Source organism: Mus caroli, unplaced genomic scaffold (assembly GCF_978045245.1).
Source record: "Mus caroli unplaced genomic scaffold, Mus_caroli_1 scaffold_7, whole genome shotgun sequence".
Taxonomy (NCBI): Eukaryota; Metazoa; Chordata; class Mammalia; order Rodentia; family Muridae; genus Mus; species Mus caroli.
In genome coordinates, this window is record NW_028227262.1 from 65,330,649 (window position 1) to 65,565,000 (window position 234,352).

Here is a 234,352-nt window from a genome sequence, read left to right on the forward strand (position 1 = left end):
TGGAGTTGAGTTGGAAATAGGTTGGTTAATCAGTATAAGCATATGAAATTATGTTAATTAGTAAATGAACATAAATATCCCCCATGTCCTCTTATTGGTCGATAGGTTTTAAGAATCAAGTAATATAAAACTCTAGCTTTGAACCTGCACTGTAGCTTTGAACCTGCACTGTAGCTGAGATGACCTTGACCCACTGACCCTCCTGCCTCGCTGCCTGAGTGCTGGGTTTAAGGGTATCAGCTAACAGACAAGGTTTATGAGCGTGCTTGGGATTTGAAACCAAGGCTTTGTGCAAGCTAGGCAAGTATTCTACCTACTGAGCTACACCTTCAATCCCCATTACATTTTACACGGCTGATATCGGAGAAGCAGTTCTGGAAAGGCAAGTTTCTATAACATTCTATAAGAGAGAGTAGTAAAGCTCTAAACTTTTATAGCAAGATGGCCCAATTCCTAAGGGCACCTGCTGCTGCCAAGCCTGATGACATGAATTTCATCCCTAGGAACCGCATGCAAGCCATGATATGAATGCACATCCATACACTCGCATGCATGCATACACACACAAATATAAAAGTACTTCTTATAAGGACTAAGTTGAATGTGACCTGCTTTTGCTTTGGTGTCTACTGGTGAAATGACAGAAACTTTGTAGAAGTGAGCATCAATCTAAAGTCAAATCTCCACCAGTAAGCAGAATCTGTTATGAACATACACTTCACAACCACAGCAAGATTAAAAAGGGATAAACATACTTCAATATTTTCTGAAAACATCAAGAAGAATTTAAAAACAACAACAACAAAAAATCTTCTGCAACGAGAGTCTTATAAGGGAAAATTGTTTGTGACACATAATTGCCATTATTGGTCATTAGAATGAAATAACCCCTTATCGCTTTCATGCTTTAGCAGTTCCTTTTACACTTTCAAGTCCTGGCACATTAAGAAAGTAGCCTTTAAGAGATAATTAAAAGGAAGATTTTCCTACCAGGTGCTAAGAATAAAGACCAACACTGCCGCAGACAATGTCTAGGTTGATGAAGTTTAAAGCTTCCTTGGTTGCAAATACTGGCCTATTATTCTCCTACTATTTAGAATCTCTTCTTGTTACCACTTAACTGCAACAGCTTTGACAAGCGCAAGCCAACATTTTCCCCTTCACTTCCCTAGTTGGCCGCATGTATTTTGTAATGTTGCCTGGGCTGTGGTTAACTTTCAACAGAGTATGCAATTAGTTTGAAGGGCAGAGGTGGGGAAAGTGGTATAATCTTCACTTTAAAAGCATTTAAAAATTATTATTTTATGTGTATGGGTAGTTTATCTATATGTATGTATGTGTACCATGAGCATGCCTGATGCCATGGAGATCAGAAAAGGATGTTAGATTTCCTGGAACTGGAGTTAGATGGTTGTGGGCCACCATGTAGGTGGCTTAAAATCAAACCTGGGCCCTTAGAAAAGCAGCCAGTACTCTTAACCTCTAAGCCATTGCTCAAGCCCCAGATCTTCACTTTTTGTTGGCTGCATAGCATAACCTTCTGTGCTATGGTGGGATGTACCTAAAGTGATATTTTCTGAGTTGTTACTTCTTTCTACTCATCCTTTTCCTATTAATACTTATACAGAAATGCTGAGGTATCAGAAACGAAACCAACTTCAAGTTAGCAGCTATGTCTGAAGTACTGACTGATCAGGAAGGATGGGATCTAGCACCTACTTAGAAAACATTCAGTTAATTTGTTTTTGAAACCTTTATAACTTTTTATACATTAAATTATTCAGATGTTTTAAAATCCTATTTGGAAATTCATAGAAAGTAGAAACTGTTCTGTATATCTAAACTAATACTTCCATGATCTGGCAGGTCCTTTCTACAAACAGAAAAAAAAGTTTTTCTAACACATATAAAAGTTTAAGCAGTACTTTACTCAATCCTCCCTTGGACAAACATGATGTCATCTCATTGTGCAGAAAAACTGAACATATAAGAATCAGACCTATATACATGGATGGTTGAGACAAAGTAACATATCGTATTATTACTTCCAGAAACACATGAACTGCTAAATACTCTGAATCCCAGGGTTGTAGAGAAGAGCCTTGTCTGTAACCAGAGGCAAGCAAGCCTTTACAAATCAACACAAACACAACAGTGTTGAAATATACAGTAGGAACATTTATTTAAACACTTCTAAAAGGTATTATCCATGCCTGATGATTTGATATAAAAATCAAACCCATCATATTTTCCCATCAGTTTCTCTACATCAAGGGCAATCAGAAATTTGTACAACATGAATATGTTTCTGAAACAAAAAAATTACAAATTAAATGATAACAAAAATACACAAATCAACTGGACCCTAAATGAATTTCTAATGAATTCTTTCCTCCTTTCCTCCATCACCTAGAGCTTCTTTCTTCAGTCTCATTCTGCTCCTTTTCCTTTCTTTGCTTGGCCATGAACTTCTGTTAAAAGCAATTTTCAATATGAAACATTTGTTAGATGTTGTTTGCTATGTGTGCAATCCTAAGTGTATTTCATTATATTTATTTTAAAATTTAAATTTAAAGCAGTGTCTTAATTACATTCATTTCTTGCCCTATTCATCCTTCTGATATTCAATGGTATGCCACGCATTATGCTTGGGGGATTTAGTAGTAGATAGAAAAATAATGCATTTTACCAAGTGTTTACACTATAAGGAAGGAACCAAAGAGAAGCAAACCTGAAACCTGTGTAGGCGGTAGTAATTACTCTACAACTATAACAAGAAGGAAGGAGTAGTGTAGGGTGTAACTCAGTGTTCCAAGTCCTTGCTGAGCATGTGCCTATTCCTGGGTTCAATCCCTAGCACAACAAAATTAAATATTAACAGAGAAACTATGTAAAGTTGATCTTTCTGTGGATGTAGGATCAAGTTTACTTTCTTTTCTTTAATTTTGGTTTTGTGAGACAGGTTATTCTATGTAGTCCTGGCTGTTCTGAATTCACTATATAGATCAGGCTGTCTTTGAACTCAAGGTGATCTGCCTGCCTTTGCCTGCCAAGTGCTGAAACCGGAGTCCTCGGCCATGACAGTTGGCTTTTGGAGCTTGCTTTTCTAAGTAAAGGCCCTTCTTAGTATGTATGAGTAGAGACCAAAAGACAGGAAAAAGTAACCTCACAATAAGTTTGAGAGGGGTACAGGATTAGTAATTAAGGGAATGGCACAATGGCATCTGAAGTGCAAGAAAGGAAAAGAGTAACAAGACAAGAGTTAAAGCCACAGATGAGGCAGGCTGTGCAGTCTCATAGAGCCACAGTCAGTGTGGATATTATTCCAAGGGCCATATGAAGCAGTTGCAAGATTTTAAATTATTCTTGCTTTTTAAAGACAAGGTTCCTTGACTAGCCTTGAACTCTATCATTCTCAAACTCGAAAATCACCTGCCTCTGCCACCAGAGTATAGGACTAAAGGTGTTTGATACCACATCTGGCCCCAGTTGAAAGATTTCAAATGGAAAAAAAAGTAAGATATAATAGGTTAAAAGCTTAAGAATAGTAATTTAATATAGTAATGTGTGAGGGGTTAAACCTAGAATTAAACAAAGCTAGATGAAACTTTAGGCTCAAGGCCTGTTACGAACTATCTTGGTTTTAAAAGTTCAATACACAGACTATATTAAACAATCTTAGATAATTAGGAGCAGAACTACTGCTTCAACCATGGCTAAGACTAAAACTTTCTTAGAGCAGAACTTTCTCAAAACATATACAATAAAAAAGAAAATAACATTTTTCTTCTGACTAGAAGTTCAGAAATGTTAGTATGTTAATATGTACAAGCATTCGCAACAGAACATCAGGACAAGCAGAATCTTATATTGTAAAGGATGTCCACAAGACACTATTGGCTTACACAGTCTGTTCTAGACAATGATATTGCTCCAGGAAAAAGATTAGGGCTAGAGACCACAGCAACATACAGCAACACAGGAAAGCAGGGATTTTTCAATTTAGGAGCAATGAACTGGAATAAATACCCAAGTTCTCACAAAAAAAGATATACGTTGGGCAGACTCATTTTAAATCAAAAGATGGTGACAACACTTGAAGATTTGTATGTGTTACCTCTGTATTTTGTTTATGACGTGTGCTCTTGCAGTGATTTGCCATTGCTTTTTCACCTGAGTAGAAGAGGGAGCAAATTGGACAGAAAAATCCAGCCTTCGGAACAAGAAAGTCCAAATCTAAAAGACAGAAAGAAAGACAAAGAGAAAACTCCATCAACAGTGTGTCAATCACTTTATCCAAATCTGGGGAGCACATTTAGCACACAGTATACCCCCCCCCCCCACCAACACACACACAGAACACACACTGCTATATACTGAAGACAGCGATGAAGTCACAAAACACAAGATCTAGTTTGAGGATCTTGAACCTAGGGCACTCTACTACTTAGCTCTATCCCCTAGCAATTTAAAACATGTATCTTTAACAATACGTAATATATATATATATATTCAGAGTCTCCAGAGAAGCCAGAATGCTAACGGCTTTGAATATAGGTCGAAGACTGAGAGAGTAGAAAACAAACATCTCAGAAACACCCTGGTAAGTTACAAGATGGAGAAGCAGCACAATGCTGGGCCGCTAAACAAGTAAAAGCGCTTCAACTCAGCATAGTAGTTGGCTGCAAGCAAAGTTTCCTATTAATAACTGGAGTTTTTGCTTGGGGAAGTATAACTCAGTTTTCACCATAGCAGCAATTATAGTATAACAAGAAAACAAGAAGCATATCCCAGCCTTCAAGAATGAAATAAAAACATCCATGCCAAGATTAAAAAAAAAAAAGTCCGAGATAAGTTGTATTCAGGAACACCAAGCAAGGTTAACCTGCTCACTCCTGACTTCATGGGTATAAGAAAAACATGCCATTTTTTTTACTTAACCTCCAGGGACATCAGATGTCATTGATTTGCCTACAGAAGAGTCTTCAGTCTTCCTGCGTTTTTCATCAGGTTCTGAATCCTTCAGTTCAGCGTCATCAACTAAAGTCATTAAAAGTTCAAGGAAAAACATGAAGTTATTTAAAATAGATATATTTGTCAAATTAACATTGGATATTCTCCATATTCCAAAACTATTCTTAAAACTCACTAAACAATGCCTTAGTTAATGATTCCTTGATCCAAGAAGCAAATGAGTAAATATAGATATATTCAATGGATGTAGGAGATATACGGCTAAAGCCTATGTAAAATTTTATTGGAACAGCTCTAGAAAGGAGAAGGGTGACAGATAATTATTATTTTTAGTAGAAAATAGCGAGTTTCATAATATCTTTGTGATCTGCACATCGCTGTATATCAATTGTATCTGCCCTTCTTTCTCCCAACAACAGTCCTGTTCTCATGATCTACTTAAATCTAGATTCTGCATGAAATAAACACAATCCTTTCGTCAATTCCCATCCCTGTCTCTTGTTCTCCCTCACAGTCCTCCTTTTAAGAGTCAAGTTCTGTAGACCTGACAGAGTCGATGTTAATTTATAAGGAGGCAATGCATGAGATTAATGGAAATAGGCACGAGCAAAGAGTAATTCTTTCTAGAGTCAAATCTTAAGTCTATTGAGGGTGTATACAGCCTTTTCCTTGGCTCGATGGTCAAACAACTTATTCTCTCTGCCTCTGATCTCTTCTTTTCTTTACTCAAGTAATAAACTTTAACTTATTACTGTATTTGCTCCTAGCATTCCAAAGGCACACACGTGTTAATAATGGATGATTATACACGACAGTATCTTATATAAAAGCTATATAATAACTAAGAGTAAACTAAAATAAATCATTTAAATTTAAAACTGAGTTGCAAATGACTTTCTGACATTATTAGGTCTTTTGAGGAAATTAATGGAAAAACAATTATTAAATGAACCATAAATAAATTATCTCTCCTATATTATTCAGTTGAGAAGAAGCAATTCTAAGCAACCTGGTGTCAAAGTTGACCTAACATACCAGATATCTTTGATTAAAAAAAAAAAAAAAAAATCAAAAAAACCTAAAACTAAGGAATTCATATTAGGAGCTACTAGTGAGATACAACTATTAACTACAGCTTACTGTAAAAAGTTGTTATAGAAAAGAAGGAATACCAGTTTGGGACATAATAAGTAGTAACAAACAATGCCAAGACCTCAAGACTAAAGTAAGAGGAAATATTTTTAAAATACCTGGATGAGTGATTCTCAGCCTTCCTAATGCTGTGATCCTTTAATACAGTTCTTCATGCTGTAGTGACCCCAACCATAAAATTACTTTTGTTGCTACTTCATAACTATAATCTTGCTCCTGTTATGAATCGTAATCTAAGTAGTTTTTGAAGACAGAGGCTTGCCACAGGGGTAGTGGGGCTGAAAACCACTATTCAACATGCTGTATTTTGTTGCTAGGGGAATTCCAAAGCCAACATTGATTTTTGTCCCCTAATGACATAGAAAGTTTGCTGTAGTTTATGTGTAAGGAGTCAATAAAGGTAAAACTCAAGGTGGCCATCAGAGAAGATTCATTTTCTTAGGTAAATAGACAAGAAAGCAGTGAGGAGTTAGCTAGGTAATGGAGAAGGAAATATTGTCACCACTGGTTAGCAAATAAAATAAAAAGAGTTTTAATAGATTTTGGAGGAGGAAAGGAGGGATCAGATTCAAAGAACCTTCCCTCAGTACTGCAGAGAAGATGGTGAAGGGATATCGTCACACAGGAAGATGCTTTCCTTTGCCTTTCCTATCAGTGCACCCTCAGAAATCAGGAATGACCTTAGTATTTTACTGTCAACAACAGGAAGGATATTGGATACAATGAAATATTAGATACAATAAAAAGTTATATATCGGTGACAATGTTTATGTTCCTTATTTGCATCAACTTAAATATTATTAAGCATTCTGTTGTTTACAGGTTGGATGCCTATAAACAGACAGTTAATAAATTATTGATCCCTGATGATAGAACATGGTCACAAGAACATCTTGTGAGTAATTTCCACAAATATTTTTTGTTCTATTGTCACTGTTCCAAAACCTCTCTAAATTATGAAGAAAGAAGTTTACAAGGCTTTTCTAAGCCTGGCTGCTGCCTTTCTAGTTGCTTGCCTGGTTATGTGTGAAAGCTCTATCATGATCTCATGTTGTGTGTTTTTTCCCCACCCGAATAGCCCCTTTACCTCCTTCACTCATTTGGAAGGCCTCTTCGCCTTTTGCTGGTTCTGCCACTTTTTGTGAGGGTGATGCTTTCCCAATTCTAACTCTCTTCAATGGCGTTTTAGCTTTAAAAAGAAAGCCTAATTTATTGCCTCATTAACAGTATTTAAATTGCTTTAAATTTAACATATTAAACTATCTAGAAATTCTAGTATTTGTTGCAAAAAACTACCTAAATTTGGGGAGATTGCCTTTGTGATTCTGAGACAGGGACTTTCTTTAGTTAGGTTCTTTTATTGTTTTGTTTTTGTGAGACAGGGTTTCTCTGTATAGCCCTGGCTGTCCTGGAATTCACTTTGTAGACCAGGCTGGCCTTAAACTCAGAAGTCCGCCTGCCTCTGCCTCCCACGTGCTGGGATTAAAGGCATGGGCCACCACCGCCCGGCTGACAGGGACTTTCTTATGTAGCTGAAGCTGAGTGCTAGATTACAGGCATGTGCCAGCACACACAGCAGAGAAACTTAACACTAAGTAAAAATCTATGTTAAAAGGCAGTTTAGTTAGAGTAACATGTTTCCATTTGTGTTTTGAAAAATTGTCCCTTCCTATTCTTTTCACAGGATGGCTTTATACTTTTCCCTGAATTGTTGCCAATCCAAAAAGATGTTCCTGATATTCCATTCTTAGTTTAGTTAAATTTTTCAAGGTATTCTTTTTCTTTTCTCTTCCTTCCTTCCTTCCTTCCTTCCTTCCTTCCTTCCTTTCTTTTTCTTCCTTCCTTCCTTCTCCTTCTTCTTTCCTTTCTTTTTTCTTAAAACAGGGTTTTTCTGTATAACAAACAGAAACAAACAGGCTGTCCAGAAACTGACTCTATAGACCAAGCTGGCCTTGAACTCAGAGGACTGCCTGAGTGGCCCTCAGAGTGCTGAGCTTACAGGCCCACACTACCACTACCTGGCTTACTTTTTTTCTTTTTTTAACTTTTACAAAGTAGACATTTATTAACACATTAAATAGTTTCATTTATAACATCTAAGGAAACAAAATAAACTACTATTTGAATTCCTTCTCATCAAGGTGACTTATTTTGTAACATATTATGTCGACTGAGTTCAAAGTTTTCTAAATGGAAATTAATTTGGTCTCTCTCATGTCCTATAAGCAAGCAAGCTGCTCCATTATGCCATACCATCAAAATATTATGCTATGCCAAGTGTGGTAGCTCTCACCTGTAATCCTGGCACTTGGGAAGGGAGAATATCCTGAGTTCAAGTCTATATTCTGAGTTCTAGACCAACATGAGCTACAGAGTCAGACCTCATCTCAAAAGACCAAAATCTTCCAGGTATGGGTTATTCACACATTTAATTCCAGTACCCAGAAAGCAGAAGCAGAGATAGGCTGATTTTTGTGAGTTCAAAGCTGCCTGGTCTACATTCCAGGTCTAAAAGGTTCACACAGTGAGACCTTATCTTAAAAAACAAACAAACAAACAAACAAACTAAAAATAAAAAATAATTTGTCCTCCTGCTTGTCCTAAACCTAAGTTTAAGCTAAAAGTGAGAGGCACTGTAATGTGAACACTATTCTCCTCTTTAAAAGCCTGTTCCCCCATCCATAACACACTGTGTTCACTGAAGCTCTACACTGGCTGGTTCACTTTGTCTCCCGGATCTGACATCCTTTCTTGAGGTTTAACAACTTGGGACAACCTGTGCTCTGTAAACTAAATGTGTGCAACCTACACCTTGTTTCTGTGGAAAACTGAAAGTTCTGTGGAGTGGTTGTAACTGCCACCTTACAGAATATCAACAGAATGACATTATTCCTACTGTGGCACTGTGTTCATAGTTTTAAATGTAATTTCATGAAACGGAAAAAAACGAATACTTTCAAGTATCTACCTGCTAAATGTCTTTCAGGCATGGTTTTCAGATCTTTTTGTGAAACAGTTTCACTTCCTGGACCTACTTGGGAGAAAGAATCAAGCTTTGTATTCTTTGGGTCCACAGCTCTCCTCTTTCTATTTCCTTTTTTATCTGTATGGTGCTCAATTTTGCCTCGTGCTAACTCAACTTTTGAATCATTGTCTCCATCTTCTTCATCTCCAACTTCATCCACAGTAACAAAATTCAGCTCTTCTTTAAGGTTGTTAAAATCAGCCAGAGAGTCTTCGTCCTCTTCAGTTACTTCATCCAAAGTCATTAAGTGAAAATCACTGCTGTCATCCTGTATTTCATCTACAGTAACTAAAGTGGAAGGGTCTTCAGGCATCTGGGAAGAAATGAACCCAATAGAATCCCTTTTATCTCTTTTAGCATTCAAAGTAGCAAAAGTTATGTCTGCTGACTCTTCTACTTCTCCAATTTCATCCACAGTTACCAAGCGTTCCTGCTGCAGATCTTGTTCTTCAGCCATGGACAGGACAGTAACATCTTTAGGTGCACTGTGGGAAATGCAATCATCTTGGTCAATCAGTTCATCTAAGGTAAGAAGGGAGTTGGAATTTTTTACCATTTCTTCCATATTGAGCTCTTCTTCATCAATGACTTCATCCACAGTGACTAGAGCTTGTGCAGTTGCATCTTCTTCCTCCCCTATTTCATCTAATGTTACAAAGGACAATTCTCCCTCAACACTGTGAGGGACAGAATTTTTCCCCTTTTTCTTTTTTAAATTAAGTTCAGGGGAAGGAGAAATTTTGAGGGCTTCCTTTCTTTTTCCTTTTAATGGATTCTGCTTGGCTTGAGAAGGATTTACTTCTTCTATGACTTCATCCACAGTAACAAATTCATCCAAATTAAATGTAAATAATGGTTCCTGTTGGAGAGTTAAGAATCAGTACTGTGAACTATGACCACTGGCTAAGTCATAGTAGACTAATATGCAGATCATCTGTGAGAATTTCCACTCTACAGACACTTCCTAATACTAAAATAAAATTAATGTTGTATTTTAAAAGATTCCAAAGTGATAAGGCTAGGAAGATGGCTAAGTGGGTAAAAGTGCCTGGCACCAAGTGCAACACCTGAGTTTACTATCTAGGACTAATTGTATAAGGAGAAAAGTGACTCACACAAATTGTCCTCTAACCTCCATGTATGTAAGAGTATTATATACATTCAAGATATGCATACACAGCACACAATTTTAAAATAATTTACACTTTAAAACTACATTTTAAACACTTGTCTAATCAATTGTCATACAAAGAATCTGCTCTTCCATATGTCAATTATCTAGCAAATTTTCACTTACTAGACTCCTAAAAGTACCGCAAAAATAAAAAGTAAATAGTTAACTATACCAATTAATTTATATGTATTTTTAACTTATACAATACTAAGGAAGTTTGAAGCTTATATTGATAAAACTCTAAGATGAGTAAGACTTCATAGCTAATATAATTGTATTTGAAAACATTATTTTAAAATTGATATTGTAGTAAAGACATTTCTAGCAGGTTCCGACATTTTGTATGCTATCAATGAACCACAGCTAGCACACAGAGTATATAAAACTGGTTAGTCTACCACAGCAACAGCACCAGAGAATTAGTGGCAAGATAGAACATGAAGCATTTCACTTCAATTCTATGTTCTACACCACCCACTCTCTTAACTCCCATGCTAACTATGAAAAAGTGAGGGCACGTGTATTAAGACAGATGGGTGCTGCTGTGGAAGAATGAATATAGAGAATGTGAATATTCTCATTTTACCTCTTTCGATTTGGAACTTCTATCTGTAGTACTTTTAGAATTCTTAGTGTTCTGCAAAGCCAATGCCTAAAATATTAAGAAATACAGAAAAAAAGAATTTATACCTAGGTTATTTATGTTCTTTAAAAAAAAGAAAAAAACTTAATTAGCAAATATCAAAATATGGTCAAACGTGTTAAGCAAATAAACAAAACTAAGTCAATAATCATTTAATGGTATATGCAGTCTCTAAAAGCTATAGCTAAATTCAGTTTCTAAGATCTTTTTTCCTCTTTGCCTACAATGTCTAAGTTTAGGCAATTAGTGAACTAATAAAGGAAATTTCAATTTCAGAGGAACAAGAATGCCAAATGATCATCCTAGGAGCCACTGCAGACACATCCTTCAAATCACAGTCATTGTTCTGACCAAAGTTTAATTCAGCTACATTTGTGACCATGTAATACTTTCCAAGTGTGTGAGTAAATGGCAACTTTGAGCTCAGTACTCCAACTGTCTACTGGCTTATATCAATGGAATTGTTTCAGACAGGGAAATGGGAGCTTGGGGCTAGAGTGAAGAGATGAAAACATGAACCAAAACTACACTTCCTACTTTACAGCTACAGTGCTATGCACATCAAAGGTACACCGAGCCATTCTTCTACTCTCCTCACCTTATTGTTGCTGTCATCCCGTTTCATGATGGGAGGTTTAGTCTCTGTTTCCTGAGACTGTTTTGTTATGTCCTTGTAATCCACTTTAGAATCCTTGCACTGAAGGGCTGAGATCCTTCCACTGCACCCTCTGTTAACACCAATCTGAGTGGGTTTGGATTTACTGTTGCTTTCTGCCAAGCCTGATCTGGTATTTTTAAGCAGACCAAATTCCTTAGCCGAAACTTTCTTTTCAGCCTTTATTTGCTCTCTAAGCACAGGTTTTGGAAAGGTGTTGTGACTTTCAGTTTTTGAAGGTGTACTTTTTGCTTTAGGAGAAGAGACCACAGTAGCCTTGATGCTTGATTTACTACTATATACATTTGATACAGTCAGTACACTAGTTTTACCAGTTTCATCAAGCTTACTGGTCTGATCCACTCCTTTAGTTGGGTCTGCCTTGATTACAGAACTTTCAATTGGCTTTTCTCTTATTGCTGCTATAATCTTCTCCAATTTTTCTTCAAATATGATAGCTTCATTTTTCTCAGCCTTCTCTGTTTTTACTTGTAAATCCATTCTGGTCTCCTTAACATTAAATTCATCTTCCTCCTTTTCATCCAAGATAACTTTTTCAGCAATATCCTTTTTGCTCACAACCTTCTCATCTTCAATGTAACTTCCTGGTGCTTGGGTCACAATACAAGCAGATGGCAGTACTTCTGAAACAGTTTCATGTTTATCCACTTCAGCTCTGGCATCTACCATAGGCTGTGCAATTCCAGAAAATATATCTTCTGTTTCAGATGGAGAATCTTCTAGAATTCCCTGGATGTTCTTTTCTTCTATGAAGACACTGTCAGATACTGATAATTCGGTTTCAGGGTTTGTAACTTGTGCCTCTTCCTTTTCAAAGTCACTGGTGTACATCTGCTGGTTTAAAGCAGACTCATCTATATTTTCACTGAATAACTCAATATTGGCTGGAGTGGATGCTACAAGAGGAATTTCTATGCTGACCTCTGCTCCTTGAGCTTCAAGTTCTAGTGTTTGAATTGCAAAGTCAGACTCACACAATGCTTGTTTGGGTTCTTCCTTACCAAGTTCTTCCTGAGGCACTGAAGGTTCTGTTCCAATATTGGAAGTAGTTTCTTCTTCAACCTCATTAGGTTTAACAGAGGAACTATCAGCTGCTGTTTGTACCTCACTTTCATCAACAGGACTGTTTTTCAAGTCAGGGCTAAAAGTACTTAAAAACAAACAAAAAGAACACAAAACAAACAAAAATCAAACTATGATGAGAATTCAATCATTGTAAATAACCCTGTTGATGGCAACTGTACAGGTTTCCTAATGCACAAATCATAAGCACTGGAATCCAGTCAGTCAGCATTAAAGTGGCTAAGATGTTCTGATGGAAATACACAAGGGGAACAATATAAGAGAGCTTCTTTTTAATTCAAAGGAAACAATAGAAAAACTAGGATTGTTAGTATGTTCCTTTTTCTTGTGTAAGTTAACAATTTTTCATTCCAAGTTTGTACCTGAAAAGGCTGAACATCTCAAATTACTATTAGACTCTATTAAGACATCTCAAATTACTATTAGGCTCTTTACTCTTACAGAGTGTGTACGGTTTTACAATAAAGCTGTGATCCATGCATGTGAACTTAAAATGGCTACAGAACTTCCATAAAATCAACATGAAACTGGCAGGGAGGGAAATGCCACTTAACCATTTTACCTCCCTTTTGAATAAAAAAGACCTACTTTAAATTTTCTAAAAAATGTGTGTATGAATGATAACATTTTAAAGAAACCTTTCTTTAGAATCACCTAGGTAGCTTTTGGAGATTTAAAATTATAAGTAAAACTGTTAGAACTACCAAAACATGAACATATACTCTTACTAAAAACAAACCACTCATTTAGTTATAATATATTTCAATTATCTAGATGAGCTAAAGAAAATACATGGCCAACTGTATGTAAGAGGGGACCATGTCTAATACAGTCATAAAGTGTATTCATGTAATTTTGTTAGAAGTGGTTGAGTTGGAGAAAGACACCAGAAAGGGCACATGTTATATTATTATACTCAGTATTAACTCTTTGTTTCCAAGGAGAAGATAAACTGTTGTTTCTGACATGCTTTTCAGAGGATAGCCACATGTCTATCTGTGTCCTATATTTCAGAGATTTCAAAAAGGTGCTATTTGCCACAACCAAGATCTAATCATTTCAGCAAATAAATTGGTTCTCCCAGAAGAATAGCTGTAAGTTTATAAATAAACATACTGTTCCCTGTGAAGCATGAGAGGTTTAAGATGAACAAGTAGGGATCGTAGATCATTATAACAATATATAGTAATTTCTATATAAGCTATTTAGCATATTCAAATGCTCCCATCTTAAATTTTTGATATCACTAACACTGGAGAAACCAATGGCTGATATTAGTTCAAAACTCCTGGAACTAGAATAGAGTCTGTGGCCAAGCACAAATATTACAAGAAACAACTGTGACATTCACAGTTACAAGATTCATATCTATAATAAAGAATAAACTCAAATTCCTGCCTCATTAGTGAGCTATATATTGATCCTAACAATTTATAAATTGAACTATATAGAAAACTATATAGAAACATTCAAGTCTGAACAAACATGAGGATTTTTACAAAATATCATCTGAAAAATGTAACATGGCTTTCTCAATTACCACATTTAAAGTATATAAAAAGTTAGTATCATCTATACATCTATACACAGTTCCACATTTGAAACACAGGTCTGTTTGTAAAGATGGTTCAATTACATATTTTGCTTCTATGACAGTCATTTTAAAGTTATGTATGTGGTATGCATGTATATGTATGTATGTATGTGCAGGAAGCCATGGAGGCCAGAGGAAGGCACTGCCTTTGGAGCTGGAACTGCACGAAGTTGTGAGCCTCCATGTGGGTATGAGAAATTGAACTTGGGTTCTCCAAAAGAACAAGTACTCAACTGTGGAGCCATCTCTCCAGCACTTAAAGACTGTGGAAGTCTTTAAGAATTATAGTGTTTTCTTCACAGACATTATTTTAACAAAAGTAAGTATCTATTCATTAAGCTATAATGAAGGAAAGTTTCAACGTTGATGATCAATTTAGTTTGGAATGCCAGTGAGATGTCAAATAAAGGACATTATTAAGACCAGAGTTAAAAGGACAGTTTTGTTTGCTTGTTTTTGCTTTTAAGGAATGAAAGGAAAACAGTCACATTCACAAAATAAAAGAAAATTTCCAGAAAGGCAATTAGTTAATACCCAGTGATTCAATTAGTACACAGTGATCCTACTCCCCCACCCACCAATTCAGAATTTCCCAAGAAGGAATACTATAAAAGCTAGACATGGGGATAAAGGACCACACTGCAATGCACGCATCCCAAGACATTTTAGGATAAGATTTAACAGAAAAAATTAATTTGAGAGCTTCACCGGGTATTTCCCAGCATTCTTATTTAAAGTCATAATCAAAGGACACATAAATAGGATATGTATGGGGAGGATTAATGAAGGAGAATGTAAGTTATTACTAAACTATAAATGCAAAATTTCCCCTAAGCAATCTGTGATTAGAATTTACATTAATGAGAAACAAAAGAATTATACTTTAAGGTAATCTGGCAACCACATTTACTTTTAAAAAAACTCAACATTTAAAGCAAATTACACCAGCACTTTTTTTTGGGAGGGAGGGTATAAGTTTACTCCAAAAGCAATGTTAAATACTCTGGCCATATCCCACATTTTTTTTAAATGATTTATTTATTTTATATATATGAATACACTGTCACTGTCTTCAGACACACCAGAGGAGGGTATTGTATCGCTTTACAGATGGTTGTGAGCCACCAAGTAGTTTCTGAAAATTGAACTCAGGACCCCTAGAAGAGCAGTCACTGCTCTTAATTTCTGAGCCATCTCCAGCCCTCCCACATTTTTTATACACATATTTTCTCTCTGTAATACATGACAGAAAAAAATTACATTGGAAGAATTTTCTTTAAATCAAATTAAGATTAGAAACTATTTCTAAACATATCAATATTTTGAGTTTTTAAAGGGAAACAAAACCAATAAAAACAGACAACTCACTGTTTCTGATAAAAACAAGTTTTTGCAGATTAAAAAAATTACAAAACAGAATACACAAAAATGAATTTTGGGGAAAATCTATTTCTTGTTACCAACAGAGCAAACTGTAAGCCTGTCCGTATGACCTTGTATGGCATTGTAATTTATTGAGCTTTCTGTGGACTTCAAGTATGTGGTGTCACACACTGCAACCTAGAAGTGGGGCTCATGAGTTACCAATGTAGTTTCAGATGCTCATGGTCATTTCAACAACCCAAAATAGTCTCATTTTATAAAAAACTAGTTAATGAGAAGAAATTTTATAAGACATTGTTTGCAAAGTATCAAATAATTACTTTTCTATTTAAACATTTTCAAATTATTATTTTACACTTGTAAGATTTTAAAATATAGACTAATAAACAGTAAACACCATGGCTAAAATAAATACTTGAGTTGGTAGTTTGAAGAGACTCTGAAAAGCAAGTTTCATTAGTGGATACAAAGTAGTATTTTTTTGGACAAATATTTCCATTCCATACTTTAAAACAGTCTAAAATTGTACCGACTTAAAAAATATACACTGAACATTGTATTTTTATTTTAAGCTAATGAAATTTTAAAATTGAAAATGTAAAACTGTATTTAGCTATTTTGGAACAGAAAAATCTAGTAAAGTTACTTATCATGGATTGAACTGCTGAGGATAGTTTACAAAGCATAAAGAAGGAACATTTTTATATATGATTCCAATGGCTTATACATGCAGTTTCTCTTAGTCAATGAACACCTGAATGAGTTTAAATATAGGCAATCAACCAAAACAAGCTCTAAGGCCAAAGAGAACCCAAAGTAAAAGGACAACAAGCTTACACATAAACAAAAGGAACAAGTAAGGTAGGAACTTTCTGGACATAGTTACTATAAGATACAGAAATACTTAACACAAAAAACTGAAGGAAACAACTTAAAGCAACACACCTTTCTTTTCCTAGTTCCAGATCATTCTTCGTTTGAACCTACAATATAATTCACATTTTATTAGAGGTTATTCTAGTGGCTCTTTAGTATTTAGTAAAATATAGGTAACAAAAGTAAAAAGAAGTAGGCTATACCTTTTTTTAAAAAGTTAATTTCTATATCTACATAATTTATATTCCAGAAATTATTTTCTTATTAAAACCTGCTGCTAAGTTATATAGAATAAATCCAACTACCAATTTATGAGATAGACACATATGACAAGCTTTTGTAAAATCTAAAAGCCTGAAAATAACATCTTTTACTTAGAATGAAACCAATAAATACAACAAATTCCTTGTAGATTTGATTTTAAAGATTTGTATTTATAAGGAAAACTTTTTATAAAGCATCCCACTAAATTGGGCATAGTACAGGCCCATAATCCTAGAGCTTGGAAGGTGTGAACTCAGGAACTTAACACCAGCCTGGGCAACTTAAAGCAAATCTTCAAAACAATATAAAGACTTCTTCCCTGATTAAACATGGCAAATCTTCAAAACAATATAAAGACTTCTTCCCTGATTAACCATGGGGAGTGGGGCTGAGAAGACGCCTAAATTAAAAAAGTGCTTGTCACGCAGGTACAAGGATGTGAACTCACACTCCTAACACAAATCTGAGAAAAATGGGGAGCAGTAATATACTTACAATCTCAGTGCTGGGGAGTGTGTGTGTGTGTGTGTGAGTGTGTGAGTGTGTGTGTGTGTAGGGGATTGAGACAGTAAGACTCCTGGGTCTTGTTGTCTAACTTGTCAGTCTAACTCTAACACTGAGACAACTTATGTCAAAAAAAAAAAAAAAAACAGAAGAAGAAGATAGAAAAGCAATTGAGAAAGAAACTGAATATCTAACTTAGCTTCTACACAGATGTATACACATAAACACACACACCAATAAATGCTACAGCAGTAATCCTTTTAAATATTATCTGAGACCCCAAAAAGCAATGTTATGGAAGACCAAAAATCAAGGGCTCAAATGCGCTGTTTAAGAAGTTAAAAAAGATTGCAGGGACAGTAGGAAGGTATGAATCAATCTAGACAAAGTTAAGAGAAGAAATAATGTGAATGTGATCAAAACACATTTATGAAATTCTAAAGGATTAACAACATTTTTAAAAACAATAGCTTTTAGGTTTAAAAAAATCACTTCAATGATTTTTACAGTAGGACTATTGATACCTCTTAGAAACATTTTATATTCAAGCAAGTAGAGGTAAGAGAACAATGTGAGACTACTTGAATGGGAATGCAATCCAGGGACTGAGCTCAGGGTGGACTGAAATCAATTGGTCAAGCTCATTACTGGGCAAGCTTGCTGGTCCAGAAATTCTTCCATCACCAGAAATATACTAAGGCCTTTGCCATTGCCTGGCTGCATAAAAATATCTTCACTCTATATTTATACAGCTTTCTTCCTATTTCTCTCAACTTTTCCAAACTTGAAGTTTGGTTATAACTTATCATTTTAATATACATAATTCTCCATCTGTGTCTGTCTCTTTATGTGAGGAAATGTGTAGCTTGAGGCAGGATTTTGTGTAGTTCAGGCTAAATTGAACTAATACTATTCTCTTGTAAGTGTTGGAATTATAAGAATGAGTCACCATATCTAACTTTTTAATTCATTTTAATTTTCATTTGTCTTCACAGTACTTTTTATCATCTGATATTTTGTTACTTGATATATTTATTATACACATATATACATTATCTTTTTTCAGTTAATTCAAGAATTTAGAAAGATTAGCAAAAAGCATAGATACTAAATATAAGGTTCTAATATTTAGCCCTGCTACTGAAACACAATGGCACTATTAAAACACAAACACACACACACATACAAATCTGATTTTGATTTCTCTTTTGGTTTTTCATGCCACAGTTTCTCTGTGTAGCCCTGGCTGTCCTGGAACTTGCTCTATAATAAAGAATGTCTCTGCCTTCCAAGTGCTAGGATTAAAGGTGTGTGTCACCACACTCAGCGTAGATTTCTTTTATTTTTTTTTAAAGACGTATTTATTTATTATATGTAAGTACACTGTAGCTGTTTTCAGACACACCAGACATCATATTTCATTACAGATGGTTGTGAGCCACCACGTGGTTGAGGGGATTTTGAACTCAGGACCTTTTGAAGAGCAATCAGTGTTCTTAACTGCTGAGCCATCTCTCCAGCCCTAGATTTCTTTTAAAGATGTATTTATATTACTTTTCTACTTATATTCTACTATACAGCTATGTAAATTAAGAAGATGTAAAATTCGCTTTCTTATACACTTTCTAAAAACATAATAAACACAAATAATTTGTTTTCCTTTCAGAAAGCAATAATGGATCAAATACAGCACCTGCTTCTACATATAATCATAGTAGCTCCATCAAGTCTCTCTCTGGTTTTATTTTATTTTATTTTTTCTGAAACAAGGTTTCTCTATGTAGCCCTGGCTATCCTAGAACTCATTCTGTAGACCAGGCTGGCTTCTAATTCAGAGATCCACCTGCCTCTGCCTTCCAAGTGCTAGGTTTAAAGGCATGCACCACAGTGGCGCCACCACGTCCAACCAGTTTATACAAAGTCTCTTTTTAAGTCTGTATCCCAATGTAGTTAGAAATTTCAAAATTACTAATTTATATCATTCACTGTTCCTATAATGATAATCATTTTTTATAATAATCAATATAAAGAACTATCTGAACTCAGAAGAAGTCTGACTACTACCTGAGCCTGTTCTTGGAATTACACTCATGATGTATCTTCTCAATTTTCAGAAAATTTCTGTTATGCCTTCTGAGTTTCTTACATTTTTTTTGTAGATTTATTTTATGTACATGAGTGTTCTGCCTGAATGTATGAGTCTGTACCATGCGTGTTTCTAGTGGTCATGGAGGTCAAATGTGGCACTGCCCCCCCTGGAACTTGATTAGAGATGGCTGTGAGCCACATGGATGCCAGGTACCAAACCTGGGCCTTCTGCAGGAACAGCCGATACTCTTGACTGCTGAACCATTTTTCCCAGCCCAGCTTTTTGAACTTCTAAAATAACAAAAGCAGATTTTTTAAAAAAAAGAAATGAACCACTCACCTCTGAGTCAGCCTTTCGAGATAAAGTGCAGGTCAACACGTGCTCACCTATGTTCTGTGGATTTTGTTTCAAAAAATTGTACATTGACAGAGCAGATTCAGGACTTTCTAATTGAAGGATCACCTTTAGAAAAAATATTTTTTTAAAGTATGAATTTAAAAATTACAAGTAGAATTAGGATGTCATCTAACAAATTCCACTTTTTAATGTACACCCAGAAGAACTGAAAGCAGGGACCCAAAACATTTATTTACTCACTTACATTTCAAGAAATATCAGGCACAACAGTTAAAAGAGATCTATCTACCAACTGATAAATGGATTTTTAAAACATAGACTAAGCACACAATAGAATGCTGTTTAGCCTTAAAAAAGAAGTTCTGATATATGCTACATCAATGAGCCTGGAACATATTCCAAGTCAAGTAAACAATTACAAAATTGTAAATACAATTAAAATTCTTTATGGCATCAAATGTCATCCTTATTTATAGAAACAGACATAGGGTGCCAAATTGAATGGTCTGGGTGGATGGGAGGCATGTTAAACAGTTATTGTTTAAGTACAAGAAGTCTCAGTTTGAGAAAATGGAAAAGTTATACAATTATATGGTGGCAATACCTGCACAATGCAAGTATGTTCAATGCAGCTGGACTGACACCTAAGGCTAAAATGGTAAATACATAATTTAAAATACATTAAAATTATTAGGCAAAATCCCCTTTCTTTAAAACAGAGGACTAATGTGTGCTAGAGAGATGGCTTGGGAATTACTGCTTTCCCAGAAGACCTGAGCTCAGATCCTAGTACCCACATTGAGTGGCTCACAAGTTTTGGTAACCCCAGCTCCTGGGAATCTGATACCCTTTTTTTTTTTAAAAGATTTATTTATTTATTATATGTAAGTACACTGTAGCTGTCTTCAGACACTCCAGAAGAGGGCGCCAGATCTCATTGTGGATGGTTGTGAGCCACCATGTGGTTGCTGGGATTTGAACTCTGGACCTTCGGAAGAGCAGTCAGATGCTCTTAACCACTGAGCCATCTCACCAGCCCCTGATACCCTTTTCTATCCTCCTCTGGTACACACAGAGAGACACAGACAGACATACAGCAATGCACACAAATCGACAAAAATTAAAACACACATACACACACCTGCAACAAAACAAACAAACAAAACACAACTCCAAAACCCATACAAACAACCAAAACCCCATTGAGGGCTAATGCGCAAAGTTTTAAAAGTTCAGACTGCTTATGTGGCACCTGTGGCCTGCCTTCCCATGCAATGCCACACCTTGTCTAGAGTAGCAGACAGGCTCTACTTATCAGTTCAAAACATACCAAAGAAAATCAGTAGCTGCGTGTTACTTAGTAGGTTTATAAGGCACTTATGATCACCACTATACCATCACATCACTTGCAATCACTTACCAAATTACAAAGGAGTTTTAATACAAAACATTGCCTTTTAAAATAAATCAGTATAAAAAAAAATAAATCAGTATTTTACAGTTAGAAAGAGGATTTTGAAAACTAAAACTATGTAATGTGCCCTTAATTTAATGAGGGTAAAAAATCTTTGCAATATTTATATAACTAATGTATGTAATGTGTAACCCCCCTAGTAAGACATGCTCCGTTATTCTGTGAATTTTACTTCTCCTTAAAAACTAAAGATAGATTATCTATTTTGTTTTTTTGGTATTACAGTCCAGAAGAAATTGTTCTGTTATACTTCTGCTTCATGGCTGAAGCATCTTTATGGATGCTTCTACTCAAATGCCAAGTTAGAAGCTATAGATTGCAAGCATACAGGGTTTAAATACCTTGTTTTTGTTACTCATGAACATATAGCGATCCACTTTTCCAAATTGATGCCCAACACAAAGCACACATTGAAGTCCATCTTCAGGTAAATTGTCAAGATGTACAAATCGGTTGTAAATTTTATCAATATTTGCCTGTATTTTGTTGGAGTTTTTTTGAGACAATGTTAAAAAAAAAAAGGATAAGAATTAAACCATAAATCACTGATTAGCATTCATTTAACACTAGAGTCTAGGTGATGTTTCTTCAAAGATTATGAAAATGACTATATGGAATAAAGCAAGTGGTCTTCCCGTCCCCAGTGTGGGGTTAAACCTAGAGCATCATTGTCCTAAAAAGGCATCTATCATTGAGTCAACATATAGAGAGAATCTCTTATAAATCTCAACTGTTAATTAAAAAAAGACAATGGCCAATGAACTGAGGTAGAAAATAGGAGGTGGGACACTGGTAGGAAAAGGAAGGATTCTAGGAAATAGTAAGAGATTAAAGAGAGGCAGAGAAAGACAGAGACTGAGGTGACTGGCATAAACCACAAGGTAAACAGAAGGAGGAGGAGGAGGCTGAAACTGGAGAGAGGTAGCTAATCAAGTGCTAGACATAGAACAGAATAATTTAAATAGGTTAATAAGAGGTAGTCAGGGCATGAGCCAAAGCTTATGGCCTAGGCATTTAGTAATAATGGGACCTGTATTTCCTCTATGCTCATAAAAAAAATCCTCAAACATCACCTATATAGTTACTAATTAATAATGAATTTCAGTGTATAAATATGTTCATATCAAGGACTATGATACCCTTTCCGTTTTTTCCAAGAAGAACCATCTGATATCTCAGTCAACTTTAATTCTTAAAAAGAAAAATAAAACAAATCTTTCAAATAAACCAGTAAATAAAAGCATTTAAATGTGAAACTCACCTCTGGGTCATTTTCTTGAATCAAAGTTGTAAAGAGAGCTTCCTATAAAGTCAAACATTCAAAGGAAAAGGTAAAAGCTCTATCTCATTCACAAGCTAATACTTAATCATGATGTTATACAAAGAGCTACACAGAGATGCATCATCCAGTCTTTCATAAAATCAGGTAGCAAAAGTCCCACTCCTTTAAAATATGGTTCTTAAACTTTTTCTCTTTGATACTACTGACATGTATAACAAACCTACTACTGCTAACAAGTTAGGATGACTATCAGGAAAAGGTCCTAAATTTGCATTGCTCCCAGCTTCTATGAGATTCTATCTCCTTTTAGAACATACAAACACTGAAATGTTTTTGGGTAAGTCAAAGGTGAATTTGAACAGATTAGAATTTCATGTTACCATCATGGCTTTGTGGTCAAAGTGCCCAAAGGAAGCAAAACTTACAGTAGCATAAAGAGCAATTCTAGAACTTTTGCAGCTTTAAGTGATTAAACTGCAAGGAACAAGGGACAAGCTGCATATGCTTACAATAGACAAAAACTACTAATTGACCAAATTTGACAAATGAGGAGGAAGAATTAAAGACAATCACCAGCACTCTGTTTTGACTGTTGGTCAGAGTAGCAGTCAAGAATGATTTCTTTTATTTTTATTTTCTAAATAGGATTCTGTCTTAAAAGTGGGCTCAGTGGTCAGTAAAGAGAGGAGACTTTTGTAGCTCAAAAGCACTGTGACCACTCCTCAAATAAACTAGATAATAAAAATAATAAATTTGATCTTAGAAATTTAGTAAAATCTAGGGAAAATGATGGTTTAAGTTTTCTATTATTTACCTCATCTTTTAAGTCCACATGCTCAGGAGCCATACTTATGGAGAGCTGATTTCCATCCATGGATATTGGGAAGCAGGTGTAAAATTTTACCATAGAATCTGCAGATTTTTTGTTTATTTCTATATATGCCTTTAAATATAAAAATGAAAAATTAATTCTTCCTTAGGGTCAAATGATTATAATCTTATAAAGAAAGCAACTGAAGTCATAGGAATAGCAAAGTCCATGGGCTATGACTAACTTAACAGTAAGCAGGAAATAAGTGAATTGAGATACAATATTAAAAAGAGAAGCAAAACACATTATAAAACTGATACTGAAAAAAAAGGTTTGGTTTATTTATCTAGCTTTGTTTTGTTTTTTGAGACAGAGTTTCTCTGTGTAACAGCCAAACAGAGGTCCACCCCTGCCTCATGAGTGCTGGAATTAAAGATATGTGCCACCATGCTCACCCTGTTTGTTTATTTTTGATACAGGGTCTTATTCTGGACCTTGGGCACTGGAATTACAACCAGGAACTAATTCCAATGTAAAAAAAGGTCTTATTTTTTGAATTCACAATAGTACACAGCATAAGCAGACATTTTTAATTTTTTTTTTTAATTTTAAGACATTTAAATAATTCCTTAGCTTTAAATTACTGTCATTAGTGGTGTAATGGTATTTCCAGTTACTCTACTAACAATTTGCCCTTTATCCAATGAGTCCACATTGTATTACCTGCCCATTAGTGACTTAATGACCATTTGTTATCAATCTATCAAATGCAGCAACCTGTGTTCAAGGAACCTTTATTTTATATCACGGCCACAAAGTATAATAATAGTGATGCTAACAATTATAAGTACTAAGGAGAAGCCCTTAAAGATAATTCCTGTGAGAAAGCAAAACTAATCAGTATAACAGACTAAGAAAAAATAAATGCATGGTGCCTGTATGAAAGCCTAACCACCAGAGTTCAACTGTCCTCTGGCTTACATGCACACACTATGGTACATGCATGGTCACATATTACACACAAATAAATGTAACTCAAAAACACAAAGAAAAATAATCATATGTTGAGTTTGGTAAGAAATTATGGTAAGAACAAATCCCAAATCCTTGAGATTATAAAATTGAGGAAAGGAATGTGTGCTAGCTTTGCATTAATACCTTAAATCCCTTGAACTCATAATGAACTTGATAATGATTCATTATCAAGAAAGAGATGTTAAATCTTTGTATGCATGAAATATGAAAAATACGGAATACCTAGGGCTCAGTATCTCTTGACTTCAAACACCCACAGGGGTCTTGAAATACAATTCTCATAGATAAGGGGAGACTGCTGGTAGCAAAGCCTGGTATTTTCCCATATAATTTTATTTTTTTATTTTATTTTCAAGACAGGCGGGCAGTCAGAAATCCACCTGCCTCTGCCTCCCAAGTGCTGGGATTTCTGAGTTCAAGGCCAGCCTGGTCTACAGAGTGAGTTCCAGGACACTCAGGGCCATACAGAGAAACCCTGGTTTTTTTTTTTTTGGGGGGGGGGGAGGAGCTGGGCGGTGGTGGAGCACGCCCATATAATTTTATAAAATCCTCAAGTATTTAATAATTCTACTCAATACTAAATAAATCTGGGCAGATAATCTTGGTTTGTTGGCTTAGATTTTTGGAAATATTAAATCTGTAATTATTACATGTTTTGGTATTGCAATGGAAACTTACCAATTTGAATTTTTTTTTTAAAAGATGTATTTATTTATTATATGTAAGTACACTGTAGCTGTCTTCAGACACACCAGAAGAGGATGTCAGGTCTTATTATGGCTGGTTGTGAGCCACTATGTGGTTGCTGGGATTTGAACTCAGGACCTTTGGAAGAGCAGTCAGTCCTCTTAACTCCCGAGTCATCTCTCCAGCCCGAATTGTTTTTAAAAGCTTAAAATTTCCCATTTCACTTTATTATCATATGAAAAAACTTTAATGTTAAAGAATGAACTGCTTTCTATTTTTATCTTCCTTTAAACATTACAAATAACCTGTATTAAAAAATAAGCTTTATGGGGCTGGAGAGATGGCTCAGTGGTTAAGAGTACAGTCTGCTCTTACAGAAGATCCAGCTTTGATTCCCAACATCCACAAAAGGGCTCACAGCCTCTTTTAACTCCTGTTCCAGAGAATCTGATGCATTCTGCTGACCTCCAAAAGGACCAGGCACACATGTGACAAACAGCCATACATAAAAGCAAAACATTCATACAATTACAATAAAGACATAAAACTATATAAAAAAAGCTATACTCTATCTAGTGCTTCACCACTTTTAAAGTGTGTACAATTCAGTAGTCTACTTAGAGAGCTGTGTAACCATTACACTTATTATTCTCCATTGTTCTGTAAGCACACTAGCTGATGGTCCTGATCCATATATCCCACTACTCTTAAAAACTGAGTGACTGCCAACTTGGCTGGGTCCTAAGACTTCCACCGCCCAAAGAGTAATACTTTTAGTTTTACATTCTTTACAGAAATCTCCCCTCCTGTAAGGTAATTACAGCACTTCACATAGTTGTTTATTAACAAGAAATTTTGCTGAGCTGTTTTTAAAACAATAGTTTTATTTTATCTATGTGTATGTATGTGCACTTGTATGAGTTTATGTGTATCATATTAATACAGGAAACCATGTGGTTTAGAGAGGATATTGGATCTTTTAGAAGTAGACAGGTAGTTCTGGGTTGCCAAGTGAGAGTTAAGAACTGACTGAATCTAGGTCCTTCTTTTGTAAGAACAGCCAAGTAATCTTAAAAACTGAACTGACTCTCCACACCTTTATTAATATTTATTAATCTTTCCGTTGTCCTACCACTGATATTTAATAGGCATTAGAGTTTCTAGACTCATATTAATGCCCTTGGAGATCAGAAGAGGGCATGGGATCGATCCACTAGGACTGTAGTTATAGGCTGTTGTGAGCTGTCTTATAGATGCTAGGTATCAAAAGTGGGTCCTCTGGAAGAGCAGCTTAATTGCTAAGTCATCACCCCAGCTTCCCAAATAAATAAATTGTAAAAATAAAAAGCAAAACGAGCAAACCAAAACCAATTATACTTAATTAAGACAATACTGAAATAGTGTATTTTTCATTTTAAAAATCCTTTATTTAGGCTAGGGATACAGCTCAGCAGTAAAGCATGTACCTGGCCCTAAGTTCAATTACCAACACCCCACATCCAAACCTGAGAGAGATAGGAGAGAAGAGTGGAGGGAGAGGGGGAGATTGAGATTGATTGATTATAAAGCCAGGCTGGGATAAAGGGATCATGAGTTAAAGCCAGCCCAAGTAAAACTGTTTCAAAAAGACAAAACAAAATAACATATAAAAAAGGTTTTTTAAAAAAATCAGTAGCTTAAAAAAAACAGATTAGAGATGGTCCCTAAAACCTTTAGTATTTTTTAAAATGTTAATGTTATCAAAATGTGCTTATTATAGGAAGTTATCATAAATTCTTACCTTTTTATGAGATGATAAAACCAAAATGTCCTTCAAAGCACCAAATGGTTTTGCTAAGTTGTAAATTTCTTCTGTAGAATATCCTTTGTTAGGCAAATTAGAAATAAATACTACACTCATTTCCTCCGATTCCTACAAAACAAATTAAGAAAGTGATTGATATTCACTTTGCATTTACTATAGAGGAAATGCCAAATAAATCAGGAAACTGATGGGATCTAAAATGAAATGCCTTTTGTGGTGGTTTGAATGAGAGAGGCCCCCATAAGGTTTATACATTTAAATGTTTGATCTCCAGTTAGAAATGTCTGAGAAGGATTAGGAGGTGTGACCCTGTTGGAGGGTTAACTGCAGGTCCAGTCTCTCTCTCTCTGCTTCCTGGCTGTGGTGGTGGTGGTGGAGGGAGAGGGAGGGTGCATGCCTGCCAACTACTATTCTTCCCAACCTTGATGAAAATAGACTAACCCTCTGAAATTGTAAGCAAGCCCTCAGTTAAATACTTTCTTTGTTAAGTTGACTTGGTCACAGTGTCTCAGTCACAGGAATAGAATTTACAAATTTACAATTTTCAACTACATAGGATAACTACAGTCATACCATCTCTCATCAAGTTCAGGCCATCAACCTCCTTTAGGCTTACTGTTTTCAAACATAAGGTCATATCCTCCTTAGGCTGTATTTTTAAGCTCACTTATTCCCTTTAAGATCCTTATACCGGGGCTGGTGAGATGGCTCAGTGGGTAAGAGCACCCGACTGCTCTTCCAGAGGTCCAGAGTTCAAATCCCAGCAACCACATGGTGGCTCACAACCATCCGTAACAGGATGCCCTCTTCTGGAGTGTCTGAGGACAGCTACAGTGTACTTACATATAATAAATAAATAAATCTTTAAAAAAAAAAAAAAAAGATCCTTATACCAACAAGTAAGTACTTTTCTGCTTTACTTTATTCCAGATCTACATATTCTCTAAGTTGGTTTTCTCATTACGCTAGCTTTCCCTTTTGTGGATACTGGGAAAATTTCAGAGCCTCTCTGGTAAACTTGGCATATTTTGCCTGTAGAAAAGAAAGAAAAAAAAAAAAGAAGAAGAAGAAGAAAACCTGCAAAGAGTGAGAACTTTAAAAACCAAATGATTAACAACTGGCCTCTCCTGCTTATTTAGACGTGGTTCCTTCTAAAGAGTTTTATAGAAGCGCTGTACACTGACCCCATTACACTGGTGCTTCAAAATATGTTTCTTTTTTTTTTTTTTTTTTTGGTTTTTCGAGACAGGGCTTCTCTGTGTAGCCCTGGCTGTCCTAGAACTCACTTTGTAGACCAGGCTGGCCTCGAACTCAGAAATCCGCCTGCCTCTGCCTCCCGAGTACTGGGATTAAAGGTGTGCGCCACCACGCCCGGCTTCAAAATATGTTTCTTAAAGTAAGACACACTATTCAGTGATTTCTTACTCAGTGGATTATTAAAAGAAATGAATTTGGGTACTGCATATGATCAACCTCAAATTCTAACCAATAAAATCTAGAGGAATGAGATTTTAATATACTCTTAGAACATAAGAAAATAAAAGTGAAATTTATGTCCTTCAAAGTTACTTGTTTCTCTAAAAAAAAAAATCCAATGCAAACAATAAGCCTTGGTATTCAAAATATTCACATATCTTACATTTTAAGGCTAGGAAAAAAATGAAATTTCATAAAGGATTATTAGAAAGCATCTCAGTTAGAAGTGCTTGCAAAGCATGGACATACTCTTTTTGGGTGCTATCCCAATCAATGAGCACACTGGGGTGGTAACAGACTCCAGTAATACACAAACTAAACAAAGCTGAAGCAGGAAATGAAAGTTCAAGGTCAGCCCTTGCAATATAGCACGTTCAAATTCAGTCTGGGATACAAAGAAGTCCGTCTCAAACAAAAATCACCTAATGAAACAAAACAAAACAAATTCACAATGTCTCTAGGTTCTAGTTTCTTCAGTTCCAGAAAGTTGTTACCTATTCTAAACCAATTTTGCCTTAACATGCTCTCATTGGAGAGTAATCTTCATAAACTAACACTAATTCAAGGCTTTTAAACCAACACCATATCTAAAGAGTTGAAAATGACTAAGGATTTTTGCCACGCCAAAAAGTGAAAAAAGTTGCTCAAAGAATTCTATGTAAATAAAATACAAAAACTGACCTTGCTCACTGGTTCCTTTTCTGTGGCCTCCAAAGTACCTTAATTCCAAAAAACAATGAAAACACAATTTTTAAAAATTCATGCAATCTTCAAGGTTCTTCTTTATTCCATAATAAATTAAGCAAGTTATCTGGACATATTTATGACTGACAAATGGCCAAGAAACAGTAGGATGGAAGTATAAAAGCAACACCAAATTTGCCCTCTTTTATTGAAAAATTTTTCTTTTCTCATACACTGGATCCTGATTAGTTTCTCTTCCCTCTACCCCTTCCACTTGCTCCCCACATCCAGATTCACTCCCTTTCCGTCTCTCATTAGAAAACAACAAGCTTCTAAGAGATAACAACAAAACGTTAACAAAATAAAATACAGTAAGATAAAATAAAAATATTACATCCAAATTTGGACAAGGCAAGTAAGAGAACAAAAAGAGTACAAGAAAAGGCACAAGAAATAGTCCTAATTCACACACAAGTCTATAAAGGCCCAGCAGTGGTGGCGCACGCCTTTAATCCCGGCACTTGGGAGGCAGAGGCAGGCAGATTTCTGAGTTTGAGGCCAGCCTGGTCTACAGAGTGAGTTCCAGGACAGCCAGGGCTAAACAGAGAAAACCTGTCAGAAAGAAGAGAAGAGAAGAGAAGAGAAGAGAAGAGAAGAGAAGAGAAGAGAAGAGAAGAGAAGAGAAGAGAAGAGAAGAGAAGAGAAGAGAGAAGAGCGAAGAGAAAAGAAAGAAATCCTATAAAAACAAGAAACTGAAAATCACCGTGTATGCTCAGAGGACAATGATGCACATTCATGCAGGCCATGGCTTTCTGCTTCCATCTGAGTTCATATGAGCTTTTACTCAGTTGAGTTTAAAGGGCCCTGTTTTCCTGTGACACCAGCTTTTAAATACATTGTAGTGACAACTTTGGAATTTTGGTTTCTTTAAACACAAGTGCGCGCGTACACACACACACACACACTGTAAGAATGTTTTCACATACACATACACACACTGTAAGAATGTTTTTGGGTGCTATCCCTCTCCTCTCCTGTCCTCCTCCTCCTCTCTCCCCCCAACTTCTGATTTTGCCAGCTGTAGATATTTTCTGCTACTGTATGATGCTTAGAATTCTGGGGACTTTTTAGAGGGTATATAAATGCTAGGGTGCCAAGAGGCAGGGTGGATTGTTGGTTGGTTGTTGTTTGAGGTTTTTTAAACTGTCATGCTCAAAAAAGAAATGGAGAAACTGAATATCCTGACAGCAAAGATGAGAAGATCAAACTTGCCTAAAGAAACTTGACACCCTTAAGTTACCAGGTAGTCTAAGGACAACTTCAACACCTTTTCAACCTGACTTTACTCAGGGATCTTTCCTTTTCTTTCTATATTCTTTTCTCTCTTATCTAGTATTAGGGGTTGAAAGGGTGAAAAAGGGGTGGAGAAGGATAGAAGAAAGAAGAACCCACAAAGTAGCACTAGCTGCAATACAGTTTGGATATTCCTCATGGAGAGTAAACCTTCATAATGATACAGTGACAAGAGTTTAAACTGAATCCTAATGTATTTAATTTGATTTAGAATTTTACCCCAGTACTAGAAAAATCAACATGTATACAAATATACATGCGTATCTCTTTTCGTAAAAGTACTTTTTTAAAATTTTAAATATAAAGTACAAAATAAAATTTGTACTAGCCTACCTGAAGGACTTTCTTCAGCACTCTTTCCTGTGGCTTTGTCTTCTGAACTAGCCTTGATCTCAGAGTTTGCTGCACAAAACAGAATACTTTAATTTTCAAGAAAACACTAATACAATTAAACTAATAAATCTGAACTGGAATCTAAGCTAGTAATTTAATCACTTCAGGTTCTCTCATGCTAATAAAACCTCTTTGAAAAATAAAATAATCCCTTTGGGGCTGTGTGGTTCTATGTGTACAAACATGCATGCACATGTGTGTCATATATATGAAAGTCAAAGATCAACACCCAATGTCTACCTCCATTGCTCTCAAGTCTTAGTTTTTTGAGATAGGATCTCACTGACCCTAGAAAGGGATATTCAGCGAAGCTGGCTGGCTAATGACCTCCAGGAATGGCCTGTATTATCAGTCCTGACCCCACCCCAGCACTGGGATTACAGGTGTGTGCTATGCCTGGCTTTTATGTGGGTTGCTGGGAGCCAAATACAAGTTTTCATGCTTGCATACTCAATAACATTTTAATAACTGAGCCATCTCCCAGGCCTTTCTTTAGGACTTTTAAAGAAAATTTTCAAAATATATTTTTAATATAAACCAAGAGAATCCAAAAAAAAAAAAAAAAAAAAACAAAACAAAAAAAAACAAAAAAAAAAACCTCTGAGTGATAGCACATGGTTACCTGGTACAGTCACGGGTTTATTGGAGTCTTTGTTTTTGATATTCCCAGACTTTTTAGCTTCTAGAGACTTCTTTCCAGATTTTGCTTTTAAAAGTAGAATTACACCATTACTCTAAGATTAAGAGCCTACTCATTTTGCATATTTCATATTAATATATCAGAAATAAATAGCTCAACCTTATCTGAATAGCAATTTATTACATATTTATGTTTAAATTTTTATAAGTAGTATTAAAAGCAAATTTAAGTTGAAACATTTTTCCCCCCTTGGTCTTAAACTAGTCCCAAGTTTAATTCTCATGTGAAATATAGAATTAAAAGTATATATTTTGAAATGTCAGCAAAGTTCTTGATTCTAAACTATCAGAAAAGATACTATTAATAGGACCATGCTAAGGTCAATGTACAACATTTATGTTAAAAAGTGTTTTCTCTGTCTGGGAAAGTAATCTGTTTTAAAGTAACAAGCATCAAATGAACTGTGTAAGTCTGTGGAAGGTAGTGGAAATAACAGTTACAACAAGAGCAAAAGAGGGAAGCATTTAAAGGGGACAATGACAGAGAAACCTATCAACATATTACTGTCAGACCATATAGTTATATACTTGCATATATAGTGTATAACCATAATATATATTGGTACAGAAGACATAGAACACAGTACCAACAAATAAAAATCCTATATTGTAAATTTTAAATACTGAAGACTCCTACTAAATTTTTCAATGTTATTAGATACTAGAAATTAATGAATGAATTTTAAACTTGCTTTCAATAATGTATTCTTTAAATTCATAAAATTTAATAAGCCTCTCTCCCTCAGTTGTCTTACCTGTTTTGATAGAAGCTTTACCTTTCGCAGCTACCGTAACCACAGATTTTACAGAACCCGCTGATTTCCCTAAATCACAAAAGCTATAGTCAAAACTGTTTTTACTTGATACAAAACTAGTATCAATCTCCAAAGAACCTCATTAAAAAATATATATATATATAAGAATAACAATATTTTATTCAAAATATAAAATGGTGCCATATTTTGGGACATCTAGCTATGATAATTCCTTTAGGAAAGGGGTATTGGTTACTAGAAAGTAGGATTTAAGTTAAATATCTCTCTGAATATATGAACCAACTAAAAGCTAAAATACAATGGCACAAAGCAATCTCCTATATTCCCTGGTTCCAAAAGCAATTATGCAAAGGCTCTCAATGATTGATTCTCTAGATCACAGTTCATGAAATGCATTTAAAAACACATGAAGGCCACATAAATATTGTTCATATAACTAATTTTTTACTGTGCCCAATTTACAAATTAAAACTATCATAGCCAGGTGTGGCACACCCCTTTAATCCCAATACTCAACAGGCCAGAGACATGCTGATCTCTTGAGTTGGAGGCCACGCTGGTCTACTTAGGAGTTCCAAGCTGCCGGGCGTGGTGGCGCACGCCTTTAATCCCAGCACTCGGGAGGCAGAGGCAGGCGGATTTCTGAGTTCGAGGCCAGCCTGGTCTACAAAGTGAGTTCCAGGACAGCCAGTGCTACACAGAGAAACCCTGTCTCGGAAAAAAAAAAAAAAAAAAAAAAAAAAAAAAAAACCAGAGTTCCAAGCTATTCTGGGATACACAGTAAAACCCTGTCTCCCTGTCTCAAATTCTTAATTACAAGTGTATATGCATATATATATATGGCATATATACACATATACACACACACACATATATATACACACACATATATGTATGCATATATATGCAAATATAAAATATGTACCTATTCACATATTCATATGTAAATATACATATATGAACATATGTATATAAAAATATAATAGTTAACACTGAAGCATATACATATTTGGACTTTTTCAATATCAGACATTTATTGTATGTTTTGGAATGTAGAATGTATCCCTGTCCATAATTGATAAATTATGCACCAACCCATAAGAGTTTGGCACTTAACTAGTCAATTATTAGCAATTTACAAGTTTGCTATCCTGAATAAACTAAACCTCAGTAGGTCAGTTAAGAGATTTCTTTATGTATACCTGTTATTATCATGGACAAGTCACTTTACCACTTAGATGAGGACACTAGAAATTGAAGGAAATAATGCCTACCTAGCATTTATCCCCAGCAGTTAATGGATGGCTAGCACTTTTAGTTCACAGCCTAGTGATCTCCATTTGTGACTCCCATAAACTTTAAATAAAATTGTTTGTTAAATAAATGAAATTTCAAAAAGTTTCCTAAAACTTTATGATCATCTCAGAAGATTATCTTAGACTACAAGAAAATGCCAAATCTGCCAGTTACAATGGCATTTCCCTTTTTAACACAAAGAACACAATTTAATATACTACTCTTTATCATGAATATCTCTAAAATAACCTGTATTTAGCAGAAATAGGAAGGAAAGGAGAACAGTGGAATACACCTGGGTAAAGTGAAGGAAATTGTAATTGTTACTTTAAAAACCCACTACAGTAAGCCAGGCATGGTGGTACACACCTGTAATTCTAGCACTTAGGAGGTTGAAGCAGGAAGATCAGGATTTAAAAATAACCTCGACTACATGGCAAGTGCAGAACCCATTTGGGATACATGGGATTCAGTTTCAAGCAAAGAACAACAAAAAGAACTATAGTTTATAAAAATTGTATATGCATTATCTGGACAACTATATAAAATAAAGATAATTCATGAATTAAAGAGGAAGGAAAAATATATGATATTCATTCCCAGAAATGCTTCTCCAGTTATTTATCTTAGAATATTAGAGCACTCTGTATTAAATCTCATTCTGACAACTAAATGACTATAATTCTCAAATATTAATACATATATTTAATACATACTTTATCTCATGAATCCATGCCTATGCAACTCTTCAGCAATTTAGTAACTAAAATCCTAATAAAACTAAACCAACAGGACATGCAGTGTATTTCAATAGTGGAGGCACCTGTCTAGAACACACAAAGTTGTGCATTCAGTCCCAGCATTGCAAGAAACAAATGGGGAATATAAAACCAACATACCTGCACATTTGTTCACCTTGACCGTAGATGACTTTATTTGTCCAGATTTGGCTAAAATAATGAAAAAAAATATATTTCTATAACACATTACAGGTAACATTCAGATTTAGGAAAGAGCTAGTTTTCAAAGAGCACTGCAGTCTCCAATCCCTTTTGTCCTGGGAGTTATTACTTTAAAAAATTCTTAGACATGGACCTGACCAAGTCAAAATGCACACTTTTAGTGTTGGGGGGGGGGCTGTTAGTTAATTTTACTTGCTCATGTAAACATAAACGATTTGAGTTAGATTCCCAAAAAATTATATAAAAATGTCAGGTAGCACAAGCTTATAATCCCGGCATGGGGACTAGGCTAACTGGTGAGCTCCAAGTGAACAAGTGACACTGTCTCGGAGAGAGACAGTGTTCCTGAGAACAAAACTAAGCTTTTCCAGAGTCCACAAACACGCACATGTGCACGTATTCACACATGCATAAAAAGGACAATGTCTCCATTTTTCTTCCTTCTTTCATTTAATAAAATTGAATAATAATATTAAACTTCCCTCAGACAGGCAGTACAAATCATTTCATGAATATTAATTGAAAGTTGAGTATTATCAAGTCATCAGCCTATTCTGGTAGCAAAGATACCATCTTTCACTCTGAGTAGAACTCTGTGGTTCACTTTTTCTTTAATTATGCAGAGGTATATAAATGTTCATGGTTAAAAGTCTCCTGTAAGCCAAGTATAGTGGCTCACACCTTTAATCTCAGCACCAGGGAAGCAGAGGCAGGAGGATCTCTGTGGCTTGAGGACAACCTGGTTTACAAAGTGAGTTGTTGAGTAGCCAAGGCTATGTAGAAAGATCCTGTCTCAAAAAAACAAAACCAGCAACAACAACAACAAAAAGCCAACAACAGTAAAATGACCAGTGTTGGGGCTGGTGAGATGGCTCAGTGGGTAAGAGCACCCGACTGCTCTTCTGAAGGTCAGGAGTTCAAATCCCAGCAACCACATGGTGGCTCACAGCCATCTGTAACGAGATCTGACTCCCTCTTCTGGAGTGTCTGAGGACAGCAACAGTGTACTTATGTATAATAAATAAATAAATTAATTAAAAAAAAAATGAACAGTGTTTGGGATACCACTGTTAAAGACTCAGTAAATATCTTCCTAATACCATTTTGCAAGAAGTTTCTAGTAAACTGACAAAATACATTCATTTGAGTGAGTTTTAAAGTTACAGTCTAGGGAGTTGGCTTAGTGGATAAAGTGTTTACCTTTACAAACATAAGAATCAGAGTTCAGATCCCGAGATTCATGCAAAGTTAAATATAGCAGCACTAATCTGTAATCCCAGCATGCCTAAGACAAACTGGTAGAAATACACAGAAGGATCCTGAGAAGCTCAAGGGTTAGCTACTTTGAAACTCTCAGTGAACAAGAAGAGATTCTGCCTCAAAATAAGTGAAAAGCAAGGACTGACATCTGAGGATGTCCACTGACCTCTACACACCAAGATTACAACTTACCAGAAGAGGTTGAAGTGACAGTTTCCATGATTTTTGAAGCATCTGTCTCTTTTCTATTTAAAAGAAAGAAAATTAGAAAACACTAAAAACTAGTTAAAAGTTCTATATATGTCTAAAACTAAAGTGTTTATGAATATTTAAATTCAAGTATAATTTGATAATTGGTATTTAAAGATATAGTCTTAAAAATTAAATCTAACATGGACATATTAATTTTTCATATGAAAATATGAATTCACCTACTTTAAAGCAGATGCAGATGATTTCTTAATATCTGAAGGTTTCTTCTTCATTTCTTTGTTCTTAGAAGAAAATACATTTATAAAAAAATTAGCTTCCTCCAACTACAAAAGTCAGTTTAGACAATATAGAAAACTACAGAGTTCAACAATGAAAACATTCAAAATCTTCCTACTCTGAAGTATAAATGCTTACCCTTTTCTCTTTACATTTCCTCTAATTTGTGATCATGTTTTAGTCACTATAACAGCTTCAGATGGGCCTCTGATTCTGTCCTCCTTTTCCATCTGCCCACATTCTTTCAACAACATAAAATGCCTGCACTCTTAAAACTTTCATCATACTTAAGGAAATATCAGTCCAGTAGTTCCACCTATACGTGTGTGGTATGCCTCAAAGATCTCTAGTAGATAAACTGTGCAAAGTATGAAACCAGAGGTATTTACCTTTCCCTACACATACATACCTATAACAGCCGATTGTTTAAATTAGGTACAAGAAGACATTAATGAAAGTAAAAGAACATAATATACTGTGATTACAGTTACATGGTATGGTCCCTCAAAACATCACACCATCCTATTCACTTAAAGAAGTATCTCATGGTTTCTTTAGCATATACTGACCACCAACATACACCCTAAGACCATACTGAGCAAAGTAATTACTTGAATAAAAGCAAAATGGGCTTTTAAAAGGGTGGTGCATGCCTTTAATTCTAGCACTCACAGGAGGCAATGGATAGGAGGCAGGAAGCAGAGGTGCCAAAGGGTGCCATGCAAGGTTCCAAAGGAGAGAAGCAACCAACAGTTCTATGGAGGTATAATGCCCATGAACCACAACAATAAACAGCCTGGCACAATAACCCCAAGGTAAGGGCATGCACATCTTGGCAGTAACTAACAGTTCTCTAACTAAACATAAGACCCTTTCAACAAGATAGAAACCATGACTAATGCCTAGTTCTGGAAAACTAACCAACTATTCTGTTAGTGAAGGCCACTTTACTTCACCAGCATAGTCCCTAACAACAGTCTAATCATCTGCCCTTCTACCTGTAGGTCAGGCTATCCTTATCAAGGCAACTTCTTTTTGCAGCAAGACCATTACAGAAAACCACAACAAATCCAATCAAAGGGGAGCCAAATCCCAATGGAGAAATCTATCAAAACACTCCTCAAACTAAGGACTAGAGAACGTATCAGAAGTGGAAGTGGAAGGAAAAACTGTAAGAGTCAGAAGAACAGGGAGCTTGCTGTAAGATTATGTTGTCTAGTACAGTCGAAGCTACACCCATAAAGTCTCACCAACATTACACTAATAGACATGCTCAAGTGGAGGCTGGGGAGGAGTGCTCACAAGGAACCCTACACAAGGAACTACAGGCAACTAAGGAATGCTCAGAGTAGAAGAAATACTCTTCTCTGAGAAGAGTATACCAATTGGTTGTCCATACCAATACCTGAAACTTATGTTTAAGTAATATTGTACTGGCTGGTTTAGTGTCAACTTGACACAAGCTGGAGTTATCACAGAGAAAATAGCTTCCTTAGAGGAAATGCCTCCAGGATATCCAGCTGTAAGGCATTTTCTCAATTAGTGATAAAGAGTGGGAGGGTCAATTGTGGGTGGTGCCATCCCTGGGCTGGTAGTCCTGGGTTCTATAAAAAAAGCAAACTGAGCAAGCCAGGGGAAGTAATCCAGTAAACAGCATCCCTCCATGCATCAGCTCCTGCCTCCAGATTCCTACCCTGTGTGAGTTCCAGTCCTGACTTCCTTTGGTGGTGAACAGCAATGTGAAAGTGTAAGCTGAATAAACCCTTTCCTCCCCAACTTGCTTCTTGGTCATGATGTTTGTGCAGGAACAGAAACGCTAACTAAGACAAACATTATACAGACTGAACAGGGTATTTTTAGAAATATATATGTATGTACATATATGCATGTGACTGCAGTGGAAAAAAAAGAGTAGCCATGAATTTGATAGAGCAAGGGGTGGTATATGGGAGGGCTTGAATGGAAGAAAGGGAAGGGAGAAATTATGTAACTATATTGTGATCTAAAAAAAATGAAAACAAGAGCTTTCAATCGTCAATAGAAAAGAGAGACCATTACTGAATAACTGAAGGACAGGCAGTATATACATCATGCATATGCTAGGCAGAAGGGTTCTTCACATCTTGGCAGGATAAAGCCAGAGAATTGTGGACTTCTTCATGCTATTCAATCTAAAACATATGGAATATCTATTTCAGAACTTTCCACTGAGTACTTTGATATGAAAGCTGACCCAGTAAGTGAAACTACAGAAATGATATTCAAAATGAAGGGCTACAGATAATGGACAATTAAGAGTGTATATTACAGGGCTGGCGAGATAACTCAGTGGCACTGACTGTCTTTCTGAAGGTTCTGAGTTCAAGTCCCAGCAATCACACAGTGGCTCACAAACACCCATAATGAGATCTGACACTCTCTTCTGGTGCGTCTGAAGTCAGCTATAGTGTACTTATGTATAACAATAAATAAACCTTTGGGCCAGAGGGAGTGGGGCGACCTGAGTGAGCAAGGTTCACCGGAACGAGCAGAGGCCCTAAAAATTCAATTCCCAACAACCACATGAAAGCTCACAACCATCTCTACAGCTACAGTGTACTCACATACATAAAATAAATAAATACATCTTTAAAAAAAAAAAAGAGTGTATAGTACATAAACCAACTACTTTAGGCCAACAGGAAGGTTTAGTAGGTAAAAGTACTTGCTGAGCAAACCTGACTAATTTGATGTCCAGATTCTAGGGAGAAAAGACAGAACCAATTGTTCGCTGACCGCCATATGTACACCACAGTATACATGTGCCTGTATCTATATGTACACCAGACGCACAAAACAATAATTAAAATTTAAATTTACAAAATAAAATTTGGGGTTCAGAGGTTAAGAGCACTGAATGCTCTTCTAGAAGATATGTTTGATGCCAACACTCACATAGCAGGCAGCTCACAACTGTTTCTAACTCCAGTTCCAGAGGATCTGATAACCTCTTCTAGTTTCCAAGTGCACCAGGTAGAGACATGGTATACATACATACATAGAGCAACCCATAAATAAATAAGTGATAAATTCTATTGAAACACACACAAAACTGTTAAAGAGCACAAAATGTAAATAAATGGAATGATAAATTTTATTTCTGAATAGATGTATGTAATGCTGTAAAATCATCAATATAAGCAAGTCAAATCTCAGTATTACTAGAGACTCTAAATGAATTATAAAATTACTTCAAGATTGAACAAAAATGGGGCTTTATGAAAGACTCATTGGCAACGAAAACTAACTCACTGCCAACCCTGAAACCTGAGTTTGAGCCTCAAGATCCACAAAATCTCACAAATTGTCTTGCATGTATATATTTATATGTACAGAAACACACAAAATAGATTTATTCACATCAATTGAAATAAAAAACAAAGAAAAAGAACTCTACCAGAAAGACAAGGAATTATGGGCATAGCAGTTTAAAACTATATAGTAATACCATTCAAGAACTCTATTTATGCAACAGGATAATCTCAGACAGATCTATGCATTGAGAGTAGTTTGTACACAGGCAGCTTTCAAACTGTCGAGAAAGGAGAGGTTAGACAGTTTTGGGTTTAGGTCCCTACCTGTTCTGGAAATACTGACCTCAACCAGATTATACACTATATAGTGTGTGTGTGTGTGTGTATGTATACATCATAACATATGTTAAATATGTATGTATGTATGTATGTATGTTTTAACAGCAAAAAAACAGACTATTTTTGACACTGGAATAAAGATGATCTAGAGATGACAAGTGAGAAAAACAAAATCCATAGAAGAAAATGTAAATGCATTCAAGCATATGGAATGAAAAATATTTTTTATATTTATTTTATTTATTGTCTGTCTTCTCTGTTTATGCCTGTTCTACAAGTGTGGCATTCAAAGGACAACCCCCCCAAGTTGACTGTTTCTCTCCTTTTCCCATATGGGTTAGGCCATCATGGTCAGTGGCAAGTGCCTTACTTCACTGAGCTATCATACTGGCTCATTTCCAGTATATGGAAGCTGAAGCAGAGGGATAGAAATTTGAGGTCTGGGCTATATAGTGATTCCCCTCAATCAACAAAAATATCAATAGAAAATGGAAAAGATATAGGCAATTCAAGAAAGGGAGTTTTTATTATAATTATTAGAGCATATTTACATGCTAGATTTTTAAACTGAAGAGATTAAGATGATGGCTACAAGTGTTCCAGGTCTCATGAATCACAGGGGTGTAAATGACTGCAGCTATTCTACAGGATATGCACCTATATCCTTCATTGAACCACTGTTCTGGTGTACACAAGAATAAGTACAAAAGTGTCACCAATAAAAGTCATAAAGAGCTAACTAAAGTCTTGCCTTTGGAAATGAAAAAAAGTAATAACTCAAGTATATTTCTATAAGGAACTGTCAAGTCAAGACAATCACTCAACACAAAAGTCACAAAAGGAGGGAAGTCTCAATTACTTTTAAAATTAAATTACTACTGATTGAGGAATATATATTAATGAATCTCTAAAAGAGGTATTCTATAGCAAATAAAAATGTAAATTATTAAAACAAAGCAAAACCAAAGTAAAACTTACTGGAAATTTTTAAATAATTCTATAGATATTATATATGGTCTTTAACAACATAGGAAATGGTACAGAAAAACTAAACTCAAATAATGGTATGTCTAAAGAAACAAAAGACTCTAGTGAACATATGGATATAAAGTTCAAAATTTATAATCATAATTATGGTTTCATAAACAAAGGTCTGTAACCGACTCTGGTATTAGACTGTCTTAGTGTGTTGTACATCACTTAGCATTACACTAGTTGTGGTTGTGGATATGTAGACAGATAAAAGGTTTTAATTTTTGGACTAAGATTTATGTATTTTTCTACATGTATCCCACACATTTAAAAAGTTAAAGTAAGACTAGGCCGGGGCCTAGCAAACACAGAAGTGGATGCTCACAGTCAGCTCTTGGATGGATCACAGGGCCCCCAATGGAGGAGCTAGAGAAAGTACCCAAGTAGCTAAAGGGATCTGCAACCCTATAGGTGGAACAACAATATGAACTAACCAGTACCCCGGAGCTCTTGTCTCTAGCTGCATATATATCAAAAGATGGCCTAGTCGGCCATCACTGGAAAGAGAGGTCCATTGGACACGCAAACTTTATATGCCCCAGTACAGGGGAACCCCAGGGCCAAAAAGGGGGAGTGGGTGGGTAGAGGATTGGGGGGTGGGTATGGGGGACTTTTGGGATAGCATTGAAAATGTAAATGAGGAAAATACCTAATAAAAAAATAAATTAAAAAAAAAAAGTTAAAGTAACAAAAAATATCTAAATTCAATTTACCTGTGGCTTTTTCTTTCCTGGAACACATACTTTCACACTTTTTCCTTTTATCACAAGAGGCATTGTTTCAATGTACTTCATGATTGAAGTAACTGCTTTTCTAAGCTCCATTTCCAAGTAAGCCTAAAATAAAATTTGTGTGTGAATGGAAAATTTGGGTTTAAAAAATCCATTTTATTTATATTCACTCTTTTTGAGACAGTCTCATCCACACTAGTCTTGAACTGTTATGTAGTCAAGACTGTCCTTCAAATTTTGACTCTCCTGTCCCTACCTCCCATGTGCCACCTCACTAGGCTTATGGTTCTGCATTTTAAATGGACTTACTGTCTCAGCTCTGTGGAACATAAAGTTATAAAGTTATCTCAAGAACTGGTGCTTTTGTCTTTTTGTTTTGCTAACCTATATTATGATCTTTAGGATGCTTCCCATACAAGTTTTTTATAAAACATAGTTTCACTGAAGTTTGGAACCAAACAAATGTTACTTATTTCTACTGAACATTTGTCCATACTGATAGGAAATGAGGAAAGGAGCTGGGGAGATGGTTCAATAGTTAAAAGCATTGGGTCCTCTTTCAGAGGATCTGGGTTCAATTCCCAGATCTCTTATGGTCGCTGCAGCACCAGGCAGGCATGTGGTCAACAGATTACATGTAGACAATACACCTATATACATAAAGATTAATTAAAGAAATGTGGAATAAATTATACACTTTTAGTTTCCATAAAACCCTGTAAGATATATTTTGGGTTGGTGAAAGTTTTATCTAGTGAAACTAGACTCGGTTTTGATCTACAAGTATTACATCTAAAATAATCACCAGGTTCTTCTCTTATCCCCTCCCTTCAATGAATCCCTTCATACTCTGAGCAAGCCTTTCTCTTATATTGTGATGTCTTTTCTTTTTTGGTTTGTGGCCTACTGTATTTAATTAAAATTGCATGTATGAGCATAGGTGGCACATAAGCCTGATATACATGTATAATTTGTATTTTTTTGAGCTTAGGACCAAACCCAGAGGCTAGCAAGCACTCTATCATGAGCTAAATCCCAACTACAAAATGTTTAACGCCTCTCCCTTTAAGGAAATACCATGTCTTCCCTTTGCCTCAACTCACAATAGTCTATTATCCTTAGTCAAGGGTTGGTCCATAAATCACAAACTTTATCATGAATATAACATACATGTAAACAATATAAATGGTACAAAAGAAATCATTTCTTTTCAAACTTTCACTTTTATTTTTAGTATTTTTAAAAACACAGTAATGTTTTCTCATTTACATATCCATACCTATTTCTATATGACAATGGCAAAATAACTGTGCCCCTATGACCAGCCTATGAAACCTTATTTATTTTCTGGCACTTTATTCTATAAATATGTCAATTCTCTGGAACCTTGTTTATTCCTGGGTGCTCTCCCTGTCCATACAAATACTATGGAATAGTTAACCATGACATTGATAGCACAAGCAGCTACGATACCAACAATATCCCCACAAAAGCAACAAGTCTGTAAGGACTTTCACAACTGACTCGATGACTCACCTCATTTCTACAAGGAACAAGGAGAACATCACTAATTTTTCCAAATGGCTGAAATGCTTTTCTAATATCTTCTTCAGTAAAGCCATCCTCTGGAAGTTCAGATACAAGAAGAATTGAGTTGGAACTCAAAGACTGATCCTTCCGTGGCTGATTTTGGAATGAAAGAAAATTAAAAAGAAAGAATATAAGCCATAAGGTACAGTAATCATAACTCCACATATAATTTCTATTACTCAATACTTTTATAGATCTCTTATAAATAGTACATCTTTGTTCTTTCTCCATTCCAGTAATTCAAGGGATGGTAATAGAACATTTAAGGTCTCATACCTGCCAGATACACACAGCTAATCCCCCCACACTTGGGAGAATGAGCAAAGAGAATTATCGAAGTTTAAGACCAACCTGTGCATTATAGCAAGATACTATCTTTAAAAAGAACTGCAGGACATGCTGCTTGCCTGCACTATGGCAAGACTGGGCCAGTGTGGTAGAGCAGATAGATATGAGCTACAGGACAGAAGCTAGAGTTCTTTCTGAGGAAGATCAAAGCTCAGAAAGGTGAATAAGTCATCATCTGTAATTCATATAGTAAACATGTTGATTGTTCCATGTTTCTTTTAAAAAACAAACAAGCAAAAAACAAACAAACAAAAACAAAAAGAAACCAGGAGGCAGAGCCAGGTAGATTTCTTGTGCGTTCCAGGACAGCCCGATCTACATAGTGAGTTCCAGGACAGTCAAGAGATATGTAACAGAGAGACCTTGTCTCAAAACAAAACAACAATAGGAAGGAATCTGGCTATACCTAGTAGCAATTTTGCCAAAAATAAACTAAAAAAGGAAAATCTTCTGTCAACAGAAGTCCTGAAACAGGCTGGCAAGATGGCTCAGCAGGTAAGAGCACTGACTGCTCCTCCAAAGATCCTGAGTTCAAATTCCAGCAACCACATGGTGGCTCACAACCATCTGTAACAAGATCTGACTCCCTCTTCTGGAGTCTCTGAAGACAGCTACAGTGTACTTCCATATAATAAATAAATAAATATTAAGAAAAAAAAAAGAAGTCCTGAAACAAAATCTTATCAAATTAATTTAAAATTTTCCCTATACTCAATATTCCTAATAATCTTCATATTGTTTTAAGGTTAACCAAAATATACTCTTTTAGAACACAGAATATAATTGTTGAAAGTCTTCAGTGTATTAGACAATTTCAAAGGCACATTATAAAATATTAGGTCTATTAGAATTATACAAATGACAGTTTAGATGCTATTTAACAATAAATCAACAAAATGTAAGAGTGTGCCAGTATAGTAATAAGTAAGTTATAATCAACATACAAGCATAGACAAAAAATTATCAATTCTTAGAATTCTAGCTGATAAAAATTAAGTCACTAATACTGGTCCACACAGCTCCTGAAGCTAACCAAAGCCTTCATCAATATATCACAGCATAAGCTTTTGTTCTGAGATAGTGTTTGTAAGAAGTCTCCTGCCTTAGCCTGCCTAACGACACTACAGGAACATGAACTGCCCTGACAACAACATTTTTGAGCACATCAAACATTAACCATCTGGCATTCCTCATCTACAATAGTAAATTATTAGGCTTTTGTTATTCATAAGAAAAACATCTGTCTCCCATCCCAGTAGTTTAACAAAAACTGATTTGAATTTACAGAAAATTTGACTCCAAAGACCCAATTTTATTTTCTATTTGTCATAGTAACAGATGCAGGTACACTTGAACTAATCCACAAAAGCATTACTGACCTTCCGCTGGGCCAAAGCACTTTTTCCAGACACCTGTTTACCTTCTGGTAAAGCGTCATCTTCCAGACTCTTAGACTTGTGAGCAGAATGCCCGCCTAAATGTGAGTCACTCTTTACAGAGCTTACAGATTTCGCTGATGGCTTTGTTCCACTGGCAAGTTTTGGCTTTTGTGCTGGTGAGAGCCCTTTATCAACTGTTTCAGTATGTTTCTGTTTAGTAACTTCTGTCCCATGCACAGAAGGTTGTCCTCCATCTTCTAATGCCTTTTTCCTATCTGATTAGAAAAAAATACATATATTCATATGTACAAATTAAAAAGAACTAAATGGCATGTAGCATGTTTATGACAACAAGGCCTAATATCTTCTGGAGTTTTTTAGGGGTTTGGAGGTTGATTTTATTCCCAAGAGTATATTCATTATTTATTTAAGAACATATTTATTCTATTAAGCACATATTTATTTGATGAGAGACTAGTTTACAAGACAATGTTCACAAAACCATACAATCTAGAAAAATTTTAAAAAACAACTTAAAAGACCATTTCAAAACACTAAGAGTAACATGAGTAAGATTACAGAGCCATTCTCAGGCTTAGTAAGCAGCTCACATACTGCATGTAAGCATGCACACAGGCACACACGAACACACAGTTCTCAGTCTACAACCTCTCATCTTCCAACTTTATATGCAGTAGTGCCTTTGTTCATCTTTCCTTTTGTCCTCAAAATCTTAGCTACAGGGGCTCTTAACAATCTCAGGATCCCAGAGCTTATTTTTTCTTATATGTATTTTATTTAACACATCAGAAGTTAAAATAGAATTTTAAAACTGATAACTCACCTAATAATATACTTCCATATTAATATTTTTATGAGAATTAACTACTGGCAAAGACTGAGATGATTAGCATCATTCCACATTTTCCTAACATGTTAACACTAAGCCTGAAAGTTAACTGCTGCTCTGTATCCAATCCACTATGTGTGCTATATGTACACTTTTGGGTCAAAATATAAGGAAAATCAACCCGAACACAAATTTGGTTTTGGAAAAGGAAAAGACCTTACACAACTCTGAAAAGACCTGTAGACCCTATTAGGAACTTAGGGTCTTGGACCATACTCAGATTAGTCAGCTTACACATTTCAGTTATTTCCATTTCCATGCAATTTCTTTAAATATACTGAATATAGTTAAAGACATATGCAAAGCACTACCTTAATATAAACAATGATTTCCTTCATTATAGGCTATGTATGTATATGTATTTTAAAAGTATATGAGCGCCTTTAATCCCAGCACTCGGGAAGCAGAGGCAGGCAGATTTCTGAGTTCGAGGCCAGCCTGGTCTACAAAGTGAGTTCCAGGACAGCCAGGGCTTTACAGAGAAACCCTGTCTTGACACACACCCCCCCAAAAAAAATATGAGCTACTTTAGAAGTCACTAAACCATTATTAAATAATTAGGAGATAATTATTCAAAACATGAAGTTGGCCTCAAATTTATTTTATGTAGCAGAGAATAACCTTGAATTCTCAATCTTCTACCTCAGCCTCCTAATTTGCTGGAATTATAGGTGTATACCATCCAGCTTATCTTCAGTCCTTGTTTTTTAAAATGGATGCTGATAAACTAAATGTTTCATATATCTAACCAAAGTTACAAGAATAACGGACTCTCAAGTGTGATTCTAATTTCATACAGCAACTTTAAAGTTTAATAAAAATACAATATCTCATTTCCAAAACTCAAACAAAATGATGGCATTAGGATTATCGGTGTACCTGATCTCACTGATTTTCTTGATGCCCTCTCTGGGCTAGCTGACCGATAGGACTTTGGACTTCTTCTAAGGAGATTTCGACGATATGGAGAACGGGACCTGGATCTGGATCTAGATCTGGATCTGGATCTATATTTAGAAATGAAACGGTGGCAAATTCTTGGACTTCGACTCCTTGGTCTATAGATATAACGGACTGGACTTCGAGAGCGACGGATTCTGTGACCTGAGCTTGATCTCCTAGAATGTCTGGGGCTGGGGGAATGAGAACGTCTTCTTGGAGTTTCATCTTCTTTCCTATTGCTCTCATTTCTACAGAGTAGAAAACAGAAACAAGACTCAGCAATTTAATGTAGATTTAAACTATATGAAATGACAGAAATAATTTTTTAAACAAACACTTATTTTTATTATTTTTGAGTGTTTATGCCATTGCCTGAGTGTGTGTCCAGGTTCCCATGGAGGTATCAGATCCTTCAGAGCTGGAATTATACATTGTTGTAAACTACCCCATGTAGATGCTAGGAACTGAACTTGTGCCCTCTATAAAAGAGCACTTAAGGACTCTTAACCACTGGGCAATGTCCCCAGACCTTTCATTGTACTTGCTTTTGTTTCAGAGCAAAGCTCTCACTATGTAGCCCAGGATAACTCTGAACTTGTAACAATCCTCAATCTCAGTCTCCTAAATGCTGGATTACAGGTGTTAGCCACCATGTCTGGCTCCATGGTAGTTTATTTAAAACAATCTACTAGGCTGGCAAAACAGCAAGGTGTACAGAGGTGCTTGCAAGTAAACCTGATAACCTGAGTTCGATCATCAGACCCCTTAAGGCTACAAGAGAAAACCAACTCTGGAAAGTTGTCCTCTGACATCCACAAGCACCATGGCACATGGGCATGTATATACATATCATACATGAACAAACAAACACACACACAGAATGAATGAATGAATGAATGAATGAATGAATGAATGAATGGAAATGCATCCACTGTTATGAGCACAGAAAAAGCAATCCAAACAGTTGAATGAACCTTCAGTTTGCTTAGAACCTTTTCCTTTCTAATTTACATTATTTTAACCTTCTTAGATTTTTTTCCTCTGTATCAGTTATTTTGCAACTATTTTAAGTTATATAAATAAATTAGGAATTATTTATAGAAACTGTTTTTGAACAAATTTTCCCTGAGAGACTATGCCATCCAAACGTATTTCACCGACTTCTGAACATATCTATATAGACCCTAAAGGAACTCAGAACTAAATAAGACAACTATGAGCATTTGAGGTGTTTATAATTAAGCTCCCACAAACACAAAATGGTAATAGGATCACAACAAAATATTAAGAATAAAAGAAAGTAAAACCCATAGTAGAAAGTGCATTTAAGGTAGAGTAACTATCAATTTTTGGATTTTCCAACTGTTTAAAAATAAACACAATAGTGTAGTGTAGTAGTGTATGTCTTTAATCCTGCATTTGCAAGGAAGAAGTAGATGGATCTGAGTTCAAGACTAGCCTGTTCTATATAGAGTTCCAGGCAAGCCAGACTCTGTCTACAACAAAACAAAACAAAATAAAACAAAACACAATAAAAACAGGAAAATTCCAAAAAATAACTTTTAAAAAATGTATTGCTTACTTTTAAATGGAAAAAAAGATGTAATAATTAATACTATTAATAATATTACCTCCTGGCCTGGCAGTGGTGGCACTCATCTTTAATCCTAGCACTTGGGAGGCAGAGGCAGGCGGATTTCTGAGTTTGAGGCCAGCCTGGTCTATAGAGTGAGTTCCAGGACCTCAGGGCTATATTGGGAGGGGGGGGGGGGGGAGAACTTACCTTCTGGATGGGAGGATCTCAGGATTCCAATCAGGGTATCTATTTGAAAAATAAACACTATTAATGACAGCTCAAAAAATAATAAGCTCCAATTAATCTTTATCTGAAACGTGTCAAGACTGCTCAAACTTAAGTTTATATATGATTTAAGACAGTGAAATATACTTCTTGAGGACAATATTTTTATAACTAATCTACTATATAATAAAGGTATATATATATATATATATATATATATATATATATATATGCTAGTAGATATAGCAGAAAAATATTCACCAAGACCTCAACTTTTTTAAAAGTCAAATAAATAATATAAACAAAATTGTTTCATGGTATAAAATATTAAGTCTAGCCGGGCGTGGTGGCGCACGCCTTTAATCCCAGCACTCGGGAGGCAGAGGCAGGCGGATTTCTGAGTTCGAGGCCAGCCTGGTCTACAAAGTGAGTGCCAGGACAGCCAGGGCTACACAGAGAAACCCTGTCTCGAAAAAACCAAAAAAAAAAAAAAAAAAAAAAATTAAGTCTAGGTAGCAGTAAACAGAAAGTAGCAAAGATAGATGATAGGCATGGCGGTGCATACCTGCTTTCCAAGCATGTGGAGGGTAGAAACAAGAGAACTGAGGGTTCAAGATCTTCATCTACCATCAGCCTTTCCCAACTTGTGGGTCTTAACCCCTTTGGGAGGTCAAGTAACCCTTTTACAGGGGTCATTTACCAGATATTTACATTACAACTCATAACAGTAGCAAAATTAGTTATAAAGTAGCAACAAAAATAATTTTATGGTTGCAGTCACCACACCATGAGTAACTATATTGAAAAGTAGCAGCATTAGGAAGGTTGAGAACCACTGATCTACATGGTAAGTCAGAGACCGACTAAACTATGTGTCATGTGAGATACAGGCTGAGAAGATAGCTTAGTCTGTAAAGAACTTGCTGCACAAGACAGGAGACCAGAATTTGAGCTCTAAACTCATGTAAAAAGTTGAGCACTACAAGCTGTGTGCTTGTAATCTCAATGTGGTGGAGGTAGAGACATGCCAATGACTTGGGCTCACTAGCCATTCAGTCTAATTATGACCAGCAGGTCACTGAGAAAAATCCTGTCTCAAGAAAGTAGGTGGAAAGCTCTAAGATCAAAGCATCCAACACTGACCTGTGGCCAATAGAAGCCTATACACACAGAAAAAGACAGGGGAGGGGGGTAGGCGGGGAGAGTGAGAGAGAATAAAGAAAAAGAATCTCACCGATTTTTATAAAACTGTAGATAGAGGAAGGCTTGGTAAGGTTAAAAAGGCATTCTCTCTCCTTTTTTAAAGACTTATTTATTATTTTATGCATATGACTACACTATAGCTGTCTTCAGACACACCAGAAGAGGGCATCAGATCCCATTACAGATGGTTGTTAGCCACCATGTGGTTGCTGGGAATCAAACTCAGGACCTCTAGAAGAGTAGTAGTCTGTGCTCTTAACCACTGAGCCAAGTCTCCAACCCAAAAGGCATTCTCTTGAAGAGGAGCACCCGTATCTAGTTTCAGGAGGAGCTGCGTTTCTGGCCTCATAGGTACTTATATTCATATGCACATATCCATGTACTGGCACATATTCATGTACATAACTTAAAAACAAAGCTCCAGAGGACATACAATTTTTATACTTTCTGTTGAAACACCCAGAACACAGTATTATATCAAACTCTTTAAGTTATATCCAGCAGAACTTGGAAAAATTTATGTAAGAAAGAGGAATTGAAAGAAAAGACAGCATTTTAGGAAGCTCTTTAAAAACTTGATCTTGGCATTGTAGAGGTAGATAGACATTATCTTTATGGGTTCAAGACCATCTAGTTTACATAAATAAGTTCCAGATCAACCAGGGTTACATAAAGAGAACCCGTCTCAAATGAAAGAAAGAATAAAGGAAAGAATGAAAGGAGAGGAGAGGAGAGGAGAGGAGAGGAGAGGAGAGGAGAGGAGAGGAGAGGAGAGGAGAGGAGAGGAGAGGAGTATATTAGTAGGCCTGGACTTTATGCTCACATGATAGAACAAAAGTAGAACCCAGAGGCAAACCCCAAATGGTCCTACTCCAGGTACCGGTTGCTGTAGCACAGAAATAACAGAGACAATAAAAAGGAGACAACCGGGCTGGTGAGATGGCTCAGTGGGTAAGAGCACCCGACTGCTCTTCCAAAGGTCCAGAGTTCAAATCCCAGCAACCACATGGTGGCTAACAACCATCTGTAACAAGATCTGACTCCCTCTTCTGGAGTGTCTGAAGACAGCTACAGTGTACTTACATATAATAAATAAATAAATCTTAAAAAAAAAAAAAAAAAAAGGAGACAACCTAGAAAGATTCCTTTAAAACAGTGATTTTCAATCTTCCTAATGCTGTGACTGTTTAATACAATTACTTATGTTGTGGTGAACCCAACCATAAAAATGTATTGTCACTTCATAACTGCAATTTTGCTACTGTTATGCATTTATGTAAATATCTGTGTTTTCCAATGTTTTCAGCCTACAGGTTAAGAACCTTAGAAGAAGCAAATTAGGAAGGACCCAGGAATCAGGTTATAACTTGCACAAAAAATAATAAGTGACGGATGATCAACAAATTATCTTTCAAAAAAGTAAATCAAGTCAAAATCTTTGGAAAAGGTAATGCATTTTCTTGTTGTTGCTGTATCTGTATGCTTCAGATGTTGTGAAAAAGCTAACCCAACAACACTCTGAATTTCCTTTTCCCTTACCTGCCTACCATTCAAAAAAAAATGAAATAAGTTGCATATCTGCTTTTCCACATCCCTAGAAAGTCAGTAATAGGTCTAAGTCTCACCCCCACCAAACAAACAAACAAACAAACAAACAAACAAACTAGTTGATGACTAACAACAAGCTAAGCATATGTATCATCTATGAAATATTTGTGACAAAAACAGTCAACCTTAACTTATTAATGAACAACACAAAAGTAGAGAATATGAGACATTCAAAAGACAATCGCCACACATTTAAAAAAAAAAAAGGGTCAACGTTGTGAAAGCGCCAGGGAAGGACACGAAGAGGGAGGGAAGTCTTTCCAGATTATGAATTTTGGCAGAATCTAGGATTGGGGGTACAGATGGGTGCTGTCAATAACAGTTACAAAAGGACTTCTACAAGCAACTGGAAGGCTCTGAATCAGGCTTGTGTATTAGAAGGTACTGTGGAGTTAGTGTTAATGTTCTTAACGTGGTGTGCTGTGGCTATGAAAAATCTTCCTTATTCTTAGAAGACAAACATAAAATTTGAATAAATGAGCTAGCTAAATGTTAACAACTAGTGAAAATGAAAAAATTTAATATAGTATTTCATACCAACTTCTCTGTGACTTGAAATTTTTTCATATTAAAATACTAAAGAGTGGTCTGGAGAGATGGCTCTGTGGTTAAGAGCACTGATTGCTCTTCCCGAGGTCATGAGTTCAAGTCCCACTAACCATTTATAATGGGATCTGATGCCCTCTTCTGGTTGTCTGAAGACAGCAACAGTGTACTCACATACATGAAATAAATAAATAAATCTTTTTTTTTAAATGTATAAAAAAAACTAAAGAAAAAAAAAGAACAAAGGGGCATGAGCTATATAAACTCATTAAATATTATATTAATGAGTATTATAATAGTGGGGAAACTGTCTCCCTGTGCCTCCATTTCCTCATTTGGATGAAATCAGCAATAAGCATGTTTATGTATCATGGGTAATGATAAGACTAAATCAAGCATATATTATAAAGCAGTCAGTATATCTAGCATATGATACAGTATATCTGTGTTTAATAATAAAATTATGGCACAATGTGACTTTTTTTTCCCTCAGCTACTCCTTGTTCTATATAACCCAGAAAAAGCTAAAAAAGACAGAGGAAGAAAACATAAGCCTTAAAGACTAAAAATACTAAGCATGTATCAATGTGAACTACATATAGTATATACATATAGTATATAGAACTCAATGCAGCTTAGGAGAACAAAGAATAAAGGTGATAATTAAAAATATTTAACTTGGTAAATATTTTGCAGTGGAGGAGAAACCATGAAAAAACATTACAGGAGAACACAACCTGAATAATATAGAGTGGGATAAAGCATTAAAAGAGGAAAGCTTGAAAAGCAGTTGAAAAATCAAGGTCCTATGTACACAAGGGAAAAGCTCTCTATACAAAACACTTTAAAGGGGATATGCATGGGGAGGAGAGATGGGAAAATTAAATGCACACACATGTTATTTGTTCTTGTAAATTAACAGCATTTCATGTAACTAGATCATGGTATTAGCATTAATAACTATTACAGCAGGTAACTCACTCCTTAGGAGGGATTGATTCTCTGTTTAGAGTGATAGAAAGGCATATTCAATTCTAGCAATAAATTACTTCTTTTTCTTTTTTGGGGGGAGGGGGGCAGGGAGGGTCTTGGGGAGGGCTGAGACGGGGTTTCTGTCCTGGAACTCCCTCTATGGGTGAGTTTGAACTCATAAAGATCCAACTGCCTGTGCCTCCTAAGTGCTGTTGATTAAAGGGTTCAAGCCTCTACTCTTAAAGTCCACATGATTCATGAAGGGGTTCTCTTACTCTCAAAGCAGGAATAGTGGGCACATGCAACAAAAGCTGTGTATCTTACTACTAAAGCCACTATAAAACAAGTCTAGACAAAGACAATGGGTCTTTAAACAAGTTACTGAGAAAAAAGAAAACAAGGGGAAAAGGGGAAGTGGGGCATATAATTCCAGAATTTAAAGGGCTGAGGCAGGAAGTTCAAGGCTACCTGGACTACAAAGAGACCCTGGTCCAAACAAACAAACAAAAAATTCAAACCAAAACACAGACCAGCTCCTGAAATTACCAGCTCTATAGTTCACTAGAGTCCAAAAACTACAGGAACTATCTACTATGCAGATAAGTTTTCTTAAGACCAGAGCAAGGCCAAGAAATGGAAGTATTCTTTACACTTATTTTTGTTTGACTTAAAATTCAGCTGTTCTTGCAACTAGAGCTACTCTCTACAACTTCCCAGTCAGAGGGACTAATTCTCTTCCTCTAAGAATAACTGTGGATGCTGGAGAGCTAACTAGTGGTTAAGGGCACTTGTTGCTCTTACAGATGCCTTGGGTTCAGGTGTCAGCATCCACATAGTGGCTCACAACCACCCACAGCTCCAGTTTCAGGGGGATTTGACATTTTTTTGACCTCTGAAGTAACCGGGAATGCTTGTGGTGGCATAAACAGATATGCAGACAAAACACTCATACACCTAAAATTAGTAAACAATCTAAATTTTTTTCAACAGAGTTTACTGTATTTTGAGTTAGGTTTATGACTTTTTACTCAAAAAGTCCTGAATAATCTCAAAATCCATGAGAATATCAGGCTGGTGACTAGAACTATTTAACGATGTTAGGGAAACAATTTAACTGTTATTCAAAGGGAAAGAGGATTATAAATTCTGGGCAGGCTCAACAGGTAAGAGCACTGATTGTTCTTCTGAAGGTTCTGAGTTAAAATCCTAGCAAGCACCTGTAATGAGATCTAACACCCTCTTCTGGTGCATCTGAAGACAGCAACAGTGTACTGATTTATAAAAATAAATCTTTGGGTTGAAGAGAGCAGGGACCGAGCAGGTTTGACCGGAGTGAGCAGAGGTCCTAAATTCAATTCCTAACAACTACATAAAGGCTTACAACCATCTGTACAGCTACAGTGTACTCATATACTTAAAATAAATAAATAAGGGGCTGGAGAGATAGCTCAGCGGTTAAGAGCACTGACTGCTCTTCTGAAGATCCTGAGTTCAAATCTCAGCAACCACCTGGTGGCTCACAACCATCCGTAATGAGATCTGACACCCTCTTCTGGTGTATCTAAAGACAGCTACAGTGTACTTAGATATAATAAATCTTTTTTTAAAAAGCTTCATTCTAAAAACAGGTCCTAAGACAGAGAAAGTCTTTATAATGGAAATTAAATACTAGCATATGGTCTGAGTTAGTTTTTAATTATGCAACCTTTGAGAAATGGCCCAAGATAATAGAAAAGAATGCTATCTGTTCTCAACCATTCTAGAAATGGCAAATGAGACAAAAAAAAAAAAAATCAATTTTAAAAAGTCTATAATTACCTACTAGAGATTAATAAGTTAGGAAGGAGTCAGTGAAAGATCACATGAAACTCTCCTTTTGGAAAACTAAATATAGTTTTCTAAGATTATTATTTTAAATAAGCAATAGCTTTAAAGTATCTAACATATTATCACGCTTGTAAAGAAGGGAAGAAACTATTCTTACTGTTGCCGTAGCTGCCGACAGCTCTCAATGTGGGTGGAGGTATTTTGATGTTGAATCCAGTCCTGTTGTAAAAAAGAAGGCTGAATTAAAACAATCTTCAAGCAGACAAATCAATTAGGCTTTTTTAAATAACAAAGAATATTTGAGAAATTTACAAATCTAATCAGAAATAGCACTTAGATATAACAGAATTTATACAAACAAAAATTAAAGTCCTCCAAACAAATACATTTAACCCCATACGATATTAATTCCATTTAAAAAAATATTTAGCATAAATATTTCTTGAATCAAGAATCAAAACATTCATTTTGAAATGCACATATATTTAGACTTGAAGAAAAGCATAAATTAAAAAAAAATAACACCTCAAATATAAAAACACTTAAAAAAAAAAAAAAAAAAAAAAACAACGAATTTTTTTTCAAGTAGTCCAGTGGCTTCCTTCTCTAAGGTCAGGCAAATGACACTAACCACCAAACACATGAGCTAAAAGGCTAGTGGCACTCCAAACAAAATACTCATTATATTGGGGGAAATGATTAGTAAAATAGTAAAACCTACCACTTATCAAATCTATTTTCAAGATTTAAAGGAAAATAACACCATTTCAAAGGCATGCTACCCCTTACATATATACAGCTTTATAATTAACAAAAAAAAATGCTTTCTTATACACTGTTTAAAAATAAGTGTCTTAAAATTACAATGTGTAACAATAATTAGCTCCTAGAAGATGTATTTGATTAAAAGAGAGGGCAGACAATACAGTTTTTACTATAATAATCTCCAAGGTGAAACAATCTGTTAATTAGTTCAAACCATCCAGTTTATTACTCAGTATTTGATTGTTTCCTCCAGTAGCTGGGAAGGAAAATAAAAAGACAAAAACCGACCCTCACTAAACAGCTCTGTGTTTTAAAACCTTCTGAGAAAAACTTCTTATTTCCACTTCAAAAATACTTTACTTCTTATCATCCCTAAAAACAAAGCCTCCACAATTAAACTACAGTTGACTTTAATTCTAAATTCTACCTTGGCAAGAACTACCTGAAAGTCAAGTTACTTTCAACAGTGTATATAAGTTTTAGCAAACTAAAGGATTTCATTAAACTTCCTAGATTAATTGTACACTGTGAAAACAAAATGTCTGCTACCCTCATCATTGCTACAAACAGAAAGCTAAAAGAAACCAGCAATCAAGAGTCCACAGCAGTGCCCAACCCATGTCTTTGATATAAATGAGGTATCGTTTTTTTTTTTTACCAAATAGACACACTGGCAGGCAGGAAATTAGGCATGATTTATTTGTACCATAAAATCTTTTATTTGAATAGTTGCCAACATTTTTAAATCCAGATTACACCCCCAAATCTGATTTTGAGCTTCGCTTGAAACACATACAAAGAAATGATAACAAATATGCTTCTTTATGATACCTGTGTAAGCTGAAGGTGGTCACTGCCCTGCTTTCTCTAATTCAATTCACACATGCACACTGACTTTCAACAGGCATCCTTCTTGATAACCCAAAGCTTAGTAAATATAACTATGTAACCCCAATTTCTAGGCTTCATGATGACAGTATCCAGATACCTGCTCAAAAGCAGCACTGCTTCTATAGGAAAAAGAATGACCTGAGAAACAAGGATGGTCCAAGAACTTGGGCTGGCTCCAAATCAAACTATGACAACACTGACTTCTACCAAAGCTTGTTTTTTACCCTCCTCTGACTAGCTTAAAAAAAAAAAAAGTTGTTTCCGATGTTGCCAGAGTTCAATCCCAATCTGGACCCACATGATGAAAGGAGACAGCCAGACTCTCACAATATTGTGACCTCCACAGACTCACTATGGACACATGTGGCCACACTGACATACATACAAAATATATAAATAAGTATATAAATAGGGGGATTTTCTTGAATCAAGTTATTTCAATCAGAAGGTTACAAGAAATCAAGGCAAACTCCTTTAAAACCTGAACTTCAGTTTGTGAGAAAATGCATTCTACATGCTATTATTGCATTTTCAAATTATATATCAGAAGCAAAGATTGTAGGATTTACTTGGTAGGAAAAAGCCTGAAATTAGAAATTCACAATTACTGGCTATATATTTCTAATGTCACAAATACATACATACACAAGGCAATAAAATATATCATGGAAACAAGAAGCAACTTGTACATCTAAATCCACATTCACATGCTAGCATTGTCCATCAATCCATGAGGAATTCTTTAGTTAGATGAGCCCCAATCTGTTATGCTGATTATAAAGACCAGGAGCAAAGCATGTGCATATATGTACAATGTATGTTAACTCACAGTATACAAGACAAGCTATGGCAAACTTATGGTAGTAAGAGACAACCTTGGAGGTCAGTCCTCACCTTCCACCTTGAGAAAGAGTCCATGTGGTTTTGTCATTGCATACACCAGGCTAGCTAGCCTGCAAGCTTCTGAAGAGTTTTCTGGTCTCTATCTACCCATCTCCCAATATGAGTACTAGGATTGCTGCAAATATTCAGACTGTTGAGTTTTGACATGGACCCTGAAGATCTGAGCTCAGGTCCTCACACTTGTGTGGGAAGTGCTTTTATTCATTGAGCCATCTCCACAATCTAAAAGAGGTGTTTTTTAATGACTAAATGATCTTTCTCTGCTCTCAAAATTTTATTCTATCTTGTTAATGCAGGATTCTCCACCTTAGACTTGATATCTAGGGAAACTTCCAGTTAACTAGCCTACCCCATCTCCCTTCTTCCTATTCATCTACACTGAAATCTCCCTGAAACATTTTCAATGTGTCACTTCACATACCAAAGAATTTAATTAGTTCTCCAATATCTTCCATGTGAAATCTAAATTGATAACAGCTTTTCAAGGTCTTTCTAGTAAGTTCTTCACTGTGTCCTACCATAAGCCTTCTCCTTCTAAGAACCTTTGCCTCTCTGAATGCTGCTGTTCCCATCTGGAATGCCACTTCCTCTTTAAATAGGCATATTTAACCCTTCTCATCATTTAAAACTGTCCTCAAACTATTCTATAAATACCTCCCTACCAGGTCATTCTGTTCCAAACAAACTTAGTACAGCTGATAACTATCACCCTCTCAGTCTTATCTAACTAGGCTATAAGAGTCTTATAACGTCTTATAAAATATAAGAGTATACTTAGTTTTTCTTTTTCATCACAAATTGCTAGCTAATCTATAGGTACTGTAATGCAGACTGACCACTACAAATCTAAAATCAATGTAGAAATAATAAATCTTTCCCCTGTGGCATGCACAAATGGCTAAATATCACCGAACTATTTGTTTCTAACTTTCAGGTATGCGGGTATTTTTTTTCCCTTGATGAGACTGTATAAACTGTTTTACAAAACAATTAAATTTTATAGTTCTTTACTTCTGTCTGCACCAGCATCTACTGAACAATCACGCACAAATCTAAATCAGTAAATATACTAAAAATAGTGTATTTTCTACAATACAAAAAAAAAAAATGCAAGTTCTTTAAGATGTATTTTCTTCAACTCATTAAGACTGATTAACAGTTCAAAATAAATGGGAGAGTTAGTGGTATGCCCAATTACAATAGCGAAGAGCATCCAATACTCTGTCCAGAGCTACCTACAGATTACAAACTCTATGAATAAATTATTCTGAGATTTTTTTCTGAGTAACAAATGACATCTATTCTCTTTGATGGAATAAGGCAACTACTACTGTACTAAAATCCAGCATAATTTTCTATGGATAGATTGCTGCTTTCTGATTGAACCCAGGGCTTGGTATGTGTTAAACATGTGCTCTACCCCTGAATACACTCCCAGCCCAGAATGATGTTTTCTTTTGCTAAAGTTAACCTGAAGACAAAAGCAACCAATTCAGGTTTTAGATCACTGACTGAAAACTGATAAATGAATACAAAGACAATAAAGTGGCAGTATTTGCAGAGAAAAAAAAATAACAAAAGAACTAAAAACCTACACATAAGTAAACCTACCTCTTCAAGCTACCCAGCCAATTCCAGGCTAAAGCTTGAAATTAAAGCTTCTTAAGGTACGTTCCCTCCTCCCTACCATTCTTACCTAAAAACTACATTAGTAAACAAAAGAATCAGTGGTTCCTATACACGTATGTTAAAAAGGGGGAATGTGGTAGTTCCTGCTCAAATTTACCAATAGTTATTATCAAACAGCATACACTACATAATACCATTCCTCGGCATCTGTGCAAATTTCTCCTTCTGTCTACGCGAACCACAAAGATACCTTAAACATATATTTTGGATGTTTCTCTCTGAATTTCCAGCATTTTACTCTATTTTCTGAGCTCATGGCTGGTTCCATAATCATAATCATCTTTATATCCTGAATCATTCTATTATGAAATTATTTTAAAAGCGCCTTCTCAAGAAACACTAAAAAAAATTACTGGTCCATACAAAAATCAGAAAACACTTAAAGCAACATTAAGATCTTTAGCACAGGTATGCACGGGGCTAGAAGATATATTGTCCTTAAAAGTATGTTACAAATGAGTTTTATATTTTTATCCTAATAAATCTTAAACATACTTTCCCATGTAGCAGTGTTATGAGTACACAATTCATTAGAAAAATTAGATGCTATATAAATGGAATAACTTAAGTTCAAAATAAAGGCAAACTATACAGTATGCCAAGTAACAGGATGTAGAAACCCAAACGCTCATCTCAGTACTTAAGGTTACTTACGATTACAAGTAGGTGCTGTGGTTGCACTTTGCTAACGCTTTGTTAACAGCAGCACACATAACAGAATTTAGAGAAAACCTGGGCACTGAGCATCATTGTACAGCAATCTTTTAAAAAACACTCACCTTCAAATGACTACATTCTACGTTACACAGAGAACACAAATGTGGAAATATTCTTGGAGATGCTGCATAATAATCATTCATCATAGAAGGGGTTGGCAGTCTCTTCATTTTCTGGGCACCAGCTTCTGTAAACTTTGGTAGCCATGAAGCTTTCACAATCCCAAAGGGAGACCGAATAGGCAAGTCAGCCTCTGATTGGTAATTCTTACTTCCTCTAGGTCCACCAAGTGCATCAGCTGAACTGATCACAGACTTCTCTTGTTGGCGTAAAACTGAATTTAATTCAAATGTAAAGGATGGCTGGTTCATAGATGGAGGATTCAGAGACTGGCTCGTTGTCTGGCTAACTGTTTGGCTAATAGACTGGCTGATGGATTTTACAGGTTCAAGGACTGACTGTCCTGAAATGTGTAAGCCTGACATCTTGGTTCCACTCTCAACTGGGAAAAAAGACTGACTGGAGGACTCACCAGGGAAGTCCATCGGACGAAACACATCTTCACCAGGAAACACAGAATTACATATCACATTTGGAGTTGAAACAGTTGCAGAAATGCTCTGCTGAGGCTGAAATTCATTCTTTACTTCATCAGTTGGAATTTCAGGATCATAAATACGTACTTCAAGTGGATCTTCTGTATAACCATATTTGCTTGCATGCCCATAATCAATCACATTACTTGAAACTGTTTCATTACTAAGTGTTTCCTTATTTCTGCTGTGAGAAGGTAAATTAGGTAATCGGCGGCTCATTTTTCGCATTCTTATATCCCTCAATATTAATGGCATATTTTCAGGAGTTAGCTGTTCATCAGGATAGCGGCTAAGTTCTTCTAGATCTTCATTTGATAATCCAAAACTTGCTAAAATACTTGAAGCACTCTCTTTTGTGTAGCGGCTCTGTACTTTAGGACTTTGCTCTGTAACCTGGGTTACAGAGCTCTGTTTCACTTCTTCCGGTGGAGTTATATGAGACTCATCATCCCACCGGCTACCATGAGGCTTCCCCTTCTTCTGTTGTGCTTCAGGAAAATCCAATTTTTCTTTGGTTAATCTTGGATCAGTTCGGTGTTGAGTTACCTGAACATTCATTCTTTGTGGTCCCATGTTCTGATAAGATCCGTGGCCAGGAAATCTGTGTGGAATTCCACGGGCTCTCCCTGCTGGGTAAAATCTTGGAAGACCCATAGAGCCAGGCCTCACAAATGGTCCTGGAGGCCTCATCCCAGGAGGATTAGGTGCTCGTGGCCTTTGAAGTGGAAAGGTCCCTCGAGGATTAAACCTGGGTCTCGACATGGCTACTTTCAAGAATGCCTGATTTAAAAAAGTATAAGGTGGTGTTGAACCATGGGAGGCAACGGCATTCAGCTGCTGAAGCGCCAACTGAGTCTTAATCTGAGCAAAGTGCAAAGGAGATGGGCCCAACAGAAGTGGGTTTGCAATGCCCAGGCTCAAGGAATTCACAAGTGGTGCGAAATTTTCCAAGAATAACACAAAGCTGAAAGTTAAAACACAAATATTAGATCATTTTAACTCAAACTGCTTCATGCAGTGGGTTCTACAGCCAGAGTAAAACATTTTGAAATCAAGCCATGATACCATTTTGCATTGCATATACTTTTAGAGTAAGGGCTTACAAAGATTTAAAATTTCCTCTAAAACTTTCTCTTCTTTTCTGAATCCAGAACACAAACCCCAAACCTCAAGCCAGAGTTCATGAACATTGCCGAGCTGTACTGGGTGCTGTCCTAGGTGCTGAGATGTAATTCACAAGTCCTTTTACATAATCTTGAAAAAGACTGAGGATTTATTTTGTGCTTTTATACTGAAAAAAAAGACGAAGGCATTAAGATTCTTAGAAATAAACACACACTCACTATGTGTGTGATCAGACATGAAAGAACTGTAACTTTAAAGTTTTATTTAGACCCATTTTTGAAAGACACATTCTTCCTTGGAATCAGCCTTCACATCTACTAGATTCCACATGGCAATTAAGCTATACTTATATTTCTGTTATTGAACAGTTGTTTCTGGTAAAGAAAAAAATGTGTCACCAGGAATCTAATTACAAAGTCTTTAACAAGGAGGTGGTGGACCATGGGACTCCTTATAATACACAATATAACATGGTAACAAAACCAGTTAGGGTTTTTGTTGTTGTTCTTTCAATTGTTGAGAATACAGACAAAATACATAGGTAACAATGATTAACTTTAGAGAAAATGTCCATGTTGTAGTTGCTGTCCTAAGCATTTTACATGAATTTAGTCGTTTAGTTCTCACAAGTCCCAGAAATATGCATAGTTTTACACTAAGAGATTAAGTAACACATAGGAATGCAATGCTGGGATTTGCATTGAAATCAAAACCAGACTTAATTACAATTGATGCTCACAACCATTTAACAGATGCAAACAACACTATCCTGCAAGTCTCAGACATTAGATTTCCTAAACATGGTTACCAACCAACTCCACACATTGCTACACTGCCAAGTCTAATCACCTTCAAAGAGAACCAGGACGTCAGCTCTTGTTCAGGACCAAGGACAGCAGCCATAGAGTCCCTCTTCGTGTATTTTAAAATATATCCATGTGTTTAATTACATACATGTAAGTCTGACTGCATGAGGAAGCTAGAGGTATCAGATCCCCCTGAACTAGTTACAGGTGTTTGTGAGTCGTCCCATATGAGTGTTGGGAAAACCTGAATTCAGCTCCAGCTAGTTTCATTAGGTTCTGGGGATACAAGTCCTGGTGCTTTAGTTATGCTTGTAAATGAAAGTAATTTTGGGTAAAACTATTTATTTGGCTAACATTCTCCCTCATCACATCCAACCATTTTGCATACTGCCAATATATTTTTTCCCAAAGCTGAGACCTAATAATCACTCTACCACTGAGCCACACCTCGCCATACACTCCATTTCTTTAATTTTTGTAAAAGGACATTTTCACTACATTATTCCTGTTCAAACACCTAAGAGAATAATATCACCCTTCTATTTCTTGGCTCTTTATGTGTAATGTCCAACCAATCTAGCCAATCTGTATCTACTTTTGTAATTTACCAGGCATTTACTCCAGCTAGGCCTTTCTCTTCCCATTAAAGCAAACAACTTGCCATGGGTACTAACTTTTTTGATTTTATACCTATTCTGTTTGGTTAACTTCCATCAAATTTTCCTTGACCACTGAAGCTGAGTGCCAACATCCTTTCATCCTTTCTTAATTATTGCTTGAGCCCTGTTTGATATCTGTAGCCTATGTTTTGTGCTAATAACATGCATGCTCTTTTCCAAGAATCAAGTGAAGCTACTTGCTCACTATAAGATTTTTCCCCCAAATATATAAAAACCTATTCAGAAGAACCTCAAATATTTGTTCACGTATTTGAAAGACTACAAAGCATCATTATTACTGTACAGAAATTAATTTTTAAATCTCTGTATGCATTAATCTATGCATGTGTGTAGATGAGTGTTTTACCTACTGAAATATCTCCCTAGCCCTCAGATTTCAAGCTAGAAGAAAATAATAAGAAATTGTGCCAGGCTATGAATTTACCAACAGCAGATACAAATTCACTATTTTATTTATTTATTTATTTATTTATTTATTTATTTATTTATTTATGGGGTTTTGGGTATTTTTTGTTTTTGTTTTTTTGTTTTTGTTTGTTTTTTGCTTTTTGTTTTTCAAGACAGGGTTTCTCTGTATAGCCCTGGCTGTCCTGGAACTCACTTTGTAGACCAGGCTGGCATTGAATTCAGAAATCCACCTGTCTCTGCCTCCCAAGTGCTGGGCATGCACTACCACCGCCCGGCAAATTCACTATTTTAAAAATACTATCTGTAACAAATTCCAGAAACTAGCTTACCTCTGTCACAGTGGACTCATTTCTAAGAACAACTTTGTTTTTATCTGCTCCTTAAAAAATAAGCTAAAAAGTACTATACTTAAGTTCTTTAAAGGCAAAAACCTATATATTTTCTAGAGTACCTAGCATTCTGGCCTTACAGTGATATGAATAATATATTTACAGAATACAGACAGCAGCTATTTTACCAACTGTCTTCGAGACCTCTCATTAAAAATTAAGGTATGCCCCTAACAAAGAAAATACACCTTCTGGGGCTCAAGAAATGGCTCAGCATTTAAGAGCATTGGCTGCTCTTCTAGAGGACCCAAGTTTAATTCTCAGAATTTGAATACATATCAGCTCATAACTGTCTACAACTTAAGTCCAGGGGATCTGATACCCTCTTCTGCTCTGCACAGATGCTGTATCCATATGCACATATACAGGAAAAACACCCTGACACAAAATAAAACTAAATCTTAAAATAAATAAAAGAAACAAAACCTAAATTTAAGAATGATACTGATAAACCTGAAAGCAATGTAACAAAAACAGGAACCAAAAGACAACATATATTGGCATTAACATCAAGAATATAGCCAAGGGCTGGTGAGATGGCTCAGTGGGTAAGAGCACCCGGCTGCTCTTCCAAAGGTCCAGAGTTCAAATCCCAGCAACCACATGGTGGCTCACAACCATCCGTAACGAGATCTGGCGCCCTCTTCTGGAGTGTCTGAAGACAGCTACAGTGTACTTACATATAATAAATAAATAAATCTTTAAAAAAAAAAAAAAAAAAAAGAATATAGCCAAATAAGATAGCCATTATAACCTTTTAAACTTTAATTCTAAAGCTCTGGTCATAAAGAGGTTTCTTCACCTATGGATAGCCAACTTATGAAATTGTTGAAAAACTAACCTAAGTTGAGCTCTGAACTTTTAATTAACTTCTTCGAATACCAATTTTTTTTTTCTCGACAAGATTACTCTATATAACAGATCTGTCTGGGAACTCATTTTGCAGACCAGACTGGCCTTGAACTCACAGAGTTCTGACTGCTTCAGCCTCCTGAGTGCTGGGATTAAGGTATGTACTACAACATGTACCACCATACCCAGCACACCCTTCTTAAGTTTTTATTCCTAGTTATGTATCTAATGCATATAAATGAAAACCAGCAAATAAAATCTCTGTTAGTAAATTCATTGCCAATAGCAGCCATACTGGTGCATGCCAATAGTCCCAACTATTTAGAAGGCTGAAATAAGAAAAATCACTTGATCCCAGTAGTTTTAAGGGCAACACAAGATTTATCTGAGTATGGTGGTTCACATCTGCTCTCCCTACACTCAAAGAACAGAGCCAGGAGGACTGGGACAAATTCAAGGCCAGGCTAGGCTACAATGAGCTCTAGGCTAATCAAGGATACACTGTATAAACTTGCAACATTAGACAAGAGTCACCATCAGAGTAAAATGAAATTTTGTTTTTTGTGTATATACAATTAGAAGAGGATTTATATCTTCTATTATTTTATTTATTTATTTACTTTAAAACAGAGGTTTTTTTTCTGTGTATTTCTGTCTGTCTTGGAATTCACTCTGTAGACCAGCCTGGCTTGGAACTCACTGAGATCCACCTGCCTCTTCCTCCTGAGTGTTGGGATTAAAGGCATACAATATCACCACCTAGCTCATCAAATATTATTTTTAAACCTATTTGTTTATGTATATGTGTGTATGGCTCTGTGCATATGACTGCAGGTGCCCAAGGAGGGCAGAAGAAAGCATCAAATCTGCTGATGCTGCAGGTAAATATGAGTTACCCAACATGGCTAACTGGAAACTAAACAGATAATCTGAAAGAACAGCAAGTGCCCTTAACCACTAAGCCAACAAAAATCTCTCCAGCCAACAAAGTACTATTCTTAAATTATTCCAGGAACAAACATTCAGGGTCTCCAACTACTCTATCCCCAGACTATTTGCTGTTTTCAACTAACATTTTAATCTCTACTTAATACTTTTCATAACAAATTATTTAATGGTAAATCATTTGAATTGTTTTATTCTGATTAACAGCAATCTTAAATTCTTTTCAATGTCCTTTAAGAACAGAAACATATTACTCTGAAACAAATATTTTGTATATCATAAAACAAAATTCTTTTAGAAACTAGTAGCAATGTCAGTGAGAAAGCTCAGTAACTAAGGCACTTGGCTGCCAAGCCTTACAATTTAAGTTTAATCCCCAGAGCCTATAGGGTAGAAGTAGAGAGCTAACTCCTGAATGTTATCTTCTGACCTCCACACAGACCCTGTGGCACACTCACCCACAAAAATAGGCACAAAATAGAAACATTTTAAAAGAGAATGGGGGGAGGGAAACCAATAGCACCGAAATGGCCATTTCCACAGAAAACCAAGAACTGCCTATTATTTTAATATCTTTCAGAAGGAAGGGGCGTTATTTTCTTTGTAAGTATCAATAAGTCTTAGTATCTAGAACAATCATCAAAAGTTAGCCAGCCAGATCATGAGGGCTCCACTGCATTGATTGTGGAAGAACTTACATATAACTCCACTCTTAGGGCAGTGAGATTGTTCAGTGGTAAAGGTGCTGGGCATGCAAATCTGATAGCCTGAGTTTGATCCTCCCAATCCACATAAAAGGAGAAATATAGAAAACTAACTCCACAAAGCTGGCCACTGACCTCTACCTACATGACTTTGCACATGTGTACCCACATACATACATATATGCATACATACACATACATATATACATGTATACTAATACATTAAATTTTTAAAACCTTACACTTCAGACTTTATAGTGTCATGGTTTTCAATGCTGTTTAATATCATTTCACTTTACATACACAAAATCCTTGAAACCAAGACACCCAGTTTACAGATTAACCCTTAGAGCACAGCTACAAAGTAACTACATCTCAACAGAACATACATCCCTGTTGGGCATTGGGCTATACACAGACAGTCTGGTCTCCAGTCAAGCTGAGGTGCGGAACCCGGGGACCCAATGATGATAATTCACCTACATGGGACGGAAGGAGTTCCCTCATGTCTCCTGGAACCCTGGCTCCTATAGAAGTTACCGCCCCCTCAGCCCAAGCTTCTGACCTTCAGGCTAGACTCCTCCCAGTTACCTAGCAACAGTAAAGATAATAGCTCACCATAAGAAGGGCTGCTTGACCCCACCTCGCTCTCTTACTCCCCTTTCTCTCCTCTCCTCTCACTCCCTCTTACTCTCTAGCCTTTCCTCTTTCTCTTTCTCTCCCCCTTCCCTCCTCTTGGCCATGGCCAGTCTCTCTCTCTCTCTCTTTCTACCTTTTCTCTTCCCCCTGCCTTTCTACAATAAAGCTCTAAAACCATAGACTGTCTCTGTTCAAAGTTTGGACAGTGGGATAGGCTGTCTCGTAATGAGCCATTTCTAATATCCTGATGAAAGGAAGGCCTTCCTGTGCTCCATCCAGTCAAGGCCCAGACTAAGGACTCTCGCCTGTGTGGGAACCTCTCTCCCATAACAAGGTGTTGCCCCGAGGGCCCAGGTCGGGGGCTGCCCCTTGTCCAACCCCCCCCCAAGTGGGGTCAGTGGCTTAGATGCCCACCTGAGGAGAGTGGAAAGTGTCTGGCAACCCTCCCATGTCCACCTGCCCAGAGCACAGGAGCTCTGGCCAGATGTCGGATCCTCCTTCACCCTCTTTCCCCTACACCCCCTTAGCTCCCACACATCCTTGCCCTCACTGTTCTTTTCATGTTGCATCCCAGATACATACAGTAAATTTATCTTATGGCTTATCAACTCACCACATTCTTTTTTAGGTCTATTCACCCTATGCTACTGTATGCTGTTCTGTTACAACACAATTGCAAAATATATGTTAACTTTGGCACTTAGGGACACAGCTAAGACAATAGTCAGTTAAAACAGTCCAATCGTTCATTTAATCACAAAAATAACATGCATCCTGTGCTTTCTTCCATCTGTTGATCTCTCCTATCATGCAGACAAATACATTCAGCCAACTCTTTACTGACATTAGTTCTATTATGCTGTGTCTCACAAAAGAGGTACAGTCACAATTATGTGTTACAAGTGCAGTTAGGTAAGTTCCACATTATATGCCAAACTACCAAAATGTGTCATGTTTATGGAAGTGGTCAAACAAACACAATCAGAAGCATTAACTAGCATCATTAAAGGTAGCACTGACTTTCCTGATACTTGAAATGGAAAGTGGATTAGTAAGTATGATTCCCAAAGCTGGCTATAGTTGTGCACTGGGGATAAAGAAAGGCATACAGATCTTTGGGGGCTCACTGGCCAATCAGCCTAGCCTACTTGTTAAGTTCCAGAACAGTAAGAGACAAGGTCTCCAAAACAAGAAGATTGGGCTAGAGAGATGACTTAATAATGTTAAGAGGGCTTGTTGCACTACACTAACATAAGGACCCCAAACTCACAGAAAAGTGAGGCATCCCAGTCAGTGCTTTAGGGAATAGAGACAGCAGCATCAATGAACTTGCTGGTCACTAGCTTGCCTCTAGGTTCAGTAAGACCCCACATTATAGTGGGAGTAAGGTGCAGAGTGATAAAATAGGCCACAAAAAGGTAGACAGTACCTGAAGAACATCCAAGGTGGTTGTCTGACCTCCATACACACATGCACATGTACACAAACATACAGACACATAAATAAATGGGTTCTGAATCCAAGCTAGAATAAAGAAATCAACCCTGGGATTACTTAGTCATAATTACAAATGAGAAAAGAGGTGAATGTTTACAAAACTCAAATGCTGTTGAGAATTCACCTTACCAAGAAAGCACAAACATGAAAACAAGACATCCACAATGCAGGAAAGTAAGACCAAAGATAAAACAACACTGAAGGTGTGGATGTCCAACTTCATATGCTTCTGAGATGCAACTCTATCCTTGTCCAACCTTGTGGTTATATGTGTCCCTCAAGTAGACTATGAGCCAAAAATTGTTTCTATCTGCCTAAAGCAGATTCCAACATCTTAAAATAAGTATTGTGCCTTAAAGTGTCAAAATCCTTAAGATACACAAGAGCATAAAGAGCCCTTAAAATATCAAAACCTTAAGATACATAGGAACATATAGAGCAGCATGGCTTTCAACCTATAGACCCTTGCATATTAGATATTAATAATTCATAACAGTGGTAAAATTATAGTTATAAAATAGCAATAAAAATAATTTTAAGGTGGGGGGAATGACCACACCATGAGGAATTGTATTAAATGGTCATAGCATTAGGAAGGCTAAGAAGCACTGATACAAAGTATCTTTATTTTAAGGAGGAAAGAACATTACTCATGGTTACAAAACACAAGAATAACAGTAGAGAGAGCAGGGCGGAGCGTGGTGGCGCAGGCCTTTAGTCCCAGCACTCTGGAGGCAGAGGCAGGCGGATTTCTGAGTTCGAGGCCAGCCTGATCTACAAAGTGAGTTTCAGGACAGCCAGGGCTATAAAGAGAAACCCTGTCTCGAAAAAAACAAAAACAAAAACAAACAAACAAACAAATAAACAGAGTAACAGTAGAAAAAAAGTTATTTATAAATGGCAGTGGTTTAAAAACATTAAGGGGACATGGGAACATTTCAAGTAGGACATCTTTTGTATGGTTTTGACCTTGGGAGGTATGTGAAATTAAACCAATGAGGATGAAAAGGAAAGAAATATCTTTATCTAAACTAAGAAGAAACTGGTATAACCATAATTTACACAATCACAATCCACTTAAGGCGAAGAGGAAAATTAATTCAAGTAAGTTACAAATCTATTATTCAATTTAAATATGCTCAGTTCTGGGAGAGGTGAAGGAAAGAGAACAAAATTGTATTGTTTCCAGTGATATGGAAGAAACAATTCCTTATCACTGGATATGGAAACAGTTTATTATTATTATTATTATTATTATTGAATTGAACAAATGTTTTTATAGTGTTGGGATCAGGGCTCTTGTTGTGGAAGACAAGACATACAAACAGAAAATAGAAGGAAGAAATAATAAATTGAACAGTAATATAGTCATCGATATAGCTGAGAAGGGAAAGCTCTTCTTGAGTGCTAAGCACCATCTGAGAACTGGAGAGGAAAGGTAGAATAGAAAAGTCATCAGTTTTAAACTATCAGTAGAGAATATCTTCAACAAGAATGCAAGTGTCGTACCCAGAATGACTGGGTGATGTGCAGGACATTTCTGTGTCTTCAAATGTCTCTCCACAACAAACTATTTAACCAACATATGATGAAACAGCGTCACCCATGAAGGGCTGATGGACACATGCAAATCAGATCTTACACCTATGGCCACTATGTTTAACTAAGAATACCAGACAAGGGCTGGAGAGATGGCTCAGCGGTTAAGAGCACTGACTGTTCTTCCAAAGGTCCTGAGTTCAAATCCCAACAACCACATGGTAGATCACAACCATCTGCAACAAGATCTGATACCCTCTTCTGGAGTGTCTGAAGACAGCTACAGTGTACTTACATGTAATAAATAAATAAATCTTTAAAAAAAAGAATACCAGACAAATAGCAAATAGTATATGAAATAAAAAATAAGGAATAGTAAGTATATGAAAACATTCCAGAGTAAGCAAGTATAGAGACATGACAACTACATACTGTACCTGGTCCTAGACCCAGCCTATATTTCAGGATGGAAAAAAAAAAAAAGTCTATAGAGAGCACTAATGGGTAAAGCAACAAACAAGAATACAGACTAAAGACTTTTATCAGTTAAATTTACTGACATTGGTAATTGTACTATTATAAAACATCTTATCCCTATATACACATGCTAAATATTTAAAGATAAAGGAGCACAATGTACAAAATTTATTGTCAAGTACTGACTGAGAAAATTCATTTTCCTGTCACTCAAAGAGTTTAAATTCACACAATATTAATGATTAAACATTTTTTGACCAACACTAGGCTATATAACAGGGTTTCTCTGTGTAGCCCTGGCTATCCTAGAACTCACTTTGTAGACTAGGCTGTCCTTGAACTCAGAAATCCGCCTGCCTCTGCCTCCCAAGTGCTGGGATTAAAGGCGTGTGCCACCACGCCTGGCTTTTAATTGTATTTGGGGTCAAAAGATTACAAACAAATAAAACAAGAGGCAGAAAACTTGCAATATAATAAAGAGCAAAGCTGCAAAACTGAATTTGGCCCTCTTTTTTCTACATCATGTACTCTAACAACTGACTGTTAGTCGGTCAATTACAAAATTCATAATAATCTAATCTTTGGGGAAATTTCCACTGATTTAAACATATCCACCCAGGCTAGGAGGAGTGCCAATTACTGACTTCATACAAAGTTGGTTTACTCCCCTAAATAAAACTTAACACTAACAACTAACTTTAGAGAGGCAGCACAGAAAACTGTCTAAAAATCTAAACCCTAATAAAAGAATTTTGACCCTATATTCAGTGTTTTGATTCTATTTCTGCTGTTTATTAACAATGTGGCCATAAGCAAGAAGAATGTGATTTGAAATGGAATTTTTGTTTTGTTTTGTTTTTTGTTTTTGTTTTTGAGACAGGGTTTCTCTGTAAAGCCCTGGCTGTCCTGGAACTCACTTTGTAGACCAGGCTTGCCTCGAACTCAAGAAATCCGCTGGCCTCTGCCTCCCAAGTGCTGAGATTAAAGGCGTGCGCTACCACGCCCGGCCTGAAATGGGAATTTTTTAAAAATACTTAAAGATGGCTCAACAAATAAGAGCCCTCGCTGCTCTTACTGAGGACTGAGGTTTGGTCCCCAGCACCCAAATGGTGGCTCAGGACCAGGGACCCAATGCTCTTTTCTGGCCCCCCACAGGCACTGTATACACACACATAGATCACAAACATACATTCAGGCATTCATATGCATAAAATTTTAAAACCCTCACAAATATTCTGTGACTATGAATTAAAATTCTAGCTCCTGGCATGCAACAGGCACTGAGCACTTAGCTAAGTAAATGAAGTGTTTCTAAGCAGATAGGTGTTCTTTTATTAAACCTTGACTAAGGAGTTAGGCAGATCTCCTGAAAGCACTGTGTTGGAAACAGCTGTATACTCTACCTTTCTCAGTAGTCCCTGAAGTGAGATCTAGCAGCGCCTGAGTAATTTTAAAACACATTTTTATTCATTTGAAGATGAGATGGTGTGGGTGTGGTTAAGCATTAGTAGAGAGATCTAAGGACAACTTGGGGAAGTGTGGTACCTCTTTCTAAAGTGGGTTCTGGAGATCAAAGTTGTCAGGTTTGACAGCAAGCAATTTTACCCACTAAGTACATGTTTAAAGTTACATCAAAATACATAGATTCAAATATTGATGAAGGCATTACTTATCATCATTTAATATTTATGAAACAAAGTATTTCTTGGCTGAATAGCAGCTGAGGAACTTATAAATGAACTTAAGGGATATGTCATTTACAATAATAAACTGTTGCAGGTACAAATCTTATTTGGATTCTGACTTCAATAAATTTAATACCTCTATGTATGGTAGAGGGGAAATTTCAATATTGTCTGAATAGCCAATTAAGAAATCTTTATTAACAATTTAAATTTTTTTTTTTTTTTTTTTTTTGGTTTTTCGAGACAGGGTTTCTCTGTATAGCCCTGGCTGATCCTGGAACTCACTCTGTAGACCAGGCTGGCCTCGAACTCAGAAATCCACCTGCCTCTGCCTCCGGAGTGCTGGGATTAAAGGCGTGCGCCACCACGCCCGGCAACAATTTAAATTTTTTAATCTGGTAGCAGACATCTGTAAACAAGCATTTGGGAGGCTGAAGCACGGGGACTTAAGAGCCAGCCTGAGCTACCTTGCAGAACCCTGTTTTAAAATACAAAAATAAAAATCAAAAGAAAAAAATTACAATTTTCACTAAGTACAGACAACTTTAAAAACTACTTGAAAGTTTAATTTCAAAAAGTATGAAAATAAAAATATAAAGACAATTCAGGACTGGTACATGAGCACAGTTTGATTTCAAAAGACTTAAGAAATCATCAAAATAATTACATCCCAAGTAATCACTAAGCTCACATATGTACCCTTGGAGCTATCACTATGTTCCCTATCCTTGTGAATCCAAAACATATTATTCTTGTTTCTCATAGAAACAATGTGGCTGAGTATAATTCTATACTTCACCTTCTCTCATGATTATTTCCACTATTCTCTTCTGACTTCCTATATATTTTCCTCCCATTTTTATTTTCAACCACAAATAATGGAACAAAGTTAGAACAATAAAAGGTTAGATATAAATGAGAGCTTATTAACTTTAGTCACGGCAAATATTTTATTTGATAACCCATTAACTATCACATTTCAATAGTCATTAGTCCTTGAAAAAACAGCCCAGACTGTATTACAAGGTATATAGGTATATTAGAAGCACTGTTTCTTAGTACATTATAGCATTTCATTAAGAAACTGAACAGGGGGGCTGGTGAGATGGCTCAGTGGGTAAGAGCACCCGACTGCTCTTCCAGAGGTCCAGAGTTCAAATCCCAGCAACCACATGGTGGCTCACAACCATCCGCAACGAGATCTGGCGCCCTCTTCTGGAGTGTCTGAGGACAGCTACAGTGTACTTACATAGAATAAATAAATAAATCTTTAAAAAAAAAAAAAAAGAAACTGAACAGACTTATTTGAAACATCATCAATGGCAAGGCACAGTGAATTAAGCATGAAAATCCACCTAGGCTCTTGCATCTATGGGTTGTGTTCATATATTCAATTGGGGATTCCAATACATACCAGTTACTCAGACACAAAAACTAACAATTATTTAATTGCCACAAAGAAGGGGTCATGCCTGAAATTCTAACACTTGGGAGTTATTGTATACTACCTCTACCTCCAAATTCCAAGGTCACCCTGATCTAACACAATGAGTTCTAGGCTAGTCTGTGCTACCTAGCAAGATTTTATAAATAGTCAACAAACTATTACACTAAATTCTGGTAAGTGCAATAAAAGTCATATATGAAATTTATAGATGCAAAATATTTTCAAGTTTGATAGTTTTCAATTCTATTAATCTAGATTCCAGTTTTTAGTTAAGAGGAAGTATCCATAGGCTACAATTTTCTATCAGAAGATGGTACCTAGTCACGTTAATTTTGAAACAAATAAAATCTGATATAAATAATTAGGAAACATCTCTATGAGCCGGGCGTGCTTACACACGCCTTTAGTCCCAGCACTTGGGAGGCAGAGGCGAGCGGATTTCTGAGTTCAAGGCCAACCTGGTCTAAAAAGTGAGTTCCAGGACAGCCAGGGCTATACAGAGAAACCCTGTCTCGAAAAAAAACCAAAAAAAGAGAAAAAGAAAAAAGAAACATCTATATGATAAGGGATAGGAGCATTCCATACTGGATCTCAGTGTACTAAATGAAAGGGCAAACAAGTAGTCCAAGTTTACAAATAAGAAAACAAAAGTTCAGAAAGACTAAAACAACTAAAGTCTCACACATAAGAGAAAAAAGGATTTGAATCCATAACTTTTGGTTCCAAAACCTATTCTCTGCCCATTAGACTCATCATTTTTATTTATTACATAAAAACCAAAGTCTCAGAGATCTTAAAACACTCTTACAACATCCAGAAAATGATGACTGTGACAACCTTTTTTAGAACTAGAATTTATGGTAAAAAGCACATTCCATAACAAATGCAGAAAACTACAATGTATTCAAAGTACAAGGTTATGTATGTGTCATGAACACATTTGAAAACCAGCTATTCAAAACAAATGAAGGAGATTTTTGTAATTTCTTTCAACTGTTTTATCTTTACCCATTGGTTCCTACACAAATGATAAGGCGGGGGAATGGCCTAGCATATTTTAGTATATTACATTTTGGATTCTACAAATATGAAAGTACACATTACAGAATATGGAAATATAAAAAGTCAAAATTTGTAAAGCAGCTTGAGCCCACTAAATCTTAAGTGTATAATCATTAATAACATTTTGAAAAAAATGTAATAAACAACTTTATTTTTCTGTGTTAACAGCTTTACATTAATTTTTCTTGTAATATTTTTCCAATCTGTCATTTTAAATTTCTAAACTTAAGTAGTAAACACAACTCCCCTGAAAAACAAGTTAACCCATCATACACAAATGAAGAGAGGGAGAATTTTATGTGAGAGTGAACAATTTCCAAACTGGTTAGGAAAGATTGACTCCACATGGTCGGGTGGATCCTGGTAAGAAGCTTTTCTTCAGAACTTTTCACATTGAGTGCTCCTTCCAGAATTCCCAAACTGCCAAAGGGTAATTTTAATATTAAATAGCTCGAGGCTACAATCACTGTCAAGCTCAAAGATTTTGTAATACTGAGACTCCCTCATAGGCAATTACTTCAAACAACAAAGGACGTCTGGCACATCCTCGGGGATGAGAGTCGGTGTACAGACCTCTCCGCTCTTCCCCAAGCTAGGAACCACACCAACACAAGCATGTATCCCCGCATCAGTGTTCACGACTCCTCTAAGAATGTGGAAGTGTCACCGCCATTTTCGACGACATCCCAGGGCCGACAATCTCGGCTTCGGTGCTCACTGGGGCGCTTGGCCCACAACAGCCCGCACACCCCGCTCCCAGCCCCCTGCAAGGACGCTCTTCCACCCCGACTAAGGGCGCACGCGGCCCGCGGGGCTCCGAAAGGCGCTCGGGCACAAGGCGGTCTTCCCGCTAGCTGTCAGGCCTGCGGAGCGGCAGACCCGCGGCGCTGGGGAAGGGGCGGCCGGACTCCCCGAGGGTGCCGCCCGCTCCTCCGCAGAGCAGCGGCATCCGGCGGCTGCGCCCACGGGCACTGCGGCGCGACGGCGCTGTCGGCGAGTGGCGAGGGGAAACAGGCCACGGCCGAGGCCCACCCGGGGTCCCTCAGCTCCGCCCGCCCCGCCGCCGCCATCTTGTACGCAGCGGCTGCGACACATACAATAGTCGACCGCGACCTGGCAGGGACCGCTCGGGGCCTGCGCTAAGGACCTCTGCCTTCCAGTCCCCGGCTCCCCGCAAGGCAGCGGCCCTACCTATGCCTACCGACTAACAGCTGGATCCCATCCGTGCCCCACACAGTTTAGCACTCGGCCTCCAGTCACCGCGACGAAGCAGCTACCGCCTCCATGGGACTACACGCATGCGCATCTTCGCCTAAAGCCCTCGTCCGCTCACTGCGCCTGCGTGCCTCAGGCTCGGCGTTCTCCAGAGACGCTGTCGAGGGACAAGGCCGCCCTCTGCCAGAAGGGGGCGATCGCCAGCTATGGCTGGTCCTACAACCTGCAGCGGTCTGGGTAACATCACTCAAGATTTTAGAACCTGCAAACCATCCCTCTTCTCTTCCATGAAGCCTTCTCTGATTACTATTCCCTCAGTATCACAACGTAACATTCACTTATTAACATAATGATTTAAATATGCTAGGTATTCTCGCTTTTACTGCTCACTCCCATTGCCCCCTTTTTAAAGAAAAGGTCTGGAACTTTGAACTCACATAGATCCCACCTGCTTCTTTCTACCTTCCAACTGTTGGAATTATAGGTGTGTGCCTCCACACCCAAGTACATTGTAGCTGTCTTCAGACACCCCAGATTAGGGATGGTTGTGAGCCACCATGTAGTTGCTGGGATTTGAACTCGTGACCTTCAGAATAGCAGTCAATACTCTCAACCACTGAGCCATCTCTCCAGCCCTTATCTCCCGCCTCTTAAATGGGAAATTACGCCGTGCAGTGTTGGTACAGGCCTTTAATCTCAGCACTTGACAGGCAAGATGCAGGCAGAAATCTGTGAAAGAAGCCAGCCTGGTCTACAGAAGATGTTCCAGGACAACCAAAGCTACACATCCCTGTCTCAAACAACACAAGATAGATAGAATAATAAAATGGGAAATTGGAATGGAATAAAAGTTAAGGGCTGAACTGATGGCTCAGCAGTTAAGAGCACTAGGTGCTCTTCCAGAGGTCCTGAGTTCAATTTCCAGCAACCACATGGTGGCTCACAACCATCTGTAATGGGATCTGATGCCCTCTTCTGGTGTGTCTGAAGACAGCTACAGTGTACTCATATACATAAAATAAATAAATAAATCTAAAAAAAAATAAAGTTTAAGTCAAAAGACTAGTATTGAAAATCTTTTTATGTCATTTCAGAATTCAAAAAATAAACAAACTACCTGAGTGGTGAACATCTATAATCCTGATTGATTTTACCCATGAAAAAGATTGGGCTAAAATTTTTTTAACTGTTTTCTTCAATTTTCTATCTTCTTAAATTGACTCAGTTATGCCAATACAAGCTAGTTCAAAAAAATTAAAGGACTGCCGGACAGTGGTGGTGCACGCCTTTAATCCCAGCGCTTGGGAGGCAGAGGCAGGTGGATTTCTGACCTCGAGGCCAGCCTGGTCTACAGAGTGGGTTCCAGGACAGCCAGGGCTATACAGAGAAACCCTGTCTCGAAAAAAAAAAAAAAAAAAAAAAAAAAAAAAAAAAAAAAAGAAAAATTAAAAAAAGAAAAATTAAAGAACCATCCTCCTCGGTGAAATTTTTAGGAGTCCAGTGGTGTGGAGCAAGCAGAGATATTCCTTCCAAGGTGAAAGGTAAGTTATTGTACCTGGATCCTCCCACCATCCAGAAAGAAGCACAACGTTTAATGGGTCTATATGGACTCTGGAATGAACTACAATCCAGAAAGCTGTAATGCTGCAGCTGTCCACTTCTTGGTGGTGCAGGTATAATGTGCAGGACTGCCAGTAAGGCAGGTCCTAGACTTCTCTCCCTCAGTCAACAGATCATAGGGAACCCCCCATAAGGCTTTAGGTACACGCTTGGCAGCAGACAGCTAGCTCAATTGGTCCAGTCTCGAGGATTGTTCCAGCCAGAGCTTCAGTTATGCTCTGCACTTTCCCATCACATAGGGACTGACAGCAAATGATAAAGCTAGCTTTCCCAAAACTCGGCCAATATCTCAGTTTTCCTAGGGCCCCCAGAAGATGCCCTCACCCCAGATAGCTAGAGGCAATTTAAGAGAATGATAGCCTCACTCCCAAGAGGTGGGGTGGGTGGTTTTATGGTCATTTCATGGGTGATGGAAGTTTGTCATCATTAAAGGGGGGTTGATCACAAGTTGTGAATGGTCTTGATCAGGAAGGAAACAAAGTATAGGAGGTTAGATTCCAGGATCTCCTCCTTTTCTCTTATCCTTTTTCTCTCCCACCTAGTGTTAGGGGACAGGGGGTGAAGAGGGGATGAAAAAAAAGGGGGGAGATATAGGAATAATAGGACAAAAGGTTAGATTATTGAATCAACTTTTGAAATAAAGAGCATCAACAAGCTAAATATTTAGATTGGCTTAGAGTTGTATATACTGGTAGAAATTTAAGGTTATATTTCATTACATATATTTCCTGTACTGTATATATGTTTTGACTCCTGTTTAAGGTATTGTACCATTGCAACTCATTTTAAAGTGTGATGTAAAGTTCTAGGCCTTAAAATCTCCTATTACAAACTGTTTAGGATGATTAAGAAATGCAAGTTAGTAGTCAATCAAACTTGTGGTCATTATGAATACTAGTTTTTTTTTATTTCAAATTAATTTTCTTTTATTAGATATTTTCTTTATTTACATTTCAAATGCTATCCCCTTTCCTAGTTTCCTCTCAAAAAATCCCCTATACCCTACCCTCTCCCCCTGCGTCCCACCCACCCACTCCCGCTTCCTAGCCCTGAATGCTAGTTTTTTTAATTACAGAAATAAGTTTTATTTAGCCCCTTGTAGATGTTTTCAAAGTTACACAGATAGTAAATAGCTAGAAACAAGCAATGTTTGCCTATTCAGATATACCTTAGATAGATGGTATTTAAACACTTCAGAGATCTGTAGAATGTGGCACTTATGGGTTTTTTTAATTAATAAAAGGCTTTTTGTGACAATGAGACAAGTCAAGTCTGCTCTTGGCAGCAACGCAATAATACTTCAAAGAAGATGATGAGCATCCAAGAACCTCTGTATGGAATTTGCTTCAAATGTGGCAAAACTAGACACTGGGCAAAAACTGCCCTTGCCTTAACAGCATATTGTCCAAAACTTGACCAAGAAAGACACACAGGAAGATGATTGCAGAACTTTGCCAAGACAAGGTAGGCCAGTCTTCATAATTCTTGATTTACAAAAGTCTGTCAGATATTCTGAGCCAACAGGCCAAAGATGGATGCTCAAATGTTACAGAAGAAGTTTGGGTGGCTGACCAGGCAGCCAGCAGTCTCTGTCATTTCTATAGTTTGGAAGCTGCTTCTCTGTATGCCCTGTTTAATCAGGTAATATTTATACTTCTCAGATCTCTAATGGGGTCAAAGACTACACAGTTATAGTCAGACATTATGCTTAAGTTGTTTAGAATTTAAGAAAATGTTATAAGGTCTAAAATGATGTTTTTAGGTTGATAAATGCAATGCTAGTTAATGATAGAAAGCAATTTAGGTATACAACTTCAGACTTGCCAAGATAGAATAGATAATACAGTACTTCCAGCAAGGTTCACAAATACGTGTTGACTGGACATTGTGAATGTCATTCTTACCTAATAGTTCTCATAATAGTTCTTATTCTATATAGTTTATTGTTGTTAGAGAATGAGCCTTTTATTGTACTAAAAGGGGGAGATCTTGGGAGATTCTTTTGTTTCTCTGTCCTTCTTCACCTGCGAAAGGCATTCTCTGATTAGCTTTAATAAAAATCTGATAGCCAACCCTAGGCAGGAAGTGAAAGGTGGGAGAAAGGCATGATGGGGAAAAGATGAGAAGAAAGGATTCAGCAAGTGTGGTTGATCTCTATCACAAGAAGAGAATAGACCAGGTCATGGTGGGATGTAGGCAGAATTAATCAGGCTAGAGGAGCTGGGAGGTAGCCCAAAGTTAAATGCCTAAGATTTTAGAATATGTAACAGTCTCTTATTTATGTAGCTGGAGGGTCCATAGAAGTTAGCAACACATTGTCTGTCTGTCTGCCTGCCTGTATGCCTCTGTGTGTGCATGTGCACATGTGCATGTATGGGGGCACATGTGCAGAGGTCAGAAGACAATATGCAGACTCTTTTGACAATGCTACTACCAGGGATTGAACTCAGATAGGTTTGGGAAAAAATTGCCTTTATACATTGAGCAATGTTGGCATCCCATCTTTAAAATATTTTTATGAACTTTTTTTCTTGTATGCCAATTCCTTATATGTGAGTATTATCACACCACTTTATCACCTTCTAATATACTTAAAATTTATTTCTGCTTTATGTTTATATAAGAGTTCCTGCATTCCTGTGCTCTCAGAGGCCAGAAAAGGACATCAGATCCTCTGGAACTGTAGTTACAGAGGGTTGTGACCTACCACATGGATGTTGGAAACAGAATCATAGTCCACTACAAGAGAAGCCAGTGCTCTAATTGACTGAGCTGTCTCTCCAGCCCCCTATCATTAATTTCTTATTCTTTGATATATATATGGATCTTTCTTCATAAGCAGAAGTCCCATGAAATCAGAAGTATTTGTGTTTTCCTCACTTTATGCCAAGGCAGTAGAAAAATTAGTAAATATTTGTTGAAATCAGGAATGACTGACAGGTAAAATATATCTGTAGTGCACGTGTGTGTGTGTGTGTGTGTGTGTGTGTGTGTGTGTGTGTGTGTAATTATTGAGCATCATTTCATATCTACTAGCCATGGTCTTTCCCTCGTTTAAAAACCTTCACTTCAGCTAGCTGTGGGAGGTACACAACTAAAATCCAACTCAGAAATAGGCTGAGGTAGAAGGATCTGTACCAGTCTAGGATATATAATAAATTTGAGGCCAGTCTGAGTCATAGGGTAAGACCCTGCCTCAAATCACTTGTTTACAAAATTTTTTCTCATATCTAGTGACTTGGTTGTCTCTTAACAGAAGATAATTCATTTTTTTAAAAATGTTTAATTTTATTATTTTAAATTTTGTATATGTGTGTGTAGGATAGTATGCACATGAATGCAGACGGCAGAGAAGGCTCAAGGCATCAGTTCTTTCTGGAGCTGGAGTTACAGTTACCTGAGCTAGATATTGAGAACTGACCTTCAGTCCTCTAGAACAGTACACTCTGATCCAAAGGCATCATTCCAGCCTAGAAGGTAATTCGTATATACAAAGAATATTTCTCTTCCATAGTGTGTTGGTGATAAAGTGGTGTACATAGCTGCCTTCCAAAGAATATTTATCTTTTGTTAAATGTTACATTTAGTTTCTCCCCTTTACTATTTTCTGTGTCTCTGCCATTATAAACTTTAAATTTTCATGCAATCAAATCTTTGATTTAGTCCCAGTATCAAAATTTTCCTTCCTGACTTCTGAGTTTTCTTTATAATCTAGCAAGCCTCACCCTCTCCCTTCTGTGATCTTTTGAAGAGGAATGGCCCTCATAGGCTCATGTATTTAAATGCTTGGTCATCAGGAAGCAAAGCGGCATTAAGAGGATTAAGTGGCCTTGTTGGAGGAAGTGTGGTGCGTCCCTCCCATTGGTTGGGCTTTGGGCTTTCAAGAGCCCTCTGCAGGGAGCAGAGCGTGTTTCACACTCCCTCTCTAGAGGCCTATGGATCAGGGTGTGCTTCTCAGCTACTGCTCCAGCCCCTGCCTGTATGCCTCCATGTTCTCTGCCATGATGATAATAAAGCAAGCCTCTGAAACTATAACCAAACCCTAGTTAGATACTCTCTTTCTATTCTAAGAGACATGCCTCATATGGTATGTCTTCACAGCAATAGGATAGTGACTAAAACAAGTTGATACTAGGGACTGGGGTACTGCTGCGGCAGGCCTTACCACGCTCTTTGTTGGAAGAGTATGGGATTTTGAACTACAAAAGTGGTTGATCGCTTTAAGCAGAGCTTAATGGGCTGTTCCTAATAGGAACACAGAAGACAATGTTGAGGGCAACTTGAATTGTGGGGGACCGGCTCAAGGAGTTTCAGAGGGAAAGAAAATTTACAGGCAGCCTAGAGAGTGCTCTTGTGATATTTTGGCAAAGGATGTGGCTGCTTTTTGTCCTTGTTCTAAAAACTGCTTAAAGCTATACTGAGAGTTTTAGATTAATGACATTGGAAGATTGGCGATTCCAAAACAACCTAGCCTTGACTGTGTCACTTGGTTATTAGTAATCACTCTTATGAAGATCTATAACAAAAAGGGGGAAGGTGGACAAAGAGAAATAAAAAAAAGTACAGTCTGGCATGAGAAGGAGCACTGGCACTGGGAAGTACAATGGCGCTAAGTCCAGTTTTCAAGGAGATAAGTTAATTAAAAAAAAAAAAAAAGCCTGATGCTAAATGGGATAAAGGGAGTAGCAACCTCACAGTAAGACCCCACCCAGCTAAGCTTCCAGCTTGGGAAAACCACCAGCGACAGAAAGCTGATGCAAAAGTAACGGAAAGAAGAGACCAAGTTCCAAGTTCCAGCCCAAGCAAGGAGTAGAGCAGTGACAGCTCCTGCCAAGAGCACAGGTCCCAGCATCTCCTCCCTGCGCTTCCTCTCTTCCCTTTTGGAGTGGTAATGTAGACCCACTGTGTGCTGGGAGTACCCATCTGCCTTTTGATTTTATGAGAGGTTATGATTAATGAGTCTCAGAAAAAATGAATTTTGGGTTTTTAAGTAGTATTAAGACTGTGATAGACAATGGAAATTTTTCAGTTGGATTGAATGCATCTTTGCATTATGATATGGCTACAAGCCTATGGAGACCAGGGAGTGAAAATGTGGTAATTCAAATAAAAAAGGCCCCCATAAGCTCATATATTTGTGTGATGGTCCGTATATCCTTGGACCAGGGAGTGGCACCATCTGGAGGTGTGGCCTTGTTGGAATAGGTGTGTGACCTGGTTGGAATAGGTGTGTCACTGTGGGTGTGGGCATAAGACCCTCACCCTAGTTGCCTGGAAGTCAGTCTTCCACTAGCAGCCTTTGGATGAAGACATAGAACTCTCAGCTCTGCCTGCACCATGACTGCCTGGATGCTGGCATGTTCCCACCTTGATGATAATGGACTGAACCTCTGAAACTGTAAGCCAGCCCCAATTAAATATTGTTGGGTTGTTTTTTTTTTATAAGACTTGCCTTGGTCATGGTGTCTGTTCACAGCAGTAAAACTCTGATTAATACAATTTGAATTCTTAGTCACCAGGGAGTGAAACTCTTTGATAGAATTAGAAGGATTAGGAAGTATGGCCTTGTTTGAGGAAGTGTGTCTTTGGGTGGGGATGGGGAGGGTGGGAAAGTGGGGGGGGGGGAGAGAATTAAGGTTTCAAAAGCCCAAGCTAGGTCCAGTGTCACTCTCTCTCTCTCTTTGCCTGAAGATTTGAATGTATCTCTCACACTTCTACACCTGGCTGCTGCCATGCTCCCTGACACTCTCCTCCCTGTGGCCATGGTCACTGCCATGATAATAACAGACTAAGCCTCTGAAACTGTAGGCAAGCCCTCACCCAAGAGTTGCCTTGGTCATTGTGTCTCTTCACAGCAATAGAACAGTGACTAAGACAACTTATAAGAGCAAATACCCAGAAATTATATAAAATTCTTCAAATATTTCTAAATTTTTATTTACCTTAGGTACCTTTAATTGTCAGCTCGACACAGCCTTAAATCATCTGAGAGCCTCAAATGAGAAATTGTCTAATAACTACTAGGTTATTAGACATGTGTATCTGGGTGCATTTGTGTGTCTGTGTGAGTCAGGGGGTGGAGAGTGCTGTACACATGAGTGCAGATGCCCGAGAAAGCAAGAGCCATCATATTTTCCCAGAACCAGAGATACAGGCAATAGAAAGCTGCCAGGCATGAGTACTGGGAACTAAACTAGGAGCTGTCTTTATTATGATTGATGTAGGAGGCCCCAACCCACTATAAACAGTATCATCCCTGGGCTGGTGGTCCTGGGCAATATAAGAAAGCTAGTTAAGCCCATGAGGAAGCCAGCAAGCAGAGTCACTCCTATTTATTACTACAGGTTCCTCTCTACAAGTTCATCCCTCCAAGTTTCTGCTTTGACATCTCTCAAAGATGAATTGTGACCTGGAAGTGTATGCTTAATAAACCCTTTCTTACTCAGGTTGCTTTTGATTAGTGTTTGATCATAGCAATAGAATGCAAAGTAGAATTCCATCACAATTTTCTTGCCTTGACATTTAAACATTTAAACAATCTAACTTTTTTTTCTTGACATAGATCTAACTTTATGTTCTTACAAATGAATGAAGTCAGTTCTGAGAATTTCAAGTGTTAAAAGCAAATCATTCTTTTGCAATAAATGATGTGTATCTTCCCTTTAACATAAATAAAGGACAAGAGCCAGTGAGATGTTTAGCTGGTAAAAGCACCAGCTGCCAATTAGGACAACCTGAGGTTGATCCCTGGAACCATATAATGGAAGGAGCAGACTGACTCAAGCAAATTCTAGCCTTCATACATGTATATGGTGGCATGCAAATTCATGTGCACAAACACCACACATACCCTTGCTAAAATAAATAAGTAGCTAAATGCTTTGTTTTTGTTTTCTTTTTACAAAACTCACAAAACTCTCTAGTTCCTGAATGCTGAGTTCACAGAACTAATGTGGATTCATAATGTACCTGCTGTCCTGATGAATCAGTGCCACTTGGTCATTCATTTACTAATCCAGTAAATATGTATTAGACGTGTTTTTAGTTACACTCATTATGAATTGTGACATCCTAAAAATCTTGGATATATATTTCCTAGGACTACCTAGGACTAGTAAATTCACAGAAACAAGCTTTAAAAGGCAAACTACCAGTATCCTCCTTCCTAGGACCCAACTCCCTTGGAGGTCATATTCCTCAGCCTAGATCAATCACCCCAGGGTCAGAGACCAGGCACCCAAGAATCATCTAGATAGCTAGGAGCCAAGCCTAAGCTGCTCACCCTGCACTCCTCACTGTGGGCTCTCCCTCCATCGCTGCACTCCTCACTGTGGGCTCTCCCTCCATTGCTGCACTCCTCACTGTGGGCTCTCCCTCCATCGCTGCACTCCTCACTGTGGGCTCTCCCTCCATCGCTGCACTCCTCACTGTGGGCTCTCCCTCCATCGCTGCACTCCTCACTGTGGACTCTCCCTCCATCGCTGCACTCCTCACTGTGGGCTCTCCCTCCATTGCTGCACTCCTCACTGTGGGCTCTCCCTCCATCGCTGCACTCCTCACTGTGGGCTCTCCCTCCATCGCTGCACTCCTCACTGTGGGCTCTCCCTCCATCGCTGCACTCCTCACTGTGGGCTCTCCCTCCATTGCTGCACTCCTCACTGTGGGCTCTCCCTCCATTGCTGCACTCCTCACTGTGGGCTCTCCCTCCATCCCTCCCCTGACTACCACAGGACTGACTGAGGTGCTTCTCTCCACATGTGTCATACTTCCTGTCTCTAAGACTTACATGTCTTAAATTCTGGTAAATTCTGTTTCCTGGGCCTCACCACCATGGCTATTCTTGGGTCGGCACCTGACTGACCATCTTATAAGAGCACAGAACAAAATGCCACTATGGGGAGTGATGTTGAACTACTGTTGGCATCAACAAGTCAATGGCAAATCAAAAGGCAACTCTAAGTCCTGCAGTCAGAGCACATGAGACCTTGCACAGGAAGATAGGCATATCTTTGACAGGTATATATGTCCAAGAAATGCTGTGTAGAAAACAAAAACAAGCTCCAGAAATAGAGAAAAGGGGAGGCTATAGACTGTCAACTGAAGTAAGATGGCCAAGGATTACATTGCTGAGGAAGAAACATTTCAGCAGAGAACTGACTGGGAGGTATAAATACATAGCATAGACTTCTGAGAGGAAAAGTGGTCAGACAGAAAGCTCTGAGAAGAAAGCCAGCTTGGCATATTGGATGGCCAGTCACAGCTTGTGTAAGGGGATATAGGAGATGGGTGAGTGAATAGGAGATAGGTGGGTGAATAGGATAAGGATGTCAGGAATGCCTTAACAAAGTACCACAGACTGGGTAGCTTAGCAGGAGTCAGAGTCAGGAGCCACAAAACATTTTAGTTAACAATATACTGCAGAATACTTGATCACACTCTGAACCCCAAGACTCAAATTACTGGGGGTGAAAAAAAACTTCTTAGTTGTGATGTGGTTCACCCTTCGAACACACTTTTAATTCAAGAGCTCTCTGCTTGAATATTGTAAACAGGATTAAATAAAGTCAGCCACAGGACAAGAGACAGAGCAAGCAACCAGCTGACAGGAAGTGAATATAGGATTATTAAGACAAAAACAGAGTAAGAGAGAGTTGGGAGTTGGATATATAGATGCACAAGAAGTAGAGGGAAGGGCATTAAATTGAAAGGAGGCTTTTTTGAGAGATATGAGGGGCATTCGTTCTGGAACATCAGATGAGGAAGAAAGTCAGTGTGTATTTTCTCTGCCTCTCTGAGCTAGTATCTGGCTCCTGAATCTTCATTGGTTAAAACTGAACACTTGAGATTTTGTCAGAAAATAACAACAGGAAGCCACGCTGGTGGCAACTCTTATAAACAAAATTGATTGGGTCCTGGTTAATAGTTCAGAGGTTTGGTCTGTTATCATCATGGTGGGAAGCGTGGTGGTACACAGGCAGACATGGGACTGGAGAAGGATCTGACAGTTCTATATCTGAATCACCAGGCAGAGGGAAAAGATAGGCACTGGGCCTGGCTTAAGTGTCTGAAACCTCAAAACTCATAGCCAGTGACATACTCACTCCACCAAGTCCAGACCTCCTAATAGTCTCACTCCCTATGACCCTAGGGGGACCCTTTTCATTCAAATCACCAAGGTAGTTATAATATCATCAAGGACATGTGACTTGTATAAACAACCTATGACTCTGCTACCATTTAACAGTATGCAAACTTATATATATAGCACATGAGTGACAACCATAAAAAGTGATTAATATTGTTTGGTATCTTTACTCTACTATATTTGTTAGTATTGTTTTATGTTTTATTTTTTCAGACTGTGTTTAATCTGTAGTTCAGGTTGGCCTCAAATCTGTAACTCTGCAGCCTCAGCCTCCCAAGTGTTGGCATTGCAAGCATGTATGATCATTATTTAGAATACACCCAGCTTATAAAAAAGCTTACTATCTGACAGCATTCCATGACACATCAGCAGCAGTTTTGTATTTACTTAGCATTTCTCATGTATCTAGCAGGTGCTTAAGTTGACTGACTGATACTATCTAGTTTTGTGCAAATGTATACTGTTTTTTGCAGTGATGAAATCTCTCAGAAATTTCCTGTTATTAAGCAATGACTGTATGTTACTTAGTTCTGGAGGTCAAGGTGTCAATGGATTTGGTTCCTCTGAGGCCTTTGTCCTTGGTTCTCACTATTTTTTCACATGGCCTCTTCTCCATTCACAGCACCCCTAGTGTCTCTTCTTCCTCTCTCAAGGCCACGGATAACATTGATTTAGAGCCCCATCTTTATTAATTCATTTAACTTTAAACCCTTTTGTAAAAGCTTAGTTTCCAAGTGCAGCAACTTTCTAGAGAGCACTAGAGTTGACTTCAACACATGAATTCAGGTGCATGTGGAACAGGTAAGAACACAGCTTAGTTATAACTATAAGGGCTTTAGGTTTAAGGCAAAGAAGTAATACAGCTGAACCAATATTATAGTGAGTATTTACTCTACGCAAGTATTCTATGCACTGCAAGACAGGGCAACAAACAAAATGAAGTTCTTACCCTCAAAGAATTTACCTTCAGTGGTATGAAATAATAAACAAATAAATATAGTCATGATATAAAATATAGATAATTTTCCATTTCCAAAAGAAAATGGGAAATAATGAACAAAGAGTTAGGGGATTTTTTTATACAGGGGACTCAAGGAAGCCCTCTCTCCAAGGAGGCTGCATCTAAGAGATCTAAAGGAAGCCATGCAGACATCTAGAAGAAGAGTTTTGGAACTAGAGAAGCATCAAGGGCCAAGGCACAGTCCTGGGACCCGCTAGGAAGCCAGGTCAATTGAGAAAGTGGTGGAAAGGAAAGAGGAGGAGGGGACCCTATGACACAGAACACTTGACCTTAGAGGACACTTGTGGTAACATAGACATTGAATGAAACACTGGAACCTCAAGTCATCTCTCTGCCTCACTTTATCCTAAATTCATTGGACTTCAGTTTTCTAGTATGTACATGGTGAAATGATTTATAAAATTTGCATCTGAAAATCTTCTGTAGCCTATGGTCATAAAGACTTACACCATCTTCCTACAGACTCTTATATCCATGATAATCCCAATTTTTATGCTTCCTAGTCACTTTGAAAATTACTTCAATAAATCCTTATTTCCATCTAAAACTGTCAATAATCTCTGCTATGCATTGGCTATGAAGTGCACCTGTCCTAGTTAGCTTCAACTATCCATACAACACTGAAGGGTTAATGACCTGAAAGTCTCAGGTGGACTGAGAGCTCTGAACAGGAAAGCTGGCTTCACTGATAACATCTGTGGGCTCTTAGGTTCCAGCACACTTCTGCTAAGAGGATCATAATACCTCTTTTGAGTGGTTACCTACCTCTGAGACTGGAGGGGAGCTGACCGGCAGAAGAATCTTCTAGAAGTCTCCTTTTTGCCTTATTTACATAAAATATCCAAGCACCCCTCTGCTCCTATGCCATGTCATGCATGTACAGTCTCTACTTCTGCAGAGAGACTGTGGCTCTTCAGTTCTGATTAAAACAACAATTCTGCTTCTGAAGCTGCTGGTCTCTTTGTTTTTATTTCCACTTCACCTCCGTACATTATTACCATTTAACAAACACAACCAAGACTCACCTTTGAAGAATTTCAGTTAAAGAATTTCCCAGATCGTACTGGTTCATTGGCATGTCTGTGGGGAGCTGCCTTTGTTGCTAATTGATGGGATATATTAAATGAGATTGGCTGCATCATTCCATGGACAAGTGTTCCTTATCTGTCTAAGAAAGCTAGCTAAGCATGACCCTGCAAATGAGCCCTCAAATATCTCTTTTCACGGTTTACGTGTGTACCTGCTTGATTGTGAGTTCCTTGGTTAGAAGTAATGTGTAGAGTATCAAGCAGGCCTGCATTGAGTTCCTGCCTTGGCTTCCTTCAGCGATGGACTTTGATTTGGAAGTACAAGCTAAATAAACCCTTTCCTCTCCTAAGCTGCTTTTAGTTAGAGTATCTTATCACAGCTACAGGAAGGAAAGACTAGTGTCCCAAAAAGTTCAAGTATTAAAGAAGAGGTCTTCAGCTGGAGGTGCTACTAAAAGATGATGGATCATGAGGCTGCTGATTTTAACCACTGGATTGGCTCCATTGAGGGAGTCATAATTTGATAGCATTAGTGGGTATTCAAGTGAAAACTAGAAGGTGGTGATTGGTTAGAGGAAGTAGGTCATGTGGGTATGGGAGTCATGCACACATGGAGGTCAAGCCTTGAAAGGTGTCTGGTCCCAACCTCTCTCCATCTCTCTCCGCCTCTTGTCTATCATGGGGGTTAGCCACTTTCCTCCACCACAGACTGCCTGCCACAATGATCTGCATTACTGCACACAGGTCTTAAATGCTCAAGCTATGCCCCGTGTGAAACATATCCAGTCTTTTCCTTGCTGCCTGTGTGTGGATCAAGATGTAGAACTCTCAGCTCCTTCTCCAGCACCTTATCTACCTGGACACTGAATTGCTTTCCACCATGATGATTGTGGAACAGTGGATGATGCCAGAAAACTTGGTAAGGCTGAGTGGGTCCAGAGTCCCTGGCACCCAGGCACCCACTTGAGGTAGTAGACAGCTCTCTGCTCCCTACCAGATTCCTGGCCTGGAACACTTGCCCTACTTCCCACACAGGAAACATGACCTGTGGTTACATAGCCTAGAATAAGTTCTCCATGCCAATGAGGTATTTAGAGGCCTTGAGGGTTTAGCCAATAAGGTAGGACATTCCTGCAAAAGGTACTTAATCTCTGGTCCACCCTAAAAAGCTGGTATGCACCCATTTTCCACAATGAACAATCTATTAACAGTTTAGAACCAACTGTGGGGAGCATGGAGAAGGCCTTTGCCAACAGAGCTGTGTTGCCTAAACCTCCCACAGAAGGTCCCTCTGTGCTCCACTAAGCTAAGGACCTCTGCTGATGAGCCAAGCTGGAGTGCCCCTGCCCCTGGCTCTGGCCTCTTTGCAGGCCCATGGACCACTGCCCCCCTCTCCAGTCTGTTCCCAATTCCCTGCAACCCAGCAGCATGTCTGGATGTCCATGAATTTGGGAGTCACCCACCCTGGGCTCCTCCCTGTGGGCCTGTGGGCACCAGCCCTTGGTTATTGACTCCATGTGCTTTCCAGCAGAACTGGATGCCCGGGTGCTTGGGAACCCCAGCTTCAGCCTCCCACATCCTAGGGCGTTTTCCCATCCACTGAATAGTGTATCAGCGCTTTGCTCAAGATTAACAGCCAGCATGGACTGTGCAGGGTAAACACAGTCATGCTCAGCGTTTAGTCTGCCTAGGACCCCATCAGCTGGGCAAAACACAGACCCACATCTGGTGCCCAACTAACACATACCCCAGCTGGCAACCCAGAGACCCACGCGTGAACTCCGGATTAATCAAGGACTGTGAGTAACCCCTGGCACTAGCCCCAAAGACCCAATCTAAAACAGGCATTCTGTCTTCTTCCCACTTTTGTTTTCAGATGGAGCTACTACACTGACCCCAGTCCAAATCCAGAAAATCCAATGGACCATTAACAAAAACGCTGATCCCCACTCCCTCCTCTCTGCTTTATTCCTTTGCTCTCTGCTGCTGGCTCCCTGCCCCTTTGACTTTTTAGCAGCACTCTCCGGATCTTGTTTCAGACTCAACCTCTGAAACTATAAGCCAACCTCAACTAAATGTTTTCCTCGGTAAGAGTTGCCTTGGTCATGGTGGCACTTCACAGCAATGGAAATCCTGACTAAAACACCACGCTAGAATTGAGCGGCTCTCTGCAGAGCTCAGATCCTGCATGTTCATCACAGTCACAGCTCAGTGCCTGGAAGCATTAGAGGAAAGAACCGTCATCACAAACTCCCCCATGATCTGCAAATAGAACAGGAGCCTTCTTAGTAACACAGCAGCTCATCACATTTCAGTGCAGGTGTCCTAATGAATAGGACTCTGACAATTACTGCTCCTCTTTCTTCAGAATCCAAATCGAAGTATTAGGATAGATAGACAGACGGTCGTTTTTTAAAGTGTGAGAAGCCCATATTAACTTTCTATTATACAAAGGTATATAAACATCAAGAAACCCAGTTGAAGAGATGACTTGGTGGTTAAGAGTATTTACCAATTTTGCAGAAGACCTGGGTTCAATTTCCAGAACCAACACAGTAGCTCACAATCCTCTGAAACTCCAGTTCTAGGGAATCCAACACTCTTTCTGGCCTTCACAAGCACCAGACATGCATGGTGCACAGACATACATGCAGTCAATCTCAAGTATATATAAAATAAAAATAAAGTTTAAGAAAGTAACCTACCTTCAAATTAATCCTTAACTTTTGGAGATAAGATGCCCCAAGGAATAATAGATATAAAAAGTCCAAAGTCAGAAAATACCCAGTGATTTTTTCTGAGTATTAATAGTAAATGCAATGGCAACTAGATATCAGTTTGCCTCTATTTGTTAGAATGGCTTTTAAACACAATCACACATTCCTTAGACTTCGCTTCAAGAGTTGAAACCTTATTACCTTCTTTAGAATGTGAGGTAGACTTTAAATACTCCTTAATGAAGCAAAGGTAGTAGAAAGCACATTAAGTGGTCCTCAAAGCTACTTCATAAACGGAGAGCTGCTGCCTGCCGCCCCTCTTGGGTTCTTTACCTAGGGAAGATCAGTAACTAGACACTAAATGACCTCCTCCGCAGTCATTAAGAACCTACAGTGGAGCCTCTCAGAGGAGGACTTGCTTCTGTCCTCAAGCATAACAGAGCATCATTAATACTGTCAGGGACTCGTGCTTGCCCATGAGATGGGTCTCAAGTTGGGCCGGTTATTGATTGGCCATTCCCTCAGTCTCTCCTCCTTCCCTCACTGCTTGCAGTTCTTAGACAAAATAAATTTTGGGTTGAAAGTTTTGTGGGTAGGTTAGTGTCTCTATCCCTCCAGTGGGGTTTCTGCCTGGCTTCAGAAGGTGGTCTCTTCAGGTTCCATATCCCCAGTGTAGTGAGTCACAGTTAAGGTCACCCCTCTATTGATTCTTGGGAGCCTTCCTTATCTCACATCTGTCTCTTCCAGGAGATGGCCCCCACCTCCTCACCCCTGTCCATTGCAGATTTCCATGGGCATCTAGCCATCTCTCCTCACCTGTCCTTCCCCACACCTGATCCTGAAACCCTTCCCCATTCCCCTTAACATACTCTCTCCCTCCCAGTTCCCTCACTCGATCTGCCTCTTATGATGATTTTATTCCCCCTTCTACATGAGATTCAAGCGTCCTCGCTTGGGTCTTCCTTCTTTAGTTTCACTGGGTCTGTGGAATATAACATGGTTATCCTGTATTTTATGACTAATAGACACTTATAAGTGAGCATATACATGCCCTTTTGGGATTGGGCTATCTCACCCAGGATGATAATCTCAAATTCCATCCAAAATTACCTGCAAAATTCATGGTGTCCATTGCATACACTAGCTAGATTTTGCTGAAAGGACCCAGATAGAGCTGTCTCTTGTAAGACTATGCCGGGGCCTAGCAAACACAGAAGTGGATGCTCACAGTCAGCTATTGGATGGATCACAGGGCCCCCAATGGAGGATCTAGAGAAAGTACCCAAGGAGCTAAAGGGATCTGCAATCCTATAGGTGGAACAACAATACGAACTAACCAGTACCCCCTCCCCCCCAGCTCGTATCTCTAGCTGCATATGAATCAGAAGATGGCCTAGTCGGCCATCAGTGGAAAGAGAGGTGCAAACTTTATATGCCTCAGTACAGGGGAACGACAGGGCCAAGAAGTGGGAGTGAGTGGATGGGGGAGTGGGTGGGGGAGCGCGTGGGGGACTTTTGGGATAGCATTGGAAATGTAAATGAAATAAATACCAATAAAAAAAAAAGAAAAAAATTCATGGTGTCTTTCTGGATATTATAAATAAAGTTGCTATGAACATAGTTGAGCAAGTGTCTTTGTGGGATGTTGGACCATCTTTTGGGTCTATGCCCAGGAGTGGTATAGCTGGGTCATGAGGTAGAACTATTCCCAGTTTTCTGAGAAACCACTAAATTGATTTCCAAAGTGGTTGTACAAGATTGCGCTCCCACCAACTATGACGAGCAGTTCTCCTTGCTACACATCCTCACCAGCATATGCTCTTTCGAGTTTTTTCATCTTAGCCATTCTGACTGGTGTGAGGTGGAACCTCAGAGTTCTTTTCATTTGCATTTCCCTGATGACTAAGGACTTTGAACATTTCTTTTAAGTACTTCTCAGCCATTCAAGATTACTCTGTTGAGAATTCTCTGTTTAGTTCTGTACCCATTTTTTTTTTTTGAAGTTCTGCAACTTTGACATTCAGCGGGTTAGTTCTCATCCACATTGAATGTCTGTAGGTTTTTGAATGTGGTAACAGGCAGGTTAGTTACCACTGTCTAGAGCGTGGTGAATCTGCATCCTCATTACATTTTCTGGACAAGCATACTTGGATGTGATATGGAACATTCCTTATTCCCTTGGCCCAGATGGCTTTATTGAGCCTGGGTCAATGCACACATCTGGTGTCCCCATTTCCTTCACGGGAAACTTCCGAATTTGAGTGCCTGAGAAGCACACTTCTTGAAGCCCACTCCATGGAAGTGCTTGTGAATGTTGATGGTGTATTCTTGGGGCACCACCTCCTTGATGGCAGAACAGGCCCTTCTTCTCACCACCCTTCTTTGTGGGAGCCATTCTGCCAGGCCCAAGTTGGAAAGAAAGTACATGAGGGATTGTGGGCTCCTTACCCCCTCCCCCCTTTTTTTGGTTTTTCTTTTTTTCTTTCTTCCTTTTTTTTTTTTGGTTTTTCGAGACAGGGTTTCTCTGTATAGCCCTGGCTGTCCTGGAACTCACTTTGTAGACCAGGCTGGCCTCGAACTCAGAAATCCACCTGCCTCTGCCTCCCGAGTTCTGGGATTAAAGGCGTGCGCCACCACCCGGCCCCATTTTTTTAATGAGGTTATTTGGGTTGTTGGTTGTCTAACTTCTTGAGTTATTTGTAAATTTTGGATATTAGCCCTCTGTCAGATGTAGGGTTGGTAAAGTTCCTTTCTCAGTCTGTAGGCTGCCTATTTGTCCTATTGGTAGTGTCCTTTGCCTTACTGCTATGCAGTTTCTTGAAGTCCCATTTGTCAGTTGTTGGTCTTAAAGCCTGAGCCATTGGTGTACTGTTCAGGAAATTATCTTCTGTACCAATGCATTCAAGGGTATTTCCCACTTTCTCTTCTATGAGATTTAGTTTTATGTTGAGGTCCTTGATCCACTTGGACTTGAGCTTTGTCCAGGGTAATAAGTATTTTCATTCTTCTACATGTAGACATCCAGCATCATTTGTTGAAAATGTTTTCATTTTTCCTTTGTATGGTTTTGGCTTCTTTATCAAAAATCAAGTGTCCATAGGTGTGTGGATTTATTTGAGTCTTCCATTCAATTCCATTGATCAACTTGTCTGTTTCTGTACCAATACCATGCAGTTTTTAATCACTACTGCTCTGTAATATCGTTCAAGATCAAGGACGGTGATTCCCCTGGAAGTTTTTATTGTTCAGGATTGTTTTGGCTATCCTGGGTTTTTTGTCTTTCCATATAAAGTTGAGAATTATTCTTTCAAGGTCAATAAAAAAAATTGTATTGGAATTTTGATGGGGATTGCATTGAATCTGTAGATTGCTTTGGGCAAGTTGGTCATTTTCACTATGTTAATCCTATCCATGAGCATGGGAGATCTTTCCATCTTCTGATATCTTCTTCAATTTCTTTCTTCAGGGACTTGAAGTCCACAGCCAAACAGTGGATGGAACTTGGGGACTCTGATGGAAGAACAGGAGGAAGAATTGTGGGTCTCGAAGGAGATAGGAAATCCAGAGAAAGACCAACAGAGTCAACTAACCTGAACCCTTGGGGTTCTCAGAATGTGAACCATCAGCCAAAGAACATACACCAGTGAACTTAGGCCTCTCCACACATATGAAGCAGATGTGTAGCTTGGTCTTCATGTGGGTCTCAAACAATTGGAATAAGGGCTATCCCAAAAGCTGTCACCTACACGTGGGATGTTCTTCTAGCGGGGCTGTCAATCGAAGAAGAAGCATCTAGCCTCGAAGACACTTGAAGTGCCGAGTGGGGGGAAATCCATGGGTCCCACCCACTCAAAAGAGAAAGGGAGTGGGTATAAGGGAAGGGTTATGGGTGGGGATGACTGAGAGGGGGCAGTAAGTGAGATGCAAGTATAGTGAATAAGTAAAAAAAAATTAAATTAAATTAAAAACAAAAACAATAACTGATAATTAGGGGATAGAGAGTATCTCAGCAGAGAGATCCAGGTTCAGTCCCCAGTGCCCACATGGCTGCTCAAAGCCATCTGTAAACCCCAGCCCCAGAAATCCAATGCCCCCTTTAGACATCTGAGCACCAGACATGCATGTAGTATATAAACATACATGCAAACAAACACTCAAAAACATAATGTAAGTAATAAAATTAATTTCAAAAAAACAACTGTAACGGGGCTTGTGCGATGACTCAGCGGGTAAGAGCATTTGTTGCTCTTCTATAGGACCTGGGTTCATTTCCCAGCACCCACACAGCAGTTCTAAGCATATGTGACTCCAGGTCCAGGTGATTCAATCCTCTCTTCTGGCTTCCATGAGCACCTGACACATGAATAGTACACAGATATACATGAAGGCAAAATACCCATATACATAAAATAAAACTGAAAACTAAAATAAAGAAATAAAGCCATTGTACTGGTTACTTTTATATAGCCTTGTTGCAAGACTACAACTTGAGTTGTTAGAGAGGAGGGAACTTGAATTGAGAAAATGCCTCCACTCCATAAGATTTAGTCATAAGGCAGTTTTTAAAATTAGTGATCAAAGCCCGGCAGTGGTGGCACACACCTTTAATCCCAGCACTTGGGAGGCAGAGGCAGGCAGATTTCTGAGTTCGTAGCCAGCCTGGTCTACAAAGTGAGTTCTAGGACAGCCAGCGCTACACAGAGAAACCCTGTCTCAGAAAACAAAAACAAACAAACAAACAAACAAACAAATTATTTATAAAAAATAAATTAATGATCAATCTGGTGAGGGCCCATCCGATTGTGATGGTACCATGTGTAAGCCAAATAAGCCCTTTCTTTCTTCCTCAGCTTGCTCTTTGGTTGTGGTGTTTTATCTCAGCAATAAAAACTCTAAGTCAATCATAAAGTCTCATGCCACAACTTTAAAACTGCCAGTCCCTTTAGTGATCCTCTTTAGTACAGAAGCTTCAGCCCTAACTAAGTCTTCAAACGGTAACAGACTGAGTTGACATCCTGAAAGCAGCAGCATAAGAAACAGCAAAGAATTACAAGGTGAAGTTAATCCTAAATTCTTGACAGTCTATTAGTGACTTTTCTATAGCTGTGATGGTTAAATGTCAAACCCAAGACAAACAGCTGAGGTGCCTATTTAACATCAAAATGGAACTAGCCTCCAGATTTTCCCAGCATCCCCCAGTTCCTACCTGTGAGGAGCGGGTGTGGCTGCGGCCCCAAGATGACTGGCACCTGACTTCCTCATATCCCTCAAGATAGCCCCGTACCTTGAGCTGCATTGCGCAGATGCACCACAACGTAAGATCGGATGATGTGACAAATGTAGTCCTGAGCCAATGAACTTTGCCTATGTGGACTGGGGTGAGGGGGAGTGGACTGGAGAGGTCCGGGGCAATCTTCTGTTTCCTGCACATTGTTAAGTTTCTGAATAAACTGCCTTGAGAAGGACATTGGTTTCGTCGCTTCTTTTCTGCTGGTCGGAGACGGTAGCGACACCTACCTGTTACGGGGTATGGCTCATATACTATGCTCTCTACCCTGACCTTGCCAGCCCAGCTGGCTGGCCCTTTCCCTCAAGGCTTTCCTATACACTCCAGACATTTTGATTATCTGCCCCTTTTTTTATTTTGGCCTCCTGACTGTTGCACCTGATTCTGCACCGCCTCTCCCCACATGGCCCAGCTCCGCCTGGTCATGTCTACTCTAGTCTCTTCCAGATGTCCCTTCCTGTACTACTCAGGGTTCTCTAGAGTCACAGAACTTATGAAATGTCCCTCTATATTGAGGAAATTTATTGTAATGACTTACAGTCTGCAGTTCAACTAACCCAACAATGGGTAACTGTGGATGTCCAAGAATCTAGTACTTGCTCAGTCCCATGAAGCTAGTTGTTTCAGCTGGTCTTCTGTGGAAGTTCCAATGGAAGTGCTGGCAAGGAAGTGTAAGCAGTGGAAGAGTGAGTCTTTTTTTTTTTTTTAAGATTTATTTATTTATTTTAAAATGTATGAATACACTGTAGCTTTCTTCAGATGCACCAGAAGAGGTTGTCAGATCTCATTACTGGTGGTTGTGAGCCACCATGTGGCTGCTGGGAATTGAACTCAGGACCTCTGGAAGAGCAGTTAGTGCTCTTAACCACTGAGCCATCTCTCCAGCCCGGAAGAGTGAGTCTTCCTTCTTCCAATGTCTTTATGGAGGCCTCCAGCAGTTGTGGCCCAGATTAAAGGTGTTTACACCATTCCTGGATCTGGGACTTGCTTTGTCCCAGGCTGACCTTGAACTCAGAGATTTCCTTGCCTCAGTCTCCCAGGATTAAAGGCGTGAACTACCTAGCCTGGTCCTAAGTTTTTCATGGCTGCTATGCCTCAAGATCTCCATTCCAAGATCTAGGTTAGAAACTTGTGTCTTCCAGCCTCAAGATCTGGATCACAGGTGAGCCCTCCAACTCTGGATTATAGTGCATTCCAGATATAGTCAAGTTGACAACCAGGAATAGCCATTACACTTCCTTTACCTGTTTATCCATTTTTATCTACAATAAACTTTCTCTTTCACCAAACCCAGGAGCAATCATGTCCTTTCCTTTCCTTTTTATTTCTTTTTTCATTCATCTGATGCTAAAATCTGGGAGTGGCTTATGTAAATTCCCTCCCCAGGGAATTTGGACTCTCCAAACCAAGCTGCTGACCTGACTCTCCTAAGGTATGTAAAGATCATTTGATTCTAGAGTCCCCCTCTTCAGCAGCTTCTCCCCTCCACCTTAATGATCTTTCTCTTCTCACCTACTCAGTAAGTGTCCTCTCTCCTTACTATGGCCTTTTGGGTCACCCACCACATGAGTATCCACTTCCTATGTCCTTTTGGGCTGCCCACCATGTGGGCATTTCCCTATTACTATCTTCTGGGTCCCACCACGTGGGCAACTCTACTTACTAAAACCCTGGCACCTCTCTAGCTGCTTTCTCCTCTAACCTCTCTAACCACTTATCTCTCTCCTACTGGACATCACTGTAGAACCCCCTGCTTTGTATACTTTTATTACAAAAGCCGCACCAGTGTGCCAGGAAGCTTCCTCTTACCCTGCCAGGCCCCCATCGAATAGAAAGGGATGTCTCTCTGTGACTTAGGACATTTTTCTCAAGCAAGTCTCTCAGTCTGCTTGGGATTGCCTCAGACTGAAATTCTTGTTACCAGGATAACTTAGCCCACTCTGTTCCATCATGGCTCCTCAGCTCCTTCCTCGAATTTCCTCACCTCCTGCTAGGAGTGAAAGGAAATAAAACTTGAGACCTGTGATTCATGTAATGTATGTCAAATAGCCCAAAGAGTTGTTTGTGAGCTTTAAAACGTGGGGCTGAGAACATAGCAAAACAGGCCAGGACATGCCTGGTCAGGCCCGTCGTTACTTGTCCTGACTGGCCTAGTACCTCCCTATCTCCCGCCCTTCTGACAGTCTGTTGATGTTTAAATGGACCAATCATGTGAAACCGCGCCAATTCCTCCCAGAGCCCCACCCCTTTTCTATAAAAACCCCTAGCTTCCAAGCCTTCGGGTCAAATCCACTGTCTCCTGCGTGAGATACGGTTCGACCCGAAGCTCCGCCATTATGGCTCCACCATGTGGTCGACACCTCTGTCTCCTGCGAGAGATATGTGTCGGCCCGGAACTCCGTCATTAAACTACCTCATGCTGTTACATCAAAATGGTCGTCTGTTCGTGATTTTTGGGTGCACTCCGAACGGAAATTGAGTGGGGGTTTCCCCACTAGGTTCTTTCAGGAGCTGCCTATATGCTCCAGGGTCTGCAACCCTTTCCTTGACCTCTTCCCATTGGAGCTACCTGCTCTACCTCTCCTTGTACCCTCTGGAGCCCAGACATTACAAATCTCTTTGCCTCCCCCCTGCATAAGTAATTGATCCTAAAAGTTCATTCTCTAAAGTTTTATGACTTCCCACTCTGTGGGTTTCTCTGTATACCCCTGGCTGTCCCAGAACTCACTCTGTAGACCAGACTGGCCTCGAACTCAGAAATCCGCCTGCCTCCCAAGTGCTGGGATTAAAGGCGTGCTCCACCTCTGCCTGGCTCTCACATATTTAAATTTATTTATTTATTCATTCTCATCCCAATTACTGCCCCCCTCCTTGGTCTCCCCTGAAAGCTCACATATTAAACCACAAGCATGACTCAGAGACAGAAAACTGGAAGGACAGTGGCTTTTAAAACCTCAAAGCCTGCCCTCGGTGACATACTTCCTCTGTCAAGGCCACATCTCCTAAACCTACCCAGTTTGCACCAGCAAATGAGGATCAACTATTCAAATGCATAAGACTATGGGAGATATTCAACCCACCAAAAATAGTAAGAATGAAAAAATGTACACTGTTGATAGAGACTGTCAAGTTTTAGGGTAACTATATAGTGGTACTGCATAAACAAATATTCTTATCTGAATATAAGGGATCATCTTCAGTAAAATCATGATTCAGAGGCACGACATCAACCATTAAGCAAAAAACCATTTATTTAAATTCTAATTCAAATAACATTCATAGTTTCTTCAATCATAAAATGAGACTAATCTACAGGATTGTGATCTGTCTCCTGTTATCTGTCTTCTGCACTGACAACCCTGCGTGGAGTTCACATATTGCCTATGGAAAGCATTCTAGACAGAGGCCCACTTTGGAGAATGAAGTATTGCAGTGGTTTGAATGAAAATGACCCCCCCCCCAAAGGCTCATAGGGAATGGCATTATTATTAGAAGGTGTGCTCTTCTCCAAACGCTGACACCATTGCATACACTAGCAAGGTTTTGCTGAAAGGACCCTGATATAGCTGTCTCTTGTGAGACTAGGCTGGGGCCTAGCAAACACAGAAGAGGATGCTCACAGTCAGCTATCGAATGGATCACAGGGCCCCCAATGGAGGAGCTAGAGAAAGTACCCAAGGAGCTAAAGGGATCTGCAACCCTATAGGTGAAACAACAATATGAACTAACCAGTACCCCGGAGCTCTTGTCTCTAGCTGCATATGTATCAAAAGATGGCCTAGTTGGCCATCACTGGAAAGAGAGGCCCATTGGTCATGCAAACTTTATATGCCCCAGTACAGGGGAACACCAGGCCCCAAAAGTGGGAGTGGGAGGGTATGGGGGAGTTTTGGGATAGCATTGGAAATGTAAATGAGGAAAATACCTAATAAAAAAATAGAGTAGGCACAGGTACCAAGACATGGGACTGAGGCATTGCTGTGATTGGCCTGACCATGTTTATGCCTAAAGGAATGTGGAACACACTGGAACTTTGGACAAGAAAGTGACTGTACACTTTAAGTGAGGCTTAATGGGCAGTTCAAGCATAGAAGACAGTGGTGCTAAGGGTGATTTGAACTGTGGGACTTGGCTCAAGAAAAGAATATGGGCCGGCCGGGCATGGTGGCGTATGCCTTTAATCCCAGCACTTGGGAGGCAGAGGCAGGCAGATTTCTGAGTTCGTAGCCAGCCTGGTCTACAAAGTGAGTTCCAGGACAGCCAGGGCTATACAGAGAAACCCTGTCTTGAAAAAAACCAAAAAAGAAAAAAGAAAAAAAAAAAAAAAAAGAAAGAAAGAATATGAGTATGTGCCCTAGAAACCATTCTTATGATATTTTGGTGAAGAGTGTATCTGCTTTCTGCCCTTCGCAGCCCCCCCTCCAAAAAAAAGTCTGCCTGAGGCTAAATTGAAGAATTCTGGACCAACAGCTTTAGCAGAGGACATTCCAAAACAATCTAGCTTTGCCTCTGTTAAGTAGCTAGTAGTGGCCAATCTTATGCAGATGTACAATGAAAAGGGAAAAGCTGACCTAGGAAAAATACAAAAGGAAGTGTAAACAGATTAAAGAAAAGCCAGATGCTTGGTGAAATAAAGAGAGTGGTGACCTCAGAGCAAGATCCCATGCACAGAGCTTCCAACTTGTAAACAGGAATTAAAGAAAAGCTTAGGATCAGGTGTGATGGGGGTGGGGGTGGGTGTTAGGGTACACACCTTTAATCCCAGTACCTGGAAGGCAGAGCCTGATAGACAGATCTCTGAGTTCAAGGCCAACTTGGCCTATAGACTGAGTTTCAGAACAGCCAAGCTTAGGCAATGGGAAAAAAAATTGAAAACAGAAAACTAATGAAAATAATGAATATGTAACTGAACAAGGAGACCATGTTCTAGCCTCGGCAAGCAGCAGAACTTCTGCCACTTGGTTTTAGCTTTAGAGTCAAGGATACAAGAAAAAAGGTATGGACTCTCTTTCTCAATTAAGAAAAAAAAAAGCCAAAAAAACCAAAATAGGCATGTGTCAGGAGTGTCCCTGCATGGAGGCCTAGAGATGTCATCGTGTAAAGCTGAAGCCTGGATTGCCTTGGCGATGCCTGAGCCAGGGGGTTACATGCCCAGGAAAGCTGCTAACAGAGAGTGAAACCAGCCCAAGAAAAAGAACTGTGTTTTAGAGACCTGCAGAGTATTTTGACATTAGATACGAAGGTACAGAGTTTGGAGTTTGCCCCGCTGGTTTTTCATCTTATCTTAGTCCCATATTTCCTTATTATGGTCCCTTTCCTCCTTTTTTAGAATGCTAATATGTATTCTTTGCCACTGTATTTTGTATTTTCAAAGCAAGCCTGTGCTGCATTACAGACTTAGTTAAAGGCCTGCCCAGAAATTGTGTGAGTCCACGTCTCAAAAATTATGGAAGGCTAGGCATTGCAGCTCAGTGGTAGGAAGAGCACTTCTTGAGGCCCTGGGTTTAATCCCAAGCACTGAAAAAACAAAGTAAACCACCCTGCTGAGACTTCTCCATCCTCCAGAGATCCTGGCTGTGCTAGTTTCCTACTACAGAGGAGCCTGTCTTACTCTGCACTGTTTCAATCCTGGGACTTCCAATAACCAGATCCAAGCAGGAGACTGATCCAGCACCTACCACCAATCGCTTCTGGAGGGATGGGTTTTACCCTGCCTACTACTACTCTATGACAGTGCTTGTGAACATTGCTATCCTATGTCCTATGGACCTCTGCAGAATAAAACTGTTGGCATTTTGTCTATGCCCCACCCCACAGTTACCTAGCAATAGCCAGGTCTGCCTGACTCGATATAAAAGGGGCTGCTTGCCCCCCCCCTCTCTCTCTTGCCTTCTTGCTCTAGCCCTGTCCTCTTGCCCCTTCCCTTCTCTCTCCCCATCCCCTTCCCACATGCTCATGGCCAGCTGCTACTTCTTCTTCTTCTTCTTTCTCTCTCTCTCTCTCTCTCTCTCTCTCTCTCTCTCTCTGCCTTTCTCTGTCTCTACTTCCTCAACTCCCCTCCCCATACCCTGAATAAACTCTCTTCTATACTATACCATCATGTGGCTGGTCCCTCAGGGGGAAGGGATGCCTCATCATGGGCCTGCAGAGGCACCCCTTCCCCCACACCTGACTGACAACACATCCATCAAACATATTCTTCTCTCCTTATCTTTTTATAAAACACAACATAAACATTCTGCGTTTACATACTATTTGAGTCCAGGGTATCCTTCTATGGTGAGTCATGGACCCTTACATACGGTGGCCAACAGGACTGTAGATGAGGAGGTACCCTCTGCTCCTGTTGCCCAGTTCCCTACTGAAGTGAAGACTGGTTTGCAGCTCCCAGTGTGCAAGACACTGAATAGCAGGAATAATCACTCAGTGGACTTAAGCAGTTCTTCTACATGCAAAGTCAGAATAAGCTTATTAGAAAACAAACACAAAGCCGGACGTGGTGGCGCACGCCTTTAATCCCAGCACTCAGGAGGCAGAGGCAGGCAGATTTCTGAGTTCGAGACCAGCCTGGTCTACAAAGTTGAGTTCTAGGACAACCCCAGGGCTATTACAGAGAAACCCTGTCTCGAAAAGCCAAAAGAAAAGAAAAAAAGAAAAGAAACACCAGTTTCTCTAACTAAAAACAAACAAACAAAAGAACTCCCCCCCCCCCCCCATTTCAGAAAGGCAAACTGAAAAGATCAAAAGTTACCCAACAAGACTAAGGTACTGTGAATACACCAGGGCAGTCAGCCTAAAAGTAGGCCACTATCACCAATACTAGCTCTGCATTAGTGGTTAGAGACTTCTGGAAGGGCAGGGCATAAACATGGAGACTTCAAGCTGTCTTCAAGGAGGGAATAAAGGGAAATTGATTTCATTCAGAGCCAAGTATAGGAAGTTTGCTCCTAAGGGAGGTCTCAGAAATCTGGAGAAATTAGAGGAAGAAGCAGACAGCATTGGTGTCCATGAGTTATGCCATAGGCCAGCAAGTTTACCTGGGACAGAGAATGGCAGGTGCTTCAGGGGACAGAAACAAACATCAGGGGCTGTTCTCAAAAACCACCCAAGCAAATCCGAAAGGTTAATTGAGTCAGGCCGCTGAGAAATGTGTGCCTTGGGGCATGATCAGAAAGGACACAAAAGTTACCAAACAAACCTCAAGACTGACTGAAACCAAGAGATGCCTTGTATCAGAGACCTGATAAAACCCTGTTTATTCCAGAGTAACAGGACAGGTGTAAAGAGCTGTCCACCACAAAGAACACAGACCTCACCAAACAGTGCCGACAGGTCACTGAAGAAGCCCCGCCCCAGGGGGGAGGAGGAATCTACCCAGATGTCACATATTCAACCACAAAAATCACAAGCCCTGTAAAGAACACATAAACTATGACGCGTGCAGAGGAAAGGGACAGCAGAAACCGGTAAAGAACGGGCCTAGGTATTGGATTTTAGAAAAGACCTCACGGGAGTCATTATAAATATGTTGAAAGAACTAAAGGCATTTGCAATAAGGAAGAGTCTCTTTAAAATGAAGAGAGCTGGGTGATGCCTTTAGTCCCAGCACTGGGGAGGCAGAGACGGGCAGATCTATGTGAGTTCAAAGCCAGTCTGGTCTACAAAATGAGGTCCGAGATAGACAGGGTTACACAGAGAAACCCTGTCTGGAGGGAGGCATGACTGAAAGCTCTGCCCTCAGAATTTCAGATTCAGTAATCTGGGGCCGAACTTGAGAATGAGTGCTATAGTTAATCTAGCCTCCTTAGAATCGTTAAAATATCATGGCGGTGGTAAGAAGCTATTTGTTTCCTGGGTATCTATGCTAGCCTGTGTTTTTCCCATAATTAAATCAGTTCCAAGAGGTAAAGGGCTTTCAAATCATTTTAGGTGTGGCTGAACTGTCTTAGCATGCCAGGTCTAGCAGTTAGAATGTTTTATTTTTGAGCCCATAGTTATTGATTCAAGAATTGGAAGGAAGCTAATGAGAATGCTCCCAGGACTTTTTGCTAGAGTGATCTGAGGAATACCACTCTCTTTGCACTGAGGTTGCCAAGCTGGTAAGTCTTGGGCTTTGGATGGCCCTCTGATTACCAAACGCAGGCAGCCCACATAGAGGAAAGGAGGGATTTAATGATTTCACTGGAGACCTTAGAGCCAATGATGCTGTTGTGTGAACTTCTGGGGAGCTATGTATCTATTCATCCTAGGTAGGGAACCAACAACAAACCAAGAAGAATGACTGCACTAAATAAAGTCTAGCTTGGTGAGACAATAAGCTTAATTAGGGAGCAAAAAATATCTCTATTACTACTACATGCACTCTATAGCAAAATATCTCTAATACTACTATGCACTCTTTGTGAACCCTTTTCCTTAACAACCCTTAGCTGCTACTCTCGACGAGAGGATGGGTCTCCTCTGTCCTAGAAACTGTCTATAAATCCTTGGGAACGTGCATGGCCTGGTGAACACCTCTAATGACAGAAAGCTTAAGGGCTCAGTCCTGTTCAGATCTCCTTTGGTAATCTCAGCTCCTGACAGTTCCAGAGGGTGGTCATGGCCAGAGGACAGTGTTCCACGGTATATGCCAAAAGCCAGATTCCTCATGTCTTTTCCTGTTCCATATGCCAATCAACTTCCATTTTGCTTAAGCTGACTTGAGTTGAAACTCAATAGTCCCAAGACACCAGAAAAGAAGATTCTGTTCTCCACACCACTGGCTATATATCTCTATAGCCACAGCTAAGTTGCAATCACAAACAGCCAACCTAATGCTGAAGCCTCCACAGAGACTAGCAGAAAAGCAGAAGAATGAACATAACAATATCATAACAGAGCCACTGCAGGCCTTTACTAGTCTGAAGCTCGCCCTACTTCTAGAATTTCTGATTGAAGATGATGCATGTTGTTGGGTATATCAGGATCTTCATTGACATAACCAGAAAACATCCTGAACTTTATAATTAGTGATTTCTGACACTTAAGTCTTGCAGGAAAGAACAAGCTTCACTCCAAGCCTCTGTATGTGAAAGGCTACAGAGAATGTCTTTAGTGCCCACAGAGTTACATGAACCTAGGTCAGTCACTAGCTTTGCTTGTCTCTAAAAGTTAACATTTTTGCAAAGGTAAATTAAGAAAGGGGCATAGTCCCTCCTGCTTAGGTTGGACATAGGCAAATACAATTCAATAATGAATTGGTTTATAGGAGTCACAATAGGAACAAAAGATTGGCAAAAGCTCCTTCTGACCTAATGATGCCCTAAGACTGAGAGCAAAACTGAAGTCATTCAGGAAATAAACAGGGAAAAGCCCATTTCAAAGAAACAGAAGTGGCCCTCACATTTACTACTGATTAAGGGTACACTCGTTCTACAAGGCAGACTAAGTATAACAGAGCCTTCTGGAAATGCATCTGGCCTGATGTAGTAAATGTGTGGCTAGGAACTGAGCCTAAAAATTGAAGCCTTAAACAGTTATTTAAGGGCTGGAGAGATGGCTCAGAGGTTAGGAGCACTGACTGCTCTCCCAAAGGTTCTGAGTTAAAATTCCAGCAACCACATGGTGGCTCACAACCATCCGTAAAGAGATCTGGTAGCCTCTTCTTGTCTGTCTGAAGACAGCTACAGTGTGTACTTAGATATAATAATAAAGAAATTAAAAAAAAAAAAAACAGGCAAGTCACAGGCCAGTGAGAGACTGTCTCAAAAAGCATGGTCAACAACTCTAAAGAAATAACCATAAAAATTGTTATCTGTCTTCCACATATATCACATGCATTCACATACAAGTGCATAAATACATACTAGCATGCATACATTTGTCTGAACTGACATTTTTTAAAAAAATATGGTCCTTCTGTATACTTTCAGGCACTGCTATAGAGAAAGTTATAAGATGGGGACCTAACTGGATGCAAGAAGAAAAACTGGTCAGACCAAAGACAAGAGCACAGGCTGAGATGTTGGCAGTAAGGACACTAAGAAATGGAATTACCAGCTACTTAGAGGAAATGTCTGATTTTGGTAGCATACTATATGCAGGGAGAGTGAGGCTGTAGGAAAGGTACTCCCTCAGCTCATGGCTTACTCAGTAGATAGATGGTTGAGCCATTCATTTGATAGGCTGTTAGGTAGAGGAAGATCCATTAGCGCTATCTTGCTTGGGTAGAGAGAAGCTGAAATGCCTTTGACACAAGCAAGCACAAATGTAATGTAGCTCTTTAGATACACAGTCCAGGGCTCAGAAGAAAGTAAGCTAGAGGCGACAGTTTGTAAGTCACTGCTTTTATCTAGTAGTTGATGGCCTTAAGCCATTGATGAAGATACTCGGGAGGAACTACTGAGGTGATGTAGAGGCCGAGTGATGCTTAGTAACAGGTGATTTTCAGAGACAATGAGGACAAACCCCAGACTGTCTTACAGCTATCTAATACGAGGTTAACATTTTAGATTTGTAAGATAACAAATGAGGTTTAAAATACGTATGTTATTTTCTCACTTTCAAACACAAGCTATATAAATATAATTCTACATTTCAAAGTCCATACAAAGTGTCTGGTGCACATAGAGGGAAAGAGTGAGTGGATTCCCTCTCCCTATTCGTTTTATTTCTATTTCCTCACTCTTTTCACAGATCATATTTTTCCCCTTATGGTAAAATCCAGCTTCTTAAAAAAATTTAAAACTTGTGTGAATTTTCTGAAGTCAATAGTTCTTAGATGTGAGAGAGAGAGAGAAAGAGAGAGAGAGAGAGAGAGAGAGAGAGAGAGAGAGAGAGAGAGGCTAGTTTAGTAGATTACTCATGCTAGTTTTTAACATATGAACTCAAATGCTCTGCTTACCTCAGCCTTCCAGAAGTAGGCGCCACAGGCATGTGCCAGTGAACTTGGCGAGAGTTTAAATTCTATCAGAAATGCATAAAGCATAGCAAATAAGAACCCTCGAGTTGTAACTAAAGATTGCCAAAGTCACCTAAGGATTCTTTGAAAACATGATCTCTCAGGCATGCTAAAGTTGAATGTGTTCCTAGCCTGGCCCTATCTCAACAATGTATTAGCTATAAAAAATATAATTTTAAATTTAAAAAGCATGAAAAGTATTATTATGGAGAATTCGTATCTAGGAACAACATATCCATGACACACATTACAAAGAGCTATTCCCTCATAAAAACAATCAGTGAGATGAAAGCAACTCCTCAGGCATCAGCATCTCCTCTCGTCTCTGTTGTGCTTCCTATCATGTCTGGAGCCTTCACCACATTTCACACCTGCTTGGTGAAATGTGATCTCAGCTTGACTCTTAGTTCTAACTGCTGCGGATGCTGGTTCAGAGAGATTACATTCTGAGGATCTAGTCAACACGATCTCATCCCCTGTTCAGCCTACTGCACCTATTATCTCGGCTTTTGTTGTTACTGACATTTTACAGTTGGGGGGTGGTCCCACCTAATGAAGTAAAGAAGGAAATAAAAAGGTATAAAGAGCAGAAATAAGATTACCACTCTGTAGATGACAGCGTGACTGATAGGTTAGTTCTCTGTCAATGAAATGAGCCAGTTCAAGCCAGAGTAGATTATATTAAAGGCCGGGTTATCGGGAAGCTGCTCTCAAGTGAGTTCATTGGCCCCAAGTCAGGACGCCTCTCTGCTCATAGGGTACTGCTTGATAGATACTGGGAATTGAACTTAGGGCCTCTGGAAGAGCAGTCAGTGCTCTTAAGCACCGAGCCATCTCTCCAGCCACCCTTCCCACCCCAAGACAACTCTTATAAGGACAACAACATTTAACTGGGGCCGGCTTACAGGTTCAGAGGTTCAGTCCATTATCATCAAGGCAGGAACATGGCAGCATCCAGGCAGGCATGGTTCTGGAGGAGCTGAGAGTTCTACATCTTCATCTGAAGGCTGCTAGCAGAATACTGGCTTCCAGGCAACTAGGATGAAGTTCTTATATCCCACACTAACAGTGCCTGCCTACTCCCTACTCCAAGAAGGCCACACCTACTTGAACAGGGCCACATCTTTTTTTTTTTTTTTTTTTTTTTTTAAGTTTTTCAAGACAGGGTTTCTCTCTGTGGCCCTGGCTGTCCTGGAACTCACTCTGTACCAGGCTGGCCTTGAACTCAGAAATCCACCTGCCTCTGCCTCCCATGTGCTGGGATTAAAGGCGTGTGCCACCACTGCCCAGCTAGGGCCACATCTTCTAATAGTGCCACTCCTTCCTTCAGCTGAGCATATACAAACTATCACAACCCCATACCCAGCCTTTTTATATGGGCCTAGGATCAAACTCAGATCCTCATGTTTGCAGGGCAAGCACTTTACTAAGCGATTGCTTCAATCCCCTAAACTTACTTTTTTTTTTTTTCATATTAAAAAAAAATATATGCCATAGTGCATGTATAAGATGTCAGAGGACAATCTGAGGGAGTGTGTTCTCTCCTTTCACCATGTAGGTCCTAGGGACTGAATTCAGGTCATTGTCAAGATTGGCAGCAAGTGCCTTACTTAACCAAATGAGCTATCTCACTGACCCTTGGCTTTTTTTAAATTTTTTTTCTTAAGACAGAGTCTTGCCTGGCTTAGAATTTGATGTGTAGACCAGGCTAGCCTCAAACTCAACAGAGATCTGTTGTTGGAATTTCCAACCCCAATAAGCCCATATAAACATGCAATCTAGTTATTATAAGTTATATACTATATTATAATTATTTTGAGTTATAAGTCTAGATTGGGCATGTCTAATACTATATTAACTTATTTTTCAGCTGTGTGACCTCTGTGACTTGTGGTTTTTTTTTCTTGGCCATGTTGTAGATAGAACAGATATCATTACTTTTTCCTCTTTTTTTTTTTTTTTTGGTCCTCTCTCCTTTCCTTCTATTCTTCCCCCTCTCTACCTGCTCCCACTCTCAAAAACCTCTCATCCCACCACCCATCCCCACCACCCTCTAGCCTTTATTAACCAGTTAGAATGGGAAGAAGGTTCACAAGAGATCACCTAAGTAAGTGATCCACTGCTTTTGGGGATGGGCAACTCCTCTGGAGGAATCAGAATTAACATCAGAATACAAATAGCATCAGGACAACCCACAGCTGAGATCTGCCTGCCTCTGGGTTCCAAGAGCAGGGATTAAAGACACTGCACCCAGCCCTAAAATTTGTTTTTCTTTCTTTTTTTTTTTTTTTTTTTTTTAAAGATTTATTTATTTATTATATGTAAGTACACTGTAGCTGTCTTCAGATACTCCAGAAGAGGGCGCCAGGTCTTGTTGCGGATGGTTGTGAGCCACCATGTGGTTGCTGGGATTTGAACTCTGGACCTTTGGAGGAGCAGTCGGGTGCTCTTACCCACTGAGCCATCTCACCAGCCCAAAATTTGTTTTTCAATCACGGAAAAATCCTCAGCAGTTCACTCATCTGGTTAAATAGATCAAATGGTATAGTATAAGGGGCACCACTATAACCTCTATCTTACAGAAAGAGAAAGTGAGACACAAAAGTGAGTGTTTTACTGAATACTACACAGTAACTTATGGGCTATATTTCAACCCAAGCAAGGAGGCCCTGGAATCTACTTCCTTATCACTGCATTATACTGCCTTCCTTTGGTTTATGAAGTTCTTTTTAATATTTATTTTTTAAAGTATTTATTTATTTGAGTTATAATTACATCATTTCCCCCTCCTTTTCTTTCCTTCAGACCCTCCCATAGACCCTTCTTTGGACGCCTGCATGCGTTTTTGTGTATCACTGCATGCAGGAATTTAAGGAAGAGTTGGACTCTCTGGAGCTGTCGTTAGTTAATGGTGACTGTGAGCTTCTGTGTAAGTGCTGAGAACCAAATTCTGCAGGAGCAATAAGCATCCTGAACTGCTGAGCCATTCTCTAGCCCTATATTATGATATTTTGTTGGCAGGGATGGGGGTGGGGGGCTAGAGGTCACAACAAAGACAGAGAGAACAAAGAGCTTCTGAGGTAGAACCCAAGAGACAGACATCGAATTCACTCAGCAATATTGCTCTTTATTTATTTACTGCAGTGTTATTTATCTAAACAAGGGTAATGCCTTGCAAAAACTGGCCAGAACAAGCGTTAGGACTTATCCATAAATTCTGAAAGGGATATTCTTAAACTTTTTCTTTCATCAGGGCAGTATCAGATCTTTTCCAAGGCTCCTTTTAAAAAGTATTTTAGAGTTCTGTCGCCACCTTGTGGTGCTTTGTTGTAGTATTGAACTGTAAACTCATCTCAGAATCTAGGGAAAAGGTCAAAGCTGATTAATTTTAAGACTGATGTTTTAATCTGCTTTTTATAATTTTGATCACTTTCTATTGGCATGTGAATTTATCTGCATCATTTTAAAAAGCAAAGTGACAAAACTGAACACATTAGTCTATTATTGAAATACTAGGTGGCTGGAGAGATGGCTCAGCGGTTAAGAGCACTGACTGCTCTTCCAAAGGTCCTGAGTTCAATTCGCAGCAACCACATGGTGGTTCACAACCATCTGTAAGGGATCTGATGCCCTCTTCTGGTGTGTCTGAAGGCAGCCACACTGTACTCATATAAATAAAATCTAAGAAAGAAAGAAAGAAAGAAAGAAAGAAAGAAAGAAAGAAAGAAAGAAAGAAAGACAGACAGACATACTAGGGCAAGACTAGCTACTCCAGGCTCCTTAGAGGAGACCTGTGTGACTTTTCTGTTACTATCTGAAGACAGTTTTTTTTTTTTTTTTTTTTTTTAAAGATTTACTTATTCATTATATGTAATTACACTGTAGCTGTCTTCAGAGACTCCAGAAGAGGGCATCAGATTTTATTACGGATGGTTGTGAGCCACCATGTGGTTGCTGGGATTTGAACTCAGGACCTTCAGAAGAACAGTCAGCGCTCTTAACCACTGAGCCATCTTGCCAGCCCAGTTTGTTTGTTTGTTTTTTTAATATTAGAGGTGTGTGTGTGTGTGTGTGTGCGCAAGGCCAGAAGAGGATAACACATCCATGGGAACTGAGGCTATATGCAGTTGTGAGTCACTTGCTCGGAAATGCACTAGGATCCTCTACAACGCAACTCACTCTCTTGAAGACAAATCCACTGCTCTAACCCCTGAAGATCTATCAGTGTGTAACACATGCACAAACACACGTATAACACATGAGCAAACACATACATATAACACATACATGTATGTGTATATATAATATATACACATTTTTTCTTGTTTTATTTTGTTTAGTTTTTACATTCTATTTTAGTTACATTTCTCCATTCCCTTTCCTCTCATGTACATATTTTTTAGTAGAGTATCTTTTATTTATTCTTGGAAAGCTGAGTATTTCAAACAATGATTTTGAACCTATTTACCACAAACTCCCTCCTTCCACTCCCACTAAGCAGCACTAGACGACACCCTCCTGCCTTCTTGTTCTCTTTTTTCCCTTAGCGACCCACTGAGCCCAAATAGTGCTTCCTGATGGAATGACTGTTGGCTGATTTTGTTGGCTTGATCTTGTGCAGATAACCAAAGCTTCAGTGAGTTCATGAATGCTGTGGCCATGTCACATCCAAGGACAACATTTTACAGGACAGCTCCCTCCCCTTGTCTGGCCCTTACTCTTCTCTCCCACTCTTCCACAATGTTTCTTGAGTCTTGGTGGAGTTGTTACAAATGTCTCATTTAAGGCTGAGCACTCAACATTACTGATTCTCAGCACTGACCAGTTATTCATCTCTGTTATATGGTTATATCTGTTTGTCTGTCTGTCTTCTTTCTTTCCTTCCTTCCTTTCTTCCTTCCTTCTTTCATTTCTTTTCTCTTTGGATTTTCAAGACATGGTTTCTCTGTGTAGCTCCTGGCTCTCCTGGAATTCCATCTGTAGATCAGCCTAGCCTGAAACTCACAGAGATGTGTCTGGCTTTGCCTTCCTGGTGCTAGAATTAAAAGCATATGCCACCACCACCCATCCTGTGGTTACATTTTCAATGTTCTTTTTTTTTTTTTTTTTTTTTTTGGTTTTTCAAGACAGGGTTTTTCTGTGTAGCCCTGGCTGTCCTGGCACTCACTTTGTAGACCAGGCTGGCCTCGAACTCAGAAATCCGCCCGACTCTGCCTCCCGAGTGCTGGGATTAAAGGCGTGCGCCACCACGCCCGGCTTCAATGTCCTTTTATTATTTCTATAAACTATTCTGCTATTGAACACACTCATTTATTGCTCTATTGTAGATTCTTGAATCTTCTACTAACGCAATTGTCTTGTCTCACTTGTGTGTTTATTTATTCTTGGAAAGCTGAGTATTTCAAACAATGTATTTTTGAATGTATTCAAGAAACATCTTCCTAGGGTGTGTTTAGCCATGAAGGGATCAGCTGAGGTACAAGTCCTCACTGTATTGTTATTATTATTTTTAATAACACTCATTTTGGTGCTGCAGTATTGACATTCTGGTTCTAAGACAGATGTCTGCAGCCTGTCAGACAAGTCTGAGCCTTGTCTCCCTCTCCCTGGCAGTGCTACCCTTTCCCTGACTCAAATGCAGCTACGGCTCTGCCTTCTCAATTGCACTCTGTGTGTTGTCTTGTCATAGACGTGCAGACAGGAGCCTAGCATAACTGTCTCTTGAAAGGCTTCATCCAGCAACTGATGGGAACAGATGCAGAGACCCATAGTCAAGCATCAGGTGGAGTTCTGGGAGTCTCGTGGGTGAGTTGGGGATAGGATTGAAGGAGCCGGAGGGATCAAGCACACCATAAGAAGACCTACAGAGTCAACTAACCTGGGTCCACCCGGCCTCCCAGAGACTGAACCACCACCCGAAGAGCATGCAGGGGCTAGACCTAAGCCCTACACATTTGTAGCAGATAAATAGCTTGACCTTCATGTGAGTCCCCTAACAACTGGAGAGGGGTTATCTCTGACTCTGTTACCTGTCACTGGATCCCCTTCCCCTAACTGGGCTGCCATGGATGGCCTCTGTGAGAAAGGATGTGCTAGTCCTACTGTGACTTAATAACCCAAGGAAGAGCAGCACCCAAGGGAAGGGGGTAATGGGGGGAGGGATTTGTGAGGGTGGGACTGGGAAGGCAGAGGGGGGGATTATGATTGGGATAGAAAGTGAATTAATCAAAAAAATATATATGGCCTTTTCTTTGCTCACATTTGATCCTTCTCTGGGTAGGTGTGATCTAACTTCCATCCCTCCTCTTTTTTCATTCACTGGGGACAGGGTCTCACTAGAAGTGGAACTGCTAGGTCCTGTGGTGACCCTATGCTTAGGTTTTTTGTTTTTGTTTTTGTTTTTTTTAAAGTAACCACCATATTTTTTTTTCTTTTTTAAAAAAATGCATTTAACTCCATTTTTGTTTTAGAGACAGTCTTGGTAAATTTTAGTCTAGGCTGGCTTTGAACTTGCTATCCTTCTGCCTGTGCCTCTTGACATCTGGCACCTCAGGTGTGTATTCTACACCCAGCTTGCCGCAGCTTTAAGGAAGGCAGCTGTAGAAGTTTATAGTCTACCAGCAATTCACAAGAGTTTTATTTATGTCTATTCCTATGCTAACTTCACAATTTTAATTACTACAACTTTGTAGAAAGTTTTGAAATCAACAAGTGCAAATCCTTTGGCTTTGTTTTTAACAATCATTTTAACTGTGCAGGATCCCTTATGATTCCATATGAATTTTTTAGATGGATTTTTATTCCTACTTCTATCAAACTATCATTAGATTTTTGTTTGTTTGTTTGTTTGTTACTGATTTTTGAGACAGGGTCTTACTATGTAGACATGGTTGACTGCAACCTCCTATGTAGACCTGGCTTGCCCAAACTCATAGATAGGGATCTGCCTGCCTCTGCCTCCCAAGTGGGATTAAAGGCCCATGCCACCTGCACAGCCAACACTGGATTTTGATAGGGGTTGTATGAAGGGGGATCCCATGGTTTATGGTACCAGACTGTTAAATATATAAAATGGCAAGACAATTAGACATTTTTCAAGTTCAATTACTAAAACTGCCACCATGAAAGAATTCACCACAAGAAAATACACTCTTACTGTTCAGATAAGAATAAAAATGGCAAGCCGGGCGTGGTGGCGCACGCCTTTAATCCCAGCACTCGGGAGGCAGAGGCAGGTGGATTTCTGAGTTCGAGGCCAGCCTGGTCTACAGAGTGAGTTCCAGGACAGCCAAGGCTACACAGAGAAACCCTGTCTCGAAAAACCAAAAAAAAAAAAAAAAAAAAGAATAAAAATGGCAGAAATGTAGTAATAGTAATTTAAAAATGCAATCATCATATATTCATAGATATCTACACTGGTTAGGGTTTTTTGTATTGTTTTGGGTTTTTGTTTGTTTGCTTGTTTGCTTGTGTGCTTTTGTCAACTTGACACAAGCTAGAGCAATCTAAGAAGAGGAAACATCAACTGAGAAACTTCCCCATCATATTGGCCTGCAGGGAGCTTTGCTGTGGGGCTTTTCGTGATTGATGTTTCCTGTGAAAGGGCCAGGACACCCTGGGCAGTGCCATCCCTGGGCAGGTAGTCCTGGGGTATAACAGAAAGCACGCTGACCTAGCCGTTCAGAAAAAGCTAGTAAACAGTGCTCCTCCGTAGTGTCTGCTCCTCCGTAGTGTCTGTCTGCTCCTCTGTAGTGTCTGTCTGCTCCTCCGTAGTGTCTGCTCCTCCGTAGTGTCTGCTCTTCCATAGTGTCTGCTCCTCCATAGTGTCTGCTCCTCCATAGTGTCTGCCTTGGGTTTCTGCCTCCAAGTTTCTGCCTTGAGTTCCTTGACTTCCCCTGATGATGGGCTGCTACCCATAAGCCAAATAAATCCTCTCCTCTCCAAATTATTCTGGTCATGGAGTTTTGTCACAGCAATAGAAAGAAAACTAAGACATCTTACCCAAGAATATAGTTAAGATTCTGCTCTGCCTTCCACCAATGGTGAGAGTCATAATATAAAAACCTCTATAGGAGTCACAACAGTAAACTGTATGGCTGAAATGACCAAGATAAAAGAAAACCCAAAGGTCTGAAATCATGGCCGATGGTTCAGGCATGTCAGAGAACCAAGCATTTATTATCAGAGTTCCTAAATCTGAAATTGAAAAAAAAATAAAAGGCTCATTCCTATAATCCCAGCACTGTGGAGTCTGTGGCAAGAGGGTCCACCTATTATACAAGGTCAGCCTGTGCTGTGAATTTCAGGCCAGCCAGGAGTACACTGTAAGATCCTTCTCAAAAAACCAAAACAGAAATCACGAATACTTACTCCATTTTTCTCATAGCTCCTAATATCCTTGACCTAAAACCTAAAACTTAATATAATTTCCCGTGTGCCAAGATGTCAATATGACTTCCTGTAGAGTTACATGCAGTGTATAATACTGAATGCAGCACTATATGAACTAAGATTTGTTTTTTTGTTTGTTTATTTGTTTTGTTTTTTTGGGGGTTTTGTTTTCTGTTTTTCGAGACAGGGTTTCTCTGTATAGCTCTGGCTGTCCTGGAACTCACTTTGTAGACCAGGCTGGCCTCGAACTCAGAAATCCGCCTGACTCTGCCTCCCGAGTGCTGGAATTAAAGGCGTGTGCCACCACACCCAGCAAGATTTGTTTCTTTAATAGAGTTTCTGCCAAGTAGCTACTGGCTCAGTGGGTGAAAGCAATTGCTACTTAGGCCCAACTACCTGAATTTGATCCCAGTATGCAATGCATCTAGAGTACCAGCATTCTTAGAGGAAAGTGGGAGTCAGCAACAGGAAAAGCCAGAGCCTGAAGTCTAGATAGCTTGAGGAGCGCAGTACAACAGTAGAAGAGAGATCCTGCTTCAAAGTGAAGGAGAGAAACTTCACTTGTTGTGCATGCCTACACACACACACACACACTTCATTTTTTTAACTCAAGTTTTATATGAGGAAAGAACTGTTAACACAGATACTTTTTCAAACAAAGATAAAACTTTTGCCAGGTTATTATTATTATTTTTTTTTGGTTTTTTGAGACAGGGTTTCTCTGTGTAGCCTTGGCTGTCCTGGAGCTCACTTTGTAGACCAGGCTGGCCTCGAACTCAGAAATCCGCCTGACTCTGCCTCCCGAGTGCTGGGATTAAAGGCGTGCGCCACCACGCCCAGCTGGTTATTTTTTTAAATTATGTGACAGTTTCAAAAAAAAATATCTGTAGAATCCTGATGCTCTATTGTGGGCTTGAGTAAGAAATGTCCCATATGTGTATTAGTCAGAGTTCTCTAGAGTCACAGAATTTATGGATAGTCTCTATATAGTAAAAGAATTTATTGATGACTTACAGTCGGCAGCCCAATTCCCAACAATGGTTCAGTCGCAGCTGTGAATGGAAGTCCAAGGATCTAGTAGTTACTCAGTCTCACACGGCAAGCAGGCGAAGGAGCAAGAGCTAGACTGCCTTTTTCCAATGTCCTTATATTGTCTCCAGCAGAAGGTGTAGCCCAGATTAAACGTGTGTTCCTTAAACTCTGAGATTTAATCTTCCGGAATCCATAGCCACTATGGCTCAAGATCTCGATACCAAGATCCAGATAAAGATCTCCAAGCCTCCAGATAAGGGTCACTGGTGAGCCTTCCAATTCTGGATTGTAGTTCATTCCAAATATAGTCAAGTTGACAACCAGGAATAGCCACTACACATCTGGGTTTGTATGTTTGAACACTGGCTCACCAGTTGTTGGTGCTGTTTGGGAAGATTACAAAACCTTTAGAAGGTAGAGGCTTGCTGGAGAAAGTACTTTACAGAGGAGAGGATTTGAGGTTTTATAGTTTGATCCTACTTCCTGCTATTTTTCTGCTTCCTGAGTGTGCATACGATATAGCCGGCTTTCTGTTCCTGCTGCCATGGCCCCACCAATGCCTTCCTGCCATGAGGGGCTGTATCCCCCTGGAATTATAAGCCAGAAGCTCTCTCAACCTTCGGGTACTTTTGTCACCTTATGTTATCACAGTAACAGAGAAGTAACTATGACATGCTTCAGTGACAACGTATTTACTGTTGGTACCTTCACTTGTAGGGTTACGTGAAATGTATAATACAGAATGCACTCACACAGTTTTATTGAGAATGCTGGTTCATTTTTATGACATGTACAATCAGGGAGCCTGCTTTGGAATTTGTTCTTAAATCCTACCATTTTAAGAATAAAGTTAAAGCCATGATTTTCACTCCTGGGAACCATTTTCTTCTTTCTTTTTCTTTTTTCTTTTCTTTTTTGGTTTTTCGAGACAGGGTTTCTCTGTGTAGCCCTGGCTGTCCTGGAACTCACTCTGTAGACCAGGCTGGCCTCGAACTCGAAATCCGCCTGCCTCTGCTTCTGAGTGCTACCCCCTGCTACCACCCAGCTGTGCCTTTTTAAACTTTTTTTTTGAAGGGTTCATCCTATGAACCTTTTTCTTTTGCCACATTTTCTCCACATCCTTTTACTGTTAAACATCCTAGCTAAGAACAGGAGTGTATTAGAGTCCCACAAGTCCTCTTATGAGTCTGAATGCCAAGATAGTCACAGGGACTCTTACCATATTCCCTTCAGTGGACTTACTCCCAATATTTTATCCTGAACTCAGAGAACTGGAAGCGAACTGGAAGCTTCTCCTCTAAGAAAATGGAATGTTGGGTTGGTGAGATGGCTCAGAGGGTAAGAGTGCTGACTGCTCTTCTAAAGGTCCTGAGTTCAAATCCCAGAAACCACATGGTGGCTCACAATCACTGGTAATGAGATCTGACGCTCTCTTCTGCTGTTTCAGAAGTCAGCTACAGTGTATTTATGTATAATAATTAATAAATCTTTGAGCCAGAGCAAGCAGCAAAGGAATTAGACCACGAAAGATGACAGAAACAGACCAGGACTCAGGCTGGAGAGTAGTTAAAAGTATTTATGGGGTTGGAGAGATGGCTCAGCAGTTAAGAGCACTGACTGCTCTTCTAGAGTACCCAGGGTTCAATTCTCAGCACCCACATGGCAGCTCACAACTCTCTATAACTCTTGTTCCACGAGATCCAACACCCTCACACAAATGTACATAAAATACAATAAAGAACATTCGCTGTCCCTACAGAAGACGAACAGCGCTACCCGCACCAACTGGCAGCTCACAGTGTTCTGTAACTCCAGTTCCAGGAGATCTGACACCATTTCTGGCTAGTACGGACACTGCACACATAAGGTGCATTTATATAAATGCAGATAAAACACTCATATACATAAAACAAAACCAACTAAATCATAAAAAAGAAGACTGAGAACTATGCTATGCCTCAAACCCTGGCAACTTCATTTTCTGGTCCTTTCATTCACAATTCCATTATGATTCCAGGTTTTATGTCCCAAGGCTCTGATGGTTTCCTTCCTGATGCTCTAGTGTGCAAATCTATTTTCCTTCCTCTTTAAAGATATTTGTCTTGAAAGAGTAGATGAGAATGTAAAGATGAGAGACATGAAGAAGCAGACTTTTAAAAAATGAGACTGACAGAGCCCTGCATTGTCTGGTCTATTTGTTGGCATTAAACCATTAGAGGAGGAACTCAGAGAACAATAGCAAGGTAACTAAGAGAAGCAGTCTCATTTGGCTTTAAAACTAACCATATTTACCTGCACAGTAACAGGCAAGCTAATAAGCTTCCCATTTCACCAAGCCCTGACCCTCTGGTGGTACTAACACTTCAGAGGAGAAAATCTAAAACCTGAATACAACCTGTGGGGGCTCTCCACCCACTCACACCGAAAATGGCATATTCCATACTATTAGCATTCCAAAATTGAAAGCTGAGCAGGTAGCTGTGGGTGAAAGCAAGCTGAAGCAACTGTAATAATAGTGATGATGATCCTTCAAAATGGAGAGGTGAACGCATTAGTGCCCTAGTTAGCCTTCTTTCTCACCTTGACACAGCTTACAGTCTTCTGACAAGAGAGCCTCAACTGAGAAACTGTCTGGATCAGACTGGTCAGTGGACATGTCTCTGGAGGATTATCCTGATTGACGTGAGAGGACCCGGCTAATTGAGGGTGGTATCATCCCCAGGCAGGCGGTCTGCATTCTGGGTAAAGGCTAACTATGCATGAGGCTTTGACAGCACTCATGGTTCCTCATGGTTCTTGCCTCGAGCTCCTGCTCTGACTTCCTTCAGTGAGAGACTACGACCTGGAAGAGTAAGCCAAACAAACCCTCTCCTCCCGAGTTATTTTTGGTCAGAGTATTTATCTTAAGAACAGTAAGGAAACTAGAACAGCTAGGCACTTTTAGGGTTTTTTTTTGTTTTGTATTTTTGCAATATTTCTTTAATGATACATTACCAAAAATATGAGCTCAAAATTACTATTTAGTAAACAAAAGTGCAAATGTTGCACTCAAATGATTATCCTGACATTTAATATTATTTTGGATGAGATACTGCATATTCTACCATTCTACAAATAGTACATATTTAAAAAATAGTCAAATATATATATATATATATATATATATATATATTAAACATTATGTACATTGGTGTGAGGATATCAGATGCATTGGAACTGGAGTTACAGTTTTGGGCTGCCTATGTGGGTGTTAGAAACCGAACAATTATTATTATTATTATTATTATTATTTTTGGTTTTTCCAGACAGGGTTTCTCTGTGTAGCCCTGGCTGTCCTGGCACTCACTTTGTAGACCAGGCTGGCCTCGAACTCAGAAATCCGCCTGCCTCTGCCTCCCGAGTGCTGGGATTAAAGGCGTGCGCCACCACGCCCAGCCCGAACAATTATTATTATAACACCATACACACACATACACACATGTGTGTGTATATGTATATGTATATGTATATGTATATGTATATGTATATGTATATATGAATAAATGACCAGGGTATCCTTGAATTTACAGAGCTTTGCCTGCATCTGCTTCCTGAATGCTGGGATTAAAGGCATGCACCACCACTGCCTGAAAAGCATTTGACATTTTGGTTTCATTTTGTAAAAACTGAGACAGTATCTCTGGCTGTCTGGAACTAGCTCTGTAGACCAGACCGGTCTTGAACTCAGAGCTCTTCCTGTCTCTGTCTCCCACTTGCTGCGATTAAAGGTATGTTGTACCACCATACCAGACTAAAAATAAAAATTAAATCTATTTAAATTTATTTATTTTATATGTATGAATGTTTTGCCTGAATGTGTACATGTGCAACATGTATCCGTCTGGTAAGTGCAGAGGCCAAAAGAGAGCATCGGGTCCCAGAGATTGAAGTTATGAATGGTTGTGAGCCACAATGTAGATGCCAGGCACCAAAGCTAAGTTTTTCCCCAAAGCAACAAGTACTCTGAATTTCTGAGCCATCTCTCCAGTCCTATGTTCTTTAAATTATTCTCTTGTCATAAAGCATTATTAAGCTTTTCCATTCTCAGAACAACAATAAGGAATACATTTTATAACCTCCCTTTTAAAAATATACTTAAATTTAAAATGAAAGACACTAAAATAATCTTGACAAGTACAAACAGCAAGACGTAATCTTTAAGCCTATGGCAAAAGCAAAATTAACAGAAAATATAAATTAGAGTGTGTCTTAGTTATTGTTCTATTGCTGTGAAGAGACACCATGACCAAGACAACTTAAAGAGAGCGTTGTGGCCGGGCGTGGTGGCGCACGCCTTTAATCCCAGCACTCGGGAGGCAGAGGCAGGCAGATTTCTGAGTTCGAGGCCAGCCTGGTCTACAAAGTGAGTGCCAGGACAGCCAGGGCTACACAGAGAAACCCTGTCTCGAAAAACCAAAAAAAAAAAAAAAAAAAGAGAGCGTTGTGGGCTTGCTAACAGTTTTATAGTTAGTCCACTGTCAGGGTGGGAAGCAAACAGGCCTGGTGCTAGAGCAGCAGCTGAGAGCTTTACATTCTGATTGGCAAACAGCAGGCAGAGAGAAAGAGGCTGGGCCTTGTGTGGGCTTTTGAAACCTTATTTTAACCTCATTTTAACCTTAAAGCCCACTCCCAGTGACACACCTCTTCCAGCAAGACCACAGCCCCTCCAAGAAGGCCACACCCCCTAATCCTTCCTAAACAGTTCACCAATTTGGGACTAAGCATGCAAACACATGGGGCTATGGAGGCCATGTGTTTTATACCACACCAAAGTCCAAGCAAGTTCCCTGGAGCAATGCTGGGTTTGACAAAGTGCATTCAAAGTGCTAACGGTTCCTACTTACCGAATAAAATTAGTGTTTGTACATTCTAGCCCCCCGCCCCCTAGTAAGAACAATCTCTAATACATGCACTCATTTTAAAAGCATGTAATACTGTCATCATTTTTTTCTTTTTTCTTTTTTTGGTTTTTTTGAGACAGGGTTTCTCTGTGTAGCCCTGGCTGTCCTGGAATTTACTCTGTAGACCAGTCTGACCTCGAACTCAGAAATCCACCTCCCTCTGCCTCCCTGGGATTACAGGCATGCGCCACCACTGCCCGGCCCAGTACTGTCATTCTTTGAAGACTTCTGATTAAGTTGCAGCACACACACACACACACACACACAACTAACCAAACCAAACAAAAAAACAACAATAAAAACCACCTAGTGCCACCACTCCTTTTCACTCAAACCAACCCAGGGGGCTGAGAAAGGGCAAGGCAGACTGAAACAATGTCACAAGAATGTGACTCAAAATGCTGGCACCAAGAAGGATGACATAACACCAAAGCGTTTCTCCACAATGCCTGTCATTCTCTCCATTCCCAAGAACACACACACACACACACACGGAGTAAGCAGAAGGGTATTGCAAGCCAGTTGGAGATTCCGGGCAGCTCCCTCCAGAAAACCAAACGAGATTCCAGCCAGAAGGGTGAACGCGTGGCGCTAATGCTTCCACTTAGTGCCCCCAGTGCCTGCATGCAAATAGTGTCCCTTGTGACTCCTGGGACACGCCAGTCGCTGCCCTGATTAGCTGGGCTGCTGCCTCCTATGCTCAGTTGTGGGTTGACCACTCCAACAGCCAGGTACCGCCCACTTTCCCTCTGCTAAGGGCGGGGGGGTGGGGTGCGCTATTAAGCACTTTCAGAATCCAAACCTCTATGAGAGACAGTGGGTGAAATCACACAAACAGAAGAACAAATATAGCAAGGCTCTTTTGGTTTTTCCCATTCTTCAGTATGTATGGCGGGTTTTTTGTTTGGTTGGTTTTTGCTTTTGTTTTTTGTTTTGAAGAGCTGAGGATGAAACTCAGGGAGTTTTGCACACTAGGTAAGCGCCCTGAGCGGCCACAGCAGCCCCTCCCCCAACTTCTGATGACAGAAGCCTCTTACCAATCAAATAAGACAGCCCGAAAGTTACTCTTTGATAGGGGACTGTGTCGGTCTTGCATTCGAACGTCTACAGTCTTGACATCAAAAACTATTTTAGGATGAGCCACAGCAAGTTATGCAAGTGTCATTTTTGAAAAAGAGCAAGCTTTTCAGAGCAGCGCTCATCTCAGCCATTTCGCTGCACCGACGCTGCGCGGCCACCCCTCCACCTGTCCTCTCAGGGGTCTCTGTCATGTGTGCTCCTTCGCAGAACCAAGGGCTTCGCGCTAAGCCGGTCCAGAGTGGTCAGGGACTGTGGCCGCCTCTGCGGCCAAGAGCCTGTGCAACATAGGGGCTGGTGTCGCCAAGGGCCCAAGCCCAAGCGTCCCGCGCCTTTAACTGACACCCAGCCACCTCCCACTCGCCCAGTGCTCAACGAGCGCAGCAGCCAGGGAGTGACTGACAGTCACGGGGGACCTGGAGGCCCGCCCCCTGAAGCCCCAGAGCAGACGACCAGGGGCACCGCGGACAAGGGAAGAGCTCACCGCCTCAGGGAGTCCGACACCTGCGACGCCCGGGAGGCCCCGGACTTGGGGCTCGACGCCGCTGCGGGAACGCCAGCCCCGGGCATCGCCGACCTGCACAGCTCTGAGCTCCTCCCTCACCTCATTCGCTTCTGCCGGGTCCCCAGGCGTTGAGCTCCGTGCAGGGTCCCGCCCACCAACAAGCCAGCCAATAGGAGACGAGCGCGGGAATCTGGGGGCGGAGTCTGGCCAGCGGGTCTCCCTGGTCACTCAAAGCTCAGCGAAGCCTCTGCTTCTTCATCTCTCGTCTCTTCAGCCGATTTCTTTGTTTTTATATGTGTGTTTGCTTCCATGTATGTGCCCACAATCACGTCTTTATGTAATATACCAAGTCTTGATGTCTTTGCTTATTTTTCTCTTTTAGTACGGTATGGTTTAAGATCATAAATGTCTCTCTAAAGGTCTGTGTTACATACAGCTAGTCGTGTTAGAAACTTTCCCAAATAGCGCACACTTGGAGATGGAAGTCATTAGTGCCTCATCCTCCGAAGGTATGAAGGCTCCTTTCTGCCTTTGCTTTAGAGTTGCAATGAGGTGAACTGCTTCAGCCGTAGCAGCTTGTCTCCCCACAGACACAAAGGCCATCAGAGCAAGTGGACATGGTCAGAAAGTTCTGAAATCATGAGTCAGAATAGAGCTTTCCTGGGCTGGAGAGATGGCTCAGCAGTTAAGAGCACTGACCCCTCTACCAGAGGTCCTGAGTTCAATTCCCAGCAACGACAGGGTGGCTCACAACTATCTGTAATGGAATCTGATTCACTCTTCCGGTGTGTGTGTGAAGACAGTGTACTCATATAAATAAAATAAATACATCTTTTAAAAAAATAAGTAAACCTTTCCTACTTTGATTTTTTTTTTACCGGACTTTTGTGGAAGAAACAGAAATCTGACACACAAACATATAAATGCAAATTTACTAGGGGTGTTCCATCACATCATTTAATTTTTAAATTGTATTTGCTTTTGTGTGTTTGCACACACACATCCATGTGTGCACAGGTACCACGGCATTCGTGCAGAGATCAACTTTGCTGGGGTCAGTTTTCACTTTCCATGTTAAACAGTCACAAGGCTTCTCACCAGCTCTCATGCTTTTGTTTTTGTTTTCCTAATTTAATTTTTGTTTTGGAGGGAGGGTACACTCTCTCACCAGACCCGGGGCTTGCTGATTAAGCTAGACTGGCTGGCCAGCAAGCCCCAGAGAGCCTCCAGTCTCTGCCTCCCCAACACCATGAAACGAGTCTGGGCCACCATGGCCAGCATTTTTTTTTTTTTTAAGATTTATTTATTTATTAAATGTAAGTACACTGTAGCTGTCTTTAGACACACCAGAAGAGGGTGTCAGATCTCATTATGGATGGTTGTGAACCACCATGTGGTTGCTGGGATTTGAACTCAGGACCTTTAGAAGAGCAGTCAGTACTCTTAACTGCTGAGCCATCTCTCCAGCCCCCATGTCCAGCTTTTATTTTTTTTATATAAATTTTCATCCATTTTGATTTTCATCTGTTTGGTTTTTTGTTTGTTTGTTTGTTTTTGTTTTGTTTTTTTTTTTGTTTTGTTTTGTTTTGTTTTGTTTTTTTTTTTTTGAGACAGGGTTTCTCTGTGTAGCCCTGGCTGTCCTGGAACTCACTTTGTAGACCAGGCTGGCCTCGAACTCAGAAATCCACCTGCCTCTGCCTCCCGAGTGCTGGGATTAAAGGCTTGCGCCACCACGCCCGGCTCCATGTCCAGCTTTTTAAATGGGTGCTCTGGATCAAATTCAGGTCCTTTTGATCCACATCCTTCTGTTGGCATGGCAAGCATTTTACTCTGATCTATTACCCCAGCCCACTATACATCATCTCTTTCTGTAATACACTATCTATTGACCTTTTGAAAATTGAAGATTATATATGTATCGATAGAGTGTGTGTATAAAAACGAGTCTATTGTGAATAAATTATTTCTCTTTTATCCACCATACCTTTTGGCTTAATTAATTTGACTACATTTTGGGAAATGACTGTATTCGTTTTCATGTAGTTACACTAAACTATTTTAAAATGTTTTTTGGTTTTGTTTTTACTCTTTCTTAGAAAGTCTGCCTTGGTTATTAAAAAATAGGACACAAAACGGGGACAGGATAGAAAGACGGTGTAAGCCAGGCGTGGTGGCGCATGCCTTTAATCCCAGCACTTGGGAGGCAGAGGCAGGCAGATTTCTGTGTTCCAGGACAGCCTGGTCTACAAAGTGAGTTCCAGGACAGCCAGGGCTATACAGGGAAGGAAACCCTGTCTGGAAAAACCAAAAAAAAAAAAAAAAAAAAAAAAAAAGAAAAAAAAAAAAGAAAGATGGTGTATAGATGTGGGTGGGGTTGGGAGGGATTTGAAGTGAGTATGATCAAAATACATTCTATACATGTATTAAATTCTCAAAGAATTAATTAAAACATATTTTTTAAAAGTCTATCATTAATCCCAAGGTTTAGAAAAAGTCTCCTAAGGTTAATCCCTCAATAATCAATAATGCATATTATCTATAATAGGAATAGTATATGACATGTCCAAAATAAATCATAACTTATTCTCTAGAGAAGATATATAGATGCAAATAAGCATGTAAAAACATGCCTCGTATTAATAGCTGCTAATGGTTTAGATATGAAATGTACCCTACAGGCCCTCAGGTATTGAAGCAGTGTTTCAGAGGTGGGGCATTGGGCAAGTGACTAACTCTGAGGGCTCTGCCTTCATTAATAGACTTAAAACACTGACAGATTCAACATCTGAATAGGCAGGAAGTGGAGCAGCTATGGAAGAGGTACGAGTTGGAAGCACTGGGTTCCTGGGCACCTTTTGGAAACTTGTCTTTCTTTGACCCCTTCCTGCCTCTTTTCTGCTTCCAGCCCTGAGAGGAAGACTCTCCTGCTGCCGCGGCCTGCTGTCAAAGCAGACGGAGTCCAGCAACCATCGACTGAAGCTTCTGGAACCACAAACCAAAACAGATCTGTCCTTTTTGAATTGTCTGTCGTTTCTTTTGTTTGTTTGTTTGTTTTTTGCTGTGGTGACAAAAGGAAGGGAGGAAGGAAGGAAGGAAGAAAGAAAGAAAGAAAGAAAGAAAGAAAGAAAGAAAGAAAGAAAGAAATTCAAACAGTAGACATCGAACAAATGCAAATCAAAACCATATCACCCACAGTACAATGTATATAATTTTAAATATATATATAATATATAATTAAAAAGATAGCAATCTCATATAGTGTATTTAATTTAGAAAATATTGCAACAGGTGTCAAATGTTATGGACTGAATTGTGCCCTCTAATACTTAGATACTGACACTTTAATCACCCAATTTAAGAGAGGTAATTAAGGTTAAAAGTCATCATAAAGGCAGAGTCCCAACCAATATGACAATCGTCCTTCTGAGAGGAGGAAGAGAAAGGTATATGTGCAAAGATGAGAGGCTCAGCATGGAGATGCAAGCCTGGAAACCTATCTCTAGAGAGGCTGAGGCAGAAAGATTGTCACGAGTTTGAGGCCATGCCAGTTATAGAGAGAGAGACAGTTACTAAAACAAACTAAACTAAATACCACAGCGGGAAGACATCATCTACTGATAACCATCTTGAATTTCTACCCTCTAGACCTGTGAGAAAATAAAGGTTCTGGCCTTTCAGCAACTCGGTCTGTGGCATTTTGTTTTGATAGTTCTAGTCAGATAACACAGCAGGTATGTGAAGAAAGTGGAACTAACACCCACTGTTATACACTGATAGTAAAGATGGGAGACCTACTTTGGATGACAGTATAGTCACTACTAGCACAGTAAAGAGTTACCAGGTGAGCCAGCCCTTGCACTCTTACATATATACCCAGCTCAGGCAGCGCATGTCCTGCAAAAACTGAGGAGTGAAGCAGTATTATTTATGATGGACAAAAAGTGATGATGGTTCAATACCCATCAACTAGTGCATGGATAAAATAGTGACATACGTCTACATGGTGTAATATTATTCAATAATTGCAAGGGCTGAAGTACAGATGTGCTACAACAGGGATGACCCTCGAGAACATTGTGCTAAGTTAAGTCACTTGATTAAAAAGCACATGTTGTAGACTTCCATTTATAAGACATGTCGAGCCGGGCAGTGGCGGCGCACACCTTTAATCCCAGCACTTGGGAGGCAGAGGTAGGTCGATTTCTGAGTTCAAGGCCAACCTGGTCTACGGAGTGAGTTCCAGGAGAGTCAGGGCTACACAGAGAAACCCTGTCTCGAAAAGCCAACCCCTCACCCTCCGCCAAAAAAAAAAAAAAAGACATGTCGAAATAGACCCAATTATAGAAACAGAAAAATTAGTGGTTGTTTAAGACTAAAAAGGAAAAGAATTGGGGGAAGGATTAAGAGTAAATATGGGTTTTTTTTAAAAGGGAAAATGATGAATTAATTGTTCTACGATTGACTGTGGTGTTAATTGAACAACTCAAAATATACTAAAGTGTAATCAAGTACTTCAGTGAAAGAACTATCTATAGGCAAGGTGCATCTCAGTGAGGATGTGAGAACAAACACACTGCTCAGATCCTCTGGACAAGAGCCAAGCTCTGCACCAAAAAGTTTAATGTAATGCTAACTGAAAATTATAAAAGAGGCCATTGATGAAGCTAGGAGAAATGGATAAATATATGTTGATAAAATGATTTAGCAGAATAGCCATTTTTTTTTTAAGAATGCTGTAGCAAGGAACAAGCCTGGTGAAATCACTCACTTCCTACTGTTCTATATTGGGATTACACCGACTCAGAATAACCCAAGTGAAAAAAACCTGCTTTCAGACATTGCTTATAGCAACAGCATTTGTGATACAAAACAAGCTAAAGCTGGAAGCCACTTGCATATTTAATAACTGGGAAGATATGTATTAAAGTAGCCACCATGGAGTACATTCATTGATGAAGGAGCATACATCAAATAATAAACATGTATAAATTAGTTTGGAAATGTAAATGAGTGGACACTTGTATATAACAGGGGGGAGGGAATTTTAATAACATAATAAATACCAGTATTTCTATTATGGGCAAAACTGTCTTTGGGAAAATGACAAGCCATTTGGGGTATAAAAGGAGACTATATCTGTATGGGTATGGGAAATCCAAGCAAGGATTTATCTTTGGTTCTAGATAAAAGAGATAGGATGAGGAACAAGGGGACTGGAGCCTGATTGAGTGAAGTGATCACTGGACATGCACTCAGTGAAGGGCTAATGGGAAATCGTTGGTGATAGAATGGGGAGACTGACTTTTAAAAAAGAGGCAGGACTAGTATATCAATTTGAAGTTACCTCCCTTAACATTAAAATTGCAGGGAAGCTTTGTGTGAATAGGATTTTTTTTTTTTTAAGAAAACTAAAAAGAAACTAGACTTGAAGCTGTTGGAACAATAAGGAAACACCTCATGTGAAACAGGCTCAGGTAGTGTCTTAGCAGACACCATGACCATGGTGACTCTTTCTTTTTGAAATTTATTTATTTTATGTATATGAGTACACTGTAGCTGTACAGATGGTTGTGAGCCTTCATATGGTGGTTGGGAATTGAATTTAGAACTTCTGTTTGCTCTGGTCAACCCGGCTCGCTCCAGTCATCTCCATTCACTCAGTCCCTGCTCGCTCAGGTTCAAAGATTCATTATTATAAATAAGTACACTGTAGCTGTCTTCAGACACATCAGAAGAGGGCATCAGATTCCATTACAGATGGTTGTGAGCCACCATGTGGTTGCTGGGAATTGATCTCAGGACTTCTGGAAGAGCAATCAGTGCTCTTAACCACTGAGCCATCTCTCCAGCCCCTAAGATAAGGGTCTTAAAGCCCACACTCACAATGATACACTTCCTCCAACAAGGCCACACCTCCTGATAGTGCCAGTCCCTGGGCCAAGCGTATTCAAACCACCACAGGTAGAAAGGGTGGAAGAATGAGGTGGGGGCCGGAGCACCCTTGTAAGACTATTATTTGGAGGATCGGAAGTTCATTTGGAGTAAGATCAGAAGTTCAGGGTCACTTTTGGCTGAATGAGTTTGGGGATAGCTGGACTGCATAAGGCCCTGGCCTCCCCCAACAAAAAGAGAGGACTACCATAAATTACTAGTAATTGGGGGCTGGAGAGATGGCTCAGCCTTTGAAAGTATACCCACACCCAGCAGCTCACAACCATCTCTAACTCCAGCTGACTTTTTCTGGCCCCCTCAAGCACCCATATACATGTAGCATATATTAAAAGACACATATACATACTCATAAATAAACCTTAAAAAATAAGCACTGCTAATCATGGGGAAGGATGTGGATACTCAGGTTGGATATTTTGAATGAGTTCAGTTAGACAGCAAGATGAAATCTGTAGCTGAAACTTGCATTGCATTAAGATAAGAAAATAGCAGGAAATGGATGTATTTCAAGTTTGTCAGTCTTAAATATTTGGCTTTAGTATCCTACTTATTTTGACAATATTGCTCATCATCTGTTGGCTAGCAACACAGGAATAAACCCACAAAACACAAAATTCAGTGTAAGTAATGAGGTCAAGTGCACACTAATGAAAAAGAGAAATGGAGCCGGGCGTGGTGGCACATGCCTTTAATCCCAGCACTTGGGAAGCAGAGGCAGGTGGATTTCTTTTTTTTTTTTTCGGTTTTTGAGACAGGGTTTCTCTGTGTAGCCCTGGCTGTCCTGGCACTCACTTTGTAGACCAGGCTGGCCTCGAACTCAGAAATCCGCCTGCCTCTGCCTCCCGAGTGCTGGGATTAAAGGCGTGCGCCACCACGCCCGGCTCAGCAGGTGGATTTCTGAGTTCAAGTCCAGCCTGGTCTACAAAGTGAGTTAGAAAAAAACCCCAAACCAAAAAGCAAACAACAAAAAAAAGAAGTTTAGGTAGGATGGTCACTTTTTTTTTTTTGAGACGGTTTCTCTGTATAGCCCTAGCTGTCCTAGAACTCACTTTGTAGACCAGGCTGGCCTTGAACTCAGAAATCCCGAGTGCTGGGATTAAAGGCATGCGCCACCACGTCCGGCTTGGGATGGTCACTTTTAATAGCCTCACTACATTCTGTTCTCTGCAGAATTGCTATCAGAGCGAAAGTATCAACTGCTCAATAAGGCACATCTGTGAGAAAAGTTCAAAAGAATAAAGGTGCAGATGGCACGGTTAGGGAGCGTCTTCAAGTTCTTAATCTCCTGACTCCTCTGACTCGGCCAGAGGAAGGTCACTAACCAGTCTTGATTTACAGAGGGACGGCAGGTTGGTGGCACAGGGCCTAGAGGTGATTTTCCCAAGGTTAGAAAGCAAGCCAGAGGGTGAACTGAAAATAGCCACAGGGCACACGCTCCCACGTAGGCTATATGATAACTTGTGTACTGTCAGCAAAGAATGTAGGAATGAATGTCCTGGAGAGGGTAGCACATTTCTATGGCTGAAGGAGACTTACTCAACTGTCATAAATGCTGCTTGACATCAACAAATCACTTGCCAAATTTTACTAATCATAATGTCCTGGACATGTAATTGAAAGTCTCAGAAAAACAAAATTCCCCTTTGATTACAAATAAATTAATTAATTAATTAAGTACAACCTCACTGCATCATACTTCTGAAAGGCTTAAAACTCCACTTTTGACTCTCACCTTCTATAAAGACTAAACAACCTTCAAACAGCGACTCTTCAATTCGGTTTTCACAGCCACCTCACAGCGTCTTGTAGGTGTGTCCAAATACTTTTGTAAACTCAGAATATTCTGGAGAACCTGGGCACTCACAAATAATTTCTCGTAAGTTTCTTTACTGACCTAAAGAACCTGAAAAATTGAAGTCGGTCTAAAAGGTTTCACAAGACAGGCACTAGGTTGCGTCTCCAGGTAGCCAAGCCGTGGTGACTGATTAGCTGGCTCTGATGCTCATGGCGGCGTGTTAGGGAAACAACAAAGGGTGAGCCCACTGATAGGCCGCTGTTCTCTGGGAGTCTCCTACAATGCAGCGATTCTGTCAATGGAAGGCTTAAAATCTGTGTTTTCAGAAGTGGTGGTAAGCCCATTCTTTTCTTCGTGGGTTCTTTCTGATGGTGGCTGTGTATGGCGGGCCTATACTTTCTGGCCAGGCCTAAGTGGGAATATTAGCCCAGACTCCGGACTCTGGAGTGCTTATTCCTCTCCTTTATCTAAAGGGTCACAATGTTACTGACTCTGCTCAGTTCTTTTTTTTTTTTTTTTTTTTTTTTAAGTAAATGAGAAACCGTCTCTGTAAGGTTTTAATGCTCAGTTTTCACAAACACAAATTTCTACCCAATTTTACAACATACAGTAAAATGTTCTAGTCTTTAGAATGTGCGTTATTCAACTCTTCCTCGGATTCTTTTCCAATCTTAGAACCACCCCGAGTCTCTACCTAAGTAGTACTCTACTGTATTTACATTTGAATTGCATGTCTTAAGAACAAACGGAAATCCATGATATTTTGGTTAACTCAGTGTATTTATAAAATGGAAAGCTCTATCAAAATACTTTTCACTGGAAAAATAAATAGAACAGACAATGGATCTACCAAAGTTCATATTCGCTTTGGCAGATGTCAGTGTGGGACAGTCCATGACAGCACAATTTGCCCTTATTCCCCCAGAGCTGACCAGCTTCCAAGCTAACTGTTAAATTATTTTACTGAGATTTTATCTTGTTGGTATCTGGCTCATTCCACATCATCTTCAGCCAAGCTCTGAGCACTTACAGTTCTCTGACTAATGGTCGGAAGCTTGGTCAGGAGCAGCTGGAACACTGATGGTGGAAGAGTCTGCTGTAACACTTGCAGCAGCTGCGGAGGCTGTCCACACACAGCAATGGCATTTGTCAGGTGGTCTTCTCATAGTCACCTTCTCATAGTCACCTTGTGCTAGTAACCCTTCACCAAGCTGGATCTCTTCAAGGAAGAATTTCTGAACTGCTTCAGCATCTTTTAAATCAGGTAACTTGGAAAGCCCAGCTCTCTCCTTAGCAAGCTTCTGTTTCTTCGTTCTCAAAGCCTGTTCTTGAAGTTGGGGTCACTCCGCCTTTTGTGGTCGAAGTAGATGCAGTACACGATGAAGAGGGCACCGCACACGCCCGCAGCGATGGCGCTGTTCCGGCCCATCATCTTCACTCAACTGGGGCGTTTGCCGGGCCGCGGCAGCCCGCCTGGCAGCGGTTAGCTCCGACCGATCAGAGCACGCCGGCCGCTCGCAGCCGCCTGCCTCCAGTCCAGACGGAAAAGGCCATGCCCAGTTCTTTTTAACTGTACTTTCTGCAAGACCTTGGACAGAAAATAAGTTAAGTGTACCATAGAAGAAGGTAATGTGCCCATTAACTGTTCGCCAGCTCTTACCTGGTAGATGCCAAGCCTCCTCACAGAATAACGTGGGATCTGAAGAGTAAGCCCCAGCTACCTGGACAAAATATATGTTAAAAGCATCCAAGCTACTAAGGTTTTTTAGTGGGTGTTGGGGAGTAATTTTTTGGACAACAATAACTAATTTAAAGGGATAAAATGTTCCTTGCAGAGTAACTGTGGGGTTTAGGAGGCAAATGAAGATCAGAGAGGTGAGGTAGCTACAGGGTACAGTTAAGCTTATCTTATGGCTAAGAATCTGGTAGACATGATTTGTAACGAAAATACTTTTACCCTGGTGGTAATAGCACACACCTTTAATCCCAGCACTCAGGAGTCAGAAACAGTTCCAGAATAGCCAAGGCTACACAGAGAAACCCTATCGCAAGACAGAAGAAGAGGAAGAAGAAGAGGAAGAAGAAGAAGAAGAAGAAGAAGAAGAAGAAGAAGAAGAAGAAGAAGAAGAAGAAGAAGAAGAAGAAATGCATTTAGTTCTTTTTTTTAAAATATTTTTTATTAGGTATTTTCCTCATTTTACATTTAGTTCTTTACTAAGTCCTGAGGAGTATAAGAGATGGAGACATGAGGAGCAGGGGTCATGTTCTCCACTTGGTCCCATTAGATGGTCTGACTGTGACTCTGATAGAAAAGAGCTTTCCAAGAAGACACACACACACACACACACACACACACACACACGAGAGAGAGAGAGAGAGAGAGAGAGAGAGAGAGAGGGAGAGAGAGAGAAATAAGTGGTAGTTTTGAAATATTGAGTGAGGGCTCAAGTCACAAAGTTTTGCAGGAAGATAAAAATAGACTTGTTTTCCCACTTAGGCTAAGACTGAAGTGCAACTATTGTCATGATTGGGGTTGGAGAACAAGAGGAAAGAACGAACTAAGTTCAGCAATCCTTGGTCTCTCAGGTAGCTTTGAAACACACAACAAAACTACATGGAAAGAGTAATTTTTAGGGCTGGTGAGATGGCTCAGCAGTTAAGAGTGCCGACTGGCCGGGCGTGGTGGCGCACGCCTTTAATCCCAGCACTGGGGAGGCAGAGGCAGGTGGATTTCTGAGTTCGAGGCCAGCCTGGTCTACAGAGTGAGTTCCAGGATCAGCCAGGACTACACAGAGAAACCCTGTCTCGAAAAACCAAAAAAAAAAAAAAAAAAGAGTGCCGACTGCTCTTCCAAAGGTCCTGAGTTCAAATCCCAGCAACCACATGGTGGCTCACAGCCATCCGTAACGAAATCTGATACCATCTTCTGGAGTGTCTGAAGATAGCTACAGTGTACTTACATATAATAAACAAACAAACAAACAAACAAAAGAGTAATTTTTAAAATTATATATAAAACAACAGACCTCTTCCATATACACCTTTAAGACTAGCTGGATTCTCAAGCTAGTCTCTGTTGCAATCTCATTCATCTTATGGACAGTAGAAAGCTTTGCTATCTACTTAGGAGGAGAGAGTGAAAAGGCTAATCATGCCTTTGTAATTTAAAGTCATTTACCCCTCAGGCTCCAGGAAAGACCCTTGTGGAACCCCAGGATCCCAGATCACACTTTGGGCATTGCAGCTAACAGGAACACCAAGGGGAAAGGCCCGCGTGTCCAGGCGTTCTGGGAATGAGATAGCCACGGAATCCTCCCAAGTGACTTCCCAACTTTGTGCAGCAAGTCAGCAGCCTGCCTCCAAGGCCTGGCTCATGATGAGCACTCTGCCTCCCGGTCACCCTAAGGGACAAAGGCCTGCAGTACATTGAACAAAGGCCCAAGTCATCCCGCTGGCCTGCCCCTTCTCCACCCTCTCCCCGCCTTTTCAGATCTCAATGCTCTTTTCTCTCCCTGCCTAGTTTCTTTTCACTATGGAGTAGGCCCTGTCCACTGCCTGTTGTCCATTATTCCCACCACTCCATATACACTGTTCTCTCCAGAGGCCACAGTGGCATTACAATGATGGGATTCAATGCTGCTTTCCAGTTCCCATCCTCCTTGCTTCTGGACATAAGGGATATTGACTACTGTCATTTTATTAACCATTTAATAAAAAAGTTTCCACCTATGCAGGATCTTTTCAGGAAAGCCTTTACTGGGGTCTTCTCTTTTGACCTGTCTGCTGGTTTCTGTCCCTAGGCCTTTCGTGCTTCTCATTCTGTGTCTTCTTCCATAATCACACCATTTCTAGCCATGACTTTAACTACTGGGTACATTCTATTGACAGCAGAAAATGCTATTTATAGACCAACCAGTTCTGTCATGTGCTCAGCTGGTGCCTAGTCATTTCCTTGATACCCTAACTTTACCATCCAACTGTGTAGGAAAATGTGAAAAGAATGACAAAGGAGCCTGGAAATATCACAACCCAGAGATAATCCACTACCTCTTCCTTCTATACTTTGCTCTCTTTGACTATACATGTACACAGATGGAATTATTATACATGATCTTCATATTTGAAAAGATGTCCTAGGTTCTTTGCATGTTATTGTATCTAGAATATCATTTGTGTGCATGTTAGGAACAAGAACAGGATCCACCTGTCTCAGGATGAGTCAAACAGAATGTGCCACCGTGCCTGTCTTTTTTTTTTTTTACTGAGTTGTTTTGTTTTGTTTTGTTTTGTTTTATTGAGTTGGGCTTAAATTCAGGCTCTTATGCTTGCATGGCAAGCATCTTACCAACTAAGCTAGTTTCTCATCCCCAGAAAGGATGTTTGTTTTGTTTTTTTTTTTTTTCTTTTGTTTGAAATTTTTGTTTTGCTTTCCTTGGGGAGCACATATACATGTGGAAGCGAGACTGTCAGGTGTTTTCCTCTCTCTCTCTCTCTCTCTCTCTCTCTCTCTCTCTCTCTCTCTCTCTCTCTCTCTCCTCCTCCTCCTCCATTCCTTCCATCCTCCTTCCTTCTCTTCCTTTCTCTCTCTTTTTGAGACAGGGTCACTCCCTGTGGTCCTGGCTGTCCTGGAACTCACAATATGGACCAGGCTGGCCTTGAACTCACAGAGCTCCTCCTACCTCTGCTTCCCAAGTGCTGGGGTTATAGGAGTGAACCACCAATGCTTGCAGCATTGGAAGCGTTTGGCTTCCACCGTCTTTTGTGACAATCTCTCACTGAACATAGCATTCACTCTGTCAGCTAGGCTGGTTGGCCAGGGCCCACCATGATCCACTTGTCTCCACATTTCATGTGCTGAAATTATAGAAATGAGTTGCAACCGTTCCTGGCTTTTTTATGTGGGTGCTGGGATCCAAACTCATAGCATTTTATTGACCTAGACAACTCCCCAGACCCAGGGAAGAACATTTCTTACCTTATGTGTAGTGCCTTCACACGGTGTCATGCAGAGAGCACTGTTAGTTCCTTATGTGCATTCTGGCCTGGTTGAAAGAGGCCTTGCATGGGCTCTTGTGACCTCCCCCAGCTGTGTGGAGATTTGGCTGAGGCTGGGTAAGATTCTTAGCTCAGAGGCTCATCTCCCTTGATTTCTTTAAGGGAACTGGAAAATAGTATTGCATTTGAATTTTTGAAGGGGAGGAGGTAGATGTAGAATCTCATTATGCAGTCCAGGCTGACTTAAAACTGACCGAGCCCCTGCCTCAGCCTTCCAAGAACTAGAATTACAAGTGTGTGCCACCTTACCCCACTTGTTAAATACAGATATAGATTGCTCCAAACCATTGTATAAGAACAATTGTTTTTTTTTGTTTGTTTGTTTTGTTTTTTGGTTTTTCGAGACAGGGTTTCTCTGTATAGCCCTGGCTGTCCTGGAACTCACTTTGTAGACCAGGTTGGCCTCGAACTCAGAAATCCGCCTGCCTCTGCCTCCCAAGTGCTGGGATTAAAGGCGTGCGCCACCAACGCCCGGCAAGAACAATTGTTAACCACAGTTCATTGCATCCCTATATGTGTGCTCTTTGCACCCCATGGGATTTGGAAAGCCCCTGTAACTCTTACTTAGATTTTTATCCTTTTCTCATACAGTGAGCCCTTCAAGGTCAAGATCCGTGACTCATTCACCAATGAGCCCCACAGCACAGGTTCAGCAGCTAGCATGGAAAAGGTGATCAGGAGTTAATAGTTAAAGGAAGCTGTTTTGTGACCAAACACACATCTACTCACCTCAGATAGGGAACCCAGGACAGACCCAAGTACAGACACCATCAAAGTCCAATTCGGTGAACCAGTGAGTTTTATTGTTATTTACAGGAATGGGGTTGAGGGGTTACTTACAGTAGCAGAGATGATGCAAAGACAGCTGCATCACCAAAGCCCAGCCCAACACGGGTGACAGCTCACGAAGCTGGGAACTTGGACCACACTGCACAGCCTGCAAGTCAACACCCTGAGCACAGGCAGCTCAACACACTGGAGAGTGTCCTTTCCAGGTGCCTCAGTTGGGCTAATCCTCTTCCAGGTAGCACAGCTCAGGTCTGGTCTGAGAGTCTTCTTTGCAGCATCTCTTCATCTGAAAAGGACTCTCAGGTTTTATTGCTTTCTCCCGCAGGAATTCGCCTAGTGAATCTGGTCAGTTTCAGGGAGTTCCTGAAGCTATTTTGATTTGTATACATTCCTGCTTAAGGATCTTCCCTATCTGGATGGAACATTTCAATCTTCAACTAGAATACAATACAGTAATTGAATGGCTAAGGCAGAGTGACTCAGTTCTGAGCCCTTTAGAGACCCACAGGCCAGGGTTCTTACTTCCCTTTTATGCATAACTTTTCCCTGTCCTATATAGCGGAGACTAATAGTTATATCATTTGCTGGGAAAATAACAAATTAGAGTCCATGTACCCTCTTTCTCTAGACCTTAAAGTCATAGCTCTGCCTGTGGTTCTCTCTCTCTCCTCCCTCCCCCATTCTCTTGCTTATCCTTTTCCTTTTCTCTCTCTCCAGCTCAGTGTGCTTACAACTCCAAGTGAATAGCCTGTTTGCAGCAGGGAGAGAAGCTCTCAAGGAGCATTTGGGCTCCTGCAGCCCTGGAAGGGAAGTTTTATTGTGCAATAAGAATCTACCTCCTCAGCCGGGCGTGGTGGCGCACGCCTTTAATCCCAGCACTCGGGAGGCAGAGGCAGGTGGATTTCTGAGTTCGAGGCCAGCCTGGTCTACAAAGTGAGTTCCAGGACAGCCAGAGCTCTACAGAGAAACCCTGTCTCGAAAAAACCAAAAAAAAAAAAAAAAAAAAAAAAAAAAGAATCTACCTCCTCACCCGGAAAGGCCCCACTGGATTTTCCATGACATGAGAAGTGACTTGAATCCCAGAGGTATCATTGGGGCTTTGGTTCCCTATCTTTGGGGATAGCTCTGTGTCTAGTGTATATGATATGATACTGTAAAAATTAATGGTTTGCAAAGAATAAAGAGATCATTAAAGAGTTCCCAATCTCCTGATGCCTTTTCCTGGCCTCTATAGGCACTGAACTGCACTCACTTTCACACACAAACACACACACACACACACACACGAGCGTACGTGCATGGGTGTGGGTGTGTATGTGTTCGTATGTGTGTGCATGTGTATATGGGTGTGTGTGCATGTGCCTGTGTGTGTGTGTGTGTGTGTGTGTGTGCAGTGAGCAGTTCCTCAGCTGCTCTTGGAACCTTCCTCTGGATCTCTTTCTTCAGCTGTCCATCCTAACTGACTTAACCAGCCCCAATTCAGCCAAACTCTGTCACTGAGGTGCGCTGTGGCCCCATCAAGGGAGGTGGGGCCTTGAACATTTTTGCATTTAGCCTTAGTGAGAGAGGTAGAGGACCGCTCAAGCACCATGAATCTTCAGGGTTCAGTTCTGTTACTCTGCCCTTGCCTTCCTGTGGTTAATTACTGTCCCATGGACTCCCTGTCTCCTGCATCTCTGGGAAATTCAAACTGAAGAGTCACTGGACTATCCTTCCCTGTTATACTCTGGGCCTCACTACAGAAGACTGTCTGCATTTTGGTTGTACTTAGGCAGATTCTTACTTCTTTTTTTTTTTTTTTTAGATTTATCTATCTATTTATTATATGTAAGTACACTGTTGCTGTCCTCAGACACTCCAGAAGAGGGAGTCAGATCTCATTGCGGATGGTTGTGAGCCACCATGTGGTTGCTGGGATTTGAACTCCTGACCTTCAGAAGAGCAGTGGGGTGCTCTTACCCACTGAGCCATCTCACCAGCCCAGATTCTTACTTCTTAAGGTAACTAAGAAGGGCCAGATCAGGACATGAGGTCATCCAGGAATGCTAATAACCTGATGGCCCACCAAACAGCATGGTCACAGTTACTCAATGTTCCTGAGATGTCCAGGGGCATACACCTCTTTAGAGGAGAAAGGATGCTATATAGAGAAGCATCGAGAAAGACTGCAGGTCCCTGTATCTGTGTTTGCCTGACTCAGCAAAACCTGCAATTAACTGAATCCATTAAAGTTAGGAAGAAGAGTGGAACAAGCTTTGCTAAGTTTGGGGCAGACAGAAAAGACAGTGCACTAGAAGACTGCTGCATCCAGCTGTCTATGGAAGCTGTCTGTCCAGAGCCAGCTGCTGCCAGTCACATGCTGTGCATATTGTCTGGACTTCCTGGCTTCTCTAACAGGAAACCAATGGCCAGAGCACTTCCCAAAGTATACTAGTAAGGAGTATCAGGTCTCCTCCTATGTCAATTCTGGAGACTCCACATGTGCACACAATTGATTATCAGCCTTCCCTAGTACAAAAGTCTGCTTGAACTCCTGTGCCAACCTGTCTGCAGCTAACCATGAAAAATTTTCTCACAGGCTGTAACACCAATTCCTCATGCAGACCCCAGTGACCTTTATTGAAAGCTCCAGAGCTGGGCGTGGTGGCGCACGCCTTTAATCCCAGCACTTGGGAGGCAGAGGCAGGCGGATTTCTGAGTTCCAGGACAGCCTGGTCTACAAAGTGAGTTCCAGGACAGCCAGGACTATACAGAGAAACCCTGTCTCGAAAAAGAAAGCTCCAGAAATGTCCAGAGGATATTACTGGTGGCTTATTTATTTGTTTCCTATTGTTGTTGTCGGGTTTTTTTATTTGCTTGTTTGTTTGGTTTTGGTTTGCTTTTTACCCTCACCCCCATCCCAGAGTTTTGGTTTTTCAAGACAGGGTTTCTCTGTGTAGTCCTGGCTGTCTAGGAACAATATTTGTAGATCAGGCTGGCCTCAAACTCCGAGATCCACTGGCCTCTACCTCATAAGTGCTGGGATTAAAGGCATATACCACCACTCCCAGCTAAAGTTTTCATAAATTTTTATGTGTGTGTGTGTTTGCCTGCTTGTATATCTTTGCACCATTTACATGCCTAGTGCCCACAGAGTCCAGAAGAGGGCACTGGATTCCCCCAGAACTGGAGTTACAGCAGTTGTGAACTACCATATGGATGCCGGGAACTGAATCTTCTGGAAGAGTAGCCTTAACTGCTGAGTCATCTCTCTAGCCCTGGAAAGGTGGTTTTGTTGGTTTTGTTGGTTTTGTCGGTTTTGTTGGTTTGTTTCTCTTTAGATCCTGTGAAGATGCTCTATAACCCAGAGTCTGGAAGCTTTGCTTTTTTCTTCCTGCATCTTGTGTGTGCCAGTGTGTTTTATAGTCTCTAGGTTTGTGTTAGTTACTTTTTACTATTGTTGTGATCCTGACAAGAAGTGGCTTAGAGGGAGGAAGGGTTTGCATTGGCTCATAGTCAGGGGGATATAGATGTCATGGAGAGGAAGGTGTGGCAGTGGGGTCTCCATGAAGCTATGCTGCAGCGACCTGAGAGTCCGAGAACAGACAGGAAGTGGGACTGAGCTGTAACACCTCAAGTTCAGCCCCCAGGGTGACCTACTTCCTCCAGTAAAGCTTCACCTCCCAAAAGTTCCACAACCTTACAGAACCAGTTCCATCAGCTGGGGTCTTACTTAAATACATGAACCTGTGGGGGACATTTCACATTTCACTTTTGAACCATACAAGCTCTTAGCTTGTAACAAAACTAGAAGGGCATTGGTATCCCAAAAGGACATTATGCCTCTGATCACAACTCGGTGACCATTTCTCATTCAAGCTACCTCCTGGGGAGGATGTATTATTCCAAGGAAGGGGAATTCAAGTTTGTAGGTATTGTCCCTAAGGGCTCAGCATCTGCGGCTAGTACACACACCAAGTGCTTAAAGTCTGTACATTCTGTTAACTACTCTGTACTTCAGGATCTGTATCAGCCCTGTTAGGTTAGGGCAGAATACAATAGCAAACCACACCAGTATCCCAGGAACCTAAATGCAGGAGGTTGTTACCATCTGTACCTCCATATGACGAATAGGGCCATCCGTTTACTCAGGAGATCCAGACTCTTGTAGACTCTACACCAACACCTGCTAGAAATGGATGTGCTGGATATATGTTGGCCACGATGGCTCATACCTATCCATAGTTCCAACACAAGAGAGACAAGGGGCGGGAGTTGCAACAAGCTTTAGGCCAACCTGTCCTAAATAGTGATTTCCAGTCTAGCCAAGGCTACAAAGTTAAGGCCGTGTCTCAAGAAATTAATTAGGGCTGGTGAGATGGCTCAGTGGGTAAGAGCACCCGACTGCTCTTCCGAAGGTCCAGAGTTCTAATCCCAGCAACCACATGGTGGCTCACAACCATCCGTAACGAGATCTGGCGCCCTCTTCTGGAGTGTCTGAAGACAGCTACAGTGTACTTACATGTAATAAGTAAATAAATCTTTAAAAAAAATTAATTAATCAATTAGGTAATTGATTAAATACCTCCACAGAAATAACATTTACTTCTACTCACATTTTGTGTCTATGCTTAACTTCAAGGAAGTAGGAAGTATTGTTAGGTACGAAATGGGCCTCCAAAATGGCAGTGTTGTTGTCAATGTCCAAATGACAGACTAGGCTCAGTTCAGGCTGGACTCTGAGTAAAGAGGAAAATTGCTACCTACACTCAGCATTGCTCAGGAGTCTTGTGAAGTGGGTTTCTGTTTGTTAGGAAAGCAATTACTTCCCTTAGCTGCTCCCTTCAGCCAACTCCAGCAAGGGCATCTAATCCCTGATTAACTCAAGCCAGTAACAAAGTTCCAGGTTATTCCAGCATTCACACGCACACACACACACACACACACACACACACACACACACACTGACCCTACCTGCTCTCCTTAAAATTGGCAAGGTTCTGCAGACACACAGGGTTTTAAAATAATAAAAATAAATCTTAAAAAAAAAAGAAAAGTTTGGGCTGGTGAGATGGCTTAGTGGTTAAGAACACTGACTGCTTTTCCGAAGTTAAAATTCCAGCAACCACATGGTGGCTCACAACCATCTGTAATGAGATCCTCTTCTGGTGTGTCTGAAGACAGCTACAGTGTACTTATATATAATAATAAATAAATATTTTAAAAATGGCAGGACTCTCTCATTTCTGCTGTCTTCCCTGCCCCATAAAAGAATCTGGCAGTTTGATTACCCAATAAACCTTTCTTTCTACCCAGTGAGTAGTTTAGTCCAGGGTTTTCACTGTACCCTTGTTTACAAGACCACTTACTAGGAGTAGAAAAAGCACTGGAGGGTTTGTCTGAATGACAGGCACAATAAGGCATGACCCCATTATGTGACCTACAACAAAGTCCACCCCAGGGTCCTGGTCTTTGCCACTCCCTGTTCTTAGAAGTTATTCTAGTTGCCTTTCTGCTGCTATGATAAAACATTCTGGCCAAAAGCAATTTAGGGAAGAAAGGGGTTTATTTGGTTTACACTTCCAGGCTACAATCTATCATCTAGAGAAGTCAGGGCAGGAGCCATAGCAGAAACCATGGAGAAATGATGCTTGCTGACATCATTCTCAAGATTCATGATTAAAAACAATAGCTTTTAGGGGGGGCGGGAGGGTGGTTTTTGAGACAAGGTGTCTCTAGCTGTCCTAGAACTCACTCTGCAGACCAGATTGGCTGCCTCAAACTCAGATTCACCTGCCCCTGCTTGAGAATAGGGATTAAAGTATGAACCACCACTGACTCGATTTAGCTAGCTTTCTTATACAGCCTAGGACCACCACCTGCTCAGGGACGAGTGCTGCTCACAGTGGATTGGGTCCTTACACATCAATCAACAATCAAAAGAATCTCCCATAGACATACCTGTAGGTCAACTAGATTCAGGCAATTCCTCAATGAAGGCTTTCTTCCCAGATGACGCTTGGCTATGTCAAGTTGACAATTAAAGCTAAGTAAGACAAAAGGAGATTGCATTCTCTACATCTGTGTATACATTCCACACTGTCTCAGCATCCTGGCTGCTGTTCTTCCCATTGCGTAACTGTGTATGATCTCTTTTCTAGCCTTTGGTGCTGATCTCAGCCTTCTGGTCCCAGGTCACAGAAACCTGAGGGAAAAGTATTTTTCTTGTAGGCCATGCCTGGAGCCCTTCAAAGCAAAGTTAGGCCTTTTATAACCACTGTGTAATGGGAGATACTTAGAGACTCAGAGTCCCCCACTTGGAAGTAGAGGACAGATTCCAAGGCTGTGTCCAACAGTGGGTGCTAAGGCTGAAGTGACCTTGCCAAACCTATCTATCATGGCAAGTAATGAGATCCTAAAAGAAGGTCGGGGAGCCGGAAACATGAGAATGAATACTGGCAGAGCAGACTGCAGACAGAAACTCTAGCCATCCCCCAGGGTCACACCTTAGGATTCTCTATGGAGCTGTGTAAGGCCAAAGTAATACTTAAGGATTATTTGTAAAATCACCAGTCAGTTTTTCCACTGAGGCAACTTTTCCAGCATTTTAGCTGCTTCTATTGGTGATAGGTAGGTAAAGAGGTGATATGAGTAGATAGATGATAGACACTAGGTAGAGGATAGATGGATTATAAATAGATAAACACAATAGATATGTATTACATAAATACATAGATGATAGATACATAAATGATTGTTAGATCAATAGATAGGTGATTTATTGATAAATGATAGATGATACATAGATAAATGAAAAGTATATAGAAAATAGATAATAAATGGTACATAGATGATAGATACATAGATATATTTGTATATTAATAACATGTTTATATATTTACTGTTGCACTTGTCTTAGTTTTAAGGCACATAATTTATATGTTGCCTTTCAGCAATGAACTATGGAAAATCAGCTCCTAAGCCACTCACAACACACTTACTGCCTCTCTATGTCTCCATGTGGATTCTCCTAAACTTTGTTAAGTTCAATAAGCACAAGATTTCGAGATGTAAACACTGCTACAGAGCACAATGATGAAGAACTCTGGACCTAGATACTTCATGTTGCATTTTGAAGGATGTCCATGCAGAGGTGCCACATACTGGACACCAGAAGCTATGGAGTCTAATCATCCAAGGCAGGACAGACTGAGCTGGAGAGATTATCCTGAGTTGCTGAGGGGCGTGGTCAGCAGCATCACAAGACTCCTTTCCAGAGAAAGGTAGAACCAGTCAAGGGCTATGAAGACAGGTAGATAAAGAGATAGTATCAGAAAGAGATAAATCACTGTATTTCTGACCTTGAAGATGGGGGAAGCGGGTCCAAGCTGAGGACTAAGAGATCATCCCTAGAGCAGCAGTTCTCAACTTGTGGGTCATGACTCTTTTGGGGGTGGAACCACCCTTTCACAGAGGTTATCTAAGACCACCAAAAAACCACAGACATTTACATTATGATTTATAACAGTAGTAAATCTACCATTATGAAGTAGCAATGAAAATAATCTTGTGGTTGGGGGCTGGAGAGATGGCTCAGTGGTTAAGAGCACCGACTGCTCTTCCAAAGGTCCTGAGTTCAAATCCCAGCAACCACATGGTGGCTCACAAACATCCGTAATGAGATCTGACGCCCTCTTCTGGTGCATCTGAAGACAGCTAAGGTGTACTTAGATATAATAATAAATAAATCTTTTAAAAAATTAATTTTGTGGTTGGGCATCACTACAACATGAGCGACTGTATTAAGGGTCACCACCCTGAGAAGGTTGAGAACCACTGCTCTAGAGGAAAGAACCAACTGAGTTCTCCGTGAGAGCCTCTAGAAGATGCTCAGATCTGCCAGTGCCTTCACTTTAGCACTTGGAACATTCCAGAAGTGGAAGATGTAGCTCAGTGTATGAATGCTCAGAATGTATGAAGCCTTCAGTCCCGACACTAAACTAAGCAACGCCAAAAATTCACTGTGGCTTTCTGCCTCTTAGACCTATCCATGCATGTTGTTTTAAGGAATTCAGTGTAGCAAGAAGGAACTGGTACACTGAGGGCTCTCTGGCAGGGGTACACCTCTGTGCTAAAGATTCCTTTCTTGCAAAATAAGCTGTTGATAGAAGCAATCGATGAGTTAATGAGTTCAACACTTAGAACAGAAGGACAGGTGAGGGGCTCGTGCTGTAGTTCCAGCACTCGGGCAGAGCAGGAGGATCACAACAGGCTGAAGGCCAGCCTCATCTATATGACGAGTTGCAGACCAGCCATATAGAGAGAACCTCCTACCTGAGAGATGAAGCAAAATACTTGGCCCTTGAGCGATTGCTCAGTGATTATGAGGACTGGCTGCTCTTCTAGAGGACCTAGGTTTGATTCCACACACCTCTATGGCAGCTTACAACCTTCTATAATTCCAATCCTAGGGTATCTAACACCCTCTTCTGTCCTCTAAGGACACACACATTGCACACACATACAGGCACACACAACACAATGATGCACATACAATAAAAATGGTTAAATATTTTTAAAAGAAAGGTAGTGTCTCTCTATCCTGATTCTTCCCAGGGTCACACATCACACTATACAGAGAATTAAAGATATAGTCAACATGATGGCATATATAAAGGGGTCCATGAATGACAGGTAACTTCCCAAAACCCAGTTTGTCTATGAATGTCTTTATGAATCCCACCCCCCTGCTACACTGAACAAGTGGCTGGACCTAGATGTGTAGCTCAGAAGAATCAACCCTGAGTTTTAAAAGTATTCCCCCCACTAGCTTCTGTCTTCCTGTTTCGGCTTTAGAAAGTGTGGTGTGGTTTTCTTCTGATTCCTGATTTATTTTATTGATCTTTTAAAAAAGAGAGTCCTGCTGTATTGCCCTGGTTAGCTTTGAAACTCAGTAATGACACTTGCCACTGCTGTGGTGGGCTGAGATTACAGGCTGCAATGCCCAGCCTGGTTTATTTTTTGTGTGTATGTATTTGTGTGGGTGTATGCACATATATGCAGGTATGCGTTCACATGTTGAGGCTGTAGACTGACTTCAGGTGTCTTTCTCCGTCTCTCTCCATTTTTTTTTTTTTTTTTTTTTTTTTTTTTTTGAGATAGTGCCTCTAACCAAATCTGGAGTTCACTGGCTCAGGTAGACTGACTGGCCAGCCAGTTCCAGGGTTCCTCCTGTTCCTTCCTCCCAAGGGCTGGGGTTAGAGGTGCACACTGCCATGCCTGGCTTTTTACACAGGGGCTAGGGATCTGAACTCAGGTCCTCAATGCATAGCAAGCACTTTATGGAGGAAACCATTTCCCCGGCCTTCCTGATTCATCTGTATGCGACTGTTTCCTATCTGGAAGTTTATTGGATCTTTGTCTACTGCTTTATGGAGCCTTGGCTTGAGTTGGAGCAATGAAGACTCTGACTCCTCTTGCCTCCAAACAAATAGGAAGTGCTCCCCTTTAGTGGCCTAATCCTCCTCCTTTAGAGATTTTAAATCCCAACATACCAGTGAAAAATCTTTGCCCAGTTTCATGATAAGCACAGTTAAACCTGAAGGCAGTCACACATTCTGTCCTCTTAGGGCACGGGTCATCTGCTCGGGAGCCTTAGACACCGGAGCTGTCACTGGGTTTATCGTCCATTTCTCCATGCCTCTTGCTTTGTGTGTAATTTCATCAGTGTGATATCTGAATCCATTCCTTCTCTGTGGGAACACAGAGTGCCTCCAGCTGCAGGACCTGCCTCAGCCTGGCTGCTCCTGGGTTATACACTACTCATTCTGTGGCTGTGAAGATGTCATGAGAGAATCCAGATTTTGTGCTCAAAGTCATATCTGGCTTGTAGTTAAAACTGATCAAGTATTGATCGTTACTAATATAGGCCTTCTCCACTCAAAATGTTTTGTTTTTGTTGTTTTACCCAATGAGACACCGTCTCACTAGGTAGCCTAGGTAGACATGTGCCACCATACTGGGCTACGTGTTGAGTTCATTTTAATAAGGAACTTGGGTTATTTCACTACAAGATATAGCTTCATTATCATTCTACCTTCCCTTATCAGAAACTACTTTCTCTCTCTCTCTCTCTCTCTCTCTCTCTCTCTCTTTCTCTCTCTCTCTTCTCTCTCTCTCTCTCTCTCTCTCTCTCTCTCTCTCTCTCTCTCTCCAACTGTTAGGGTAAAATACTGCTCCAGATTTTGAGGAGTTCTTCAACTTCTAAGAACTGTTTGGTGTTTTCTGAATACTTCTCATTTGAGAATTTCATTTGTTATATAAAATATTATCTCACTTTTTATGTTTTTATGTTGGAAACAGTACCTCATCTTGCTGTACAAACCAGGCTGGCTTTGAACTTGTGATTCTCCTACCACGAGCTTTCCAGTGCTGGGATTACAGGTGTGAACCACCATGGCTAGGTTGTCACCATTTGTCTCTGTCTCCACTGAACTCATTTTTGTCTGTTTATCTGTGTTTACCTTTGTTTTTTTTTTAAAAAAAAGATTTATTTTATGTATGTGAGTACACTGAGCCTTCATGTGGTTGTTGGGAATTGAATTTTTAGGACCTCTGCTTGCAGTCCCGCTCTCTCCAGGGTCAACTCCGATCGCTCAGTTCCCGATCGCTCCAGTCCAAAGATTTATTTATTATACATAAGTACAATGTAGCTTACGTCAGACGCACCAGAAGAAGGTGTCAGATCTCATTATGGGTGGTTGTGAGCCTTGTGAGCCACCAAGTGGTTGGTGGGATTTGAACTCAGTACCTTCGGAAGAGCAGTCAGCTCTCTTACCCGCTGAGCCATCTCGCCAGCCCCATATCCTTGTCTTTTTGTTGGTTGTCTTTCCTCAATTATCTGGCTATCATTAACTGTGTATATCAAAGAATAAGGTGGCTTCCTCTTTTCAGCCAGTGCTGAGCGATGGGCGTCTCTAGGGACAACTGGCACAAGCGCCGCAAAACCCGGGGTAAGAGAAAATGCTACCACAAGAAGTGGAAGTATGAGCTGGGACAGCCTGCTGCCAACACTAAGACTAGTTAGTCCTCGCTGCATACACACAGTCTGAGTTCGAGAAGGCAATAAGAAGCACCGTGCCCTGAGATTTGATGTGGGGAACTTTTCCTGGGGCTCTCAGTGTTGTACTCACAAAACAAGGATCATTGATGTTGTCTACAATACGTCCAGTATCGAGCTTGTCCACACCAAGACCCTGGTGAAGAACAGCATTGTGCTTATTGACAGCACATGGTACCGGAAGCGAGTCCCACTATGCACTGCCCCTGGGCTGCAAAAAGGGGGCCAAGTGGACTCCTGAAGAGGAAGAGATTTTAAACAAAAACGATCAAAGAAAATTCAAAAGAAATACGACGAAAGGAAAAAGAATGCCAATATCAGCAGTCTCCTGGAGGAGCAGTTCCAGCAGGGCAAGCTTCTCGCCCTCATTGCCTCAAGACCAGGCCAGTGTGGCAGAGCGGATACGTGCTCAAAGGCAAGGGGCTGGAGCTCTATCTGCGGAAGATCAAAGCCCGGAAAGGCAAAGAAACCGTCATTCAGAACACGTGTAATACATTTGCTGTTCTATAAAAAAGAAAGAGCCGGGCGTGGTGGCGTACGCCTTTAATCCCAGCACTTGGGAGGCAGAGGCAGCTGAATTTCTGAGTTCGAGGCCAGCCTGGTCTACAGAGTGAGTTCCAGGACAGCCAGGGCTACACAGAGAAACCCTGTTGAAAGAAAGAAAGAAAGAAAGAAAGAAAGAAAGAAAGAAAGAAAGAAAGAAAGAAAGAAAGAAAGAAAGAAAGAAAGGGAAGAAAAAGGTACTAAGGACTGTGGCATAGTTCATTAGCAGAGCACCTTCTTAGCATGCATGAACCTGGATTTTAATCTCTAACACTGAAAACAACAACAAAACCCAGGCCTTATAAAAGGAAGTTTCTTGGGAGGGGATAGGGGATTTTCAGAGGGGAAACCAGAAAAGGGGATAACATTTGAAATGAAATGTAAATAAAGAAAATATCTAATAAAAAAGAAAAAAAAAAGAAAAAGAAAGTCTCTGTAAAGGTGATTGCTGACCCACTGACCTCTCTGTGGGGAATAAGGTAGCACCCATATATTTACTGGAAAGCTCCAAATACCTGCACTGCCAAGTCTTTTATGTTGGATTAGTCGGTGCCTCTAGGGAAAGACTCAGGGGGTAGAATCATGACTGCCTAGACTTGTCAGTGGTGGGTGAGTGACTCGTGGAACATCAAGAAAAAGTGTGATAGGGGTTAGAGAGATGGCTTAGTGGCTAAGAATGCTTGCTGCTCTTATAGAGGTCCCGGGTTTGGTTTCTAACACACACACACACACACCCTGTGTGGCTCACAACCAAGTGTAACTCTAGTTCCTCTAGTTCTAGGGAGTGATGCCTTTTTCCTGGCCTTAAGGACACCTGGATGCATGCGGATCCCCTGGATGTGCCCAGTTCATTACTCAAGCATATATAATTTTAAAAGAAAAATAAATCTTTATATTTTTAAGTATATTTAAAAATTCACTAGGATTGACAACCTGAGTTGTAGTAGTCCTTCTGTTTTGAACATGCATAAGTAGAAAAAAACAAAGCCAATGGCCTCTCCCTGGGAACACACTACAGAGCCACCTGTTCTTAAAGATGGACTGCAAGGCCCCATTGTAGCCGCAGTGCTCCCAGTGGGTATCTGTCAGCGTCTTCATTTGACCTCTCAAATTGATTTGATTTTCTTCCAGGAACCTTGCTGGATTGTGCAGCCCAATGCCACCCTCCGTGTGTGTGTGTGTGTGTGTGTGTGTGTACTCTTGTGTTTGTGTGTTCCTATAATCCAGAGAGATTCTGGATTCTCCACTATAGTTTGAGTCTTCATCTGGCTCAGCTATAGCACTCCTGGGTACTGTCCCCAAGAACTCCAATTCATCCTGTCACAGAGACACTTGCCACATCAATGCTCATTGAGGCACTATTCACCATAGCTAAGCTATGGAAACAGTCTAGATGTCCAACAATAGAGAAACAGATTAAGCAAATGTAATATTTATACACAATGGATTCCCACCCCAAGCCCCCACTGTAAATGAGAATGAAATTGTGTCATGTGTAAGAACATGGACAAAATGGGAGATCATCATATTAAACAAATTAGGTCAATCACAGGAAGACAATACCATATGCTTCCTTTCATATGTGGTACCTAGATTTTTATATAAACATATAAAGTCATGTAAATATGTAGGCCATGAAAATAGATGCAAAACTATCTAGAGACACAGGGGACAATCTAGAGAGAGAACTGATGAGAAAGAAGGCAGGGGGGGGACTATGCCGAACATACAATCCATGCCTGTAAGAAAATATTCTTTTTTTTTTTTTTAGATTTATTTATTTATTATATGTAAGTACACTGTAGCTGTCTTCAGACACTCCAGAAGAGGGCGCCAGATCTCGTTACGGATGGTTGTGAGCCACCATGTGGTTGCTGGGATTAGAACTCTGGACCTTCGGAAGAGCAGTCGGGTGCTCTTACCCACTGAGCCATCTCACCAGCCCCCAAGAAAATATTCTTGTGTAGCACAGTATTATGTACAATGAATAGATATAGTGAAAAAGTTTTAGTTTTTCACCAGGCTGTCAAATGGACCCTACTAGAAATGTTCAATAATTCTTCTTCTTCTTCTTCTTCTTCTTCTTCTTCTTCTTCTTCTTCTTCTTCTTCTTCTTCTTCTTCTTCTTCTTCTTCTTCTTCTTCTTCTTCTTCTTCTTCTTTTCCCAACATCCAATGCTTTTTTTATTAACAGTAAGATCCAGGGTTAGTTTTTGTAGCCTCGACTGGTCCTTCGGCCTCTGGCGCGCTCAAGCTTCTGGCCCTTGGAACGGACATAGGGTTTGGTATGGCTGTGTGGGGTTCCTGGGGCCTTGCCAAAATGTCGGTACAACTCTCGGCCCTTCCGAGGACCAGACAGAAGCACAGTGCCCCGGCCCTTGGGAGACTCCAGGGCCAGCTGGTCAAAGGTGTGGATCTTACCTCCAGCCTTGAGGATGCGACTCTGGGCCCCGTTGCTCACCCGCAGGGCACACACCTTCAGCTTGGGAATTTCCAGAATCCGCACAGCAGTCTTGTTCTCCCGGCCAGGAAGCTTCATCTTTCGGATCATGCGGGACGGGGACAGATGTGGCCGGTTGGTTCGGCTCATGAACAACCTCTTCAGCACAACCTGATTGAAGGTGGAGTTGGTCCGTCTGGCCAGAAACCTGTACAGCTTGACAAGCAGCCGCAGGTAGATGTCCTGGCTCTTGGGCTCCTTGCGCCGAAGCTTTCGGTCCTTGTTGTGGCGAATGTCAACACCCATGATGGCGCCTCCTGCTCGGCCAGGTCGGGAAAGAAAATGTTCAATTCTTACAGAGGAAGAAAAGCTCTGTCTCCACAGCAGGCTTCCCACGACCCCCTGCTTCTTCCTGGGATGCTTGTAGATACCGCTAAGAAAGGAGGGCTTGGTCTGAGACTCCTTGGGTCCACACAATCAGAAATACTTCTTAAACATTAAAGGCATGCTCAACAGGAGGAAAAAAAAAAAAAAGATAAACCAGCCAGACAGGATGCTACAGTTTTTTAATTTCAGCGCTCAGAGTTCTGAGGCAGAAGAATTGTGAGTTTGAGGACAACCTGGGGTGTATAGTTAGGGTCTGTCTCAAAAGCTGAGAAAAGGGAGGGAGCAAAGGAAGAATGGCAGGGTAGATCAGGACTACCCACAGAGAAAGTATGTGCACATTATGTATCTGAAAAAGAAGTATTATCGGCTAGGGAGATGGCTCAGTGGTTAAGAGCACTGACTGTTCTTCCAAAGGTCCTGAGTTCAAATCCCAGCAACCACATGGTGGCTCACAACCACCCATAGTGAGATCTGACTCCCTCTTCTGGAGTGTCTGATAACAGCTGCAGTATACTTACATATAAGAAATAAATCTTAAAAAAACAAAACAAACAAACAAAAACCTATCTGGGCACAGTGGCAGACACTTTTAATTCCAACACTGATAAGGCAAAGGCAGGTGGATCTCTAAGTTCAAGGCTAGACTGGCCTACAGAATGAATGCCAGGACAGCTGGGGCTACAGGAAGAAATTCTGTTTTGAAAAACAAAACAAAATTAATTTTTATGAGTTGGAATAACCTGATTCCAAAGGTTCGAGGACAGCCTGTTCTACAGAGTGAGCTCCAGGACAGCTAGGGCTACTCAGAGAAACCCTATCTCGAAAAACAAACAAACAAACAAACAAACAAACAAACAAACACAAAGCTACAAAGCTAGCAAAGGATTTGCAATAAGAATGTCCATCACAGATATGAGCAGTGCATCCATCCAGCATTGGGGTATTAGTAAGTCTTAAAGGGGAGTGACACACTGATACATGAACCTGGAAGACTCTATTACAAAAAGAACAAAAGGACAAGTCCTGTGTGGTTTCACTTTTATGAGACTCTCCCATAGTACTTACGTTTACAGACACAAAAAGTAGAATTGAGACAGCAAGCATAACGCTAGCTTAGTAACCCGAGACCTTGGGCTATGCACCCCCCCCTCTTCTAACCTGCACCTAGCAACCTAGGGTCTTCACCTGCGTCGCTCTGCAGGTGCACTCTCACGCAGGTTACTCACACAGGGAAATAAGGAGTCAGTCATTCCTCACTAGCAGCCCTTGAAAGCGCCCTCTTTTGAGGTCAGTTTCCATCCAGAACATTCGTTAGTACAGGAGATAGGGGCTGATCCTGCATTAGTTTGGGGTATATTTTAAATAAGGGAACTATATTGTGAGTGAACTTTTAAGAGAAAATCCCTTGTGATGGCTCAACTTGGTTGTCAACCTGACTGCATCTGCAATCAACTAAAGTCCAAACCCCTGTGAAGAATTTTTTTCTCATTTGGGTTGTTGTTGCTTTTATTTTTTGGTGTTCTTTTTTTTTCCCCCCCCCAAGGCAGGGTTTTTCTATGTAGCCCTGGCTGTCCTGGAACTCACTCTGTAGACCAGGCTGGCCTCAGAGGTCTGCCTGCCTCTGCCTCCCAAGTGCTGGGATTAAAGGCATGTGCCACCACTGCCCCATATGAGGGATTTTCTTAATCAGATTATTTGAATCAGAAAGACTAACCCTAAATATGGGCCATACCTTCTAGTGGCAGCCCAGATGAAAGGACAGAGAGTAAGTAAGCCCCTTTTGCCTGTTTGCCCTCACTCTTACTGACATGATCTATCCTGGTGCTGTATTATTCCTTCATCAGCATCAGAAACAGTTTCTTTGGGGTTCCAACACAGAATGATAACCGGTGGCTCTCCAGGAATCCTCTAGGACTCCTGCACTGGATTTGGACTGATGAGACATCCAGCTTTGTGGATTGAACAAATACCTGCTGATTCTTGTCCTCTCCAGTGTAAGACAGTCATTGTCAGGCTACCTGGACCACATCCTATAAACCAGTCTATTAAGTATCTACACACACACACACACACACACACACACACACATACACACTCACCATAGATTCATTCTATTAGTTCTGTTCCTTTAGAGAATCTTAATACACACCTATTTACCTTCTTGCTTTGTGTGTGTGTGGTTTTTTTTCTTTTGTTTTTTTGGGACAGGGTTTCTCTGCCTTGGCTGTCCTGGAACTCACTCTGTAGACCAGGTTGGTCTCGAACTCAGAAATCTGCCTGCCTCTGCCTCCCGAGTGCTGGGATTGAAGGCGTGCGCCACTACGCCCGGCCCTATTTACCTTCTTATGCTTATGCATAGCTAGGCATGCAATTAAAGTCAGATGCCTTGTAGGAAAGACTATATGCATTAAGGAAATGCATATATAATTCAAGCCTCTTGGTCAAAACAGAGATCTTCACATTTTATATTCTTGAATAACTAGCTCTTTCTCCTTCTTGACCCCATAAAGGAAGGTTGAGGGCAATATCCTTGTGTACCCTAACTCAAGGAACTTACTGCTCATGCAATATATCTGTTCAGTCTCTTTGCTTTTTGAATAAAGTATCTTTGGCTCTTGGCAATGTATGTATGATTTCTTCACCAAGTCCACTCAGTCAGTCAACAGGCTCTCCAGCTTGGAAGTGAGGATTAAAAAGAGAGAAGACAGCTAGACAACATTGTAGCATGACCCCAGTCAATTCTGAGACTGAAGACAAATTTAATTTTCCAAATCCCCTTTTTATACAATTTTAATTACATGCAAGTATTAAGGGTGAGCAGTACAATAAGGAACTAACAAGGCAGTAAGCAAAGTCCTGTGATTGCTCTCATGACAGTTGTTTAAAAGGGCTTGTCATAATGACCAAAATACTTGAGCCCAAGTCCTTGTCCAAGCCCAAAATCTTGCCTGATGCCAACTTCTTTTGTTCCACCCTAAGATTAAAATTCCTACCTTACCCCACTTCCCTATTATAGCCTAAAGTTAGATTCTTGCCGAAACTTACTTCCTTATCATGGCCTAATGTCAGATTCCTGCCTGAAGCCCATTTCCTTGTCCTTGGCCAATGTCAGATTCCTGCCAAGTGGCACACTACAAGGCTCTGCACAAGTTCTCAGTTCTTTGAATAAGACAGGAAGAACCTGGAAACACCCAATCCTGATACTAAGTAACAGACTTGTGATTGACAGGAGCTAGTAGGAGACAATGGTGAGAAATTACTATTTAATGGTTCAGAAGTTTAGTCAGAGCTGATGAAAACATTTTTCGATGACTGTAATGTTTGCTGAGCAATATGAGCACCAAATCTCACTGAACAGCCAGCAAATCTCACTGAGCACTGAGTTAAGATGGGGGCCCAGGATGATAGTGATAGAACCTAGTGGGGAAACCCCCACTCAATTCCCAATCTGGCATGCACCCAAAGAATCACGAAAAGGCCTTGATGTAATTACATGAGGTCGTTTAATGACGGAGCTCCAGACCGACATGCATCCCACACAGGAGATAACAGATGTCGGCCACGAGGCTCGAAAGCTAGGGGTTTTTATAGGGTAAGGGGCTTAGGGGTGGAGAATTCAGCATAGCAACACACTATTGGCTTATTCAAACATCAGCAGAAAAATTACATGTACGTGCAGGGTGTCAGAGTTCTGTGAGTTGTTGACTCAGTTCAGATGGCCCTGTTATGTCCTCACATTCCTCTTTATCTTATGGTCAAGCTGTCCCCAGGAATGTTTTAACTATGGGACATACCCGGGTTTTTTTTTTTTTTTTCTTTATTCTCAGCCCCAGGCAGCCTCTAGGCTCACAAACAACCAGCAATTTCTGAGTACTTTATATGACTTACGGGTCTTGAAATTTCATCTTTCCTTCAATAGCACATGTCTTCAGTCCCAACAATGCAAGAGGCAGAAGCAGGCAGATTTCTGTGAGTTCAAGACCAGCATAGTCTACAGAGTGATTTACAGGTCAGCCAGGGTTATATAGAGAGACCCTGTCTCATAAAAATAGTTAGACAGTAGGAGCTGGAGAGGTGTTTTGCCAATTAAGAACAAATACTGCCTTTGAAGAAGATGAGAGTTCAGTTCCCAGAATCCATGTCTGGAGGCTCAGAACAGCTTCTAACTCCAGCTCTCGAGAATCTGATGCACTCTTCTAGCCTCCATAGGCAACATACCCACATGTACATAAACACACACACACACACAGATGTGCGCGCATACAATTAAAAATTAATCTTTGAAAAGGGAGCTAAGATAGTAGTTTTCATGCACCCATGAAAATAGAGGGCCATCCTAGGGGACCTAGTCTAGTTTGCTTCCTACTGCTGCTGTGACCAAAACCAATTTAGGTCTGACCCTAGAGGGTTTGCCCGTATGGCTGCTGTATCATATGTGCATAAGTAGGGGTCAGAGAGGAGAGGACTGCCTGTGCTCAGTGTTCTGACGTGTGACCATCTGAATGCTTAGTAGCCTAACACTCCATGCAAAAGCAAGCCTGAGACTGTAGGTTTAGATTTTTTTTTTCCAAAACCTACTTTATTTAGGGTTTTTTTTTTTTTTTTTTTTTTTTTTTTTGGTTTTTCGAGACAGGGTTTCTCTGTGTAGCCCTGGCTGTCCTGGAACTCACTTTGTAGACCAGGCTGGCCTCGAACTCAGAAATCCGCCTGCCTCTGCCTCCCAAGTGCTGGGATTAAAGGCGTGCGCCACCACGCCCGGCTATTTAGGGTTCTTAAACACAGGCAATGAAGCACAATGAAGAGAGGCAGAACTGGAGGTTCAAGGGTAGTAAAGAACAGCAGGATATGAATAGCCAGTGATGCCACCTGGGACCATGCTGGGGTCCTGGCCTGTGCTGCCACAGTTGGGTCTATAGCCCTGAAGCAGCAGGGGTCTGTTGCCATCAAGGGCCAGGCTGAAATTCATGGTCTGGGCTGCCACCTGGGGAGGTGTATATGTCTGAAGGCTGTGCAGAACTGGCCCTACTCCTGGACTGAGCACCATGGGAGCGCTGGCCCTGTGGGCCTGAGAGCAGGAGAGCTGACCCCACCCCCTATCAAGCTGCAGTACTCTAGAAATCAGCTTCACACACTGTCCAGGAAGCACAGTAAGGCTGGCCCTAATTGTGGAAGTTGGGGGGTGGGGCGGGGAGCCAGCCCTGAGGGTGTAACCATGAAAGATCTGGCCCCACCACTTGTCTGCTGGGTGCCCTGCCTCTTGTCTGCTGTGCTGTGGCAGGATGAGAGAGATGCTCTCCTCCCCTCCTTTGTCTTTTGCCACCTACAGCAGATGGGAGAGCTGCCTCAGGGTCACCACTGTGAGAGAACTGTCCCTGTTCCTCACCAGCTGCAACACTCAGGAGAACAGCCCTGCATCTTGCCTGGGCCCTAGGACATGATAGTAGGAGAGCCATCACAGGCCCTGCATCTCACCTGGATAACACAGTAGAGATGGCTCTGTTGGCATGGACTCATATGAGCCAGGCCTGAGAGTATGTGAGTGGAATAGCTGGCTCTGCCCCTTGTTGGCTGTGGCATTGGATGGGCCAGCCAGGCAGGAAAGGAGAGCCCACTCTAGTGGTGTGGGTACAGGAGAGCTGGTTGGCTCGGATATCTCTCAGGCCCAGATCCAGTGCTTTAAATTGGTCTACCTCAACATCTACCCAGTTGATGTACTTCTGGAGTGCATAGAGAGTTTGGTCCTACAGATCCAAAACTACAGGATCTCTATGACACAGGGCAACAACAGAATATCTGAAAGAATTCCTAGTGAGATTCCAGAATTCGTAATTTGACAGAATCCAGAGGCCTTGTATTAGACCAACAATTCATTGCAATGAACATTTGCAAGCAAAGAAGTGTGGCCAAAAGAAACTTAAGCAGAAACTATAGAAGAATAAAGTACTGCTTACTATTTCACTTACAGGCTTATACTCAGCTAGCTTTTTTACACAGCACAGAACTACTTGCTTAGGGAATGGTGCTGCCCACAGTTGGCTGGGACCTCCTATATCAATTAACAATTAATTAAACACCCCCCCCAGATATGCTCAAAGATCTGTTTGTTTTTGGCAATCCCTCAATTCTCAGGTGATTTTAGGCTATCAAATTGACAGTTAAAGCTAACTAGGACAGGACCTGAGTGTGCATGGATTTTGGTATCTACAGGTAGGGGTCTCAGAACCATTAAACGAAGGTTTAAACTTGAGTAGGCAATCTTCAATGGAATGCAAACCTACCTAACCACGCAGCTTTGGAACTAATGAGGCCACATAGGAGGGATTCTGGAGATGTGCAGGTTAGTGGCGCTTTCCCAATCGTTACTTCTTCACTTCATTTGTGCCTCTCTGTTCAACGTTGTCTTTAGAGGGTTCTTAAATTAACCATTCCACTCAAAATAGCCATTTCCTGGACATTCAATAACTTTCCTTTTTTTTCTTTGTTAGCACTCGTGACACTTGAATACTCTTGGGTTATTTCTTTGCTACCATCAGAGCTCTTGCAAACAATTCATGCGATTTTCATTTGTTTGGCTGCACTATTTGCATAGAGCCTGAAATGCTGTCAATGCTCAATAACATTTACTCAATCATTGGATTTACTTAAGTTTGTATTTATTATTAAGTATGTATTTAACACATTAATATACATATACATATATGTAATTCATTCATTTAGAGTGGTATTTGGGGGTTTTGGTATTTTCCAAATTTCTTTTCATATATATGAGTGTTTACTGTGTGAACCATAAGTGTGTCTGGTGCCTAAGGTCAGAAGAGGGCATCAGATCCTATGGAACTGGAGTTACAGACTATTTCAAACCACCCTGTGGGACCCAAACCTGGGTTCTGTACAAGAGCAAAAAGTGCTTTTAACCTCTGGGCCATCTCTCCAGCTCCTAGGGTAGTCATTTTGAACAGTGGTACAACTTATGTAGATAGGATACCCAGGTTGAGGCAGAAGAGCCAGACTTTGGGGTCAGATCATTTTTCATTTATCCTGTCTTCCAGGTTACCACGTTAGAACTTCTACTGGACTGCTGTAAATATGATTCTATGTGGATACAAAATGGAGTTAGATGCAGTTAAGACTCAGCTCCTAGGACCTAGGGGGATGGGTCAGCCACTAAGAGAACAACAGACTGCTCCTGCAGAGGACTCTGTTCAGTCCCTAGCACCCACATTAGGCAGCTCACAACTGCCTGTAACTGCAGCTCTTATTGGCTCTTCTGAAAAAAAAAAAAGAGTCATGCCCTATGGGCTGGAGATGGTGCAACAGTTAAAAGCACTCACTGCTCTTGCAGAGGACCTGAGTCTTATTCCCAGCACGTTAGGCAGCTCACAACTGCGGAGTACTTTAGATCCAGGGGCATCCAACGCCCTTGGGCACCTGTACCCATGTGTACCTATCCCTACACAGATACACACATAAACACAAATTACACACACACACTCACACACACACACACACACACACACACACACACACACACAAGAGTAAAGAGTTTGGGCCTTCAAGAAGCTCAGAGGTAAAGGTGTCTGCTACTCAGCCTTGCCACTTGAGGTCGATTCACAGCACCTACATAGTCAAAGGAAATAACTGATTCCTATGAGGTGTCCTCTGACTTCCTCACACTACCACACACACACACAAACAAATGTGTACCACTAAAAACATCCATCCATTAGAAGATTCATAGCCGGGCGTGGTGGCGCACGCCTTTAATCCCAGCATTTGGGAGGCAGAGGCTGGCGGATTTCTGAGCTCGAGGCCAGCCTGGTTTACAGAGTGAGTTCCGGGACAGCCAGAGCTACACAGAGAAACCCTGTCTTGAAAACAAACAAACAAACAAACAAACAAAGTAGATTCATTGAGAAAAAGAGTGGGTGATAGATCTGGAGTACCTAAAGGACCAATTATGGGAGAATATTCCCTTAGGAGGGAGGAGGATAAAGTTAATGTTAGACAGTGAATTTATCTAAATATTTTTATTATATTTATCTACTTGTTTACTAAACCTATATTTTGTGTTGTGATTGTAATTAGCACAGTGGGTAGGAGAAGACAGATGTATGAGAAGTTTTATTTTTTTTAATTCCACTTTAATAAAAAGATTTATGTGCACGAGTGTTTTAACTTCAAGTATGTATATGCATTCAGTACTCTGGAGGCCAGAAGAGGGCATCTAATTCCCTGGAGCTAGAGTGACTGTAAGCCACCATGAGGTGCTGAAAACTGAACCTGTCTTCTGCAATAGCAAGCAAATGCTCTTAACTGTTGATCCACCACTCCAGCCACCAATATCCTATTTTCTTTTTATAGACATAACTTAAAATTTGGATATTGTTTTAGTTAGGGTTTGTATTCCTGCACAAACATCATGGCCAAGAAGCAAATTGGGGAGGAAAGGGTTTATTCAGCTTACACTTCCACATTGCTGTTCATCACCAAAGGAAATCAGGACTGGAACTCAAGCAGGACAGCAAGCAGGAGCTGATGCAGAGGCCATGGAGGGATGTTACTTACTGGCTTGCTTCCCCTGGCTTGCTCAGCTTGCTTTCTTACAGAACCCAGGACCACCAGCCTAGGTATGGCAGCACCCACAACTGGTCCTCCCACCCTTGATTACTAATTGAGAAAATGTCTTACAGCCGGATCTCATGGAGGCATTTCCTCAAGGGAGGCTCCTTTCTCTGTGATAACTCCAGCTTGTGTCAAGTTGACACATAAAACTAGCTAATACAAGGTATCTTAAACCCAAAGGACAGAACAAGTGTGTGTGTGTGTGTGTGTGTGTGTGCCTTGTTTTTCTGAGACTAGGTCGCACAATGAGCTCAAGCTGGCCCTGAGGAATTAATGATTTTCCTGCCTCAATCTTGAGCCTGCTGGGACTGAAAAAGTCAAATTTGTTTCTAAAAACGTGGAAGCATCCCTTTCTGTTCGTCCAATCTCCCAAATAGTCCTAATTTTTAACCTCGCGACTTAACACAGAAGCAAATTCCCGCTCTCAAAACTCATCTCTAACTAGTGGACAGCTGAGGAAATCCCTGAATCCTACTGCCTTTTCTAAAGTGACCTAGACAAGTGACACAGGCTTACAGCTTAGCCAATGGATGAAGCGGGAGCAGAAGCCTTTGTAAACAAACCCGGAGTCCTTGCACTCTGGCTCCTCCCCAACGTGGGGGTGATTCATCCTTGGCCTGGAAATCTAGGCGTGACCAATGCTTCTTCAGCCAATCAGAGCTGGGAGTCTCCATCGAGGGCGGAGCGAATGGACAGACGTTAAGACCAATCAAAAACTGGAACTTCTGAAAGAGCTGGGCGGGCATTGTTTCACATTTAGACCAATCAAAACCAGGTAAGTGAGCGGCATTCTCTGCTGTCCAATAGATGGACGGGGCGTTGTCCGGCAGCCAATGACTGGCGCTGGGGGGCGGGGCGAGACGCGCGTGTGAGGCCGAGGTACCTCGAGCGTTTGTGCGCCGAGGCTCGCGCTCTCAGGTGGCGGCGCTGTGCTGTGGTGCGGACCTCGGGGCGGCGTTGTCCGCGCGGCCAGGTGGGTTGAGGCGTCGGGGCTGGGATCGTCTGGCCACCCGGGGCTGCGTACAGCCCCTCTCCCCGCGAGCTGCCCGGGAGCGCGCACAGCCCCTTCCCAGCGCGGCCCGGGCCCAGGCCGTCCGGCGCTCTGGCGCTCGCGGGCCAGCTCCTCTCACCTCATCCCTTTTCACCATCCTTGCTGCGTATGACCTGCCGCCTCCGACCGCCCCTCCTCTCGCTCGCCTTCTGAGACGTTCACTCTCAACCTCGGGATTTCAGCCCCATTTTCCCTGAAACTAACACCTCTCACTTTGCTTTTTGTAGGCACCTGGAAGGGTGAAGGCGAGAGGCAGATGACGACGCTGAACACAGGCTCCGCAAGGTTCGGAACTGCAATGGGCTTGCTTAAACTCTGCCTCCCCTTCCATGCCATCTAATCCCTCTCTTCTAGAATCATTGTCCTCATAAAGTGCTTTTGCTCAAAACTGCTGAAAATGCAGGTGGAAAGGCTTGCCAGCAGCAACCAATTTGAAATCTGTTACGTGGAACGGGATGGAACGGGATTCTGACCCAGCTTAGAGCACTAATTTACACTATGAGGAAGGGCCTGGTCATCCCGGACGTCCGTAAGATACGGGACACATGTGATTATCACACACAGCCTCTGAGAGAATTACAACAGCCCAGAGGCGACCTTCAGCATTATCTTTACAGAGAATTTATTTGTTTATACCTCATAGTATGGCAGTGTTTGGCTTCCTGTGGTGGCTCTAACCATATGTTTCTAGATGGCCTTTCACACTGTCTCAAAACCAAATAAAAATATGCCATACGTTTACTGCGAATAAATTAGCTTATCACTCATAGTTTTAACTGAGATTTTAGAAGTTGAGGAGTATTAGACAATAGGGGTTTTATTTTGGAAGCTAGAGGAAATTGAGTATTGAAATAAGTCTAGTACTTTAGGCAGAAAGGGAGGAAGAATAAGATATCTATATCTATCTATCTATCTATCTATCTATATATCCATATCCAAAATTGCATTGTTCTCATGTTGTCATTTTCTTGGCTTTATATCTGGAATTGTTTTTCTTGGTTCTCAAAGGAAAATTAAGTTGCAGTTTAGCATCAGATTCACTGTTGTGGAGTTTGTAAGCTTTGCTTTAGTATTTTTCTTATCCAATTTGTAGCACATAACAGTATATAGTTCCTTGTGTTTTGCTGTGGTAAGATTTTTGTCATAGTAGAGAAAGAAGTCTGTTAGAGGGAATTAAAAGCAGTCTTTACTCATAGGTGACAGCATTGCCTCGCAGGCCTTAGGTTTGTGCCATATTAGTGAATCACACTGGAAAGAGTGGAATCTTAAAACTGTTGTGATTTTTGTCAATTATAGCAGTTTTCTAAGTCATGGGTAAACTACGATCTCTGAGTTGGTCACTATTGTAAACTGTTGTAAGTCTGCATTTGAAAATCAAATGTACTTACCATGTCTTTGATAAATCTGTGCTTAGTGATCACTTGTTTGGAAATTTAGAAGATGGTAGCTTGTGCTTCCTTCCTTTGATCTTAAAGTTTAGTAGAGGAGAGACCTATAAGCCAAGAATTAAATGCACAGAGACTTCTGCTGTTCAGGGTGTGGGACTGGAGAGAAGCCCTATCCTCCATTTTCCAACCTCAACTCATGTTCCCCTAGATTTCCTCAATTGCATTTCCTTAACCTTCGTGCCTTATGTAGATTATAATCTTACATCTTGAAAACCACTTATCATGTTAGATTTTGTTCCCTATATTTTATACAACAGAAAATGATTTTCAGAGGTGTGATTTCCCACTAATAGGTGCCAGAGTTATAACGTAAACTCTGTCCATTTAACCCCAAAGTTAGAACTTTCAGCACAAAACTACCCACTATTGCTCTGTCCTCGCATCTCTGTGTGAGCACCAAACTACGGGGGTCCAACTTTGACTTTTTCCACCTTAGCTAAGGACAAGGGCAAGAGCAAGTGTGCTGCTATCTACATATCCATGTGCACCACTTAGTTTTCTTTTTGTAACAGATACTTGACAAAAACAGCTTAAGTCAAAAAGGAGTTGTTCTGGTTCACAGAGTGAAGGATGTAGTTCACTGTTGCTGTAGGAGCTGGTCCCATTGCATCCACAGTCAGGATGTAGAGAGAGATGAATGCTCAGCCCACCACATGCACTCAAACGCATGAGTTTGGGATGCTGCTGCTCACAGTCTAGGTGGATTGGGTTATCCCTCCTCCATTAAGCTTTTTGTCATACCCAGAGGCATATTTCCATGGTGATTCTAAATCTAGTCAAGATAGCAATGAAGATTAACCATCACACCAAGAATGACTCCAAAGGCACCACCAGTATTAGTTTGGGGGCTATATATGCAAATTTTAGCAAGAAAGATTTACACCTAAGAATTGTACTTGTGAATGATCCCTAGACCTCATTTCCTGATACTCCCACCTTCCAAATCCATCTAGGATGGTTTTTTAGTGTATTGGGAAATTTGTTCACTTATTCATTCACTCAACAAATATCTATTAAGCATTTACTCTAAGCTGTACTCTACTTTAGATGATAGCAATGAGCTAGAGGTTAAGATACTGCCCTCTGGATCTTGTATTTGAGTCAGAAAGATAGACAGCTAGGGCTTGAGTGGGTGAAATTAGAGATTATCTTGTCTGAGTTGACACTAAGTATCCTCTTTCTTGATTCAAGACCTAAGAGGACTTCCAGACCATTTCTACTTTTTTCATATTTTCTTCTCTTTGAACTTTTCTCCAGTAACCTGTTGGTGTGTTGGGGGAGGGGTATGATTGTGTACCCATCTGCCCCCGAAGTGCTGCTATCACAGACTCACCACCATTCTTGCCTTTTTTAGGTGGCTTCTAAGGACAAGTTATAAGATAAGAACTTTACTAACTAAGCCATCTTCACATTTCTGGGTTATTGTCAAAGAATCATGCTGACCTATTCTTTGGAATCTGAATCTGCCATCAACTAATGAACAACTGTGGTCCGACTTTAGACTTTGCACTTGTGTCCTAATTTCAAGATTGATGATATATAGTAGACACTTTTGCCTTCCAAGGAATAGGCACACACACACATTACCTGTGGTGATGAGGGATGAATATAAAAAGGAATGGAAAATTATTTCATCATCCATATTGTCTGAACCTTAGTGCTTTCAAAACCATATAGAGCAGTGGTTCTCAACTTTCCTTAATGCTGCAATCCTTTAATACAGTTCCTGATGTTGTGGTGACCGCCCACCACAAAACTATTCTGTTGCTACTTTAAAACTGTAATTTTGCTACTGTTATGAATTCATAATGTAAGTGCCTGATAGGCAGGATCTCTGATATTTGAACCCTGTGAAAAGGTTGTTTGTTCAACCTCCAAAAGGGTCATGACCTACAGGTTCAGAACCACTGGTATAGAGCAACAGCTTGGTAGTATTTAAGATAGGATTTTAGTCCTGGATACCCACTTTCTTATGCTTTGTCCATCTAACATCCATAGCTTCTAAAGAAAACTAAGTCGACCACATCTTTATTCTTCTAAACCAGAAGATTCCTATTGGGCAGAATTTCGAGTCAAGCCAGGTTCTTGTTTTTTTCCGAGACAGGGTTTCTCTGTGTAGCCCTGGCTGTCGTGGAACTCACTCTGTAGACCAGGCTGGCCTCGAACTCAGAAATCCACCTGCCTCTGCCTCCCATGTGCTGGGATTAAAGGCGTGCGCTACCACTGCCCTGTGTGGTTCTTGGTTCTTTTTTTTTTTTTTTAAAGATTTATTTATTTATTATATGTAAGTACACTGTAGCTGTCTTCAGACACTCCAGAAGAGGGCGCCAGATCTCGTTGCGGATGGTTGTGAGCCACCATGTGGTTGCTGGGATTAGAACTCTGGACCTTCGGAAGAGCAGTCGGGTGCTCTTACCCACTGAGCCATCTCACCAGCCCGGTTCTTGGTTCTTAATCTCCAAGTTTAACCCATATATTGTCTTTAGCTGAGGTACTGAGTCCTGCTCTGGTCTCACATGAACAAAGAAAAGGGGTTGGTTCATGTCTTATCTGGCTCTTATATTTGAATAGGATTCTGGAGACATTTACCTTTCTTCAGAGGGTAACCGAGGGGTTCTAGGGCTTCTCTTTAGACACCTATCTTACATGATAATAGATACTATCAGATATAGAGCGTCTAGCAAAATGGTTGACACGTGTCAAAGATTCATTATATCTTCCTGGTGCTGCATCTAGTTGTATTGTGGTAGAACTACTTGTTCATATGGCTCTCTTCCTGACTATTCTGAGCTCCATGACAACAGGTTCTACAGTTCTATCCTTCTACCTCTGATGCTTAGGTGAGAACCTGATACATGGCAACTATTGCACAGGCATTTGATCTGGGGACTTCTCAACTCCTCCTGAAAGGCTTCCCAGAGAAGGTATTATATTAGATAAGTAGATTTCCCCCTCACCAGCCACCTGTTCCAATCCTTTCTTCTTCAGCACACAGACCATCTTTCTTCTCTGCTACTTCATAGAATACCATGGTTTACTTAGCCAGTTCCCTTTGGTGGACAACCTCGTACTATAACAGTAATGATGAACACAGCCCCACACCCAGTTCATGTTATACACCCTTGATGAAGTCTCTACAGTCACTCAGATTAGATTCCCAACTGGTCACATGTTTAGTAGGCTGAAAGCCCCATCCCTAATTCTTGTTATATACAGTAACATGAAGCAAAACTTCTTTGGATGAAGCCAGTAAGTATACCCTTATGGGATGTATATTTATCTCATTAAAATAACAAAAACAACTCCAAAGATTAACCCATTTCTGTTTTTAAAATGTATACATCTGTATGTATACACATAAACATACATGCAGGTAAAAACTACTGTCTGAGGAAGTATCTATGCAGTGCTCTGTAGGCTCCCATTATTTTATTTTATTTTTTTTGTGCTTTCCAATTTTTACAAAAGTTTGTGCAGTTTCGGTAGTGTAGAATTTTTATTGACAATATCAATTTAAAGTTCAGTGGTGGTGTTGCATGCCTTTATTTCCAGCACTGGGAATGGGAAGCAGGCAGATCTTTCTGAGTTTGAGGCCAGCCTACTATACAGACTGAGTTCCAGGTCAGCCAGGGATACATAGAAAAACCCTAATTGGGGTGAGGTAGAAAGAAATTGAATTGGTTTTATTCAAGCAAAGTAGGACCCACTCCTCATCTGCATGTCACTAGCCACTCCTTTCCTCTAATTTAGACTGCATTTTACTCCTATTTCTTTTACTTCACATTACATGGTAAATCAGTTGTTGGTCTATCTGTTTCTGCTGTGTGAGCTCTATTTAGAGTGAGTTTCATTATATTTTCAGGACTTAAAACAGTATATGATGCATGGGAGATTCATAAGTGGTGAGTGAGTAAATGACTTCACTGTCATAGGCTGAAGAATTTCATATCTGCATTAGTACATTGTTATAGACACCTCAGCACCAACCAGGGTTTCCATGTTTTAGTTTGTAGTTGTTTGTTTGTTTTGTTAAAATGGCATCAGTAAGGAGATTTTTACATTTTGCAATGTAAAAGACTTAAAATGTTGCTAGTTTATGAGTTCCTGAAGACTGTAAAATGGAGTCACTTTCAGAAACGAGATCCTTTGGAAGGTGACTCTGTAGAGGCTCTTAAGCCTGTAAGGGCAGATGAGACTCAGTCTAGAAAGACGTGCTTTCTGTGGTGTGTCATACTCTGGAGCTTCTGGGACAACACTATTAGACATGTTCATACTTCTGGACAAACAGGAGTGTTTGTGCCAGGTAGAAAATGAAGGTCCCACATCAGCTGAGGTCAAATTTTATTACCAACTAAGTCCTGACATGAAATACATGGGATAAAAATTAAGTTGGAATTTCCTATAAGAAACATTCTGAAACTATTAGCAAGCTTCATTTTGTTCAGCTTTTACTCCCTGGCCATATGTAGTATCTGAGAAAAATAAGTTTGTTTTTATAGCTTTTCTGGAACTAAATGGGTAGTAATTAAGAGCATGGACTTATTATGTGAGGTGATATATTCAATTAATTCCAGATGCCCAGAAGGCTGAGGCAGAAAATGGCAAGTTTTCGGCCAACCCGAACAACTTATAATACCCTGTCCAAGAAATCAAAACAAGTATGGTGGTACCTTCTTTTAATTCCTGTACTTGGGAGGCAAAGGCAGGCACATCTCATTCAAGGCCAGCCTTATCTACATAAGTGAGATCCAGATTAGCCAGGATGACCTAGTAAGACTCTTAGAATTTAAAAAAAAAAAAAAAAGGAAAAGGAACAGCAAGCAATCTAGCTCATTAGTAAGACACCAGCAAGGGCTTCAGGAAGGAAATGCGTAAGCTGAAGTCAGGTACTTCCATAGGAGAAGTAACACCTCAGGCCAGATTTACTGTTCAATGATGCTGGAGATCAGAGAACTTTCCAGAAGAGCCTGTGAGAGGAGAACAGCCAGCAAGTACTTGGATAAAGAGCTGATACTTTAATCTTGTTCCAGCTCCTGGATTTTGGGTGGTTCACTTTTTTTTTTTTTTGTGGTTTTTTTTTTTTCGAGACAGGGTTTCTCTGTGTAGCTCTGGCTGTCCTGGAACTCACTTTGTAGACCAGGCTGGCCTCGAACTCAGAAATCCGCCTGCCTCTGCCTCCCGAGTGCTGGGATTAAAGGCGTGCGCCACCACGCCCGGCTCACTTTTTTTTTTTTTTTTTTTTTTTTTTTTTTCCCTACATAAGTAAGGGTTTCTCTTTTTCTAAAAGGTTTAGCATAGTGGTTCTCAACCTTCCTAGTGCTGTGACCCTTTAATACAGTTCCTCATGTTATGGTGACTCTCAACCATAAAATTATTTCATTGCTACTTCATAACTCCAATTTTGCTACTGTTATGAATTGTAGTGTACATATCTGATATGCAGGATATCTTATATGAATCCACCCCCCCCACACACACACACACAACACACACACAAAGGTGCCCAACTTACAGGTTAAGAACCTTTGGTCTAGTGGAACTTGGTTTAAATGCTTTCTCACTTCCTAATGACTTTAGTTCTGTTCTTAGAGTTTACACATTCCAAGGCTCAAGCAGTTTTTCCAGAAGTCCTGAAGTGTAGTCTACATTCCATGACTGAAGCCTTTCCCTCTCTAAAAGCTGCCCATTCCTGACTGATCTTGTCTTCCCTGTCCTGGAGCACAGGGAAGCACTCTTATTCCCAGAGAGCAATTCTGTCCTGATCTTGGCCTGCTCGACAAGATTTTATCGGTAGTTAACTTTGAAATATGGCTCTTTCCAATGAACCTTGTTATGTATGTATATCTACTGTGTTCAGTCTCATAATGTAGTTTAGGCTTTCTTCTCTCCTCTTAGCTATGATAATTCTTTTATTTTTACTCAAAATTGTATCAAATGCAGTGGTCATTGGGTGAATTTGTTGGTCTTGGCAGTGTAGAATTCTTGGAGTTGAGATGATTCCACTGTGGTAGCGTTTATGTCTGGCCTTTAACTCACAGGAGAAGATCATTAGCCACTCATGTCATTGAGGGATAAATAGTAAACAAAAGCACATAAACATTTTCTAGAAGTCAGTTTTAAGTAACTGAGCCTGTCAGAAACAGATTGTAGTGGGGAGTCATCGGTGTTGGGAAATACAAAGTGATCATCCCTGAAAGACACAGACATCCTCCGGCCTGAGATTTAGAATACTGATAATATTTGAGAAATGACAGTCAGCAAAAATCATTTATTGAGGCTCAGGAGGTGGTTGCACAGATGCATGCTAGACTCTCGATCTCAGGAAACCTTCATGGGTACAAGTAAACTATTCCTCTCTTTAGTTTTTTCGAGACAGGGTTTCCCTGTATAGCCCTGGCTGTCCTGGAACTCACTCTGGAGACCAGGCTGGCCTCGAACTCAGAAATTTGCCTGCCTCTACCTCAAAGTGCTGGGATTAAAGACGTGCGCTACCACGCCCAGCTAAGTAAACTATTCCTGGTACAAGTAATTTGAGTCCCATTTTCTTAAGTGTGTGGTCAAATGTCTAATGGAGATGATCACAGGGGAGAGCCTTGACAGAAATTATTCAGACATCTAGTGTGGAGAAGATCCTTAGCAGAGATGTGTTCAAACTTCCATTGCATCATTTTAGACAATTTTGGTTTTGTTATCAGTTGACGTTAGAGATTTGATGAGAAAATATTGTACATGTAATAATTGACCTCATTAATTTTTTTATTAGTCTTCTCGGCTAAAACGACATCATTTTACACAAGAGTATATTTCTTTTTGGAGCTAAGCTGAAGAAGTCAGAGTCCCCCTGCTGACCCCTATTTGATGTTTTCCTGGAAAAACAATTGACCGCCTTCAACTAGGGATAATTTGAAGGCTGAGTACAATCTTATGATTAAATATTGGTAAGTCTGTTGGTTCTGCCTTTGGAAATGTCTTTAAGTGCATTATGGAGCATATTGCGATTTTTGTACATAACCAGTAGAATAATGTCACAGAATATCTTTGGGACATTGTTTATAAAAGTCTATAAAAGTTAATAGGCATTAAGTTGAAAATAAAAAAACAGTCGGTTGTGGTGGTGCACACCGTAAACCACACTCTAGAGGCTGAGAGGCACATGGATCTCTGTGAGTGCCAAGCCAGCCTGGTCTGCAAAGTGAGTTCCAGGACAGCCAGGATGGATATCTGTGTGTGTGTGTGTGTGTGTGTGTGTGTGTGTGTGTATGACCCAATCTTAAATAACAAATGAATGAATAACAAAAATGAATGAATAAGTAAATAGGTGTCTGATTGTGCAGTTATAATAAAATACCTTAGACTGGATATTTACAAAGAACAGAAGTTTTATGTTAGGATCAAGGCAGTGACCAGTTTACTTTTCTGGTGAGGCTGTTCTGCTTATAGGATAGCACATTTCGTCTTCTCTGTTGTCCTCACCAGGTATAAGGCAGAAAAATGAGAGAGCCAGATACTGTTTGAAAGCTTTTAATCCCACTCCCAAGCCTCTTCCCCTCCTCAAAAGGATGCTCTTTCTTACTGCTGTTATGTGGTAAGTCAGCACCTGAATTTTGAATGAGCAACAGTCATATCATAGCAATAATAAATTAATAGATATAATAAAACAAATGACTAAGTTAATAAAATTAGGAAGTATTTAGTAAATTGAACAAGACTTCTTAGCTGTGAATTCCCATGACTGTGTGTGTGTGCACTTACAGGCTTATACAAGCACATATGTGCACATACAGAGGCCAGAGGTCAACATTAGGTATCTATCTATATTGCTCTCCACCTAATTTTTTAAAATAGCCTTTTTCACTGAACCTGGAGCTCCTTGATTTCTCAAGGCTGACTTGCCAGCCTGCCCCACCCAGGGATCCTCTCCTCTTATTCCCACTGCCCCAGCCTTGTATAGGTGCATACCACTGCATCTGGCTTCTTTACATAAGTGGTAGGAATTGGATTCAGGTTCTTTGTGATTACAAATCAAGTACTGTACCCACTGAGTATCTTCCTAGCACTTAACTATGGGGAGGAAATCTTTGCTTCAAAGATTTCCTTAGACTAGTGCTTGAAGAATGCCAATTTGGGAACTGCTGTTGTAGAAATTTTACTCCAGCCGTGCGTGGTGGCGCACGCCTTTAATCCCAGCACTCAGGAGGCAGAGGCAGGCGGATTTCTGAGTTCGAGGCCAGCCTGGTCTACAAAGTGAGTTCCAGGACAGCCAGGGCTGCACAGAGAAACCCTGTCTCGAAAAACCAAAAAAAAAAAAAAAAAAAAAAAAAGAAATTTTACTCCAGAATTTCTATTCTACATAGAGTTTTGCCACCGTATTAAGGGAATGGCCTGTAGTTCTTCTATAAGAATGATCTGTAGCAAATTAACAAAAATGAAAGTGTTGGCTTAGACCTGACAGAGCAGAACTGGAAGGCCTTGTAGAAATGCTTCCAAGTGATACGTTCCTTACTGAGAACCCTGAACCAGAATGTGCTTTCTCAATGCTTGTCAAATGCTTTTTAAATTCTGTATTGTATTGTATTGTATTGTATGTTTTGTATTCTTGGCTCTGGTCCAGGAACCTGCCTTAAGCTTGTGTTCTTGATTCTTTCTTCCCAGAGGGTCTGCATCAGTCTGTCAGTGCAGGGTGCACTGCAATATCAGCAAAGAGGTGGTGTTTCATTTACACTGTCTTTCTAGTCTGGAAGTCTTCAATTTAAAAGCTGCCTCTATAATTCATCTTTTTTTGTTGTTATATTTTACTCTTAGGAATCACTTAAGTGTTTTTTGTCAGTTTCTTGACTTTCTCACCCACTGCTAATTCTTTTGTTATTTGGGGATGTTGTGGCTTTACTTTGATTTGATTTGATTTTAAGGTAGAAGTCAGGGTATTGCTGTATATATCAAAGTAACCTGAAATTGGTGATACTTCTATCTCATCTTCTCTGTGCTAGCTTTGTCAACCCTGAGTTTACTGTGCTTGCTTAGCTTTAGCCATGATGACCGTTGCCATTTTCAGCATGTTTCCTGTTGGTGGTTTGAATGTAAAGTGTTTTTCAAAAAGCTCACGTGTTGAAGAATTGGTCTCCAACTGGTGTCACTATTGAGATAATTAGATCACCAGGATACTAACTTCATGAGAGAGTTAATCTGTTGTTGATTTCATTGATTGTTGAGCTGTAAGGACTTTGAGGAAGTCATTCACTAGAAGTATGCCTTTGAAGGGTTTATTTTAATCCATGTGCTCCCCAGCCCTCCTTCTCTCTGTTTCCTGATGCCATGAGGTGGAACAGTTTTCCACTCTGCCCTTCTGCTGTGATGTTTTTACTGTGGCATAGGCCTGACAGTAGTGAAGCCAACTGGCAATAGATTGAAATTCTGAGCCAAAATAAACCTTTCCTCTTCTAAGATATTTGTCAAAACTGAAAGAATAATTTTCATATTGTTTTTGGATTTCTGTAGTGCAGTCTAGACCCAGGCTAGACCTGAAGTCTGTCTCATGTTGGGTCTGATCTTGAAGCACTTCTCCAGCACTTTCCTACTTCATACTTACGTGTCACCACATTGCTACTTAAGAATTAAAACAGCAGATCTGTACCCTGTGGTGAGGAATCTAGGAGTAACCCAGTCCTCTGCCTGAGAGTCTCATGAAGTTGCAGGCAGGCTGTCAGCAGAGGCTGTGCTTGGCAAAGCTTGACTGTGGGAAGAGGCTCTTCCAAGCTTACAATCGGCTCACTCCTGTCACATAGGGCAGCTCTGTTGTGGCATGGCTGACATCATGGCAGATACTCTTAATCTTAGTCTGGCTTATGAAAGTGAACATTTCTTTATATCTGACAGCTTTGGGCATATATTTTTTTTCATCCCCGCTACATTAGACTTTTGTAAGAATGTGTCTTGCGTGCCGGGCATGGTGGCGCACGCCTTTAATCCCAGCACTCGGGAGACAGAGGCAGGCGGATTTCTGAGTTCGAGGCCAGCCTAGTCTACAAAGTGAATTCCAGGACAGCCAGGGCTATACAGAGAGAAACCCTGTCTCGAAAAACCAAAAAAAAAAAAAAAAAAAAAAAAAAAAAAAAATGTGTCTTGCTATGAGAAAGGGTCCTGTTAAACTGCAGACTGACAGTGGAATCTCCAGAAGCAGCTCTGGGGAAGCGCTGTGGCTGGAAATCAGTGATATTAAGGATAGTGACCTCACATCATCACATATCTTCCCCACATCTCAGTATCTATGCCTCCCAAGGAGCTGGAATCTCTAGCAGAATATCCTATTCTCAGCCAGCTACTAAACAAAGTTAGGGACACATTAAAGTACCAGTTCACACTCACCTAGCAGTGTGATCTTAAACTAACCTATATATAACACAGAAAGGTAGCTTAATTCCTCAGTCAGGCCCTCCCTGGTAGTCTTTTCCATGTGTGAACCCTCTTAAATTGCAGTTTAGCTCTATGGTAAGGGACATACTTACTCACCATACGTAAGGCTGGGTTCTAGTCTCCAGCTCTGAAAAAAAATCTTGTTGGATAGATTATGCCTACTCAGTCAGAATATAGATGTGATAGTACTTTGTATTTAAAGCCTGTATAGTTAATGTGGTCATGTTATACAGCTATCTAGATTGCTACTGTTGGGAAAAACCAATTTTGCACTTAGTGGAAGCTGCAGGTTGAATGTAAAGTACATCTTAGTGGTCAGCACTGAGAACTGCAAGAATTGTTTTTCCTCAGTATTTATATTCAGTTCAATAACCTGATGATACTAAAGGAAAAACAAATTCAGCTTCTACTACTATGTGTTTATAGTGCAGATCACTTCTATGATTTCAAAATGTGTGTGCCTTAGCAGTCTTCTCTGTGGCAGGAACCAGCTGGGCAGTTTAATTCTGACGTTGTCTATGTAGAGATAGCATCGGGTCCCACAGACTGAGAGCTCATTCCCAACACAAAGCTTCCTCAACTCAAACACCAGTTGAGGTTTGCAGACCTTTGAAACTTAGGACCACCTGTTATTTGGGCTTCCCATCACCCCCTTCCTTAGGTTTAGCTTGCTGGTCAGCTCACAACTCAGGGAAATACTGATGTTTACAAGTTTAGTTTAAAGGATATTTTGTAGGAAGCAAATACCACTGGGTTTGATGCTACATGCCTGTAATCCTAGCATCTGGGTGGCAGAGGCAAAGAATCACAGTGAGGTAAAGGGCAGCCTGGTCCACATAGCCAGTTTCAGACCATCCAGGGGTACAGAATGAGACACCTGTTACAAAAATAAAGAAGACAACAACAAAGGAACAGATTGCCAGACAGAGATTGGTGGGATGAGTTTGGAAAATATCCTGTCTCTAGGAATTCCCAGTCCTGGGGAGCTGCCCCCCCCTCCCCGGTCTCACCCCAACTCATGAATGAGTTCATTTTCCTACAAGCTTCTTTGTGTTCAGCTGTGTAGAAATGCTCCAAACCACTTCTTTGAGTTCTTTATGAAGGAAGGCTTCATTATAAAAGCATAATTGAAACAGGATTACTGACCCTGTAATAGTGTGCCCAGACAGCAAGGGTGTGGTCTAATACTAGAAGACTGCATAGGAAACCCCAGCAGGGCCTGTCTGTCCAGATTCTTCTTGGACTCTGCACAACAATCTGTCCTCCCAGCTACAGCAGGGCCTCTATTGAAATGGAGTTTTATGATCAGTCCACAAGATCAGAGAATTTGTTTCTGGCCAGCTCAAGGCAGAAAGACAGGGGAAGCTCAGAATATATCTTTGTTTTCAATTACTTGTCTAGGGGAAAGAAATTTTAGTTTCAATAGCCTTCTAGGAGGAGAAAGGGACAGAGGAAGATCCCTGAAGTCTAAAGCACTTCAGCATTATAAGAGCCTGTCCAGGGCTGAGATGCAGCTCAGTGGCAAAGTGCTTTCCAGAATTTGCAAGGCCTTGGTTTCTATCCCCAGCACTAGAGAGCAAAGAGAAGGATAGTGGACTGCCTTCCACCTTTATTGATACTAAGCCAAAATGAACCAAAAGGTTGTTTTGTAAGCCAGAAACCATGGATGAGACCTAAGATGGGCCTGTCTTAAAATCAAAAGCCAGCACGCCCATGTCATGCTTGGTTTCCATTCCCACTTTCATGAACAAGTGTGTCCTAGAGCTTACTGTGTTCTGTCTTGCTCTATACCAGAGACTTACTCTTTTGCTCTCTTCTCTTTTACAATTATATGGACAGGATCTCTATTCATTTTGGACAAAGGTAGAGTTTCAGAAAACTGTACTCTGTTTCTCTGGATGGTGTCTGAATTGGTGGACAGGAGTAACTGCCTATTGTAAACAGCTAACAAGTAAGTTCTTGAGAATGACAGCCCAGCACAACCTGCTGCTCTGCAAGGCCTAGTCCCTGTGGGGTCTCTGTATAGGAATGCCACCTTATTTTACAGGTGCATTGACATTCAAAGCAGGCTTCTTTCCTCACACACTGTATAAGGAAGGGTCAGCAGTACTGAGCTGGATTCCCCCTGCTGGGGGAAGATACCCTGTGCAATTGGGAATAAACTGATTTCTTCTGTCTCTGTCTACAGTATGCTAAACAGATGTATTGCTTACTTGATACCCTACTTACACATCTGTTTAAAATGAAATCATGGGGGATGGACAAGGTATCATAGCACAGTCTGACCTGGAGCTCACAATAAGCCTCCTGCCTCAGCCTCTGGAGCGCTGGTATTGCAGACATGAAGCACCATAGCTGCCCCAATATGAAATTCTCTTAGAACTCTTGAGCTGTTTTTCTACTATTCTTGCAGTACTAGAGGTTGTACCCAAGACCTGGTATGCACTGAGATAAGTTCCTAGCACATTTATTTGTTTGTTTGTGACAGATTTTCCCTGGATGAACTCCAGCTTGCTAGGTATCTAAAGATGACTTTGAACTGCTGATCCTCGTACTTCTACCTCCTAAGTCCTAAGAGTAAAAGCCTTTGCTACAATAAGTGTTCTCAAAGCATAGGTAAACTTTCAGGTGTGTTGCCTAGATGGCAACAAGAGAAAAATAATTTGTTAAAGGAAACTTGGTTAAAGGAAACTTGATTCCCAGCAGCCAGCGGGATAGAGCGGAGATTGGCATATGAATGGAAGCATGTGTAGACTTTGGCTTTGTTTCTTTTTAAAAATATTTATTTTTATGTGTATGGGTGATTTACCTGCATCCATGTCTGCACCACAGCTGTAGCTGATGCCCACTGAGACCAGAAGAGGCTGTCAGATTCCCTTAAAACTTGAGAGTTAACAGATGGTTGAAAGCCATTGTCTGGGTGCTGGGAACTGAGCCCAGGTCTTCTGAAAGAGCAGCAAATGCTCTTAACTGCTGAGCTATCTTACCAGCCCCCCACAGCCTTGTTTCTCAAAAGCAGAGAATCTGATTGGAAGATAAAATTTATGCATATGAACTGGAACAATGAATATTGTGACTGGTGTGCTCCTAAGGGACAGCAGCTTAGTGGAGGAAGGGAGGAAGGAGTAGTCGCTATAGAAAAAAGACATAAATGATATAAAAAATACCAAACTGAATTTAAAATTGCTTTGATGATTTATATTGACTGCCAGTGTGGTGAGATCTAGCTAGAATCATCTAGGAGATAAACCTCTGCGCATGTCAGTGAGGGAATTTCTAGATTAGAAGTGCACACCACTGTCCCATAGCTTAGGATTCAGGACTGAAGAAGAAGGAAAGCTGAGCATCTGCTTCCCGACTGTAGTGCGGTGTAATAGCTTCTCAAATCCTTGTCACCATGCCTTCCCCATGATGGACTGTGCTTTCAAACTGTGAGCCAAAATAAACCCTTCTTTAAGCTGCATTTTTCAAGTATTTTGGTCCTAGTAGTATATAAAGTAACTAATATAGAAGCCAAAGAAAAGTTATAGTCATATGAATCTTGGTTCACTTGTTAATTTGCCATGCTAGAGATGAACCACTGTGCTATAAATTCACCCATGTTTGCCTTTAAATAAGGATAGATAGATAGATAGATAGATAGAGAGCTGTCAAGATGGCTCAGGGGGTAAACTTTATACAATGATTCTTCTTCCTTCCACCACTTCTTCATGGGATCCATGAATAGAACTCTGTCATCAGGCTTAGCAGTAAGTACTTTTACCCTCTGAGCCATCTCACCAGGGTGGCAACAAATTAAGAACTTCAAATGAATATAACCAATAATGCAGTGGCTGTGTTTCTGGAAGATAGTCTAAGGAAATCAGTAGGATGATCAGAAAGATGGACAGAGACTCTTCCAGACTGTATCACATGGAGACACTGGCCTCCGTTCCCAAGACAGGTTTTCATGTTGATATAGAACATCATGTCATCCTACTAGCAAGAAGGGAACTGGGGAATGTATGTATGTATGTATGTAGCTGCACAGATGGGAGCTTAGGGCTAGGAAGGCTTTATGCATGTGTTGCTCACTGTTCTTAACTGTAGGTGGTTGAGCAGCTAGTGAATTTTATTGTTTTTGCCTAGCAATACAGTGATTTTTTTCTTTTTTTCTTTTTTCTTTTTGGTAATCTCTCTAACCTCACCTCTCATGAACTCTGTTATTTTTTAAATAAATTTTAAAGAGAGAATTTTATACTCAGAATAAAGAGCAGGTGCTTACACTGTTCATTAACAATGCATCTGTCGGGGGCAGGAAAGATGGCTCAGCTGTTGGGAGCACTTGCTGCTCCTGCAGAAGACCCTAGTTGGGTTCAGTTCCCGGTCCAGACATTAAGGCAGTTCACAGTTACACATAACCCAGCTCCAAGTGATTTGTTGCCCTCTTCTGGTCTCTGGGCACCCTCATGCATGGCATACACTCATACAGATGCACATGCAAAAATAAAAACTATTTTTAGAAAGAATGTACTTCCTCTTCCTGTCTAAATGGTAAGGAAGCTAATCTGTAGTAGGTTCTAGGACTTTTAGGAGTTTGGCTAGGATACTCCTTCCACATCATTTGGCTTTTGTTTAGAAAGAGTAAACTTAGTCTTTCTCATTCCCTTTTGTTTTTGTTTTTTGTTTGTGTTTGAGACAGGTTTCACAATAGCCGGGGCTAACCTGAAACTTGAGACAGTCTTCCTGTTTTGACGTCTGAGTAATGAGATGACAGATGTGAGGCCACCAAGTCCCATTCCTCTCAATTCTTAAAAGAACTATACACCTGTATAGTTGGTAATAGATAGATAGGTAGATAGATGTGATGATGCCATAACAGTTACAAACTAACAGTTGTGTTCGTGTAAAGTAATTGGATTAATTCTATCCTTGTTAGCTTCTAAATGAATGAGACCCAGACTATATTTATTTAGCGTTGACATAATTACTGGGGGGAATTAGCCCTAATCTATTTTCCTAGCACTAGACTTAATCTCCAGCGGTACTCCCAAGTACTTGCTATGTGAGTCTCGCCTGAGTTATCCATCCTGGGAAGCATTTCACTTGGGCATGTGCTCCTGGTCTAGCACTTTAGTGGAGACTTCCGGTTCTGGCTTCTTCCTTTCTCACTCTCCTCTCTCCTTCTTCCTCCTGCTTCCTCATGATCCCTACCTTTGACCTTCAGGCTGAAAGCTGAATTTCTGCCTTTTCTGTTCTTCACAGTAATTGCCTGTAGCCACTTTATTTTAATGAATAGTTTTAAATTGGGGAACAAGGTTTACATAGCATCTCTTGGTAGCCATGAGAAACATCTGCTCATTGGGGCCAACCAGATCTTGGGCACCAGTATTTAGCATTTGACGACATAGCAGCACCAGACCAACACAACATTTTCATTACAGTCATCAGCCTTCAACTTGAGAAGCGTCTGGAAGGATCTAGGTGTTTAGAGTCATATTTTCTTGGTTCTTTATTTTTTGCTTTTTTTTTTTTAAATCTATTTAGAATCTCCATAATGAATGGATCCAGTGTGGCAAGTACATCACCCAGTGTGAAATGCAAAGAAGACCAAGGATTAAATGGACATGAGGAAAAGGAAAACCCATTTGCAGAATACATGTGGATGGAAAATGAAGAGGATTTCAACAGACAGGTAGGCAAAGGCAGAAGACAATCACTATCCCAGTGACCTACTGGAATCTTTTTTTTTGCTGTACTTATAGGTATGGGATGGCTGTTTTAGTGTTAATAAAGTCCCAACACACTTAGAGAATCAGGAGTTCCAGGCCTTAGCAGCCAGAGGCTTATAACTCAAGTTAGAGTCTATAACTCTGGGTTCTGAGCCAAGGGCTTGACCTTCTAAATCTTCCTAAACCCTCAAGTAACTGTAGTCTCTCCCTCCTTCTTCCCTTCTGCCATCTGTGGGTCTCTGTCTTCCCTATACTTCTACCCAACCACATTGATGTAGTCAGCATAAAAGTGTAAGTTTTGCTCATGGTAAATACTTGGTAGATTATATGGTTTAAAAATGTTTTCCCTGGAAAAAAATGCTTCTTTATGAAATCAAGTTTGAGTAAAATAATTAATAATATACAATTTATGATAAAATATGTGATATTTGAAAACCTACTCAGGAAGAAAACAGCTTCTCCAGCTGGAGTGTCTGCTATCCACTAGTAATACTAGGATGCACACAGTGGAAGTGGAAGGACTGCAGCTGACTGGAGTGGAGGCTCCTCACTCACAGGAGGGATGGGGATCCTTCACTGTCCCTGCTGCTTGTGTGGCACTCTTCCCCGCCCTCTTGCCTGCTCATTGTCTACTACAACACTTAACTGACATGCTCGCGCTGTTCTTGTGTACCTCATTCTGGAAAGTCATATTAGGCAATTGCTACCATGCCTTACAAACCTGAGTTTAATCCTCAGGACCCACACAGTGAAAGGAGAACACACTCCCACAAATTGTCATCTGACATCCATATGTGCAGTGACACATGTGCACCTCCCTCCAACAATAAGTAAGCAAATAAACAAAATAAAAACTTTTAAAGCTATAATCCCTAACCCTAGCTTTGCCATTGGCTGGAGCAGAAGGTACACACATGCACATGCACTTATGCATGTGGAAGCCATATGTCAGTATTGTCTTTCACTTTCAGTCTCCACTTTATTTTTTGGAACAGGGTCTCTCAGTGAATCTGAAGTTGGTGATTGGCTAGACTGGCTAGCCAGTGAGTTCCTAGACCTCTTCTGCCTCTGCCTCTGCCTCCTCTCTGCCTCCTCTGCCTCCTCTGCCTCTGCCTCTGCACACTGAGATTACAGGGACACACCACCACACCTAGCCTAAAACGCAAACCGTGAACACTGGGGATCCAAACTCAGGGCCTCATGTTTGTGCCATAAGCACTTCCCCTGCTGAGCCGTTTCCCCAGTCCTTGATCTTTTGGGGGGTTGGGGGGAGGAAATGTTCTCTGAAAGATGGTAGTGGTGGTGCATGCCTATAATCCCAACATTTGCCCTATAATCCCAACATTTGCTAGGTAGGAGCAAGGGGAGAAGGAGTTCAAGGATTTGTCTAAAAAAAAAAAAAAAAAAAAAAGTTGACCAAGTATGAGGCTTTTAGAACCACATTGGAATGTCATCTTGAGGAGACAACAACTAAGTCCTAAATAAGGAACTACCATTTGTTTGAGATCTCAGCAAGCAGTAGTATATGATGGTATATACTTCAGAGGCAGAGTCAACAAGAACAGTTGGAGGTCAGCTTCGTATTGAGTTTGAGCCTATCCACAGATACATGAGACCCTGACCCAAGCAGACAACAGATGTGATCTCAGGAAGTATAACTCAAGGAGCTGAAGAGATAACTCTACATTAAGAGTGCTTGCTGTGGGCTAGAGAGATGGCTCAGTGGTTAAGAGCACCGACTGCTCTTCCGAAGGTCCTCAGTTCAAATCCCAGCAACCACATGGTGGCTCACAACCATCCGTAATGAGATCTGATGCCCTCTTCTGGCGCATCTGAAGACAGCTAAGGTGTACTTAGATATAATAATAAATAAATCTTTAAAAAAAAAATCCATTTAAAAACATTAAAAAAAAAAAAAAAGAGTGCTTGCTGTTGTTGCAGGGACAAGGAGTGTGCTTTCCAGCATCTGCATGGCAGTTCACAGCCATCTGTAACTCCAGCTCCAGTGTCTCTAATAGGCTTTTCTTCTGGCCTTCTTACTTACTTACACTAATGTGCACTTACTCCCCCCTCCCAATTAAAAATAATAATATATTTTAGAGGAAGGATAACTCAAGAAAGGGAAGAATTCTTGTAAAAAACACATTAGTTATATTTGTGAACGATTTATACCCATATTCTGATAATTTTAATATTAAAGAGAAAAGGGACTCGGTTCTGCTAAGCAGGAGGCAAACACCAATTCTCTGCAACTTGGAGGTATTGTCACTGGTGAGACATGACATAGGATGTAGAAGACACTGCTCAGTGGTGTGTTAGGGGTCTTTTACATTCCTGTTTTCTTTTTTTTTGTTTTTCGAGACAGGGTTTCTCTGTATAGCCCTGGCTGTCCTGGAACTCACTTTGTAGACCAGGCTGGCCTCGAACTCAGAAATCCACCTGCCTCTGCCTCCCGAGTGCTGGGAGTAAAGGCGTGCACCACCACACCCGGCTTACATTCCTGTTTTCTAACTGGAGGAATTTTTTTCTTAAGTTCCTATCATTTCCCCATGCGTGTCTAATAATTGAACTCAGAGCAGGCATAATGCTCATTCATGCCTCAGAGCTGAGACTCACAGTCTTTTGTTGGTTTTTCTTTTTCTTTTATGTTCTAAGTGCAAATCTCCCAACTCTTATGCAAAGAAAATGGAATACTGCTATAATAAGAAAGATTTACAGCTTGACAGTGGTTGCGCACACCTTTAATCCCAGCACTTGGGAGACAGAGGCAGGTGGATTTCTGAGTTCGAGGCCAGTCTGGTCTACAGAGTGAGTTCCAGGACAGCCAGGGATACACAGAAAAACCCTGTCTCGAAAAACAAAAGAGAGAGAGAGACAGAGAGAGAGAGACAGAGAGACAGAGAGACAGACATGGGCAAGGTCCTAAAGGAAACAGCTATGGTAAAATATTTGAGCAAGGGAATATGTAAGAGAATGGAGAGCAGAAATGTGGTCTTAAGACTTGGGAGGCTGAGACAGGAGGGTCGATGTGAGTTCATAGCCAGCTTGAGCTGTATACATAGTGAGTATTTTAGTCCAGCCCTGTCACAGAGAGAGAAAAATAGAGACTGGATAGAGAAAATAAATACAAGACATTTCAAATACAAAGCTATGACTTAGAAATACTTTATTTTGGGGCTGGAGAGATGGCTCAGTGGTTAAGAGCACCGACTGCTCTTCCAGAGGTCCTGAGTTCAAATCCCAACAACCACATGATGGCTCACAACCATCCATAATGAGATCTGATGCCCTCTTCTGGGGTGTCTGAAGACAGCTACAGTGTACTTACATGTAATAAATAGATAAATCTTTAAAAAAAAAAAAAAAGAAATACTTTAATTTTTTGAGCTTCATAACTATGAATTTATGAGATTTACAAATATTTTGGCAATTATTAATTTAATTTACTCTTCTTAAGCTGGGTAATAGAACATGCCCATGATCCCAGCATTTTGGAAGGTCAGAAGTTCAAGGTCAGCCTTAGCAACAGAGAGTTCAAGGCCAGCCTGTGATATATCTATAAAACTGTCTAAAAGCAAAACAACAGAAAGAATTAAAAACTTGCTATTAGTGACTTTTTCTGAACCTGTGACTCACAACTGAGTGATTATTGTTGTTGTTTGATCTATCTTGTGGAGGTGTATTTGTCAGGGTTTTACTGCTGTGAACAGACACCATGACCAAGACAAGTCTTATAGATAACAACATTTAATTGAGGCTGGCTTACAGGTTCAGAGGTTCAATTCATTATCATCAAGGTGGGAGCATGGCAGTATCCAGGCAGGCATGGCGCAGGAGGAACTGAGGGTTCTATGTCTTCATCCAAAGGCTGCTAGTGGAAGACTGACTCCCAGGCAACTAGGGTGAGGGTCTTAAGCCCACACCCACAGTGACATACCCATTCCAACCAGGTCACACCTATTCCAACAAGGCCACACCTTCAGATGGTGCCACTCCCTGGTCCAAGAATCTACAAACCATCCCAGGAGGCAATGAGCTGTGAACCTATTACCCAGAAGGAGGTGGGAAAGAGCTTTGGCAAGTGTGGAGTGGCCCATGAAGTCACTGAAATCTACTGAGTAAACACTGTCTGCAAAGGACAATCCTAGATCTCTTTGCTTCAGCTTGTGACAATGTTTAAGAAGTACGGAGTAGTTTAAATATTCAGTGTTCTTGTTTCGAGAGGCTATTAAATTGTGACATATATTTCTGGTGATGCACCAGAAAGTACCCTTTGTATCTAAGATTCGGGAAGTAGTTTTCTGCCTTTGGAGTTCTTATTACCAGAAAAGTGAATCAGGAGCTAATGTTTTAGATTAAGTTTTCAGAATACTAGTTGCAGACCAGTTACATACTTTGTCTTTTGCATGTTCCCTGTAAGGTGGAGAATTGAAGTTTTTTTTTTTTTTTTTTTTTTGAATCAGGGTCTCACTATGTGGCTCTGGCTGGTCTAGAACATAGACTAGGCTGGCCTTGAACTTACAGAGACCCACCTGTCTCTGCTTCCTGAGTGTTGATGTAGTAACAGGTGCCACAACATCTGTCTAGAAAGAATGTTTTTATCAAGGTCAAAGAAAGAATGCAAGCTATAAAAAGATTCTTCTATACCACCATAACAATGGAGAATTAAAAAAATAAAAGCAAGAGTCAAAATCAAAAGTAATAATAAAAAGTGTCCCATAGACAACAAGCTACTCTTAAGAGTAGGTCCCATGCCCAGGAGTACATGACCAACAGAAAATTAACTCAGTGGCATCTTTGGAAGTTCTTCCTCTTTTAATGTTGTGTCAGGGCTTTTGTTTTTAACTTTACAGGTCCTTTGCATATTATGGCTTCCAGTGTTGTGTTTTTATGGGATTCCTGTGTGTGCAAATGTGAATGTCTCTGTGTTTTCCTTCTGCTATTTTCTTTCTGCTTCTTTGTTTTGCCCTATTCAGAATCATTTATTTTTTTATCTAATTTTATTTTATTATTATCTTTTAGATGCTTATTTGTTTTCTAATTAAAGACAGAAAAGGGATGGAGTGGATCTGAATGAGAAGGGAGATGGAGAGAAACTGGGAGTCAGGGGAGGGGAAAACATAATTATAATATATTGTACAGAAAAATCTATTTTCAATAAAATAATTTTTTGAAAAAAAAAAGTGTCCCATAAAGATCTGTGAAGACCTAAAGTTTCTGCCATTTTGAATAACTAAGATCATGTTTTCTTTTTAGTTTCTGTGATTCATGATCAAAAGCAACTTGGGGGATAAAAGTGTCTATTATAGCTTACAATTCTAGGGAGATACAGTCAGTCCATCTGAGAAGGCATGGCAGCAAACAAGCATTAACAACAGGAACAAGAAGCTGGCTTTTCACATGTTATCTACAAATTGGAAGCAGAGTACAAGAAATTGGGTAGGGCTGTAGATCTCAAAGCCTGCCTCCAGTGACATACTTTCTCCACATAGGCTTCACCTCATAAAGGTTCTGTGATGTCCCTAAACAGTATCACCAACTAGGGACCATGTATTCAGAAACATGAGCCAATTGGGAATAGTTCTCATTTAAACCACAATTGTCATTAGAAGCATCATTAGCTCTCCTGCCCATCTGGTGGGAAGGGCTGAGATCCTCTGGGATGACACCTCTGAGCTTTCCCCATTGTTGGCAGGTGGAGGAAGAGCTGCAGGAGCAAGACTTCTTGGACCGCTGCTTCCAGGAGATGCTGGATGAAGAGGACCAGGACTGGTTCATCCCAGCACGAGACCTGCCTCAGGCTGTGGGGCACTTACAACAGCAGTTAAATGGACTATCAGTTGATGACACTCATGAATCTGAAGACATTTTGGTAAGAGCCTTCAGTAGTTCCACATGTAACATCATGAAAGAGTATGGTGTTTAGAGTCATAGAAGATCTGTGTGGCTCTATACCCTACATCAAGTCTCTGGAGCTTATGAGTTGCCATGCCTTCAACCCCTTAGATAAGCCCCAAGCTCTGTGAAATTGTAGTCATCAGTCTTCATTTACCTGATGCTCTACACTGGGATAAAGGTTAGAAGCCTGAATTGGGCTTCAATGGACTACTTGATACTGTTTTTCTCTTTCACTGTATCTAGGAACTCTCTCTGCTAGGAACACACTGCTGAGAGGCCAGTTTGCATGTCAGTTAAATCGGGGGGAGTTCCTTGCCTTCTGTTTTGATGTGGCACTTTGAGCATTGTTCAAAGAGTTATGTTCCTATATGGCTGTGCCCTGCAGTGAGCCAAGACTTAGGCTGTTCACAAGTGCACCAAGGGGCACAGAAAATGAGGAAAATAGAGGTTCTGGTATCCAAGCTGGCTTTGAGGAATATTGTTTTTTTACCAGTTCAGTAGCTTGAAGTGCTATTTGGAATGAATATCATTTATACATTCAGGAAAATATCCTGTAGTGGAGTGGGACACATGAAGGAACAGCCTCTGAGAACAATTCAGTTATAGCCTGGGGTATTAATACTCTTCCTTTTCTCAGACACTGGGTTCAGTCCTCAGAACTTCAAAAATAAATGATTTTTTTTTTTTTTTTTTTTTTTTTGTCCCTGTCTGTCCCTCTCCTCCTTCCTCTCTCTCTGCAGGGCTAGACTATGAGTATTGAATATGCTAGGTATGTACTCATCAGTGAGCTACATCCCTAGCTTGGAAATAAGTTTTAAAGTACAGTATGACATGAAAGCAGAAAGACAACCATTAGTATGGGGAGGGAAATCACAGAGATCCACCCGCCTCTGCCTCCTGAGTACTGTGATTAAAGGTGTGTACCACCACGCCTGGCATTATTTTCTTTTGGTTCTTATTTCAGAGCAAAAGTAACCTGAATCCAGATGCCAAGGAGTTTATTCCAGGAGTGAAGTACTGAGCTGTTGGAAGCTTCCATAAGGACTTGTCTTGTCCCCGTACCTGGGGCCAGCAATGCACAAAAAAGGCGGAGCTGAAGGGGGGTGGCAAGGGTGTGCAGCCAGGGCGGGTTGGGTTGGGAAGGTGGTTTAACTGGATATTGTGACTCTGAGTAACTAATGTGTGAGGTACAACTCTCCAAGCCTGAGCATGGCTCTTCTGTTGTGCAGACTTGCTCAGAGCAGTTTCCAATTTATTTTATTTTTGATGAGCTCTTTGGAGTTAAGGAACTGCGATTGTTTTTCCCTTGTAAGGAATGTTGTCTGCATTTTAGCAAAATAAGCTGACCAAGGAAAACAGTATTTAAGAATAATTTTCCCTGCTGTGTACCTACCAGCAGCAGGGTTCCTGGAGAGCTTAAGGAGTTTGCAGCTGGGTGATAAGGGGGAAAAACATGAGATACAAACCAGATATAACACTCAGCTCCCATCCCCTGATATTTCCATGATGAACTGGGATACCAGTGGCCCATAAAGCTCTTGTCTCCTGTCCTGAACTCAGCTCAAGAGAACACAGATTTGAAAGTTCTTGGATGATTGTAACTTTGGATGGATGTGAGTTGTATATCAGAAAAGCAGGGCTTGATGGTGATTGTCATTAGTGACTGCTATCCTATCATTAGTATGTAGCTATTGTCACTCATCAGGGTTGCTTTGCCTTCATGATCTTCATGGGGGCTGCTTCTGGCTTATTTCCCCCCTCAGCTGTAAAAGACAGTATTAGTTGAAATCTGAGATGGGCCTTCAGTTGTGTTAGTTATACCTTGAATCTTTTCTGGACAGTTTTGTTTTCCTAAGTCCCTTCAATATCTGATTCTTAGGATGTCTAATTCCCTCACATTTTCTGTGTTTCCAGACACTAACAAGTTGCTTAGTTTGGGTTTTTCTCATGCCTTACAGAGTGATTCCCAGAAACTAAGGTGCTGAGGGGTCCTGCCCGAGAACACAACAATCAGGCTTGCTATCTACTTGAAGCTGTTAGTAGGTGTTACTATTCCCACAGACCAGCTTAGTGTCCTCATGGTCCTGCCTAGGTGCACTCTTACTTCTAGCTCTAACTCACTAGGGTTTTTGTTGGTGTTCTGTGGAACTGAACTGCACCAGAAGCTGCTGCTGTGAGTCGAGGTGAAGGTGGTAGTGTCTGAGGGTGAGAGAACCAGTGTCCTGTCCCGACCGTACTCCGAGGAAGGGTCTTGGGAGGACTGATGGTGCTGTGCGTCTGTGTGGCTATCACTGTGGTAAATGACAGGTCTGGAAAGATCATGCCGCTTCCAGCAGTCCATCAGATCAGTATATAGATATGGGCAGAGACTGGAAGGAGGGGACTGAGGTCCGGAAAGTTGAAAGTTTCCCTTTTTCATATGAACTGGTTTGCTGAGTTTCCATTTTTTCTTGGTGCCATGGATAGAACCCAGAGTCTCATTTGTGCCAGGTTAGTCCTACCCTTAAGCTGTTCTCAACCCTCCCTTGATTTGAACACAGCCCCAGCAGTTAAAGACAGATGTCCCTCTTTTTCCTGTTTGAGTCATCACAAGGATGGCATCTTGTGAAAGTGACCTCCCACTCTGATCACATCATAGAGAATAGCTCAGGGAACTTGTATGGCCAGACACACACATCAATTCAAAGCCTCTCCATCAAGAGAGAATGAAGCTAGGAACTCCTTCTGGAATGACTTTATTCCTGTTTAAGCTTTTAGCTTGGCTTGTCACCTCTAATAAGGAGAGGAGGAGGGTATGTGTAGGACATTTAAAAAGATTCTCTTGTAGTCTCCATGAGGTCAGGCGGTATCAGGATTGCAGGAGGATCCTTCAGAATCTGTCTGCATAGTGCACCTTCCTCTGAGCACCTGTCTGGGAAACTTATGCAAGCCTGAGGCAGCTTTGTTCCATCCTTCAGTTTTGCTCTTTGGAAGCCAAGCTGCTAGGAATGGTCTGAGGCCTGCCTCCCTCCCGCTGTGCTGGCTCATTTTATTTGGATGTCATTCTCTAGCCTGCTTTCAGGGGTGTATGCTGTTGGGTATACCTGGAATCCAAGAGCTAGTGTCTTGAGTCCACCTCAGAGGCAGGGTGCTGACTATAGGCTTAGAATGCAGTCAGTGAACTGGCCCTTACTAATATATGGAATGACTTATTCCTGTGACCCAACTCTTTTACTATCTTGTGAGGAAGCACAATTGTACCCTAGACTACAGACTCAGCCCCAATTACAAGAGTTTTGGGTTGTTTTTTTCCTTGGAATTCTTAGATTGCTGTGTAAATTCTTAATACAGCAATAGAAAGCTTTCTAAATAGTTGCTAGTCTGCCTGGTCTCAGTATTCATTTATTAGAGACTGAGTTCTGTGATTATTTGACCCTATTAACTTTGGGGAGGTGGAGTGGGGGAGGAATTTTTCATGAATTTTAGACTACATCAGAAATCTGAGGTATCTAAAGTCTTGGTACTGTAGCTCAGGGTCAGGGACCAGTTTCTATCTGTAGTGTACCTGACTTGTGGTTATCATATAAACAAGCCAGGAGACATTCTAAGGAGAAGATTGGGTCTTTTTTCTTGAACCCAGGACCTCACATGTGTTATGCAAGCACTACACCAAGCTGTACTCCAGGCCCGTGAAAGGTTGAGACTGGGTAGCACTATTTCCAAAGTCATAAGACCTATGATTGCTTCATTAAGATTGTAAGGTTAACCATGGCTTAAAAATAAATGGTTTTGGTGAACTACTGAATATTTTCCAGGTTATTGTTATGTCAAGTTGTTTTTGCTGTAGAGAGATGAAGGTGCAGATAAACAGCCCTGAGTTTGTACTAGCACCCTCAAGGAGCCAGCAAAGAGGGGAAGCCAGAGTAGACCTCTTGATTGGGACTATGGCAATGACCATGTGACAGCCTGACCTTCTGAGCTTGTCCCCTATTGCCAGAGGGGACAGGCCTCTTCAATAAGGGTCTTGGTTTACAGGATGTCAAGGATAGGAACTCAGGGGTCTGACAAATTTGACTAGAGGTACCTACCTGATGGAAAAGCTCATCCCAGCCATTCTCCTCTGGGAAAACAGGGGTGGAGGGCATCCGTTTGCTAAGCAGAGAGAAGAAAGGATGCTGATGTGAAGTAGGGACCCTGACTGATTGTGTCCACCATGAGACTTGAGACTTGCTGCCCCCAGGATGGTCAGTCCTGAGATGGCCAAACAGTGGGTGTTGGGCACCTACTGAAGCCTGTCCTGCTAACCTAAGGATGTCACCAGACAACAGTTAACAATCTGGAAGGTGAACCCTCCAGTTACAATCCTCCCACACAGAAGCTATGGGTGATCATAGGAACAGAGCCGGAATCTATCCAACCAAACAATAAAGCTGACTGCATACTACCTGGCCTCTGTCTATCACCTAACCCCCTGCTGGACCCAGAAGTTTCCATTTCCTGGGAATCAGGGGATATTAGACACTGCTTTCTTCAGGGTGTCAAGCTTAGAAGCCACACTTCCTGTCTTTGGGGAACAGGAGGGAATTCAAGGGCAGATGTATTTTTTCTTTTTTTAATGTAAAATCCTCCCTACATTTTATTATAATTTAAATGAAGATTTGCTGAGCTCTTCTCCCCAAATTTAACTTTTTTTTTCTTTAAATGAATAAACATTCTAGGCTACTTAATTCTATAAAGAAAAAAAAAAAAGGCAGTTCTTAGGCTCAAACTCAGAACCTCACACAGCTAGGCAAGCATCCTACCACTGAGGTTACTATCCTTAACCCTGGATAAGGTTATTAAAAAGTACTTTCCTCGCCTGGCATGGTGGCTCACTCCTTTAATCCCAGCACTTGGGAGGCAGAGGCAGGTGGATTTCTGAGTTTGAGGCCAGCCTGGTCTACAAAGTGAGTTCCAGGACAGCCAGGGCTACACAGAGAAACCCTTTCGAGTCAGTCTTGCTGTGGTCCAGACTAGGCTTCAACCTTTGATCCTCCTACTTCAGCCTCTCCAGTGCTGATATTGTAGGTGTGGACCACCAGGCTGTCCTAAATATCTTAATATTACTAAGTTGTATTTCAGTGCTGGGGCTGTTAAATGAAAGATTTCATGCATGGCTAAGGAAGTGTTCCAACAGCAAACTGCATCCCTTGAGTATAAACTGTATTTCCTATAAATGTCTCATTCTGCAAATACACATAAGGAGAATTTTGTCCTACAGATTGTGAGCCTTCAAAAACCAGCCAGAGGTGGGTGGTACACGTCCTTAATCCAGATGTGGGTGGTGCACATCCTTAACCCCAGGACTTGGGATGCAGAGGCAGGCAGATCACTAGCCAACATAAGAGTTCAGACCAGCCAGGTCTATATAGCGCTATTCTGTCTGTAAATAAGTTAATAGAAATAAACTAATGCTTGAAAAGTGGAAACAGGGCCTCCAAAACAAAACACAGCTTTGAGCTGGGGTAGTTCACTAATGATGCATACCATATGAATCATGAGATTTACTGTCCAAGTCACTCAGCTTAGGAACTTTCTTCAGTGCTGGAACCACCACCATATTCATCTTTCTCAGTAAGCTTTTTCACGTGCAGGGCCCTTGGCCCTGGTTTGGCTAGTGCATCTTTTCTGGATGTTTCACGTCAGTGGAGTTAAACACTTGGTGGTCTCCTGATTTGGCTGGGCTTTTTTGTTATTGTTTTTTGGGGGGATTTTTTTAAGGTGTTCTCTAACTGTTGAGTAGTTTCCTGTTGTTGAGTATACTACATTTTGTCAAAATCCCTTAAGCATGGCTGTCCACCTTCACTGTGGCTAGTCTTCTACACACAGGACTTAGGAGATGCTGTGTCTCAGCCACTGCAGATGGCTTCCTACCATCCTCAACGTCTCATGAACTTTGTGCTGTCTACTGCAGGCCAGGATTTTCTAGTCATGTCCATGGGTAATAAGAGTTGTACAGACTCAGTTTCCCTCTATAGACATGAGGGAAAGAGGGCTAGTGGTGGAGGCACACTAGGAGAAAGGAGGCCCAAAGTGGAGATGGGAGAGCCAGTGGTACCTGATGATGCCCTGGCTGCCCAGCACCTCCAGTAAACCTAGGTCCAGACTCTGGATTTTGGTTCCTGTTGCAAGTGTTTAAAAGCTTGTTGCTCCAGGAACAAGGCTTTTAAAACCTTTTTTAAAAGGCTGGAGAGATGGCTCAGTAATTAAGAGCACTGGCTGCTCTTAATGGGTTCCTGGCACCATTCCTAGTACCCACATTGAGGCTACAACCATCTGAAACTCCAGTCTCAGACAGAGGATCTGATATTTTTTTTCTGGTTCCTCATCGCACACACAGTACACCTGGAGGCAAAACACCCAAACATACAATTAAACAAACAAACTAAAAAAAAAGTTTCCCTAAAACTTGAAAAAAGTTACTTAAAAAATTTTGCTCTATAAATCAAATGTCAGCTGTTTTAAAACTCATACTTGCTGAGATGGCACCTTCCTGGCTATGCCTTATGGACACATGTGCTGTGCAGGAGTTGGAGAGCGAGAAAACAAACCCAGAGGTTAAAACACTAGCATTGTTGCACATCATACCTGCTTAATCAGCTGCCAACTGGATATAGAAATGATGGAGAACCCTGCCTCTGGGCCAGAGTTTTTCCTGGAAGGATTACCTCCAGAGGAAAGGCCTTCCCCACTAGGGCTGGCAGCAGTAGCTGCCCAGATATAAAGGTCTGAGAGAAAGGTCTCTTACTATAACCAGAGCCAGGTGAGCAGCAGTCAGAAGCAGGCAGGCCACTGAGTTAAGCAATGCCTACTTGGCCCTCAGGGATTCATGCACACATGAAAAAGAAAAACTGCCCAGTGTACTTACAGTTACCAAATAAAATTAAGTCAAAATTGAGACTAGGATTGTACTGTCTCCCAAATCCTACTGGGGAGCTTGGGAGACAATAGACCTTGGGTCATTCCCCAGGAGGTGGACTTAGACACACTTAGTTCTGTCATGAGGAATCATAACTGTTAAGAGGAAACTTGGGTCCCAGCTTCTGGCAGCCAAAGCATATAGTGTGGAAATGGGAAGGTCTGGGCTCTTATATGCCTAAGAGCCTGGTAGGTCTTTAAACTGAGAGCTTGCTAGGTGAACCTGCTGGAGGTGCCAAGGACATGCACAGCAATGTGTGGAAGATGACAACCTGCTAGGGAAGGAGTAAAGTGCATTTATTTTCTTCCATATGTGTTTTTAAAAAAGGAAAGTCTCCCAGCTCTCAATGTTGGCTAGTTGGGCAGGGCTGTTAGCCTCTAGAAGGTATAGGAATAGAAGGCAATGGCATTGATACTGTAGTCCATGGGAAGGTGGTATCCAATGTGCCTGGCCCCCAGGCTGGCACCCCCCAGTGCAGAAGAATACCGCAACTTCATCAGGGTGAAGCTGGAGAAGGAGTTCTGTGCCTGCTGCTCTCGGCCCAGCGTCAGCGCCAGGAGAAAGCCTGGAGGGAAGAATGCAGAGAGAAGACCAGCAGATGGGGCTTCAGTGCAGACGCCAAGCCATATGCCAACTATCCAGCATGGAAGCACCAGGATGCTGTGGGTCCTGGAACCTGCAGTTCAAAGGAACCTGCAGCCCTCAACTCTGGAGCATGCAATACCCACAACTTCACCACCCTTGAGCTGTTTCAGAGTCTAATGGAAACCCCACAACAGGCTGAACTGAGGCTGGCCAGAGTGGTAACTAAGAGTGCAGCCATAAGTTATTACACTAGACTGAGCTCTAAGGAGATGAAGAGATGGCTCCATGGTTAAGGGCATTTACTGTTCTTCAGAGAACATGGGTTCAGTACCCAGCACCCATATGGTGGCTCACAATCAAGTAACTCAAGTTCCAGAGGAGCTGACACCCTTTTCTGCCTCCTTGGGCACTGCATGCCCATATGCACAGGACAGACATATATGCTGACAAAAAAATCCATATAATATAAAGATAAGTCTTTAAAAAGTGATTACTGTGTCATTTAGAATAGAACATCTTTTCAGGGGCTCAGAAGCTGGAGCTCTGCAGTAGAGCACAGGCGTCGCACACACATGTCCCAGGAGGAGGTTGCAGGTTGCAGGGCTTGGATAAAGAAAAAGGCCCACTTCACCTTCCTTTTCAGTTACATCCTTTGTCTCCACCCACCCCCACCCAGACTTACCTTCCTTCAGGAGCTCCCAGCTCTTCCACACTGAGCCCACACACAGAATGGGGAGGCCAAGCTCCCCTTGGAACAAAACCTGGGAAAACAGCAGAAAATGGGACACTGCAGACTAACCTTAACCCTACTCCTCACCAGTATGAAACAGAAGGTGGACTCAAGGAGAGAAAAAAAAAAAAAAGGCAAGGAAGAAAACAGGAGTCATGAGAGGCGAGGCAGAGAAGAAAGGGATAGTCAATTAGAAAGGTGGAGAACCTAGAAGACCACCATATAGCCAGTCTCTATATACAGAAGCAACAAAGCACATAGAATTTAATGGGACAGTGTCACCACCCTAGGCTCACACCTCATTCATCTGCGGGACCCCACTTTGTGTCCCATGTCAACTCACCGGGTCAATCTCTGGCAATACTGCCACAACATGTCTGCCCAGCATCTCTCCAGCCTTCCTGAAGATGTACCTGGAAAGAGGGTCTCCCTGATGTGCACCTGGGGCAGGGAGGAGAAAGGGGCTGGAGAATACAGGAAGCAGCCTACTCTAGCCACTTTCTCCCTAAGGTAAGGAAGCAAGCACAGGCCAAGTTAATGTTAGGATGGATGCCACATAGGTGAGCAAGCCTCTTCCCACCATTCCAGATGCCTCCCCTCCCAGTGCCAGTGCTAGCAGTAGGACGAGAGTCTGATGAACTATTAAATTATATTACTGTGTTTGTCCCCAAGAGTCAAGGGACAAGGGACCCTATCTGAGAAGATTGCTGATTGTCCTGTTGGTGACCAGCACTCTCAGCAGTGTGCTGCTCCCAGCCTCACCCAGCATGATGTTTTGAACCTCAGTCCAGAAATAAGACATGTAGGCTGCCCTGGACCAAGGAATCCAAGTTAAAAATGAGCAAGCCTCAAAAGATGCCAACATGCAGGCTCCTCCCAAAGCCCAAATGAGCTACCCGAGCTTTCTAACCCCTGCTTCTGTGAATGTATCCAAAGGACAATAGGTTCTCAAACCCAGGCATGCAGACTGCACCAGCCACATGGCCACCAGGGAGAGAAACACAGGCAGTCCAGTGCTGTCTAAGTCCTGGCCCTATCAATCACACCAGATTGAGCCACAGATTCCAGGTTACTTGTAGAGACAGCCACCAGCACACAGGCCAGCCGTAACTATGTTCCACCTCTCATTAGACATGCATTTGGGGAACCAAGTTACAAACAGGCACCTACAGTACCTTCTGCAATTTTCTGGCAAAATCCAGCAAACTTGCATTTATCAAAGTCCCTATACAAGTGGGTGAGGATTCCAAGCCGATCTGGCACCTGAGAAACAGAGGAGACACAAGCAGTCAATAGAAAACCTTTGTCACCCAGAGTGGCCCTTCCTAGTGTGTGCCTACTGAAATGATCAAAATAATTGGGCATTATTTTCTTTTTGAGACAGGGTTTCTCTGTGTAGCCCTAGCTGTCCTGGAGCTAACTCTAGACCAGACTGTCATAGAACTCACTCAGATATCTGCCTGCCTCTGTCTTCCAAGTGCTGCAATTAAAGGTATGTGTCACCACTGACAGGCTTTTTCTTTTTCTTTCTTTTTTTTTTTTGTAAGCTTTAAAATTTATGGAAATTTTAGATTTCTCGATTGAGTAGTTTCCCTCAAGATCAAATGCATTGAAAAGATTGTTTCAGTTAAAGAGCAGTGCTCCCATACAGTCCCTGCTCAAAGTAGCAGACCAAAGGTTCCGAGAAGTGAAGCAGCCAGGAGATTGATTCATCTCCCAAACTGCCATCTTCTACCACCAACTTAACACATGTGACCCTTCTGAGTCCCCAAGAACACAGAAATTCTCCTGAGTACATTTTAGTGAGAATGAGATAACTGTCAGCATCTACAGAATCTACTGTTTTAATATTCTTTTCTCATTTGGCTTTGCTTAAATGTTTGCAAAAATGACTAAAATTCCTAAGATGACATGGAAGTCACACTTGCCTGAACACACTGCCCACAATGAATCCTGTCCTTATCCACCACTTCACCCTGCTATTCTGACCCATCTGGAGACCTTAATCTTCCTCTCCTGCAGCCTCTTCATCAAAGACCCCAGTGTCCTACAACTAGGTGTACATGACTGTATGGTAGGAAGTACCTGGAAATAGTCGAACATGGCCTGCTTGACATGGCCAATATCATGAGGAGCTGCCTCCAGGTTGTCGATGGAGTCAAACACAATTTTCACAGCTTGGTGTGCAATCCAGTAGGCTGCCAGGAGCAGAAGGCGAAGAAGACAGCCAATCACAGAGGCAGTCTCCTCACCAAGAAAAGCTCTCAGCTCAAGACCAGTTAGAACTCACTGATCACCTGCTATTCAGTCACAGGTTCCCAGTAGGGGAAGAAGGCTTTTGATAACTGTTTGATAGACTGGGCAAGGGAAACGCTGTAGGAAGACTGAGTAAGTGAACTTGTCATGCTGGCTCCCATTCAAAGACAAGGGTGGTGAGTTGTCACACACAGCTGCAGTCACAGCATGAGCTAGACCAAAAAACCAAAGAAATGTATACATGCTGCCCCAAAAGTAGTGTCAGTGCGAAGTGTTTCTAGACCCCAGACCCCTTTCCCATTAGGAGGGAGTTTCTGGACAGCTATAGCCTTAACCTTCAGTTTCAATCGTTCCCTTGGGTCTCCAAAAATCAACAGAGGTAGGCTACACCACTGTGCCATGACGCATACCCTAGGCATGAAAGGCTACTACGGAGCAAGATGGTAACTCTGTGATTCTCCCAATATTATCCTGTAGTCTGCAACAGGTTTAGGAGCTATTTAGGGATACCTGTTTAGGTTTAGTGACCAAGAGAGCAGGCCATGTGTGTACTTACCTGAGCCCTCGTCTCCCATCATGTGGCCCCAGCCTCCACAGCCACTCTCGGAGCCATCAGGGTTGATAAGCCTACAGTTGGAGCCTGTTCCAGAGATGAGCACAATCCCACCTGGGGAGAGGGCATGGGGGCTCAGTGTGGCCAAGGGCCCGAATAGAGTAGCAGCTTCCCACTGTGAAAGACAGGACAGAAACCAGCCCCACAGTGGAGGAATCACCACCCAACCTCCTAGAACAAGTAGCCCACTTGCTTCCTGTCTAGGGAATAGAGGAAGAACAAGTCTGCAGCAATTCAAGAGAACATGGCTCCCAGCCAGCCAGACTTCAAATGATCTTGGCTTTACTGAGTACCTAATACTAGAGATTATGGCAAACCCTCCCCCATTCTTACAGTGACCATTAGCACCATACATCATACAGATATCGACTCCCCAACTCCTACATGAGGGAAGGAAAACCCACAGCTTTTCTGCTGCTTTCCAGATGTTAGTAAGGTAAGTTCTGCCAGCCACAGGTAAGGGGCTTCCCCCTAAGCGAGCTCATTCTCAACCCTGCTCCTCCCTTCACATCCTCACCATCCGGTGTAGCTGTGGCGATGGAACCTGCTGCATCTGTGGTGATTAAGTAGTTTTCACTCAGGTTGGGAAATCGGTGCCTCAACTCCTCAATCAGGAGCCTCACTGCATCCTCCTGCTCCCCACCACTCAGGGACAGGCCCTAGGCCACAAGGGAGAGAAAGAATCTGAGCGAGGAAAGGAGGGAGGAGCCCAGACCAGCTCCTTCCTTAACACCTCTCTTCCTGACACCCATCTGGTCATACTCAGCTCACCCAATCTAGCCCCTTCACCCACAAAACACCCTTAGAAGGCCATGCCTGCAGGGACAGCCTGGCCTAGGAAAGGGTGGAGGAAAGAAGACACAGACAAAAGAACAAGGTGAGGGGATGTGAAGCAAACAGCTTGGCTTGACATGCATGGGATCTGCTATGCCTGCATAGCTCCCTTGCATATCTGGTAAGAAGCCAGAGCCACAGCAGCCTGGGAGGGAAAAGAGCTAATATGTAAAGGGCCCTTCAGGCTAGAGGGTGCTTGAATCATTTTCTCAACAACTCTTAGTATCTGTCTTTGCAAAAATGAGGAAGCTGAGGCATAGGGAAGGTGAGTGAATTAAGGTCCACTAAGTTGAGTGGCAAAGCTGAGATTCAAATCAAGGTACCAGTGGGTCTCTGGAGCCCCATCCTCAGCTTTTAGGTTATTACTGCAACCACAAGAATGGACAAGAGCAAAGGCCCTGGCCCTAGAGACCTTTTCTCTCGTCATGAAGCTCACTTAGTCCTACTGGCCACCTGCCTGAGCAATGCTGATGGCCCAGGCTTCAGCTGACTCACCAGGCTTCGAAGGGGCACCAGAGGATCCACTCCAGCCTTCTGTTTGGCCCTGTCCACCATCTCATTGATCCTCTCCACACACTGGTCTGTGCCAATCAGCTGGCCCCAAGAGGGAAGGAGGAGTTAGAAAGGCTTGCAGGATCTGTGCTGCCCCCCTATCAGCTACTAAGAGACCCAGACACCACCTCTATGGGAGTTGAACAGTACATGAAGGCCAAGTTCTCTGGTCCCCTCAGGATGGCTTGCTTTCTTCTTTTATTTTTACCCAGTGGTTTGTGCTCAGTCCATCTGCTTCTGCCAGGATCTGCCCATCCTCAGAAAGTAAAAGGACTTTGGACCGTGTGCCTCCCCTACAAAACACAAGAGGGCACTCAGTCCTGATCGAACTCCACAAGGAGAGCCATGCTTGCATAGTAGTCTCTTACAAAAGTCTAGGGCAAAGACAGCTTCAGCAAACCCAACCTCTACTCCAAAGCTACCTGTTTAGTGCCTGCTACACTCTGGAAAGGAAAAGGAGGCTTTGCTCCTTTTGTCTGGTAGGTCCTACTTCCTCTGCAAGGTCCCACTCACACATCACCAGACCTTACAGTCTGTCTCGTGCAGGGCTTCTCCACACATTAGTAAGCCCTAGCTAGCAAAGACTGCTCTGAATCAAGAGTGTATTCCATTGTTTAGCTCCTCATGAGCTCCACTGCTCCAAGTGATGACCTATCCTCCTAACCTATCTTGAGCATGGCCCAAACGACTTATGGTAAATACATCGGACAGAATAAGAAGACCTCTCACAACAGCTAAGGGTTACTTTGAGGTCCTATCTTCTGACACCGGGGTCTTCAAGACACCTGTGAGAAAGTATACCAGTCAGGGAAAAACTCATACTGCCTTCAGCAACTAAGCCCTCCTGAGTTAAATCCCTGGGGTAAGTGGTAGTTTAGAAGAAGGGTGATATGTGGTGGGAGGATGTCCTACTGACCAATACTTTTTTTGTTGTTGTTTGTTTTTCAAGACAGGGTTTCTCTGTGTAGCCCTGGCTGTCCTGGAACTCACTGTGTAGACCAGGCTGGCCTCGAACTCAGAAATCTGCCTGCCTCTGCCTCCCAAGTGCTGGGATTAAAGGCGTGCACCACACCGCCTGGCTCTGACCAATACTTCTTGTAATGTAATAGACAATAAAGACTCGATCCAACTCAAAGAGTACATCAAGAGTACATGAAGGGATATTAATGCAAGAGACAGTAGAGTAAAAATCCAAATTAATTTCTTGACAAACTGGGAAAAATAAGTTCTCCCTTCCATATGAATATAACAAGGCTAAATGGAAACTCCTATGCTGTGCTGTTTTTCCTTGCAAGGTGTCACAAATAAAGCCAGGGGTCATCACTTTCGCAATTCACGGGAAGAGACTTCCGGGTAAATCAGCAGCGAGCAGTTAAGATACCAAATCTTCCTATCACGTCCTGATTTGACACACCCAGTTCCACAAAATGCTTGTCACGTGCAGGGGACCGGATAAACCACCATCTTGCTCACTCTTGCCCTTGCCTTAAGTCTCACCCAAAGCCATGCTTAGTAGAGCTACTTCCCAAAGTCAAGCAGACCAGCTTCTAAGCAGGAGAATATAGGAACCAAGGACGTTCGGAGCCGACAGCAGTGGAGGGTCCCTAGCACCAAGACAAGACAGTGCTCTGGTGACAGCTGCTTAACTCCCGGGTTCCCTTGGGCATGGATCTCAGTCTCAGCTTCCGCCTCTTTCCCACGTCCACCCGCGACCGGCAACTTCCCACCTGACCCCCCAGCTCTGCACAACTCTCCAGGTTGACACAAGAGCCCTGTGGCGGAAAGGTGGTGGCCGGGAGGGGCGTGGTCGCACCGTGGAGCACAAAGGCACCGGGCATGGTGTGGGCCGCCGCCCCCTGACCCGCCGCTCCCGGACGGACAGCCTCCGGCCGATCCAGCGCTCACCCTTCCACGCCACCATAAAGCGCGGCCATACTACCGTTGCCACCGCTGGTCCGCCGTAGCAAGCTCGACCCTAGCCTTGACCTCGCTTCCGCCCACGCGGGCACCGCCCCTTGTCATGTGATTACGACGCGCTTGCGTAGCGTGTGGATGCTACGTCTTCTCTCGCCAGTGCTGTCGCCTTCCGCAGCCTTCCCCTCCGGCTTCTTCCAGCCTGCTGTTCAAGTGCCTGCTTCGAGAGGAGGCAGCACCCCAGCTGAGGCTCCTGGGAGGGTGTGTGAAGGAACTGAGGGCTGCCAAGGGCCAGCCAGAAGTAGCTGGCAGAGGCGTGCATAACTGTGGGGTGCGCACGCGCAGACGCTTTGGAGGCAAGCTCTGAGTCTGGTGGTTGTGTCTGAGGACCAGGGCGGGAGCCAAGGTCCAGACCATGTCCCGGTCTATCCATCCCACCCCACCCCACCCCACCCCACCCCACCCCACCCTGGCTCATGAGCGCGCACTCTACCTTGTGCTGAGTACGCTGAGCAGGTCTCAGTGAGGCCCCAGGCTGCTGTCAGCTGAGGCTTGTGCGGTGGTGAGGATAGAGCCCAGGGTTTCATGTGTGTCAGGCTAGCGCTCTACAAGAGATCTGAGTCCAACTCTGTTCTTTCTGGACTGTATCTCGTCTGTATAACCCAGAGTGGCATGGAATGTAATGCTAAAAACTGGCACTCACAGACCATATTTCACCTTCTGGCCACCACCTGCTCAACTCTAAACTGTGCAGTGGAACTGGAGGAAGAGAGGAAGATACCATTAGGTCCTGTAGAAGAGTGACTCCTGTTTGTTTCCTCAGGCTCCAGGTTGTTCCAGCCCTACTTAAGAGGCAGCTTCAATAGCCAGGAGGACTGTCTGCTGCTCTTGACATTTCTTTGAGACTTCAGATGGAGTCTCCTTGGGGCTAGCGTGCCTCTGTCCAACCTCGGACCTCTGAGCCTGCCTCCTGTGGAGAAATCTTGAACTGGGATCCTCTTTCCCTGTCAGATAATTGGGTCCGGTTGTGTTTTGATATAAACAGTTGGGAAGGTGGGCACACAGAGCCTCATATATCCCAAACTCACCTCAGACTCTGGCTGAGGATGACCTTAAACTCCCGATTCTCCTGCCCCACCTCCCAAGTGCTAGGAGGTTTTGGTGTAGGCTTGCCTTCTAAGGTTCCGGAGTGAATGTATCCTTTACCTGCTTTTTTACCTACTTGAGTCAGTAAAGCACCAAATAATTCAAGAATAGAAATAACATTATTGCCTGATAGAGAAACTAGAGGGAAGTGAGACATTACCATTCACAGTACTTCAGAGCTGGAAAATGCTTCCTCCAACAACATCTTTAGAATCAAAGCTAATTCCATAGGATTCTGATTGAATGGAAGTTTTGGCAAGAGTGTGATGTTGTGGGTGAATTCTGATGGAAAAGTTCCCTTTTGCTCTGGTGTAATGAGTCTTGGGACCCATTTGTGACAGCGTTGATGTGCTTTTGTTCTGTTGTTTGAATCTTTTTGTAATGAGATTGCAAGTCACCAGGACTGGCCCTACAATCCTGAGGTGTTTGAGGCTGTCCTTGAATCCCAGTCTTTCTGTCTCCACCCCCTAAATGCTCAGATGAAAGGTCCACACTGCCCTCCCGGCTTTGCATTACTTGTTTAGAAAGGAATACAAGAGAGAATCTTTGGTTTAAAAACAAGATTGACTTCTGAATTTGGATGAGAATTACTGTAATCGCTGCCAGTTCTCCCCTTCACAGTGAAGATGAGAAACCTCAGGGCCAAGACATGACTCAGAGGGTAATAGTACCTGTTGCTCTTGCAAAGGACTGGAGGTGTGTTCCCAGGACCTACATCAGGTGGCTCATAAACCCTGTCACTCCAGCCCCAGGGGATTCAACTCTGTTTTCTGGCCTCCTTGGGCACTCTCCACTAATACATGCACATATCATTTAAAATTAAACATAAAAAAGATTTCAAACTCCTAAAGACCCAATCAGATAGAGGTCATGTGGCCCAGGCTCATCTCAACCTTCTTATGTAGACAAGAAGAATTTTGAACTTCATATCCTTCTGCCTCAACTTCCCAAGTGCTGGAATTACAGGTAATCACCACCATGCCTGACTTATGTAATACTGGTAACTGATCCCAGGGTTTTGTATACTGTAGACAACCTATCTACCAACGGAGCTACATCCCCAACCCAGTAGCTAATTGTATTTATATCCACATGTACTCTTATGTACTTTAAAAATACACAGGCTAGTGTCCTTTTTTCCTTTCTGCTGGGTACTCAGTGTCGAAACGAGCAAGTTCATGAAACCCAGGAAAATGTGCTGGTCCTGGCTAGATGCTTCTCTGGACACAAAGCTGTCATCAACATTGATGATGGCACCTCAGACCACCCTTACACCCACGCCCTGGTGGCTGGAATTGACTGCTTTCCCCTAAAAGTGACAGCTTCCATGGGCAAGAAGAAAATTGCCAAGATTTTCTTTGCCAAGAGATCCAAGATCAAGTTCTTTGTAAAAGTTTATAACTACAACCACTTCATGCCCACAAGGTACTCCATTGATAGCCCTTTGAACAAAACTGTTGTCAACAAGGATATGTTTAGAGATCCAGCTTTAAAATGCAAGGCCAGGCAGGAGCCCAAGATCACGTCTGAGGAGCCATACAAGACAAGGAAGAGCACATGGGTTTTCCAGAATCTTCACTTTTAGGTATATTTTTGTTTCTGTCATTAAAAATAATAAATAAGAAAAAAGAAACACACAGGCTTAATAATAAAAACATAGAATAAATATTAACTTTTATATGAATTCCATATTAGAATTCATAAACATTTGGGATATAGTAAGTTAATTTTTCATATCGTTCAAATTGGTTTTGCCAGTCTTTTTAACTTTTAAGTGAGAAAAATGTAAATCACACATGTGACTCATCTTTGTGATTAACATTATGTGACAGTAGCTGTTCTGGGTCTTCCGATCATCCTGACTACATTGTTTCAAAGTCGCTGTGTTGCCCATTTTAATGAAACATATACTAGCTCTATTAACTTAAACTAGCTCGTAGACTAAAAGACTGATAAGAACGATATGCACATAATTCTTTTGTGGTTTTGTTTTGTTGGTGGTACTGGGCTTTGAACCTAGAGCTTTGCATATGCTAGACAAGTGTTGTACCACAAAAGCTACACCCTCAGTCCATGCTCACAATTCTTTAGTGCTTCTTTCGTACCTTTGTTTATCATGCTAAAAACTGAGAAATTACAAGAGATCCTAGACATATTACAGGAAGGAAAATTGAACTGTGAAGTCAAAGCAATTAGCCTTAGCTCGCACAAACCCGAGATGCTTGTTACAGATGTTTGTGGCTACAAGGCTGGGGCAATAAAGGTGCTGTGGTGGAAGGTGTTTGCTTGCCCTTAAGTGGCTCTGTAAAGGTCTAATGCCCTTCTGCAATCAGCTTGCAACATCTCAACAAGATTAGTAATGTTCTGAAAGGATCTGCAAGCCACAGCTGTTGGCTTCTCTCCCATGTCCCTGTGACCCCCAGGGAGGCCTTCGCTGCAGAAGAGGCAGGATGAGGGAGAGTGGGAAGAGGGACAGTGGAAAATACTTGGAATGCCAAATTCACTCACAGCAAGGGAGCAGGGGACTCCTGCCCCAAGGTCCTTCCTTAGCAGATTAAACTGATCTAGCTGGTGGGGTGTGGTCACATCTGTTGTTATGCAGTGCTGACCTCACTTCTAGACACTGCAGTAGGTTTGGAGGTGCCAAGAGACTGGAAGATAGTGCCATGACAAGAGGCATGGTAAATGCTAAAAGAGGAAGTGAGCAAGTTCCATGATAAAGATGGTTTTCAGACTGATGAAGGATCTGAGATGGGGTGGGGTGGGGGGATAAAAGACAAAACTGTGAACGGAGGAAGCAGAGCCGTTCCCTAGAGGTCTCACTAGCATCTCACTGTGGAGGTTTCCAATATAAGTGTGGTCACAGCTCTGTACTTTAGAAAAGTCTGGTAGTTCCATAGAGCAGGACAAACGGGAGGGAGGAGCTTGAAGCAAGGGGACACACAAAGGCAAAAGAGAAGCAAGGAAATTAGGAGGTGGAACAGAGAACAGGAGCCACAGGAAGAGTTCCAGGCTGGGCTCATGCACTGTTCCTCTGCTACTTGGGGGTATAGGAGAGAGCACAGCCCTTCCATTACCATAGTCAAAGAGGTGGGAAGCCCTGGCAGTAAGTAGGCTTCTACCTGGTAACTAGAAAATAAAGGAAGGAAGGGTTGGTTCTTGGAGGACAGACTGGAACACATAAGGAAGAACAGGCCTACTTTGGCTCACAGTTCAAGAGTACAGTGCCGAGCCGGGCGTGGTGGCGCACGCCTTTAATCCCAGCACTCGGGGGAGCAGAGGCAGGTGGATTTCTGAGTTCGAGGCCAGCCTGGTCTACAAAGTGAGTTCCAGGACAGCCAAGGCTATACAGAGAAACCCTGTCTCGAAAAACAAACAAACACACAAACAAGTACAGTGCCCTCTGGGGTGGGCAGCTGCTCACAATGCATCACTGGTGTAAAAAAGAACCAAAGGCAATGAACGTCTCAGCTACCCAGATGCCTCGCACTGAGGCCCCACTAGGACCTTTCTGTTTCTTTCTTTCTGTTTGGTTTCAACTGAACCATCAGCTGCTGGGGAGCTATTCTGGACAAGAAGATGATTGTTGGAGACCCAAGGCCTAAGGAAAGAATAGCCTAAGGAAAATGGACAAAGGTGGGCCTGCACAGGGAATACAAGGATAGCACCCTCCCGCTTCTTCCTCTAGATCCTGTTTCTTGCCACCGCTTGTTCTGGCTTCACGGTGACCCAGAGCATGAGCCAGACCAGACCCAGAGATACGTTGCCTGCTCTTGTGTTTTATTTTTATTTTGAGGGCAGGGTCTCATATATTCCAGGCTGACCTCCAACTTGCTGCATCGGAGCTGAGAATGATTAACTCCTAACCCTCCTGTATCCCCAAATGCTGGCATTACAATGTCTGCCACTAGACCTTGTTCAGGTGGGGCTAGGAGCCCAGGGATTCATGCCTTCAAGGAGAAACACTCTACCAACTGAGCTACACCCCCAGCCTTGGACTGCCTCTTGTATACTTTCCCATCAAATATAAAGGGAAGTCCTTGGGGTTGTCTTTGGCCCAGTGTAGTTTACTGTTGTTGCTTGTATATGTTAAGATCTACTCACCCATATTCCTGGCTAGGACGCTAGGGAAAGAAAGGCAGGAGAGGCATGCTGTAGCCCACATCTGCCCTGACTGCAGGCTCATGTGAAAGCAGATGTGGCAGGAACAGCATGGGCTGTAAAATGGGCAAGGGCAACACAGAAGGCTTCCTGGAGGAGGTGGGATTTAAGGCTGTCTTGGGGAGTGAGTGCTATTTATTCTAATCCCAAATAAGAAAAGAGATTCAGACCCTTAAAAGATTTGGACTCTGGTGGCCTTGGTTGTATATGTCTATAATCCCAGCCTTCCAGGTACAAATGCACAAGTATGGAGAATTCGAGGCTAACCTGGGCTACATAGTGAGACCTGGTTTCAAAACCCCATGAAGAAGTCAGACATTTAGTCCCAACACTAAAGAGGCAAAGTCAGGCAGATCTCCATGAGTTCCAGGTCAGCCAGGACTACATAATGAGATTTTGCCCCAGAGCAAACAAATAAAAACAACCATAAAGACACCCCGACGAAACAAAACATAAAAAAGGAAAACCAAAAGAGATTGGACTCTGACAGATTCTGCAAGGGCACACACTGGGCTCTTGAGGTTTGAGAAGTGGGAGTGGGGAGACCCTTGTCCAGTGAGTGCCTCAGGCCTCAATACCTCCTGTGGCCCAGGCCTTGTACACCTGAAAACCATCTGGGAAGAAAGTCATCACCATCCGCAGAGGATCTCAGCCCTGAGTGAGGAAAAGCCACTTCCCAGGAGCTCTGAGATCTCAGGGATGGGAGGGAAGGGGACACAGCTGTTTCTACTCTGAAGTCGGTCCACTGGAAGTCCCTGGGCACAGGGCTCAGCAGACATGATAGCGTCAGCTTTAGAGACCTGACTACTGAGTCCAAACAGGGATGGGTTTACATTATCTCTCCTGATAGCCCAGGTCCCTGCCCTCCCATCCCCCTCCCTGGGTGGGATGTGCTCAATAGAGAAACACTGAAGAGAAACCAGGACTCAGGAGACTCATCCCCTACTTGTGGTTTTCCAGACCCTGGGTTAGCTTATACTCTGGTGCCCAGGCTTGGACCCTTCCCAATGTGGTGGCAGTGCCCATCCAGAGCCAGTGCTGTGTGCTGAGTTTTCTCTTCTGCCTCTCAAGATGGAGTGTGTGTGGCGGGGGTAGGGATGGGTGGATTGCCTAGTCTGTCCCACGCGGCCAGGCATGTGCGGTTCAGTGACTGGCTGAGGCCTGAGCAGAAGGGACAGCAATGCCTTTCCTGAGACAAGTGGGAAGAAAGTATCAGGCACGGCTGACCGAGCTGTGACCCAGGGCCCAACACAGAGCCAATTAGCAGTCACCACTATGGTGGCAGGCTTGCCACAGTTTCCACAGGAGGCCCCCATGTGCAGCTAGAGTGTCAGGCCGAGTTAGCACCAGGAGGCTGAGTGGAGCCCAGCTGCCTAGATGGAGAGCCATGGGTGATAACACTCCCACTGGGCTCTACTGGGGGTGGGGGGCAAGCATGCCTCCACTCACAAATGCATGTGCTAGCATGTTGCTGGATGTGTGTTTGTGCACATGCTTGTCACTGAAGGTTTGCATGACTGTGGCCTGGCCATGCCTTTGTGTGTCCAGTTAACACATCCAGCGTGTGCCTGCTGTGTACACCCGGAAGCCTAGGATGAAGCCATCTTTGTGGGGCTGGAGGTCCAGAAGGATAGGTGGGAAATGAATAGGCATCTACTATGTACTCTTTACTGTGAAAAGGTAGATCTGGAGGCAGGTGCCACTCGCTCCTCAGCTGCTGTCCTCAGGGTGGGCCTTTCTGAGGGAGAGGTGAGTGGAAGTGAGGTGGCGGCCAGCTGGTTTGAAGGAGGAGAGTGGCAGGCAGGGCAATGACCAGGGCCCGAGTGAGAGGAGCTGGATGGGAGGGAAAGGATGCGAACTGTAGCTGGAGTGACAGGAGTGCAGCCTTCAGTGTGAGCCTATTTTCCCAAACCCGATTTGAGGTCCAGCTCTGGCCCTTCCCCTTAGCCCAGCCACGCAGCTGGGCACGCAGGGCTTACAGCACCTGACACTGTCTATGGTGGTTGTCCTCAGCTGTACAACCCCAGCTGAGTGCACTTGGTATCCACGGGTGCCCAGGGGAAGGAATCAGAGCCCTCAAAACCTGGTATGACCTTGGAACCCCACCTGATAGCTAATCTTGAAGCAGCCTCCTTTTGGCCAGAGGCAAGGTTGCCCATGGGAACTGAGATGCAGTAGGAACACAGGGCAGGCTCTCCCAGCCCAGACTTTTAATCCCCACCACCTCCTGTACTCAAGGGCTCTGAGCATCAGCATGTCCTGGAAAGCTGGTTTTTAACCTTGAACTCCATCTCCCAAGACCCATAGTCCCAGACAAAGAGCCCAAGGGAGAGAGCTTGGTTGGCCTATCCAGGTGGCCTTAAGGAAAGTGAAGGGGCATTGTTGTGGAAAACTTGTCACCATGCCAAACCAATGGAGCTCTCCTCCCTTCAACTGAAGAAGTGTGTGACATTATTCCCGGGGAGATGTGATCAGAACCCACTTACCCCAGACGGAAAGCAACAACTGACCGAAGTGCTGGTAACACCAAAGTCCAACTTTGAACCAATGGGCTTAGTGGGGTCATAGATGTATGGGTGAAAGGTTAATTCAGGAATACGGTCAACTGAAGGTAGATAAGTGACTGATAGCTATCCCAGTATGGCTGACAACTCACAAAATGGAGCCTTAGAACTCCGCATGCCTTGCAGGCAGCTCTACATGTTAGGGGAGTCTCCAAAAGCCTTACTGCTTGATACAACCTTGCAGAGGAAGGGGCCTGTGCATCTGGTCGGTTTCAGACCTTCCTGAGACTCACAGGTTGCTTAGTTCCAGAGTTTTAAGGCCTTCCTGTTAGAGGCTCTCCAGTCTTAGGAACATTCCTCCAGGGTAGAATGTTTCAGCTCAGAGGGTGTTGCTGCAACAAGAGGGATAGCTTGGATGTCCTGAGGATGTTAGGTAGGAGGCCCACAGCTGTGTCTGTGTCCTGTATCTATGGGTGGGCCCAAACATTTATGTTTGATTTAAGCCAAAGTGGAGCCATCATGCTAGCCTGTGAATATGAGAATGTCCCATGTACCTTTGCACTGTTTGCCTACTCAGGCAGACTGCTTGGCCTTTGCTCTGTCCACTGTAGGGCTTTTCTGGGAGACTAAACAAATGTCTGAGTATCTCCAGGTTTGTCATTTGACTATCAGCCTCTGTAACCTGTTAACACCCTCTCCCCCAGCAGACCCAGAGGCTCTCAAAGAGTAAACTGCAGGCTCCACCTTCACCTGGGTCACAGATGGCCACCACAAGTAGACACAAGCAGTCTCCCAAGATGCTACTCTGTGATGTAGGTCAGCGAGCGCGCGCGCGTGTGCACACACACACACACACACAGAGTCCAGTCCCTGTTTCTCTCCAGTTGGCCTCCCACCCTGAGGGTGCAAGGAGGTTGGTGCTGAGAGAGGTGAGAAGAACATAGTGACACCTTCTAGTGCAGTGTAAACTGAATTTCCTGGGGAGGGGGGGGGGGACAAAGAGAAAAACAAAACAAAACAAAGAAACATTTGTGTCAAAGAGTCTATAAGGCCGGTTGAGTGAGTAGAATGTCCACAGTTGTGGAGAGTCAGAATGTTGCAGATCTGGAGCCAAATTATCTTGGGCTATCTATAACCTCCTTAGTGGTCATATACTGGGCCCTCTGTGTATGACCTGACAGCCTGTGACTATCAGGTAAAGTCCTTCCTAGAACCCAAAACACACCCTTAGCTTCCACAAACCCAAAGTCTAAGGACATCATCAGACAGCATTTGTCCTTAACAGAGATTTGGCTGCTTCTCTGTGACCTGCCATCCTGTGGTTTTATAGTTTTTCAGTTCTTTATTATCATAAAAACTTTACAAAACTGTCTCCACATTGGACTGTGGTGTTTAAGGAGATTCTGAATCTGTGATCCTGAGCTGTAGTCACTCATATTTGACTCAGAATAAAATCTGTTTTTCCCACCTTTGAGGTGAGAGCTGTGTTTTTGCATCCACAGTACAGACTTCTGAGTGTCTCCCTCCAGCCTAATGTGGGGTCTAGCTAAGCTGTGGGTGAGCAGACATGGGCTTCCTGCATAGGGTAGAAACTCTTGGAAAGTTGCCTCCAAGCAAAGTTGCTTCAGAACAAGTGGCCAAGAGGATGCAGTGAGGACGGTGGATTGTGGTGCAAACCAGAAGCCAGGAGAAAAAGCGGTTGCCAGCTTGGCTGGAGGTGTGGCCAGGATCCGCGGACTCCACTCAGATGAGGGTGGTGCTATCTTTACTGGAGAGAGGCTGGACTGATGAAGTGATGCAGTGATGTGGGATGGCCACATACAGGCTCAGCGAAGTTGCAGTGAGGAGCAGACACAGAAAGGTTGGGGACTCCAGTCTCCTGAGCACTCTGTGCCCTTGTTTCTAAGGCAACAGCTCCTCCCAGGTGCCTCGTGGAAACTGTGGAAATGAGGACCCGAACGTCCACTCGTGGACACATCTGGGAGGTCCAGGAGTCAGCAAATCTGGATCATGTGGACCCACGTTCCCCTCCCCACCAGCAGAGACGAACCCTGGAGTTCATCCTGAGGTGGTTGTAGGAGAGACAAAAACCTCATCCTTCTCGCAGAGTCAGTGTGGGAGCCCGCTGGAACAGGAAGGCCTGGGAACTACAACCTGAGGGCCCAGACCACAGCCACGAGCAACCTTTCCCATAACCAGCCTTTTCATTAAAGGCTTCTCAGCACAGATAGTCTCCACATTGATAAGATGGTTACCACAGACCTGGCAGATGGGAACAGAGCACGGAGACAAGCTAAGTGTGATGAGACAAGCTAGGTGTGATGGCTAGTTTTATGCCAACTAAACACAAACTACAGTAACTTGAAAGGAGGAAGCTTCAGTTGAGAAAATGCCTCCATAAGTTCTGGCTGTAAGGCATTTTCGTAATTAGTCATAGATGTGGAAAGGCCCAGCCCACAGTGGCTGGTGGTCCTGGGTTCTACAACAAAGCAAGCTGAGCAAGCCAGGAGGAACAAGCCAGTAAACAGCATCCTTCCACGCCCTTGGCATCAGCTCCTGGCTCTAGGTTTCTGCCCTGTTCCAGTTCCTGTCCTGATTTATTTCGATGATGAACTACAGTGTGGAAGTGTAAGCTAAATAAACCCTTTCCTCTCCAACTTGCTTTTGGTCATGATGTTTATACCTAAGCAACAGTAACCCTAACTAAGATAAGGGCGACTGCATGTGGGACATCCTAACTGTGCGCTTTGGCTTTGATGAGCATCTTGCTTCCTTCTGCCAACCCAGATGCTCTGCAATCAGATTTCCATATGCTAATGAAAGAGCCATTTATGTGCATTGTGTTTTATTTTTATTATTTTTAAATGGAGAGGGGCTGGAGAGATGGCTCAGTGGTTAAGAGCACTGGCTGATCGTCAGTAAACTTGTGATTGGTTCCCAGTATCTACACAGTGGCTCAGGTTGGTCTGTAACTCCGGTTCCAGGATACCTAACACCTTCTTTTGGCTGTTTTGGGCACTGCAGGCTTATGGTATATGGACATATATTCAGGCAAACACTCATACACATAAAATAAAAACAAATAAAATCTTTAAAAAAATAAATAGATAAAATGAAAAATAATATGGAGGCCGTGGAGATGGCTCAGTCAGTAAAACAAATGGCTTTGCAAGCATGGGAACTTGAACTCGACCCTAGAACCCACATAAAAAAGCCAAGCATGGCGGTTTGTGCTTGTAGTATTAGTGCTTGAGAGACAAAGACAGGTGAGTTCCTGGGACTCACTGGCAGGAACCAATGAGCCTCGTATCTGTGAGAGATCCTGTATCAAAACCAAACCAAACCAAACCAAACCACAACCTAAAAGCAAAGCAAAACAAAACAAGGAACCATACCATTGTTGACCTTTGGCCTCTCCACTCACATGCACACCTGTATACATGCATACATGCCAGCACACACACCTGTATACATGCATATATGCCAGCACACATCACAGAAACAAGGTCTTTCTGTGTGTCCCTGACTCACTTGAACCTATGTAGCCGAACCAAGGCTCCACACTTGTAATGGCACTCTGATCTCTGTGCTCAAATGCTGTGGTTACAGGTGTACACTACCTGGCTTGGCCTTGCGTGTTGCTTTAATGGAGGACACACTGCTGAAGCCAATAAGAGATGCTTTCTTAGAAAGGAGGGAAGGAAGGAGGGTATTCAGGCCCAACACCCCAGCAACACGCTTGCTCCCTTTTCGATGAGTACCTGATTCTGATCCCTCGCATCACACATGTGTGCACCTGGCTGAATGATGTGTAGGCAGGATGTTCTGTGCTGAGGGAGGAGTGTGAGGGAGGAGTGTGTTTCCTTTGAGGAGTTGCAGAGAGATGGTGGTATGTGTACACGTGGAAGACGACACCAGAAAGAAGTGTGTGTGTGTGTGTGTGTGTGTGTGTAGTATTTGAAGAGAGGGCATTCCACGACACTGTATTACTGTATTTATTTCAGTGGTTATTAATGTGACTGGACCAGGCATGGTGGCACACACTTCTCATCCCAGCATCTGGGAGTCATAGGCAGGTGGATTTCTGTGAGTTCAAAGCCAGCTTGATCTGCCTACAAAGTGAGTTAGAGGCCAGCCAGGGGAGGGAGATGAGGAGGAGAAGAGGAAGAGGGGGAGGAGGAGGAGGAGGGGAGGAAGAAGAGGGGGGAAAGAGGAAGAGGAGGAGGAAGAAGAGGAGGAAGAGGAGAGGGAAGAGGAGAAGAGAAAGAAGAAGAGGAGAGGTTCTGGAGAGATTCCGTTGTTAAGAGCACTTGCTGTTCTTTCAGATGACCTGGGTTCAGTTCGCAGTACAAGCTGCTTGGTAGCTTACAGCTGTCTGTAACTCCATTTCCATGTAATCCAATGCTCTCTTCTGACCTCCACAGGCACTCATGTGGTGCACACATATACGTGAAGACAAAATACTTAGGAGTATAGCATAAATAAATTCTTTTTTAATTACATATTTATTTTATATATGTGAGTATACTGTAGCTGTACAGATGGTTGTGAGCCTTCGTGTGGTTGGGAATTGAATTTTTTAGGACCTCTGCTCACTCTGGTTGACCCAGTCATTCCGGTTACAGTCCCAGCTTGTTCTGGCCCAAAGATGTATTATTATACATAAGTAGATGACTTCAGATGCACCAGAAGAGGGCATCAGATCTCATTACGGGTGGTTGTGAGCCACCATGTGGTTGCTGGGATTTGAAATCAGGACCTTTGGAAGAGCAGTCAGTTCTCTTACCTGCTAAGCCATTTCTCCAGCCCCCATAAATAAATCCTTAAAAAACATTTTTAAGGGAAAAAAAAAAGAATATAACTGTGCCTGGTGGTTACACTCCTGTGATATCAGCATACAGAAGGCTGGGGGATCAGGGACTCACCACAGTTATATAGTGAATTGGAGGCCAGCCTGGGGTACAAGAGTATGTCAAAGAAACAACATAAAAATAAAAAAAAGAAAGAAGAAGATGAGGACAGTGGGAGGAAGACTAGGGGCTAGGGTAACCACCTTGTCCAGTTTGCTGATGACTTTCATAGTTTTAGCACTGAGAGTCTGGTTTCCTAGGAGACTGTGGTTGATCACCATACCCAGTTTCTCTGTGCTTCAGCTTCTTTTGCTGTAGAGTGGGTTTAAGAGAATACCATCATTGTAAGAGGGTGATGTGTGCTGGTCATGAGGGGCCGAGAACACCAAGCAGTCCTGGAACATGCGGGATCCACAGCATGGAGCTTTTCTGCACAGCCTCAGTGGGTCGATCCTGGCCCATGTGCTTAGGATAGGGCAGGATGTCCTCACAGGCCTCACATTGTCTGCAGTCTGTCCTGTGACTCTGGGCAGCACTAGAAGGCAGATGAGCAGGGTCCCCATCCTCCATTCCGCTCAACACCCCCTCTTCTTTCTCCTCATGCAAAAGGACCCAACCCTTTTCTTCTTGCCCTGAGTTCCTTCCTGTCAGGGCGATGTCTGCAGCTGCTTCTTGCCCTGAGTTCCTTCCTGTCAGGGAGATGTCTGGAGCTGCTTGAATAAAGGAGAATGAAGGGGAACAGCTCTGCCAGCCTGATTGAGGAGGCTTCCCCAAGAGGAGTGCTCTATGCCTGCGACAGCCAGCCAGGCTACACCCACCAATGATGTGCCTCTCCCTCTTCCTCTTCCTTTCCCTCTTCCTCTCTCTCTCCCTCTCTTTCTCCCTTCCTCCCTCCCCACCTCTCTGTGTTGCTAATAGAAAAGTGTACAATATCCTAAAGTCAGTTACAGGCCAGAAGGTAGAGCAAGAGAAACCAGCTAACAGTTTTAGGCAGCAGGCAAAACTCCCAAGAGGATGGCCACTAGGGTACCATCTCCTTATGTGACACCTTCTTTTGCTGTAGAATGGGTTTAAGAGAATACCATCATTGTAAGAGGGTGATGTGTGCTGGTAAGGAGGGGCCGAGAACACCAAGAAGTCCTGGAACATGCGGGATCCACAGCATGGAGCTGTTTCCTGTCCATTGTCCTGACCTCTAGTACCTAAAATGTGTCTGATTTCCTCTTGTCCCTCCCTTTATCTAAGGATCTGAGGACTTACAATTTCACCTTTGTTTCCCAAGGGCTTTTTTTTTTTCCTGTAAAAGTTTTTATTACATTAGGGGTGTGTGTGTGTGTGTGTGTGTGTGTGAGAGAGAGAGAGAGAGAGAGAGAGGGAGCATGCTCACATGTGCACATGCCAAAGTGCACATGGAGACATTAAAGGACAAGGACAACTTGTGTGGGTTTGTCCCTTCCTTCCACTATGTGGGTCCCAAGGATCAAACTGATCAAAGTCAGGTCGCTGGTCTTGGCAGCAAGTGCCTTTACCCTCTGAACCATCTCACCAGCACCCAGGTTCTCATGATCAAACATCTGGGGTAGCCATCCTAGCGAGAGAGACGATCTCAAGAAATACTTTCGCCTCTCACTTTGGCCATCAGAGGACTGAGACAACAGATTCCAAAAAATTCAGCTTTCTTGAGAGAATCTCACACTTGGAAGGCCAAGGGCTGAAGCTGATGCCAGCCAGAGCAGGGGCTTGTCGCCCAGAAAGAAATTTCACACAGCTCTGACAGCCTGGCAGACCGTCTGGCAGGAGACACCAGAGCTGAGACAGTGAAAGGCTCAGTGATGGGTGGACCACTTTCTCCAGAGCTGCTTAGCTATTATTGAAATTTAAACCTCATGTCTGTCCCCTGGAAGAGGGACTTGTGGGTTGATGGCCATCACCATTTTGTTTCCCCTCCCACACAGAATGAGTCTCCTTTCTCTGCTTCTCACTACCACTTATCTCTTCAGTTGGCAGACTCAGGACAATGGTCAAGTCTGGCTACTTAGAGAGGCTGGAGAGAGCCCAGGCTGTGACTCTAACACCACCGAGAACACAGACAGGTGTTTCTAACTGCCAGCTAGTTCTGCAGCTAGTGCCTGAGGGAAAATCCTGGTCCTGTCTCCCTGGCTTTGGGCTGTAATGGTCTCACAAACCCTTTCATTTCAGAGATCTCTCAGTCTCTAGAACTTTCCTTTAACAGCGTGTTAGGGGCTGATCCTCCCCTTTGGGGTTCTTGTCATTTCCCCTCAAATCCTGTGCACCTGTCTTAGTTACTTCTCTTCTTCGGTGACAAGACACCATGAGGCAGCTTATAGAAGGAAGAGTTTATTAGACGGCCTATTGTGTCAGAGGGCGAATCCATGACCACCATGGCAGGGAGCAATGCAAGAGGCAGTCAGGCATGGCTCTGGAGCAGTAGCTGAGAGCTTACATCTTGAGGCAGAGAAAGCTAACTGGGAATGGTATGGGCTTTTTAAACCTCAAAGCCCACCCCCAATGACACAGCTCCTCCAATGAGGCCACACCCTCAATCCTTCCCAGATATTTCCACCAACCGGGGAGTGCACGTTTAAATATATAAACCTGTGGGGGCATTCCTTTTGAAGCTACCACAGCACCCCTGCACATAGTTCTGTTGGGCCTGGCACATTAGAAGACAGCGCTTGAATAATGATCTAGAACCTTTGAATCATGATCTAGAACCATTTCCCTAGAAAGCCCCTGCTCCAGAGATACCCAAGGTTGTACCTCATGCTGCGGCTGGACTTGGTAATGTGTAAGAGTCACTCAAGTGGTACTGCTTGTGAAGGAATGAAGGGATCATGGAGAGAAGCTGAGGCTTAGCACTGTGAGAGGCCAGGGAAGGCCATTGGAGAAGGTGAAGCCTCAGCTGTAGTTGATGGCCCAGGACTGAAGGGGTCATGCAAAGGATTTGAGGCTTGGCATCCTGAAGAGAGCCTATGAGAGGCTATTGGTGAAGCCTAGTTGGAGTCGAACACCCCAGTGTATTGGAGATGTCAGTACCATGGGATGATCACCAAGAACAGCAGCCGTAGTGGAGTGGATCAACCTGAGCTGGAGTCTCCAAGACAATTTCAATGTTACAGCTTCTTGTTTCAGTGTCTGGGATTCCACTTGATCTTTTGGACTCCTCCTAAGGGCTGGCATCACTTTTCAAGCTCTGCCCTCTGTAGCACTCTCAGCTCCTCCTGCGCCATGCCTGCCTGGATACTGCCATGCTCCCACCTTGATCATAATGGACTGAACCTCTGAACCTGTAAGCCAGTCCCAATTAAATGTTTTTTTTTTTTTTTTTTTTTTTTTTTTTATATATATACTTGCCTTGGTCATGGTGTCTGTTCACAGCAGTAAAACCCTAAGACAGAAGTAATTGGTACCAGCATAGTGGGGTATTCCTGTGACAACCTGACCATGTTTTGGGGAGGACTGTGGAGTTCTATGTCTTCATCCAAAGACTGCTAGTGGAAGACTGACTTCCAGGCAACTAGGGTGAAGATCTTATGTCCACACCCACAGTGATACACCCATTCCAACCAGGTCACACCTATTCCAACAAGGCCACACCTTCAGATGGTGCCACTCCCTGGTCCAAGGATATACAAACCATCACAGCCCCTCAGTGCACACTCCTATCATGTGACAGGGACAGGGGTGGGGCCTGGTACACTGGGTCACTTGGACAAATGATCACGGATCACCTGTGTGCACCACACAGTGGTCGAAACTCTCCTAGTTTGCTCTCTCTCCCCTTCTGGGACTGTGCTCTGGTAAGTTTGCACAGGATACCAAACAATAAACTTGGTCACTGCATGGAGCATCACCAGGAGAACTTGCTCTTATGAGGTGGGCACTATCCAGGAGGTCGCCTATTAGAAGTATGGTATGTATTTGTCATGGAGTAGAGTGCATCTGCTTATGGCTCCCAGCACCCCATGCTGCTTCTGGGAGTCCTAGAGAGCTGGCAGTCCCGCAGGCATGTGCGGGGGGTGGGAGGGAAGAGCCTGGTTCTCCAGTTCTTTCTGCTGGTGATTCCATTGATGCAGCCTGGCAAGACTGCTGAAGTGAATCCTGTCCACAAGTAGTGTATGCAATGTGTGTGTGTGGTGGGTGCTATCACGCCTCCCTGGCTGGCCTTCACTGCAAGACTGGTAGATGAAAAAAACAAAACAAAACAAAAAAAATCTGTCCCTCAAAACTCCTTGCAAGAGGTCAGGAAACCACTCCTGGCTGTTGTTCTCGGCTGCTCCTCTGATTGCCACTAGAGGGCAGAAGGCGACAGCTCCAATGAAGAGGTTTTGCTATCAGGGTTATGACTCCACAACCCCAGCTCGCTCTCTCTCTCTCTCTCTCTCTCTCTCTCTCTCTCTCTCTCTCTCTCTCTCTCTCTCTCTTTCTCTCCCCCCTCTCTCTAATTGAATATTTTATTTATTTACATTTCTAATGTTATCCCCTTTCCAGGTTTCCCCTCTGGAAACCCCCTATCCTATCCTGCTTCCCCCCTTGTCTTAGACCCAATGGATGTATGAGTCTGTGAGAATATCACAAGTTGAGTTATTAAAGGCACGGTGTGAGGAAACACAGATGTGAGGATTGTGAGAAGTATCCTTACAAAGATAAAGCTAGAGAAGGGAGACGAAGCCTGGAGCTGAGGTGGGACCCGGTCCCTGGGCTGAAAGGCAGAACCAGCGGACCAGGGAAAAGCACAGGGTTTCTGCAGCCAAGCTGCCCAGCTTCAAACCCTGCTCCTCTGGGTACAAGCTATGTGGAATTGATGGGAACTGAATCTCTGTGTCTTGGTTCTTTGGGAGACAGAGACAGTAACAGCAGCATCTCCTGCCCTAGATGTGATGCTAACTGGGTCAGCTCATCTGAGTCACTTGGGCCACGTCTGGCACAGAGTAAGACTGTGGGAATTGCATTTAGCATCTTCTGACCTTGATCTTAACCAAAAGGCCAAGAAATTATTCAGCAGTGATTTCCAAGGAAGAGATCTAGATGGGGCTGGGCTATCACCTTCCTTCCTCGACACGTTCAGTGACAATGACAAACGTGAGAGAAGTAAAGGCAAAGGGGTGGGCGCAACCTTGGGGTGGGAACATACGCTGAGTAGATTGTGCTCCTGACTAAGTCAGCATCTGCTCGGTGACCTCCAACCTCCCAGTCTTTTACTCTTGAAACGAGTCCTTGGCATTTACTGTCCCTCTTCCTTTATCCTTTCCCCTCTCACATTGAGACTTGGACCTCCTGGCTCTCATCCCTGTTCAGCTTGGTTCCCAGGGCTCCAGAGCTCTACCGGATGGAGTGGAACTGGAGGGGGAAAAACAAAAACAAAAACAAAAAAACAACAACCAAAAAACCCCCCTACTTTTTGTTTCTTCCTGCTTGCCTTTCTTGCCATCAAAGGAAGTTCAGATCTTCAGCCCTGGCTGGCCAGGCCAGTTTGGACTCTAACACAGGAGAAATGGCAGCACCCAGCTGGTGTACCAGTTCTAGCAGGTACATTGAAATGTGGGTGCACTCAGCTTTCAGGGGCCCCAAGTCCCTTTCTCTCCAGTTCTGAAGAAAGACCAGAGGACATATCTACATTTCCTCCCTCCTTGACTTAAAGATTTTTATGGTTTGTTTTGAGACAGGGTTTCACTATGTAGCCCTGACTAACCTGGAACTTTGTATGTAAACTAGGCTGGCCTCAAACTCACAAAGATCCGCCTGACTTTGTTTCCCAAGTGCTGGGACTAACAGCATGCACTACTGTGTGTGGCCTATTTATTTTTAAGTATGTATTAGTGTGTCCATGTAGGGTATGTGCACTTGAGTATAGGTTTCCAATTAAGGCAGAAGCCTCAGGTTCACCTGGACCTGGATTTATGGGTGGTTGTAAACTACCTGACATGTGTGTTGGGAAATAAACTTGGGTCCTCGGCAAGAGCAACATGTGATCCTAGTCACAGAAGCACCCCTCCAGCCCAGTTCCTTTGTTGTTTTGTTTAGGAATGAGCACTTAATGAATCAAGAAATCTGACTCTGTGTGTGGTATGGTGGCACATACCTGTTGGGGGTCTAGGAATTGCCACACAAGCCACTCAGACACTGATCTTGGTCTACTAGGGATGGGTTACTGAATGCCACACCCCAAGACTGATCGATTCAGGCTCAGGAGACAAACCATAACTCCAAGTTAAGATCCTCCAGGGTTGTAAAGCCCCAAGCTGCAAACATTTTGTGCCATGTTATTTTACCAATCAGGATTTAGGGATAGATGGGATTTCCTTAGGAAGATGTCTCTGTGTACACTTGTCCTGCTCCCATTGGTTAGGGTATTCAACAGTGGCAGGGAACTTGCCTTTGTCTAAAATTCATATCTTAACTTGTCTACCGGGATGGGATTTGTTTTGACTAAAATTCATATCTTAACTTGTTAACCAGGACATCAGTTGCCCACATACCTGTCTCTCTCTCTCTGCCAATTAGGAAGTTAGTTCCCAGGGAAGTCTTGGGAACTTAAACTTTACTTGACCCCTACTCAAAATGGAGGAGGTCTTATTTTAAATAGTTTCTTATATCTCTTCTGTTGGGGTTCATACCAGGGACAGCTTATAACAGCAAATCCCATAAAAGCTTATACTCAGGTGCAGAAAGTGTTGTTGGGTGGTCACTTCAGACCCAAACTTGCTGTTGAGTAACCATGCAAAGCATTTCTACTGATTTCTATCGTGATTGGTTTCCTAGGGCACAGAACATAACAGAATACATAACAATCCTGGCATTAGAAAGTTTCCTAGTAACAGCAGAAGCATGAGCAAGTTTCCTTATAATGGCAGGCTGGCCAGGTGTCAGTTACCTAGGCCTTAATGTTGTACCTAGTCCTTAACATATAATACCCACCATTCCAGCACTCAGTAGGTTGAGGCAAGAGGGTCAGCATCTCAAAGTCATCTTAAACTACTTAGTGGCACCAAGGCCAGCCTGGGGGCACATAAGGCTGTTTCAAAAAAAAAAAAAGATCTTTGCATGATGTTTCTACACCTTTAATCCCAGGATTTGGGATAAAGCAGAGGCAGGCTGATCTCTGTGAGTTCAAGGTTAACCTGATTTACATAGCAGATTCCAGGACTACATAGAAACCCTTAATCACAACGAACAGACAAAAACAAAACCAAAGTTATATTTTGCCCTAGTACGGAGACTCCACACATCTGAAACCCTACCAACTGAGAGCTGGAGATGGGAGAGTTGACAGTTCAAAGGCCAGCCTGAGCTATGAGACCCTCCCTTCCTGAAAACGACAAACAAAAAGTTAAAGAGGCATGTTGGCACTCGGAGCTTGCCTGTGTCAGCCACTAGGTGGTGCTCTCTCAGACGATTGCCTGCGGTGTCGCAAGTACAGTCAGGGCTTAGCGGTTGCTTTAGTCCCCAAGCAAAAGTGCAGACCTGTATTGCAAAAGACCTCAGCCTAGAGGGAGAGTTAGGGCTGAAGGTGACCATTTAAAGGCACCTGGGATTCCAGATTATGCGGCTTCCTAGTGTGTGACCTGAGAGAAGGTAATCTTTCTCTCCCAGAAAATTAGGATCCAGGGCTGCGCGGAGTCAGGCTCGAGCCAGGATTGGTCCCAATCAATCTGGACTCTGTGTAGGCGCTCCGTACCGGGTGCAGCGCGATTTTGATCCTCCGAGCCGGTTAGCGGCGCTCGCGGGCTTGGCGGGGGCGCAGGGGCCGCGGCGCTCCGCCCTGCTCCTCTCGGCGTCCTCTGGGCGGGGACAGCACGGCGGCGGCCGCTCAGTGTCGCGGGAGCCGGACCGCGCAGGCCCGTCCCGGCGGCCCGGGGGGCGCCATGTGGTTCATGTACGTGCTAAGCTGGCTGTCGCTGTTCATCCAGGTGGCATTCATCACTCTGGCCGTCGGTGAGAGCGCTGACCCGGGCCACGCGCGCCCCGATTCCCCGAGCCGCCAACCGCTGCTGCTCTTTGCAGCTGGGCGCTCACGACCCCGAGCTGGTCCTACTGGACCTCCGCGGAACCTTCCGGTGGGGATGCTTGGTTCCCGAGACGCATCCTTGCTCTCGGAGCTCTGGGCTCCCTACTCAGCCTGTCCCCTCCAGCTGGGACGGGGGAAGGCCCCTGTCTGTCTCACCCGGCTGTGTGCTAATGTACAGCACCCGGCCTGTAAACTAAGTGTTCTGCAGGTGTTGATTGACGAGTGGAGTTTAAGGTTCCCGGAACAGAGGTTAACTTTATGCTGTGCGGTCAAATCCAATCTTTCTACAGTTGTCTTGGCAAAGTTCTATCTACTTGTGCAGATGAGAAGGACATCCCAGGGGTGCTTTGGCTTGTTCCCGACTTCCTGGAGTCTGAGGAGGGTTGGTGGGGGACTAGAGGATAAGCAGGCTGGTGGGAGTGTCCCTGGCTGATCTCTTCCTGTTTGTCCCCCTCCCCCTGGGACCCCCCTCTCCTACCCAGCGGCTGGACTGTACTACCTTGCAGAGCTGATAGAAGAGTACACGGTGGCCACCAGCCGAATCATCAAATACATGATCTGGGTAAGTGGCCGCTTTTCCCTGGAGTAGTCACCCAGGGCTTGCTTGCCCTACATCAGAAACAGGAAGTGGGGGCTGTTTGAGCTGGGGCTGTTTTGGTGCTGAGAACCCAGGATCTGAGGGCGTCCCACTTGCTTCCCTGCCCTACAATCTGTGCTCCTGGGTCCAGATCACCCCTGGCCCTCCAGCCTCAGGTGGACAACCACAACCTACTGCCATTCCTTAAGGTGACAGTGCAGATAATTCATTGACAGGTATTCATGGCTTCGCTTTCATGTGGCTGTCTCACAGTGTCCACTGTCTCTAGCACCAGGTCCCCAATCCCAGCCCAGGCTTAGAACTTATAGGGACAGTAAGGACAGTTTGTACTGCTTAGCTGTTGCCCTCTCTCCACTCAGTGTGACTTGTCCTAAGGGAGAATGCCTGGCCCTTTCTCTTCCCTCATGGGAGATTTCTTTTCCTGAAGACTTGGTCCCTGTCCCTGTCAGAGAGGCTGTGAGGAAGAATGAGGTGCGGGGGGGGGGGGTGATGGATACCTTTGGACAGAAAAGTTCACCTTTCAGTCGCCTAGAATCTGCAGCTACTTTCACTCTCAACGTAGCCTGGGGTTGTAGTTTGTGGTAAAGACAGGGCTACAGCCAGCTCATTGGCTCAGTCTGTGGGTGTGGTTGGTATAGCAATTAGACCTTTCATCGCTGACAACTGAAGCCTTTCTCCGACTGCCTGCTGGATTCCATCACTGGGTTACGTAATTGGTTCAGAAGATCATGCTTAGCATTCAAGGAAGCTATGAAAGGAGGCATGGGGGTACAGGCATGCATGCAGTCTTCGGTAAGATCCTCAGCTCCAGCTCCAAAACCAGTGCTAACAGTAAAGACGAGAGCAGGCAAAGTGAGTGTGCGCTCTGTCGTCACGTTGGGTATGTGTTTGGTGGAGTGATGTATAAAATGTTTTTTTTTTTTTCCTTACTTTGGATCACCATCCAAAATGTTTTAGAAGTGACCTTCAGAGAGACCACCTTTTTGAAAGCTGAGTGTGGTTTCTGTGAACCAAGAAAACCAAAGTGCATTTGTAACAGCGCTGTGCAGAGCAGGCAGGGACTGACAGTCCTGGAGGCCTAAAGGTCCCCTGAGCCAGCGCCTCTGCCTGTTTCAGTTCTCCACAGCAGTACTGATTGGCCTCTACGTCTTTGAGCGTTTCCCCACCAGCATGATTGGCGTGGGCCTTTTCACCAACCTCGTCTACTTTGGCCTTCTCCAGACCTTCCCCTTCATCATGCTGACATCACCTAACTTCATCCTGTCATGCGGTGAGAGGGGGCAAGCAGGGAGGACTTGATGTGACTAGATGTGGGCACTCTGTCCCAGACACTGACCTGATACTGGGGAGGGGAGCGCCTGAGCGGCGGCTGAGGTCCTGCAGGAGGCCACACTGCTGCTCGTTCCTGAGGACCCTAGAGCCTGTCCCTGCCTAGTCCTCATGAGGGGAAGGGCTCCAGCCAGGAGGACCTTGCCAAAGAGTCAAGTTAGATGGAGGGTTTGGGAAAGAAGAGCAGCACGCTATTTCCTGTCCCTGGAAAGTCACTTCTCATCCCGGAGTGACTGTTTAGACCCAGCTGATTGATGCGGTGGTCACAGATGCACACAGATGTTTGTGAGAAAGGTTTTAGAAAGTGGTTGGCCACAGGCACTGCTGTTTTGCCTTGCTGTAGACTGAGTCGAGATGGCAGGTGGTGTGGGGTGTGTTTTAGAGTTAGGTTTCTGAGTCTAGGAGAAATCTGAATGTTAGCCGTAGAAGGGCCGATTGTTAGAGTTTGGGGCATGTCGATGTCAGGTATAATTTTAACCTCAGAACCTGTTTAGTGGGAGTTTGATCAGTGCCAAGCCCCCTGTAGCTCTCCCAGCAAGCAGCTCTGGCCACCAGAAGGCTCCTCTGGCTTCCTATGTCCCTCCCTTCTCCTGCCCTTTGGATGCCTGGGCAAGTTTTTCTGAGGTACCTTGTCGGCACCAGGTGTCATCTATGTCTTAGCATCCCTTAGCCTTGTGCAAGACACGGCAGAGTGCTGTCTTCATGGTAAAGGGCAGAAACGAGACATGTAGTTGTGACATAGGTATGGGGACACTGTTTCTGGGGCCTGCCCTTCATTCTGCTGTGGAGGCACGACGGGCTTTGGACCTCTGAGCAGCTGTCCCCTTACTTGCTCTGTGTCATGAACGTGTGCACACTAGGGAAGAGTGTATGGGGCACAGCAGGATAGGTTGGTGTGTCTTCCCCCATCCTAGCTTTCTAAGGAACCCTGAGAGTATCTGGTCTCTATCTGAGGCCTTCTCCCTGCTGGGCAGCATGAAGCACATTCCACTGAGGTGTGTGTTCTGCCTACTCATGATCTCGTCTCCAACCTGGCTCTTGGGAGAGCAATGGCCCGATCGTGGATTATTTGTAACACAAAGCAAACCTTGTTTTTATAACATGCCGGAATGTTCCAGTCTACCTTCTGATTCTGTTGCTGCTGCCGTCCACAGTGAGGAAGTTGGAGCTGAGCACCCGTTCTTAACAGATGGGGACTGGGGTCTAGGTAGTGCCCTTGGCCCAGAGCCATGCTGTGGGTTGGTGTAGAGTCAAGACTGAGACCCGGGGCTCCAGTTTTGGGGCCTTCTGGATTTGGTGAGCACACTGTGACCGGACTCTCCATCCCCACAGGGCTAGTGGTGGTGAATCATTACCTGGCATTTCAGTTTTTTGCAGAAGAGTATTATCCTTTCTCAGAGGTAAGATGTACCCGGTGTCTAGCACATAGTCGTGGTGGCAGGGGTGGGGGTGTAAGGGACTTACATGATCCTCTTTGTGACTGTAGCTGTGATCCAAAACCGACTCCATTCAGGAACTATGTTATTTTTGTGTATATGAGTACACTGTTGCTCTCTTCAGACACACCAGAAGAGGGCATCGGATCCCATTACAGATGGTTGTGAGCCACCACGTGGTTGCTGGGACTCTTAACTCAGGACCTCTGGAAGAGTAGTCAGTGCTCTTAACTGCTGAGCCACCTCTCCAGCTCCTGTTTTTTGTTTTTATTTTCTTTTTTTAAGCAAATAAGTATAATAATAATTTTAGAAGGCAGGGTGTCTGAAGAACAGAGGGATCCCTTTGGCAAGGTGGGAGGACACTCCTCTCCCCCAGTGTGCCTTTTGGGTGCCTCAGTAGAGTCATCTTCAAGCCTAGAAGGGGCACCAGGCTGGCCTGTGTGAACCAGACCTCACAAGGACCCACCCCTAGCTCCAGCCCCATCAGAACCTCCCCAGGATTCCTCCCACTTGAAGTCCCCAAGAACAGTGTCCCTTTGGAGAGGGACTCCCCCAGCATCTGTGTCAGAGAGTCCTGCTTCCTGAGTGCTAGTCCCTGCAGGGATAGGGTGGGCCTTTGGGGGCACCCTGGGCTCTCCCTTCTCAGTCTCTCCTGTCACCAGGTCCTGGCCTACTTCACATTCTGCCTGTGGATAATCCCGTTTGCTTTCTTCGTGTCACTTTCGGCTGGGGAGAATGTCCTGCCCTCCACCATGCAGCCAGGCGGTGAGGAAGGGCGTCTTAGGTGGGGGGGGGGGGGTGGCTGGCGTCAGCCCTGTGAGAAAACACTAGGGCTTTGGGTGATGAGAACTCTGCACACATGTACACATGCATGCGCACGCATGCTCATCTCCCTGCCTGTGTTTCCACAGATGACGTGGTCTCCAATTACTTCACCAAAGGCAAGCGAGGCAAGCGCTTAGGCATCCTGGTTGTCTTCTCCTTCATCAAAGAGGCCATCCTACCCAGTCGGCAGAAGATATACTGACCCTTTGGGGAGGGCATGTGGGGGGCAAGACCAAGAGAGCCAGGCCCCTGGGACTCTGGGCTAATTGTGCCTGGGAGCCTGGAAGGTGTCTTCTGCCAGCCCAGGTCTCCCTCCCCTCTGTTCTGAAGCCTCGTTCCCCACCCTCCTCAGGAGGCTTGAATGCTGCCAGGGGCACCAGAGAGGGTAGCAGAGCCTGCTATGCCAGGAGGCTATGTCCCCAGCCCTCCCCTCCCCAGAGTTGGGTCTGGTTGGATGGGGCAGGCAGGGAAGCTAGTATGAAGCTGGGGAACTGACAGCAAGTTCTCAGGCAGGTGACCGTAGGGAGGAGCTGAGGGTCGGCACTTCCAGGAAAAGTGCATTTTGCTGTTGAAATGTGGGTCCTGTCCAATGCTGATTCCCTTTCGAATAAAGATTCTAGGTGGCACTGTTTGCCTTAACACCCCAGAAGTTCATCTTCTTCTCTGCCTGCTAACCTTCTGCCTAGACTGGGCTAGCCTGCTCTAGGGACTCCTCTTCTGGCTCTTGCCCTTCTGGAGGGATTCTCATGGCCCTAAGTGGGAAGGGAACAGGGATGAGAATGAGTGGGCAAAGGCAGTTTTTCTGAGGCTTCTCCTCCTCTCCGTGTCTCCTTCCCCAGACTGTGATAGTCCAGGGTGGGGGAGGGGTAGAAAGTCTGTGGCTGGGTTAGAGATGTAGACCATCTACAATACCCTATTTATGTCTTCCTTTGAGAAAAAGGAGAGATTTCTTGGTAAATTCTATATCAGGCTCGGTGAAAAAAAAAATAAACATTGGCTTCTAGGCAGCCTAAGCTGCCGCTCAGAGCACACAGGCCACACTCACCTGCGCTTCCGGCTCCTGGAGGGATGTAAGCTCTGTCTTCTAAGAAGGTGAGCCTCATCCCGGGCACAGACCAGCATCTGTTGACCTTGCACTCCAACTACATACAGTGCCTTGCAGGGGCTCAGCAGTATATGGAATGAAGTTCCCCTCCCTGTTGCCGAATCTCGTACCTCACAGTGAGTCTGGCAGGTGCCCAGATGGACAAGGCATGGGGAAGACTCCAGTTCCTCAGCATCTTCTTATGCATCCTGCATCTCATTGGCTCTTGCATTTCTGTTGCATCTTGGCCCGCTAGTCTCTGAATTTGTTTTGCAGCTACAGGTGAGATTGCCAGACCTGTTTTCTGCCACTTGAGTGGATGAAGGTATAGGACAGGGGCGGCTGCCTACCAGTGGGCTCAGGCTGGCCCAACTTGCTCTGCTCTCCACTTCTTTATCTTTGTTCATCCTGCCTACTGCTCAGACAGGGGCTTTCCCAAGCGAACCCAGGTCAACTCATCACAGGTCACCGGCTGGGTCTTGGGGTCGCTGGCACAGCTGATGGCCTGCTTCCTGGTTCACGTTTCTGAGCACTGGTGTGACTGTTGTCCCTTCACAGTTTCTGTTATAGAGGCTTCTTTCTCACCTTGTGCACACAGGGGCTCCTTTACTGTCTTGTGGATTGATCTCCTCAGGAAGCCCAGCTGTGCTGGTAGCTTAAGGGATGCTGTGGAAGAAGTCAGAGCCAATCTTCAGTCCCAGCTACTTCCTAGCTCAAGCACAGTTCTGCTGCCTTCTGGGCACAGAGACCATTTGAGCTTAGTGTCTGCTCTGTTTACCTGCTCTTTGCAGTGCCTCGTCCCTGGTCTCATGATGGCTCAGGAGCCAGGCAGAATATTGCTTTCTCTTTCTGCCTAAGTCTATCTGATCTATTCTTGGTATCTCTGTATTTGAGCCACCCTACTGTCATCTCTCACCTCATTTTGTTTTGACAGTTTCCTATGTTTCTTTATCCTCTCACCAGCTGGGTTTCTTTCTGAAATGCATGGTTGGCCAAATCTTTTTAGGCCCCCCAACTCTCCCCAGCTCTCCACTGCCCTCAGGATAAAGTCCAGACTCCTTAGAATGGTGTGTGAGGTTCCTGGGTCCCTACTGGCTTCACCACTTGTCATGGGCTCTGGGCCCCAGCCTCCTGTACACAGAGACTATGGCTCTAGCTGCTTTGATACTCTTCCTTCCACTTACTTTGGTAATTTGCCGCTTTTCTTCTTAGATTTTATTTCTTCCAAGGAGCTTTGAGTGTCCCCTCTCCTCCCCTAACCCCAGCTGCCACACAGATCTCTAGGCTCACTGGCCTGCGGCGTGGTCTCCTATGGTCTGTCTCCCCACTAGACTGGAAGCTCCTTGAGGGCAGGGAAAGCCCTTGGGTTTTTGTATTATCAACTACCTGATTTTGGCGCCTGGCCCATGGAAAGCACTCAATAAATGTTTTGTTTAAAGAGTGAGCTGTAGTGTGTGACCAGGGCACATCGGGGTCCAGGGCAGCTTCCTGGACAGGTTTCACATCAAAGTCACAAGTCTTCCTCTCTTGGCAGACGTGCTGCCCAGCTTCCTGGAACTGCAGCTTCATATACCCCCAGTGGGGCCATGAGCAAGAAGCATGGGCAGAGAAGCCTGCTCGGGATATCAGCTGTCCCCACTGCCAGGAAGGACACATGGCAGAATGCCTAGGAGTTTCCTGTCCTGGAAGCCTCGTCCCTGGCTGTGCTAGGGCAGGTTAAGGTACCTGAGGGCCAGGGGATTACTTTACATTGCTGTGTCCCAGGACATTACCAGCCCCCTGCTCTGAACCTTGTGCTCTGTCTAGATGTACACATCCCAGGGAGCTAGGCCATTTCTTCGTAGAGAAAAGGGAGAGGTAGGATGTGTGCTTTTGGGAAGAGGGATAGTTAGGGGTGGCTTCTGCCCTTGGGAACCAGAACCCTACCACATTTCTAACCACAATACGAATCTTAACACTTGCGCCTTCACCAGAGGCTTCAAGAACAACTTTATGTGAGAACTCACTTGGAGGGTGGGGCTACTCGAGTCCGGCAAGCTTCCAAGGAATCGAGGAAGGGTTTATCAAATGTCTCACGTAGGGTCATGGCCATTGTATTGGTACAGGTACCTCCCACATGCCGTTTCTCAAGTACTTTGAGTATGTCCCGTGGATACAAGCCCTGGGGCACTTTCATCCTGTAGGGTTGAGACCCTGGGTAAAGCACCCGGACCATCATCTCAAAAGGCAGCTGGGGTACAGGTGTCACCAACTGACGGTCCACTGTGCGCAGGCATGCACCCCCATGTTTATTTCGAGTCACCTCCAGGAATCTGCAGAAGTCATGTTCCTTATAGGGTTCTGGGTGCACACCCAGGCGTATATCCTGTGGGTGGCCAATGTTTGTGATAGGGGACCTGGCAGGGTTAGCACTATAGTTCCATAACTTGGGCCGACTGATGGTGGTCTGCTTGTAGATGGGCTTGGGTGGCACCACGGGTGAGGGCAAGTTTTTCAGCTGAGCTTCCACAGATGGATAATGGAGGCTTTCAGTTATTGGGCATCTTAAAGTGTTGGAGGCCAATGACCAAGGTCGGACACCAGCCTTTTGCTTGGAGTCGGCAGAGCCCAGGGTCTGGGCCTTGCTTTGGAGCCACTTTCTGAAATGAGCCTCTCTCAGAATTTGATGTTCTTTCTGCAACAATGAAGGGCACAAGGGCAGTGGCATTTATGGGCAGGAGACCCCGTGGCTAGCATCCTGGGAAACCTCAGGTCTACGTTCCCTGCTGCCTTATGTGAGCCTTGTTTGGATGGAGGAGGCATCTCCTTTTCTGACTGGGCTCCCAGGCTATGGAGGAGACAAAGACTTTCATAGGAGACCTCCAGCTTGAGGACAGACATAGGGACAACCTCAGCTTTGCAGAGAGAAGGTACCATTTCCCCAGAGGTAGCCCCAGCCTCAGTGGAAAGTCTTGCTCTCTGATTTGGACCCCAGAAAGGATGAAGGGCTGGCAGGCCTGGCATTGGATGGAAGTAATGGGGTTGCACAGGCTTCTGGGAGGTGACCTTGGGGAGAGAGAGTGCCTGGCTGCCAGACTGGGTGGTCGGGACTTAGCCAGAGTTCTATCTTCACCACTGCTCGCACTGAACTTCCACATGTGTGGAAATGTCCTTGTCCTATTATCTCTGTCTCACTCCCACACAGTTGCTAAGTAATCAGGTGCTTTGGAGATTGACCCAGCTGCAGAGGCAGGTTCTGATTAGATTAAGCCAGGAGTCCTAATTCCTTCAGCCTTGCCCAGTCCCAAGTCAGGCAGCAGCTGGCTTGCTTTTTATTCTAGCCAATGGAAGAGTAGTGGCTGTGTGCTCCCATTGAGGCCGACAGGAGATGCTGAGTGGAGGTCTGCTCGGGGGCTGCTGAGTAGGGTTAGGGTCAACAGAAAACCTGATAGCTGGAAGGGCGGGGTGACACAAAACCAGAAGAGCCAGGAGAGCTGGGTGACACAGACTAGAGAGGCACAGCTGGGACAACTGGAAGAGTACAACCATGGCAGGGCCCTGTAGCCTCTGTAGGATTCACTTAAGGATCCAAGTTCTTGAGCTGGGCTGTGGTGGCGTATGCTCCCAGCACTTGTGAGGCAGAGGCAGGTGGATCTTTGAGTTTGAGGCCAGCCTTGTCTACAGAGTGAGTTCCAGGACAGCCAGGGCTACACAGAGAAACCGTGTCTTAAAACAAAACAACAAACAAACAAACAATGACAAACAACAAAAACAAAGAATCCAAGCCTTAATTTTCCTGTTTTGTTTTAAGTGTTTTATGCTCCATGATTATATCTGCTAAACCCTTGCCCTGTCACTGGTCTGGACTCTTGCCAAACCTCTAGTCTGTCAGTCTACCCAACTTATACCTGATCCCCAAATCGACAGTGCTCCCGAGTGCCCCATGTATCCATCACAGTGATTCTGTCTGTGAGCCTGTCATTCCTTACTCCATATGGATAGATGCCTGTCAGTCTTCAAAGATACGTCTTTGGCACCCTCCTGGACCCTCCCCTCAGATGCATAACCTACCTCTCCCTAGCACCTAAGTTCCTTGAGTGGAGGACCACACTTTGCTGGCCTTTGGGACCTAGAAGGAGTCTAGTGTACAGTGAAGTTGGGGTATCTGTTAGGAGTTTTCTTTTAATGGGTAGGTACCCCAATGTTAGGAAGTGTCCAGTTCCATTCGAGATCCTCGTCCTAGAAGGTCAGTGTCTAACAAGGACTCTGAGTGCCCCATAATTCAGGCTGCACTTGCTTTCTGGCACAGAACAAGACCTTTGGCCTAAAGGGATGGCTTATAAGGGAGGATTTGGTGGGGAGCAGGGGTTTCTTCTGAGAGTGGAGTGTTCCAGTTGCTCCTCTCACCATGGCAAGAAGGCCCTAGTTTGGCAGCAGAACCCAGCCCGGGAGGAACTTCCCCTTACTTGGTATTCAGTCAGGTAGCGATGCTCCAGAATAGTCAGCTTCTCCCTCAAGGTCCTCAGCTTCTCCATCTCCTGGGCAAAGACCTTCTTATCATGTTTCCACATGACATCCTTCAAGAACCTGGCACCAAGGTGAGGGCGTGTCAGATTGTAGGAACTGGGCTTCCCTTGAGGTGAGGCTCTGTGGGCCAGTGGGGTGGGAGGAATTGCCAGGGCAGAGAAGAGCAAAGCACCCCATCTCCTTGCCCAGGGGCCCTTGGAGGGAGAAGAAAAAACTGTCTGATGGATTTGGATCCTGACTGAAGAACAGGGGAAGGCAAAGACAAAGAAGGGGGTGGGGACAGGCAAAGCTCATGCTGACAATATCCTACTTGGGGCCTCTTTCCCAGACTTTACTCAACTGACACCTGGCTTCCTCAAGCCACCCCAGGCTCAGCGTGGGGGTGGGGAGAAGGACCTTGCAGGAGGAAGTGGGAGCTGGTGTGGTTGTCACAGGCTCACCGGGCACAGGTACGGTGGTTCCAAAGTCTGCAGTAGTCGATGGGCTTGAAGCCCGTGGCATCTCGGGCATGCACATTGGCTCCACTCTGTACCAGCAGCTTAACACATCCCAGTAGGCCATTGCAGGAAGCCAGGTGCAGGGGTGTGGAGCCGTTGCATGTCTGCCTGTAGGGTGTACCAAAGGGAAGGGCGGAAGAGAAGGGTAAAGGCATTAGATAGGCAGGCAAGCCAACTTCCAGGCCCCACTCTGCCACCACCATGGAGGACCCTGTTCATACCCTACTATTCTTAGGGCTTCATGTTTCCCTTCTCTAAGGAGGAGGGACAGCCTCAATGAGCAGTACAAAGTATAGGATGTGTTTGAATAGGACAGCTAGGAACTACAGTGCCCTGGGTTGCTTCAGAGCCACCAATCTCAGTGACTTTTGGGACAAGGTCTCTTGTACTACAGGTTGATCTGGAATTTGCAATGTAGCCAAAGATGATCTTTTTTTATTTATTTATTTTTTTTTTTGGTTTTTCGAGACAGGGTTTCTCTGTGTAGTCGTGGCTGTCCTGGAACTCACTCTGTAGCCCAGGCTGGCCTCGAACTCAGAAATCCGCCTGCCTCTGCCTCCCAAGTGCTGGGATTAAAGGCGTGCGCCACCACGCCCGGCTCGCCAAAGATGATCTTGAATCCCCGGTTCCCACCCCCCTCCTACCGTCTCCATCTCCCGAGTGCTGGGTGTACAGATAGATATGAATTACCAAGTCTGGCTCCCCTGGGCTTTTGGCAAGGTTAGCTCACTTGGTCCACAAGCTGAAGTTCATTTTAATGTGTGTGATGTGTGTATGTGTGTATACATATTCACATGTGTGTATGTGGGGTGTGCATATGAATATATACACAACTGTGTGGAGGCCAGAAGTTGACAATGGGTATCTTCCTCTATCATCCTCCACCTTATATGCAGAGGCAGGGTCTCTCACTTGAACTCAGAGCACACTGAATCAGCTAATCTAAGCTCAGGGATTTCCTGTTTCTGACTCCCGTGGGCTAGAATACAAGAGGTCACCATGCCCAACTGGCATTGGATGCTGAGGATTTGAACTCAGTTCCTTGCACTTGCACAATGAGCGCTAATTTACCCACTGAGCTATCTCCCCAGTCCCTATAGGCTATAGTTAAATGTCACCTCCTGGGGCTGTGGATGCACTTCCTCTGATAGGCTGTTTGACTAGCCCTGGGCTCAATCCCCAGCACTGTATCAAACCAGGCATGACCTGGGGAGCAGAGGCATGAGACTCAGAAGTTCAAATCCTCCTTGGCTATCATAGGCAGTTTGAGGGTAGCCTGGATTACACAAGACACTTTTAAAAATGATGAAGAAAGAAGGAAAAACAACATTCTTAGAGGCCATTGCTTCTTATAAATAGATTCTACTCCGTGCTTTCACCTACCACCCATTGATCTCTTCAGAGCTCTCGGAATTGTGGTCAATCTTTCATTGATTAGCAAACTTTCCAGTTACTAGGAAATCAGTTCTGTGAGGACTGGGGTTGGTTCCCTGTGTTTATGGCTATGTTCCCAGCTTGGGTCTGGTGCTTGTTAGCGCATAGTGAATGCTTGGTAAGGACTCTGGGTGAACAAAGCAGGCTCTGGTATGCATTTTCCTTGCCACAAAAGTAAGGCTGGAGTGGTTAAGAGTCGGGCTCGCCGGGCGTGGTGGCGCACGCCTTTAATCCCAGCACTCGGGAGGCAGAGGCAGGCGGATTTCTGAGTTCGAGGCCAGCCTGGTCTACAAAGTGAGTTCCAGGACAGCCAGAGCTATACAGAGAAACCCTGTCTCGAAAAACCAAAAAAAAAAAAAAAAAAAAAAAAGAGTCGGGCTCAGTGGTTAAGAGAATGTAGCAATCTTGCAGAGGATCTGGGATTGGCCTCCAGCACACAAATGCCTGTAACTCCAACTCCTTTATCACAGAAGTGATGTGGGACAGGCACATTCATCCTCCCAACCTCAGTGGAAGACAGCCAGTCCCTGAACTTAGCGTCAAGCTAGAACACCTGGGGAACATCAAGGTTCCCAAGCCCACAGCGGTATCTGTGAGGCCCCACTGTGAACACACCGGAGTGTGGGAACCAACCACGGAGGCTCAGGGGCAGAGTGACTTGCCTGCAGACCCACAGTTTGTCTGAGCTAAAATTCTGTGAATTGGGTCTGCCCTCTCTGCATGCCCAGTCTCTTAACCAGGACACTACGTGCTCTCTCTGACTGCTTTCTCCAGGCAGGAATCCTTGTCCTCACAACCCCTCATCCGGTCCTGCAAGGCTCCCCCTGCCTGGGGACACAGTGTCCCAAGTGTCTTTCGTACAGCAAGCCGGACTCACGAGTTGATGGCTGCCCCTTTCTTGAGCAGGTAGTCAATGCAGGGGAGGATGTCCGATTTGTTGTTTTTATGGATGACCAAATGCAGGGGCGTCTGGCCTTTGTTGGTGGGCAGATCCACAGGATATTTGTAGTCCTCTATTAAGACCTTAAGGCAGGAAAGCTGGCATTTCTGGGCTGCGAAGTGGATGGCTGTGAAGCCCTGAGAAGTGGAGAGCTCAGGATGGGGGCGGGGCCCACAACCCCCGCCTTCAGGCTTGGGGTTTTCCTCGGTCCCTGTGTCCCTTGGAGGTGTTCACAACCCTTTATCCCCCTACCTCTCTGCTTCCAAATGGGCCTTCTACAAGTGGATTTAGGACCACAACATAGAAAAGGTCACTTTGGCGCTCCCCAGCGGCAGTTCATCAGGTGGCCTTTCTACGGGTAGTACTAGGTTGGGTGTTGGGAAATTTCAGTCTGCCACCATGCTGCAAGCTTTACCTTGTCGTCGACTATAATCTCCTTGCGCTCCGGATTCACACAGAACCGAAGCCAGTCCACATTGCCCAGTGAGGCTGCGAAAAACTCGGAGTAGTTCGCGATCACTTTATGGCTCCAAGACTCGGAGGTACTAGGATCGGCCAGACCAGAGTGAGCCGGAAGGCCGAGAACAACTCCGGGCTTCTACACCCCCCACCAGCCGGCGCACCCGCCCACCTGTACTGCTGCGAGGATTCGGAGTTGGGACTGGAAACCTTCAAGTCGTGTTCCGCTTGCCGCGTGCCTCCTTGTACAGATGGGCGGGGCTGCACTTTTGTCCCTGGGCGCCTTCTGGAATCTGAGGGCCCAGTCCTGCGCGGAGTGGTGTGGCTCCTAGGGGGTGTACTGGCTTTGGAATGACGACGCAGCGAGGCGCGTGGCATGCCACCCGCCCACGCCTTTGGCCCCAGCCAGGACTCAAGGGAGGGACGAAGTTTGCAACCCTGGTTTAGCCTCAATTGGGATCACAGAGATGTCACGGAAAGCGCAATCGGGAAATGGATTGTCTCCATCTCTGCTCATAGAAAGCAGGGCCCAAGTGTACAGGCAGCGCGTTTGTATTTGAAGTTGTATTAACTAGCTCTCTCTGCAATTCCACATACTAAATTATGACGTCCTCCTCGGAGCAGCAGCATAATGGACAACAGGTACGTCACACAGGTTGCCCAAAGCAGAGCAACTCCACTCTGCTTCTTTTCCTGGGAAACGGAAGGATAGAGAGTTCCAAGGTAGCCTGGGCTACACAACTAGATCTTATCTCAAAGGAGGTGCCAGAGATGATGGTGTAAGCCTACAGCTCTGCCCTCCAGAGGTTACATTATTAGAACCCAGTAGACACTAGGAGGCAAAGCCTGGTTGGGAGAAGTGTACCCTGCCCTGTGCTTTTGGAGGATATGTGTGTCCTGGGAAAACCGAAGGAGAGAGGGTATACTATGATCTTCAGAGGTACAAAATAGAGATTCTCAGGGGCTGGAGGGATGGCCCAGAAGTTAAAGGCACTTGACGATCTTTCAGAGGGGCTAGGTTAGGTTGCCAGCACCCAACATTATTTTATTTAAATCCAAAAAATAATAACTCTGAGTCGGGGTTTGGAGAGGTGCAAAGCGACCCAGAAGTGAAATGTTGTGTCTTAGCTAAAGGTGAACTATTTCCAACAGATGTTACTATTATTTATCCCATGATATAAAGACGCCTGCAGGGAGAAGGGAAGCCAAGATGGTCAGCCACGGGGAAGCTCATCCACAGAGGGAAAGCTCAATCCTGACCATCTCGGCAATCCTCAGTTTCTGCAGGATGTTTGAAAGCTCCCATTCGCTGCTGCCTTTGAAAGCTCCCATTCGCTGCTGCCGCCTCTGCTCTCCACCATGCTTCAGCTGCCCGTTGCCCCGCCCCGTGGCCTCTGACATGTTTT

At 42.1% G+C, this 234,352-nt stretch overlaps 5 protein-coding genes, 1 non-coding gene and 4 pseudogenes across 23 annotated transcripts; 5 read left to right on the forward strand and 5 right to left on the reverse strand.

Annotated features, from left to right (window-relative positions):
• Positions 1-2,157: 2,157 nt before the first annotated feature.
• Positions 2,158-123,609, reverse strand: Znf638 (zinc finger protein 638). Of its 11 annotated transcripts, none has more exons than XM_085840484.1 (28): positions 123,509-123,609; positions 59,824-61,321; positions 54,954-55,015; positions 48,623-48,661; positions 46,777-47,087; positions 44,988-45,262; positions 43,207-43,353; positions 41,653-41,775; positions 36,222-36,280; positions 35,979-36,031; positions 34,464-34,514; positions 32,248-32,316; positions 31,416-31,499; positions 30,734-30,802; positions 29,045-29,082; positions 26,864-26,995; positions 23,365-23,493; positions 22,530-22,571; positions 21,610-21,744; positions 19,777-19,899; positions 16,650-16,687; positions 11,567-12,794; positions 10,912-10,977; positions 9,095-10,010; positions 7,214-7,315; positions 4,942-5,040; positions 4,118-4,236; positions 2,158-2,471 (listed from the first exon to the last, which is right to left on the reverse strand). In XM_085840484.1, the coding sequence occupies exons 1-28, from the start codon at positions 123,592-123,594 to the stop codon at positions 2,406-2,408; spliced, it is 6,159 nt and encodes a 2,052-aa protein (XP_085696610.1). In that variant the 5' UTR covers positions 123,595-123,609; the 3' UTR covers positions 2,158-2,405. The 11 variants fall into 11 exon arrangements, with proteins under 11 accessions (XP_085696610.1, XP_085696616.1, XP_085696618.1 ...); XM_085840490.1 differs by lacking the exon at positions 123,509-123,609 and adding an exon at positions 75,814-75,919; XM_085840492.1 differs by lacking the exon at positions 123,509-123,609 and adding an exon at positions 75,804-75,919.
• An 8,167-nt stretch (positions 123,610-131,776) lies between these two features.
• LOC110297021 (mitochondrial import receptor subunit TOM20 homolog pseudogene) lies at positions 131,777-132,708 on the reverse strand (annotated as a pseudogene).
• A 15,357-nt stretch (positions 132,709-148,065) lies between these two features.
• LOC110295672 (small ribosomal subunit protein eS8 pseudogene) lies at positions 148,066-148,728 on the forward strand (annotated as a pseudogene).
• A 2,238-nt stretch (positions 148,729-150,966) lies between these two features.
• LOC110296718 (large ribosomal subunit protein eL18 pseudogene) lies at positions 150,967-151,517 on the reverse strand (annotated as a pseudogene).
• Positions 151,518-155,980: 4,463 nt separating this feature from the next.
• Positions 155,981-156,109, forward strand: LOC115031402 (small nucleolar RNA SNORA17). Its single transcript, XR_003837042.1, has one exon. It is a non-coding gene; the product is annotated as a small nucleolar RNA SNORA17 (small nucleolar RNA).
• A 4,978-nt stretch (positions 156,110-161,087) lies between these two features.
• Positions 161,088-188,511, forward strand: Paip2b (poly(A) binding protein interacting protein 2B). Of its 2 annotated transcripts, XM_021165574.3 has the most exons (6): positions 161,088-161,182; positions 161,488-161,545; positions 169,472-169,646; positions 178,645-178,792; positions 184,525-184,701; positions 185,692-188,511. In XM_021165574.3, exons 4-6 carry the CDS (start codon positions 178,655-178,657, stop codon positions 185,746-185,748), a joined length of 372 nt encoding a protein of 123 aa, XP_021021233.1. In that variant the 5' UTR covers positions 161,088-161,182; positions 161,488-161,545; positions 169,472-169,646; positions 178,645-178,654; the 3' UTR covers positions 185,749-188,511. The 2 variants fall into 2 exon arrangements, with proteins under 2 accessions (XP_021021233.1, XP_021021232.1); XM_021165573.2 differs by lacking the exon at positions 169,472-169,646.
• A 3,428-nt stretch (positions 188,512-191,939) lies between these two features.
• Positions 191,940-199,417, reverse strand: Nagk (N-acetylglucosamine kinase). 7 transcript variants are annotated; one of them, XM_085840496.1, is made up of 11 exons: positions 199,174-199,417; positions 197,443-197,527; positions 197,178-197,276; positions 196,366-196,507; positions 195,792-195,902; positions 195,065-195,177; positions 194,155-194,242; positions 193,323-193,420; positions 192,932-193,010; positions 192,744-192,874; positions 191,940-192,229 (listed from the first exon to the last, which is right to left on the reverse strand). In XM_085840496.1, the coding sequence occupies exons 1-11, from the start codon at positions 199,254-199,256 to the stop codon at positions 192,212-192,214; spliced, it is 1,047 nt and encodes a 348-aa protein (XP_085696622.1). In that variant the 5' UTR covers positions 199,257-199,417; the 3' UTR covers positions 191,940-192,211. The 7 variants fall into 7 exon arrangements, with proteins under 7 accessions (XP_085696622.1, XP_021020209.1, XP_021020207.1 ...); XM_021164550.3 differs by having other exon boundaries at positions 192,744-192,852; positions 199,174-199,413; XM_021164548.3 differs by lacking the exon at positions 192,744-192,874 and having other exon boundaries at positions 199,174-199,410.
• A 1,954-nt stretch (positions 199,418-201,371) lies between these two features.
• On the forward strand, positions 201,372-202,991 carry LOC110295670 (large ribosomal subunit protein eL27 pseudogene; annotated as a pseudogene).
• Positions 202,992-219,601: 16,610 nt separating this feature from the next.
• Tex261 (testis expressed 261) lies at positions 219,602-226,551 on the forward strand. The gene is made up of 6 exons (XM_021165430.3): positions 219,602-219,765; positions 220,321-220,400; positions 221,553-221,706; positions 223,098-223,165; positions 223,864-223,966; positions 224,113-226,551. The coding sequence occupies exons 1-6, from the start codon at positions 219,696-219,698 to the stop codon at positions 224,226-224,228; spliced, it is 591 nt and encodes a 196-aa protein (XP_021021089.1). The 5' UTR covers positions 219,602-219,695; the 3' UTR covers positions 224,229-226,551.
• Positions 226,552-227,070: 519 nt separating this feature from the next.
• On the reverse strand, positions 227,071-233,532 carry Ankrd53 (ankyrin repeat domain 53). The gene is made up of 6 exons (XM_021165308.3): positions 233,119-233,532; positions 232,903-233,032; positions 232,425-232,624; positions 230,057-230,221; positions 229,556-229,676; positions 227,071-227,784 (listed from the first exon to the last, which is right to left on the reverse strand). Exons 1-6 carry the CDS (start codon positions 233,322-233,324, stop codon positions 227,113-227,115), a joined length of 1,494 nt encoding a protein of 497 aa, XP_021020967.1. The 5' UTR covers positions 233,325-233,532; the 3' UTR covers positions 227,071-227,112.
• Between the last annotated feature and the right edge of the window lie 820 nt (positions 233,533-234,352).

What these genes read in the sequence shown, in the direction of transcription:
- Znf638 (XM_085840484.1), bottom strand. Translation starts at nt 123,594, where the DNA reads ATGCCCGGGGCTGGCGTTCCCGCAGCGGCGTCGAGCCCCAAGTCCGGG. An exon ending in CAAGGTGAACAAATGTGCAG is followed by an intron (nt 32,317 to 34,463) that starts GTATGTTGGTTT and finishes TTTGTGATTTAG; the next exon opens with GGAAATCAGCGGGTTCTGTA. An exon ending in CTTCCAAATGAGTGAAGGAG is followed by an intron (nt 5,041 to 7,213) that starts GTAAAGGGGCTA and finishes TAATGACTTTAG; the next exon opens with TTGATGACGCTGAACTGAAG.
- Paip2b (XM_021165573.2), top strand. Translation starts at nt 161,517, where the DNA reads ATGACGACGCTGAACACAGGCTCCGCAAG. An exon ending in CTGAACACAGGCTCCGCAAG is followed by an intron (nt 161,546 to 178,644) that starts GTTCGGAACTGC and finishes AAATCTATTTAG; the next exon opens with AATCTCCATAATGAATGGAT. An exon ending in AAGAGGATTTCAACAGACAG is followed by an intron (nt 178,793 to 184,524) that starts GTAGGCAAAGGC and finishes CATTGTTGGCAG; the next exon opens with GTGGAGGAAGAGCTGCAGGA.
- Nagk (XM_021164548.3), bottom strand. Translation starts at nt 199,256, where the DNA reads ATGACAAGGGGCGGTGCCCGCGTGGGCGGAAGCGAGGTCAAGGCTAGG. An exon ending in GATGGGAGACGAGGGCTCAG is followed by an intron (nt 195,178 to 195,791) that starts GTAAGTACACAC and finishes TGCTCCTGGCAG; the next exon opens with CCTACTGGATTGCACACCAA. An exon ending in CCATGTTCGACTATTTCCAG is followed by an intron (nt 194,243 to 195,064) that starts GTACTTCCTACC and finishes TCTGTTTCTCAG; the next exon opens with GTGCCAGATCGGCTTGGAAT.
- Tex261 (XM_021165430.3), top strand. Translation starts at nt 219,696, where the DNA reads ATGTGGTTCATGTACGTGCTAAGCTGGCTGTCGCTGTTCATCCAGGTG. An exon ending in AGTATTATCCTTTCTCAGAG is followed by an intron (nt 223,166 to 223,863) that starts GTAAGATGTACC and finishes TCCTGTCACCAG; the next exon opens with GTCCTGGCCTACTTCACATT. An exon ending in CTCCACCATGCAGCCAGGCG is followed by an intron (nt 223,967 to 224,112) that starts GTGAGGAAGGGC and finishes GTGTTTCCACAG; the next exon opens with ATGACGTGGTCTCCAATTAC.
- Ankrd53 (XM_021165308.3), bottom strand. Translation starts at nt 233,324, where the DNA reads ATGCCACGCGCCTCGCTGCGTCGTCATTCCAAAGCCAGTACACCCCCT. An exon ending in GAATCCTCGCAGCAGTACAG is followed by an intron (nt 233,033 to 233,118) that starts GTGGGCGGGTGC and finishes GGCCGATCCTAG; the next exon opens with TACCTCCGAGTCTTGGAGCC. An exon ending in AACCACCGTACCTGTGCCCG is followed by an intron (nt 229,677 to 230,056) that starts GTGAGCCTGTGA and finishes CCTTGGTGCCAG; the next exon opens with GTTCTTGAAGGATGTCATGT.